Source organism: Phaseolus vulgaris, chromosome 3 (genome assembly GCF_000499845.2).
Source record: "Phaseolus vulgaris cultivar G19833 chromosome 3, P. vulgaris v2.0, whole genome shotgun sequence".
In the NCBI taxonomy this organism is placed as follows: domain Eukaryota; kingdom Viridiplantae; phylum Streptophyta; class Magnoliopsida; order Fabales; family Fabaceae; genus Phaseolus; species Phaseolus vulgaris.
Window position 1 is genome coordinate 50,990,225 of NC_023757.2, and position 230,168 is coordinate 51,220,392.

The 230,168-nt window shown below is 30.5% G+C and overlaps 24 protein-coding genes across 32 annotated transcripts; 13 read left to right on the forward strand and 11 right to left on the reverse strand.

Moving 5' to 3' along the window:
• The first annotated feature begins 4,454 nt into the window (after positions 1-4,454).
• LOC137808549 (protein PIN-LIKES 3-like) lies at positions 4,455-8,334 on the forward strand. Of its 2 annotated transcripts, none has more exons than XM_068609715.1 (11): positions 4,455-4,596; positions 4,722-4,932; positions 5,021-5,100; positions 5,186-5,310; positions 5,596-5,717; positions 5,839-6,063; positions 6,561-6,653; positions 6,893-6,993; positions 7,604-7,656; positions 7,751-7,936; positions 8,098-8,334. In XM_068609715.1, exons 2-11 carry the CDS (start codon positions 4,798-4,800, stop codon positions 8,220-8,222), a joined length of 1,245 nt encoding a protein of 414 aa, XP_068465816.1. In that variant the 5' UTR covers positions 4,455-4,596; positions 4,722-4,797; the 3' UTR covers positions 8,223-8,334. The 2 variants fall into 2 exon arrangements, with proteins under 2 accessions (XP_068465816.1, XP_068465817.1); XM_068609716.1 differs by having other exon boundaries at positions 4,467-4,607.
• Positions 8,335-12,015: 3,681 nt separating this feature from the next.
• On the reverse strand, positions 12,016-14,577 carry LOC137808550 (pentatricopeptide repeat-containing protein At3g29230-like). The gene has a single exon (XM_068609717.1). It carries the CDS (start codon positions 14,222-14,224, stop codon positions 12,368-12,370), a length of 1,857 nt encoding a protein of 618 aa, XP_068465818.1. The 5' UTR covers positions 14,225-14,577; the 3' UTR covers positions 12,016-12,367.
• A 355-nt stretch (positions 14,578-14,932) lies between these two features.
• On the reverse strand, positions 14,933-18,970 carry LOC137808551 (diacylglycerol O-acyltransferase 2D-like). Its single transcript, XM_068609718.1, has 9 exons — positions 18,498-18,970; positions 18,342-18,416; positions 18,094-18,179; positions 16,991-17,097; positions 16,753-16,908; positions 16,165-16,251; positions 15,877-15,974; positions 15,612-15,699; positions 14,933-15,296 (listed from the first exon to the last, which is right to left on the reverse strand). Exons 1-9 carry the CDS (start codon positions 18,719-18,721, stop codon positions 15,195-15,197), a joined length of 1,023 nt encoding a protein of 340 aa, XP_068465819.1. The 5' UTR covers positions 18,722-18,970; the 3' UTR covers positions 14,933-15,194.
• Positions 18,971-24,490: 5,520 nt separating this feature from the next.
• Positions 24,491-28,747, reverse strand: LOC137805990 (diacylglycerol O-acyltransferase 2D-like). Its single transcript, XM_068605865.1, has 9 exons — positions 28,403-28,747; positions 28,224-28,298; positions 27,700-27,785; positions 26,458-26,564; positions 26,219-26,374; positions 26,061-26,147; positions 25,033-25,130; positions 24,854-24,941; positions 24,491-24,720 (listed from the first exon to the last, which is right to left on the reverse strand). Exons 1-9 carry the CDS (start codon positions 28,708-28,710, stop codon positions 24,619-24,621), a joined length of 1,107 nt encoding a protein of 368 aa, XP_068461966.1. The 5' UTR covers positions 28,711-28,747; the 3' UTR covers positions 24,491-24,618.
• A 3,459-nt stretch (positions 28,748-32,206) lies between these two features.
• LOC137805708 (egg cell-secreted protein 1.1-like) lies at positions 32,207-32,623 on the reverse strand. The gene has a single exon (XM_068605643.1). It carries the CDS (start codon positions 32,621-32,623, stop codon positions 32,207-32,209), a length of 417 nt encoding a protein of 138 aa, XP_068461744.1.
• Positions 32,624-33,624: 1,001 nt separating this feature from the next.
• LOC137808552 (uncharacterized) lies at positions 33,625-37,815 on the reverse strand. The gene is made up of 3 exons (XM_068609719.1): positions 37,420-37,815; positions 36,379-36,829; positions 33,625-34,423 (listed from the first exon to the last, which is right to left on the reverse strand). Exons 2-3 carry the CDS (start codon positions 36,723-36,725, stop codon positions 33,955-33,957), a joined length of 816 nt encoding a protein of 271 aa, XP_068465820.1. The 5' UTR covers positions 36,726-36,829; positions 37,420-37,815; the 3' UTR covers positions 33,625-33,954.
• Positions 37,816-39,183: 1,368 nt separating this feature from the next.
• On the forward strand, positions 39,184-41,529 carry LOC137808554 (isoflavone reductase homolog). The gene is made up of 4 exons (XM_068609721.1): positions 39,184-39,727; positions 40,413-40,653; positions 40,875-41,078; positions 41,168-41,529. Exons 1-4 carry the CDS (start codon positions 39,398-39,400, stop codon positions 41,329-41,331), a joined length of 939 nt encoding a protein of 312 aa, XP_068465822.1. The 5' UTR covers positions 39,184-39,397; the 3' UTR covers positions 41,332-41,529.
• Positions 41,530-41,624: 95 nt separating this feature from the next.
• LOC137808553 (uncharacterized) lies at positions 41,625-46,475 on the reverse strand. The gene is made up of 10 exons (XM_068609720.1): positions 46,144-46,475; positions 45,879-45,944; positions 45,326-45,506; positions 44,617-44,813; positions 44,474-44,524; positions 43,589-43,680; positions 43,331-43,395; positions 42,570-42,673; positions 42,311-42,415; positions 41,625-41,994 (listed from the first exon to the last, which is right to left on the reverse strand). The coding sequence occupies exons 1-10, from the start codon at positions 46,414-46,416 to the stop codon at positions 41,857-41,859; spliced, it is 1,272 nt and encodes a 423-aa protein (XP_068465821.1). The 5' UTR covers positions 46,417-46,475; the 3' UTR covers positions 41,625-41,856.
• Positions 46,476-49,053: 2,578 nt separating this feature from the next.
• Positions 49,054-59,598, reverse strand: LOC137808555 (DNA (cytosine-5)-methyltransferase CMT2-like). The gene is made up of 23 exons (XM_068609722.1): positions 59,145-59,598; positions 57,438-57,472; positions 56,775-57,339; positions 56,513-56,547; positions 56,301-56,403; positions 55,796-55,900; positions 55,603-55,722; positions 55,414-55,507; positions 53,950-54,092; positions 53,781-53,846; positions 53,462-53,695; positions 52,546-52,604; positions 52,395-52,461; positions 51,978-52,307; positions 51,501-51,569; positions 51,339-51,425; positions 51,008-51,095; positions 50,649-50,767; positions 50,470-50,571; positions 49,929-49,972; positions 49,781-49,850; positions 49,434-49,537; positions 49,054-49,354 (listed from the first exon to the last, which is right to left on the reverse strand). The coding sequence occupies exons 1-23, from the start codon at positions 59,472-59,474 to the stop codon at positions 49,180-49,182; spliced, it is 3,144 nt and encodes a 1,047-aa protein (XP_068465823.1). The 5' UTR covers positions 59,475-59,598; the 3' UTR covers positions 49,054-49,179.
• Positions 59,599-64,754: 5,156 nt separating this feature from the next.
• LOC137808556 (uncharacterized) lies at positions 64,755-67,966 on the reverse strand. Its single transcript, XM_068609723.1, has 2 exons — positions 67,501-67,966; positions 64,755-66,160 (listed from the first exon to the last, which is right to left on the reverse strand). Exons 1-2 carry the CDS (start codon positions 67,803-67,805, stop codon positions 64,930-64,932), a joined length of 1,536 nt encoding a protein of 511 aa, XP_068465824.1. The 5' UTR covers positions 67,806-67,966; the 3' UTR covers positions 64,755-64,929.
• A 2,663-nt stretch (positions 67,967-70,629) lies between these two features.
• LOC137808557 (ubiquitin-conjugating enzyme E2-17 kDa-like) lies at positions 70,630-72,993 on the forward strand. The gene is made up of 5 exons (XM_068609724.1): positions 70,630-70,781; positions 70,968-71,047; positions 71,981-72,108; positions 72,544-72,648; positions 72,720-72,993. The coding sequence occupies exons 2-5, from the start codon at positions 70,978-70,980 to the stop codon at positions 72,861-72,863; spliced, it is 447 nt and encodes a 148-aa protein (XP_068465825.1). The 5' UTR covers positions 70,630-70,781; positions 70,968-70,977; the 3' UTR covers positions 72,864-72,993.
• A 9,232-nt stretch (positions 72,994-82,225) lies between these two features.
• On the forward strand, positions 82,226-86,760 carry LOC137808558 (phosphatidylinositol/phosphatidylcholine transfer protein SFH13-like). Its single transcript, XM_068609725.1, has 14 exons — positions 82,226-82,563; positions 82,667-82,937; positions 83,016-83,115; positions 83,948-84,214; positions 84,357-84,434; positions 84,517-84,621; positions 84,714-84,763; positions 84,840-84,939; positions 85,022-85,117; positions 85,228-85,341; positions 85,430-85,583; positions 85,859-86,244; positions 86,323-86,412; positions 86,506-86,760. Exons 1-14 carry the CDS (start codon positions 82,446-82,448, stop codon positions 86,515-86,517), a joined length of 1,941 nt encoding a protein of 646 aa, XP_068465826.1. The 5' UTR covers positions 82,226-82,445; the 3' UTR covers positions 86,518-86,760.
• Positions 86,761-89,653: 2,893 nt separating this feature from the next.
• Positions 89,654-97,782, reverse strand: LOC137808559 (SUPPRESSOR OF ABI3-5). 2 transcript variants are annotated; one of them, XM_068609726.1, is made up of 16 exons: positions 97,581-97,782; positions 97,194-97,307; positions 96,937-96,977; positions 95,844-96,693; positions 95,685-95,756; positions 95,493-95,585; positions 95,335-95,414; positions 95,082-95,220; positions 94,813-94,900; positions 94,642-94,733; positions 94,449-94,517; positions 93,326-93,505; positions 92,549-92,720; positions 91,107-92,036; positions 90,341-90,519; positions 89,654-90,043 (listed from the first exon to the last, which is right to left on the reverse strand). In XM_068609726.1, exons 2-16 carry the CDS (start codon positions 97,239-97,241, stop codon positions 89,858-89,860), a joined length of 3,219 nt encoding a protein of 1,072 aa, XP_068465827.1. In that variant the 5' UTR covers positions 97,242-97,307; positions 97,581-97,782; the 3' UTR covers positions 89,654-89,857. The 2 variants fall into 2 exon arrangements, with proteins under 2 accessions (XP_068465827.1, XP_068465828.1); XM_068609727.1 differs by having other exon boundaries at positions 97,194-97,452; positions 97,581-97,754.
• Positions 97,783-104,871: 7,089 nt separating this feature from the next.
• On the forward strand, positions 104,872-106,954 carry LOC137808562 (zinc finger protein ZAT1-like). The gene is made up of 2 exons (XM_068609732.1): positions 104,872-104,991; positions 105,217-106,954. Exon 2 carries the CDS (start codon positions 105,343-105,345, stop codon positions 106,585-106,587), a length of 1,245 nt encoding a protein of 414 aa, XP_068465833.1. The 5' UTR covers positions 104,872-104,991; positions 105,217-105,342; the 3' UTR covers positions 106,588-106,954.
• Positions 106,955-112,209: 5,255 nt separating this feature from the next.
• Positions 112,210-119,688, forward strand: LOC137808563 (leucine-rich repeat receptor protein kinase HPCA1). Its single transcript, XM_068609733.1, has 19 exons — positions 112,210-112,807; positions 114,084-114,207; positions 114,331-114,402; positions 114,596-114,670; positions 114,757-114,828; positions 114,943-115,104; positions 115,255-115,329; positions 115,416-115,487; positions 115,602-115,673; positions 115,760-115,828; positions 115,921-115,995; positions 116,109-116,180; positions 116,273-116,407; positions 116,947-117,419; positions 117,493-117,645; positions 117,762-117,901; positions 117,976-118,195; positions 118,383-118,618; positions 118,953-119,688. The coding sequence occupies exons 1-19, from the start codon at positions 112,723-112,725 to the stop codon at positions 119,466-119,468; spliced, it is 2,898 nt and encodes a 965-aa protein (XP_068465834.1). The 5' UTR covers positions 112,210-112,722; the 3' UTR covers positions 119,469-119,688.
• A 1,490-nt stretch (positions 119,689-121,178) lies between these two features.
• Positions 121,179-126,598, reverse strand: LOC137808564 (uncharacterized). The gene is made up of 10 exons (XM_068609735.1): positions 126,330-126,598; positions 125,303-125,372; positions 124,729-124,853; positions 124,366-124,474; positions 124,210-124,273; positions 124,067-124,122; positions 123,831-123,938; positions 122,614-122,763; positions 121,856-122,026; positions 121,179-121,782 (listed from the first exon to the last, which is right to left on the reverse strand). The coding sequence occupies exons 1-10, from the start codon at positions 126,542-126,544 to the stop codon at positions 121,549-121,551; spliced, it is 1,302 nt and encodes a 433-aa protein (XP_068465836.1). The 5' UTR covers positions 126,545-126,598; the 3' UTR covers positions 121,179-121,548.
• A 1,579-nt stretch (positions 126,599-128,177) lies between these two features.
• LOC137808565 (bZIP transcription factor 16-like) lies at positions 128,178-135,612 on the forward strand. Its single transcript, XM_068609736.1, has 13 exons — positions 128,178-128,469; positions 129,040-129,150; positions 129,233-129,292; positions 129,374-129,448; positions 129,606-129,695; positions 129,799-129,858; positions 130,004-130,182; positions 130,973-131,027; positions 134,050-134,092; positions 134,197-134,483; positions 134,555-134,632; positions 134,717-134,842; positions 135,092-135,612. The coding sequence occupies exons 2-13, from the start codon at positions 129,082-129,084 to the stop codon at positions 135,221-135,223; spliced, it is 1,254 nt and encodes a 417-aa protein (XP_068465837.1). The 5' UTR covers positions 128,178-128,469; positions 129,040-129,081; the 3' UTR covers positions 135,224-135,612.
• Positions 135,613-138,171: 2,559 nt separating this feature from the next.
• LOC137808560 (plastidal glycolate/glycerate translocator 1, chloroplastic-like) lies at positions 138,172-145,445 on the forward strand. 4 transcript variants are annotated; one of them, XM_068609730.1, is made up of 11 exons: positions 138,172-138,282; positions 138,545-138,659; positions 139,021-139,118; positions 139,193-139,472; positions 139,547-139,862; positions 140,402-140,663; positions 140,862-140,977; positions 143,342-143,451; positions 144,267-144,444; positions 144,646-144,775; positions 145,111-145,445. In XM_068609730.1, exons 4-11 carry the CDS (start codon positions 139,194-139,196, stop codon positions 145,259-145,261), a joined length of 1,542 nt encoding a protein of 513 aa, XP_068465831.1. In that variant the 5' UTR covers positions 138,172-138,282; positions 138,545-138,659; positions 139,021-139,118; position 139,193; the 3' UTR covers positions 145,262-145,445. The 4 variants fall into 4 exon arrangements, with proteins under 4 accessions (XP_068465831.1, XP_068465830.1, XP_068465832.1 ...); XM_068609729.1 differs by lacking the exon at positions 138,545-138,659 and having other exon boundaries at positions 138,172-138,286; positions 139,007-139,118; XM_068609731.1 differs by lacking the exon at positions 138,545-138,659 and having other exon boundaries at positions 138,180-138,282.
• A 2,154-nt stretch (positions 145,446-147,599) lies between these two features.
• Positions 147,600-151,205, forward strand: LOC137808566 (protein WEAK CHLOROPLAST MOVEMENT UNDER BLUE LIGHT 1-like). 3 transcript variants are annotated; one of them, XM_068609737.1, is made up of 4 exons: positions 147,600-148,014; positions 148,512-148,597; positions 148,709-148,858; positions 149,423-151,205. In XM_068609737.1, the coding sequence occupies exons 2-4, from the start codon at positions 148,571-148,573 to the stop codon at positions 151,091-151,093; spliced, it is 1,848 nt and encodes a 615-aa protein (XP_068465838.1). In that variant the 5' UTR covers positions 147,600-148,014; positions 148,512-148,570; the 3' UTR covers positions 151,094-151,205. The 3 variants fall into 3 exon arrangements, with proteins under 3 accessions (XP_068465838.1, XP_068465839.1, XP_068465840.1); XM_068609738.1 differs by having other exon boundaries at positions 147,841-148,249; positions 148,301-148,597; XM_068609739.1 differs by having other exon boundaries at positions 147,841-148,101; positions 148,180-148,597.
• Positions 151,206-153,709: 2,504 nt separating this feature from the next.
• On the forward strand, positions 153,710-156,082 carry LOC137808567 (UPF0664 stress-induced protein C29B12.11c). Of its 2 annotated transcripts, none has more exons than XM_068609740.1 (5): positions 153,710-153,945; positions 154,329-154,440; positions 155,289-155,360; positions 155,460-155,683; positions 155,873-156,082. In XM_068609740.1, the coding sequence occupies exons 1-5, from the start codon at positions 153,830-153,832 to the stop codon at positions 155,979-155,981; spliced, it is 633 nt and encodes a 210-aa protein (XP_068465841.1). In that variant the 5' UTR covers positions 153,710-153,829; the 3' UTR covers positions 155,982-156,082. The 2 variants fall into 2 exon arrangements, with proteins under 2 accessions (XP_068465841.1, XP_068465842.1); XM_068609741.1 differs by having other exon boundaries at positions 153,734-153,945; positions 154,332-154,440.
• A 2,951-nt stretch (positions 156,083-159,033) lies between these two features.
• On the forward strand, positions 159,034-167,920 carry LOC137808568 (transcription factor GTE1-like). The gene is made up of 8 exons (XM_068609742.1): positions 159,034-159,305; positions 161,225-161,440; positions 162,453-162,530; positions 162,782-163,006; positions 166,691-166,789; positions 166,894-166,952; positions 167,113-167,263; positions 167,404-167,920. The coding sequence occupies exons 1-8, from the start codon at positions 159,201-159,203 to the stop codon at positions 167,590-167,592; spliced, it is 1,122 nt and encodes a 373-aa protein (XP_068465843.1). The 5' UTR covers positions 159,034-159,200; the 3' UTR covers positions 167,593-167,920.
• A 1,381-nt stretch (positions 167,921-169,301) lies between these two features.
• On the forward strand, positions 169,302-172,301 carry LOC137808570 (endochitinase A). Its single transcript, XM_068609743.1, has 5 exons — positions 169,302-169,503; positions 169,729-170,264; positions 171,005-171,452; positions 171,615-171,692; positions 172,058-172,301. Exons 2-5 carry the CDS (start codon positions 169,987-169,989, stop codon positions 172,109-172,111), a joined length of 858 nt encoding a protein of 285 aa, XP_068465844.1. The 5' UTR covers positions 169,302-169,503; positions 169,729-169,986; the 3' UTR covers positions 172,112-172,301.
• Positions 172,302-174,490: 2,189 nt separating this feature from the next.
• Positions 174,491-191,779, reverse strand: LOC137808572 (actin-related protein 2/3 complex subunit 2A). The gene is made up of 10 exons (XM_068609745.1): positions 191,527-191,779; positions 188,448-188,514; positions 188,082-188,289; positions 183,996-184,165; positions 176,477-176,554; positions 176,176-176,308; positions 176,004-176,095; positions 175,487-175,543; positions 174,972-175,043; positions 174,491-174,895 (listed from the first exon to the last, which is right to left on the reverse strand). The coding sequence occupies exons 1-10, from the start codon at positions 191,586-191,588 to the stop codon at positions 174,860-174,862; spliced, it is 975 nt and encodes a 324-aa protein (XP_068465846.1). The 5' UTR covers positions 191,589-191,779; the 3' UTR covers positions 174,491-174,859.
• A 1,839-nt stretch (positions 191,780-193,618) lies between these two features.
• Positions 193,619-200,362, forward strand: LOC137808571 (membrane-bound transcription factor site-2 protease homolog). Its single transcript, XM_068609744.1, has 10 exons — positions 193,619-193,780; positions 193,893-193,958; positions 194,042-194,108; positions 194,699-194,797; positions 195,353-195,456; positions 195,662-195,809; positions 197,445-197,525; positions 197,620-198,081; positions 198,209-198,529; positions 199,982-200,362. Exons 1-10 carry the CDS (start codon positions 193,656-193,658, stop codon positions 200,144-200,146), a joined length of 1,638 nt encoding a protein of 545 aa, XP_068465845.1. The 5' UTR covers positions 193,619-193,655; the 3' UTR covers positions 200,147-200,362.
• The last annotated feature ends 29,806 nt before the right edge of the window (positions 200,363-230,168 follow it).

The window sequence follows — 230,168 nt, forward strand, 5'->3', positions numbered from 1 at the left end:
TGGTCACATCTTTCATCCCATTTAGAATTCGTTTCCCTTCGTACAAATACAAAGATGATGACATATAGAAACCTTTCGAAATAATTTTTCTTTAGGAGAGAAAAAAGAGAGTAAAAAGAGGTCATGAATGCGAATTAGGATGTTGCTCTTAAATTGACTCATATTTTTTTTTTCATTCAGAACATTGATTTTATAAAAACAAATATATGCACTACCGATTTTCTAAAAAATGTCAAGCCCTTCACGAGAAGATGAAGATTTGGCCAAAGCATTTGTACATTAATATCTAGCGTATGAATGTTGAGTTGATCGGTACAGTAAAAAGGGTAAAAAACGTGTATATAGATGAGATACTAGACATTATAGTGAGATATTTAGAGAATGATTTAAAAACACAACCTCATGTCATACCTCCGACTCCACCTACTACTATAATTTGAAGGACTTTGTTCATCGTGGATGAGAATTTGATGTTTAAAATTGACACTAAGAATGTTTTTTTATACTATTAATTGAGATTTTTCAATTCAAGTCCTTCAATATGGGTTACTTTTCTTGTAACAAGTGTTCTAGGCAAGAAGATTCACTTTCTTATTTTCTCTATTATAGAAGAAGTTTTGAGTAGTGGAATATCTGTTCTTATAGATTCTCTTAAAAATGCTTTTGATGTTTTTGTTTTTGGAGGGCCAATAGAAGCACTAGTGACTAGTGAAAAGAACTTGTTTGTCATTTAAAATTCTCTATCTAAATATACTTTACATTAAATATTTGAAATTTTTTATAATAATAAATTGTTCTTTAAATATTTTTCATACATATACATTGTTAAGTTGCAATGTAGTGATAATAAAGTAAACACATTTTTGACATTTTTATAGGATTTTTAATTTCTTTAAGAAAAATCAAATTATATTTTATAACACACTTTATTAAGCTTTTAAAAAATATAATTACACTATTGATTAATTATTAAGAGTGCATAAGACTATAATGGTCACGGAAGTATCATAATCGATAGGGAATTGTTTGTGACGTGCTGGATTCAACCAACGGTATCATAACTTTCAACTATTTTTGTACTGTGTGTACAGTGATGGTTCACTTTATTAATTCAATTATATCAATCACATTCATTTTATTTTTATTAAAAAATAATTAAATATTAACTTTGTTTGTTATTTAAAATTCTGTCTAAATATATTTCACATGAAAGATTTTGAAGTTTTTTATATAATAAATTATACTTTAAATATTTTTCATACATATACATTGTTAAGTTTCTGTAGTGATCAAGCAATAAACAAAAGTTTTACATTTTTATAGGATTTTTAGTTTCTTTAAGAAAATTCAAATTTTATTTTATTCCTTTAAAAATGTCTTTATTCTTATTACCTCTTCTCATCTCAAAAAAACTTTACTTTTAATTCTCAAATATAGTTAACATTTAATGGCAGTTATAAAGTTCACAAAGTGCATTTAACGATAAAACTTATTAATAAGTTAAGAATATTTTTAATCATTTTAAGAAAACATTTAATTTAATGTGATTATTTTATGTATGCAAAACGTTGCTTGATATTTTTTTAATTATTAAATAATAGCAACAACTTTTGGAAAAAAATGCATATATGCATCACCCATGTATAAAAAATGTATAGCAGAACTTGAATTTGAATAAAATAATAAATTTGTCATCAAATTATTATTTTTCCTCTTGAATAATGCTTAAAGAAATAAAACTATTTAGACAATTCCTACTACTCAAAACAATAAAATTATTTTGAATAATTATTGACCAGTAGGTAGTTTTGGTTGTTAGCACGTACGACATGAAAAAGAAAAACAGATAACACGACTTATTGTTTAAAGATTAGTTGGAAGAAATTAATAACTAAAAATATATATTATAAAAAAAATGAATTGAGAAATAATCTCTAATTAATTCTCAAAGGTATATATATATATATATATATATATATATATATATATATATGTATAAAGACCCAAGCAAAGTGGAGACAAGAATAATCCATGATTACATGATATAAAACTCATTACTAAAAGTAACTAAATGTATTTAAGATGAAAAACAATATCACTTAATAATAGAACTTTATTTATGCTAAGAAAAGTAATGTTTTTAGATCAATTTTACGATAACCACTATATTATTTAGGGCATAATTTTCTATTTATGTACTAATGATAACTTCTTTAAATATTTCTGTATGTAGAATTTTAAAATGGACCTATTCAAAATAATTAACATTAAGATGATAATCAAAATATTAACATTAATCTATTAATCTATTTTAAAATGGATCCTAAAATACTCAAAGCAAATATTTATACACCAATTAAGATAATGATTAAAGAAGGTTGTACATAAACTAATAAAAATATTAATCATGGAAATCGTGTTAATCTAAGGTCCACAAACACAAAAACTCAACTCAATTTTATAAACAGGTCGATCAACCTTAAAGTATGTATCTATTAATATTTAACCATCATATATCGAACTCTAACTTAAACGTTAAAATGTTTTTTTCGTTGGTATCTTAATCTCTTATTATCGAGAATCAAACTCATTAAAAGCTAACAACAGAAATAAAAGAAAACTCACTTTTTGAGAACATCAGTATATATATCTTTAAAATATAAGATTTGAAAATATAAGTAAATATATTTTAGTTAATATTCTTGAAATGTTTCTAAATTTCCTCCCCTCCCTTCAAAACTAACGTGGAGAAAACAAACAAAAAAAAATAGTCAAAAATAAAAATTATGAATAGATAATACCTACATGACATTGCGTGATTCTTTTTTTTTGTCTTACATAAATTGAACCAAACACCATTTGAAACGTTTTTGAGAATGGAGACAACGAAGTGAAAGAAGAGTTTTATAAAAACAGGAAGAAGAAAATCTACTTCGTTGCGTCAGATTGATCGTGGTTCATGAATCTTCATGCATCACCAAATTTTCTATTACGTCTATTTTATTCAATATTTTGTCCCTATTGGCGTTTAAGTATTATTTGCCATTTACATGCATTTTATTTGGTTATACCTTTCTTCGTTTTTTTTAAATTTAAGTGACCACATATAATTAATTATACTTGTGATTCTAATTCATTTTTTTATAAATTATTAAGAGTAAAAAAATGCGATTATATATTATTAATATGTAATTAGTATTTATTCAATTGAGTTTTCAAACTTTTAAAAGAGGCAAATGCAAGGTAAAAGTGTGGTCACTGATTGTTAAACTAAAGCAACAATTTTGCCCATCCTCGGGTCAAACCTAATCAATCAAGCTTTGGTAACGTCAAACCCACAATTAACGGGGCAACACTGACTTTGTGTTTCGTTGTTATAATTTGAACGTTTACTTTGAAATAATTGTAATTTTATTTATTTTTATTATTAGTAAATTTTAAGACCACAAAATTATAAATAAAATTCATTGATTAATTTTGCTTTTATGGGATCTATGAAACAATTAAACTTTCTTCTTCTCTTTTGGTTTCTTGGACTCTTGCTGCTATCTTGGACTTTCGGGTATTAAGCTCACCGGATTGGGTTTGGACTAGTTCTCAGTTACATGATATGGGTCTCACTTAACTGTTGGATCAAGATTAACTCTCGGCTTCTAGGTTCAGGATTGCTCTCGGGTGGGTGAGTGTGTGTACTTGCAAGAGACTCGATGATAAAGTCAGAATCAATTTGTTTAGTTATCAGATAAAAATCACTCTACCTATCTCTTAAGCAAATCATCTATTTATAGTGCTCAATTGTTGGACTTTGACTTAATTCAACTTTTACTTTTGACACCTTGCAATTATTAAATATACTCTAAATATTTTAGGCCTATTTTTTCGACTTCGATACTGTGTTTTCTTATTTTGTTATTTATTTATATTAGTTTAGTTTTTATCATGCTGTTGACAACTTTTCGACCTCTCAACCTTTCGGCTTATTCAGTAAAAAATATTTCATATAACCCGTTGTCTAACTAGTTAGTTGATAATATATAAGTCCTGACCATAATAGTATATCAAATTAAAATTTAACAAAAAGTATTTAAAAGTTTTGAACCCTTTTTATAATTTTTGTTGGTGTTGATGCATACCAATCGTTCAATCAATATATGTTAAATAAATATATATATATATTTCCATGTTTATTACAGACAATGACATTTAATATTATATAAGAATGTGGAAATTTTAATTTATAAATAAGATTGAATTATATGGTATCAAAATATTTTAAGTTTATAGTCACAAGCCGCTATAAATATTTTAGGTCTTATTTTAAATTAAATGAAAATGGTGGTTCGGAAGTGATAGATAGCACCTTTTTAGGCGACTTCATCACATTTTAGTTAGTAATTAATGCAATGCTGACCCACAATAATTTAATGCCATGTTTATTGTGTTGTTTATGAATTCACGTGAAACTGATCAAATCGGTGTTTATTTGACTTCTCTCTATCATATTTATCGAATTCTTTTATGCAATGCGTATGGTGTAACTACAGTTCATCTTCTCCACTTTCACGTTCATGAACGCGTTTGGTCATTTTCGAAAAGGTCTTCAAGTTGTACGAGGATGGGACCAAATTATTTTGTTATTCCATGCCTATTTTGTTCTTAGTATTATCATGAATTTTGAGAGTGACCAATGACCATTGCTCTTTTTTTTTGTATTTTTGCAGATAGATATTTTTGTTACACAAGAACATATTTGCTTTGAATTTAGGATTGGCCTAGGTTGTTTGAAGGTTTGGTGTAATGGGGTTTCTTCAGCTACTTTCTGTAGCCTCTTTCCCGGTGATCAAAGTGTTACTGATTACTGCAGTTGGCTTGTTTCTTGCACTGGATGACATATCAATATTGGCAGAAGATGCGAGGAAGAAAGTGAATCAGGTTACAAATACAGATATGTTTTTTGTTTTGTTTTGTTTTGTTTTGACTTTCTTCCAGATTATTGAAAACAGTTCTGTTTCTGCGACAGCTTGTGTTTTATGTGTTTAATCCATCACTGGTGGGTACCAATCTGGCCAAAACGATTACCTTGGAGAGTGTTGTTCAGTTGTGAGTATTGATTTGTAATGTTATGTGTGGAGAAGCTTGAATCCTGCAACTAGTGCTTTTGTGACATTTTGTTATTGTGGTTTAGGTGGTTCATGCCGTTCAATATTCTTATCACATTCGTATTAGGCTCGGCCTTGGGATGGATTTTGATTAAGATTACAAGGCCTCCCAAACAATTGGAAGGTCTAATCCTGGGTTGCTGTTCTGCTGGTATACACTCTTCTCAGCCCAACTAAATGAATGCACCAAACCACACATGTAATCTCTTCTTCTGCATAACTTAGTTTAGACACACTTTGAGTTCTTCCAATCAAACTTGTCAACTGATGAGAGTGATGTGCTTATTGTCCCCAAAAAGTTCTGCTTAAACTAAGAAACATCTTTCCACTTGATGCAATGTATTGTTTATAATTTTAATAATGTGTCAAACTTGTGCACCATTCTCTGCTTTATGCATCTTATGGTTGAGCTCATTTTTTGGACTGATATGAACAGGAAATTTGGGGAACTTGCCTATTATCATTATTCCTGCTATGTGTACACAGAGTGGTAGTCCTTTTGGAGACTCTGATGTCTGTTATGAGTATGGAATGGCTTATGCTTCACTTTCTATGGCGGTATGCAAGATGTTAATTGTTGATATAGTTTGCACTTATCCAAGAAAATGATAAACTTCATTGGCTATAGTTGCATTTTATCCAAGAAAATAATAAACTTATGTTCATTTGGAAACTTCAGATTGGAGCAGTTTATATATGGTCATATGTTTACAACATAATGAGGATTTCCTCAAGTAGAATCCAAAAGGAAGACGGTTCAAGTAATGACAACAGCATAGTGAAGGCTTCATGGGGAACATCAGAGTCACAATCACACCATTTTTCACAAACACTTAATCCTACTAAAGACACTATGGATGATGCATGTACCTTACTGCTTCCTGAAGCAGAATCAGAGAAGAAAGTGAGGCTTACTACAAACTTCCCTTTTCAAAAGATAGCTATTCTGAAAAATTTCCCTTTACAATATTGCTTCAATTGCATTTTAAAAAGTTAAGAACAAATGAGTAACTTACATATATTCAATAATCTTGAGAATATTAGTACTAGCATACTCTCTAATGCAGTATTTCCATTAGGATGTAATTTTATGCAAGTTCTAACAAAGAATCCAGGCACACTCTTAATTTAGTGGAGCTCATTGGAAACGAAATGTCAAAACATCTGTTAGTTTGCATTCTTCAAATTGAAGCATGACAGCAGAATTAACCCTTCGAGTATCTCTACTCTAGTAACATATAACAGTATGTAACTTAAACTGAATTGAATGCATAATATATGAGTTCAATCTATTTACTTTCACCGATCTAATGATTGATCTGCTTTCTTGATACAAAAGTTTGCTGCAATCCATGAAGCATATACATATATATAACAATGATTCATTGGTGTTTTTTTCAGGTTTCAATCTCAAGCAAAATTAAGAACCGCGTGAGGGTGATTTCAATCAACTTAAATTTCAAAGCCATGTTTGCGCCATCAACCATTGGAGCTGTATGATTCAGGGTTCATTTCCTTGGAAACAATTTGCCATCATGTTTTCCCTGTTTACCATTTACTGCATATACTCATTAACATAGAATTTTATAATGTGAGATCTAAGGTGCATGAATTGGTTTGATACCTTCAGACATTTCACTTTGCTAAGATTCAAAAGGTCTTCTGGTGGATCTAGACAACACTGGTTACACTATATGATGAATTTGCTGTTTCTTTTTGTTTTTGTTTTTCAGATTGCTGGATTTCTCATTGGTGTAATCTCCCCATTAAGGAATTTAATCATAGGTAGTAGTGCTAAGCTTCATGTGGTCCAAGAATCCATTTCCATGTTGGGGTATCCATCTCAAAACTTTTTGTTTACATTTTCAGTAACAAAAGATAAGAACTAACCAAAAACTTTATGAACTTAAATTAACTACAAACTTGTTATTGGTTTACATAATAGCTAACAACTTTTTACTATCTATTTGAAACCTTAAAGTTTGCTGGTCAAAAGTTTCATAATGTTATTATAACAATCATATGCATCTTCCTATGTCAAGTACAAGGCAAAACTTATAATAAATAAATATTTTTAAATATATAGATTATATTATAATTAAAATTCATATTTAATAAATATTTTAAACATTTAAATTATTTCATCTATATAAATAAGAATACAATACATATTTGAGAAAGTCTAAATTTAAATATACAACAGAAGATAAGGATAGAAACAATTGAAGATAACATTAGTAGCTAAATTAAAGATATCATTATATGCTTTTTAATATTACAATATAAGTCCCACTACTGCATATATATTGTGAATGGTCAGTAAGATTATTGAAAAAACTGTTATGTTATCATTAATTAAAATTGTTTAATTATTACACAAAGTTATAATGATTCTTGATTACATGACAGTACAACTTATGTCATATTTTTGCATGTGCATGCAGTGAGGCAGCTATCCCTACTGTGACTCTTATAATGGGTGCAAACCTACTTAAAGGTGAAACTTGATAGTTTCTGAATTGAACAAGTGTTTTTCATTTTGTTTCTCTGATTATATGCTTAAAAGAAAAGAATGATGGAAAATGGAACAGGTTTGAAAGGATCAAGCACTCCAGTGTGGACCCTTGTGGGAATTGTAGCTGTGAGATATATTTTCCTGCCAGTTTTGGGTGTGGGAGTTGTGAAAGCAGCTATATATTTTAATTTCGTGCAATCAGATGCTTTGTATCAGTTCGTGCTTCTGCTGCAACATGCACTTCCCCCAGCCATGAACATAGGTATATTATCAGAGTTTTGTTTTAGTTTAATGTGCCAAAACATGATGGACTAAGATTAAAGAAGCTATCAGTTGATTTGTCAGGGACAACTTTTGATTTGTTTCATGTTTCATGTTTTGAAGGTCTTACATTATAAATTGATTGGTACTACAATTTTGCAGGCACCATTGCTCAGTTGTTTGGAGCTGGTGAAAGTGAGTGTTCAGTTATCATGCTATGGACATATGCTTTGGCTGCAATTGCTGTTACTCTTTGGTCAACTTTCTTCATGTGGCTAGTCTCTTAGATTTTTGTATATTGAAATTATTCTTGTTATTATGTTTATTTTTATTTGATAGTTTTATATTTTATCAAATAACTGATTGTTTTCATTTAATAAAAGAATTCAATTTAAAACATTTAGTTTATTTATCAAAATAATTAGTTGATTTCATTAAAAAATAAAATAAAAAACATTTAATATTTAAGTTTAAAGAGTATAAAAATATTTTACTTTTAAAACATTAAAAATACTTTAATATTTTCAGTTAGTTAATACGATAAATCAACATGTTAAAATAATTTACTAAAATCGCGTGACCTTAGTTTAAGTCATTTTAATCAATTTAAAATTTGAATCAATTGATTTAAAAACATAACAGGTTTTAAAACGTTTTATTGGAGATGTCTTGAATCATACTACTTAGTAAAAAATATACAGCAAAATCTACCTAAACACACACATCCACAATTTTGCAGACTTCAAGGTTGAGCTTTGAACACATCAAATTCATCCACTTTAGTCAACATGAGGTTCCTCTCTTGGTTAATCTCATGGTTGTTACTACCCTTCTTCTTGGGAACAATTATGTATTTGAAAGATTAAGTTGTTTGAAGTCGAAGATATCAAAATTAACTTGATGTCAGAGCTAGTAATAACTGCAAGATGAACACCAATACCGTGTGTCTTTTGATGCATACTAGACACTCTAACATTAAATGAACAAACTAATGATTTGGTATAAACAAGATAATCTAAAAGATTTGTTAACAGACTATATGATAGTAAGAATAAAGAGACTAGATGTTTAGACTGTCCTCATCTTCTACGCATTAGACAGTCATCGTCTTCTTCTTTCTTTATATAGCTTTGTATCTTTTTGGTATGGTTTTGTTAATAAAATTATACAATTTTTTTTTATTGTTATATTGTGGTAAGTAAATATTTTGATTCTTGGTGACTTGTATTAGTTTTGCAAATTTATGGATAGGTAATTTCATGTTATTGATTTATATTTTTAGATGAGTTTTCAATAATTTCCAAAATTATCAATCTATTTGTTAACTTTTTCATATATATATATATATATATATATCAAACAATTTAATTTTAATTTTTGTTAACAATTTTATATTAAATGATAATTTTATATAAAATATATAATTAAAATACATATTATTCATTAAGTTAAACTATATAATAAATATGATTTAAATAACTTTAGAACTTTAACCTTATGATGTATTTGAATCATCCTTTATTTTTTTTTATTGAAGGCAAAACACACCAATATTATATCACACACTTTTTAAAGATAATAATACCTTACCATCAATTTTATCAGCTTGAAATCCAAATAAATTATATATTATTTTATTAATATAATATTTCATTTTAAAAAACTGATGTATAATATAATTTTATTTAGTGAATTTCTTACAAAAACAGGAAACGATAGTGATTACATTCTTAATAAATCAATAAATTTACCAATGAATAAATATCTTATTAATGGATTTCATAATGAATGAAAGGTATATAAGTCAATTTGTAATTAATGCATTTGAAAATGATAAATATATCTTATATATAAGCAAACAAACCTCGTAAAAAAATAGAGGACCACGTGCAGTGACATGTTTGAAAAAAACAAAGTAAAAAACTATGCATTTAATTTTTAGAATTACAAAACTCTTTTTGTAATCTTATATTAATGGTACTTTTAATCACTTCCATTCCTTACACAATGGATTATAATTTCAAAAGAATAAAAAATGTTTTTTATTCCTGCTATTTTCTATGGCGGTATGCAAAATGTTAAACATGTGGTGAATTAATATGCACTTACACAAGAAAAAAGTAAACTTCAAAAAGAAATTATGTTGTATTGTACCCTTGTAATTTGGTACTATTACTTTTCAAAATCTGCCTTAGTGGACCTTTTTCAATCCATTATTGAATAATAATGTACTTATAACGATATACTTATATTTATCTCAAATACGTCTATTAGACATCTAGTCTAGAAATAAATATCAAATATTATAAAAAATTTAACACATTTTTAACACAATTTTAAAAAACACAAATACATTAATTCTTTAAAATCTAAATTTTATTGTATAAATTTTTATTATAATTATAAAAAGAAACAAAAAAAAATTAACTAGTTATGTGAAGCATATTTCTGTAAAAAAAGACTCAAACACACTTGTACACATAAATTTTTTTATCAATTTATATAATTCATAATTATATAATATATAGATCAGTATCTCATGTCCTACATTTTGAAAAATATGTGTTGAAGTATTTGTGTTCATATTGTATATGTGTTGAAGTATTTGTGTTCATATTGTACAGAATGTCTGCACTACATTCTATCCATAGTAGTTCTCTAAAATTAATTTTGACTATAATTGATTATGTGTTAATATTTTTGATTGGAGTTGATTTGGGAAACTTTAGATTGGAGCAGTTTATCTATGGGCATATGTTTACAACATAATGTGGATTTCCTCAAGTAGAATCCTGAAAGAAGACACTACAACCAACAATCTTTTTGAAACACTTAATCCTACATAACACACCATGGATGATATATATATATATATATATATATATATATATATATATATTAAAATCATCATACTAAATATTATAATATTTTACAATATATATAAGCTTAGAGAAACTTCACCTTATAATTTAATTTTAAAAAATTAAGTTAAATTTAAAATTTAAATCTTTATACTAGTAATAAATCTAATTTTGGCCGCTTTAATTTGGCAGGCATCATTGGTCAGTTGTTGGGATATGGTGAAAGTGAATGTTATGTAATCATGCTATGGAGTTATGCCTTAGCTTCTGCAATTACTCTTTTGTCAACTTACTTTATGTTGTTAGTCTCTTGATTTTGTATTAGTTAATTAATATTAGTTAAAAAACATTTTGTTTTTTGTTATGTAATTAAAATAATGATTATCATAATAAAAAATAAGTTATGAAATAAAAAAATATGTACTACAACAGTAATAAAAGGAGTTAAATTTTAAAAAAAAGGGTACACTAAAGTAGTTGTAGAAAATAGTATCTCTTGTAAACAAGGATTAATGAAGTATAAATTAATGAAAACACTGATGTTGTTATAATATCTTTGTGTCTACAATTTTGTGAAGTAATTAAATAATAACTTTCATAATATAAAATAGTTTCTGTGACATCTACAACAATAAGAATAAAATTTCAAAAAATGTACGGACCAATAAAAAAAATTAAAAAAAATAAATAAATATATATATATATATATATTCTTCATATATTAATGGTGGAAACACACATGTACAATTGTTCACTCCTATAAATAAGTTGACTACATACAAATATCAAGGTGCACAATTAATAATATCTATCATTCTCAACCACTGTATACTTAGAACCGAGCATCGGAAATAAATTATTTTAACTAAAACCCGAATAAAAAAAGTTATGAAGTAATTTTTATTTAGATTACCAATCTACTAAAAATTTCAATTTAAATATATTAAACATAATACTAAATACAAAAAAGGTAAATCCATTACACGGATTTAAAAACATTTTTATGACTACTTTTAAAAATAATATTTGGCTTTTAAAGTACAAAATAAAATAAATTGCATTCATGATTTTAAAAGAAATATAAATTGAGCAATAAAAGCAATAAGTTTTATTACATAAAACACTTGTTTATGTTTTATAACAGAATAGTTCCTTAAAGCTCTTATTTCTTATGTTCATTTATTTATTCTACATAATCGAAATATGATCCTCACCAATATAACACTGAACTTTTTTCAATCATGTTTTACTACCTACAACAATGTAAATAATACACTCTTCCAAAAATACCAAGGATTTCCCTAGTCTGATGGAGGTCGACACGATATACAGAAGTGATCATTGCCAAATTGCTCATATAAATACCAAGAATTTGACAACAAGCAGCAGCAGGAGGATTAAACACTCACTGATTTTGGCTGCGTGACTCTTCAGTGTTTCAAAGGCCTTAGAATTGATTTTCAAAACAGACCCTGAATTTGAAGAATTGGTTTTGGTGTGTTGAAGTGATCAGGTCTTTCAGATGCTGACCCAGTTCATGAAGATTTGAGTATCCTCAAATCCCTCCTCGTTCAGTTTCCATGAGCAACATCCACAACATTTGGAACATACCCATTCAATCTTAACAGAATCGTCAATCCCTTCAATGTCCTATATATAGTCTCTGTCTCAGGATGTCTCTCATCCAAGGAATAGAATTCCACCACACTATCATTGCACCCAATAACACTACATCCCGGTAATTTCTTGAACCCTGTATCTCTCATTGCAATCTTCAACCGGGCAACATCCTCCCATCTTCCAAGATCCTTGTATATGTTGGAAAGCATGACAAAGTTTGCAGGGTTGTTGGGTTCAAGTTCAATGAGCTGCTCAAGTGCCACTTCTGCTGTTTCCACATTCTTGTACATCCTACAAGCCCCAAGCAGTGCCGCCCATATAATCGCATCCGGTTTCATTGGCATCTTCCTCACGAAATCCACAGCCTGATCTATAAGACCAGCTCTTCCCAACAAATCCACCATGCATCCATAATGTTCAATCTGAGGCACAATTGAGTAATTATCAACCATCGAGTGGAAATGCAGAAACCCATCTTTCACTAACCCCATATGCGTACAAGCAGACAGAATCCCAACAAATGTAACACCATCTGGCTTCTCACCCGCGCTCTTCATGCGCTCAAACAAACTTAAAGCATCGGCTGCATGACCGTGCATGGCAAGTCCATTAATTACGGTGTTCCAAGTTATTATATCCTTCACATCCAAGCAATTAAACACATCAAGTGCTTTCTCTATAACCCCACATTTTGCATACATGTCAATCAAAGCATTTCCAACAAACAAGTTCTCCTTATACCCAATACTCTCTGCGTAAACATGCACCCACTTACCCATCTCAAGGTCCCCTAATCTGGAACACGCGGACAGAACTGCCACAACTGTGTAATCATTGGGAACAACCACGACATCACCACCTTCCCCTTCTTGTTTTGCCAACATCAACATCCGTTTAAAACACTCCAAAGCTTCGTTAAAGAGCCCATTCCGAACGTACCCTCCAATTAACCCGTTCCAAGAATAAACATTCCTCGCAGGCATTTCATCAAACAGCTGCTCGAACGATTCCACATCACCGTTGTAGGCGTAACCGTTCAAGACGGTGTTCCACGACATCACATCGCGGTTCGGCATTTTATCAAACAGCGCCCTCGCAGCGACCATGTCCCCCAATTCGATGTACCCCGAAACGACGACGTTCCACAGCACCACGTCCCGCTGCGGCGCCAGGTCAAAAAGACGCCGCGCGGAAGCCATGTCACGGCACGCCACGTGAGCAGCGATGATCGCGGTCCAAGCGAAGACATTCTTCTCGCGCATTTCGCCGAACACCTTGTAAGCATCCCCGACGGACACTTCCCCTCTCGCGGAGTACATGTGAATCAACGCGGTTCCTACAAACGAGTTCGACTTAAAGCCGCGTTTGGCGACCACACAGTGAACCTGTTCCCCTTCTCTAACCGCGTTCGCCTGAGCACACGACTTCACAACCATTGGAAAAGTGAAGCAGTTCGGCGAAGCACCGGCACGGTGCATTTGCGCGAACAAAACGACGACGTCGAAGGGAGACTCCAACAGGGCAAAGCCTTGGAACATGGAGTTCCAAGTGGCGCCGTTTGGTTGCGCCGTTCTGTCGAACACTCTTCGGGCGTGACCCATTCTTCCGAGGCGCGCACACGCCGTGATGAAACTGGGGGTGACGTAATCGTTGCCCTGGAGTCCATGGGCGACAATCTGGGCATGGATCTGGTGCAGCCGCGTGCACGTTTGGCATGACCTTAACAGGGAGATCAACGTCTCCTCTGCAACTCTCTGTAGAAGCTTCGGAGAATCGTTCACCACTAACTTCCCTATTTTGCTTTGCATTTGTAGCCGTGGATTAAAAACGTATATGATGGTGGTATGTGTAGGATCCGGAGAGTGTTCCACTTGGATCCACCCGACCCGAAAGTCCGAAATACGAATGTGGTGTCAGAGTAGTAACATTTTATGCAGAAACACCAACGTTTGACTTTTGAAGGACAAACTAAGGATGTTTTGTGCGGCATGAATAGATTAGAGATGAAAGCTACAATTGCATTATTTTGTCGTTAACAAATGTGCCTGTCCTAGTCCTCCTAAACCACCATTATTTTCAAACAATTTTCATGCATTGTTTACTGTACTCATTTATATATTTGTAAGGATATGTGGAGATTTTTTATTATTTATGTCTAAGATATGTCTAATTAGTTTTGGTGATTTCTGATTATTTATTAAAAAAATTGAAGGAATAAATAGAATTTGAAATGAGAAGAAAATAAGAAAAGTTTTGAAAGAAGGTATGGAGTTTAAAATTGAAAGAAAAGAACGATTGTGAAGATTACTTGAATAGGGGTATATGAAGGAGTAAGGTACAATAACATTTAAATATTTCATCCTCTAAGAGGGGTTGCAGGGCCAAAAACATAAATTGCAACCTCAAATGTGGTAGTGTAATTCCAACTAATGATATAGTTAGTTAGAATATTCAAGTGAGATGCAAACATCTCCTCTTTAGGATTTTGCAAAATTGAATAAAATTTACTTCCAAAGTTTAAGAAAATGTATATTTAATTATATAAGTATATCTGATATAAATTGTTCTGAGTTGTAATTGGGAGTTAAAATTATAATTTACAATATTAATCATCAGTGAGTTCCCAAAAATCAACAGCATTATTTTACCTCACTCCGTTCCCAATCCCAATAACCATGAACCTCTCACTCCACCTTCAAAACTCCCAAATACAGAGCCTATATCCTAAGAGATAAGTGTAATTACCCCGTGAAAATAGAGGTCCAAATTACAGCCTTATCAAACAATTCTCAACTCAAGGTCTGGATATCCAGCTCGAGCTTTGTGTCGTTCAAATAGATCTTGAAGTGCTTCAACAAACTTGCTATGTATTTTGGCAACCTAAAACAAAGTGAAAGTAATAAAAGAGACAAAAAGTTTAGTTTTTGTAAATATCTTGCATGCCACATTGTTTGCAAGCACCTATTGAAAAATAGTTTATCCATATCAGGCAAATCTCAGATTTAAAGGACTACATGCTAGTTTCTGGCACAAGATATGCCTTTCAAAGTTAAAACCAGATGGAGTTTTACTATTCCAAGATTTCTTTACTGTATTGTACGCTTATTAACAAGATGAAAACGCAGACTTCTATAACAGGAAGAGGATAGAAGATACTGGATGCCAGTTAAAATAAAAAGGCATAATAGAATATACCTCTTCAGGAGTTGGCTCGGGATTTTTCTCCAGTTCAATTGGTCTACCCACCACCACATGCATTGGATGTTTAAAGGGTATCGGAGATCTGAAGAGGAGAAAAGATAACCCGTGTAAAACATTAGTTCCAGATAACAACTTCTATCATGCTAATTTAAGCTTTCACACTGGTAGACCAGTCAAATAACTGCTGTCCAAAAAACAATTCTTCCATTCTATATAAAAACTGGCAGGTGGCAAGTTGACATTTAAAAGAAAAACATACCCAAAAATTCCCCAAAAATATATTGGGGTGAACTTCACAGCCCTTGCAAACTTCAGAAATAACTTCCCACCTGGTTTCCACCACTTATAGACATTTGACTATAGCAAAATTACACCAAAAGGGAAGTGATAATCTATTTGAATGAATAGAAAAAATCAGAAAAATAAAGTAGCAACATTAGCATTTAGGAAATAATACAAAGCGACATTTTAGTTTTAGCAGTTTTGTGAGAGTCAGCAAAAACTGCAAGATTTTCCTTGAGAATAAACATGGGAAAGAAATAAATACCTGCCCAAAGCAGAAAACTGGAACCAAGGGTTTGCCCTTCTCCATTGCTATGCGGACAAATCCTCTCCTTGCTTTAAGAAAGGCAATCTAGAAAGAAAATGATTCTTAATATTGTTAACTTGCATGAATGCAAATTATATAAATAAAGGAGTTTCATATTGCAAAACCCATTTTATTTGGAACACTTTATCGGAAACATCCTTTATTTAAAAAAAAACAACCAGGTAATATATAGCCACCAAATTATCTAACAACTATGATGATTTACTGAATATATTCTTTGTATATATTTAGGCATTTTGTGATTGTACAATGATTCAATTACGATGAAGGGTGTTTAATTGGTAGATTGTAATCAGTGAGCAAATTGCAGTAATCAAATTGAAATGACTCACAGCCAATGTCAGAATTCAAACATACATGACTATGATCGCACCAGTGATCTATAGGCTTGCATGAGGCATATTAAATAAAAGATTTCTTTATTTTACATTCTTTATTATATCTAAAAGAATAAATATTTTCAGTTATCAAAAAAAGGATAAACATAAAAATATAGTAAAAAAGAAAGAGTGAAAAACAATGTACCTCAGAACCATGCTCCATGAGAAATGTTTCTTGAACTCCACCAGGTATTAAGATACAACTGTAGCCCGCATCCAACAGAGAGGTAAACCTTTTCTTTGTCGCTGGTGCCAGACCCAACCAAGTCCATATGTGTCTCAAAAATGGTGTGTAAAAAACCTATTTGTCGAGTGTGATTAGAGATTTTTTAAATTATATCCTCAATAACCTTCGTTCAAAACAGGGTCTGCAAAAGTCTTACCGCACTGCTAGCAAGAACTTTTATTTTGGGAAGAGGCATAAAACCTGTGTTGTCAGCTAACGCAACAACTCCAATTGGAAAAACTGAATGTGGTTCATAACCAAAAACTGCAGGCAAAGGTAGTAAATAAATATTGATGAACTACTAACAATAAAACACAAATAAAATAGGAATCATCACCATAGAGAGAGATATGCTAGCTTAAAACTTGCAAACATGTTTCAGAAAAGGATAAGAAATAAATCAACTCATTCCAGACACTTGTCTTATTTATGCAACGTTGAACCTCTAAATGAAAAATTATTTCATTCCAAAATGAATACTTGTATAAATCTGTTTGGAACAATATCAGCACTATAATGTGACCTATTCATACCGCAAACTAGCTAGTTCTTTTTCTTGGTACAAAGGAAAAGAACAAAAAAGCAACGAAGCTAGCTAGTAAAAGCTTGATCCCCTTAGAAAGAATCCAAAACTTTCAAGAGGTGGAATAAAAAACTCTGCCATCTTCTGATGAGCTCTCATACCAGAAAGGGCATTCAGCAACACCAAAAGTAGCTACTTCTAATTGCAATTTCTAAATTAAAACATATTATTAATGCCAAACCTTAATTAATCATATTCATATTTGTCTACACATTTAGTTGATTTTACAAATTAGGATACTCAAACACTGTCACCATAACTAGCAGTAAAGATAGCATTGATTGAGTATATGCAACTATAAAGTTTTAATTGAAAAAAAGGAAAATATTTACTGTACCAAATACAAAAACGCTTCAATACATGTTTTGGGCAATTAGAAACATTTAGTAAGGTGTATTGAATATCAATATTAATTTGTTTTTAATTTGACACTGCTTAACAGCTTGTTGCCAGAACCCTTCAAGAAATTTAAACGCAAAACAGTTAGCCAGCAATTATGACTTCCAGTCACATATACTATTTTGGTCATAAGGTGAACCGTTACATACACTATTATGGTCGAGTCAGTATCACTAATCTCCATTAGAAGGAAAAAAATTGCAATTGAGAACAAAGATGCAGTTTCATCTAAGAAAAATCTTCAGAAGTCAAACTTGAGTTAACAGTAAGGGGCAAACCATAAGCACGATTGGGATGAAAGGCCTTCATATCCTCTACATGAAGAACGACGGGAAAGTAACTGCAAACGTGCTTGCATATGTACCTGAAACGCACCCAATTTTTTTTCTAAAAAAAGATACATTCTATTCAACCAGAAAAGCAAGAGACTCAAACGCAGTATAAGAAGAAGAAAATACAAAAACTCAGATTAAGTTAATCAATGGTTTTGATATAAAATTGCAATGCTATAAACAGAACCAAGTACCTGGATAATTTTCTACCGAATTCGCTCTCTTCATCAATAGGAATCAGCATCAACACGAACAGCAAACCTATAAGCCTGAGATAACATAGCATAACATGAGAGGGACCTCTTTCTTAACTTCATTCAAGAGAAGAGAAATAGGAGAGAGAAACGAACAAGAGTGCTTGGGGGAGAGAGAGGAAGAGAAGCGCGAGGAGAATCAGCCCTGCGTTGAGATGAAAGGTTCCGAGCCACAGCGCGAGGGCCAAAATCTTCTTCAAATAGTTGGAGGAGGAGGTGTGACCGAACTTCTCATCCCCTCTGAACACCTTTTCCCCCTCCGCCGCCGCTACGCCGGAGATCCGCCGTGATTGGTCTTTGACCGCCACCGCGCGCTGCATGGTCTGATAGGCGAAGAGGAACAGAGGAAGCGTTGTCTTATGAAGGAAGAGTGAGGGGTAAAAATGTCATGTGGGTTGATCTCGGAGTTTCCATCAACTTCTTGTCTCCTTCTTAATTTGGTTTTATTTTACTCTTTCAGTTTCTTAAGATAAAACTGCAGAAAACAGATACTCATTGATGGCACATGGAAAGGGGTTTCTTCTTCTTCTTCTTCTTTTTTATATTATCATTATTTCTGATTGGACAAATCCATGTGAAACTCAAGTTTCAAATAAATTCAAGAGAAAGAACACTCACTGTTCATCAAATTTTTACTGTCAAACAACGTGATAGAAAAAGTTATTACACTCGTATTCATTTCAAAAGTAGTTGAATTTGTACCGTTAGTTAGGTATCACTCTTGAAGGTTTAATATTAGATAATATATTTTTAATTATAATTTCAATTTTTAATATCTATACCAATTGATTATGAATTAATTTTATGAAAGACTTATAATATAATAAAAATAGTTTATCAAATTTATGCTTATAATTTAGAAACTTATTATCCACCATTTACCTTGTTAGTTTATCAAATCTAAGTTAGTTTTGCCAAATAAGTATCAAACTTCTATCTTCTTCTGGGTGAGGTGGGTTCAACCATCGTAACTTTTTTAATTAAAAATCAAAATATTATTTTTATATTATATAATTTACAAATATGTAACAATATTACAACATAAACTATTAATACTCATAAATTAAGTTTCAATTATTAATTTTAATAAAATAATTTAATATATAAGTATAATAATTCTTTTAATTTATTTGATTAAATACATTAATTAACTAATTAAAGTATTTTAAAATATTTATATAATTAAGTATATTTTAATATATATTAGCTCATCCTCAAATGAGGTGGGTCACCTCTATTAAACCAAATAAAAAAAGAGGTATGGGTCCAAAATTTTATTTGCAATTTATTGTGGCTGAAGTCACAATTGTTAATATCGATGATGTTGATAATTAAGTCACAATTTTTTATGTCTATAATTAAATATTGAATGTGTTTGATAAGGTGAATAAGTTAATTGTTAGATTAATAGCTTATAAAATAGTTTAACCTAAGTAGAAATGTTTGGTAAGATATCTCAAAAAAAATAACTTATTTTATAAGCTTTTAATTTATAAGCTACAAACTACTTCCACTTGCTTGTAGTTTATCAAACTTTCTTATATTATTATATTTTTTTTATAAAAACCTTTATGTTAGAATACAACTTAATATATTAATTAAAAAAATATTATTCATAAAATATAAATAAATAAATAATATAAAAATATATGAATTAGATCAAAATTCATATATTAACGAAAACTATAAAAATACATTATACTTATTCATAAATGATTATAATTAGATAGAAATTTATTATATCAATAAAATAATTATTTATGAATAAATTTTAATACTTTTACAAATATCAAGATGACATCCGTATTAATTTTAATCAAATTTAATGAAAGAAATAATCTAATAACGAAAAATTTTAACACTACAAATATTAATAATAAAAAAACTTATGCTGAAATAGAATATATATTATTATATCTTATATTTTAATACATTTTACTACTGTCTTTTATTTTTATTATTACCTAGATCATATGATTATCTCTGACTTCAATCAATCAACCAAACTTTACACTGATTTATTATGTACTTCTTTTATGTTTTTATTATAATCCCTATTCTCTAATAAAATTAAAACTAAAGCAATTACAAATAAAAATATATACAATTTTAATATATGTTAATATAATATTTCCTCGTGTGAAACGATATCGGGTGTACATATAAAATATACGTTGGACACGCATTTTATAACACACTTTCAACTATTTATGTACTGTGTGCACTGATGCTTCACCTCTCAAATAAATTCAACTATAACCATAAAATGACTCAACTTACACTTTCACATTTTAAGGAATTAATATTGGTGTTATTTATGTCTAACCAACTCAATATTAAAGACAATTTAGATAACTTTTTAATATGTCATCTTTAAGTTTAACTTAACCTTATAAAATCGATTTATAAAGTGAGTTTTATAAAACGAACTTATAAAGTGAGGTTTGTATTCACTTATAAAAAATGAAATATTATTAGTCGATATACCTTAAAACCGAGGTTATTAACTCGTAAAAATATATGTTATAGGTACAATAAACTCCGATATCATATTGAAAAATTAACTTTAAACATAATTAAATTTTATAAAACTGTCTTATAAAATAAGAATTGCATCCACTTATAAAAAAAATTAAATATTCTAATTTATAGTCGATTTGATATCTCTGACAGATTTTCTAAAATATTTTCTTAAGAATAAAATCATAATAAATTTTAACGACACTTCCAAATCATAATATATACTTTAAGAAAATTCAAATTGTATTTTATAAGGATACTTTCTTAAGCTTCTAAAAAATATAATTACCCTATTAATTAATTATTGAGAGTGTATAAGAGTAATGGTGACGGAAGTATCATAATCTATAGGGAGTTGTGTGTGACGTGCTGGATCCTACGAGCAACATCATCCATAACATTTATACCTAACTTTCAACTATCAACTATCAACTATTTTTGTACCTTTCTGCACTTATGCTTCAACTCTCCTATAAATTCAACAATATCAATTACATTCATTTTAACTATTTTTTAATTAAATTAATAACCAATTTAGATTAATAAATTATTTTTTAAAACCAACTTTTCTTGTAGGGTTTTATGTTTCTGTTGATTGTGAGAATTTCTTTATTCTTACATGTAAGATAAAAATTAAAAATGATGAACTCTTTATTTAATGAATAAGTATCATGAAAGCAGTTTAATACTTTTATATTTCTTTAAGCTTTTGAACTAACTCTTTGTAAAACACTTGAACTAAAATAATTGTTCGATAAGAGTCTAACGATCCAATTCACTCAATATTAATAACCAACCTGAAGATATATTTAAAAGATTTTTCATTTCAAAAAATTAAATTTAAAATTGCACATGATAGGAAGTTGAAAGACTGTGCATATAGTTTAATAAAGACTGTGCATATAGTTTAATGATGATTATAATATTAAAGGTGTTAAATAAAAATTACTTCTGAAACTTTTTATTTCGAAATATTCCGAATTTCAATTTCCAAAATACACTTTTTGAAATTTTGTGTTCTGGATTTTTTTGTTCCAGAATGTATTTTTTATTTTTAATTATATTTACTATTCTGAATTTTCAAATCCAGGGTAGTTTGAAAAAAATAATAAAGTACATGTTAGAATTGATATGGTGGAGAGAAATTGCCGTAAAAATAAGATAAAGAAAACTTCAGAAAAGTAAAAAAGAAAGACACTATTTTTGCTGAATAAAAAAGAGGACACTATTTTTTTGTCAACTATTAATCAATATTATTAAGTACCAAATTTAATAATTGGGCTAGCTTTGCGTTTTCTCGAAGGCCGCTTCTTTCCTGCACCCCATGAGTTCTTCAGCCACCCACATAAATTTCAAAATTCTAAAATTGCCCTTTTAGAAAATAAAAGATATTTACAGTGTTTTATGGTAGCTTGCTCAGTGAAGCGAATGTGTGAGTTGTTGTGGTGGTAGATTGTGACTGTAGTTGGCGACACTTGGTAGTGGTGGTAGAATTTTCAGGTGAATTTTTAGTTTCCTTATCTATATGTATCATGGAATTTTTATGTTTAAGATTGGATAATCGATACATCTATGGATTATAGAAACCAAATATAATCCATAAGGTAAAAGTTTTAGAAATTATATTATGAATGGTGTAACATGGACTCACTTCCAAATATAAATTAAGATTCTAACTTATGTAATTTATAATATATCTTTGTTAATTAATCTAGTTATGTAATTCATAATATATCTTTGTTAATTTAGTTTCGTGTTATATAATCCATAATAGAATTACAAAATTTTAAAACTTGTGGATTAGGTAATCTGAAAATGTATCGAATCCAGAATAAAGTGAAAATGATTATGATTTGGTGAGTGAAGAGAGTGTATGCATTGAAGGTGGTGGTGGTGACAATGCTTATGGGTTGTGTTGACGGTCGTTGGCGACGATTCGTGATGGTTGTAGCATTTTTAAGTGAGTTTTCAACTTACCATGGTTGCGTTGCAGAGGTATCGTGGATTTTTTATGTTCTAGATTGGATAATTCGGTGCATCTACGAATTATAGAATGTGTAAGTTAAAGATTTTAAAAATTATATTATGGATTGTGTAACACAGAACTCACTTTCGAATCCAGATTAACATTATGGCTTACACAATTCATAATACATCTTTGTATTCTATATTACATAAGCCAAAATGTTAATCCAAATTCAAAAATAAGTTTTGTGTTACAAACTCTATAATAGAATTACTGAATTTCATAACTTATGGATTAGGTAATCCAAAAATATATTGAATCCAAAATGGAGTGAAAATGATGATGAATTTTTTCTAGATTACGTAATCCATAAGGTATTTTAGAGTTATCAAATAACTTATGAATTACTCAATTCAGAACGTATTTTTTGAGTTATCAAATTACTTATGAATTACTTAATCCAAAAAGTATTTTTGAGTTATCAAACGAATTATGGATTATCCATTCCGAAAGGAGAGTTGAATGACTTTCTATTTGCATATATAATTGTGTGAATTTCAATGAAAATTACAATAAAATAAAAAAATATATATTTTATTAATGAAGGTTAAGATATGAAGAGGTTGAATTGTTTGAAAAAAAAATCAACTGAAATAGTTTTGGAAGGAAACCAGCATTGGAGATGCTATGGAATGAAGGAAAACCCGCAGGGTGAGAGGAGAGAACAAAGTGTGAAGATAAAATATATAGGGTTTTGTTTTTTAAATTATTTACCCAGGAACAAAAAAGTAATTACAATTTAGTAAGGAGGTGCCTGAAGAAGAAGCCATGGGTGAAGAAAGAAGCAGCCTTTTTGAGAAACCAACCCAATGTTACAAAATGTACAAAAAAATGGAGCCCGTCTACAAAAAATACTTTTGATTTTTATATTCACACGTAATAAGGTTTTAAACTTTTTTTTATAAAGAATTAATATATAAATCAATTCTTAATATTGTTAATATATTGATTTATACATATATATATATATAATTTTATCATTTATAATTACGCGATCCTCACAAGCATCTATGATATTACGAGAATATGAGAAAAACTATCCACGAAAGGTTTCTATTAGTTTGATCATAATTTTTGTCAAAGAAATAGGGCTTTAGATTAATGTATTTTTTAAATAAAAATACAAAAAGTTGTGTTTGATCACTAGTATGTTTTTACACATTAATTTTAAAACAAATCGGTTTACTATCCTTTTGGATTAGTGTATTTTGGAATTTGTAATTATATAGATGGAAAGGCTTAAATAGTATCTAGAATTAACAATTTGATTTTTTTATTTTTTGATAATTTTGTTTTTGTTTTTCTTGTATATGTCTTTTTGGTGTTCAATCATTCTTCTTTCACTTTTAAATTGTTTGATGTTCGGTCAGGAGTCAATCTGTAAAAGATTTTCCAACAACTAAATACTTTGTATTAAGATTGTATAAAAACGTATATTACTCTTGTGTAGAAGACTTATTTATAATATTTAGTGGTGGACTATTTCATTCATGGATCCTATCTGATACCTTTAATAAAATAGTATTAACTGATTTGTAGGGTGTTATCATACTTCTCATGTATCTTTTATTTATTTTTTAATTTAATCAATCATCCCGTTGATCAATCACGAGTGACGTGATTTGTTCGACTCCGATACAAAATTAATTAAAATTAACTTTTTACCAGATGTCATACAATTTTCAATTGAAGATTTGTATATCCAGCTTCAGCTTTATGTCGTTCAAAGAGATCTTGAAGTGCTTCAACAAATTGACTGTGTACTTTCACAACCTAAAACCAAACATAAATGAAGTTAAAAAGCAGGTTTGAGACTGAAAAATGTTGCAAAATTGTTCCAATTTATATCTATAAATTTTGTTGATAGTTTGAAATAAATTTGAATGAAGGAAAGAGGTGTTGTTACCTGCTCCATTGTTGGCTCTGAATTTTTATGTAGCTCAATTGGTTTACCCACAGCGATATACAATGGATTTTTGAATGGTATAGGAGATCTGAAGAGAAGAGTGATGAATGAGAAATAAGCACTTTAAACTTTCTCTATCAATTATTCAATATATGAAAATGAGAGAGAGAGAGACGCACCCATAAATTCCCCAATAAAATAGTGGAACGATCTTCATAAACCTAGCAAGTTTTTGAATTAATTTCCCTGGAACTTTCCACCACTTGAAGGAATTTGTCTGCAACCAAAAGTCAGAGAGGGGTGATTTTTTAGATGTGGCTCAAGAAAATGAAAACGATAACAACCAAGAATAAAGACATGGAAATATAATAAATTGAAGGTTAAATATGTTTTTCGTTATGTTTTTTTATATAAATTATTTTTTGTTTTTAATCCAAACTTTATATTTGTATATTTATAATAAATAAATTATTCAAATGAATGTTTGTAAAAAAAATTTAAGTGTGAAACGAATTTTAGTGTGGATTAGAATGTTAAAATATTTTATGATAATTCAAACTTTTTGTTTCATCCATGTGTGATATTACTAGTTTTACTAACACTATAAAAAAAATTTGTAAAATAGAAACTAATTTTAGAAAAAAAATAATTAGTTACAATATTAACTAAATTAGATACTATTTTATAACTCAAAAATTATTGGTATCAAAAGTAGTTTCTATTATTAATAAAAATTTATAAAATAGTTTTTAAATTGATATCTAACCATTAGCTACTAAGATTTTATCTACTAATTATTTATATTCTAAATTAGTCTCTATTAGTCGTTTAGATACTAAATTAGAATCTAAAATATTAGTAGCTAAAACCTTCGTAGCTAATTTAAATACCAATTTAAAACTATTTTATAAATTTTATTAATAATAGAAACCATTTTATATACCAAAACATTTTAATTCTCAATGGTATCTAATTTAGTTAATTACTATTTAATATTTTTTTATAATATAAATTTTTCCTTTAATAACTTTTATAATCATAAAAAAAATCGTAAATATTATAATATTATAATATAATTTTAAATTTATTTATTAAGTAAAAAAAACAACTCTTAAAAACTTATTCCATATATATTTGTATAAAGTGTATACTAAAGAGTAAAATGAAATTGACATTAAGATTAAAAAGTGAGATAGTTATGAAGTACCTGACCAAAGCAGAAAACTGGAACAAGAGGAACACCCATCTCCATGGCTATCCGAACAAATCCTCTTCTTTCCTTCAGAAACACAATCTACAAAATGTATACTCTTATTATATCATATCACTTCTTACAACATTCAAACTAAGAGAACCAACGTGTACCTCAGAACCAGCCTCCAAAAAAACTGTTTCATGAACTCCACCAGGTACAAAAATCACACTGTAACCACATTCCAAGGAGGAAATGAAATTTTTCTTTGTCACTGCCGTGAATCCCAACCATCTCCATATGTGTCTCATAAAAGGTATATAGAAAACCTATTAAATGTAAAAATCACAACAAATTAGCATTGAATCCTTCTTGTTATAAGCTTTTTCAGTTCAGAGTCTCAAACCCTTACGGCGCTGCTAGCAAGAAATTTTGTTTTTGCAAGGGGCATCATACCGGCGCCGTCGCCAAGTGCAACCATGCCAATCGGAAAAGCTGAGTGTGGTTCGTAACCAAACACTGCACAGACAGTGCCATGCTCTTTTTCAATCATTTCATCACAACAACAGTACAAACCAAAACTGGAATAATCTTCATTCTCATAATACTCAAATTAACATCCAACAATGCGAGCTGCCTCATATAGAATTTGCAAACTGATTTTTTTGTCAGTTTTGCAAGATTGACATGTGGCAATTCCGCATAAGAAATATTTATTAAAAAATATTTATTTAAATAAAATTTTTAAATTTTTTTATTTAGATCCATTAAGTAAATTGTCTCATAATATTATTTTCATGAAACATACATAGTAAGATGTTATTAAAAAATTTGAAATATAAAATATGAGGCTACACGAAGAAAATATAGGGATGTAGAAAAAAAAATTATACATTTTAAAGTTATGCGGGTCAACTCATCCCGCACTTATGAGTTATGCGAAACGGACCTAAACGGATCAGCGAATTGAAATAAGCAACCCACCCGCGTTTTTTTCAGCGAACCGTGGACCGACCCGCCCGACCTTGCAACCTCTACCCATAAGACAAAAATAGGTTTAGGATATTATTGTTAAAGAAGCTGTTTTAATTTTATTTTAAAATATTAATAAATTTTCAAGATATTGTTAGATAGGTTACGTTTTTTCTATTTCTTTAATCCCATCAAAAAGTTCCTCCAGATTATTTTAAAAATAGTTAGTTTCCACCATCACTGTTAAATTAAATTTTATTATTAAAAAAAGCCAAGTAGGAGTTTGGAATCACCCTTTCATAAATAGAGTGAGGCATCCCCAACCAAAAATGCAAATTTATTTATTACCTAATAAATAAGAAGGTAACTTTGCAACTACCTAAAAGAAGGATAAATAATATAATCTGCTTATGATCTAAAAAAAGGTAACATTCAATTAAATATTAAGTACAGTAGTTTTTTTATTTTATTTATTCGGTTTAAGTATGCGTAAGGATTCTTTATAAATATTTTAAAAAATTATCTTATGTATAAATTAGTTTGTAAATTATTCTTTCATAATATTTTATTCTTTTCTTAAATGTTCATAAAAAAATTAGTTTAAACATTGATTCTTATTCAACTCATAGTGGGCAAAACATAAAAAGAAATCTGAAAATTTAGTAGATGGATAGATACAAACCATAAGCATGATTAGGAAGAAAGGCTTTTGGTTCTTCTACGTGAAGCTTTATGGGAAAATAGGAGCAAATGTTCTTGCAAATGTATCTGAAAATTTAGCCAAAACAAAAATTTTCAGATAATTAAGATTAGAAAAATGATCATTAAAAACTTTGTTATAGTATACAACTTTCTTAAATTTCAATTTTTTTTCCGAAATGACTCAGGTTGTAAATATATTTTTACGAAGTAGACTTTAAGCCTAACTTAATCCCATAAAATTGGCATCCCTCACGCCGAGAGTGATAGATAGGAGCTATGAGTGGTGACCTAATAAACCCAACAAATACTCACTGGATAGGTTCGAAAATGGCTCTGATACCATGTTACGAAGTAGACTTTAAGCTTAACTCGATCCCATAAATCAACTCATAGGGTTGAAGTTTGCACCCACTTATATACAATGAAAAACTCTAATCTTATCATTACTTTTTAGTTTTAAAGAAGTAAAAAACAAAGAAGAGTGAGAAAGACAATGATACATACTTGGACAACTTTCGACCAAACATGCTTTTGTCGTCCACAGGAATCATGACGAACACGAAGAGCAAACCAAACACCCTAACATGAAAAGTGTTAAACCCTTAACATGATGAAGAGAATGAAGGCAAGTGTTGCAGATAGAAGAAGAGACATGAAGAAAATATGAAGAAAAAAAGACGAACAAGAGTGCTTTGGAGAGAGGAAGGAAGAAGGTGGCGAAGAGAATCAAGATGAGGTTGAAATGAATGGTTCCAAGGTACAATGCAAGTGCTGGAAGAGCCTTGAAGAAGGTGCATGATTCAGAGGAGTTTTCTTCAGTTCCATTTTTCTCCATGCTTTCTTCTTTCTGGTGTGTGTGGTAGTTGGTTGGTATGAATCGCATGATTTGCACATTGGAGAACACCATAAATATATAATAAAGAATCAGAATGAAAAAGGGTAAAGGAAAATGACTTTGATGTCCTTTTTTTCTTCTGTCTCTTTGATTCATAACTATTGGAAAAAGTATATTTCGTGTGTTGTTCTCTCATCTAACGTGAAAGCAGAAATGGATGGAAGTTAAAGGGAGCTTTCTTGGAGGTCATGATGAGCTATTCTCTGTCAATTTTCAACTAATTTATACTTTTTCACAGTTGTACAGTGCCTCATAATAACACAGTTAAAAGCAAACGTTCCTTTTTCTGTTTTAAAGACCAATAATTGTCTTATACTTTTGCATCTTTGAGTTAAAAAGGAAAAATTTATTTTTCTGTTTTAGAAGACCAATAATTGAACAAAACATCACTGCCAATGGAATGTTATGTTCAGAAAAATCAATAAATATAAATTAATTTTAAATATAAAAATAATTAATTATTATTTAATTAAAATAAAAATCATTTATAAACTATAAAAATTATTAATATGTAGTTTTACTATCAATAAAAAAATTATAAAATAATTTTTAAATTGGTATCAAACTATTAATTATCGTTTATTACTATTTTATATTTTAAATTAGTGTTTATTAGTTTTTTATAAACTAATTTAGAAACTAAAATATTAGTAGCTAAAACTTTGGTAACTAATTTAGATACTAATTTAAAAAATATTTTATAATTTTTTATTAATAATAAAAATCATTTTAGATATCAATAATTTTTTAGTCTCTAAAATAGTATTTAATTTAGTCAATACAGTGACTAAATATTTTTTATATCTAATTAGATACCAATTTAGTTCTTTCACCCCTTTCTCTTTTTACTTTATTTTTGCCCACCTTTTCATTCCTTTTTTTTATGTTATCATGTTTGTCTTTTAATTTTTTTGTTTTTACTTGTCATTTTCATCTTGTATTCCTTTATTTTCGCATCCAATCCTCATCATCGCTTTCACCATATTTGTGTTTTTCTTTTTATTCTTTAAAAGTGAACTTTTAGAATTACTTAAATACTTGGTTAAGTATATGCCCAGTGAAAATTTTCTTTGAATTTTTCACCCTAGTTATTAATCCAAAAATCATAACATATAAACAACCACATTTTCATATATTTTCATATTGCAACTTTTTTCTTATTTGAAAAGCTAAAGATATGAATTAAAACTTGCTTAGATGAAAAATATTATTTTATAATTCCATATTGCAAGTTCGTCCTTATTTAGAAAACTAAGTTCGTCCTTATTTAGAAAACTAAGATATGAATTCAAACTTGTTTCACATTGCCTAGGTATGAAAAGTATTATTTTATAATTCCATATTGTAAGTTTTGTCTTTATTTTGGAAAGCTAGGGGTATGAAATATTTAAACCTGTTTTCAATTGCCTATGTATGAAAAAAATTATTTTATAATTGTTACACATAATTATTTGTTTATGTGGTTTATGTGAGGAGTTTATGGTCATTGACAAATTTAAGTGGTTTAGGAAGATTTAATTATATACTTAGACATGTGTTCTAATTGAAGGTCTGTTTAGGTATATCACAATTTAATATATTTCTCAATAACAATTTATTTATAAAAGAAGAAAATAAAAAGCAAAATAAATTAACTATTATAAATAAGTAATTAAAATAAACTTAAATATCTTAATGAAAGAAGTTTGAATTATATAACTATTATATGTTTTTTTTTTATGTGGTGACAGATGATTGTTGTTATTTGAAGTGTCAGCTTAGCTGAAATGTCAAGTTGCATAGTGATGCCTTTATAAAATAAAATAAAAAAATGAAAGAAGTTTGATTTTTTTTCCTATTATAAATTAAGAAATTGATTTAATAATAACAGGACTTTTATGTGTTTTTATATTCTTTCTTTGATACCTAAAACATATATAATTTGATTAAGACTACTTAGCCATGTTCCCGTTAGGTTGGAATAAATATAGAACTTTGTGATTAATAGTTATGAAAGTACATGAAATCTAAAAGTTGGAGCAGTAATATAAATATAATTTAATTCTCCAGCACCAATATAATTTTGAATACTTGATAAATTGTTTATAAATAATTAATATTATTAATGAAAATTTGATGTGAAAGGCATAAACCGTCTTGTCTATGCGTCTAGTCTACTCGGATGTGAAAAAGTCATAGACCATCTGCTAAATTTAATATATACAACTTCATTGGTACAAGAAGTTAATTTTGGTGTATTATACCAAAATTTGGTCGCATAGCTATAATTTAAAAATTATAACTAAAAAAAATTATTCAACAAATTAAATAAAAACAGAAATTTTACGTAATTTCTTAAAATATTAAATATGTATTATTAAAATTGAAAATAAATCAGAAGATAAATAAAATATTATATAAATAAATAAAAATATTATTTTGAACATTAAAAACCCTGTAATAATAAAAAATAAAAAATACTACAAAAAAATTAAATAAATTATAATTCATAAACAATAATTATATACAACATAAATTAGATAAAAAATTAAAATTAAAATATTTTTTTAAAATATTAAACATATTAAAAATTTAGAAAATAAATCACATCTTATATAAATAAAAAAATATTATTTATTAATATTAAAACGTCTTATATAAATAAAAAAAATATTATTTATTAATATTAAAAAACTTTATAGATGAAAAATAAAAAATATTATAACAAATAATAAAAAATACTATTAACAGATGATACATGAGGATAAATTCGAAAATGATATATGATATTTATTATTAAGGGTTTAAGGTATATTCTTTCATTCTTTTATCTGTAAAATAATGGATCAGTAACTGATATTTTTTTACTTTATTACTTTTGAACCAAGACATTGATATATGCAAACATACTTTATTACTTTTGAACCAAGACATTACTTTATTACTTTTACTTTATTAATATTTTTTTTTATTTTTTATATTCTCAAATTTATTATAAATTAAAAAAAATTGTTAATAGTAATTAACATAAAAAGTTAGTATTTTTTAAATAATAAACAATACTAAATATTTTTCAAAATATTACATTTTAATTTATTGTGTAAGTAACATATTATTTTAAATTGAGATTAATAACATAATTACATTATTGGAAATTATCATTATTAATGATATAAGTAAATTTTGTAATTTATGTTAAATAATATAAAATAATCGAAGATAAAATATAAATAAAACTAAAAAAAGTATTATTAATAGCAAATTGAAATATATCAGCTTTGATCAATACAATTCTAACAAAAAATTATTTTTCTTAAAACTACTTTTCTTTCTAATTATAATGTGAACATATCATCACTCAAAAATATAAAATCACATTTTATAGTTAAACACTTTTTCCCTACTAATTTGATGTTAATCCATTCTTATGCGACAATTAACCATTTTAAGCATGAAAAACACAACGTGTTGCATTATCATATATCACTGACTTATATATTTCAGAAAAATATGAACAGCTCAAAAGCATAAACGTTGAAACTGAAAATGAAACAAGACAAAGCTCTTATTTGTTATTATTCATTGTAAAGCAGAAATAGCAAAGTTAATTCCTTTATGGAAGAATGTGTTCTGGGTCAGCCATAGATTTTGGTGGTGGTGGAGGAGAACGAAGAAGAGCCTCCTCACAGTAACCCTCCAACACATCAGTCTCTTCATTGGTGAAGCCTAGAGAGGCAACAATGTTGGGCCAGCAATCATGTCCAATCACCCTAATTGCTTGGCAGCAACCATGTCCGAGGTAGGTCTCACCATTCATAAAAAATGTCACAATTTCGCCACTGCATGCTTGGAGTTGCCACAGTGAGTCCCAGCAGTTGGAGGCTTCACCCTCAAGCTTCAACCGAACCATGAGGCTTGAAGAGGGGTTGTTGGAGACCAATAATCTCGACTCAACCATTGGTGCTGATGAGAGCAATGCAGCTAGAGTCACAGAAGAAAAAAGGAGAAAGAGGGTGTTCGTTGAAGCCATTTTAGTGAAGGAAATGATGAAAATGTGGTGCAGTGGATGATGATTCTGATGAAACCTTGGTTCAGATTTATATAGAAGATGGTAGTTTAGTAACAGTTGGTGTGAGGATATGAACAGTGTCAAAATAATTAACTTGTTTTATACTGAATCAATGATTTACGTTTTCTTTGTGTTTTCATCAACATCTACGTTAATGATTAATCCTTTGAGTTCTTTGGCCATTAATAAGGCATAATAAATAAGGGAATTATACAATTTTTGCAATATTTTACTTTTAAAATTTGTATTCATTTTATCTATTATTATATTTTTAAATGCTTTTTATTAACTTTTCATTTTTCTCATTTATATCTTAGCAAACTTTTTACAAAATTACCATAGACATCTTCTTAATTTTCAAAACATATAGTAATATAGAAAAATTATTAAACTTTACTTGCTATTCACTGCGAAAAGGAAATAGTAAGTAGAGGATTGTATAATTTTAAATAATAACATGATGAAATTGCCAAAGATGGTAAGAAAACCGAGGTGGTGTCTTGTAATATATGCTAAAATTGGAGTTTCTTATTTTATTTTAATTTGGATTTTTTGAATTTTGGATTTTCAAATTCAGAATAAAGTATAATTTTGAAAATTTTAAAAGATAATAGGATATATAGATTCAAATTGATATGGGGGTGGAAGAACTTTCTTTCTTTGATCTCTTCAAAAATAGTTTATGATTTCTGTTTTAAACTTTTGTTTTTTGGTCTAAAATTTTTAAATTATTACAAATTCAATTTTTTTTTTCTTTTGTTAACATTATTAAAAGTTTAATATTTCCCTTAAGTCTAACATATACAGTGGGTTCATACCCATAAATCTAAGATTATTAATTATTAATGTTGGTCATTTGGAGGAGATATCTTTAAAATACTTATTAAAGTTTTCTAGTTGAAAGCCAACAATTATAATGATTTATTCTTATCATGATGAAATTTCAAAACCCATTGCATAAATTTACATAGTAAAAGTTTCCATATAAAAAACAACACTTTCCCTTGTTATTTACATTTGGTTCCAAAAATTTCATTTCCTTCACCACACTAGTCACTCTTTTACTTCAATATGCACACCTTTTACAAGAAACAACACTGTCAATATACTGCAAAACCAACTTCATTCCCTGCACAGACTCAATCACTGATGAAAGTAATGAGATTCGTTCAAGGGATTGATATTTTTCAACATATATTAGTTCCAGGAACAAATCTCTGACAACAAATTTAAAGAAAAAAATTATCTGTCAACCATGCTGCATTGCTTTGCTACTTCATTCCTCCTCTAACTCAACTTGAATTGGGCAAGTTCTTCACAGTTGGCATATATCTTGAAGCTGCAAAGCCATAACATGCTACAGTTCCTACAATAACAGTGAGGACTGCAACAAAGAGTTGAACATTAGCAAGCAATTCAGCCCGAATCTCACTCTCTTTTGCATGACATGTGATATGACTATCCCTGAGCCTACAACCAGAGGGTAGCATGGGACCGTACAGAACTAAAGCAGTCTGATAAAACCAGATTCCTTGCAGCGTTATAGCAATGCCATTACATAAATCTACTGGGAAGCTGGTAGGCAAAAGGGCCCCTGCAACTGAAGATATAATGCATAGCCCAATGAGGAAAGCAAGGAGGACATGGTAGTAACCCTCAAGGCCTTTGTGTGTTGTTGAGTGAAAGTAGAATAGAAGATACTCTGCCCAGAATGCTGTGGCAGCAATCAAACAAAGAGCACTCACCGGCAAGGGAAGATATCTACATAAGAGAATCAAGAAAATGAGAATGGAAAAGAGCCCACAGGTTAAAAAAACAGCACTTAACAAATAAATTAAGATGTAGGGAAACACAGTCAGTGGAAATTGAACAAACTGGGAAGAATCAGTTGTTAAATGACACAAAATCTACCGAATAGCATGTTTATTAGCCTCACAAAGATCTTTGTGATCTCCCTCCAATAGCATGTGTACAATGGTACTAGTTATAGGTTTAATTAAGGACAAGTGAGTGAGAAAAGAAGATATGGCAGTTAGCACTAAACTATAGGAGAGATAAACAGTCATGTAATAAAAGTCCCATGATATCCAGACTCATCACTAGAATAACTCACAAGCATGATTATGGAACTAATTGTCCCTTAGAATCTTCAAAAGCATGAAAAAAAAGGTTATGTGAAGCTAGTTCAAAGCACTACATGAATAAAATAACTGATCAATCTAGTGAACTAGTAGCTCTGAATCAGGAAGGAAACTTTTGTCCAGTTTTGTTTAAAGGCAACATATTTTATCACAAGGATGAAAGGATGCATCGTTAGGACTGATTAACAGAAGCATCAATTTTCATGCTACAATGCAGGACACAACTCTAGGTGGCTTAAGAACTAATGTATATGATAGACAATCAGAAGAAAGAGAACCCCAGAGATAATGAGAAAGTAGGCACGTTCCTAAAAATTGTAAAGGGACATTTTTCACCTATACAGCAAGAATTACAGTAAACAGAAGAAGGAAAAAAATCCTAGTGAATCATGCGATCCTATCACTCATTCACCATCAACATCTTCAGGCCTATAATTATCCTCCATACTTGAAGAGGGCATGGATGGGAATGAAACATCTCAAAGAGGAGCAACTACCAGAGCCATGGTCAAGAATCCAACAAATTGAATAACCTTTAGGATGTTTGAATATGCCTTTAGTGGCTTTGTGTTTGGACACAACTGTAGGAAGGGGTTTGTTTGGCCACCCGTCCCACACGTCTAGCTCTATAAGCTCTAGAGTATTTTGGCCATAACTTGGATGAATAAGAGCATTTTGCTTAGAGATTGAAAGATTGTGAGAGGTATGAAATTCTATCCTTTGTAGGTTCTTATCTTGAGTGCTAGGAATCAAGTGGTGAATCACCCTCCTTGCTTATCTTTTTGTAAGTGGTGCAAGTTCTCTACCTCCTTTCTTCCTCTATTCTTTTTCTTTTGGTTCTTGACGAGCTTCCATCATAAGCTAGTTTCCTTCTTTTCTTCAAGGTAATCTCTTCTCCTTCAACACTTTCCTTTCTGAGTTTTGATCTCTTTCTTTCTTGGATGCACTTTCTTTGCCTAACCTTTGTCATCCAAACTACCCAAAACAACCACCAACCACCATCAAAACCACCTTCACCAAACTCACCACACACTAGTGAGAAATAATTTAATAGAAACTTTTTGACCATTACTAGATAGAGACACATTCAAGAAGCATTGCAGCATTCATTGTTTTTTAGATTAGAACAACTTGTTCTTAACTGATGGATACCAACATTTTGAAATTCCATTAGCAACTTTTTCGTTTTCTTAACAGGCTCTAGAGATTGGTAGTAACTCATTTTTCAAAAGAAAATGCCAGAAACATAACAATAAGAAGAGAAACAACTAAACTAACCTTATCCTTTATGAGAGTAGGGTAACAGTATCATAGATTAAAAACATTAGAATCAATCGGCATTCAATTTTTCAGACCAGAAAAAGAAAGATTTGCATCGATTAAGGGCATTGATCTGGCTTGACTAAAAGACGTGGGAAATATTTATTCTTAATCGATGGATACCAACACTTTAAATTGCATTACACAACTAAGGTCTTCAATTACAGGTACAACAGGAAGAAATGAGAGATTGGTTATGAATTTTAACAAGAAATGACCAACATAATATCAATAAGAACAACAGCAAAAACTTACCGTGTCTTTTGCGACAAGAGAGCAACAACACCATAGATAAGAAACATTAGAAGCATTCCAGAGTGCTCAAAGTTATTGAAGTAAGTGGTGTTCAAGGATCCATCTACAAAAAACCTGAGTTGGGTTGCTAACAAAAGCTCCACACACAAGTCAATGAAAGCACCAATTGAAATGACATAGAGCTCCAAGTGCTTGAGTCTCCCATTAAACCCCGGAACTGGATTCCAAACATGGACCCTGAATGTCTTAGGATTTGATACATACCTCACCACAGATCCCCATATATGCCATGCCCCAACTAGAAGAAACAAGGTCCCTGGCAATATATGACCTATGAAAGATCCCATCTTCCTAGTACTCACTCAACCGGATCTTTGAATGATTCTTTACCAGTTCAAAGCAAATGGTTGACTACTATAAAATGTCCTCCCTGTACACCCACCAACTAATCCTGTTATGGATCAAAACACAGTCAGTTCCAAATTTCCAATTACAACTCCTTGGATCAAAGATTCAGTATAATGTTTATTAGTCATAATAGCAAGAAGTTTGCTAATCAAGCAACCCTAACCCATTTCTTCTGCCAAGATTCCCTTGCAGAAAGACTGATATTAAGTGTTAACTTCAGTTGTTCATTTTCAGGGAAAACACAAATCAAGTTCCACGGAGCAAACTAACTAAACAGAAAAGTCACAATCTATAACAATTAATGGTCAGAAAATACAATAAACCAAAGAAAAACTGCCACCAAACCTAAATGCCAAGAACTGTATACTGGGAGAAAGAAGATGAGAAGATCCCATCTATAATAACCCCAAAAATTTCTCATATTCAAAAACCCAACTAAATCTAAAGTACATTTCTTTCACTTCTCTTTCATAACAGAGACAAATTGGGCTTTTGTGCAAGCAAGTGGAATTTTAATTATAAACTAAATCCAGTTGAATAAATAATTAGTTACTATACATGGGAAATAACGGAGCTTAAGAAGTCCTAAAGGAAGAGAATAATGATGAAGAAAAAAGGGTTTACTATACTCACTGTAATAATAATATGGCATATCATAAGCAAAGGCTGATTGGTTTGGATGCAAAAAAAAGAGAGCCCAATGATTCAGCGATTAAAAGTTGTTATGGTTCTCCAATTTGCAACACCAGTGTCAATGATTTGAATCAGCACCAGCAGCAGGGAGTGAAAAGAGGGTGATAGGTGTGAAAATTGGAGGGTAGAAAGAATGTTATGATGAGTAAGGTGGAGATGTGACATCAGTGATTATGAAAGTCTCTCTCTTGGTTTCAGGGTCTGAAAGAGTAATACCAACGAGGCCAAGAGCAGAGGTTTTTTTAGCGAAATACTATGAAAGGAAGAACACATACATGGACAGATACACATTATTTGAATCAAAATACCATGTGTTGTTTGGATAAATCTATGATTGAATGTAATCATAACTATACAATGATTTTATGTAAATTTTGTTTAAAACTCAGATCAAACCAATTCAATTATGACTTTTTAAAAGCAATTTAATTATAAAAAGAGTTTGTTTAAGTCGCTAATCAGAGTTAAGTATTTAAATTTATTTTAAATTAAATTAGAAAAACACAGTGAAAATTGTGATTTTCAACGTCCAAATTAGGGGTGGCAAAGCGGGCCAGCCCCTCCTGCATTAGCCCGTCCCGTGTTTGGCCCGCAAAAATGCGGGTCGGGTTGACCCGTCCCGCAAAGTTATTGCTGGCTAGAATTCTCAACCCGCCTCGCATAAGAGCTAGCCTGTGGGTTTCTGGGTCAGCCCACATTCTTTTTTTTTTACATTTTTTTTTAAAAAATTGTCAAATTAAACTTATATATTTGTTACTATCAAACCTAAATTAATTTTTCTTCCTTTTCAAACATAGTCAAACATTAAGATAAATATCAAATATCACTATTCTTCCACTTCCAAAACATTAAAAATACCTAATTCCAAAACATTAAACATAAACATAAACATTAATTCAAAAACATTAAACATAAACATTATTGACATTCTTTCATTTTATTAACATTGGATGTCACCTTAAAATAACTTTCATCTTTTTTTTTTTTCTTGCGGGTTAGCGGGTCAGCCCGCCCCGCCCCGCTGCTAGCCCGCGCGGACCGCGGACTAATGCGGGGCGGGTTAATGCGGGTTAACGGGTTGAAAAAGTCAGCCCGCCCCGCATTTTTTACCAGCGGGTCGCGGGCCGGCCCGCACAGCCCGCCCCGCTTTGCCATCCATAATCCAAATTGTTTTATATTTACAAAATGAAGGATTAATTATTTTTCAATTGTTATTCACCAATATTTATATTTTTGTAATTTAATATATATAAAATAAGTTAATATTTAAGTGTTTAATAAAAAGTCATGCCCCTCACTCATATTCACAAATTTAAAAAATTAAAACCAATAATCTAGTCTAAACATAGTTGAATTTTGATAGATTAGAGTTAAATTCAAAGATTATATATCAATTAAATTAAATAAACAATACTTAATTTGACATGTGGCTTATAATTCCACATTTTGGAGATTCTCCATGTTAACTGTGGATACAGAGTTCTTCATATTTTAGTGTTTATCTTTCACCAATAATATGATGAAAAATACAACTCAGGTAAAAACTGTTATTATAGTGTTAACACAAGAAAATATTTTGCCAAGTTGAATAAATAATCTCTGTAAAATAAATGAAACCAAGAAAAACATAGTATTTTGGACCAAACATTTAAACCATAATGTAATCTGAATATGAACTAAACATCATCATTATTTGAACGTTTTAACAAGAAACTCAATAAACTAGTCAAAAAGTCTTTTTTTTTTCAAAATTGGCTACCTCACTCGGTGAACAGAGTCAACACGACATGGTTCTCCACCTACCCAGCTACCCCCACCTTCCTCAATTCTTATATATATATTGTTAGCAGTAGCAGTAACAGCAGTAGCAGAGCAGAGTGAATAATCAGTTATTGAAAAGCAGTTTTGAAGAGAAGGAATGGGGAAAAGCAAGGTTCTTGTGGTGGGGGGAACAGGGTACATAGGGAGGAGGATAGTAAGGGCATGTTTGGCAGAGGGGCATGAAACATATGTGGTTCAACGCCCAGAGTTGGGCCTTCAAATTGAAAAGCTGCAGATGCTGCTCTCCTTCAAGAAACAAGGTGCTCATCTTGTTGAAGCCTCTTTTTCTGATCACAAAAGCCTTGTGGATGCAGTGAAGAAGGTTGATGTTGTCATCAGTGCCATCTCTGGTGTTCACTTCAGAACCCACTGCATCACTCTGCAACTCAAACTCGTCCATGCCATCAAAGAAGCTGGAAACATTAAGGTCAACCCTTCTTCTTTCAGGACTATTTCTTTTACAAAACATTCAATTTATCAGTTTTATGCATATCTAAGATTAAAACATTTCATAGTATATAAGTGTGTAAATCTATCTCAGAGACTTAAAATTCACTTCTTAATATTTATCATTTTTTTTTATAATTTCAGTTACAAAATTCCTCAATTTAGCAGTAGCATAGACGCGGCAATTGATAGTAATGTATTATTTATTACCTCAGATTTTTGTTTAATTCGGCACTTTGCATGTGGAGTGATTCCCTTACCTACTGCACAAGACAAATACACTTGATATAGTAATATTTTCATTCTTTATCATGCATAAAATAATAGAGAAATCAGATACTTTTGTTAAACCACTGTTTTTCCATTCCTTCCATAACATGATCATCATTCATGTAATATAATGTGGTGTCCCACTTGTACTAGTTATTTTTGTTTCCACTCTTTGGTAATGATAGATGGACATGGACACAAATTACTAAACAATATCTAATAAGTGCTGATATGTTGATAATTTTGCATCAGATTACACTTGAAAAAAGAAACAACTAAAATCGAGCAATTTTGAAATTGTATTGAACAAATCACAGCTATAAACTGGTGACTTTTAATTTGCGGTTCTCATAGTTACATTTTTCATATCTAAACAATGTTTGTGCTCCATGCAGCGTTTCTTGCCTTCTGAATTTGGACTAGACCCAGCAAGGATGGGAGATGCATTAGAACCAGGAAGGGTAACATTTGAAGATAAAATGGCTGTGAGGAAAGCAATAGAGGAAGCCAACATCCCTTTTACTTACATCTCTGCAAACCTTTTTGCTGGATACTTTGCTGGCAGTCTCTCTCAGATGGGGTGTTTTGTCCCTCCAAGGGACAAGGTCCATCTCTTTGGGGATGGCACTCTCAAAGGTCAATACCAAAGTTTCAATAAATGATTGTGATTTTTGAGGCACCACATTAAGGTTTTTGAGTATCTCTAACATCACAATTGTGACCACAATTTTCTTGCAACATCATCAATGAAACCTCAATTACTGCTTCAACTGCAATTTAAAACCTTGGTCACCCCTCCAAACTCATTCAAAATAGATATCTTTTATTTTATTGTGACATTTCTGTGATGATTGCAGCTGTTTTTCTGGATGAAGATGATGTTGCAACATACACAGTGAAAGCAATAGATGATCCACGAACCCTTAACAAAACGTTGTACCTAAGGCCACCAGAAAACATTCTGTCCCAAGCAGAGCTTATTGGAATTTGGGAGAAACTCATTGGAAAGGAACTGGAGAAGACATACATTCCTCCAGAAGGCTTTCTTACAACACTGAAAGGTAACACATCCAATTTTTATTTGGAAAAAGTAACTTTATTTTCTTAGACCATTCTTTTGATTTGTAATTGGTCTGAATTTGATTTGCAGGGTTGGATTACAAACTTCAAGTAGGGATTGGGCACTTTTATCATATATTCTATGAGGGGTGTTTAACAAATTTTGAAATTGGAGAAGAGGGTGCAGAAGCTTCCAAGCTTTACCCTGAAGTGAACTACACACGCATGGATGAGTACCTCAAGATTTATGTGTAAAATGAACTCCCACACGGTTTTTAGCAGAAAAATTCTTAATTTAAGGGGATTTTTTTGTGGGGGAAAGTGGATTTTTCTGATTTTGAAATGTAAACGAGTTTAATTACTCTATCATTAAATAATCTCTATTGTTTTTGAGAGGTAATGAAGACAAAGTTACTTAAAAAAAGACACGTTGTCTTTTTATCTTCAACCAAATTTGTTTTGTTTTAAACGATAAATGATAAATAATTATATATTGAATAAAAAATAAATTTAACTCTTACTCCTATAATTTTTTTCAACAAGTCATCTTACTCCTCTTACATCAGGTATCACTCGTAATTTTTATACTCATAACTATGTTGCTTCTGATAATACATTAAAATGAAATTTGAGCAGAGTGAGCATATTCATACTACAAAATAAGTTCAGATTCTATGATAGTGCTACCATGTACTAGTTGGAAATTCTAAAGCCTTGCAGCTGCTGCTGCTTCAGAACATGCTGCTGCTGCTTCTGCTTCAGAACCTGCTGCTGCTAATGCTATATTATACAACCTCTAAAGCCTTTTCTAAGGGTGGTTTCGTCCAAATTCCTTCCAATGAAAACGAGCTTGTTTGTTCTCTTCTCGTTAGGTTCCCATGTTTTTCCTGGACAGCCATCCAACATAGAATGCACCCCCTGAAAGTATTAGGGAAAATGGGGTAAGAGGACATACGCACCTGGGAATGTTGTACTAATTGAGTTTTGAAAGGCACGGAAAAGGAGGGTAGACATATTTTTCTTAAATTAGGAGAATTATATAACATTTATTTATAACAATAAACAAAATATTTACACATTTAAGTTTATGTTAATCTACCATTTTGTTTATTTTAAAATTTATCCAATAAAAGAATTGATTAGAAATAAAAAATTTACCCTCCCTTCTTCAAAACTCAACTCCCAAACATATCTTTAAAAAAACTGTAGATAGGTAGATGGCTATTGAGAGAACCTGAAACACATATCTCTGATCAGAACCATCCACTGACAACACACCTTTCATTCTGTATAGGTCCTCTCCATTTTCTTCAATCACTCTCTCAAGCCAATCGTCAACCTAGACCATCGTATAAAAGGGAAGTGAGGATAAGTTCAGCCATTAACAAAAGCACCAAATATGCAAAGGTTGAAGCATGTCAAATGCACACAAAGCAACTCAGTGATTTTAGACTATTTTGTGAAGGGTTAAAAAGAAAAAGGGCAACAATTACCTCATCAAGATCAAGAGTTCCCTCTGCAACTATACTGACACTGGAGACAGAAGAATCATGCACATGGTCATGATGGTGATGGTGATGGTGATGTCCTTCGTGTTCTGTGGATATATTGGAAAGATCAAGTCATGCAGCACCACAACAGAACAAACGCATAAAAATACTCTGGAAACCTATTTTATCAAACAAGTTGTGCAGCCTTTGTTGTTGTTGTCATATATGAATTCCACCTAGGATTGGACATGGGGCAGGGGAGTCCAGTGTCAAAATAGGCATATCCTTGCTTTGAGTAGTAATTAATAAACTTATGGATGCAGTGCCTTTTTTAGGAATAATTTACTAAGGTATTTGGCTATGTTGGACATATGGTCCCTTGGTGAAAATATTTGAGATGCTTTGATAATTATATGATCGATATTTCCTTTGTTTAGATGATTACATGGTTGATATGGAGGAACACTCTGTCATAGAGAAGTTCTATAGGTTTATCGGGAGAGTACCATGCCAAGGAGTTGTTGTCCTAAATAAAATGGGCCAAATATACAAGCTAGACTTTCTAATTGGGAGACATCCACTTCACTATGTAGTACTTCTATATTAGTATTTCAAAAAGAGAAGGTATTCAATCAATTCTACATTGTCCAGCAACACCCTCTGTTTTCCATTTTAAATATCATTGACCAATTTTACGCAGCTTGCGCTAACAACACAGTTGCAAACATAATGAAAAAAGTGGGAAAAGAGTTTAGAAAAATTACCATGTCCAGAATCATCCCGATGGCTTGAAGAAGATGGACACTCTCCAGGTACCTCAGATTCAATTCTGCAGTAAAAATGCGTTCGATTGAAAAATAGATAATTTTGTAGAAAATACCCTATAATTATAAATATGCATCGTAATTTATTATACTCAAAGCTATATTATTATAAATATGCATCAAGTACTATAATGGGACTTAAAATATAAATCAAGGTAGCAATATGTTAGAAGACACAACAAATTGAACACCTCTTACCTCTCAAGATCATATCCTCCCACACCAAGAACGAAGTCTATGTCAACAGATCCAAATTTAGCTTGCGTAATTTGTGCCATTCCATTGATGTGCTAGCAACAATTCACAAAAATGAAGAACTACTTCCATAAGCACTATTTCTTGGGAAGCGAAGTATATCCATACACAATGCAATAGAAGCTGATGAAAAAAACATATAAACAAAAATCAAAGAACAACAATCTGATTCATTTATTCAAAACTATTTGATCCATCAAAAAACATATAAAAGAAAATCAAAGGACATCAATCTGATCCCTTTCCTAAAAAATAATTGAATTTCTCTCCTATTGTAAAAGTTATCACATATTTATCACAAGTTAAACTTGAGTTGAAATAGCTTGTTTAATCCATTTATATTTCATTTGTGCACCAATTCAATTCAGTCAAAAGTTTCCTTCCAATTCATTTGCATCCAGTCTATTCAAAGAGATTCAAGTTCAAATTTATATGCAAACCCTAGAATTCTTTGAATCACTAAGAGAGAATGAGATTGTGAAACCAAGCAAAGAAAGATGGGATGAAGAATCAACAACGAGTATCACTTACCTTGATAAACCCAAAGAAGAAATTAATCTTGTGGTGAAGTGAAGGGGACAGAGAGCGTGAGTGAGTGAAAGAGGCAAATCAATAGTTTATATAAATCTAATTATAATATATGAAGTCAACAAGGACATGTTGAGCTTTGTATGAAATTTGTACAAGTCATGTACATACATTCATTTCATGATCCTAGTTTAACGCAAATACACATCATCTTTTTTACTTGCTAAATAGAATTTTTCTACCATCCTAGATCAATTAAGGAATAAAATGTGTAGAGGATCCACAAGTAACACAACGCACCTTAATTTTCTTAGTCAATATATTTAACTTGGATTCAGTAACCAAATCTATCTGCAAAAGCAATTAAAAACAATCAGAATCTAGAAACACGGTAGAAAAGAACATATAAATACTACCATAAAATCTTAAGGGCAGAAGGTTACCTTGTTCAAAATAATACGATCAGCATATGCAACTTGTTCTACTGCCTCATTAACCACAAATCTTGGTTTCACTTCATTTAAATGTTTCATGGCATGCTTGCAGTCAACCAAAGTCACAACTCCATCCAGTTTCACATGCTGTGAGACCAGTTCATCACTGCAAAATGTTTCAATAACAGGACCAGGCTTTGCAAGACCTGAAAAAAGTTTAAACTTGAAACACTAAAATAAACTTTCTATTGAATTGTTTCATACACCTAACGGATGAAGCTCACAACAGAACATACATTTTATCATTACACCCTAGGGCTTCCAAACAAATTGAGAAACACGAAGGAAAACCCCTAAAAGAATTCTAAGTTTCAAAAGACCACAAGTAAAATTGCTGCAGTAAGATAAGGAAGTAATGAAAACTCATTATGGTTCTCCAAAATTGAAGCATTAAAATAAGGATAACAATGAGCAGAACTAATAGTAGTGGTTCTACAAACTGTTCTTTATAAAATCCCTTTCACTAAAATACTAATATATTTCACTTTCTCTTCAGATAAGATCCAAAAATCCCAAAAGAATTTCAGACGGCCACAAGCAATAATGCTACTTGACAATTTGGACATTTTAGTTTCAACTTGCAATAAAATCCAACCTCCAACATCTCAATTCTACTGTGTAAGTTCCTTTAACTACATGAGCAGAGCAATTTACAAACCTGTTGTTTCGATAACAATATGATCAAACTTGTCTCGTTTTTTCGTAACCAGCTCCAACAGCTTTTTAACAAGATCTCCCCGTACAGTGCAGCAGAGGCAGCCATTGTTAACCATGATAATCTCTTCACTCGCAGAAGAATGACTAGCAACCAATGACCCATCAATATCAACCTCACCAAACTGCATTTACACCAACGAGTCAAATTCAAAAATAACAGTAAGCTTAAAATCAAAAGGGAAAATCCTCTAAAACACTCCACGCACTTCACAATTGCTCCAACTTCAAATAAATAACACGCCAAATAATCTTTTCAACAAGCACAATTGCCAGTGACTAATTCAGCTATAGTCATCATCATTAGAAAAAAAGCTACCTATGCAATGCCATGAATTATATATGGTCCAAAACATCTACCATAGTTAGCAAAAACATCACTCCTAATTCAAAATAAGTGGAATTGCAGAAATTAAGTATTTTCAATTAAACTTGACAAGCTCATCATACAATTACACAGAACTTGATACAAAGACAGGTAGGGTAGAACTCAATACCTCATTTTCAATTACCGCTATCCGTTTACCATGTTGAGATGTGAGAATATGATTAAGGAGAGTAGTCTGCATTGCCCAAAACTAAGTTATAAACTGTTCAATTGGTTAAAACTCAAAATGAAAAAAAAAACACATATCAATGCATTATCTATAGTGATGAGATGAAGTCCTTTTCAAGTATTTTTGTGTTAATTTTATGGTTTTCTCATTGCAAACCGTTTTCTTTTTTTCTACAGAGGAAAATAAAATGAGGGGAAAGGGAGACCTTTCCAGAGCCCAGAAAACCAGTTATGACTGTAGCGGGAAGGCGATTATCGAGGGCGAGCGAAGGAGCTTCGTGGAGATTAGGGTCTGGGGCGGAGACCATGCCTCGGAAGGTTCCAGAATAAGGATAACGAAATTTGGCAGTGTTAGAGTGTGGGGCAACGAGGGAATGGAGGGTTCTGATGAATGGAAATGCAGAGAGAGAGTGTTGAAGAGGAGATTCATGATGTCGGAAAAGGGAGGTTCTTCGGAGAATGATGAACCTTGCCGCCATTTTTGCCGGGAAGTGCTTAAACCCTAACCAGGGTTTGGATAATATATGCTTGATTATGCACTTATTGTTTATAAAAAAAAAATTAAACTACATTTAAAGGAATGTATGAGAATGATTTTTTGTAATGTAATTGTAAAATAATTATTAATTTATTTCTAGTCATTTAAATTAATCACTTCCATTTACAAATTTTTCATTTGTTTTTTACTTGTTTGAACACTTTTTCACTAATCTAAATAATCTTTTTTTTTTTATGGATTTTCATTTTATCTTATTGATTAAAAAGATAATTCTATATCAATATCTATTGATTCCTTCTCATTCAATCTTTTAATATTTGAAAGGAGATGGTTTAGTAACAAGTTACTCAACAATTGACACTCTTGGTTATTTAGCTTTATTAACATCTTCCTCATTTCTCATTAGTGTTTAAATCTAAAGTTGGTGTTTAAGATAAAGGTTGTGTGCCTGCATTCTCTCTTTTTCAAGGTTGTGTGCCTTTATTTTCAATTAGATGAGTAAATAGTTTTCTTTCTTTTTCATGTTTTAACTTAAAATGATGCATGGAAATTTACAAATTCATTTCATTCCTAATAAAAAATATTTTTTAAGATATTTCAAAACATTATTAAGAATAGTTTGGAGTATATATACTTAATTAATGTAAATACATTTTAAAAAATTATCAATTTAATATATTTGCCTATCTGAGTTTAATCTGACTTATCCAAAACTAGACTTAATCTTACCTAGACTTAATTCAACATAATTTGTCTTAATCCATGTTGAGTTTGACTCGATACAATTTATGTCAAGCTTAACTCGGTCTGACTTGAATCTGTTTGATTCAGTTTAACCTGGACTCCAATTGATTTGGACCCATCTAAACCAACTTCACATGGTATCATCCTAACTTAACTTAAATTTAACCTGACTTTGTGCATACTAGATTTGGATTTGAATTGAGTAAATATTTTTCATGTGTATAAAATTTTCTAAGTAATATTTTTCATTTTCATTTTTAAATAAGACCGTTCAATTTAAAAAATAGTCCATGGATTGACTCTAACCCATCAAGCTTTTATTGGCATTTTAGCCTTATAAGTTTTTTGTGGACTTTTTTGGCCTTAGTTGAAGGCAGGGTCAAACCCTATGAGTTAGGCCAAATTGACAAGTATAACTACCCCCAACAAATTTTTCACACTCTCTGGTAACAATTTCATCATTGTTGGATTTGGATTATGTTGTCTCTTCCTACACCCAATCAATTGGGATTGTCACCCGACGAACATTCTAAAACCCAATTGTACCTTTGTCATGTTTATTTTGAAAATGCTTGTAGGGTGCGCTGATGCAGATGATGCCCTCAAACCTTCGTGCAACAATAGACGACCTTCGCGTTCCTGACTTCGTCTTTGTTCAAGGGGTCCTTCCATTCAACACTACGTTGTCAGAGAAATGTTAACCAAGGTGTGAAGATGCGAACGCTCGTGCAAGATATGGTGTTAGGTGGGAGAATGGTAGAAACAAACTTGGGTGTGTGATTGGGTGCAGAAATCACTAAACCCTAATTTCATTTTCATTAAGGGTAATTCGGTACTTTCACAAATATAATTGGGTGCAGGTCCAATTTGATTGGGTGTAGGGAGAATCAGCCTTAAAGGAATAGTGAAAGGGGAATGATTATATGAACTTTTTAATTATGTCACGTTATTCAAAAAGTCATAATATTCAAAAGGTTGTATAATCGTTAGTTGTTACAAAATCAAAATAGTTTTGGTGAATAAATGAGATTGTGACACTACAGAGGTCTAGTGTGCTTGTCTAATGACATCAAGGTCTAGTGCACACTACATGTGTCATGGTTGTCAAAGGTGCAAATGTGATGTTATTTTGTATTAGTGGACGCGTTATTTAAAGCAACAAAGAACGATGATAGGTAACACAATACATTCTAACAATGTATATTAAGATTTAAAGTTAAAAAATAACATAAATATAATTAAAATATTATTATTCGAGCTGTCAACTACATGTATTGTATTTGGTGGGTGTAAAAATGTCACCTACCAATCAAATAAGAAAGGAAAAATAATGACATCACTAGAATGTCTTTAATAGTGATACACAATGAAAAGAGAGATTGTAGTGGGAGTTAGAAAAGAGATATGATGGAATAATATACATTAAAATAAAACATACAAAATAGGTTTGTGTCGATGAGTTAATTTAAATGGTCAAGTTCAAAAAATAGTTATCTAAGGTTTGATCCATTTGATCTGAAGTCTAAAAGGACTTAGATTGGATTGGTTCATATACTTATTATAAATTGTTTGTTTTCAAGAAACTCCATTAATGAAGCAATAGAAAAGTCCAACCTAAAGAATTCTATGACAAAAGTTAATCTAATCAATTTGATGAACATTCAAGTGAATGTTAGTAAACACACACATGATTTTTTGAAGTGCTTACTATAACTCTCTATTCCCTTGAAAAAAACATTATAGCCTTTTGTCACCACCAAAAAATTGACGGTATCTGTGAAACTTTAAACCAAACATGGTCCAACGAATGAAAGCAGTTTTCAAGATGATCTCTCAAATTAAATGTTGAAAGTAGTTACTAGTTAGCCAAAGCTAATGAGAAATGGAAATAAGTGAAATTGTGAATTGAAGTTAAATGGAGTAGTTGAAGAGGGTATACGAAGGAGAATTCCTGAGCAACAAGTTCAAATGAAATGAATGGAAAATAATAGGATGAGTGCTAGTGAGTGTTGGCAGGTTCATTGTCAGACAAGTGAAGATAATGAGAGTGAGAGAACTTAGGAGGGAGGGCTACAAGTGGCTCATTTCCACTCAGCTTTCTACAAGCAAGTCCTAAGGTGTAACCTAAAGCTCTTGAAACAGAAACCGCAACTGCATTTCCAATTTGACAGTACCTACAAATTATAATGTCATAAGAAAAATAATACACACAATTAACTCAAACTACAGACATAGTAAACAAAGGTTTTGTACCTCTTTTTCGCAGTCCCATGGAATCTATAATAATCAGGAAATCCTTGCAGTCTGGCAAATTCTCGTATAGTGAGCACTCGATCCTGCTCCGGATGTAGTACAACCTGCAAGATTTTCAATATATAAGAAATCAATTTTGTGATGATACATTGATAACCCACATTTTTTATATAACAATGTTGCAATCTTTAATACTATTATTTTAATATTTTTTATATCATTTAATTATAAATTTATTCTTTATTATGTATATATTTATATCTAAACTCATCACAATTGTATAAACTTTCAGGATTGTCAAAGCATCATTTGTCATTTCTTTAACAAATCATAGACTCGGGTAAGACCTGGTTGTGACAACTTGGGAAGGTGAGTGCAGTGGGAAGATTCTCATCCCACCACAACCGTGCAAATGGCCTGCATGTATGAGAAAATACAGATTAGAAGTCGTGCAAATGTAGCAAAGCAAGATTACTACTTTATTGAAAAAATCACCTCTTAGACTTCCCTTGCTCAAAAGTGAAGCAATAATCTGGGATCTGAGACCACACAGAATAGTAGGTAAGATTAATTTGGCTTCATGCTATTCTAGAAATGAATTAAGAAAGCTAAACAGATAACCTGCCATTCAAAACCCTTTTAACTTCAACTTCTTGAAGAAACCAGAAACATCCAACAACATTCTTTTTCTTAACAAATGCTTACACAGATCGGAACAATATCATGAAATCTTGGATGCTATAGATCTCTTCATACATTTTCTCAAACTTCCTAACAAAAGCATTAAATTTAAAACGGGTATAGCCAATATTGAAGATCCAATACAGTTATGTACCAGAACCAAAATCGAGATTTTGTTTGGTCCTTATTATAAGAATCAATCTTGAATATCTCATATTATTATTGTTGTTGTTATTTTTTACAAAATGCCTTTAATCAGGAGTTGTTTCAATAATCATATAGCAACAGATGCATGCATATAAAATAAATGAAAATGGATATAAACCTCTTTCCAGTGACAAACATGAAGACTCACCAATGGCTTTCCAGATGGCAGCATCGGATTCTCTGTCGGATGTCGTCTTACCACATTGTCAGCTCCTACAATTACACCAGGCAGATCACGGAAATTTGCACCCTACAGTCGTATCAAATGTAAGGGTGAACAAGGAACGGATCAAAGGTGTAAGACATGAACTTAATCTAGACTACAACCTTGCGTTTTGGAATTTGAGAAACACGTTGGTGGTCATCTTCAGACAAAGTGTGGGGACGGTGATCATACAGTAAAGGCCTTTTCTCTTTTGTTTCATTTGATTTTGACCCAGTCATCTCTACTCAATGAACAGTAAGGAAACAAAAGATTTAGCTGATGTTTGGTCCAAAGATCTATTTGCCAAAATGCATAAGTGAAGAATTAAAAAGGAAAACAAATATAAAATGGCTACAACTAAAACAGAATAATACTAGTGCTTGTGAAGAACTCAAAACAACTAAACTTAATATCTTGAATCTGGAAAAAATAGATTTTATGACTCGTCACAAATTATGTACTCAAAGGAAGGCGCTATTACCATACTTAGTTGACCGTATATATCTTTGAAATTCCGTTTCTGGAGGACTGCGATATGGCATTTCTTCACGAGTTTCCGAGTTTTTGACCTATAATATTTAACTACTTTGGTCATGCGGAACACTGTTAAACATAAAGAAATGCTCATCTAAAGTGCTTAAAGTGAGAAAAGGGTTTATCCTCCTTGCAATCTTAGTGAGTTAACGTCGCAAGCAATTAAAATAAATGAAGGGTACTCTTTCTTACTTTTACAGTTAAGAAACAAAACTCACTTTAGAGAAGCAATCCAAACAAAAGCAAAAAAAGAGAAGCAAAAGAATGAAGAACAGTACAGCAGGAAGATCAGAGATTGCATCTTGAATAACAGTAGCTTTCTCTAATTCACGAGGTTGGTCTTCATCATAAGCAACAACATTGCGCTGCATGTAATCCAAAACTAGTGAAAAATATACAAGACAATATAGAATTACACAATTACGCATGAGGATCAATACCTCAAACTCTGGCGGAGGCCAGTATCTAACGATAACATCATGCGTTGGCAGTGGAAATTGGGGTATAACCTGCAAAATAGTAAATAGTAATTTTGTTATTGGAAAGTGTCCTTAATTGCATTCATCCCTAACTGGCTTTAGTGGTGGCCTCTTTGGGAACTGCATTAAATGTAGTTTCAAGAGAGTGATTTTGTCTCACAACCCAAAATGGAACCATTATAATGGAATTAGATCTTTATGAATACTTAGATTCTCATAGACCATTGTCATTGTGGTTTAATAATGAATGTTACATATATATGGCAATGATTATGGCAAGCTGTTGAAGACATTGATGAAGAGAGACACGCTTTCTGGTAAATTTGGGTGGATTAACATAAGCATGTTCTTCCAAATAGATATTAAGATAGAGGGAGAGATGCCTGTATTCAATTGTACATTTGTCAACTTTATCTAGCACCAAACTTTAAAACTGACCTCACTAGGATGAGCACCCCACAAGAAAACCCGCAACCGAAATTGTGGAAGACCATAACAACCAGCAGCAATGATTCCCATTCTTGCTTGGTATTTCATATGCACTAAACGACTTAATGCATATCTTCCAAGTGAACCCTTGTCAAATCTCAATATGTCAACCACATTCTCCATTAAAACATACCTAGGCTTCAAAAATTTCACCATGTCCATGAAAATCACAATCTGACGATTCCTTTCATCATCCAATGGTGACTCTGAGTTTCTAAAGCGATTATATCCACTAATTCCTTGACAAGGAGGACCCCCACAAATAACGTCAATTTCTCCCTGAAATAATTTTAAGCAACAACTCTATTTAAAATGCATAATCCATCGAGATTTTGCCCTATCTACAGTATAAATAATACAACTTACAGGAAGAGGCAAGACTTTTGATTTCATCCCTTTTCTCACAAAATCCTGTATGCTTTCCTTACACTTACTACAAGAATAAACAAAAAAGTACTGATGCACCCAGATTGTTTAATATCATCCACCAAATTGAAAAGTATAGAGAAATACATACCCTAAGCTTTTAATTGGTTCCCAAGTGTCTTCTCTTGTACTGCAACCCTTCCAATGCACCTATAAAACAACCATGAGAATGCAAACATCATCAATTTATGAACAAAGGCATTTTTAGTCTGTTTTTGAATAACCATAGGAATCCACCCAAAATTACTTTGAACTCTAAAGTAACGAATTCTCCTTCCTCCAACATAGGTTTACCTCTCTAGAACAGTAACCCAAATATGCTATTCGAGATTCAGTAGGGTAAAATAAGGTAAAATATAACATGGTAAAAAACTCAAGTAATGTATCGAAAACCCATGCTATAATTTTCACTAACATTTATACAACTTTTCACTAAGAAATCACCTTATGCAAAAGATCTTGCAATCATATACGGCTTAACACTTGGAAGTTTCAAGCTTGAACTGTTAGGATCCAATTACAAGGTAGGATACTTGAGTCCCACATCTTAAATGTGGAATTCTAGTGGGGCTTTATAAGGTCTTGGTCTCTCCAACTACTACAGGAGTTTTAGTGGTATGGTTCGTGTAAGGTTTGTTATCAAGCTAAGCGTGGAGGCTATGTTCAATCTGAGTGCTGCTGACTATATCATTTAGAAACAGCTTGGCAAAGCTCATTTAAACACACAATCCATGGACAGTGAAGACATTTTTCAATTTACGGTAAATAGTCCCCACAAGCATGCGTGCCCTTTTAGATCCACAACACTCATCTCTTTCTATTAGAGAATATGTAATTAGCTTATACAATTGAATTTGACAAAATTGTTAGTATTAGTTTGAGGGTCACATGACTATCACTATCTAGCAGGAAGAAGTAAGCAAATACGTACAAACATGACTTCATGAAAAATAAGGTTTAATGAGACAAAAACTAAATACCCAAAAGTTTGACATTGGATTTATTACCTTCAAATATAGACCACGATTGCCTGTTTCATTGGGATCACCAAAGCAAATATCAACTAACTTGGAAATTTCAAATTCAGTAGCAGAATTATCATGAACTTCTTGTTCCTTTGCTCCGGAATAATTAGATCGACATGGAAGTTTTCTTTCTACAACATTGGTGTTATACCGTTTGCATAGTTTTTCCCACTCCTTTAATAATTCCAGAAAGTCCTCAGCAGATTCATTTCGCACCTATACAGTGAAGGAATACATTATCTCTGCTGTTAACGGTTACTATCAAATATCTTTGTGGTAGCAGAAGATTGTCAGCACTCACATGTGTTTCCGGGTGGTTTAGTTTCAAGCTTTCACTGGCTGACCTGTCACTATCAACAGCCCATCTCTGAGAAAAACAGCAATCAAAGCAAGATAAGTGTATCATAGACGATACTTGATGAAATCCATAAATAGGAAGAATTTCATCACAGAGAAACATTTTATTATACCGTGACAAGGTTAACTGATGCAGTTTTGGCACCTAAGCACAGTCCAGTTGACATGCCACCACACCCAGAATAGAGATCTAGTAATGATAATTCTTTCTTGCACAGCTCAGTAGAGGGTAGACTCTCTGTCACTGCAGAGGCATCTGTTGAGAGACTCTCAAGAACAGAAGGTGGTGATAACTCATTAGTCTTAAGGGATGATCAAAGGCAATATATAGATTCTTAGTATCCTAAAAGAACAGAACATATATTAGAAGACTCGTGAAAGCAATGAATGTTAATGTTGATCACATAAGAACAAATGAAACTTAGAAAAAGTATTGATAAGACATGGGATGTTGAAATATCTGTACATGTTAACACTGTCAACATTCATTAATATCTTGAGAATCTAGACTTCACTGCAGGCCTCATTCATCCACTGTCCAGGCTCTGTTGTGGACACGTGATTGGTAAAATGTGAGAAACAAAATTCATTCAACTAATACTCACCAATGGAGAACTATTAGTCACCTCATACACACTTGGTAGAACCCACTTTATATTTTAAAAGGGTTTGTATATAGGAAGCTTAGTCACTTTACAAGGGCAAGTGTTTGAATTGAAGCATCTCATAGTATCAATATTATAACTTCAAATAATTTAGAGTATAGTAGAAATTAAATCTTAGGATTATTTCTTACTTGTCATGTATTAAGGTAGTAGAATTTAAGACTAACTCATCCTCCCCAAACCAGTAGAAAATAGGCTCTTGATGACCCTAATACCATATTAAAGTAGTGAAATTTAAGCTTAACTCAACCTTACAAAACCTTTCCTCCAACTATATATACTATAATTTGATCATATCTCTAGCAATATGGGATCTCAAACATCATATTTTCTAATATTTTGTAATTTGTTTCCTCATTAAGATTATTAGTATAAATGAAGATGAGTATTTTAAGCTTTGTTAACATTTCACATCTTAGTGTAAACTATAATTGTATACAAGAAAATATTAAGTATTTTCTCTTCATTATCTACTTGTATTTCTAAAACACCATATATCAATAAGGGAATAGATAGATTTTACTTCAGACTTAAAGTCCCACATTGGTGGACTCCCTCTCTTGGACTCCAAATTTTTGCTGTATAATGTACTTTCATTTTAAAGGTGTTTTTAGCAATTAATTTGTCTTCTGGCTTTTAAGAGAGTATAAGCATAATCTCTTTGGATTTAAAGAAAGAATGGTATACTTTTATATTGACTAGTAAAATTAGTTTTGTGCCTATTAATATGAAGGTGAAAATTACTTTTTTATCCATTAAGATATTATTTTTCTTATCTTCTATTTTTTAATTCTAGTAATTAATATTTTATGCATGATAACAGTTACAAATCTTATAGGCTTTCCCATCTTCACAAAAACTAACATATAGAAACTGATGACCAAAAGCATCTAGTTGTCCTTAATGACACACCTGTTGGTATGTTGCGGAATGTAGAGTAATCCACACAATACTCCATGTCATAATACAAGTCAGATGGTGAAATTGAAGCCAACTTCAGACCAACCTGCAAGTCACACACATAATATTGTTTAGGATATATATATATAGAGAGAGAGATGTAGAAACCAATTAAGAAAGAGTCTGACCAAGATGTCATACCCTGGGTGTTATTTGTGTTACATTAGCTTTTCCTACTATACAATCTATCAAGTTATCATTCATTATTGATGAATAAAATACACGCCTCTTGTCATGGAAACCACCTTCATCTTGAACAACCTGAAAATCATTGGAAGTTACAAAGACATATCCTTTGACATTATTAGATAAACATGACATACTCAGTACTCACTGTATCTTGAATTCTGTAGAACCATTGGACTCGGAAATAACTTTGTCCATCAGTTGTTTGGAAAAATTCAATAATCTTTCCAACATGTTTTTCTTCTCCTTCACCCTGAAAGGTTATAAAATGTGTGAGCATAAATTACTCTCATTATGTTGACATGAGATTTTAAAGTTCATAGAGGTCACTAACATCCACCTATTATGTTACTCACATACTCACATGCACATTAGAAAGATTAATATATTGGAATATTAATGTAGATAAGATACATCAAAAGAAAAAATTGCAGAAGAAATAAAGAATTAGGCCACATATATAACCTTGAATAAATTGTCAGTGTAATGGTGGACATGCAATGTAGTGAAAAAATATGAAAATGCAAAAGGAGTATTGATAACAAGGTTATTCTGGTTGAGCTACTAATTAATTTTACACATGTAAACTATCCAAACTTCTGGATAGGGAAAAGAACAGAAGAAAAATCTGTCTTCTTTAAAACTAAACTTACTTTTATAAATGCACAGTCACCAAGACTAAAAGTGCAATTCCCAACTTCAGCTTGTGCATAATGGCATTTGACATTTGCAATAATCTCATCTTCTTCACCCTCACTATGAAATCAACAGAATCAAAATATAAGGATAAGAAATTAGATATCGCAACAACTGAGAAAGAGTGCTACAATAGACCATATAAGATTATTAATTGATGAATACTTACTTTATTTTTAACTTTTGGTTTTTACATTTTTTGTCCTGCAAGCTTCAGCAGAAAAATCAGACAAGCAATAAAGAGTAATACAATGTGTTTGGATTAAATGGTAACTAACAAAACTTGTTCCATTCCTTCAAAGTAAAAAAATAATTCAAATGAGACCGTCATTATAAGTGGCAAAAACATGGTTAATATTTCTCTTTTATGAGCACAACATACACAAGTTCTTTATAGCATCAAATTATGCTAAGAAAATTAGGTCAACAACCTTTAATTCATATCGCCATCCCCATCTTTTCTGAGCTTCTTCATCAGATATTGGATCACCAATGAAGGCAGCAATGCTTTCTGAATCCGTACCTTCCTTAGCTGAAAAGGATGTTTTATGTTTCTTTCTTGGTGGATCGTCATCTAACTCAGACAAGGGAAAGGAATTAGAAGTTCTTCTGCCATTTTGAGTCCAGGATGGGGATGTGATTGCCTCTGAAGACCAAGTCAAGTGTTTTGTTTTGTCAATTCCACATCTTCTAGACATAGTTTTAGCTTCAGAATGCTGCTCAACTGGTGAACTAGACAATTCAATCGAAGTAGAAACTGCTTTTTCATTTTTCTTCTTTTGGTGAACTGCTTTTGGTGTTCTTTGTCTTTGTAAAACATTAATTTCCATGTTTTCATTTCCATTTGGAGAGGAAAATCTTGGGGATCTCCTAAGCTCCAATGTACCGGACAGTTTCAAGTCAAGCTTTTCTGTATATGCCTCACTTGATGGATTTAATCTTGGACATTGCCTCAAGTGCCTCTCACCAAAGATCTTGCCATGAAAATTTTGGACACTGCAAAATCAAAAAACATTATGTGGCCTGGAATTGAAACCATGAAAATTGAAGCAATGTAGGAAAGTGAAGATATGTCAACTTCCATGTTCACTCACTTCGACGATAATTCCCGACCCCTAGACCCATGCCACTGCACAACTCAAGAATCAACAGAACAGGATTTTAAGCCATGAAATTCAAAATAAAGTCAAAGACACGTCATCAATAGTGCAGATTGTGTCAATGTGTTAATATTATACTAGGAAAAAAAAAGATACACAGACCAAAAATGAGAATGAATTGTAGAAACAAGATTTAGAGAATCAAGTACAGTTTGAAAATAATAAATATTATGCAGTACTTCAAAAATAGATATATCAAAATCCAAAGGTAATTGGTGCATTGCTCTACATCCCAGGAATAAACTTTGACGTACTTACCGCATCTGTTAGAGCATATGCAATATAACAGTTGGATTGAAAAATGACAGCATAGCTTTTCACACAAAATAAAAACTGTGGTTGAATTTTGATCACCATGTTTGTATTGTAATGTAAATACTTATTGAAATATAAATCAATGTCAACTATTAGATTGTACATGCATGAACTTGTACAAACTTGTTCAATATATATCAATTTTGCATATAGTATTTATGATTACTAGGCCACAAGAACAAAAGAAAAAGATCAATAATTTCTTCTTTTTTTATGTTAAATTGATCCCTTCAAACAGTTATTAATTACGTGAATTAAATAACTATTGTTAAAAAGTTATATTTTAAATCTCCGAGAGTCTAAATATTTCGTTCTCGTCTAAATATTTAGAGTCTAGGGGAACCAGCATTCCATATACAATAAAAGACCATTGTTAACCATAACCCAGGCCCTAAGAATATATATGAACAATAAATAAATAGATATAGGATAAAATGATTTTTAATCTCAAATATTTTAATTTTAGTTTTAATTTCTTTAAAAAAAATGTTCACCCATCTAATTTTAAAATATACCATTTTTTAAATGTGTTATCAACACTTTTAAAGTCTTAAAGAATCACTAAGTATCCAAACTATACATTTTAAAATTAGACCGCCGAGAAAGGAGCAATGTTTTTTTTTTAAATAAAATCAAATACAAAATTTGAAAATTTTAGAATTATTTTATCCAAAAAGTCTATATTTCTCATACTACCCGTAGGTACTGTCAGAGGTAGGTTAGAGTAAATTAATATTCTAAATAAGACCCTTTTACTTTTAGTATTCTTAAAATTAATGATTTTTAAAAAAAAAATATTAAAAATATACTAAAATTACATGCAGTAAAATCTTTATTAATAAAAGATATATATGTTTTATTAAAGGGTCCGAAGTTGACCTTGTATTAAAATTAAGCTTGCTAATTCTTATATCTAATCTTCATAAGTAAAAATTATTTGTTCTAATCTTATGTCTATATTATAATTTATTTAGTCTTTATATATATATATATATATATATATATATATATATTTATATATTCTTTCTGAACTCATTTTGGTAAGGTTTATATAATTACTGGGATAAAGAAAAGTAATTTTTTTTTTTACATAAAACTAAAACTTGCAAATGAAATCATAATGTGCAAATGTAGTTTTGAGCACAACCAAAAATATGATGAAATTGAGTTTATTCTCCAAAAACATTCAATTTGAAGCCCAAAAATATAGTGAAAGAGATTAAAACTAATTTTAACGGAATTCTGACCTAAAATATCAGATTTTACCAAAAGGAGTAAAAGCGGAAGAAAAGGACAGCATGCAAAGCAAGAAGTACAGTGACACACCTTGGTGCCGTGACGCGACCCTGATCCAGAACCTGCTGAGAATCTCGGCGAGCGTCTCAGAGAATTCTCCTCCTTCTCCGTCGCCAGCTTCCGCTTTCTGGACCCTGCATTGGCGTTTTCCACGGCGGCGGGCTCGGAGTGCAGTCTGGTAGAGCGGCGGAGACTCTCTGCATGCGACGGCAGAGGCGTTTCAACGGCGTCGTTCAGGGGCGGAGAAGGGTTGCAGTGAATTTGGGGAAGAAAAGGATCGCAATCGGGTGCATTTGGTGAGGCTGTGGGACTGAGGGAGTTTGATTGGGGATCCGATTGGGAATCAACGGCTGATGTCATAACTTTAGTGATTTGAAGATGTAGATTTGACTCTCTCTGAAAAATAGGAAAGGGAGCAGACACTATTTATACTGAGATCTAATTGAAAGCACAAGAGACACAGTATGTGTGGGAACTCTTTCTCACTTAACTTAAAAAATAATACCAAAATATATACATCTCATTTTTTTTCACTCAATGAAGACAAATTATTCATGTTGTAAAATGTTATAATTTTTATTCAATTTAAAACAATAATAAAAAGTGTTGTTAGTAATGATCTTTTCTTTTTCATTTAGCTGGAATGTGTTAATTTTTTCTATTTTTCATTTATTCAATTAAATTTGAAGTTTTTATTATTTTAATATCTTAATTCTGAATTTAATCAACTATTTATTTAACTTGTTATTTTTTTCTTCTTATCATAAAATTTACTGCTTTTTATAAATATATTATAATTTTTCATAAACTCTTGTTTTCACGCTACAAAATATATGTTCAAAATGTATTAGTGCTAAAATTATTTTGACATGTTTTGAATTAACATGGGTTAAAAGTGAATTATACTAAATTTACCAATTGGAGGAACTTTGGTAAACGATATATTTATACAAAGATTTGCTTTAATCATGAATATCACTTTTAAATATCTGAGTTTGTCTTGTGAAAACCATAGAAGAAAAAGTTTATGGAATGGAATAGTACAAAAAAAAATTAGGAATAGGTTGGCTGGATGAAAAGGGAGAACATCACTTCCATTGTTTTATATGTCATTTTACAAAATGCCAACAACAGTCATGAAGTCAATTAAAAAGATACAAATACAATTCCTTTGAGGTTGAAACAATGAAAGAAACATAGCATAACTAGATCGGGATAAGAAATGCAAACCAAAAAATGATGGTTGTCTGAGAGTGATAAATATAAGAACTTTAACTTGGTTCTATTAAGTAAATGGATATGAAGGCTAGGAGTGGAAAGGGAGGGAATGTGGAAAGAAATTCTATAATCTAAGCATGAGGGGTGGAGAGCATTCAGGAAGTTAGAACTCAATCCAACAGATTTGGTTTGGTGGAGAGACCTAAAAGTCATTGCTGCCATAGAAGAATGAGGAAAATGCTTTGAGGATAATATTCAATGGATTGTTCGGGTGGGGAAAGAATAAAAGTGTGGGAAGATAAGTGATGGTAAATAGTAAAAAACTTTCCTTAGGTTATACACCTTATTCAACCATAAGGAGACTATCTGAGGCACGTAGTTGGCATAACAATACCTAGATTTGGGACATATAATGGAGAAGAACTTCGTTCCTGTGGGAAGTAGACTAGTTAAATGGTTTGATGCGTCAATTAAATAACACAACCCCCATAATGGGTAAGGAAGATGAATGGAGATGGAAAGGTGAGTCATCTAAGATATTTTGGATCCAATCTGCATACAATGTGCTAGAGAATGACGAAAACGTGGAAAATAGTAACACTTTTGGATATTTTTGGAATATAAAGGCACTTCCATTGACACAGGTATTCGTTTGAAAAGTTTTACTAAACAGAGTAGCAACAAAAGCTTATTTATAGAGTAAGGGAATAACTCTTGATAATACATTGTGTGTCCTATGGAATAGAGAATTAGAGATTGTCAATCACTTGTTCTCTGGGTTCAACATCACATGGTCTAGTTTGGAATATTTGTTATAAATGGTTTGGTGAACTTACACTCCAACATAACCTTCCAAAATCTCACTTTAAACAATTCAAAAGCTTAAGATTATCTAAAATTGGAAATACTATGTGGGGTTGCATATGGATAAGTATAGTAAGCAAAATTTGGAGACATAGAAAAAACATAGCATTTAAGGATGCTACAATGGACCTAGTAAAATCTTTATGAGATTTACTGAAGAGATTGTAAAGTTTTTTCTTCTTCTTAGCCTTGTAAAAATTGTATAGAATAGTTAAGAAGTTTTGGGCTTTGTATTTTGGGTCATAGTAGAGAAGCATGTAAATAGAAAAAAAAGTAAAGTGTAAAATAGTAAAAGATTGGTGCAAATAGAAATGTAGGCAAGGAAGACATGAGGCTCCACATTTATTCTCCTCAATAAAAAGGATTTGCATCAATAAGGTGGTGACACTTGTCACACTCTCATTTTGAGAGGTTTTGATAGACTTTCTCCTATAAATAGGCATCTCTTGTACATGATTTTTAACTTTGATTTGAGTAATGAAATGTTGTCCAATTTGAAACATTTTTACTTGTTCAAAGTTCTCTCTAGAGTTGTCTTCTTGCTAGACAATTTTCTAGACTCCTCCTAATAGTGTTGGCTTAACCTCACTTTAGAATCTAAGTGCTACTCACTTAAATTCACCATCATAATTTTCATCTCTTCCAAATTTCGACAAAATTCCATGCTTTCGCAATAGTGTTCATCATCCATAGAAGATATTCAAATAAAAAATAAAGAAGAAGATCTATAAATGAAGATGCAACCTAGGATTGCATCAGAATAATTGTTCTCTCTTATATCGTCAAATATATGATTTATTGATCTTGCATTAAGAATTTTTAAAAATTCAATTGTTTGCAGAGCAATTAATTCATGTAGAATGACTAAATTCAATAATCATTTATACATGAAAAGAATTTTATTTATAACATATTGAAAAAATATCGTTGGAAGTTGCACACAAATCCTTTTTTCCATGTTTAATGTGCATAGTATGGTTATCTATTGATTGACACCTTTCTTTGTAACACTCAACTTACAATGCTTAGGACAACTTTTGCCTTTGAAAATCTCTTTATAATACGTAAAAGACTAATTTGAACATACATACTCATAATGAGTTGATATGTTGGAATTAACTTAGGAATTTGTGACTCAATATTGGTGAAGAGTAGACAAGCTAAAAATTCAAAATTACTTATTGTGATATTCATACTTCTTATTGTTGATGTCATCTAGTCTTGTATAGTGTCTTGTTTTATGCTCTTTAATAAGTTTATGATCTTTTGAGGATTCATTTATCTTTTTTCATAAAAAAAATTGTTTTTCTTATCATATTTAAGGTGGATGTGATAAAGCTAACCATAACTTAGTATTATTTTGTATAATCAAAATTATAAGTTGCCTTAATAAAAGTATATTGACTCATAAAAACTAGAATATCCTTTAACCATATTTATTATAAATTGTTTATGTCTTAACAACTTATACCTTATCTTCCATTTGCAACCTAGATTATCTAGAAAGTCATTTTGGCTTTTGTGTTCCTAAAAAGGAAAACCATAAATGCTTACTCTCAATTCATTCTTAATCATTTTGTAAGGTTATTTTGTTTTGTGGAAGAAATTTTCTAAAATAAAATTGAAAGACTTACATGCTAACCTATTACATGATTTTATTTTATTTTTGTTGTTGAGGTATTTATTCTTTTATTGGTCAGATTATCTTAGACTTTATATGGAAAATGGTGACTAAAATGGAAAAAAAATTGGCTAGTTAAAATGAGATAATTAAACCAAAGAAAGATGGCAACTTGGGTGGTACATACTACACTTTTATGAAAATTGATTTGGCTTTAAGAGTGTTAAAGTAAAATGCTTAAGGTTGCACTAATTTTTTTATTAAATATCAATTAATTTAATTAATTTAGAGACAAAAAATCAATTAATCATTATGTTAACTGATCCTGTCGCCAACTCTAACGTGGAGGAATCAAGTTAGGTTACAGAATCACCAACAAAAATAATGTGTGTATATCTCTCTCTGATTCTCTCTTTTTATTCTCTCTCTGTGTATGTGCCTAACATAATTCTGTTATGCTTTTGTGCGGAAACGTACCACAATCAGAGTCGTGGGTGTCTGTGTGTTCTGTGTGTACCTTTCACGACGCGGAGTGCACCTTTATCTGGGTCGCGCCCCTCTCAGACAGTGACACGTGGAGGCATGCAACTCACATCTAACCGTACACGTGCCACTACCTGAAGGGCTCTAGCGCATCTCTTTGTGCGCCTAAGTTATTCCCTTGCGGAGTAACTTAGCGCGTTTCTTCCATCTGGGTGAATCGCTCATTCCCAGGAGAACGCCAGGTGTGGCTGGACTAGGCACACTCACCAAGCATTGCTCTCTGCATACACGATTTCCCCTTCACGATGCCATGCACGTAATGGGTTGGGAGAGTCACCAATTACTGACTGGTTTACTAACTCCCTCAGGCCACTCTCGTGCACGATTATACCGACGAGGAGCTCTTCTTTCTCTGAGGTATGATCATGTGAGGTCCATGCGTAACGCTCTCGCTGGGAATCTCAGTCCCAGTTTAACTGCGTGTAACATGAAACCCCGATGACCATGCACCCGATGACTGATCGGTGCTCTATTGCTTCTCGCGTTCTCCCCCCGGGTGTTTATCTTGGAACTGATCTGTCGGTGGCCACTCGGTTACTGACCACCGATCACCATACCGGGTGATCTCCTCCCTGATTTCTCTGCCACCTGATCCACGTGTCACCCTGCGAGTGGTCCGCATGATTATCTGCTGCTGACGTCATCGACTACCTATGACCGACCGGATCATTAACTAAGTAGATACTATTTTATAAGCTAAATTATTGGTATCTAAAGTAATTCTTATTATTAATAAAAAATTATAAAATAATTTTTAAATTTGTATTTAACATTAATTAGTTACTAAGATTTTAATTACTAACTACTATATATTTTGAATTAGTCATTGTTATAAAGTATTTAGTGATCAAAATCTTTCTAGTTTTATAAACAATTTAATTATGAGTTAAAGAAAAATGATACAATTTTATTTTATTTTTAATTTTCTCTCTTTGTCATTGTTTTTAGAGAAATTATAGCACTCGACACATTTCTTAAACATATTTTTTATTATTAACTAAAATGGATTGGAAATCACAAATAAATGTAAACAAATAATAAAATGTGTTTTAGAAAAAGTTTATTGCTACCCTAGTCTTCATTTGAGGTAGGAAAATGATACTTTGACAATCCTTTTATTTATTGTAGGAAAATGATACTTTAACAATTCTTAGAGTGGTATACAACTCTTAATGTGATGAGTTTTGAAATAAATATATATAATAAAAAATAAGTTTAAAATTAAATTATATAAAAAAATATTAAAATAATAATATTGAAAGTTATAATGTTTTCAATGTGAGTTATGAATATTTCGTTACTCTGAACCCTTTGCTATCTCATATGTCTCTCTTTTATCTTTATGTTAAGTTGTAAAATTTGTAATAAAATAGTTAAGCAATAAGAACAAAATCAAAGGATGGAGAATTTGAATGGTCCAATAACTTTTTGGAGACTTTGGATAACCCAAAACCAATAACCAAATCAATCCTATTACACGACCTTGCATTGCATTTGCAAGAGAGCACAAAAGTGAAGAAAAAAAATGTACAATGTAACAACAACATTGGTTTATTACACGACACACTCTCAAACGCTGATAGATTCCTTGGAATCCAAGGCCATCTCATCACCCTCTTTATCAACACCAAACTCACTCACGTTTCCAAAAAGCAGAACCACTATTCCAACAATGGCACTGCAAAACGCAGCCCCAAAAGAAGTTCTCACTCTCCCTGCCACCACTGAACCCACTGTGAAACCCCCACACAACCCAACACCTCTCACCCAACTATACCAAACACAAAACCCACCCTCTTCACCACGTGGAGCACTGTCTAACATCAACACCCTTCCAAAACTGTGCAACAACCCACTTGATGTGCCCTGAATCGCCCCAAACACCAGCAAGTGCCCCCATTTCCAATGTCTCTCCCAAAAGTAGAACCCAAAACCAGAGCTTATGAGTGACAAGAGAAACCCCATGATCTTCATTTTCACTGAATTGGCCTTGATTAGGTGCTGCAATGGTTGGAATAGTAGTGGCAGGGAGAGCAGAGGGAAAAGGAAATAGGTTAACCAGAAATAAAGCAAGTGCACTGGCTCAATGCAGAGTTGGCCCACTATGAAAAGCACCCCGCCAGTGAAAATGCTCATTGTGGTAAACGAGGAGAGGAGAACAGAAACCAAGCCTCCAATTGCATTTGGGTATTTGAATATTGTAAAAAGCTGAAGCCTTGAGGACAAAATGCTGGGCACAGAACTTGCTCTGTTCTCAGCTGTGAACACATGCAACACCCCCACTAGCCATAACAAGCCAGAAAAGATTGACACAATCCAAAGACTGATAAACTCATGTTCAATGGGCTCCCTGAGCATGTGGTAGGTGAAGGATGAGACAATGCATGCACCTAAACAGCCAGCAACAGTGGCATAGAGAGAGATCCAACTAGTGAGTCCTTGTTTTGTGGAAAAGAGGGTTAGTCTCTTTAATGGTGGTGTTGAAAAAGTGGGAGCCATGAGGGCTAAGTGGTGAGTGTGTGTTGCAGTAGAGAGTGTGATTGCAAGAACAATGATTGCAATGTAGAGAATGAAGATCTTAGTGGTTTTGAAGAGGCCTACAGGGAGGCAAAAGAGGGCTCCAATGGCAGTGGATGAAGCTGTGATGAGTGTTTGGAAGGAAGCATTGATGTAAAAGGAAATGAAGGGGAGAATTGGAGCAGCTAGAGCAAGACCTGCACCCCATGCAATTGATGTCCACTCCAAAGAGGAGAAGGTTGAACCACTCACTCTTATGCTGCGCTCTGTTAGTGTGCTGTAACTGCAACAATTCATGCAAACATTTGTTCTAATGTAATTCTTTCTCATTAGGTTAAAAATAAAATGTTTGCATCAATACAATCCTAAAAAAAAGTATTAAATAAAAAATAATTAGTTAATCTACTTAGTTTTTAACTACTAATTATTTAAATTTTAAATTTAATAAAAAAAACATGATAACTAATTAAATATTAATTTAAAAGTTATTTATCAATAATATAAATTATTTTAAAAATTAATAATTTATTTATTAGTATCTAATTTAATTAATATAGTAACTATTTTTTTTAATTTAATTTCTTATAGTTATATAAGGTAAAAATATATTTTCTTAAGTTTTTTTTAAATATACTGAACTTTTTTTAGTACACTTAATATTTTATTAACTAATCTCACAAAATTAACTGATTTAGAAAAATGATATTACATTTAAAAAATATATTAATATTCGAGGATTTCAATCAGATACTAACGTAGTATATTTTTTTTATTAATACCTTCTTGATTACATAAATTTTAATAATAAGAGAGTAATATAATATAATCAATAAAAACAATTCATTAAAAAATCATACATAATATAAATAATCTAATTTTTTCATTGAAAATAATAATGTACTATTATATTTAAAAATATTATATTTTAAATACTAATACTGAGGAATATTATAATTGATAAAGATACAACAAATGTTTTAAAAAAAGTACTAAGGCTAACATATTATTATATATAAAATTGTCCATATTTAAATATTAGTTTTTTAGTGTGATCCATATTTTATTTTAACAAAAAAAAAATTATAATTATCAATTTTAGTTACTTAAATTGTTTTATTCAATGCTCATAATAAATAAATTATAATTATTCATGCAATAATTTTCCAAAATTTAATTCATTTCTAATATACAAGTTTAAAGTTTAATTAAAATATAATTTTATTCTATATATTATTATGTAAAATTATTTATAAAAAACAATCCTACGTGGATATAAACATACTAGTTTGATAATATACCAAGTGTGTGACCTAAGTGAAGTGAAACCCTAACTGTTGTTGAGTAGAAGTAACGATGAAGTGTGAAAGCAGACACCATCCATCACCATAATGAGGACTATGATCAAAACCTGTGCTTTCTTCATCACGCTCTCTCCATTTCTAAAGAAACAAAACCTTTTCTACCAAATTTCAAACTCATCAATCATTTTTCTACTTTCTTATTATGCCAAGGGAACATGTAATGAATGATTCAGAAAGAGGTGTTAAGAAAAAACTCATCAAAACAAAGTAAGATTCATCCTCATGCATTCAACTGGTGAAATTAAAGCATGTGTGCACTTACAGGTTAATTTCCTTCTGTGCACAGACGAGGCCTTGGTGGTTCTTGAACCATTCCTTAACAGGATCCCTTGGAAGGTGCTGTAACTGACTGATTATGAGAGGAAAAAGCACAGGGATGAGAACTGTTTGAATGAAGTAAGAGCAGAACTCATAGAGATACCATCCCCAAACCTCAAACCTTGATGCCTCTTCTCCTGTAACTTGTTCATTGGCATAACTTTTGGAACTTCTAATGGACCTAGTTTCTATGGTGTCACCATTTTGAGGTTCAAGAACAAGAGATTCTTGAGTGTGGGGTTCCTTCATTGTTGAGTGGAAAGAGGGAATGGAAGAGGGTGTTTTAAGAATGGTGAGAGTAACATAGGAAGTGTAAGTGTTGGATGCAAACACAGCTGGTTAACGAAAGTTTCGAGGGTGCAGAAAAGGACCTTGTTGAGTGCAGCTATATATATTACTTCAATACTTATATTCTCTTCATCTTTTTTGCCGACTCTTGTGCTCAATCATTTACTTGCTTTCTCAAATTTTCTTGTATCTCACATAGATTCCACTGTTGTTAGTTTAGGTCAAAATCTCTTTTATCATTTAACAAGAAACAAAACCTAACAAGAGAAATATGAAATGTGCTTAGTTGGAAACAACTGTTCCTTATTAGGCTTTAAATATGAATCATTTTAACCATTGATGTGTATATGCTTACTTGGCTTTCTTCATTTTTTTTTATACTCCTCCAACTTTTTAATACTTCATTCATTTAATCATATTTCGCTTTCTTAATATCTTTTTCCTTTTAATCTTTACCACAGAGATGGATGTTCCAACCCTTTTAAGTAAAAATACTAAACAACTTCTTTAAGAACCCTACAACAAATGTCACCCTACCTAGATAAGCAACTGGAAGAGATGTCTAACCTCTCAAACCTCACAAAAATCAACAATTTACGACCATGTAGTTAAACCTTAGATTTAATCTGAGAAAGAGAAAGACAATCTTATAACCCTATTTTTTAATTTGTATTATTATAACTTGTAATAATGTATTCAACATATACATCAAATTAAAAATAATTTGTTTTCTAAAATATACATCAAATTAAATTTGACAAAAAACTTCCTAGAGTGAAATTAAGTTTGGATAACTTAATCAAATCATGACATCTTGTGTACGAAAGAAGTAAAAATGATTGAGAGGGATTATTATATTAAACGTGGTAAATCAAATTATTTGATGAAAAAAAATAATATAATAAAGGGTGAGGATACTTTATTCTAATAGGATAAAATTAGTTTAAATGGGAAATAATGATCACGTATTATATCACTTGTAGTGAGTATATTTGGAAAATATATGTTTATTCAAGACTCAAATTATTATGTAGATAATTTTGAATCTATAATAAAATATATATTTTTTATTATAATTATATTTTTTTAACTGATTTAAAAAATCTTAGTCCATTCTATTTCGATTACGGTTGAATGAATATCGAGTATATTTGAATGCTTATGAGATTAATGATTATTCAGGAAGGGGTCTAGGTAATGAGTTTTAGATGATAAAATTAAAACCTTGGTAAATTGAATGATGGAATAAAGATTTGTCAATATTTAATGTAATTCGTTTGTAATTAGGATTTAAATTTTTATTGTTGAAATATAAAATAGGTGCAAATATGAATTGTTGTATTGGATCTATAAAGTCTAACAAAACGAAAGGGTGTAAATAGTAGAAAACACTTAAGGAAATGATCATTGGACCACCCTTTCAACTTTGAAGATAAGAATATTATTTATAAATTAAAAAAAATAATATCTTAAAGTAGTTTATATTATTTATAAATAGTTTTAAGTGATATCTAATTAGTTATTAATTTAATATTATTTAATATTTAAAATAATATCTAATTTAATTAATATTTTTTATTTAAAATTAATTTTTATTTAATAACTATTTTTAGTGAGGCATCATCTTTCTATTTTAAATTACTTAGAGTTTTGTTTTAGTACTATTCCAATTTAAATCTTTAATAAATAATTTTTTTGATAAAGCTTTAGTTAAGCTCCCACCAAAACACTTGTAGACTATACCAACATGAAAAAAAAAAATACACTTAATGTGTAACTCATTTTCTTAATTATTTATATTAAGTCATTGTGGTAGAAAAAAGTAACGATTTGTTCCATTTTTAGTAAAATGCATTCGAGGAAATAAAACATGCATTTTATTCTCACATGATACTTTTTATTTGTAAGGTGAATGTTTCAATAAGCTTTATATTTCTCCAAAATGTAAAAATACAATACTTGAAAACTCTAAAAAGTTTATTTAAGTCTAATGAGATCTTTTGATTTTGACTTTTAAACTTTATATAAATCATAGGAAATTAAATATAGATTTAAATCTAAAAAATGAAAAGCAAATATATGAATTAATATTGGTTAAATATTTATAATTGGAATGAGAAGAATTTTTGAAAAGTCATAGGCATTGTGATTTTGGAAAAGCAGAAGAATGTTATGATGAGGTTTGGTTGTACATTAGAAGTGACAATATTTGCATTTACTTTATCAATCAGCCAATTTTTATTAACAAGACACATGTCACTTTCATGACACATGTCATTAAACAAACCACCCAATGTTACACATTATCAACACATATACACAATTATATATTCACAATCAATTATGTATTTTTTTTTAAAGATTCTTGATATTTTAAAATTACAATAAATTTTGATTAAATTTAATCCAAATAAATAAAAATCTTATTGGTAACTTTAAATATTTTGAAGAATTAATATATTTAGAAATAATTTTTTATTTTTTTAGAAAATAAGAGTATATAAAAATATTAATTATATATCCGTTTTTATTTTAAATTATTAAAATATTTTTAGTTTATTTGATAATTTATGTTAAATTTTATTTGGTTAGGTATTCAATAAAATTAATTATCTTAAAATTATTTTCACAAAATTATCAAAATAAAAATCATTTAATTATAATTATTTATATAATAAGTAAAATAATCCAAGTTTCACGTTTATAAACATACATTAAATATTAAATTTGAAAAAATTAAATAATATTTTCTTTTTTAAATCATAATAGTAGTATACTTAGGTGTGTTGCAGTGCCAGGTAAACCTGTGCGTGGCAAGAATTGAAGGCAACAGAAAGCGGTTTTTGAGCTCTATTCCTTTCGTATTCTCTTCTTCCATTTTGTTTTTGTTTTTGTTTCCACAAACGCTCAAACCCCAAACCCTAACATAACTCTCAGGTTGTTCAATGTTTCTCTTTTTCTTTTAGCACTGTTTTCTTATTTTGCTTCTTTTTTTCATCATCGTTTTTTGTTTTTTTTTTTAATCTTTCCTTCTCTTGTCATTGATGTAATCCTAATCGTTATAAATAATATATGGTGAAGATGAAGATATTTATAAACAAATGCAATTTCGAATGTGAACAGTGTTGGTCAGATGGCCTCCAAACGAATCAACAAGGAATTGAAGGACCTGCAGAAAGATCCTCCTGCATCCTGCAGTGCTGGTATGTTTCTCTTGCCTTTTGTTTTTTTCTTTCAGTTATACAATGAAAAATATTAGTCATCATTGATCGATTAGTTTCTGTTTCTGGCCAAATGTATAGCCTAAGAGGTTTTTAAATTATGACTGGAGTTGAGGTTTCAGTTGTGATTAGCAATTTGTAGTAGTGGTTTCAAAAATCTTGAAATTGGGCTAGAAATTACTTTTTATGGGGACTGGTTTTTGGTAGCATGATGGAATGGGTGACACAAACATTTTTAAAAAAGGGTCCGTGGTTGCTATTTCAGGGGCAAAGTTAAGGGTTTTGGTATCTGCTACAGTAATTATGGGTTTAGCTAGTAATGTCTATAACAATCCACAATTTGTCTATAACAATTTCACTGTTATATTAGATTTTTCGTGTTAGATTCTTTGGATTCTTTGGTGTCAGCAATCACAATTGTGACCAAATTGGCCATATATGTCTGCGACTTCACTGAATATCCGAGAGCATGAAAAAACTACCTTGTTACATCAATTTAAAACTTTGAACAAATGTTAGTTGATATTGCTATGTGATGAACTATGTTATGTTCTTTATTTATATTTATAGTGTTGCTTGGCAGTTTTGTTATGATTACGCTGTTTTGTACACACCTGAGACTGTATGCATTTGTAGGGGTATTTTTTTTGTGTTTTGCTAATTATCACAATAATTCATCGAAGTCTATAGAATACAACCGACAGTGGACTCTTCTTCTACTAGTAGAATAGAAAATTTTGAAAACTTCACCTTAGGTTATGCAGTTGATTTTTTTGTGGGTAAATAAAATAATGCCATGGTATGACCCTAAGGAACTAGGGTAGGACCCCAATTATTCTCGTTTGCTTCAAACCTGTCAAATTTTGGACTGTTCTTTGTCCGTCAGTGTCTGAATAATTGAACTTTTATATTCAGGTCCAGTGGCCGGTGACATGTTCCATTGGCAAGCTACAATTATGGGTCCTGCAGATAGCCCATTTGCTGGAGGTGTCTTTCTTGTGTCAATTCACTTTCCTCCTGATTATCCTTTCAAACCACCCAAGGTAAATCAAAGCTCTACCACTATATTTATATTTCCAATATGTTAATATGTATATGTGTATGCATGCACTGGAACTCTTTTTTCTTGTGCTAACTATGATTTTCTTCTTTCTTCGTATCAATAGTTTCAATTTCATTAGATTTTTGTATTGAAGTGTTGTAAATGACTAAATCTCGATTTAAGTTTATATTTGATAAAGGACCAAGTAAGGCAATACATTATCAATTGTAGTGGATTGAACTATCTGTTGTGAACTTGCAGTGTATTGTATCTGATTTATTCATCTGATCATTGGTTGTGAACTCTTTTTTAATTTTGTCAAATTTTTTAATCATTATCAGTTGTAGAAATGGCTAGTGTTGAGTAGAGAATATTCAAGTATTTTAGACATAATCACTCCCAAATGCAAGTTTTTTTAATATAACTGTTTGTTAAGGTTTCATTCCGCACAAAGGTTTTCCATCCTAATATCAATAGTAATGGTAGTATCTGCCTTGACATTCTCAAAGAGCAATGGAGCCCTGCCCTCACAATATCCAAGGTAATCAATCTGATAATTTCTTTTTTTAAGTTTTGTTGTAGGTGATATACTAAAATGTTAAAATTTCGTAGGTCCTTTTGTCTATATGCTCGCTGCTGACAGATCCCAACCCAGATGATCCTCTGGTGCCGGAGATTGCTCATATGTACAAAACTGATAGACCCAAGTACGAGTCCACTGCCCGGTCATGGACTCAAAAATATGCCATGGGCTAAGTCACTGGCTGATCTGCTAGATATGCTACTTCCTATTTTCCTTATTTAGTCATTTTCCTTACTTTTTCTGCAATAGTAAATAAATAGTGTTGAATTGGTTGACAAATATTATATTATGTATTCTTTTATACGAGTTTTTTTTAGCTTTAAAATTGAAAAAGAAGTTTCAGATGCAACATAATTTTCATTTAAGTTTAATATTTCTTAACAAAAATAAATCAATATCCTTGTGAATCTTATGAGTTTCCTTTAATTGATATAGGAATGTAGGGAGTAATAGGACTCTTTTATGTTAGACAAAAGAAGGAAACATAGGACTTTGTGGATATGAGACAATAATAGAAGCAAACTATGAAATTGTGGCAAAGAACAGATGGGGTATATCCAAGTTATAATGGTGGTGGTGCGAGGTATGTCCAAGTTGTGGACTAAAATAATTTACTAACAAGTTATAATATTATTTGGATTAGACATTTTCTAGCTTAGAAATAATTGATATGGAAATAAAATTAAATAAAACATTTTTATATTTAATTTTAAAATGTATGTCCTTCACCTTCTAATGTCGATGCCTTCCTTGTATTTGTCTTTACTTTTTGACTTTATATTTTATGTTTACATTGAAGTTAAGTAATAAAAATCATGTTCGTAGAATTTTTTTTCTTTAAATTATATTATTAATAAATAAATAAATTAGTTTGGCTTATCGAGAAGATACAAGTTTTTCATAAGAGTTTGTTTATATTATATTTTTAATTTATAAATGTTTTAGCTTTAGCGTATTGAGAGATCTTTTATAAAATATTTATGCTGGAATTTATTCAAATATACTTCTATTGTTCATTTTATAAGATGGATTTTATTATTAGATGCATGTCATGAAACTCATAAATAAGATGGAAAATTAAAATTTATGTATTTTTATAAAGTATAAATGGTATTTTTTAATAAATACTCACTCTATGAGGCTTTTTGCTAATCTTTTTATTGTTACTGATTGTTCCAATTTATAGTGGATTATGTGTAATCTAAACTACTTGTTAAAAGTGTCAGTCCATTATGTTCTTTTAGACAACCAAAAATAAATAAAACAACTGAATAAGCTAACATTACTTGACTCACAGTGAAAAGAAGAAAAACTGTGATTAGAATATAAAAGGGGTCCAAAAATATGGGCCCTAACTGATTTGAATTTGTTCCACTTTTTTTTAAAGTTACGCGAAATGTCTTCAAAAAGCCCCTTACCGACATTGGTTGAGACACAAACTTCGTAACAACCTAACAAAACAAAATACAAAATCAATTCACATATCAAAACAAAAATAAATACCAAATTTATTCACATGAGTATCTAAGGTCTCCTTTCACATAAAAAAAATTATAGAATGTTTTTAGTTTTAAAAAAATTTCCATCATTTTATCATAGTTTTCAATTTTTAAAGTCATATTCTAAAATGTTTACTTTTATCATGTATATATATAATGATAATAAAAAAGATCATTATTTATCTTTTTAACTCAAAAATAAAATTTTAATTATTGTATTTAAAATATAATTATTAGCTATACTTCTTTGGTTGTTGAGTTTTATGGATTTGTATATGTTATGGAGGAAGTTTAAAAGATGAGTTTTATTAATTTATGACTTGAATATGATTTTGTCTTGATTAGTTGTGCATTTACTGTGACGACTACAATTGATGTCTCGTAATCGATTGAACACTTGTCTATAGAAAAATCAGGTTTAGAGTTAATAATATTTTTCGTGAAGGGAATGCACAGATAAACTGACTAACTTAAGAGTTATTCATAAAGACTCATTTGATTGATATAATAGGCTTTCATTTAGTTTATTCTTAAAAAAAAATTAAAAAAATTATTAACAATTATAGTCTACCTATGTATCATTTTTATTAACATATGAGTTTTAGTCTAATCCTTCCATATTTTTTTTCTTTTTTTTAATAATATTTTTTCATGTGATGGTGAATGATTGTTATTACTTGAAATATCAACCTAACTGAGATGTCAACTTTCATAATGATATCTAACCATGAAAGTTATATATATATATATATATATATATATATATATATATATATATTTATATAAGTGTATATAATTATTAAAAGTGTTTAAATTTTTTTTTAAAAAAACACAAACTCAGAAATCTCGTGACCCTTTATCACTCTTCTTCAGTGTCAGGCTTATATATGTAACACGGGACTCTGAGCTATATTTTAACATTTTATACCTACACTTATTATTCTTTACATTTTAGTTTTTTATATTTATAATTTACATATTTTAGTTCGTCCATGTATACTTTCTATCTGTTTTAGTCTTCTTTAAAAAAAATATTTTAGTTCCTATAATCTTTAACAACTGAAACTAAATTGAATTGAAAAAACAATTTTAAGAACTATTGTGTTCTCCTATTGTTTTTCAATTCACAATTTTAGTATCTTCAGTTTAAAACAAAGATAGCTGCTCTTTTATCTTTGAAACTTAATATTTTTATCTAATATTTAATTAATTTTTTGTGTGTTTTATTTTGATTAAACTGGATTCTAGACTTAGTATATTTATATAAGACAGCAGAAAAATTATTCAATTAATTAAATTATACATGTTTCTGAAAAAAGTAAGCCAAACATAAGTAAACTAATGTCTATTTTAAACTGAGAATATTACAATTATTAATCAAGCAAAATAAGTAAACTAAAATCGTATATTTAAAATTTAAAGAATAAACGTGAAACCATATAAACAATTTACACATACAAATACAAAAATATGTATAATTTTAAAATTATAGGATAGAGGACATGAATTTATATATAATATAATTATAAATTATATAAATTAATAATAAAAAATTATATACACAAGTATATTTCAGTGTTTTGTTTTAGCAAGATATTTATCATAACTGGTTAAAAAAAAGTATTTCTTATTTTTATAAGCATAATTAAATTTTATACAAAAAATTTTGTTGGAGATCCCACATCGACTAGAGATTAGAGCCTTTCATTGTATATAAGTAGGTGCAAACCTCAAACTTATGAGCCGGGTTTTATGGGGTTGAGTTAAACTTCAAGTCTACTTTGTAATAAAATTAATGTTTTTTAAAATTATATTATAACCATACTAAAAGTAAAAATTCAACAAATATTTTTTGAATTAGACATTTTACCAATACATCGGTTTAGTATAAATGATGGTATACAATATATGTGTTTCACACAAAAAAACACTATTTAAAAAACATTTCTGGATACGCAATATATGTGTTTTGACAAAAAACACTATTTTAGAGACATGCATGTTCCTGCATTGTGTAACTGTTTTTTTCTTCTTGTAAAATAAAATAAAACGTAATTGGAATTTAAACTGAAATGTGTTTATTTGAATTTCACCGACAACATTAAAACCAATTTTCCGTGTTTCCTTTCCTTGAATACATTGTCGACATATTTATTATTATCAGATCTAGTTCAAACTGAAACTCCAATAAACTTTGAACTAAAATAAAACACTTATTTTTTAATTGAAGCTTAACTTGAAAAAAAATGTATATTTGATTTTTAGGTAAATAGAAAGAGGGATTTAATGCATGTGGTTTGTATGAATACCTGTGAGTTGTTGTTGTGTGCAATAAATGATGACAGTTGAGCCAAATTGAGAGTGACAACTAACTGCCACTTTCTGGGGTTTCGGGAGCAGACATTGCTGCCATCCACAATGTAACCCACTCGACTTGTCCCTCTCTTTCACCATTTCATTATTTTGCATTTCATTTTTCTTTTAGGATTCAAAACAAGAATAATTAGTTAGTTCTATTTTTATTCTCTTTCACTCTCTATCTTTCTTCTCTTCTACTTCACAATCTCTTTGTATTTCTCTTGTTTCATTATATCTTGTGTTTGATAACTTTGATTTCAGATGATATCTGATTTAAGATGATATTAGTAAAAGTATTTTGATGTTGAAATAAAACTACGGTGTTTGACACTATTGTTATGAATACCTGATTATTGAAATCTGCTACTATTTATATGATTATCACAAATCCTTCATTTAAATTAGAATAAAAGTTTAAACAATAATTAAAAATGTATTATCTATTACTTAACATCGATTAATCTTGTTAATCATATTTGAATGTAACGATTTTAGTCATATCAATCAGTTTTGACCAGATAATGTTAGATTTTCAAGTGTAGTACGGAATTGACGGGTAAATTTTTCATTCTTTTCGGAAACTACTCAAACTGTATCATTATTGTTAGATTATAAAACAGTTGAAAGTTTAAGCATGTAGAAACAGAGACAGAGAGGAAAGAAGATGCATGTGAGTTTGATATTTGTTAGGAAGAGTGAGATGAAGTGTGAAAAGAAATTGGTTAATGAAGAAGCAATGTGAAAAAGTATGGAAAAGGAAAAGAGAGAGGTGTTGAAGAGAATGGTTTGATTAGAAAATGGAAGGTTGTGTGTTGGCATTTTATGGATGTAGAATGAATGTATATAGTAAATCTGATGTGAACAATATTCTTGCGGCATTAAAGATGGTAATTGACATTGCGCTATCATGCCTATGCGTGGGGACTCTCAACTTTCACTTTCTGCAATTCACCTTTTATACTGTTGCCCCCACAATCATATCAGGAATGCCACACACACAATTCTTCTTTTTCTTTTTTCTTCCAACTTATTCTTCTGCACACCAAAAATTCTAACCATGCCAAAACTACATAAATCTCTTTCTTCTTCACTTCAATGGAATATCTTATGGATTTTCGTGAACAAAAACACCCACAAAATTTAGTACAATTCTTGTTTTTGTAAAACTGAAAGAGTATAGTAACAATTGATTTTTTTTTAATCTATTTCATCATTTTTTAAGTTGTTTGAGCTTAGATTTTAGGTCGAGTGAGTAAATATGAAAGATTATTTTACTCAAGTAAATATTTAGTGTTTAGTAAAATAAATATTATAATAACAACGTTGGTTTGTCGTGTTTATTTATAATATTCAATAATTTTTTATTATTAGACTTTAATTAAAGTGCGCATCATTATTAATTTTTCTGCATTACAATAAAATTATTAAATAAAAATTAATTTTAAAAACAAAAAATAATTAGTTGTTATAATGGTTAAATTATAAACTATTTTAGAGACTTAAAAAAATTTGTGGTTTCTAAAATAATTTGTATTATTGATAGATAGTTTATAAATTGGTATCTAATTAACTACCAAAGATTTAACTACCAATTATTTATATTCTAAATTTGGTAGCAAAAATCTTGGTAGTTAATTAAATACCAATTTAGAAACTATTTATCAATAACAGAAATTAATTTATAAACTAATTTTTTTTATTCTCTAAATTATCTCTAATTTAGTTAATATAACAACTAATTATTTTTTATTTTTTTATATTACTTAATTTATGTACACTTTAATATATACTTTAATGAATACATCTTACTATTTTAATTTAATATAGTTTCCTTGAAGTTTTACCTATGAAGAAAAGAATAAAAAAAAAAGTGTGGAAGAGATGAAAATTGGCTTTGGAAAGAGTGTCACATTGTGTGGGAAAAGTGATAGCGATACCTTATATTACTATATTACCTGACTAACATTAATGCATCATGCAAGTGAAGAGCTCAAATTCCGTTTTCATAAATGTCTCATCAATGCCTCACAAACAAACCATGCAATTTCAACACCACCTCATCTATAAACTCAACTTTCAAATTCTCTTCATAACATTGCGTTTTTTAACAAAATTATTATTTATCATAAAGTAGTAAAAAGGAGAAAGAAAAGAAGTTTTAGATTAGAGAATGTTAAAGTAGCAGAGTTTAAGACACTATTGTCAATTTTTCAACCCTTTTTGGTCTGAGACCAAGAAAAGTCAAAATGACAGAAACCTTTTTTTCTTACACCTATTGTTTAACTTTCATAGGGTATTGTGTGTTTAACTTCCTTTGCTTCACCATCATCATTTTTAGTTCTTCTACATTTTAATATTATTCATATTTTTTAAAACCAAAATCTTTAACCAACTTAAACAAACACCTTTTTAACCTCTTACAATAAATATTTGTCATACTCAAGAGTATCAAAATCAACTATCCAAAAAAGAATGAATAATTTTTATGTACATGTCCAAATTCAAGAATTATTCAACTCTGCTATTGATTTGAATAATTGCATGTCATTTGATTGTTTTATTTTACTCTTTTTTCTTGTGCTTGATTGAATGAGGACTAAGCGGTCCGATAACGGGTGGCACGATAGGCTCAACACAAACACTCGATAGGATAGGTTCGAAATGACTCTGATACCATATTACGAAGTGGATTTTAAGCCTAACTCAACCTCATAAAATCGGTTCATAGGAATGAGGATTGCACCACTTATATACAATGAAAGGCTCTAATTTCTAGTCGACGTGGAATCTCCGACATGTATTTTTTTATATTGACTTATTCCTATGCTGGTTTGAAAGTTTGAAGAGTTAGATTTTAAAAAAATAGCAGAATTTGGGTACTCTAAATAGAAAAAAAAGGGTGAATGAAAGAAAAGAAAAAATGAAAAGATGGGAAAGGACATTAGGGGTGGGGGAAAGTGGTGACATATAAGAGCAAAGAAAGAGAAGACATGACACCATCACTCTTCTTCTTCCCTAATTTAATAACCAACAATTTCTTTTATTTATTATTTTAATACTAACTTTTAGTTAATTACTATTATTATTATTATTATTAAAATAAATAAAATGTACATATTTTATCAATATTTATAGTATCAATATTTCTATAATTAATTGATTGTGTAACTTAATCACTTATATTGAAATCACAATTATGATCACATGATTTTTTTTAAATTTTGTTAAGAAGGTTGTAGCTTTTAATTTTGTAAACCTCGCATTTTTTGTAAATTCTATATAAAATATACTCAATTTTACACTTTGTTTGGTTTTGATCATTCTTTTAGAGAGACAAAAAAAAAAGAGTTTATATAGAACTATTTGTTTTTCCAGATTTGTAAGGGACTATTTGTTTACCCTGATAGACAAACATTTATTTATTGTACAAGAAGAAATAAGTACAAAGAAAAAAACAAATAAAATATTTACGAAAAACAAAATAAAACATTGGTCCAGACTTCTTCTTTTTTCATATTACAGAAGTTTAGATTGAAAATACATTTGTTTAGGAGTAGGTTATTATTTTATTCATAATTTTTAGGTTAATGATTAAAATAAAATATTAAAATTCTAAAAATAAAATAATTTTTAATACACTTTTTATTTTGAAACATATTTTTTAATTACATATTTTTTAATTTAATTTTAAATTTTAAAAATTAATGTATTGATATCAAATTATTTTTAATTTTTTTAAAATATAATACAAAAAATTACATTACATCAATTAATATTTTATATATTTTTTTCTTTTAATCCAAACAATTTCATCTATTTTTTTTTTTTTTTCAATCTTTCAAATTCATTTCCTTATCTAAACCCGTACATCATGGAGAAAAAAAAGGTGTGGATTAACATTTGTATCCAAAGCAACATAAAATACCCAAAAAGTCACTTTGACAAATGTGCATTGTTTAACTTATGCAAATGAATATATTCCATACATGTAATGTTATAATGAGTGCAATTATATTCTCTAAAAAAACATTACCATCACAAAACAACACAATAACATAGTCGTGAGAGACGTTTATAATACTTGTAAACTCCAAAAAGAAAAAAAAAATCAAATAAATTTGATTTTTTTTATTGTTTTCTCTAAGACGTAATAATAACTAATTCGTTATTTTTTCTTTTTTTAATCACTTACTCTTGTTCATTAAACTTATTCCTATTCGTAAGATAATATCAGTCTTTTTCTTGGATCAATCTTTTCTACACAATGTGAGATGAACTTGTTTAGATACGAAATCTCTTAAAAAAAATAATATAACTTATCTTAAACTCACCAAATTGTGTCGAAAGAGAAATTATGACCATAAAGATAGATCTCACTTTAATAAAAAAATTCTAAATTTATTTGAATAAAATATGTTTGTAAGATAAAAATTATTTTTTATTTTTATTATTCACAATTTTATTTGAAATTCATAATCTTAAATTTTATATCATGTCAACATACTCTAAGAAAGAAAAAAACATTGTAATACATAAATGTTAAATATTGTTAAAATGAAAGAGAAAAAAGAGAATGAATAATTCATATAATAAAGTATATTTTTTATTTATTTTTTTCTCTTATTACTGTTATAGACAATTGAAAATAATGTTAATATTTACAAGTAATGTTAAAGAAAGTAAATAATATTTTTCCCAACAACTTTCTTACCTTTTTTTTTTCTTCCACTCCATTTTTTAACAAACGGATTATTAATGATACTTTCTCTCTTGTAAACGTTTGATCTTTTTCCAAAACACTAAGGTCTAAAAGTAGTTAATTCCAAGAGAAATTATTAATGAGACTCATAAAAACGAATAAATTCAACATTTAATGTGAAACTTCCAAACATAAACAAATAAATTATCTCTTGTATTTGATACTACTTGAGTTTGTTTTAACAATGAAAATCATTTTATGCTCTCAAGTTTTGTCTAAGTATTAATTTATTTATTTTTATGTTTAATTTATCTCTAAAGCTATTAGGGCGATTTTTATTTATTACAGATGAAAAGTGAGTTTATTAAAAAAACAAAATTAATTAAAAAAAATTATTTTAAAAAGTAAGAAAATTATCATATTTCAAGAAAATATCAAACTGCAACTAATTTTAAAAATCAAAATAATTAATTACTATTAAACTAAATTAGAGACGAGACTTGTAAAAAAAATATTATTGATATGTAAAGTAGTTTTATTATTAATAAAAATTTATAATTTTTTTTTAAATTGATATCTAACCATTAGCTACTAAAGTTTGAATTGTTAATAATTTAGATTCTTAATTAGTTTCTAAAAGATTAATTTAAAATCTAAAATATTTGTAGCTAAATTACATATAACTAATTTAAATAATAATTTAAAAATTATTTTATAAATTTTTATTAATAATAAAAACTTTGTTAATCTCTAAAATAATATGTAATTTAATTAATATAGTAATTAATTATTTTTAGTTATTATTTAATTTGTTGTAGTGTGTTATTCGTAATATACATAAAAATGTAGGATCAAATTTATAATTTATGTAAAATATGTTTTGATTTTATAAAAAATGATTTGGTTTGGGTTTTTGTGAAATTTTGTTAAGAAGAAAGTGTTGAAACTAGAAAGATTGGATCTTTACCATTGCATGCTTGTTTTCCACACGTGTCAAGTTATAGATGTGTAGTGCCTATACTGTGCTCTGCAGAGCAGCGTGCTGGTCTAGACATCCTTCCATCACATTATTTTTTTTTTCTCTCTCTTTCTCCTCACACCAAAAAAAAACCTCATATATTCTTCCGGTGAGATCCACAACCTCAACACACACATTGTCGTTTGTCATTAAATGTTGTCCTTTTTAATGGCTCCTATGTATGCATGAACCTGCAAACATTTACCCAAACACCACTCTCATTATTAACTTTCTCTTCTCTCTTACTCATAACTCTTTTTCCTTCCTTTTCCACCTTCAACACTGTTATCAGATGTCAGGTATGCAAATGCAGTTCAACTCAACTCCAATTTTATACCCTTTTTAATTTTATTTCAGAAGTTACGATTTTTTTATGTGGGTTGTTGTTGTTGTTGTTGAAAGGGGTGGAAGAAGGGGGTGGTGTTGAAGCTGAGAATTGGGAGGAGGAGAGAGGAAGGTTCAGAATTGGAAGCTTGAAGAAGAAGGCCTTAAACGCTTCTTCCAGATTCACCCACTCGCTTAAGAAACGAGGGAAGAGGAAGATAGACTTCAGGGTTCCCATTGAGGATGTGAGAGACGCTAAAGAGGAATCTGCGGTGCAGGAATTGCGTCAGAGACTGCTGCAGAAGGGGTTCATGCCTCCCACCCATGATGATTATCATGCATTGTTAAGGTCTTTTTTCTTTTCTTTTCTTCACTTTTTAATTACCTTCTCTCACTTCTTCTTAATGGGCATTTTGGTCGGTGGTAGGTTTCTTAAAGCAAGAGACTTTAACATGGAGAAGACAATGCAGATGTGGGAAGAAATGCTAATTTGGAGAAAAGAATTTGGAACTGACGCCATCCTCAAGGTAATTTATTAAGGGTTTGACTATTGTGTGCTGGATAAGGGATTTTAATACAGTACTGAAAACTCAATAAATGATTCATTGTTCAACCTTCAGTGCTAGGTAGGAAGTTGTTTCAACCTTCAACTTAGTTCATGGGATACACTTTTGTGCAAGTCTAAATATAATATTTAGAAAAAAAGTTTTGTGCTTTGCAATAACTATTTGAAAAAACTTATTTGGGTGGACCAACATGAGTCCGTTCTTTCTATTTTGATTTTACTTATAATTTCTTAATAATGACTATGAAAATATAATGATTAGCTAAGTGGGATTCATGAATTCAGCGACTTTTAGCAGATTAATGTGGTGTTTAATTGTGCGGCGGATTGGTTAGGTGGTTTTGTTTTTTTCGCTTGTGGGTGTCGGTTAACTCTTTATTGGCTATAGGTCCACACTTCTATTGTCAGAATCAACCACTGATAGTCATTTCACTCTAAAATTGAAGAAATAGTTGTTTTTTTTTCTGCATTTTCTGAAACAACTTTAATTAAAATTTTGACACCACAGGTGAGTTGGCAGATATTTATGATATTAGTTTTGATTAACTCAAATTATAGCCTGGTCACATCACAGATTGACACATTATCCGATTATTTTGACTTCCTGGTTTGGATAATGCAAGAACTTGTATCTTTATATAAAATTAGTTCTTTTAATTTTTCTAAAAGCAGATTCGTACGGTTGTGTGATGTTTGTGTATTTTAGAACAAGCATGAGTTGTGTATTGTTAGGATAATTTAGTGTTGAAACATGACTTGGTTGGTTGAGTCTAATGGTGTTCTGGTATCTGAAGGATTTTGAATTTGAAGAGCTGGAAGAAGTATTGCAGCATTACCCTCAAGGGTATCATGGAGTTGACAAGGAAGGTAGACCAGTTTACATCGAAAGGCTTGGGAAAGCTCATCCAAGTCGGTTGATGCGTATAACCACAATAGATAGATATTTGAAATATCATGTTCAAGAGTTCGAGAAGGCTCTGCAAGAGAAATTTCCAGCATGTTCCATTGCAGCCAAGAGACGGATTTCATCAACCACAACAATATTGGACGTGCAGGGCTTGGTAAGTTGTATCACTCTCAACTTTTTTTCTGAAATTATGTGGTTATGGTTTGTCCTTAATCAGCTATTTCTCAATTTCAGGATCTTCCTCAGTTTTATTAGTACATTTTTCAATTTTTAATTTGCTGCTGTGTGTAACACAGGGAATAAAAAATTTCTCTCCTACTGCTGCAAGTCTATTGGCTGCCATCACAAAAATAGATAACAGTTACTATCCTGAGGTTTTCATACTTCCCTTTTCCAAAGCAATTTGTCTTCCACTTCTCTTCCTGTGTGCATAAAAATCATCAACATACTTTGCAGACATTACATCGAATGTATATCATCAATGCTGGTCTAGGCTTTAAGAAGATGCTTTGGCCTGCTGCACAGAAGTTTCTTGATGCGAAAACTATTGCAAAGATACAGGTGAGGGTATAGCTTTTGGTTTGTAAGTTGTAACATTTCATATTTCTTTTCATGAAGTCCTACTGATATTATGTACTAACCAAAATTTGCAGGTTCTTGAACCTAAGTCTACATGTAAATTACTTGATATCATTGACTCTAGGTATGCACTTCTCATGCTGCCGTTTAATTTCTAATAAAATTGTTGTTTAATCTATGGTTTGTAAATATCTATGCAGCCAGTTGCCAGAATTTTTGGGTGGCACATGTACATGTTCTGGAGAAGGTGGATGTCTTAGATCTAGTAAAGGGCCATGGAATGATCCTGATATCATGAAGGTAATGTTGCTTTGCTATCTCTTGTTTTTGTATATTTTATTGGACTTGTATCGGGAAGATAATTTAGGTGTTTTGATTTTAGTTGGTTCATAATGTGGAGGGAACGTTTGTGAGAGAAAATGCCCAAATGTCCAATGAACATCAGAATTCAGACTCTTTCTGGATACGTTCCCAGAAGGCAAGTCTCAATCTTCCTGACATGGATGGTTAGGATTTCACATATGATTCCTGTATATATTATTTACAGCTAAAATTATATGTTTTTCACTTCCTTTTCTCATCTTCCAGGGACAGTGCAGCGATACTTCAACAGCAGAGTCCGGGTCAGATCTTGATGATTCTTTTTCGTCCATCAGTCAAAGCAGATTCACTTTTCCTCGTTTAGCCCCAGTTCATGAAGAAGTTAGTTCCAGAACCTAGTCTAATTCATTTTTCTAACCCTTGTTCTTGAGCCTTTGATCATTCAGAAGACTAACTAACTCCTCTGCAGGTTAGAGTAGCAGATAACTTCTACAGTTGTGATGATAGTGCTTCTGCAGCTGAGAAAGTGCTCCAAAGTGATGAATTTCACATTACTCGGGATCAATCACTGCAAAATGATGATACAGCGAATATTGCTTGTATGGAAAATTCCGAAGATGCAGGTATCGTTAATGTGTGTGAAGTTACTGAAGCATTTTTGCGTAGTAACATGAAAGCTTTTATATAAAAAAGTTATTGGAACATTTGTGTGTTTTTATATATATTATGTGGAAACCAAGTTGGAAATATTTGTATGCCTTACTATATGTATACCATTTGAATCTGGAAGTTGGAAACTCACCATAACCATCGTTCACATTGTGTCTATTTCACTAGTGAGTATATGTATATCAGTATTTTCATTCACAGGTTTAAGCAAAGTTCATTCTTTTTACAGGTACTTCGGTCAGAAGTTGGTTCAGCTTTGTTAAGGAAAAAGTGGAGAAAACAAATATCTTGAATATGTCAAGGGTGCTTATCTATTTTTTGGAAAGATTAGTGATGTTCTTCCGCAGTTTAAGATTAGAATTCTGGAGAACACAGAACAATATTTACCCATCTGTTGCCATGGAGCATGAAAACAATAGCCTTACAGCAGCTAGTGAAACAGTTTCTGAACGGAATCATATTCTTCAATTCACACAACGACTTGAGATACTAGAAAAAACATTTGGGGAACTTAGCCACAAACCTGCTGGCATACCTTTGGAGAAGGAGCAAATGCTTATGAGTTCCTTGGATAGAATCAAATGTGTTGAGTTTGACCTTGACAAGACTAAGAGGGTATTTCTCCATACTTTCATCATTCATCTCTATGACTGTTAACTATGTAGTATTTTACAATTTGTGCTATTAATGCAGGTGCTTCATGCTACAGTGATGAAGCAGTTTGAGATTGCAGAGCTGGTGGAGAATTTGAGGGCATCAAAGAGTCAAGTAAATTGCTTTTCGGTAATATTCTACACTTCAACATTTTATATGTTCCAATATTTTATACTCCAAACTCTTCAGACAAATGATTTGATTATGTTATTTTAATGATAGGTCCATATTTGAAAAACACAATGATGGTGTCAGTTGAATGTTATGAAGCTTCTTCAAAAAAAAAGTTGTTCATGTTGAGTTATGAAGCAATTCTATGGGGCATTGGCATCAGTAAACTTTGTAATTAGCTTTAACATTAATGGGTTTGTTGTTATAGTTTTTAACAAGACATCTACAACATCATTAGATAGTGAGTAAGCATGACCAGAATTTTATTGCTGATTTCGTACTTCATGTCAAATTTTTCCTTTCAAATCTGTTCTTTATATATATATATAAACAATCATTAAAGTTTGACACCATTTATCATCTGGTAATCTTATATTTCCGAACTAATCCCATTCCCCCCAAATAAATTTGCCCAGAATATTATTATAAAATTAATTTGATATTGAAAAATGAATAAATTTAAACTAAGAATAATTTAAAATATTAATAACATTTGTTATTGATAACATTTCTTAAGCTTAAAAGAGACTTACTTGGTTCAGACTTTAAAAAGAATTTGATAGATTATGGTATTATCGTGGTTATTGCATTAATCTACATCATTTTAATAACATCACACATACATTAATAATCATTCACCCTTCCTTCGCTTTAATGGAGACAAAATTAACAAAGGAAAAAGAAATAAAATTTCAATAGTTTTTTTCCAAGTTAAACGTTTTTCCTGTTTTCTTCCATAGTTAAATTAAATTAATCTCCTCTGTTAAACAGGATGAACATGGGGAAGAAATAGTTCTCAATGCTTTGTATACTCATTTGTACGTATATTTATACATGGTGTAGTTTTGTTTTCAAATCCTTTATCTAAGTTGTATTCCAAATTTATGATAGAATTTTGATTTAAAAATAAATAAAAAACAAATCCTGCACTTTTTGTTTATGGGTAATTTTGAAATTAAAAAAATTATAAAGGTACATAAAGAAACTATGGATGTGGAGGAAGAAATTGGCTCATGAATTCACAATTTCAGAAGATTAAATGCGAAAAATAAATGTTAATTCAAGGGCTGTTTCTTCCTGCATTTCCATACCTTCTTGTGCCACCCCATAAGTTTTTCATATTTCAAAAATACCCTTCTCAATATTTCGAATTATATAATTTGAAAGTCTTTATCTAAATCCAGAATTAGCTTCTGGATTATGTAATCCAGAAGTCTTTTTGTTATTAGCTTTCGGATTACATAATCTGGAAGTCTTTTCTATACATAAGATTAACTTCCGAATTATGTAATCCAGAAACTTTTTTTTTCGGATGTATTATTAGCTTTTGGATTACATACTCCGGAAGTCTTTTCTAAATATGAAATTGACTTCCAGGTTATGTAATCTAGAATATATCCAAATTACATAATTTATAGACTTATTATTTTAAATCCAAGAGTGAAAAAAAAAGATAAAATGATATTTTCATATTTAGTATGGGGTGACACAAGAAGATATGAAGGTGTAGAAAGAAAAAGTCTAATTCAAGATGCCATATTTAAGCCCCCTTATATTTTTCGGGTGTGTGGGTCAGATACTTTCTATCCCTTCACGACTCATCCAAATTAAAAATATTCCTAAAACTATTCTTTAAGGATGATTATAAATAGACTTTTTCTTCTTACACCTCCGTACCTTCTTCTGCGACCCTCATAATAAAATGTAAAAATATCATTTTTTTTTTGACACTCCAGATAATCCAAAAATGTTATTGAGATTTATAAAATCCAGAACTCTTTCTTATATTTAAAATAAACCTATAAATTATGTAATCTGAATATATTTCGAATTATATAATCCAGAATTCAAATTCATATTTAAAAAAACTTTCAAAAAACTAAATACACAAAAATTCCATTTTTAAAAATGGAAAAATAAAAAAAAAGTAAGTGGACCTAACCCGATGAATTATATTTATATCTACTATTCTGATATTCAAATTTGATAAAGATGAAATTCGAACAATTTTTTTTTTCCGAAAAATAAATTTCTATTATTTCTATAAGATTCTATCTAATCTTATAGAAATAATAGAAAAATACATTCAATTATGTCTTCCAGATGTAATTCAAAAGCTAATTAAAAAATATAAAGGGGTGTCTTCATTTTGGAATATAAAGGGGTGTCACAGGCATGGAGATGGTGGCTGTTTATTAAAAAAATATGGACATCGAATTTATATATGTCTTATTTAATATAATAGCTAAATATTTCATGTCTTTAATGAATATTGAGTTCATGATTCATAATATTTATTTTATTGCAACTTTTAAAGTATTTATAGTTTGATTTTATAAAAATATGTAAGATTATGTATATCTTAATATACGCACACATAATCATTAACATAACACCTAAATGGCTTATGAAAAATATTAAATAAACATATTCGTATATAAATGAGAACTTCTCCCTAAGCTCTTCATCGCAAAACGTCCTTTTTTAACTGTACACTATGACTTGTAACTTTGAATAGACTTCAGTAACCTTTTAGTTCCTATATTAAAGGCCAAAAATCAAGTTCATCTTAGATTTTAAAAAGTTTAATTTAACCCCAATCTTTTTTTTTAAATTCAATGTAATAATTCTAGCTTTTTAAAAAAAATCAATATAATAACACATAATTCAATATACTCTACAAGCTGAGATAAATCTGTTTTAATAAAATCAATCTAATAAAAATCACATGAATCATTTTAAAACAATATAAAATTTGGGACCATATTGAAAATTTTAAAAATCTACTGAATTGGCTTTTGACCTTTTAATATTAGGATTAAAAATGTAACTAAGCCTTTAATATATTGATCCAGATAATAATTAATCATTTTCATCTTGTTCTGAATCCTGGATAAGCACTCAAATACTATCCGTCGTAATCTCCAACACAGAGTGTCGAAATTAACAAACATCAAATATCATTTTAATATGTTTCTTGGTGTAATACATGGTTACCAGCTAAAGCCATAGGGATTTGGCTTCTATAAAACATATATTTTAAGGGAATTTTATTTTTGAGCCAACACCTTAATGATCATTCATTTTTTTAAATCTTCCATAGCCCTGCAAGTAAAAGGCTTCTTAATAATAAAAAAGAAGTAAGAAAAACAGATTCAGTGGCAACCACACACAGGACAGCATCACTTGTATTCAAGTATAAAGGCAAAAGAAAAATGGACTGGCATTGCAATACTCTCGTCAGAGATCAACCAAAGCAAATATCATGCTACAATTTGGGCTAAATTTCAAAAATGAAATTCGAAATTGTGCTGGCAAACTAGTGTTTACAATAAGAATATTTAAAAAACAGCAAAGTAACAATATATTATCGAAGCTAAAACCTACTTTATGTGCTCAAACCTTAACTGTCTGACATCTCCCGAAACCTGGCAAGTGCTTTTTTATGAATAAGCATCTTGTAACTGTCACCTGCCTGCACCTCAAGGCTAGGATCCAACTTCTTCTGTTGACTCCCAAGTCCTGCCCTATGTTCTGTGGCTTGTGCCAGGACAGGCTCTATCATTCCACTTCCATCTTTTCCTAGTCCCTGTGCATCAAATAATCCATAATACAGGGAACACCCATAATATAGAAATGTTAGAATCCTTCACCAGATATGTTGAGAACCAAATTTCCAGGGGTATCCCATCCAATTCTTGAGGTCCAAACATTCTAAGAAAAGAAGGTATCTAAACTAGACGAAAATATTATCTAGGTCTAAGTATTAAATGTCCCTGAAAAGAGAGAATTTGAATACTGGAACTTATTCAAAATATAAACAAACAACCTGAATTAAAAAAAAAAAAAAAAAAAACTATGTAATGCAGAGGGAACGAAACGGTACCAATCCTTCCTGCCAGCCCATGTTGCGAAGCATCCTATTACCGACATTGTTTTCATCAATTGCTTTGTCTGCCGTAATCACCTCGAAGGTATCAATGTTGACATCTCCAACTACACGTCCACCACCAACCCCAGGAGGGAACGGCATTGTATCACCCTTCCTTGATGCAAAATCTCGGTCTTCAAGAATACATATGGTAGAAACAAATATTTTCTCAAAATGTCAATCCACATAGTAAGCTACCAGTTTACCTATTGTCTTGCAAACTTACTATTTGGTTATTTTAAACTTCTAAACATTACCTAATATTTGGTACTAAAGATCAACAACTTGCTACAACAAAACTTTAGAAGTACGTTTTGGCCAATGGAGTATTAAAATACAATACATAATTCTACTATATTTTAAAAATAAGAGAATTTACATGCACACAATTTTAATTTCCTAACCAGGAAAGTTTCTTCAATTTCCTCTATTATAAAAAAAAAGATTATTGCTCACACCTACTATCACCCCCAAATAGTAAATACAAATTCCCAAAATATATGTAGCACGTCAATGCCTTTCTTCACATCTAATGAAAAACTAATGCTTCCTCTACTCCCCGAGCCTTTTTCACCAGAGATACCAGGCAATGCTTTGAAATGAGTAACTAACAACTGGCAAGCAAACACTTTCTCTTCATCTCAGCAGTTTTTTTTTAATCAAAAGTACATCAACAAAAAAGTAATGAAACCGAAACCCATTATAAATTAAGTAGTCTTACTTGAATCTCCAATGTCAAGGTCAGCCAAATCATTTCCAACTGAAGATGACGAGCCATACAAACTCCTCCTCTCAGCAGCACGATCCCGGTAAGTTGACTGAGGTTGTTCCTTATGAGCTGAAGAAGGAAGAGGCATTTCCGAAAACCTTCTTCGGCCACTTCCAATTGTGGCAGATGGTGTATATGAACCCAGGGCAGATACATCGGTTCTAAAGGGAGTAGCAACTGCATGTGGATCAACATTTGCTGAAGATGAACTAAGCATAGATGATGCAACAGATGTAGAACCTGAATAAGTATCTGATTTAGCAACCCCTCTTCCTGAGCCCCTTATGACCCCCATCACAGTGCCTCCAATACTATTACTAACGGGCCGTGGCTGTGCCTGAGGATCAATAGCAGCAACCTGGGCAAGAGTTGTGTGGATTCCTGGATTTGAAGCATTAGAGTCCCTTACCATAGTCTCATTTTTTGACTTATTCTTAGCAGAATGCCCGGCAGAATATGACCTATCATCGACTGAAACAGAAGGCTGATTGTCTTCCAGAGCAACTCTAGTAGCCTGTCCTTCATGGCTCCTCTGCTTCCACATTGTCAATACATTGTTCATTTTTTTCTTGTTTGCCAGAATACTGCTCTTTGATGCGAGTTTTATTTCCTTTGATCTTTCTTTTTCTTTCTTCTCTGCAGCTAAAGCAGCTGTAGCTGCAGCCTGGACAGCATCTGCTAATGAAGCTGGCTTCTCAACTGATGTAACAGTAGTAGCTGGAGCAGAAATGACCTTTTTACTTCCAGTACCATCAGACGTTTTAGGAGGTTCGGACTCATTATTAGGTGCTTTATTCTGATTTTGATCAGTGCAAGGTATGTACTGCTGAGTTTGGTTGTCATATGAATACCAAATCCCATTATTACCATCATAGTAAAGACCTACACATAACAATAGTATAGAAGATCAAATAAAAAAAAAAAGGAATGCAACAATTTTTTACGAGTCTACTAGTGTTTCCAAGTCTTGATGCTGAAAAAAAGGCTAAGCCACACTTGCAAGCTCCATAAGCAACACTTCCCATAGCACAATACTAGTGAGTGTGTGTGTGTGTGTGAAACAGATGGAAACATACTAGGTAAATGGGAGATAACAAAATTTTGCAGCCTAATCCCGTCCAACAGAACTCAATTATACAAGAAAAGGAGAAAAGGTAAATACAGGAAAAGAAACAGCCCAAAAATTGACTAGCACACAGCACCAATAAAATGTAGTTGTTTTCACTTCAACATCCACGTTTTAAATAATCTCCAAACCTACTTTTGGCTAATTAGGAAAAGGGGGCCCATGATGGAAAAACGCTTGAGAATTACTTCCGAAGCAAACAAAGATGCTTTTGAGAAACTTTAAGATAATCATAGGCTTTTCTGACTAACTTAACCAAGATTCATACCAGTATTTCCATCATAGTAAAAACCAGAAGCAGCATCATAGTAATAACCCGATGCTTCATCCCAAACAAAGCCCGATTGTGGAGCACCAACTCCAGTGCCAGGTTGCTCTGGACCAGTAGATAGTTTGTCATCTGGATTATATTCTTTCGGAGCCCATCCTACTGAATCATACTGAAGATTGTCGAAAAGCAAAAATAAATAAATCAAATTTATGATAACTTGACAGCATATCAGAACTATAATAATGAAATACTGTAGTAAGAAATACAAAATATTAATGTGGAATATTCAAGGAGATCAAAAGCATGTCTTGCAGGATTCCCCTCCACAAGCAAGTCACAATAGACATACAGCAAAACACATGGGAAAATTTAATTACCTAGGAGCTGTACTGTACACCAAAATTAGGAACCAACTTAGAAAAGAAAAAAAAATATTAAAGCTTAATAAAATTAAAACTCACTATTTATTTTTCCCATTTAGTGATGCAAACCCTTCAGACATTTTACAAAACCAATTTTTAGTCTGGCCTAACATAACGAAATTAGAACTTACTGTTCATGTTTCCCAATTAGTGTTGCAAACCCTTCAGACATTATACAAAACCAATTTTTAGTCTGGTCTAACATTATTTAGGAACCAAAGATTTTTCACAACCTATGCGATACCTTTCTCTGTTAAGGCAGAATCACTATTATTCACCTTCAACAATACAGAGTGTCTTCAACCATGTATAAATAACTATACAAAATTCATGATATAGAAGAATAAAACACCTGTTGGGCAAATGTTGCAGCTTCAATAGCAGCAGCCGCAAGACTGCTTGATTGGGACGTTCCTGATGTTCCTGACCCAGGGCCCAGGATACTTTTTGCATATGCCACTCTTAGAATCTGCCCATTCTTTTCAAGCATAGTTCCATTTGTTGCCTCAAGAGCTTTGGTAGCGTCTTCCACCTAAACAAAAGTATTATGTCACATTAATATCTACCAAAACACCTATTAACAATTATCTTCTCTTTGTCAGTCTTCCTCCCTCTCCTTTTCATCTAGAAAACAACAAATGCCTAAAATGTAAAAATGAATGGTATCATTCGCAAAGGACTCCAAGATGAAACACAGACAGGTTAGCTATTACTAAATATAAACAAATATAATTGTACAAACTTGGTTGAACTACTACTTAACCACTTATTCAACAAGATATTGTTACATCGGAGCTTATTTTGATAAACTTTGAGCTAGAAGCTTATTCACAAACTTATTCAATAAGCACTTATTGATAAACTTTGAAAAAGTTTCTAAAAACAAGATAAACAGAACTTGTTCTGATAAGCCTTTTGGAGGATAAGTCCAATGAAACCTTTATCTATAACACTCAAAGAATTTATTAGACAACAAAATCCAATAAACCCTAAACCCTATAAGCTTATTCACAAACTTATTCATAAGCACTTATTGATAAACTTTGAAAAAGTTTCTAAAAACAAGATAAACAGAACTTGTTCTGATAAGCCTTTCGGAGGATAAGTCCAGTGAAACCTTTATCTATAACACTCAAAGAATTTATTAGACAACAAAATCCAATGAACACTTCAAACAAATAATTCATTTCAATCAACGAAACCAACAAAGTCCCGCAAAACAAGGTATACATGCACTCACTCCAGACCATTTTACAGATACACTAGATGATATTTAAGAAGAAGATATCATTAAATGATGTAAACTAATGGCCATGTAACTGTGTAATGACATTCTGAATGCACACAGTAAGTTCTTATTAATCATTGCGTTGTGTGACAGTATTAATCTTTAAACACCAGGAAGACAGCGAAAGAGAGACCAATACAAAAGTATGCAACAATAATTGCTCAATTATTAAATGAGTGGTACCTACCGAATAAAAGTGCACAAATGCAAATCCCCTTGAGACATGAGTGAACTTATCTCTCACTAGACGCAGATCCTGTAACAGACAATAACTCTCCTTAGCATATAAATGGCAAAATAAACAACAGCGAACCTGCCCCTCCAACGAATAAAAATAGTCACAGGATTGATTAACTAGCACAAGGATTTAGTAATCAAACCTTAATTGGAGCATGTTTGGAAAACTCATAGCGGAGCATTTCCTCATCAGCATTTTCATCCAATCCTCGGACAACCAAAACATGAGTTGGACCTGATTGCAGATATACTTACTAATTACAGAGCATCAATAAAACAACAATCTCCGGAACAGGAATTATACAAATACTTACCAGCTTCCAAACCTTTTTTTCCAGAAGCTGCTGAATTTGATAATGAAATATCTGCTGCAGGAGCATCGTCAGTTCGGGGCTCATTACACTGCAGTAAGAAAATAGCACTGAACCAATTTAATGTCTGCACATATGTACCCATACTCATACCACGATTGAAAATGGGTGGCTACTCTAAATTAATTATCCAAAAAGCATTAAACATGCAGAAAATCTACAATTCAAAAATAGTAACAAGATACAAAAATTATGCAGAAAAGATTATGAACCTGATAGCAGGATGTCCGGCGTGCAAAATTTATGTAGCCACATACAGTGCACATCCAATCAGATGGAACCGTAATGCTCTTATAATTATGACCTGATTTCATAGCTCCATCTGGACCAGGACCTCCTGTTGGCTTACTACTGCAATAAAATATAGCTCAAAATGTTAACATAGATCAGATTATTGTAATTAACAGCATCCAGATATAACTTAAAAGTACAAACAATTGGCAAAGCCCTAAAAAAGAAAAATACCTATATTCAAAGAAAAGCTTTCTGCCATCGACAACAAGACCATCGTCTCCTAGTTTGTCCATCATTGCTTGTGCAGCTCCCTAATCCATAATAATTTTACTCAATATAACATTCATGAAATCATGATATATAAATTAGAAAATAAAGATGATAAATACCACAGAAGGAAAATCTATAAATGCAAATCCACGAGAGACGCCAGAATTTCTCTCCTTTATAACACGAACGTGACGAAGGGGCCCCCATTCCGCCTAAAAATCATATAAACAATGATACCAAAAGGTAAAAAAAAATCAAAATCTACCATAGTAACTGATGAAGCTCAACAAAATAAATTAAGTATGACATACAAGGATTTGGTATAGATCTTCATCGGTTGTCTTCTGCGAAAGACCTTTCACAACAACGGTTGCAGATGGGGCCTATAAAAACAGCTTTTACTTCAAATTTTCCAACAGTAATAAGATGATCACTGAAAATATAAAAGGAAAACACTATTTAGCACGCACCACAGAATAATGTTCCCGCTGTCGTTTATCATCACGATCCCTACGTCTTTCACTCTTATCATATCGACTCTCAGTATAGCTACCTTCCCTATAACTTCTACCATGGCTTCGACCTCGAGGGGACCTCGATCTTGGATGGTCATCATATCCACGAGACTGAGATCGGGAATGAGAATGCGAGTGAGAATGGGAACGGGATCGAGAACGTGAACGCGAACCACGAGAATGTGATCGTGAGCGTGAGCGCTCGTGCCTCCTACTACTACGAGGACTCAGATCTCCTTCCCGACTATGACCTCTCTTATCACGTTCCCGATCACGTGATTCACGTCGCCTCCAATTACTGTCTCTTCTACTACCTCTTTCATAATCAGAATCATAACTATGCCGACCATGATCATAATCCCTGTCATGGCTATCCTCCCTACGATGATGAGAGGAAGCCCTGGACTTGTAGTCATAATCTTCATAGGCATAATCATCACGTTCATGTCCTACAAATCTGGCAGGCTTATCATATCCTCGGTCACCATAGTTTTCAATGCCGGTATAGCCATCCCGAAACCTTTCAAATTCTGGGTAGGTGTCAATCTCACGATCCCTGAAACCATCTATCTGATTATATGATTCATGATAGGGCCTCTGAAAACGTCTAGATTCTCTGTCAAGTGGGTAATCTTCATCATAACCTCTTCGTTTGGATTGACTCCAGTGGCCAACAGGAGGTGGTCCTGGCGGGAGGTAGGCATCCCTGTCCAAAATGTCAGGGTGGAAATTATTTCTCTGATAAACTGGATCCCTTGGATACCTTTCATCTAGAAACCTTCTCTCATCATAGGAACCACCAACCCTGCCAAAAATATAGGGTAAAATGGGAGGAAAGAAAAGCTAAAATTCGACATTGCACGACAATATAACTAGATTAACATTTTGCATAACAAAACACAAAAGCATATCTCAATTATACAATCATGATATACATACCACACCACCAACAAATTGGAAAACAAATCCTCAAAGACACAATTTTTTACCCACAGGTTTCATATTACCGTAGTGGTGATGATGATAAGCATGAAGCAGTTGCACTCACCGGAAGTTGGGCTCGTGGACGGCGCCGTATCCCTCAAGAGCCTGTGGATTCAAGAGAATAAGCTATGTCAGGAACAAATAATCAATGGTGGGACGAGGGTTAGGCAAATGGAGTCCATATCTGACTGCCCCCACAGCTAGCTTTCTTTCACAATTTCTCCGATAAAAAATCAGATTGAAACCCTAATAGTAGTTTCTTTGAATAATGATCCCCATATTCCATATAGGTGAATTATTTAAGGAGGAAACCACAATTACGCTGTTATTATCCCAGCCTTGATGCAGAGCATAGCGACCAGGATCCATTTCTTGCCAAGCCCACCGTTCCTCTCTCAAGCAATATTGTCTCAAAGTCAATACCTTTCTCTCTCCCTGTAATATATGCACAAACAGATTCAGTTATCCACCATGAACCAACAACCTTTACCACCTCCTGGGCCCTCTCCTCCAATCCAACAATTACCGTCTTCCAAGTCCTCGCTTTATCGACACATCATGAAACCCATCACCTCTATGACTATTTTCGCAATTAATCAAACATTCCAACATTTATAAATAATCAAAAATTCATGAATCCACAATCATAAAAAAATTCCTATCGATCATCGTCGAAAAAACAAATAACGCGACGGTTAGGGTTTTTACCGATGATTATGGCGGATCTGGGGTTTTGGCGGCGCGCAGATTGCAGAAGGAAAATACGAAAAATGTGAGCACTTGAATTGGATTATGGGTGGAAGAAGAATGAGGAAGTAAGAATAGTGGCAGAGCGAGACTCTTTCTGTGAGTTACATCGATGAATGAATGAACCAAGGTTTCATCTCAAAATCCACCACGACCAATTTATAATTTATAATTAATAATTAATAATTAATTCTTAAATATTATTTATTTATTTATTTTACATTTCTGAATATTGTAAAACCATGGATGGGATATTCTTAAACCACGTGTTTATCTCACCTCAATCACCACTACTGCGTGTCTCGCGCATTCACTATTGTAAAATCGAATCTTCCTAATTACAATGTTACCCAATTTTGTTAATTAAGGAATTCAATTATTATTAGATAAAAAATTAGTTTAAATATTTTTCTCATGTACACCATCAGTTTTTTTTTTATCTTTTAAATTTTAAATTAATCTTTTAATATCCCGCAAGGACTAAAACTTTTTTTTTTCTTCTTTCTTCTTCATTAATATTAGTTCACTAATTAATTTGGTTTCTCCTCTTAACTCTCCTCTTTCTTTAAATTTCTCACTCAATTTCACATCGATTTCAAAATCATATTCCATTATTTTCAATTAGACTATATTTCAATTTAAACTGAGTATTTCTTCTTTTTTTACTAAAAATCTCTAAAAAGTATTTCTATCAATAATTGAGTTAAATATTTGATAGATTAGTTAAGAAAAATAATTATCTCAATTAATTTGATTATTAATTAAATTTTGCTATTTTTAATATGCTTGATTAATAATGTGTGATATTTTTAATATTTTCTAATTCTAAGTAGTCATTATTGATTAAATATATGATATTTTGAATATTTTCTAATTTTATGTAGTCATTGATAAGAAAAGTTATCTCAAATTTTGTTTAAAATGGAAATTATGGATATTAATATGTCTTTAATTTTGAACTTAAAATCTTTTGAAAGGGTTCAAAATGAGTGTCTTTAATCAATTTGAATAATCTATAATTTTTTAAGTTTGTACCGAATATGTATTATCACCCATTTTTTTTAAGGAAATATAATGGGTTGTTCATGTTGGTTTTGGATTCACGTAAATACTAATAAAATACACAAAACAGTTTACATAGCAATTTATCAGAATAAGGGAAGAGAGATTCACATATAGAGTTTAACCAAGAGTTACACTCAGTTCTCCAGATTACACCATACAAAAAATGTTGATCTTGAACCCTTTAAGAACACACAACACTATTGAACAACACCATAATTTTCAGAAACTCCAGTTGAAACTATTTTACACCACAATACATAATTGAAAGAAAGAAATAGAATACATATTGGCTTTACAAAGCTATAAAACTATAGAACAAAAAACCTAGATTCCTACTTTACACACAAGCAATGATTCAAGACTCCAAGAATGATTAAAAAAGCTTTTTGACCTTCAATTGAAAACGATTTTATCAAAACTCTCTTCTTCTTTTGAAATGATCATAAAATAGTCTTTATATAGACTTTAAAAAGAGGTTAAAATAGCTTGATCATTAATTGAAATCTGTTAAAAGCATTTAAAAACAGTTTGGAAATCATAAGAGAATTTTGTTAAAACACTTTATTGATTTTTCAAACAAACTTATTGATTATTTTTCTGTTATAAAACTGAACATGAAAAGTCAATTCATTTATCAAAATAATTGACTATTTTTGTTTTACAAAAAAGACATAAGAAAACAAATAAATTTTAAAATATTTTAAGAACTCTAAGTGTAATTCAGTTGGTTGTCGCAATAAATTAACCTGTTGAAAAACTTGTTGTAGTCATCAGACTTTGAGCTGAAACTTTTTCAGCTGATTTAAAACACGAAACAACTAACTAAAATTAACTAAGATTTGAAAAACAAAACTTTCAAAAGAGGTTTCAAATCATATGAACTTTGACCATAACTATGTGCAAATTAACAACTCAAAATCTACCTAACTACACACACAACAACATATTCTTTAAGTATTCAAGTTGGATTCGGAAATCATCAAAGCAACATTATTCAACAACTTATTCCCGTGTTCATTTTAGATTGGCCTCGGGATAAGTTTGATTATATCCTTCAATATCTTCCTTTGGTAGTTGGCAAGTACTACTACTTTTAACACCACTTGTTTGAGTGGTCTCTTTTGCTTTGAACTCTTTCAGCCATCAAACCATTTCTTTTTTTTGATAAATCCATTTGTCTTTTTTTTAGAAATAAATTTACCATGAATCAATAACTGTAAGTAGGAAAACATATAAGTAAATACCTATAAAAACTTTTTGGGTTATATCATCTTTGTGTTTGATATTGGGAATCATAGGATTGAGAATCCAATATAAAGGAAATCCTTCCAACATTAAGGGATTATGCTAAAGAGCTAGAAGTTTTACTAATATTCCTTCAAAATGTTTGTAGGAGGAAAGGAAAAGGGTTAGCAACCCTATGTCATTGACACCGTTTTAGGATGCCCATAATGTTCTTTTAGAAGTTTTATATTTGAAAAAAGAAGAAAGACATGTTGGGGGAAGGAGGAATATTAAAATGTGTACAACGAATTTGGAAGGCTTTGATAAAGGCTCAACTATTATGATGAAGTTGTGTAGAGGCCACAATTAGCATGGTCAATCGACTTTGTCCAAGGCGGTGATAAAAAGTTGGATATCGAGTTTAAAAAATAAAATATCATAAAAGAAGTAAAATATACCTCATAGATTGGCTTGTATATCTTTACAAACTAGATCATCTAAGGTACAATATTATAATGTTATATCTTTTTCATTTTCAGACCAAGACAATGTTTGGGTTCCCCTAAGTTGTTTAAGATATTTAAGACAAGTATAACGAGAGGTTTCATGGAGGATTTATGCTTTGCCTTAAGGATAGATCTCACTATATGTCACTATATTGAAAGCTTAAAAAGAGAAAGATACAAAACTAATTAAAAAGCAACCCAAAATTTTCAAAACATTCATCACAATTTGTAAAGGGAAGAACACACTGAAAATCCTGGAACCCAAGATATTCAAACCCATAAACCCTAAAAGTGCTTAGTGAAATATGTAGAAACTGAAACAATCACAACACATTCAACTTTGAACAACAAACACATGCATGTTCAAAATGCTTATTATATAAATTTAGAACGAGAAAAATGTAAGGGACATGGATTTTGAAAACATACCGAAGAATGTGATACAAGTTTGAAAGAAGATGAATGATAATGATGGTGATAAAAGAAGGGGAAACGTTTTGGTGGAGAACACAACATCTTAATATTTAAGAAAGATAGAGAGTTATGAGTTTATGTGACTATTCAAGAACTGGGGTGACTGTTTGACAAACGAGATTAATACATGTGGTTTTTTCAGTTGGGTAAAACGAAGCGCTTTGAATAAGCTTCTAAAGTATTATTAAGAAGGTGAAAAGGTTGAAGTCATGAGTTGGGCATTTCACCGTGATTGATCAATCCTTATAGTTCCTACATATATCTAATCAAAGATAACACAATGATATAGCTAGTGTCTACACCATTAGACTCGACAATGGAGGGCAAGTGTACTTGTATATATTCCCATCCCCTTTTTTAAGGGAAATATAACTGACTAGTCCAATTGTTTTTTTAGCTACATGAATTGTTAATAGAGATTCAAAGAAACAAGCTAGGATTTTAGACAGAAATCTTTGAATATTTAAGTGCAAAGGTTATAAAAATTAAGAAATGTATAATGCTAGTTAAGATCTAAATAACTAAATCACTAATAAAGGAATGAATAATGAGTTATAAAATGCATATTCCACTACAAATGGGGGTATTGGATGTTTTAGCTAGAAACCTCAAGAATTATCATACCGAGGGTCTTTTGGTTAAAACAAGACTAAAATTGTGTTTTAAACTTGTTTGAATTGTCATTTTGGCAAATGAGCATATATTTATTTACACTTAATAGTTTTAATCATAGATTATTGAACTATAATAATAAATAAATTCGTTGTTTTAATTAATATTTATATAATTGGATTTATTTGGGCATTAACTATTATTTTTGGTAATTTTGTGTTTTTGGGTAAATGATATGAAGTTGTCTACCTTTGTGAATGAGCCAAATATGCAAAAATCCAAGTTGTTTATTTGAATCAAAACAGAAAACAAATTTTGAGGAGAAGAAAGAGAAAATAAAAGCTACAAAGTGGAGACAGTTTACAAAATCTAAATTGTAATATTTTCCCCAAGATCCTTATAGCAGAAAAGCCTATAAAAGGACACAAACATCAACGAGAAAAGGGAGAGCTTCATAGGGTTTTCATAGTTTATTTTCTTATTAGTAATTTTTTTGTTTTGCCTCCGCATGGAAGGCTAAATCTTTTTGGTTGATTCCTTTGTAATTTCCCATTGAGTTATGAGGTTTTGTTCAATAAAAGTTTCGATTTTTAAGTCTCTATAGCAGTTGTTTTTATTGTCTAATCTTCTGGAAAACTAGTTTTTGTGAGAGGTTGTACTTGAACGCATGATTGAGAGTCTTCCTTGTCTTAAACTTTGGTTTCTTAGTTAGTTCACATCGTTCTAATTAATTTCTTGGGCGCATGATTTAAGAGAGAGGAGGTAAGCATTCCCATGGAGTATACGCATGGAACAAAGTGGGTATTGATTAAACCAGTAGACGCATGTTCAATCTCTGTTGGAGGATTGAGAAAAAATTAATCTTTAGAGAACCTATGAAGAATTCAATGGTGGAAGAACTTAGGGATCAACTTCTTTTATTTTCTATTTCAAATTCTTTTATATTTTATGCATAATTATCTTAATCTCTTTTATTATTATTGTTATTACTAACTTTTCATTACTTGTAGATAGATTTTGAATTCGGTTAACTGAATCACTATTGGATTCGTTGGGAGACGACTTGGGGTTATCTGACCACAATTATACTATCATCTCTCTAGTGTTGAACAAGTTAATCATATTATTTTGACAGCAAAACGACAACTATCATAGGAGTTTTAAATTCTATACATAAATTGTTGTTTTCTATATATCTTGCTTAACATTGAGTTGTCGTTTGAATAATGCTCAAACACGACTTTCATCATTTAATGTAAAGGACTATTAGTTGAGTGATAATTATCTTCATTAACTTAGTAGTAAAAGACTAAGAGAGTGAGATAGTGACTCTTCTTTCTACTATGGAAGTTTCTCGCTAAAGTGATAAAGACATGATTTTTTTTTTTTGAATCTCTTGTATTTATTTTTTTAAGATTTTACAATCATAGATTACTCGAGTGACATATTATAAATTATTATAATTCAAATAAAATTATAATTATTATAAATTTATAATGCAATATTTATTTATAACAAAGAGAACATATTAATTTTTTAAAAATATGTAATAATATATGCGGTGTTAAAATTAATTTTAAAATTGAATGGCAAAGACAAATTTAATTCAAAATCAAAATTAAAATTGTGTTAAAAATAATATATAAATAAAAATGTAATTTAGTTTAACAATATATAATTTTTTTTAAATAAAAGTTTTCATGTTGACATGCAACTTGACATCTCAGTTATGCTGACATCTCTGTAACAACATCATTTGTTATCACATGAAAAAAAATATTATTGAAAAAAAATACAAAAATATAGAAAAACTAGACCAAAACTCATATGTTAACAACAACGATACATAGGTAGAGTATATCTATTCATAAAGAATTCTAAGAATAGACTAGATTGTAGCCTATTGCACCAATAAAAAGATTGTTTATGAATAAATAAAATCATCCTAAGTAACTCTTACTGCTTTTTTTATATTTAGTTTTTCCAATTTTATCTATTAATATATTTTATTCTATCTTTTAAATTTGAATAATATGAAAAAGAAACATCTAATTATTAGTATAAAAAGAAAAAAAAATTGCTAGAGAATCACTTAAACTTTAAATAAAATTATAATTATTATAAATTTATAATGTAATATTTATAATAAAGAGAACATATTAAACTTTTAAAATTACGGATACACGCAAAAGCGTATACGTTTCCGTTAATAATATATGATAAAATAAATACATTTCATATCTTTATCTTTTCTTTAATTATATTTTAAATTATAACAAAATATAAACTACTCATATATTTAAAATAACCACTTAGTTATGTATCGTTATCGTTAGTAATATATAATGAGATTATCCAATAAATACATTTCATATCTTGATCTTATCTTTAATTATATTTTTAAATTAGAAAAAGATATTAACTACTCATATAATAAAAACAACCACTTAGTTATGTACCACCAACTCTGTATAATAAGTTTATCACATTGTGGAATAGTCTGAAAATTATACATATGTTAAAAGATATGAATAATTAAAGATAACTTATTATTTACCAGAAATTTAAAATAAATTATATTTAAAAACACATTTCATATATATTGAAGCTTTTAAACACGACATAAAATTATCTTTCAATAACATGTAAGCGTTATTCTTTCAGTGTAGCTCAAAATGCTCAGCACTTTAAAATATAAGTAAATACAATATTTAAATTTATTTTAACAAACTTAATAGTAAAAACAAAAAATATTTAATAGTTGAAGAATGAAACAGTCTAATAGTGGAGCTATTGGTTGTCTTAAATTAATTATATAGTTTTCTTGAATTTAAAAAGCCTCCACACACACAAAAATGATTTTTTTTTCAAACTATAAATATGCGACTAATTATTTAAACAATTTTACTAAAATTATTACTCCATTCGCTAAATAAATGCATATTTTTTTTTATTGGGATCAAAGAGTAATTAATAAAAAATAAAAACATGTGGAAATGCTAAAGGGTGTTTAAAGAGCAATGGTTAAGGAAATTAAAAGAAGAAAATTGGCTTCAATGCATTTGCATATATAAAAGGTGCTGATATATTAATACTTTTCACTTCACATCTTAATAAATTAATATTTTTTTTTAATTTAAAAATATTATTATATTATTATAAACAGCATCAAAATGTGTGTTTTACTGTTCACAGTGTAAAAAAAAATTCTGATATATATTATTTTATTTTGAAAGATTTAGTTTTTGAAATGGGATAACAGTATTAAAAAGATATTGTTGTTTTTGGAAAAGAAAAGATAGAAATTAGGCGTGTATTGGGGAGTTTAAGGGGTGATGTTATATTGGGTTTTAATGCATTTGTGTCACTCCAATTCTTCAAAAAGCAAAAACAGGTTAAAAAACAGAGTCTTCTTTCTCTATGCTATGCTATGCAACACTCGTCAAAAACTTCCACCTACGTACTACGTTGTTTTCTTCTCACTTTCTCAGGTACCTTCTTCTTCTCTTACTTTTTCTTTTCTTCTCTTTCTCCCTGCAATCTATATATATATATATATTCATACTCTTTTTCTTTGCGTTTTACTACAATCATGAAAGAGACTCATATATATATAGTGTGTGTGTTTCTAAGAGATTGAGAGATTATTTTCTTGGTTGCTAAGCTACCCAATCTTTAATCTGACTTGGTCGTTATCTCGATTTTGGCTTCATCAGGTGTGTATGCTATTGGGTTGTGATTTGTACCCTTTGGTGTCATTTTCATTGATCTCTGTCTGGTGCAAGTTATACCACTCTGTTTCTCTCCGTTAATCAAACGAAGAAAAAACCGTTTTTGGCTACATGGAAGAAAACCAAGAGGCTCAGCATCGAAGGGAAAATCGAGGGTCGGTTCCTGGGGAAGGAGAAGGGTTAGGGGGTAATGGAGGAGGTGTTCACGACAATGGGATTCGTTCTTTCACGTGTCATATCTGCGAGAAAGGTTTCAGTTCAGGTAAAGCTCTTGGTGGGCACATGAGAATCCACAACCTTTCTAGAAAGCAGGTTCAGAAGGAGAAACAAGGTGGTGGTGATGTGAAATCCAAGGCGGCGAAATGGGTGTTGGTGGATGGCAACCCTGTTTGTTCTGTTTGTGGAAAGAGTTTTTCTTCGTTGAAGTCCTTGTTCGGGCACATGAGGTCTCACACTGAGAAGGCCAAGAGGGGAATTCAAAGCGTCACTCCGATCGTTGGCGCTTCCTCCAATTCCACTTCTTCCTCTACCCTTTCTGATGATTTTGCTGTTGATCTCTGTGGAGTTCTCAGGGGTTGGTCTGTGACTGCCAAGAGGGGCCGCAGAAGCCCTTCTTGCAGCAAATCGAATTCTGGTTTGGAAGATGGCGATGAGATTGAGCCACGGATGCAAGAGGCTGCGTATGAGCTCATGATGCTGGCCAGAGGGAGTCCCAGATGGGAGCAAGAGGTTGGTGCCGATCCGATTCAAGAACATCCGTGCAGAAAGAGGGGGAATGAAGAGGAGTTGCTGCAACCAGTTTTTGGGAATTCTGATGACGTGAAGAACAAGAAGAGAAACAGAAAGAAAGTGAAATTAACAGAATTAGCATCAACCGAGGAGGGGAACAGGTTCTCCAGCTGCAGAAAATGCAATACAACTTTCCAAAGTCACCAATCTTGGAAGGATCATCTATGCAGCCTTCAAAATTCCAAGAACATTCAGCCTCAGTCAGATGGAAAAGAGGAGCATCATGCCAAAACAAACAGAAAAACAGGAACAGAAACTGTTCTTGAGGGTAGTGGTTTGGAAGCCACGAAGTGTGAAGTTTTGAACAAGACTTTCTCAACTGTTGAAGCCATTGGGGAGCACAAGAGATCTGATTGGACCAGCATGGCAGAAGCTGAGTCAGCAGCTCAGGCAACCTCTTCAAACGTGGAAACTGGTCAGAATTGTTCCAAGGTTTTTAGTTTTGATCTTAATGAGATTCCTGCTATGGATGTGGAAGAGGGTGTTCAATCAGACTTGTTTATTCCTGCCAATATTCTGACATCATCCAGCTATGTTCCTCATCCTAAAAAAAACCTCTGTCACTAATCAGTGATTAAGAATCTGATTTCTGACATAGTAGGGAAATGCATTGTATTAACAAAGATAGGTAGTCTTCTTGATAGCAAACTATGCAGTGTTAACAATTTGGTTGTTGTCTTTAGTATTAGCTTCCTCTGGTGAGACACCAAGGGGAACTATCTTAGCTGTTTCCTATGTTTTTGGTAGGTCATGGATTCTTGTCTTTTCTGTATTTTCTTTCTTCATGTGATGCATCATGTGTACTGAGAAAAGGAAGGATCCGAAAGAGCATTTGTGGGGCTTTCATTGTTACCCTTTTTCTGCTTAAATGCAATTGGACACAATGGTTCTTTCGTATCATCTTATTAAATGATAATTTGACCATCAACTACTTGATTAACGTGCCTAATAAAAGTTTCAACCTCCCTTTGATTCTATAATAGTTCATCTTATGCAGAAAAATTGCTTGACTTTTCCTCTCCTTTGAATGGTACACACAATGAATAAATTGAGGTGAACATTAAAAATGAAGAAACGAATGACTTAATGGATCATTGATGATTAAGCTAAAGGTTTATGGTGTCATTAAAAATGACTTAATGGATCATTGATGTGTTTTTTGTTCAGAGTTTAAATAAAAAAAATATCACACTTTTCTTTGCATAAACAGCATCTCACGGGTCAGCAACTACACAAAACGGTTACCTGATTAAGCGTTCTTTCTATAAACTTGTAGGTTAACAATTTACTTTATCACTTTATTTTTTAAATATTTTTATTATGTATAATAATTTATAGGTTTAAATGACATTTTTGTCCTAATAATTTTGTGTTTTTTTCAATATTTTTTTTGCTGCGTGTATTTTTTTATACGAATGTTTCATTTTGTGTCTTTGTGTCTTAAGTTTTGTTACAAAAATCACTGCAGTTTTTCTGTCATTGTTATCATCAGTGTATTTGTTGTCAAAGATATTAAAAAGAATAAAAAAAAATGTCACATATATGTCTTCTTTTTAATATTTACAAAATAATTCGATAAGTAGTTATCTTTTAAAAATTTGGTGATGAGAATTATCATAATTTGATAATATTTTTACCGAATTCAACTTTGGTTGTGTAGAATTAAAATAATAATATTAATATGCTTTAATGTAAGGACTTAAGTGAAACAATAACAAATTTTAAGATTTTAAAAAAAAATTCAAACACTAATACAATAACATTATATGTTTTTATTTATCAGAGTAAGTATTCCACTAAGAAAATAGTGTATAATGAATCTGTGCATGAAGCAAAAGTGGTGTTGTAGAAGAAAGCAAGAATGTGAATTCATCTTCCTCCATATATCTATCCATGGTTGGCTTGCAAGTTTAGAGATGAAGCCATTGTGAACTCATAATACCAATCTAGAACATAATTTAAAATGAGATGTTTAATATTAGTGCTACATATTCTTTCTTCAATTATGAAAATTTAAGTTTGAATTTATTTTTGTCCCTCTATTGCAGGTTGTACAATTTTAGTTTCTATAAAATCTTAAATACAAATTTATTTTTCTAAAATTAATTGTCGATTGAAAGGGGTATTAATTGTTGATTGAAAGGAATATATGTAGGTGTGAGATAGTTAACAGTAATTAATTTTAGAAAAAAATTAGTCATTAAGTATGTATTATTTTATAAACTAAAAAATTATTAGTATTTAAAATAATATTATTTTAAAAAATTATACAATAGTTTTTTTATATGTAATATTATATATTTTAGTTAGTTTGGATTTTTAAATTAATTTTTAATTTAAAATTAATTTAGAATATAAATTAATTAATAGCTAAAACTTTCTTAACTTTTGAAAATAGTTTCTAAAATTTATTAATAATAAAAATTACTTTATATACCAATAATTTTTTTAATTAATTTCTAAAACAATATCTAATTTAATCAATATAATAATGGTTTTTTTTTATATTTTTTTTAGTGGATGTTGAAATTAATAGAGGTGAAATTAGAAAAATCTTATTTGAACCCAATAGTACACAATGAAAACAAATGGATCAAACCATTTGTCTCATAATTTTGTTCCCCTCTTGTGACACTTTTATTTTTGTTGTATAATGTATAGAATATAGTATTAATTATCAAGATGACATATTTGACCTTCTTTGAAGCTTATAGTTTACACTTTTAAGTGGAAAATTAAGTAGTTTAAAAAAAACTGATGTTAGACATTATTATCAACTTTGGCATACAAATCTGATGTAACCTTAAATAGTTTATAAATGACTAATTTTATTTATACAAAAAATATTAATTTAAATGTGTAAAGAATAGTCTAGGAGTAGTTAGGACACAATTATGTAAATACGTGAAAAAATCACAAAACTAATTATTAATTAACATGTAAATGAGATTATTTATGAAAATTTGCATGAAGAGTAGACTAAGGTTCTTGGGTCAAGAACCGTATGGTATGGCAATTAGCAAGTAAAAACAGAGGCTTCTTCTTCCTGCACCCCTATGTTTTCTTACTGCACCCCACAATTTTTTAAAACCCCAAATCTGGCCTTAACTTTTTATTTCAAAAAGAGCACCCTGGTGGAGTTGTTTGACACTTTTCATCTTCTTCATTCATCTCAGGTGCTGGTGGAAGGTTATTTTGACTATGCGGAGCAAGGTGGAGGAGTGAGTTATGTTGTCGAAGTGTTGTTTGACTTCTAGAGATAAGAATTACGTTTTTTTATGAGCGTTGGTGGTTATGAAGTTTTTGGAGTTACCAGAAATCGGAATCCAAGAGTGTGTTACATATTCATTAATCTGAAAGTGAATCATTTTGTTTTCTGGATGAGAAAGTGTTCTCAAAGCAAAATTTTCAAAAATTGTTGATTTTCGAATTGCTGAATTTAGAAGCCTAATTTCTGTTACGAATTTATAGATCTAGAATGATTTTTTTTTTTAATTATAGATTTCTAAATCCGAAATGCATATTTTGAATTACGGATTGGTGAATTCAGAATGATTTTTTTGAATTATGAAATTGTTTGACTTAGGGATTCATGAATCCGAAATGCCATTAGGCCGAGTCCAAAAAAATCGTAAGGGTGAAGGAAGAAAGTAAATTGGGCCGAGTCCATTGGTGCACCAAATTCAGCCATGAAGGAAGAAAATGATAAAATAAATTTTTACAAAAAATATTATTCATGATGTGACAAGTTTTATGACATTGGACAATGGGAATCAATTTCTTTTATTGTAACTTGTGACCACATAAACTATATAATTTGTTAGAATCTTTTTGGTTAATAATTATTACACTATAAATTGATTTTTTTTCACCGTAACTTTAGTATTGATAGTTAGATTAAATGTTTACTATTGGATTAAAAGTTATAATTAATGGTAACAACACACTTTTTCTATTTAAAAACATAAAATTACGTAAAACTCAAGTGTAATCATTTAATTGTAACTTACGTTTTTTTCTCATATAATCAAAGATAAAAGTTAATCTGTCATTGACAAATACAGAATAAATGGAATAATTATATCTGACACAAAACACATGATATAATAGTAACAAGTTTCACTAAAAGTAACAAAAAGAGAGTCTAATGTAAAAAAAAAAAAAAATCTGAATTTTTTTTTTAATAGTTAATAAAGGCTTCAACTACAACCTTGTGTTTTGATTTGATTTGTTTCTATATTTCTAATGTCTTATTTGGAATAAAAGAAAAATTGAAAAATAAAATTGTTTAAAATAAGAGAAACTAAATAAAAAATTTAAAATAAATTTGATTGATGTAATGAAATAAATTAGTTATATATTAACATATTTAAAAAATAATTTATAAGATAAATTTTCAAAAATAATTTAATGTTAAAAATAAATTAAAGTTAAAATATAAATCATTACAAACCTTTAATAGAAAAAATATATATTTCAAAATAAAATATATCAAAATAAATAATCAAAATTTAAATATTTATTTTTCATAACATAAAATATATGTTAAGAAAATATGTTTGACTTTATTTTATTAACTATTTTAACTTATTTTATCTTAATTATTTTGAAAAAATGTTATGAAACAAGTCATCTTCAACCTTGAATATACCCTACATGAGTTCCCTATCAACAACTGACATAAGAGCTAGTGGCAAAATACCAAATGCAGAAAAGTAGAATGTATAATAAATAGCAGAAGCTACAATGCACCCTTCTTCCATCAACATCAACATCAACACTACCCCATTTTTCTTCCTCTTCCTCAACCATGAACTCTATGGTATTCTTGGATAAACACTTTTTAGGATAATATTTTGTTTCATTTTATCATAATAATTTGGTTAGTATACCATAAAAAAGTCATTAAATTGTAATTAATTTTAAAAATCAAAATAATTAATTATTATTCGACTAAATTAAAAATTAAAAAATTATTGGTGTCTAAAGTAATTTTTATTATTAATAAAATTTTATAAAGTAGTCTTTTAAATTGGTATTTAACCATTAGCTACCAATGAGTTTAACTACTAATAATTTAGTTTTTAAATTAGTCTCTAAAAGACTAATTGAGACCAATTTAGAATCTAAAACATTAGTAGCTAAAATCCTGCTAACTAATTTAGATACCAATTTAGAAATCATTTTATAAATTTTTATTAATAATAGAAATCATTTTAGATACAAATAATTTTTTAGTCTCTAAATCAGTATCTAATTTAGTTAATATAATAATTAATTATTTTTTATTTTTAATTTTGATTGTTATTTATTGAATTTATTGGAGTGGTAGTGGTACAACTCTTATCAACTTGTTTGGTACTTAATTTCCAAAAAAATCTTAAAAGAAAACACAGATTTATTTACAAGAAACAATCATATGAAATTCATTAAAAGGTCACAAGTTCAAGACTAAAAGTGAAACAATCATATAAAATATAATTTTTTTATAATTTTTTTTCATGATCAAACATATTTTTATTTGTCATTAGGCTAACTATAGAAAGAATATGAATTATTAACCAAACCATTCGAATTACTTCTTTTAAAAATATTTAATTATTAAAAAATAAGGGATAATGAACTTCTGCTCATTACAACTATAAAAATAAATAAACAGGGTTTATCAAAGACAAAAGCTGAATTGTTCTAAGTTAAAATATTCATATCTCTTTAGTATACAATTTTTAAATTCAAACCCCATGTGCGTCAAAATCTAATTACATGAACATTTTACTTTTTTTTTTCATAATATAAACTAAATGATTCTTCCTTTTTTCAATAAATAAAACTACTTAATGCATTAAGTGATTACAAATTTCATCATATAAATTATATTTAAAATCATTTTTTAATAAAAAAAATATTACATAAATTTATTTTTGAATATTTTTTATTAGACTATTAATTTATCAGCACTATTGATATTAACATAATAACATTTGGCAAGAATTAGTATTCCATTTCCATCTGCATGAATACATGGTTGATTGAAATAACATAAAATTGAGAATGGTTTAAGATGATAAACGTGAGCAAACTTTTGCTACAATTCAGGGATAGATCTGTAGTATTTAGTGGTGTGGGACCATCTCACACCCACCCAACTGTTGTCAATAAGTTGATGTAACATCAACTGAAATAAAAGCCATATTGCAAGAGAAGAGATATTTTGTATTGGCCATTAACTAAGAAAAATGATGACAGACTTCTTAGAGTCAAAACCAAAAAGCATTATTCCATTAATTTGGAACAACTGGTTGAAGAGTGAAGGAAAGGGAAAGAAGGCAATTTGTTTATGATAAAATTGGAGTTTGGAGAGGGAAAAAGTAAGAAAGATTGCTATGATGATGTTATAGGTAGTGCCAACATTGGCATTGGATAGATTAGCTTCTAAGACAAGGAAAATCAATAAAAAGAGCTTAGTTAAGCTTTTTCTTTCTTTTTCCTTTCACAAGCTTGGTGCTATTTTTTTGACTGCCTCCTCTTCTTCCTCTTCCTTAAGCTGCAACATTTCTCTTTGGTGCTTCTTAATGTTGCCACATGTTTCATGCAATGTATATGCTTCTGTCACTTGAACCAAATATTTTTGTCTCATCATATTGAGGTTTGTACAAAAATCAGAAGTAGTTGAGTTGAGGAGCTCAGAAAAGTCTTCTCAGCATGACAACCCTTTGTGTGTTGCTCTTTCTGGGATTCTTGTGGGCTGAAATTCATGTCATTTCTTCATACACTGAAACTCAAGATGGTAATGTGCCATGCCATCCCTTTTCTTGGTCAGATATTTCCATTTTGTCCCTTTGGCTCATCATCTTCTGTGCATAGCTCATCAAGAATTATGGAATGAAGTGTTGAACTCGTTTTATTTTATTCTGTTTGCTAAATCTAGACATGATCTGTAATAGTATATCATCCTTAATAAGCATATTAATTGTCCCCTTTTCTCGTTGCTTGAATAATCTTATATTCAGTTGTTACATATTTCTGATGATCTGATTTGAACCTATTATGATTCGAATGTTTTATGCATAGAAAGGTGAGAATGTTTGTTTTTATTAGATAATTACATGCTTTTACCCAGTATGTGAACAAATGCTCATCAGCCATCCATCTACTGTGTATTTAGCTAGAGTGAATAGTTCATGGGTGCTGATATATTAACACTTTCAACAGTGAAAACATACACTTCACATCTTAATAAATTAATATTTATTCATTTTCATTTTATTTTTTAATTTAAAAACATTATTATATTATTATACATAGTGTCATATGTATGTTTTTTTACTGTTCATGGTGTTAATAAAACTTTTCTCATAGTTCATCTTGTAAAAGAAAACAAAGTTACAAGGGGATAGATTGATCTATAATAGTTCATCTTGTATTCACCCAGAGTGAATAGTTCACCTAAAGCAGCACTTCTTTGTAAAAGTGTTTTTCTATTCTCTCCAAAGTTGCTTTCCTATTGAGCATATAGGTTATTGATATTGTAATCTTGCAATCAATCATCCAATATCTTGCTTAGTTAGCAGTAATTTTTTGTGTTTCTTCTAGTTGTGTATATGTATCCTCTCTAAAATGTCAGCATTTACAGTTATTTATATAACACTTGAGCATGATATCAGTTGATTCCTTGGCTAGCACTCACCCTTTTGGTTTATTTCAAACATAAAAGACAGAGAAACACCCTATGGAAATAGCAATTCTTGTGTACAAATACACTCTGACTTATTAGACATAGAATTCATACACATCAATGGCCTATCCCATCAACTTTGTACATAAACCATATGCATAACCCAAATTAGGCCAATGTTAAAAGTCTTGGCAAGAAGAATTGAAGTTCATTTCTCCTTGGCTATTATAGCAAGTAAAAAATTCATGTAGCTCTCACCAGCTCTTTTGGTTTGTCAACATTATAATTTAGCTCACCCTGTCTGAAAAACTCATGCAAATCAAAGAGACCCTTATAAAATTTGTAATACCATCTTGCACCTTGCTTAATGATTATGCACCTTTTGTAGTTGTTGCACTCAGATCATTAAAAGATGAATGGCACAATACACCGCCCAGCTGGGACAGATCAGATGACCCCTGTGGAGAACCATGGGAAGGAGTGACCTGCAACAAATCAAGGGTTACTTCATTGTAATAATTCAGCAATTAAACATTATTGATCCTTGTGTTCCTTAGTATGTTGTTTTCTTCATCCTTTTTTTCACTTCTAGTAATTTTAAGAAAAGTACTTTGTTGTGTGAATTTTGAATATAGAGGATTGTCAACCATGGGCCTGAAGGGGAAATTAAGTGGAGATATTGGCCAACTTTCAGAATTGAGATCCTTGTAAGTATGATTTTCTGTTTCTTTTTGGAATGAAACTATAGACACCATGCTACTAATATAACTTGTCTCAAGGACACAATCTCCAAAGCAGATTTCCACCACAACATTGACTTAACTTTTGTTATAGAAAAGGGGAAACAATTTTCCATGGCAAGTTTGATGCTAATTAACACTGACAATTACTTAACTGCAGGGATTTATCCTTTAATAGAGATTTAACAGGTTCTCTCTCTCCAGAGTTAGGAGAACTAAGCAAGCTAAATATACTGTAAGATTCATGAAATCATATAATTTCATGATGCTATTTCATGCAACTTCTAGTGATTTCCATAAGGCCTTCCTTTCCTATTTCAGGATTTTGGCTGGTTGCGGCTTCAGTGGTAATATTCCAGATGAATTAGGAAATCTTTCAGAGCTATCCTTCCTGTAAGAATAACCTTGGAAAAAGCATTTGCATTACATGCACAACAAATAAGTGAAGCCTCCCCCTTTCAGAATAATCCTTCTGGAATGATATACCCTTCTCAATGAACTTTTCAGGGCTTTAAACTCAAACAACTTCACTGGAAAAATACCTCCTTCATTGGGTAAACTCTCCAAAATTTATTGGTTGGACTTGGCAGACAATCAGCTGACAGGGCCTATCCCAGTTTCAACCTCCACATCCCCTGGATTAGACCTTCTTTTAAAGGCTAAACACTTGTAAGTTTTCTTTCCCAGTTAACACTTGTGATTACCTTTTAGTTAGTGCAGCAAAGAGCAATGTCTAAAAACATCACACCTTTCATCTTTTTGTGGAGTGCTAGTTGCTACATTGAGTACTAATTCACTGTTATGATTTCTATTTCTCAGCCATTTCAATAAGAACCAGCTTTCAGGTTCCATACCCCCCAAGCTTTTCAGCTCAGAGATGATACTCATACACATGTAAGTTGATATTTTTATTTTGGCATCATTTGTTTTTCATTAGTTTATAATATTAACTCTTAAACTGTTGTTTTACTTTGTGACAGATTGTTTGATGGGAATAAATTAAGTGGGACTATACCTTCAACATTGTTACAAGTCAAGACTCTTGAGGTTCTGTAAGTGCTTCCTTCCTTCAAATTTATAATTTTCCTTTTATCTTAAATATTTTTTCCCTTTGTTTGATTTAATTTTTTATGATCATTTTTCTTACTTATTCTAATTCACAACAGACGGCTTGATAGAAATTTCCTGACAGGAGAGGTCCCATCAAATCTCAACAACCTTACAACCATCAGTGAATTGTGGGTACTTATGTTTGAGATGTGAACATGTACAAGGATTTTAGAATAACATCAATGGAGATTTATACAGTTTTGATCTCTTTCAGGAATTTAGCTCGTAATAATTTCACAGGTCCTTTGCCTGACTTAACTGGAATGGATACCCTCAACTATGTGTAAGTAATTTGCAGGGTTGGTGTTTCAGTTTTCTTTCCTTTAATAATTGTTGTTCAGGTAATGATGCTGATCAATTTGTAACCTTTTTCAGAGATCTTAGTAACAACTCTTTTGATCCATCTGATGCTCCAACTTGGTTCACAACTCTACCATCACTAACCACTCTGTAAGTTATTAATCACAAACAAGAGTTTCTTCTTTGACCTGTTTCCTGAACTCTTGCATAAATATATAATCTAACAAGGATATTTTCCCCAACTAACCTTCACTGTACTGAAGTGTTATGGAGTTTGGATCGCTTCAAGGTCGTCTTCCATCGAAACTATTTGAAATTCCTCAAATACAGCAAGTGTAAGTCCCTAACTACTATGTTATGTTGATCATTAGTTATACACAATAGAATGACACTCATCATAATTTTCATGTTTTCATTTTTTTCACAGGAAGCTACGACACAATGCATTGAACGATACATTGAACATGGGTGAAAACATTTGTCCCCAATTGCAGCTTGTAGATTTACAACAAAATGAGATTTCCTCAGTGACCCTCAGTTCACAATACAAAAATACATTGATGTGAGAAAGATTTTACTCTTTAATCTGATACTTTGTATGCTCTTTCATTTGTAAGCTGTGAGGCTCGGATACGCCTCTTAAATGATATGTTCATATTGGACATACGTATTGGACACCAACACTCGTATGATACTTATAAAACACGTATTGGTGAAGTGTCTAATTCAAGAAATATTTGTTAAATTTCTGACAATTCTAGCACAGTTTTCTATTACAATTTTAAAAAGGATAAATACATTAATTTTCTAAAAACTCAAACTTATTGTATAAATTTTTATTATGACTATAAAAATAAGGAACAAATCCTTTTGAATCAGCCATGAGAAATATTTGTCAGCTACAAATAAAAAAACTGAAACATATTTGTGGATATACATCTTTATCTTCAATTTATATAATTTATAATTATATAATATATAGATATGTGTCCTCGTGTTTTACATTTTAGAGATTAGACATATCTCCGTATCCGTATCAGTGTGTCTGTGCTACATAGTTTGAAGGCCTTTCCTTTTCTGATGTCTTCCTCATTTTTTCAGTCTAATAGGAAATCCAGTGTGCAGTAGTGCTCTCTCGAATACAAATTACTGCCAAGTTCAGCTGCAGGATAAGCAACCCTATTCCACCAGCTTGGCTAATTGTGGAGGCAAATCTTGTCCTCCTGATCAAAAGCTCAGCCCCCAAAGTTGTGAATGTGCCTATCCATATGAAGGAATCATGCACTTTAGAGCACCCTCATTCAGAGAACTGTCCAATGTAAATACTTTCCATTCACTTGAAATGAGCCTATGGGTGAAATTGGGTCTAACTCCTGGCTCAGTTTCTTTACAAAACCCCTTCTTTGATAGTAATGACTATCTTCTAGTGCAACTATCACTCTTTCCATCAACAGGCCAATACTTTAATAGGTCAGAAGTTCAAAGAATTGGGTTTGATTTAAGTAATCAAACTTACAAGCCACCAAAAGAGTTTGGACCCTATTACTTCCTTGCATATTCTTATCCTTTTTCAGGTGACTCAAACAATTCATATTTTCAATACTCAACTGGTTACAGTGATTCACAACTAAATGTAAATTATTTCAGGTTCTCACAGAGGAGCTTCTCTTAGAAAAGGTGTTGTTATTGGGATAGCAATTGGCTCCACATTTCTGGTTCTGAGCCTCATAGGATTAGCTATTTATGCGATTCTGCAAAAGAAGCGTGCAGAGAGAGCCATTGGATTAAGTAGACCATTTGGTAATTATTCAATGTACTCATTTTCTTATTACCACAAATCATGGTGTACAAATCCTCCAAACTTGGAGAGTTATTATCATCAACTTTGCTTATCCACATTCATTAATTTGTTCCAGCATCATGGGCACCAAGTGGGAAGGATAGTGGAGGTGCACCACAATTAAAGGGAGCAAGATGGTTCTCTTATGATGATCTCAAAAAGTGCACCAGCAATTTCTCTGAACACAATGAGATAGGCTCTGGAGGCTATGGCAAGGTATTGCTTCTTAAGTGTTCACATACTTCTAAGTTCTTGTAAATGTTTAATAATTCCCTTTTTATTGACTTAAGGTGTACAAAGGTGTTCTTCCTGATGGGAAAACGGTTGCAATCAAACGAGCTCAGCAAGGATCAATGCAAGGAGGCCAAGAGTTCAAGACTGAAATTGAGTTGCTTTCAAGAGTTCACCACAAGAATCTTGTTGCCCTTGTGGGGTTCTGCTTCGAACAAGGGGAACAGATGTTGGTTTACGAATTTATATCCAATGGAACACTTAGGGAGAGTTTGTCAGGTAAGTACCTAGCTTATCATCTGTAGGAAGAGCAACTTAACATTCAGTTTAGTGGATTGAATTGTTTGGTAAAAATCATTGCATAGAACAGAAACATCAAAGTTGCACACATGTTTCTGTGCAACTTGTTATACAACTAAGAGAAAAGAATTAATAAAATGCCTTAAATAATCAATGTAAGTTGCAGGAAAATCTGACATTCATCTTGACTGGAAGAGGAGACTGCGCATTGCTCTTGGTTCAGCCAGAGGACTTGCATACTTACACGAACTGGCCAACCCTCCCATAATCCACAGAGATGTGAAGTCGACTAATATCTTGCTGGATGAAAATTTGACAGCAAAGGTTGCAGATTTTGGCCTGTCCAAACTTGTATCAGACAGTGAGAAAGGCCATGTTTCCACTCAGGTTAAAGGGACATTGGTGAGCAATAAAGGGACAGTGAGAATGAATATCTCTTTTTATTCTTCTTTTGAAATCAAATAAATGGTCTGAATATATACAAGTAGTACACTCATTATAGATCTAGCTAAAAAGAGTGAATGAAAAACAAATAGTCAATTAATAAATACTAGGATTTGAACAGAGAAAATAAAGGTTATACACAAACAACTAAGAATTAGAAAAGACACAATTAATATTAGTATCTTTCTGTAACTCTTGTATCCATATCCATGTCCCATGCAAAATCTCCATAGTTGTGTCTTTTCTTTTCTGCAACAAGTGCTTGATAGGTAAAAATGCTTAACATGTGCAGGGTTATCTGGATCCAGAGTATTATATGACCCAACAACTCACTGAGAAGAGTGATGTGTACAGTTTTGGAGTAGTGATGCTTGAACTAATAACCTCAAGACAACCAATTGAGAAGGGTAAGTACATTGTCCGCGAGGTGCGCACCCTGATGAACAAGAATGATGAAGAACACTATGGTTTGAGGGAACTGATGGATCCAGTGGTGAGGAACACACCGACCCTCATAGGATTTGGGAGGTTCCTAGAGTTGGCAATGCAATGTGTTGAGGAATCAGCTGCAGACCGTCCAACAATGAGTGAAGTTGTGAAAGCACTTGAAACCATTTTGCAGAATGATGGTATGAACACAAACTCCACATCTGCATCCTCATCTGCCACTGACTTTGGTGTTTCCAAGGGAATGAGGCATCCCTACATTGATGCTTCTTTTAACAAGAACAATGGCAATGATAGTAGTAATAGTGGCTTTGACTACAGCGGAGGGTACACAATTTCTACAAAAGTCGAACCCAAATAGATGCTGCAGTATACATATTTTTGTCAGACATCATTTGTTCTTCCTTTTCATTCTCAAAGGAAGATGTTATTAACTTGTGTTCCTTTTTTGTACTACGTAAACTAATGTCGTGTATTCTTTTTATGCTCAATAGCTATATTGCATGTAATGTTTAGGAACAAATATTGCAAGTTTATCCCAGTTCCAGCACGTGTTAGACCAACGATGCTGGCTTTAATGAGTCCATGTTTCATTTAACATAACATTTATGAATCGTATTCACTGAGATTCGTCGAACCTACAAATAAAAATTTAGAGTAAAACCATTAATCATTGTATCTGTCCCCATCCGTACGACCGAGTGGAAGCCCAACACATAAAGTCAACTGAAACCATCATATCTAAAGAGAATTAACAAGACTAATCAATAATCGAACACTAAGTAATACATTTTTAATTATGACTCATGTCCTTATCTGACCCAATAATAAATGATCCATGATAATCATATAAATATGCACAAATTCCAAGAATAAGGTATGTCATCATTCAGTACTAAAAACATCAAGTGTTGAACACCGAAACCTTATTTAACATCGGAATGCCTTTTACAGGAACCATCCGAGCTCGGAATTCACGGAGACAAGGAGTAGAGAAGTGAGAGAAGTTAAAGGAGTTCATTCAAGAAAAATGAGAAAAGAGTAGACCGACCGACGGAAAAAAAATAAAATTGTTAACTTTGATTCTAACTCGAGAATACTATCCTTCATTTCAAGCTTTGTGAGCATAGTAGAAAGCTATGAATTCGGTGTACATGACAACTGAGAAGCAAACAACCAATTCCTTCTAATAATTAAAGCAAGTTTAGTTAAAACTTAACTCACTTACATTTGTTTTAAATTCATGTAAATATGACTTCATTTGTCTTTTGTTCTTACAAAAAGAATATTTTTAGATTAAAACAAGTTTAGTTAATACGTAACTGTCTTATATATGTTTACTATTTTGTTTAGTCGTTATTACTAATTATAGTTATTTTAATGTTAAAAAACTACTAATTAAAATAATAATAATAAAATTAATTTTAATTAAGATAATTAGATTATATTATTTTTATTCACATGATTAAAGTAATACATTTTTATTTAATATAAATAAGATAATTACATATAATTTACTTTTATAATTTTTGTTTAAATTTGAATATATTATAAACACTGAAATTTATCATATTTAACATTTTTTTTCTTTTTTTACAATACTTTATTTTGACATTGTAAATTAGAAAAACAGTTTACGGACACTTATAATTTACTCTTGATACGATTACTATAATTTCGAATGAATGTAATATAATTTGTTAATATATCATAACTAATGATTTTTTACCCCAAAAACAAAAATAATAAAATTCTTATATGGCATTTATATTTTTAAAATTGCTGATTACAATATATTAAAATTATATGTAACAAAAAAAGTAATAATCATCACTCTTATTTTCCATCTTACTACCTTTATGCAAAATCATGAATCAACACTTTATTCTGCTATTTATGTTATGTATGTGTATTGTCCATCGTGTATCCTTGTTTATGCTTCAATATTTATCTACAAAGTTACAATGGTGAATGTAATGTAAAACACAAAAAATATATACTCTTACTTTCATAATGGATCATTACAGTTTAAAAACATTGTGCATAGAAAAAAAGATAACTAGTGGAAGAGTTGGTCCAATCATGTATAACTGATTTGAAGAATATTGTTTCCCATAAAGGATACCTATAATCCTAGAGAAAAAGAAACATATTAACCACCACCCTCAACACTCACAACACCCTATTGTGTCTTAAATTAAGACAAACAGCTATTTTGAACATCAGGTAAACGACAGTTTTTTGTGACAATTCAAGTTATGATTTTTACAGCAGAGGGAGATTGGCAGAGTTCTGTTTGCTTACTTGTATTGTATGGATTCACATGATTGGTATTCTCAGAGATAGGATGAAAGAAGTGTCAGTGCCAATATCGATTTTACTATACATTTCTACACCACATGTCTTTACATTCGCTGCTATAAGCAGATAAAATGGTGACCTTATGGCCTAAGAAGCTTAGGTCCTGCATTAGAGGCTATCCAGGATGCGATCACATCCACAAGCATATCCATGTCCTTTGATACTTCTGCACGTAGGACTCTGGAATCCATGCCTAGCGAGTTCCCCACTTCTTTGGCAACTGTCTCCCATGGAGTTCCTACAGTAAGATTGGACAAAAGTTCGCTGCCACGATTAACTGCATCGGCCATCGCTGGTGGAACATCTGGTAGGGCCTGCAAGGTGGATAATAGAAATTATGGATAATAACGTCTTTGGGAGAAATGAAGTTATTTTTGCTAGACATACCTGTTGTAATGGAAGTCCGTGATCTCCAGCCAACTTGCGTATTGACATGTCAAGCACAGAGCTAATGGCTGATTCTGAACTAAGCACCTGAGCTAGAGTTGAAGTCTCATCTATTAAATCATCCTTGAATTTTATCAGAAGATTTCTGGATATGCCATAGTATGACTTTATCTGAAGAATTAGAAAACATTTGATGAGGAAATTAAATGCAAACCAAGAAGAAACTCAAACAAAAAATTAAGAAAAGTTGCTGCACTGAGAAATTACAGGAAATTTCAATAAACAGGTTTGGTTCTGGACCCTAATTTTAGTGTGCTACACCTACACACTTATTATCAGTGATAAAATTGAATTGGAATTGAATGACTATTTTTACATGAGCATCAAATTGTTTGCCAATACCTTCATACAAGCTCAGGTTTGCATGATATAACATCCCCCTCCCCCTTTTATCATAAATAACATGTTATATGTGAATAACTGTAGCCTGTAGGATTGTGCAATAAATATAAAGAACCTAGATCCTAAAATGGCATTCAGTTAAATTTGTCTTCTAAAGGGTGACTACCTAAACTATGAAATGAATACGATCTATAAATTCTGCAACCTAAGAATTTGATGCAGTTAAGAAAACAGTTGCAATACTAATATTAATTAGAAATAATATTACGCAAGAGGAGTATTCTAACTCTAACTCTATTCTAAACAAAAGTATACACTCATTGCTGAAAATATTAGAAATCTGAGATGTCACGTACAAGTCGACGTGTCTCCTCAGGCTTTGGAGAAAATTCTTCTCTTCCCTTAACCAAATCCATGTACAAGGGAGGGAGCTGCTCAACTAAAGGAAGAACTTGCTTCATAATGGGTGGGCTAACGTTTCCCAGTTGTTTAAAAGTCATCTCTGCCTGCAATTATCTAAGATTAGTCATCCAAAAAGTAAAACGAATACTGTGCAAAGGATTTCTTGTGGTGCTTGAAAACAATAAATCTATCCAAAAAATCTTCCATACTAGATATAACAGCAATGAGTATCAGAGCAGAGCAAGGAATGCAGAAAAACAGGGGACATTAAAGCAAAATCCTTAAGGTATGGCCAAATAAAAGAGACCACTCAGTTTGTTTTTGCAAAATTGTAGTTGACTACTCGCTAACAGTAACAACCTCCCAAGCCATGAAACATTGTTAAATTCTACAATGCAATCACTGCGATGCAGAAGTTGCACTTAAGGGAAATTACAGAAAGCTCTCTCAAGACTTGGTCTCATATGGCACTTGACTCCCTTAGTTTTTAATATTATATAGCAACAACCTCCCTTTAGATATCCTAAAATTCATCTTTTAATTCATTGATGAAACTCTTCAGTTGAATTTCCCAATTTCCCACATCTCCCTTTCAAAAATATTTTGTGAAAAAGCAAATGTGAGAGATGTAATAATGTTTCATGGCAAGAAATAAATATTTAATTTCCTAAAAAGCCTTTTTTATTTGAAGTCGCTGATTTGTCTTTCACATAAACTAAGAACATCTTGAGTGGGGTGTCAAAGAGTTTCACTAAAAAACACATAAGAGCGCATTTGGGTGAACAGAGTAAAGCACTTATTCAATGAACTCTTGTTAAATTAAACCTTATTCATAAGCTAAACTATGAAATTTTTATAAGGTAATAAGCCACTTCTATGAGTCTAAATAATAAGATTTTTTAGATGCTTATCAATTTTAACCAATTATACAATGAAAAAAATAGACCAGAAAATGATAGAAGTTAGAATTTGTCTATATTGGCCAAGACCGTCTTACTATTTTTTTTTCAAAGTCCTAAGGGAAGGTTGGTGTAATAATATGGCACTAATTTGTAAAGGAACCAAATTCTATTTGACCGACCACAACTGATGATGTTGATATTTCTACTATAAAATATTAACAGATATCTTCCTCCATTTCGAAGTAAGATAGTTATACAGCAATACTGACCCCAACTCGTAGAGTTGGTGAAGAAAAAATCTCTGATAGAAGCGGACCAAAGGTTTGTGCCATTGGGACGAGCACTGGAGAGAACAAAGGAACAGCTGAACTTGCTTCCTGCAGAGGTGAAGTAAAATTTAGTCAATCATCATCAACTACAGAGAAAATTCTTACATACGAAATACTGAGAAAATATCTCTTCAGCCAAGGCAGATTATATATAAGTTACTTGCTGAATGGCATACCTTGTTATTAAATGCCATGAGAACATTTCCAGATCTTTGCACTGCATATCTTGATCCTGATAAAACAATCAATTTATTGATTATCCATAAATCAAATCAATTTAATCTGTACTATCAAGTTTAGCAGAAGAACTTTAAAATACCAATCAGAAGGTGGACCACTGATCCCAAAGAATGACCAACACCAAAAATAGGAAGGTCTTGGATCTGAATAAATGAGTGTCATTTAACATTTTCATTTAAAAAATAAAATTGACAACAGAAAGAAACTAGCCCTTAGATCACAAGTTGAAACTTACTGTTTCTTGCAGTCTGCGATAACACCTATCAAATTTGAACTGTACTTCATCTGCAATGAGGAAGTGATCAAACCCACTAGCATATGGAGTTGCAATGATCAATATACCCCTAGCAACAGAAAGGGTTTTACAGTCAGTTTTTTCCATTGGCAGATCCTAATTTATGAGTCTCAAAATGATCCAGATGTTTAGAACAAAACAACCAAAAGGATATACACTAACATAAATTCATGCATTTAGAAGGAAAAACTAAATAAAAACTTTCACACAGAACACTACTAGTATGTAACCATTACACTTCATAAACAAATTCTGAGACAAGAATGTAACTCAGGATTTTGGGAACACAACAGAGGGACTTACTTTTCCGATAGACGCTCAAGAAACCATCGGTAGGTAAGCTGAGGGGCAGCTCCAACAAATATACCTCCGATAAAATGTACTACGAAATTGGGTCTGGAGCTTTTCGGTTCAAGAATCCAAGCTCCCTGACATTATAAAATGAGTATGACAATGAGTTCAAAACAAAGGGTCCGTGTAACTGTTCTTTCCAATGCGCATCTGTGAAACAAAAACCACATTGCTGCTTTTGGTATTTTAGAAAAACTTCTAAATATAAAGTCACTCACGCTCAAAGATGATAGTAGAATAAAAACTCCTTAACTATTCCAGGAACCGTTTTAAGAACTAAGATTCCTCCCATGTATATTAATGATATAACTTTCTTCTCTAAGTTGCATTCAGCAACTTCGTCTCTAAAAATAAATAGAGAATAATCTTTATCAAATCGCTCAGAAAAGGGTTAGCCTTGTTCAAAATAACTTAAGCTAATACCAAACATACTACAGACCGACAGATTGTCAAACATGAATAAATTTTGTACTGTATGATGAAGAATATGAAAAAACCTGCCATTATCATACAATAGAGTATATACCTCAACTTCCCTCCAGTCTCCGGAACCCCACCAGCCATCCTGTGATTGTCTAACAGAATCTGTAAGTAATCTGCTAAAAAATAGAATATCATGAGTACGCTTACAAACTGCAGTTTTTCATACCTAAATTGACAGTTTAAAGGTTTTTAGGGCTGTTTACTTAGGTTTTTGCCTAAACAGACTGTATTCAGGCCAAATATTTTAAGATTGAAACAAAAAATGTGACTTTTATAAACTAAAAGTGAAAAAAAAAAATGAAAAATAAGAGTAGATCCTTAATTTGAGAAAAAAAAATCTGGTTTAATCTTGTGTTTTCACTTTTAATTACAGAAATATCATTTTTCACTTATTTCCAATTTTCCAAAAGATTTCTGCAGGAAACAGTAAATTAATTTTATTTTATTGTTTCATATAAGAACTTTTGAAGTTAGGAAAAGGGTAAAAAAAGAATAAGTTATATTTTTACTATTAAGAGGAAAAGCATAACATTTTCTCAAAAACAAACATTCCTTAGTTTTTGTTTTTGTACATAAAGGTATTCTCTATCACTTAAACTTTTTTTCTATACATAAACTAAAAATTGATTAGACATATATGATTTAATCTCTACAACTTAGTAAAAGCTTATTAAATCACTCATCTAAAAAGTTATCAATTATCATCACCACTCCCTTACATGTTCTTAATTCTTAATTAGGGTCTTTATTATATATAAAGCCAGACTAAATTAAAATTAACAATATGAATATGTTACACAAACAATAAGAATGTATAAGGTATCAGAAACAGAATCTACATAGACCAAATGAATAACATTTTACATGTACTAAGGAGACTGATTTAATAATAACAGAAACCAAATTGAAATTTAGTTGTTAAATTATATCAGTCTAACCATAAATGAAACCCTGATGGGTATATAACACTAAATCGAAGGCATCATGTAACAAAATTCTGATTGAACTTCTTCCATCAGGTAGCATACAGAAAAACAGAAAAGCTAATTATGAGGTAAACGGGGAAGAACCTCTCGATTTGTGAGTAAACTTGAATAGCTTCCGATTGGGGTCGTTGTTGTTGGTTGTTGTCATCGTTAAAATTATTAGAGGAGCAAGAGATTGTGGTGGTGGTGCCAAAACGACGCCTATAATGAAGAGAGGACTTTGCATTTAATCTGTGGGAATGTGCAGTGTAGAAATTGAGTTTGAAACTGTAGGTGGGTGCACAGAGCGAGGTAGCCATCCCAATACTTTTCGATTGCGTTTTGCTGCGTTTGGTCTCTTCCAACACTTTCCAACTGTTACTGTTATTTCTGAACTGAATCAAACTTTATGTGTTCGGGTCGGGTTTCAGACAACCGTCAATGTAAACCCACGGGTTAAATTTTATTTATCGGATTCAATTCAAATTATGTTGAATCTCACATAATTTTCAAATCTAATTAACTTATTTATTTATTAATTTTCATAACTTATTTGTTTATTAATTTTCATCAGTATTATATAATTTTATATAATGAAAATATTTTTCTTTCAATAGCACATGATTTTGATTCATACATGATTAAGTTGAATAAGTGAGGTGGTGTTGTGCTAGCTTGCCACGTGTTTGATTAATAATACAAAGTCAGAAATTGCTCTTCCAGTCTAATAAAAAAAACTTTTTTTAAACATGAGTTTGATTTCGTAGGTGAATTTGTACCTACAAAATATTAATGTGTTTTTTATTTTATTTAAACACGACTTTATATTTCAGTCAAAGTTTTGAAAATATATTTGTTTCCTTCAATTATTTTTCTTAAAAAATTGTTACAAACATTCTTCTTTCTTAACTAAATGTTGCTCAAATTACATTTTTTTATCATATTGTGTCTGATCATTAAATTTCTAAGTTTTTATTTAATAGTTTTGAAAAACATAAGTATATTTAGGGTTAACATATATGTACATAATTATTATCTTGAGAAAGATAACTATATAGTTAGATAATTTGAGTTTAGTATAAATATTTTTTTCAAACTCATAATTTTTTGTGTTCTCTCTAACTAGTGTACTACATGTTTTAAAATATTTTTAGTCTAGATAACTAAATACTTAAATAAGTATATTTTGACACTTTAAAGGTACTTTAAAGGTAAATTAAGAGGAAAACTAGAGAAGGTACATAATGTTAGATTAATATAAAAATTAATTATAAGAACCGTGTTAATTCAATGCTCACAAGTGTAATTTAATACTTCTTTAGTTATTAATTTAAGATTTTTGTCTCTAATTTTATTTTCAAAATTTTAAAATTCACAATTTCACTTTAGTTATATGTTTGAGAGAAAAAAAATCCTTTAAAACTATTACATTGACATGTACACACATACAAATTGCATTTGGTTAATGTTTTTCTTTTCAATTGAACAAGTTTGAAATGATGAACTACCACACACAAAACAAAATAACATTCATTTAGTCTTCTTTCTCTTCTTTCAAACCACACATGATCCTTCATCATCTTCTTGAAGAATTTTCAAAATTGAGGTGTATAACCAAAAGTGCAACTTAACATTTTTAATATAAAGTAATAAGATTTTTTTATTTATTTAATAGATAATATTCTATACAATTAAACATTATAATTAATAAAAAATAAATTTTAACTGCATACAGAGTTTTATTATGCATAGAATTGTAGATAAAAATAAGTGTATGATAATCCATGGTTAAAATTAACCATATATATTATAAGTTAATTTATAAGATTAAGTTAAATTAAAGTTTACTTTTAAATATAATTTCAGAATATTTTAAATTTCTAGATTTAAAGTTATTTTTAATAATAATTAATAAAAAGTAAATTTTAACTAGAATTTTAGATAAAAATAAGTGTACCAATGTTGGAATTAAGAAGAGGCCACATCGTAAGGAATACATTTTGGTTCTTTCCGAAATCGAAGCAGTAACGAAATCTCCGCCACCGGACAGCCACATCGCACCACCTTCCCATTGCTTTCTCGCCGTCAACAACACACCGCCACCCGCTATCAAACCTCAACCTAAACCCAAACCAAACCAACCCTAATTCTTCCTCATTCTTCAATTCTTGTCACAAAATCGCTTTCATGGTTTCCCTAACAAATTGCCCCCAAAAAGTTTTTCAAGGGCCTCCATGTATATGAGGTCTTCTCTATATTTCTTCTGCTTTAGCTTTGCCAATTACTTCTTGTTCTGAGCTGGAACTTGTTGTTGATACCTCTCTTCCTCCACAATTTTAATTGTTCACGGGGCTGGGTTTCATGAATTTCACGTGTGTACTTTATTTCTGTCTCTTTTATTTCGTAAAAAAATTGAAGTATTTGATTATTTTTGCCGAGTCAATTTAGGCGGAGACTAATGTGGTAATGTTATATTGTTATGACACTGATGAACTGGACCTACCAGTACTATGCTGGTTTGGGAGAAATATAGGAGAGAAATTAAAAAAAAATGGATTGTGGGTTATGTCGGCAATGTTTGTTGTGGGCAAAGGGAGTAAATGCATTAGTTGATTTCCTGTTGATATAACCAATTCGTGAAGTATATAATATAATACTGAATTTTGTAGAATAGTTTAACCAAGAAACGGGTTCAAGAAGTGTTTTGTTTCACTTGCATATCTTTTTTGTTATGGAACTAGTTGTTTGTTTCGCAGGAGAGTGGTATCTGTGTCCATTTGGCTGCCTTGTGTTATAAGTTTTGTTCTTGGTGCAGAATGGTTTAGTGTATATTATTGGGAGATACATATATTAAAGCATGGGTAGTAGTGACATGGACAAAACCCCTAAAGAGAAGGAGTCTAAGACACCTCCAGCTACGTCACAGGTCTATCAGGGATCTTTTGTTTTGTCTCTATTGACAGTTAAGTGTTTAAATGATGCCAGAAATATTTTATTGTCTTCTCCAGGAGCAGTCTCCACCAACAACTGGCATGGCGACTATTAATCCCGACTGGTCTAACTTTCAGGTTTTGAATGACAAAACCTTAATTTGCATACTGTGTTTTATTTTTGTGAAGCTTTTGACCCTCAATTCCTTAATGTTACAGACATATTCTCCCATGCCTCCACACGGTTTCTTGGCATCAAGTCCCCAAGCCCACCCATATATGTGGGGTGTCCAGGTATTTATGACATACACAATGATTGGTCTATCTCATTGGTACAATAATTTAGAACACTGTATCCTCTGAGTTTGTCTTTAGAAATCTGAAGGGATTTGCAAAACTTAATGTTGCCAATCCTTCGATGTTGTTAACATTATGATATATTTACTTGCAGCATATTATGCCTCCCTATGGCACCCCAGCACATCCCTATGTAGCAATGTATCCCCATGGTGGCATTTATGCCCATCCATCCATTCCTCCGGTATTATTTATATAAGGCTTTCTTGTGGAGATTATTTTGTAATTAGTCATCATAATTTAGAATTCATTAACCAATATTTGCATGTTTCTACCAATTTTTTTAGGGGTCTTATCCTTTCAGTCCTTTTGCCATGGCTTCTCCAAATGGTATTGCAGATACATCGGTGAGTTATTTTAGTGTTCTTTTTTTTTTTTTTTTTTTCTGCTGTGCTCTCACTTTGTCTTTCTTTTGTCACTTCCTGTCATTTCTCCTTCCTGTGCGCTAGTTGTCTTTATCTAAGTAAAAGTAACCTACAAGTTGACATGCAGGGAAATAACCCAGGCAGCATTGAAGTTGGTGCTAAACCTCCCGAGGTGAAGGAAAAATTACCGGTCAAAAGATCAAAAGAAAGTGCTAGTGGGGGCAGTTTGAATATGTGGATTACAGGAAAAAATAATGATCTTAGTAAAACAACCGGAGAATCTGCTAATGGGATTCATTCCAAAAGGTAAATTTGGTTATAGATCAGTAGTTGTTGAATTAAGGCCGCTGTTATTTGAATCAAAGTAAGCTCATATTTTAGAAAACATGGATTATCTATAATATATAAAACTAATACAAATTTAACATAAAATAAAATACATATTAAATCCAGTGAGATACTCTTACAAATTGAGCATGGGTCACTGTAGACATAATAAAATGTTACAATTTATTTATAGATATTTTTTTTATCTTTACTAGTTTATTTTTTTTTAAATAAAGTAAAAATATTATCATATGAAACTGGGAAGTATTTGAAGTGTTTGACATGAATAAGTGTCTGACACAAGTACAACTAAATCCAGCTACTATTTGGAATTGTCCGAGCTTTTTCTTATTTTTTATCCCTTCCAGTGTTCAACCAAATTGTTGTTTCTTGATATGTTATAGTTATGGAGATCATTCTAGGCCATTCAAATAAATATAGTAATTTGGTTTGACTTTCTTTAGCTGTATCAGTATGCACGTGTTTAATACAGCTTGAAAGCTTTTGTATGGAATTTCTTGATGTTTTTTACTTTTAGATGACTAGAGGAACATTTGATATTTAATATGCCTGTAAAGTTCCCAATATTAATATTTTTTAGATTTTCAATTGTTGGGGCTTTATTTGTCTTGTCTACTGCAGTAAATATATTGGTAGGGTAGGGTTGGCAATGTATGGTTTATCACTTTATATTAGTCCCTTGATTGGTTTTCTATTTGCAATTGCATACTGGCTATACTTATACTGATGCAAAAATTTGGATTTGCAGTGGCGATAGTGCAAGTGACGGAACTAGTGAAGGAAGTGATGAGAATTCCCAGAATGTAAGTTCTATGCCACTTGTCAAAATTTATCTATTCAAGAAGTGACAGCCTTAAATCCGTGTTGACTCTTGGATGCTTGTTTAGAAAATTGATATCTGAATGAGTGATATTTATCTAAACCTCTTTGTAGACTACCAAAATATAATTCTGTAATATTTTACTTTACTGGCATCAGTAATTGGCATGATATAATTCTAAAAAATAACTCTGTCCTAGGGGGTGTAAACACAACTTCTTAAAACTTTGGTATGTAAGAAAATACTTCTTAAAAAAACATTACAGTTGCAAGTTTATGATTGAAAAAATAAGAAAGGTTATGTGGTTTTAGTAAAATTTTGTTACAAAACAGCATAAAGAATTTATGAATGTTCACATTGTTATTACCTAAAGCCAAATTTTAAGACAGATTATGTTAATAATTTTAACTTTCTAATGTGTTTGTACATTGGGTGATGAAGATGGCATGGGTCTTGGTTGTATAACTCCTATTGCCCTATTTTCAGTTGCTATGGAATGTCATATTTAGCACAATTGATAAGTTGAATCTTAAAGTTAAATATTTTCAGAACATGAAACATGCATTTTTTTCCTCATTACATTATCAATAGAGATCTCGATTTATCTTTCAAAAATTAAAATAAAGTATTTTATCCTTATTGTACTAGTTGTCTATGATAAACTGTTAGGGCTTGTAATTTCACTTTGTTAAACTAGCTTACCAATGTCTACAGAACAGCAAAATTCTTATCCCATTAGATTAGGTGAAGTTGGTTATATAGATCACACAACACCATTTGTATTGATCACACAAAGCTATTTGGCTTGGTTAAAGACCGTGTAATCTACTCTCCTCATTAATGCTTCCAGTGAACTATGTTAGCATCCAAAACATCTTAACCAATTTTTTGTCATCTTTTCCTCAATTTTGCTACATCAATATCTTATTGTATACTACCATTTTGTATCCTATCCTTTCTTGCATGATCACAAATTAATTTATGCTACTCCCACCTTTTTCTCTTATTATGCCTCTTAGAATTTGGGTTTGGACCTTACTCAAGCCCACAAAATTGGCTTGTATGGTGAGAGTTATCCCCTCCACTTATGTACATTATATACTTTAATGCGATTACGTCACTAGTATATGTGGTATCTTTAACACATCCTTTCACGTTGAGGATTAGACTTCACAAGCATGAAGTTTATAGGATTGGACATATGAGGGTGCTCTAATAGACCCAACAGGGCATATCACTAGTTGATGCGATATTTCTAACAATCCCTTTATAGCCTAATATTCAGTACTATAGAATATAGTTTGACAAATAGCAATATAATAGAACATGCCTTTGTACTTGGTAGATGCTTTGTGAACCTTAGGTTTTATTCTGCTTGCCTCTTGCTAGAATTGCAATGCATATACTCTGTTTTATTCCTACTCAAGTGAAAACTCTATTTACATAGGCTGTTTACAAATCTTAAGTTGAAATTTAATTGTTTTCCATAATCAAAACTAAGGATCCACACAAAAAGAAAATGCAATTAGGGTAAGAACATTGAAGACTAAATTAAACAAATAATGACTCAAGAGTGTGCCTTGATATAATTATTAGGAAGTGGGTTTAAGCCTAACTCACCCTCACAAAACCAACTTGTAAGGTGAGGATTGTCTTCACTTATATACTGTAAATTGAACTTATTTCTAGTTTATGTGAGATTTCCAACACACCCCTTGCATGCCAAGGCATGCATATCTCGTGTGTGGGACTAGATATTCATGGGTAGTCTGATAGTCTAATAGACCCTATGATAGACTATGCAATCATATTAGGAAGTGAGTTTAAGCCTAACTTATCCTCACAAAATTGGCTTGTAAGGTGAGGATTGCCCCCATTAATATAATGTAAATTGAACTTATCTCTAATCGATGTGAAATCTCAACATCCCCTTCACGATGAGGCATGTACATCTCGTGTGTGATGATACTAGATATTCGTGGGTGGTTTGATAGCGGGTGACACGATACCATCAAACCTCGCTAGGATAGGTTCTTATACCATATTAAAAAGTAGGTTTAAGACTAATTCATCCTCACAAAACCGGCTTGTAGGGTTTGGATTGCTCCCATTCATACCCTGTAAATTGGCCCTATCTATAATCGATGTGTGATCTCCAACAATATCCTCGGAAAATTCCTAGTCTTGCTTCCTAGAGTTGTTAAACTAGTCGTTACCACATCATACATGAACACTGTCTTTTCTATAGTTTCTCGTAACACTACTCTTGGCACTCAATCATATAACCTTTTTCCAAGTCAATAATAAAACACAAGTCTTTCATTTTGCTTTCTTAAATTCCCTTCAACTCCTGTAAAATATAATTCACTTTTGTATTAGACCTTCCTGACATTAAACCAAATTGATTATCTGCAATACTTATCTTTTCCTATAATCTATGGTTTATACTTGTTCTCATAATTACACAGTATGACAGATAAATTTATATTACTGTAGTTAACACAATTATGAATATCTTCCTTGTTTAAGACTTATATATAGAAGTGTTCTTCCTCTGCTTATTTGGTATCTCATACCCAAAACCTCTTGATTCCCCCAAAGACTGATCATGGCCACAATTAGTTGTGGTGCGGTGGATTAACTTCATATGCTAACCAGAAAAAAGAAGAAAAAGCTTCATATATTAATAGGGTTTTCAAATAAAATGCAATTACCATTAAACTGACCAATGGGATATATGAATTGATGTATGTTTCAAAGCTTTACGGTAAATGTGCTTCAGGCATTTCTGGTAAATCTTATTCCTAAAAAGCTTTACCCATACTCATACATAGTGTTAGCATGTTCATGTTTGAAAAATAAGGATCTTCCTTCTATAGCGTCTTAAAAAAGGTTTCAATTGATTTTTAGAAATGTAATCTATTGTAGAGGCTGCCTTTTTTTTTGTGTTTTGTGCTTCCACTGCCTGGTAGAGTTCTTGGTATTTATTGCAATGAGTTTTGTAGGACTCTCAATTGAAATCCGGGGAGAGGCAGGACTCTTTTGAAGGTATGACAAGGTTATGTTTGGAAATATTTTCTAGTTGTGTTGCTTTGTGTATACTAATAGTGTATCCATGTTACGGCTGAAATACATTTTTTGCTATATTACAGACGAACCATCTCAAAATGGAAGTTCGGCACATGCTCCTCAAAATGGGGTACATAGTAGACCTCAGACACTTGTTAACCAAACTATGCCTATACCTATATCTACTGCAAGTGCTCCTGGAGCAGTTCCTGGTCCCACTACTAATTTAAATATTGGAATGGATTACTGGGGCACGCCAACTTCATCCGCCATTCCTGCACTGCATGGAAAGGTCTCTTCTACTGCAGTTGCTGGAGGAATGATTACTGCTGGGTCAAGAGATGGTGTTCAGTCCCAAATTTGGCTACAGGTTGTTGCATTATTGGGTATTACTTCTCTGAACTTTTGTTTTAATCTTCATCCTTTTTGGTTAACTTTTAGGACGAAAGAGAGCTTAAAAGACAAAGGCGGAAGCAGTCTAATAGGGAATCTGCACGCAGATCCAGGTTACGGAAGCAGGTGACAGAGAGTATACCTTTTTTCATTTTTCAGGTTGCAGGTCATAATTGTCAAATTTAACCCTTTTGTGTCCACTGTTCTCAGGCTGAATGCGATGAACTAGCTCAGCGTGCTGACGTTTTGAAAGAAGAAAATGCCACTCTCCGAGCAGAAGTAAGCAGGATCAGGAGTGAGTTCGAGCAGCTACGTTCAGAGAATGCTTCCCTCAAGGTGATTTTTATATCTTAAAATGCTTTGATACCTGTTTTTTTGTCTATTATTCTAATGGGCAAAGCACTGTTGCCCGTACCAAGTTATACCTATTGTGATACTCGTCGTATTTGAACCCATATTTGAGAGAAGGAAAAGGCCTAGATGACTAATATGACCATTCTAATTTTCAATTCCACTCTTGCGACCATACAAAATTTATGCACACTGAGTCTTCTATCTGATATACATGATATAATGGTGCTGCAGGAGAGACTTGGGGAGATACCCGGTGTTGCTACGCCTGGGAACGAGGATGTTAGGTCTGGCCAGAATGATCAGCATGTTAGTAATGACACTCAACAAAGTCGTCAGAAAGAGGCTGTGCAGGGTGTTCATTAGGATCTTGCTCCCTGCTGCATGTTGCTTTTTTAGGAAGATAACCTAACCAAGTAGCAACACAGCAAGCTCTTGTTTTTGGATAGCTTTCGGTTCAAATTGTATTGAAGGCGATCATATGTAGTTTTAGGATCTATTTGTCATATGATCCCTCATTCCTAATTTGTCATGTTTTTTATGGCAAAAAACTTGTATTGTAGGTAGGGTTTGAATACTTCTTGGTCATACCTTCTCTGCTACTTCAAAAGTTATAGCAGTATGAAGCATGATTAGTGAAACTAATTATTGTCCATTATATGGATTGTGGTGCTTCTGAGCAAATAATCAATCAGGAATATATGTCAAGGAAATGGAATGCAAGTTCAGTCATAAGAAAGTTTCAAGTTTGAGTATAGCTTTGTCACCATCATGGATTTTTATATGAATTATATTGCTTTAGAATTGTGAATGCATAATCTCTTGTTTGATAAGTTCTGAGGTTAGTCTGTTAAATGGTGATTGTTCATTGTCACAATGTTGGTTATCTGAATCGTTTTAGATTTATTTTGAATTGTGAATAGAGTCTATTATAAACGAAAAAAAGTTATGAGAAAAAATAAATTAAATATTATATATAAAAGTGAAATTAAATGGTTAAAGTATTTAACTTATAAAAGCAAAAAACAAAACATGAATTTTCTATTTTCAAATCCTATATCCTGATTTTATTTTATACCTTCATGGATAATCTTTTAGATAAATATTACTTTGTTTATTCTCTATCTTCAATATGATATTTTTTCAGCTCATTCTTATCATCTCTTTTTATTTCTCAATCTATATCTACAATTTCATTAATTTAATTTTCATGTGTTATTCTACTAACTCTTTTTTTTCAATCTTAGTGGTTAAATTTCTTAAATATATTAAAGAAATGAAAAACACTTTATGAACATGATAATATTTATGATTAACTTAATTATACAAGTTTGAAAATTTGACAAATACTTATCTTCATTTTCTTGTTTGGATCCAGCTCTTCAACAATAAAAGATTTCTCAGTATCCATGAAACATTTAATATTTTTTTAATAATTTACCCATTATTTGGTTCAATATCAAATAAAGAAATAGGATTATAAATAACCCATTTCTCCTTTTTAACATTTTGCATAATCTCAAGTTGAATATGATACTTAACAAAAACAACATTTAATCTTTAATCTTTGTTTGCTTAAGGAAATTTTTTTAGTGTGTTGATCAAATATACTCTAATTTCTTTCGTATCTTTTCAGTGTTATATTTCTTACAAAATCATGAAAATTAATTAGAAATTTACTAGGTTGTTTCTTATCCTTAATGACTATTCCATGTTTCTTATGTTTCTTTAGAAAATCCCTTGACTAATTCTATCCATGATATTTTTTCATTGGTATCATGTAAATCATATAAAACTTTACCATCTTCCAATGGAATTTTGTAATAATAAAACCTAATAAAAATAAGTATAAAAAATCATTATTAAATTGTAATGCAATCTTAAAAAATTTTAAAAATATGATATTATAGTTATGTATTAAGATTAAGATAGTAAGGAATAACATGAAGAGCATTATGTGATTGAAAATTCTAAAATGTATTAATAATTATATTTCACATATTTTTATACCACCAATCTTGATTCTTGAAATATGTAGCTATTTATTCTTTAACTTCATTTATAGCTTTGTAGACATATGACATAAATTTTAAATCTCCATTTACAAGTCTCACTACCTTCACAACTAGAATTATATACTTCAAACAATATTGGATGAATTTTTAAAATCTATCATGATATAAAACAAAGTTCACCACTTGTTTACCTTTATTTTTACTATTATGATTTCTAGTTGTTCATCCTCTAAATATATGTAGATTCAATAGCTTTCTTTTATTGTGGTATACACTCTAAGGTGAGAAGTGTTGGGTATGAAACCAGAACCAATTGAGTTGGACTGACTAAACACATGTTTAGTGGGTGACCTTAATCATTGTGCCTCATTTATTATCTTTATTTAAAGAGATCATTGTGCTTGTAATTTTTTACGCAACAGGAAAGAAATAAAATCTAATAGTTAATAGTTGCTCGTGTGAATGTAGGTTACATTTGGCGACCGAACCACGTTAAATCTTGTGTCATTTATTTTTTCTTCAGTTGATTCGTGATTGTGTGTTGATTCCGCGTACTTTTTTTTACCCATCAAGAAGAGCATTTGCAAAACCTAGATTATTGCTTGAGCTAATGTAATGATTTTTATATAAATTTACGATCATTAATGCCTATAAATAAATGAAACTTCTTTTTTTTAGCATTTGTAATGATATTATACAAGTTAACCAATGTTTTCAAAAATTAAATTAAGGTTACAAGTTGTAGAAAGAGAACAAAATAATTTTTTTTATCTCTAACATCTTTCTTACTTCTACGAAATTATAAGCACTAACTTCTTCTACTATGAAATCTAACGTCATTCATCACTTGATATGAAATAGATTTTAAATGAGAATGCATTCTCATAGGTACATTTGTAGATGTCCATTATCATCAACTATCTATCTTTAAACATTTCATTTATAATTTTTCTTTTTATAACTCTTTATTTCCCTTTCTCAGCAAATAACTCCATTGTTTTTTTTTTCTTCTTTGAAGTGTCTTGGATATTCATTTCTTTAAACAAAGTTTGTTAAAATATATTATTTTAATTAATTAATTTATGAAAATATTAAAACTATAAAAATAATAAGATTATATATATTTTAATATAACAAAAATGTAAATACATATTAAAAAAAAACACGTATAACTAGTTATAAATAATAAATATTATTGTATGGTAAATATATGTATGTCTGAATTTTTAATTTGAAAATATTAATATTTTTATTTTTATAAGTTCAGTACAAGTATAATTGAAAATATTTGATTATTATTAAAGATTAGTAAAACAAAGAAAAAATATAAAGTCCACTTCTTCTTCTCCGTGGTGCTATTCTCCACCATTTTTCTTTCTTTTTTCTGCTTCCATCGCACGCTAACCCTGGGTATGTATTTTTATCCTCCTTGCTTTCACTTCTGCTTTATCACCGTTCCAATATACAGGCAACAATGTCGCTCCAATCGAACAAGTAATTGAAGCTTCATTAATTGTGCGCAAATGTCGCAAAATCGTGTGATTCAGTTTTTCATTCATACTACAATTCAAGATTCAAAACTATTCATCATTATGCATAGCAGAGGAAGTTTTTCTTTCTTTTAACTCAAATCTTACAATTCTTACTATTGTAATGCTCATAACCACACCAGAATGAACTTCAGATGGATGTATATACACTGTAGTATTCTCTATGTTTGTACTGAACAATGGGATCATTAGTACAGTATTTTCTGTGTATGTAGAAATCAAAGGTGGAAGAACAAGGTAGGTTTATATCGAATAAAATTAAAGCTATGTTTTCACAAGTTTCTTTTAATAATTTTATTTTTAATTATGTGTATGAAAAAGATTATTTTATTTTATTTTTTTCGTATGGTAGAACTTAAAGAAACTTCTTTATTTTTTTCGTAATATATGTGAATCTTCAATTATAAAACTTTTATGTTGAAAATTTTGTGTTTATAGAACAGTGCTTCGTCTCTATCATGTAAAAAGCTATATAACAAAAATGACTTCTATGTAAAGAGAAAAACAAATCAAAATTATGTTTAGCATTACAGAACTTTTACAAATCTGCCATAATGGTAAAGAAACTGTGATTTTGATCTTAGGAGTGAATTTTCAGGTTTTCACAGTTTGAATAGGATGAAGCTTTGATGGTTGTGCACTCTCGTCTCATCCCACCCATTCAACACTACTTCTTTCTGTCCATACATTTTTTCTGTAAGTTTCTCTCTCTGTGTGTGAAGTGTCACAAAAATGTGAACTCTTTCTTTCTCTCATCGTTCAAGTTGCAGGATGTCCACCTCTATGCCAGTTCCCATGGCCACCACAGTGTCACACTCTTTACCCTTTTCACTTCCCAAACTCAAACCACCCTCTCTCTCCCCTTCACTCTTCCGCCGCACCTTTTTCCTCAACTCAACTCTCAACACCCTTTCCAACCGCACCATTCCCTTCACCACTTTCTCACCAACACTCTCTAACCCAACCCGCAAAACCAGACACGTGCCGGCAAAATTCTCCCAAGCCGACACCGGAAGCACCTCCAACTCCTCCTCCTCGCTCACCAACACCGTGAGTGCTTGTTCTTTCCACGTGTCACTCTTTCATTCAACGGAAACCATTTCAGCTTGTGTTTTGCTTGTTAGGTTCTGGGTGTTCTTCATTTGGTGGTGTCCCTGGGACTTATTCTGGCGGCGGACATGTTTCTGAAGAAAGCGTTCGTGGCCGCGGCGATCAAATTCCCCAGCGCCTTGTTTGGGATGTTCTGCATATTCTCGGTTCTGATTACTCTCGACGCCACCGTGCCCTCTGCGGCTACGGCATTGACGAACTTCTTTGAGCCGGCGCTTTTGTTCATTCAGAGATGGCTTCCGCTGTTCTATGTTCCCTCTCTCGTTGTTCTGCCCCTTGCCGTCAAAGATGTTCCCGCTGCCTCTGCCCTCAAAATTGGCCTTATTTTAGGTCAAAGCTTCTTTCTTTTGTTTCTCACTGAATTGCTTCTCAAGTTGCCTTTTGGTTAAAGTCCATAACTTTATTTTGTCATTTTAATTTAACTTGAAAGATAACTTTCACACTAATCAGGACTATTTGGTTATTAATTTATAATATTAGTGATTAATTTAAATTTGTTACACATTCAGGACTAAATCAATTTTTTCATTCTTTACCAGATTAGTCATTGCTTTTAGCTTTGTAGTTTTCGTTTAATGCTCTTAGCTATTTATGACTGAACTACTGTTTTATTTGGTTTTCAGTTTGAACGATTAGTTCTTCAAATTATCCTTAATAATAACCTGTCTGTTTTTTGGTGACCAATTTGATTATTTAGAGTTAATTATTAGATACTCTCAGCATTCTTCATAAACTTCTTATGGCATTTTAAATTATCAAGGGTCAAGTCTGCCCTCTCCCCCTTTTCTTTTCAAAGTCTGTATCTTTTGTTTAAGATGAGCCTATGCTGATTAGTGTTGAAAATTACTGATATTTGTATTGTTGTTCAGTTGGAGGATGGCTAGCTACTCTTTGTGTTGCTGGTTACACGGCTATAGCAGTAAGAAAAGCTGTGAAAACAGAATTGGTGGAAGCTGAGCCTATGGGAAAGCCGTCTCCATTTTCTGTCTTTGAAGTGTGGACGTGGACTGCTGTTCTCATTATATCTTTTGTTTCTGCATTGTTTTACCCTACAGCTCTGGGTACAAGTGCCAGAACATGCCTTCCGTTTTTGCTTGCAGCCACTGTGTTAGGCTATATGGTTGGCTCTGGGTAAATATTTTCCTTTCACTGCTGCATATACGCGTAGACCATTTATTTTTCCTTCGTACAAGGTTTCTCGCTAGAAGACATTAAAAGAAGAGAGTATTCCTATATCCATGATAATGCTATTAAAATTTTCTGCTATCTGTTATTTTTAAAATTTTATCTTTTCTAAAATTTCACTAATTCTTGCTATTCTTTTTCCAGGTTGCCAGCGAATTTGAAGAAGGTCTTCCATCCTATAATTTGCTGTGCATTATCAGCTGATCTGACAGCATTAGCTTTTGGGTATTTTTCCAAGTCAGGGCTTGAACCTGTGCTAGGTATGATTAGAAGATAACTATTAGTTACTATATTATGTAGGTTTCTCTGAATTGTGGTTCCCATTTGCTAATTTCAACTAGGAAAAGAAACTTGAGTTTAAATTACTAGTTTGGAACTTATTCTGACTGTACAGTTTACATACTTATCATTTATGATAAGCATTTGAAGTCTGCCGGAAAGTTGAGTAATAAGTAGCGAACTGTTTACTGTTCAAATCAAGTTGGTAAAACCTTTTAGTAGGAAACAGTTCAAATCAAGTTGGTAAAACCTTTTAGTAGGACAATGAGGTATTGAATGACTTTCTGCTAATATAAAGGTAAACTGCAGCTAAGCTCAACTGATTTGGTTGGATATACAGCCTCATAATTATGATAATGTAAAGTCATGTCACTGAAGGCTTTCAGTTTAATGTAGCAGAGTGTGATGAAAATTTATCAAAAGATACTATTATGTAGTGGCCTAAATTTGTGATGAATTGTTTGTTATTATGTTTAAATATGAAGAGTCGATAAAAAAAAGTGATTTAAGGTCCGTTTAAGATGTCATATTATTGGAGTGCTTGGATCACTCTAGTCGACATGATATATGTAATAGACACAATGAAAATAACTTCAGAGGAAAGAGAATGATTTTTTGTGTGTAGACATGTTCTTCAATATGCTTTTTCTAAAGCAGCACCAAGTTTACTTGGGGTCTGTGAGCCAGAGATTCATTTAAAGGTCATTAGTGCTAATTCATGGATTCATACTCTTAAATTCTTTGACCCAAAATTTCTTGAACTAATCATAACTTCTGTTAATCCTACCATTGTTTGATTGACATCCTTAATATAATACGAGTGCTTTGTTTGCTTACTACTAGGCAAGTTTTTGCTTGGAGGGGATTATTATTCTGTAAATCCCTACTACCCTAATGTCATGCTTTAAGTAGATGAAAAAAAGGTTCTCATGTATTTCTTCCCCAAGCTAATTGTTGCTTTGGTTATTTACTCTTTTAGGAAAGAGTTATGCCTTTATATATCACTTATAGATCATGGCTAATGGAAGATTGTTTGGTAATGGAAAACAGAGAAAACAGTTATTTTCAGTGTTTCCTGTTCAAATTTTTTAAAACATAGATTGAATACAAGGTGACATTTTTGTAATTAAAAAGTGAAAACAGAAAATGAAAATAAGAAATAAAAGCCCTAGTGCCTTCTTAGGAGTCTTTCATTTTGAATGTTCTGTTTTAAAAAAATTGTATAGGACTATAGGAAATGATGATTGCAAAAATTATGAGAAAATTATAAAAAATTGATTTCATTGTTTCCTATACAAAATTTTGAACGTAGGAAGCAAAATGGAAACAAGATGGCATTTTGTAATTAAAAAAGATAAAAAAAAATAACATTTTCTCAAACTTAATGGTCTTATCCTTTTGAATGGGCAGTAGTTTCCTACCATTTAAGACTTTAGCAAGGGCTTTACTCTACAGGCCTGTCCCAAGCTTCAAAGCAGTATGCATTGTACTGAATCCTAACCTCATCTGGACTTGGCTTGTCACTTTGAAGTTTCTAAAGCATTTATTTAAAACCATGCATTAACTGAACATAGTGAAAGGTTCTTCTGGTAGGAGAACCTACCATTAATTAATTGGATTTCGCTTCCATGTTATTCTCTTCATTTGCAGAAAATTTTCTATTCTAAGAATGATCACGCCTAATCAATGATCATATCTTATGCGATTTGGCTGGGGTTAGCTGGCATGATTTTGGACATAAGTGACATTTGGAAAATTTAAAATGTTCTCACGAAGTAAAAGTATTCTAATTTAAAGGCTTTTTAAGGTCGTTGAATTAATAATTTCAAAGGTTGAAAATACAAAATATGAAGAGTCTCTGTATCTGTTTAGGCTAAGACATAATAGTTTACTTTAAATCCTTGTTTATGCAAGAATTATCATTAAGATCCCTATTACAGCCTACCAATATATGGATAACCAACAATATGCACCCTAGTGCCCGCACTAAAAGCTCCCATCTTCTGCATCTAGCACCCTCAACATTATATCTATATATTATGATAAAAGTTGTGTTCATGGTGCTTCTTGGATGTAGCGCTGAAACCATTAGAGACAAAAATCTCTTTTCAACTCAATAGGGAATGATCTTTGTTCAAGAATAATTAGGAATTATGATGGTTCAAATGTCTAGTTTCACGGAGAGTACGCCTGGCATTTGATTTCAAATCATTTTTTCCTTTTATTTGTCATACAATATGGTTATTCGCTCTGGTCCACTGTTCCTATGCAGTTCTTTTATTTATGCTATTTCAGCATAATATATCTATACTTTGTTTCTATTGATTATTCTTTCTACATCACAGGATATTACCTTACAAAGGCATCCTCTAATCCTGGAGCTGGTGATATTTTAATGGGATTTTTGGGATCTGTCATTCTCTCATTTTCCTTCTCTATGTTCAAGCAAAGAAAGGTAACCATCTAAGTTTCCCAGTAAATAAATCGTACACTGATGTAAAAAAATTAAGCAGATGAATACAGTGTGTATACTGTCAAATGCTTACAGTATTTTACAATGTTTGACAAATTGCAATCAAACTTATACCTGGACTATGTTTGATATGTTATTTCTGAGTAGCTAATCATAGGTAATAGTTCAACAAGTGAGAGGTACTTGATGCCAATTTTATTTGCACATTTAACCCTTGCCAACCTCCTCAAGATTAAAAGTGTGGATTGGTGGTTTCATTTTGAATAATTTGACTTGCATTCATTAGACTTGAGTAAAAGTACATAATAAATATTGTATTATCATATTGGGGTGATGTTAAGCCACCAGGGATGGGCTAATGAAGAGGGTTCGGGTAGTTTGCAAAAGGTTATAAGTACCCATGGTAAATCGTCCCCAAGGATGTCTAGATGCTAGCTTTTTTCTGTTTTTTGTCTGGATATGTAATTTTAACATGGTTATACTACTAGAAGCCTACCTATTATTTTTTCTTTCCTTTTCAATTTCTTTCTAAAGTAGCTAAGACCCGTGAAAGGTGAATGGAATAGTCATTGGCTTCTATGGAGTTTGATTTTATGTGAATATATGAATTCAATAGAGCTACGAGCTAAGAACATATCATATACCCTTACCCTTGTACGCATAATGTTTCACTTGGCCGTCATTAGCATGATTTATATCCAAATACCATACTTGCTTTGCAACATTGTTTTGGCATCTCAAACATGTGATAGATGAATCATTTTATCATTGCTTACTGTTTTTTCCGTCATTTTCAGCTTGTGAAAAGACATGCAGCTGAGATTTTCACCTCTGTCATCATCTCAACAGTATTCTCACTGTATTCAACTGCCTTAGTTGGACGTCTTGTTCAATTAGAACCATCTTTAACTGTGTCCATTCTGCCCAGATGTATCACAGTGGCATTGGCCCTCAGCATTGTATCCTTGTTTGACGGTAAATATTATGCCCAAACTGTAATCATTTATCTCCATATTCTTGTCTACTCTAGAACTTGATCGGAGTTGTGGAACAAATCCTGAAATCATGCAGTCTTAATTTGTTTAAAGAATACATTCACAGTGAAAGCGACACTAAAAAATTATAAATTGTTTGTTTTACACAGTTCTATCTTTGAAAATTTCCCTCTGTTTTCAGGTGCCAATTCATCTCTCACAGCAGCTGTGGTTGTTTTAACTGGTCTGGTTGGTGCAAATTTTGTGCAAGCAACACTGGATAAACTCAGCTTTCGGGATCCAATTGCTCGGGGAATAGCAACTGCTTCTAGGTATATTCTGTGATCAATAGATAATTCACTTAACCAAAGTCTCATTTTCTCTGCATTTCACACTTCCATTACCACCGCAAGTTACAGGTCACCAACATTCTTCTTTCAGTTCTGTACTCTAATGAGTAGGGTGGGGACTTTTTATGATTCCCATTGTTGGGTTAAACTGATTGTGAAGAAACAATTTCTTATTTTCGCCACCTTCACGAGGGAGTTTTTGAAAACCTGGCGATTATTTCTCAAAAAATAATCTATATGAAACTTGCAATAATTGTTGGACAACACTTTCTTAGTGCATGGTTATTTACATGTTCTTGACTAAATATTTTTCACAGTGCCCATGGGCTTGGAACAGCAGCTTTGTCTGCGAAGGAACCCGAGGCTCTCCCATTTTGTGCCATTGCTTATGCTCTGAATGGTATATTTGGATCTATACTTTGTTCCATTCCAGCTGTCAGACAAAGCTTGCTAGCAATTGTTGGCTGAAATTGTCATTTACATCATCCCCTGCTGCTATTCATTCCTTTCAATGCCATAATAACCCGCAGTGCTTATCTGATAGATGCACAAAAATGTATAGGCAAAATTATAAACCATGTATTCAGTAACTCTATTATGTCAATTGTATAGATAACAATAATCCATTTATTTATTATTTATTTATATTCTATGTCGGCAGTTATCTATGTTGGACTTCATATTTTTATTGAGAGTTCTAAACTTCAAAAATTTGAAAAATTCTATAATAGGGCATGTAGAATGAATATACTCAACTTTCAGAATTAGAAATTCAACTTAAAATTAATTAATTAAATTAACAATTTGAGTTTAATTTAATGTCAAATTCTCATAGTCACAATGATAACATTTTTAAACATTAGAAAATTATTATAATGTTTGTAAAGATAAAATTAGCAGAAAATTGTTGTTATCCTATCTACGTAAGGTTAATTGTGATGTCAAGTTTAACACGATAATTTTTATTAAAAAAAACTAGTAAATTTAAGCTTAATTTTATAAACTTTACTATTCTTAATTTCAATGAAGTATCTTGTAACATTTTAAAAAATTTAAGTTTTAAAAAAAATCATCATTGTACAATAGTTCATAATAAATAAACATTTTATGTGAAAATAAGATAGGTTCTCGAACGGGGTTGAGGTCTAGAAAACTATTGAGACTCTTCTCATTTCTTAGTCGGTTGGTCGGTATATACTTCAACTCCTCTCCTTGCAAGTTTTTTCTTTTTCTCTACTTGTTCCACCTCTCGGTCTTCTCATAACCCATATTCGGATGACCTGCAGAAGACACCCTGACGCTCAAGTCAGTTTTAATATTCGACGCTCGGTAATTAGAACATTATATGATGACGTATTTGATTCTTGAAATTTGTGCTATTTATATTATTTTAGTGAAACTTTTTTATTTGGTCATATAAGAGAGTTTAAGTCATGTTTATGAGTATATTACCTAGTTCTTGATTGCTTATTAATTTCACTAACTCTCTTTAAGCATAAATGGATCGAAGTGTCGATCAATTAATGAAGATCGAGACATGGTATGGATCGTACTGCTATCATCGATATAACATATATATCTCTAATTAGCTCATTAATTATATAATAAAGTATGAGGAGGACACATCTTATATATCTTATTAATAAAATAGCATAACTATTTGAAGAACAAAAACATGGTGAATAATTAAGGATGACACATGCATGGGATCCTTAACACGTGTTCATATATAATTTCGATTTGGCCGAGGTGCCAGAACGTTGCATGAGTTGGAAGCAAAATGAATGAGCTGTTCTTTTCATTCTTCATGGTCACAACAATACTGTATTATACTATTATAGGACCTCATTCTCCTTTTCATTCTCCTTTTCTTCTGCATATATATAACATTTCATTGCTTTCTTCTCTAAGTCTTCCATTACCATCTTTCTTGCTTCTTCAACTCTTCTAGGTTTGCTTCATTCTTTCTTTTTGCCATTATCTTCTTCTTCTTGCTGTGTTATATATATGTTTCTTAAATGCTTTTCACAAGTTAGTGGCCGTTTAATCTTGTCTTTTATCTGCATGCATGCTTTATCTCTCTTTAACCTATAATATTCGGTTACAAAATATATATATATATATATATATATTATTTTTTATTTTTTTCAAGGCCTTCTGTACAAGGTAGAGTACAACTAGAATATCTATCTCCAAAAATCCTTATTTGCTACGGCACACATTTATGTTGCGCAAATAGCATAAATACTTATATAACACGAACACATAGATACGTAGTATAATCTTTAAAATATAAGATACGAGAATACAAATTTATATATTATATAATTTTGAATTATATAAATTGATAATAAAGATTTATGTTTTTTTCATATCGATTCAAAATATTTGTTTCTTATTTTTATATTTATAATAAAAATTTATATAATAGTTTTGAATTTTTAAAAAATTAATGTATTTTTTTTAAATTATACTAGAACCGTGTTATAATTATCAAAAATCCAATAAATATTTTTTGAATTTGATCAGTGTCCAATATGTATTTGACACGAACACACCATTTAAGATATAATATGTGTCCGAACTCTATATATGTACACATCAAACAACTGATATTTTTGTATCAGAGGTAACGTAAACAAATAGAGTGGTAGAACTACATTCATTTTCTAGAGTCACAATATACTCAGAAAAGACACGGAAATATGAATTTTGTATTTCTATTTTAATTGTTTAAAATAGAAGAAAAATATAATATTTGTAGATAATCATTCTATTTTAAGAAAAGTTGAAGTTTTATTGGAAAAGAAATAAGTGTTTTGTTGGGAGACACATATATGTAGATTTTGAAGATGAAGGAAAAAACAAAAACCACAGATATATAAGAGGTTAAGGAGGGTAGAACGTAGTGTGATTACTATCCTCAGATTTGACGAAGATGTTTGTGTGGAGGAAAAGGAACAAATGTTGATCGAACACGTGTTGGAACATAAAGGAGTTGTGGAGGATGAGGTGGTTTATGGGGAGCTTCCATGAATTGGAAACACAAGGAGGAAGAAGCAAACACTTTGGCTCTGTTCCTTCCTCCTTCATCCCCTCTCACCATTTTCCTCCTTCTTTCTTCTTCCTCCTATTCAATCATTAACTCTCTCTATTCCTTTCATTCTTTCCACTCCCCCACGTACTCTTTTCATCTTACTTTTCCTGTCTCTCTCATCCAGGTTTCAATCTCTTTTCTTCTTCTTTCTGTGCCAGATTCTTGTTATCTTCTTTTTAATGCTTTTTTCACGTCTGCATGCATCATTTAAGTCTTATGCTTTAGAGATTATACGTATCTATCTATATTGTCGGTGTCTTATGCATCATTTAAGTCTTATGCTTTAGAGATTATACGTATCTATCTGTATTGTGCGTGTCCGAATGCATCATTTATGTCTTATGCTTTAAAGATTATACGTATCTATCTGTGTCCGTGTCCGAATGCATCATTTATGTTTTATGCTTTAGAGATTATACGTATCTATCATATTGTTCGTATCATATCATCATATCAGTCACTGTCTTTACTACATAGTTTTTCTTTCTCTTTTAGAAAAGGATGGAAGATATATTGGAAAATCAGAGGCATTTGTTGTTGAGCAATAATGTATGAAATCAAAAGGTGAAATACTTGAGATTGAGCTTTGAAGTGTTCTTATTTTTATCACTTGAATTTCAGGCATTATTGTGGTAGACCCTTTGAGAAATATTGAAGAGGGGCCTCTGACAAAATCCTCCATGGAACTGCAACCAGAATCCCCTACGGTAATTACTCAGTCTATGAACTCACCTAATAATGGTTTTGAATCTGATATTGGTGACACCAATGAATCACAAGATAAGAGTAATGAAACTTCACCAATTGTTTCCTCTCAGGGAAGAAATGATTCTTCAGGAGCTTCTCCTAGGTTTTCTAAGCATTTCATTGACACGGCTGCACCTTTCGAATCTGTCAAACATGCTGTGTCCAAGTTTGGAGGAAGAGTTGATTGGAGATCCCGTCGAACCCAAAGTCTGGTCGAGGAGGTATATATACTCTTTGTATTTATATCTATGAAACTCGGACACTTCTTTTAAATAGCGTGTTCGTGTTAAATATGTACCGACACGCGTACAACATTCCTACTTCACGTATCGGTGAAGTGTTCAATCCAAAAAATATTTGTTAGATTTTTAACAATTCTAGCATGGGTCTAGCACAATTTTAAAAAAGAGAAATACATTAATTTTCTAAAAACTCAAACTATTGTATAAATTTTTATTATGATTGTAAAAGTAAGGAACAAATCCTTTTGAACCAGTGATCAAAAACATCTTTCTGCTTGAAAAAAAAAACTAAAACATACTTAGGGCACATAAACCTTTATTGTCAATTTATATAATTCATAATTATATAATATATAAGTTCGTGTCTCTGTGTCCTACATTTTAGAGATTATATGTATTTTTATTTTATGTCCGTGTGTCTGTGCTACATAGTTTATACCTTACATTTTCTTTATGGTTTTGAGTTTCTATGAAGCACCATTTGCAAATACCTTGTGTAAGGAAAAATAGAAAACTGCTAAATAATTTTTTCTGACTTAACAGAGAAGCAAGATTGTAGAAGACTTCAGAAAGGAAGAAACTATTGAGGAATTGGAAAACACTAAGAAGCTCACAGAAGTACTCAGAAGAAACTTACAAAAGGTAGAAAAAGATGAGGTTCTGGCAAAGGAAGAGGCTGAACGTGTGATTCTGAAAATTGAAGAGATGGAGCAAGACATTGTAAGTGAAGCTAGTGTTGAAGCCAAGGCTGAACTTGAGACTGAAAAGTCCATGCTTAAGAAGGTGCTTGCAGAGTTAGAATTGGTTAAGAAAGAACTGGACTCACTGCGTAAGGAGTATGCTTCTATGGTGAGTGGAAGAGATACAGCAATCAACAATGCAGAAGAGACTGTTGCAGCATCCAAGCAGATTGAAAAGGCAGTGGAAGATTTGATTGCTGAGTTGAATGAAACCAAAGAGGCACTAAACTCCTCACGAGCAGCACACTTCGAAGCAGAAGAACAAAGATTAGGAGTTCTTGATGAAGAGACTCTCAATTTGAAACTGGAACTTGAGCAAGCAGAAGAGGATCTCCAAAGACTGAATGATAAAGTTTTATCAGTGAGGCTTCTTAAATCCAAATTGGAATCAGCTGCCTCTTTAGTCCTTGATTTGAAAGCTGAAATGGCAGCATATATGGAATCAAAGGAAAAAGAGGAATGTTGCAGAGAGCAGAAAGAGGAACTTGAGGAACTAAAGCAGAACATAGAGAAAGCAACTTCTGATGTTAAAAGCATGAGGGAAGCTTATGTGTCACTAAAATCAAAACTAGAAGAAGAGAAGTCAATTCTGGCTGCCCTCAAGCAAAGTGAGGAAATGGCTTCTGCTGCTGTTCTGAATCTCCAAACTGAACTGGAGAAGTCTAAGACTGCCGCAATTTTCATTGAGATGCAGGAGAATGAAGCAAGAGAGATGATGTCTGAGTTGCCCAAGAAACTGCAGATAGCAGAAGAAGAGGCTGATGAAGCCAAATCACTTGTTCAGGCTGCCGAAGAAGAGTTGCTTGAAGCACAAGAAGAGGTTGAAGAAGTCAAGTCCAGATCCATCACATTAGAAAGTAGTTTATTGGCAGCACAGAAGGAGATAGAAGCAGCTAAGATTTCTGAGATGTTGGCCAGAGATGCAATCACAGCATTGGAGAAGAGTGAATCAGCTAAAGAAAAAATTGAGAAGAGTTCTACCTCAATGGTGACACTCACACTAGATGAATACCATGAGCTCAGCAGAAGAGCCTACAAGGCTGAGGAGCAAGCCAATGAAAGGATAGAAGCTGCAAATGTTCAGATTAAGATAGCAAGGGAGTCTGAATACAAAAGTTTGGAGAGGTTAGAAGAATTGAATGAGGAGTTATCTATAAGAAAGGAATCTTTCAATATTGCAACTGGGAATGCTGAAAAGGCCACTGAAGGAAAGTTAGCTGTGGAACATGAACTAAGAACACTGAGGGATGACCAAGACTCACCACAAGAGAAGGGCAATGAGCTTAATGACCAGATTGCTTCTGAAATTGTGCCTGTGCATGATGAGTCTTCAAGCCCCAAAGAAGCAGTTCCTTCAAATAACACTGAACCTGGAGCAGCCTCAGACAAGAACAAAAAGAAGAAGAAGAAGTCATTGTTTCCTTCAAAGGTTGTAATGTTCTTTGCAAAGAAGAAAACACATCCAACCAAGTGAATGTGGTTGTAACAAATCTAATATCTGAACAGGTTGTGTATTGGTTGCTCTCTGTGAGAAATTGTATCAAATTCTTTGGTTGAAAGGAGGAAAAATAAGATCATTCAATGTATATATGGTATAGCATCTCTGTTTATTCAATATTTTAATCTTCACTACAAAATTAACATTATTGTTACCAATCCATGAATCAAAAGGACTATAAGATAAAAACTTATGAGGTAACATTGAATTGATATAAAAAAAAAAACTAAGTAGCTCATACTGTATAATTACAAAGGAAAAGGTACATTACATGAGTATACTTTTAGGATTAATCTACTGTACTAATATACAAGTATCTCACTCCTGGTATAGGTATTCTTTTATCTTTCATATATACATAGATGAAATTAAGACAACTTATCTTCTTAATACAATAAAATATACATAAACATTGTATTAACAATTGAGTTTTGGCATCTGTCACACTAAAATGTTTAATTTCAGTGCACTGTTTTACCTGTAAAATTTTGTAAAAAATTTGATTGTATTCATGAAAGAGTTAGCTCTAAGAGTGGATTAATGGCATCTACTTTTAATTGTTAAAAATAATGCATATAAAATATTTTCCAAAACATTTTTTTATCAGATTGCATCACTTGTTACTTACACAATCCAACTAATTTAATTAAATTAGAGAAAACACTGTAAGGTTTTAGCTTTCCATTATTGTTTTAGGGTTCTTGGTTTATCATTTCTGATATAGGATTTTTTACTTTAATGATGTTTAGGATGTATGTTTAAAAGTTTATGTTTTACGCTACAATTACACGTGTTTTTATAATTTATGTTTCTTCGATTTCAAGATTTATTACTTATCATTTTTTTATTAAGATTTCTGGTTAAGATCTTCTGTTAAGATTCTTGATTAAGGTTTTCTATTTATGTTTAGTTTATTAAATTTAAGGTTGTACCATTTTTATTAATTGTCACATTTTTTTCATTCAAAATAATATAACTAAATTTTTCTTAAATTATTTCATCATTTTAAAAATTAATAATTTTTTTGTCTAAAACAAATTTTCATTGTGTTCCAACCTCAAGTCGTTGGACAACATCGTTAGGATTAATCACCGCATTCGAGGTATTGTCCGCTTTGGAGGTTGGTTTTCCGTCACAATTTTATCCTTAAAAGACGTCTCAAATAGTGAAGGAGAAAGGAGTATATAAACTGTCTGATGTGGGACTATATTAGCATACGGAACACATTAAAATAAAGTCCTACATACACAATTTTAATGAAATTTAATATAATTGAAGTCCTCAACAACAATTATAAATTCAGTTTAACCATTGAAGTCGTGAATTTCGATGACAATTTCTTAAACTTATCCAATTTTGGAATTAATTTGTTTTAGTCCATTTCGGAAAATACTAAATCAAATTGCATCATTTGTGTGAGTTATTTTTATTTCAGAATATATGCAGTTACAACATTTTCCTTTTTGGTTTAACAACTTTTTTTCTAATTTTATCCTTGAAACATGTAAATAGGAATATCAATTTAATACTTATCTTTCCCAATCTTATCCCAAAAAAATAACAATTATTGATGCAAATAGGAATATCAGTTTAATATATATTTTAATAACTTCTCTATCCCAAATTTATCCTTGAAAAAATAACAAATTTAATAACTTTAAAAAAAATTATAAATTACAACATACATTATTTTTAAATAACTTACTACAAACTGCACTTCATTTTCTCCTTCATTATCACTTCTCTTTCTGTTTCTCTTCTTATATTTTTTATAGTTATTTGAATTTAAGAGAATAGTTACCTAAAACATAAAAAAGAAAATAGTTACCTAAAACATAAAAAAGAAAATAGTTAATATGCCCCTTATTAATATTAATTAAAATAAAAAAATATTAAATTATAATAGAATTTCATAAATTAATATTGACTTAAATATTAGAAAACAAAGTAAAATATTATATCAATATTTAAAAATTGCTGATATACATTATCTTCCCATTTGTTTTTTACTCTTTCGACTCCTATTTGATCATTTACATGACAGTTAAGAAGTTGAAACCCAATACCAACTTTTATTTCATCTTACTTAATGAATAATTTATTAATATAAAATCATAATATTGTAAACTAGTATTTTTTTTTCTTTAGAACATATATATAGAAATATAAAAAAAATATTGTAATAACCATTTAAATTTACTATATATGAATTGGAAAAAATACAATTATTATAAATTTATAATATATATTGTTATGATCGTATTTAAAAAATACAAATACATATAAGTTTAATTAAAATATTATATTATAAATTTATAATAATATTTAAAAATATAAATACAGATAATTTTTTAATAAAATAAAAACAATACACTAATTTAAATTTTGATTAATATAAATTATAGTATATATATTTCCGAATTTTCAAATATTATGAAAAAATATTGATTATTGTGCTTTATTCTTCAAAAGATATGAGTATAGTTGATTTTAAAAAAAAATACAGATACTTAGGTTGATTTTAGTAAAAAATACAGATACGTAGGCTGATTTTAGTAAAAAATACAGTAGAGATACGGTAATAAATACACAGGCTGTGATATTGATATAAAGAAGATCTAAGAGGTAAAATCTGGAAAGAACTAGAGAAACAAAGGGAGAAAGAAAGAGAGAGAAAATTGAAGATTGAAACTTTGATCTGAGAGAGAGAAGATGGCGTTGAATCCTCAACTCTTTCCAAATGGAATGCCCGTTCCTTTCGTCAGCGAGATGTTTGTGCTCGCCAGAGACGGCGTCGAATTCGACATCGATAAGATTCCTGCCTCTGGGTTAGTCCTCACCCTTTCTTCGATTTTCCCTTTTTTTTTTTTCATAAATTGCTTCGCTTTCGAATTCATTGTTGGTTGTCTTCAAACTTTTTGGGGAAAGGAACATTTGGGTATTGTCGGTTAATTCCAAGATAGCGAAAAAGGAAAATTGGAGCGGCAAATATATGATTATAGGATATTGATAGCTCTTCTTTTTTATGCTAATATGTGTTAGGTCAAGTTAGGACTCTGCTAACAGGCTATTTGGAACATATGAAATTATTTGCGTATTTTATTTTGTAGCTGAGAGGCCTTCAGGTCCATATGAAATATGTTTATTGTTTTATCTGATTTGTGTGGTTTTTGTGTTTGATATAATGTGTTTTGTTGTTTGTTTTGATCAGAAGTCATGGGGGTCATCTCAAAACCAAAGGAATCGTTTACTTGTCAAATATTCGGATGGTCTTCGTTGCTAAAAGTCCAGTTGGGCATTTTACAGCTTTTGATATGCCTTTGGTATGTGTCACACCTTATTATGGTGTTTCAAATTTCTAATTCTGTGCAGCCTGGTTTCAAGTTTACTGCTTTTCCTCTCTTACCGAAGGAGTTTTTTCCGTTACATCTTGAATGCCCTTGTTGTTATGATTTAATGGACCCTTTTCTGTGTTGTCTTTGTGGATGACTTTATATCAATCTTTTTTTAGCAGAACCACTTTACTGAATAATTGGGTTTTATATCTTTTTGTGGCTTATGATTTTTGTGATGGTGGAGTTCTAGGCCTGTTTGTTCTCGGGGAATAGACAATTATCATTGCTTGGCTAGTGCTAACTCTCTGAAAACTAAGAATGTAGATTTTATGATGTTAGTCTGTCAGATTGGTTGGGACTTATATATAATGGTGTTATATGTTTCAAAATAACCTGATGTGCAAAAAATTGTTATTCGTAATTTCTTTTTTGAAGTAAATGTAGAGTAGTATAGGTGACATGCGTGCATAATTTAGTAGAGAGAGGATCAGAGAGAAACAACTAGAAGAAAACGAAGACTTGTTTATTGGGAAAAAGAAAATTATATAGTTGAACCACATGTGTTCTAGAGACCTCTACTCTACCATTTGTCCCCTAATTTTTCTAATTGCCCCCTTTCCCTGTATAATTCCCCTCTTATTCTCTGCCCCCATCTAACTAACTGGTTAACTAGTTAATTGGAAAAGTGATGTTTTCACTTAATTCACCAGTGTAATCATTGTATTTTTTTTTTGTATTTGGTTTGTAGATTGTTAAAACATATATATTAGTTTAAAACGTGATGTATGCATACTATTTGTTCTGAGTTGATCCTTAGTTCTTCATTAATTATGCAGCTTTACGTCAGTGGTGAAAAATTTAACCAGCCAATATTTCACTGCAACAATCTTTCTGGACATGTTGAGCCTGTAAGTAAATAGTTATGTTTTGCTAGACCTCTGACTCCTATCCTTTTTGTTGTATCAGAATTATGGATCCTAAATCCTGAACTATTTTAATTGTAACAGGTAGTTCCAAATGACCAACACAGAGCACTTTACTCCACACACTCATTTAAGATCATATTCAAAGAGGGTGGCTGTGGAACCTTCATTCCCCTTTTCTTCAATTTGATTGCTTCAGTGAGGCAGTATAATCAACACTACACTATGCAGGCACAGGCACAGGCACAATCTTATGTGGATCCTTTGCAGGCAGCTCAGACTCCTGTTGATGAGATGATGAGACATGCGTAAGTGAATGATTATGCTTTAAATTTTTGGCCAACTTTGTAGGGTGTATAGACCATATGCTTCATAGTCCAAAAACTACATATTACTGAAAACATTATGCAAGTATTGTGTTTAGTTAAGTTTGTAGAGTGTGCATGTATGATTTATAATCTATAAGCTTTAATAATTATGATTGAAATTATATGCAGGTATGTTGATCCTAATGATCCTACGAAAATATTTCTGCAACAACCCAATTCTGATTCTCAGCTTAGGCGTCGAACATATCAGCCTCAGGCAGATGGAGGCCATGTCTGAATCTGAAACTAAACTACACTGTCATCACTCTTTATCGTACGATGTTTATATGGGAATTGTGTGTTAATATCAAAATCAATAAAAATTATATGACAGACTAAGTGTGTGCTTGGATGTAAAGTTTGTAGAATCATGCTTTTTATTTGGATAGATATTAGAAAAGTCATTTTCGGAGAATATATTTTTAATACTTAAAAATCAAAATTAAAGGAGTGTGCAATTACTAAAATGGATTTTGATTCCTATGGACAGTTCTTTATTATTATAATTAGCTATTTTAATATATATATATATATATATAACAAATTAAAGATAAAAAAAGTTGCTCAACTGTATTAAATGTATTAAAGAGATTGTGTAAACATTGATGTAATAGTTTAGGGAAATATTGACAGTGACCTATGCAAATTTAAAAGTTTTTTTTTATAAAATAATATATAATGTTTTTAAGATAATAATGTTAATTTATTATCAAAAGGCTTGCAAATAAGAAATTCACTCAATCTCATGAAGGAAATACCTTACTAAAATTTAATTATATTTAATATGTAATAATGATCTTTTATATTTTTATAAGAGAATAAATCATATCACTTGGATTTCTTTATTTTTGTCAAAAGTGAGAGATATAATATACTGATAAAAGAAAGATAAGGAGAATATTTTATCTCATAAATCAAGAAAATTAGTAAAATGTATTAAATTACAATTAATGTATGATAACAAATTAATTTTATTTTATATTTGCAAGGAAGTATATGATACCTCTTGTTGACTTGAAACAAAGACCAAGTTTCAAGGATTCAAGGTCTTTTAACAACTAATATTCGAAGAGAAAAAGAAAATAAGCATGAATGTTAAACAAAGAACAATAAACTTTCTAGCTTTGAATAAGTTTTACTCTGAACACAAGTTTTGTGTATATTCTATGTAAACAATTCACAATGAGTATTCAATTTCATATATTTTTTTAACGAAGTTAACTTAGTCAAAATGTTTATGTCATGTTGGAAATTACTACTCTATAAATAATACTTGTGAAAATTCAAAAGATTATTTTACAAAGAATACTAGTAAGTTTAAAATGTTAAAAATTACCATGAAAATAATATTTGATAAGTGAGTATCAAGTGAACTCGGTTTTTTTGTTTTATATTATTATATTTTAATCAATAATAGTTAAATAGGTGTAATAAAATTATTTGTTTAAAATTTCTACACTTTTAAGTTATTATGGGTTGTACATTCGAATAAGGTTGAGATATATTGATTCAATAGACCTATTATTTGTTAGTATAAATAATAATGTATTTAATATTTAGTTTAGTAGGTAGAGATATTTTAAATTTGCAAGTATACTCATCCTTCATTCGTCTAACCATGAAGTCGTGACCCTATACTATTGTTGATTGTAATATTGAGAAGTCGAGAAGATCCACCAAAGAGTAAGAGATCGAGAAGAATATAAATTGAACTTATTTGTATTTCAGTCCGATAAGAACATAAAGCTTAAACAATTATTTCTAAACAAATCTTGAAATTCTTAAACAAATCTTGAAATTCTTAGTAAAGAACAAGTAATAATAATATATTCAATAAAATAAAATAACATTTGAAAATTACTAAGCAATTTATTATGAGTAGTGAGTATGAAAGATTTTTTAATTAATCATTTCTCGAGTTATGATAAATCTTAGTTATGAAGTTATTGATGTAATTTTTTATTATTTAAAATTAATTTATAAAAGCTTTTAGTTTTCTTTTAAATAAAATAAGTGAAAAAGTTTAGAAAGAATATAATTTAATACATTTACACTGACATTTGGCATTTAATATCTTGTGTCATGTTACGATATTCATCATTTTAAACCGTGTTGGATAATTTCATATTGTTAAAAATGAAGAAATTGAAAGAATTTAAGAAAATATTGGTGTAATGCCTTTGGAAACTTTACATTAAAGGATATTATTGTGTAATATTTCAAAGTGAGTTAATTTTTCTAGGGAAAGTGAATAGTTTTGATAAAATGAATGGTTAAAAACTGTATAAAATCAATTTGTCAATTATATAAAATAAAATTTTATCAATTGCTAATTAATGGACTAATTGTTAGAAATTGTTCAAATATAATTTTGGTAAAATTAACTGTATAAATTATTCATACTATGCAGCATATATCATATAAAAAAAATTAGCATTGAATCTATTTAGTTTATTAACATATTTTTAAAATTATACTATTAAATATAAGTTTGATTGGAGATTTGTTTTAATTAGGATGAGAATAAAGAAAAATAAAGAAAGAAAGACAATGAAAAAATGAAACTGTTTGAATTGAAAAAAAAAATAAAAAAAAAAGATAATAATGAGTGAAAATTTTATAGTAAATTAGACTGATGTGATAGAAAAAAGTTAAATTAACTATTTAATATAATCCATTACTAAGATTATCTAGGTTGAATTTTAATAAGAATAAATATAAATTAAAATGGAAAGATAGATTAATTATGAAGTAATTAATTTAGGAAAAATAATTCATATTAAAAACTTATTTAAATTTTAAAATTAAATATAAATAAATAATTTCATATTTTTTCACATATGAATTTAAAAAGGTAAAAGTGTAATAACAATTTTTCCAATTAAAAAATGAGAGTTGTATACTAAATTTAAACATGTCAAATATCACGAGTCTTATTAATAAGTTTTGTGAAACTATTTTTTCATTCAAATATAATTTTAAGAAATAATTTGATAATAAATTATAGATTATAACATATGATCATGAATTACATTTTAAACGAAGTTATTATATTAATTTAACAATTTTTGTCAAATTATAATTTTCTTGTATCTTCTTATAAATTAAACAGAAATCATATTAATGTATTTTTGAAATAATATTAACAATATTTATCTAAACATAATAAACACATCTAAGCTAAAATTAATTATATCCTTGTTTTGAGAAAAAAAAGTTCCATTTACAATTAATAATAAATAAGTAAACTTTAATTAAATAATAAATAAGTACAATTAATAAAAATCAATAGTCATAAATAGTAGAAGAGGAAAACAGTAGAAGAAGAAAACAGTAGAAGAAGAATGAGAGAAGAGAAACGAAAATTGAAGGGAAAAGTTTGTGATGAAGCATAATCACTGCACAGAAAGAGGCACGCAAATCGAGTTTAGCACCAACTTTGTCTCAAACGTTGTTTATGATGGACGCCCATCCTCCTCTCTCTCAGCCTCAACCTCAACCTCATGATTATTTGGAACCTTTCAGGGTTTCTATCCATCAAATTCTTACCAGAGTCAACAAGGTACTTCAATTTCTTCTTCCTAACACTTCCTCTTTCAAAGTTTTAATTTTTATTTTTTGGGCATTTTTTGTTTTTCTCATTAGGACTCTGAATTAGATCACCCTAGAAACTTCACTGGAAATCAAATCTAACAAACCGTTGCTTAATTGTGGCTTACGATCAGGGGTTTAGTTGAAGGGGTAGGATTGAAGAGCATGTCAACATGTAGAGAAAATTGTAACTACCACATGCCTAGTTTATGCAATATTTTTTTACATATAACTAATGTAGTGTTCTTAATAAGTATAGATTTTAGAGTGAGGCCTTTACTTGCTGTGGATACTCGCTATGTCACAGAACAAAGCAAAGGAGAACAAGGGCACGTTTTCATGGACTTGTGGTAGAAGACAATAAACAAGGAAAAAGGAAATAAACTTTTCCATTAGTTAAAATTTGTTTTTTCATGAGCTAAATTAACTTATGCAAAGTTTTTCTCATATTAGCTTATTCAAAATCAGAATTTAAGTTATGTATAAACTAGTTTTAAGTAATAATTTTATTTTATTTTTTCTCTTAGAAGTGTTTATGGAAAGTATACTCAACCAGACCATAAGCTCACAAATGTGCAACCAAAAGCAAAACAACCTGCAAATTGAATTTGTTTCTTCTTCTGGGATGGTAGGAAAGGAGCCATGAAAAGCTAACACAATAGGTATTTGGATGTATAGTACTTGTCGTTCTCTCAATGAAGTTTAGAGAGAGAAGGTTTTCACAAATGGAAATAAGCTGCGTCGAATTTAGTGCAACTTGCATGAGATGAGAAGGATTTAAATTAACAAGTTAAAAAATACATGAGGATTTTTCTTTGTGCGAGCACCCCCAGGCACCGGTAAATCTTTTACCGTTCAAAAGCTATTCATAAATTTATGAAAATACTAGCATGGTGGGTGCCGTAACATTTTTCATAAGTATATTAAGAAAAGCTAAAATGTGGAAGTGACCATGGTACCGATGGGTCACCCCATTCCCTCTGCCACTACTTATAGTAGCAAGTTTATGAATGAAAAATTAGGTGATGGTTTGATCATCTGAATTTTTTGGGGAATTCTGAGTTGACTTAGACTCAAAGTTAACCCTGTACTGATCTAGATTCACTAGCACTTAATATTATAACTACAGTTGTATAATTAGTCCTCAATTACCTCCTCTGCAAATGCACTCATAATGTAAGATATGGTGCATATGCATAAAATACAATGTCTCTGAAACATTCTGTTTCAAGATACTGGTGTGGAAAGATAAGATGTAAGATATACAAGTATTTATATCTCTTAGAAATTATACTTTTAAGCCTAATTCAATCTCACAAACCAATTTGTAAGGTGATGTTTGTACTCACTATAAATGAAAGATCTCCAATCATATCATCATCTTATAAAACATTTGTTGAAAATATATTCCTAATGGATGCCTTTTTTATCAAGAGAAAGTTATAAACCATCATAAATAAATAACAAAATAGTTGGGTCATGTAATGATTTGGGGGGGTAAGTATATATGCTCGTGATTTTTAGTAAATTAAATTTCAAATGACTATTATGTAGCCTTTTAATGGGTAGTGGCTGTGGCCTTAATTTGATGGGATTTTTCTTTTGGGCCTGACTTAATAATGAGACCAGAATGATTTAACATAATTTGAATTATGACTTTGTTTTGATCTGTTATACAGTTATTTATAGATCTGAATTGTTTAATAACCTAGACTCTATGCTTTGTTCTTGCTTCCATTTTTAATATTTTTAATAGTCTTTAACCGTAAATTTATGAAGAAGTTGGTGCTCCTGTTTTTTCTCTGCATCATACTTCCATTACTACCTAGCTGATATGTAAGTGAAGGAATATGCAAGTTGAATAAAACAATCTTGTTGTATCTTGTACAGCTTGAGAAGCAAGTGACTGAGGTTGAACAGTTCTATGAATCCACTGATAACGTTCAAGGTAATAATTCAAAAGGTGGTTCACTTGTAAAAGAGAAGGGCAAGAAGAAGCATCCTACTGGCACCAAAAAGCCACTGCTAGATGCATCACATACTGAAGCTGCTGCTGCAAGGAGAATGCAAGAGCTTATGCGCCAATTTTCCACAATATTGCGTCAGGCAAGCGCAAATATTTTGTAACATTTTTTTAGTAATCTTTATGAATGTAGTTTTTCCCAAGTCTCCTTGTATTTGGATTTCCTTTAATAGTTAAAATCAAGAATTGAACTTGAGGTTTCTGTTGCCATTTGTTAGAAAATGTTTTATCCTTATGAGTTGATGCTCTGACAAAAGGTAATATTTAGCTTACCTTCTGAACAAAGTGTACTGAACATTTTCAGTATCGCTAAAGTCGAATCTTGAACTTATGTTGGACCTCAATCCTATTTTTAATGTCAACCATCTTACACTTTCTATTACCTTTGAACACTAAACCAAGTTTTTAATTGAGCATTATGGTGCATTGGATTCATGTATCTGATCCCGTCTAGTGGGAAAACATATGGTTGTTTTGAGTGAGTGGTTAAGAGGCATTGCCCTTGTTTTACCTTCTTCCATGGACAATCACTTCTTATTTGTTAAATTTCATTCACTAGTTATTTTATACTTGTTGGTTGGAAGGGTCTTGTATCGAAATTTGTATTGCTGGCTTATACTAAATTTTTGTTCACCCATATACACTTGTCATGCTGCTTGCTGATATATCCTGTATAACATCCATAAGCATGTCTACTCCTGAATATCTGGCTGATTAATTGTAATTAGGATTTCCTCTGTTACACTAAGTCCAGAATCTTGCCTTCTTTCCTCCCATTTCATGGTCACACTTTCTCTTAGAAAACCATGCCTAATTCATTGCTTAGAAATCTCCAATTTTCAATTTATAGTTAAAAAATATTGTCTATTTCGTACTCAATTTTATTTTATTTATAGTGAAGACATTGCTAAAAGGCTTAGTTTGCTTGGATTTAATTTACTTTTAAAAGCTTAGAAATGGCATGTTGACTGATGGTCAAAATGAATTCCCCCTTTTCTGTTGAATATATATATATATATATATATATATATATATATATTAACACTACAAAGTTCCTTTGAAAACTCAATAATGATACATTTTGTAGTTTTGCAGATAACTCAGCATAAATGGGCTTGGCCATTCATGGATCCTGTTGATGTAGAAGGTCTCAGGCTTCATGACTATTATGAGGTAAGGCCTTTTGTTTGTTTTAAACCTTTTCTCTCAGTTTAACCTATATTTTTATCTTTTGCCCCACATATAAACAAATATGCACGAGAAATCTTTACTGAAAAAAGGTTTAAATATTCATTTGGTCTCCGTTCAGCAAGTGGTGACAGTGATTTCACTAATTGACCATCTATCTTTTATAACAATAATATTTTTGCTCCTTGTCTTTGATTATATCTCAAACGAATTTGTTTAATTTTTTCTTCCTCTAGGTTATTGATAAGCCCATGGATTTCAGTACAATCAAAAGTAAAATGGAAGCTAAGGAAGGCACAGGATATAATAATGTCCGGGAGATATACGCCGATGTAAGGTTGATATTCAAGAATGCAATGAAATACAACAATGAAAAACATGATGTCCATGTTATGGCAAAGACCTTACTAGAAAGGTTTGAGGAAAAATGGTTGCAACTTTTACCTAAAGTCGCTGAAGAGGTAACTTGTTTTCAGATATAGTTTCCTTAATTTTTCAAATGAAGCTTTCTAATCACAATATTGGGAAAACCATACTACAAAAGCTAGTTGTTGTATTTGTAGAGGTCAAGGCCTTATAAATCCCTCACTAAAGTTCCATACTTTGATTGTGAGACTTGAGTCTCATATATTGCAAGTGGATCTTGACATCCCACCATGCTTCGTAGCCTTGACACACCCACATGAGCTGGTTGTGCACTAGCCCTTTGACTAGTTCTGGACAAACCCTATAAGTAGTATTTTTTCCCCCAAGAACTTTTGATTAGAACTGACTGCCTCATAGTATACTACAAGGACAAAACATGAGGCAGTAGATGTTGATGCTGACACAATGTTATGGGGTGCAATGTTGATTAAGAAAATTTATTTCCTCTAGCATTCCCTTAGGGTTATTTGTACATTTCTTTTGTATGCACACAACTTCCTCTTTAATATACTAAATAAATGTCTACTTCATCTTCCTTTTTTTTTCTTTGCCTGATACTTTGATATTATGCTTGTAGACAACCGTGAAATGCTGAAACAAAAATGACAGTATTAAATAAGCTTATGTTAGTATTAAGTAGACAACTTTGCGAACTAGCAATGTTCTTCATAGACTTGCTGTATCATCCTAGGAGCAGTATCCTTTACGATATTTCTCCACATTTAATTTGTTGTCCTTGGATTATAAGCTCTTTCAAACTGTGTGCATCTTTTGCATAATCTTTAGCAATAACACTGCTTATGTGACCCACCATTTTCTTCATGCAGGTTTTGGGTTATGTTAACATAACCTTGAGTCGAACCTTTGGAAGTTATTATTTTTACATAACTTTGCCATGTTTTTCATGTGTTCCTAGAGCGTTATGTTCTTCACATAACCTTTTATCAACTCCTAGAAAGTAGGACATTACGTTCTTCACATGGTGCTAAGATGTGTGCTCTTCACATAACCATTTGTTGAATCCTAAGAAGTTATGTTCTTCACATAACTTTGTCATGTTCTTCATTTGGTCTTAGGAAGTTCTTAACATAACGGTCGCATAGTCTTGTCTTTGTATAGTAGTATAACTTTATTGGAAGGTCTTTCTTTTGATGTAGGTTGTTTTGAATTTTTGATAAAGAAAAGGTACAAGAGAGAAGTAGCAGAGAAGGCAACACCACTCAGTTTTTTTACTACTGCAGAAGCATATTTTCTTTAATTGAATATGACATTTAAATACATTCAAACAACTGAAAAGAAGGATCATGCTCCATGATTTAGGAACTGTTATTGATAATGGGAAAATAAAACCAGAAACTAACTAATCCACTGACAGCAGAATAACTAATTTGATTTATTCATACTAAAACTACTTTGAAAGAATTGCAAAGGCACATTCTCAACACTCTTCCTTGTCTTGGAATCTGCAAACTCCCAGCATCTTCCTCAAAAATTCAAAACTTGCATAGTGAAAAAGACTTTGTAAACACATCAGCAGCTTGATCTTCAGTTTTACAATAAGCCAGACTTACATTTCCAATTTCTTACACTTCTCTTAAGTAAAATAGCTTGACACTAATGTGCTTTGCCTTCCCATGAATCACAAGATTGTGTGAGGTTGAAAAAGTTGCTTGATTATTGACAAAAACGTGTGTGCTTTACTCCTGCTTCAGTTCCAAATCTGCTAGAATATTTCTTAACCAGATAGCTTGATTTACAGTTAGAAATTCAGCTTCTGCTGTGGATTGAGCTACAACCTTTTGCTTCTATGAACACCAAGAAAAAAAAACCTGAACTCATACTGAAATAGTAATCTGAAGCACTCTTCATATCATCCAAGCTACCTTCCCAGTCACTGCCAGAAAAGCCATATAATTTAAATTCTTGTACCATGTAGTATTTGACTCCATAATTGACAGTTTCATTGATGTATCTTTCTACTCTCTTTGCTGCCTTCAAGCGCAGTTCACTAGCACAATGCATGTATCCAAGCTAACAGGAAATAAGATGTCAGGCCTTTGTAGATGTAAGACACATTAGACACCCTCAAGCTTCTACAATGAGTTTCATCAACTTTATCGGTTCCGTCCTCTTTGCAATTCTGTGAGCAAAGTAGAAATACATGTTAATTCAGTAGAAGTTTGAGCCAAACTTTTGTCCTCAGCCTCGGTACTAGAATGAGTAGTAACTCTCTTATTGGATAATTTGCAATTAGAAACCATAGGGGTAGCAATGGAATGAGCTTCTTCCATATGTGATTTGTGAAGCAAGTCTTGAGTATATTTTCTAAGTCATAGAAACAGATTGATCGGGTAAATATTTCATTTCAAGGCCAAGAAAATAATCTAAATGATCAAGTTGTTTAAGAGAAAAAGTTGTATGAAGTTTGGTTGAAATCTATTAAATCAGATCAGAGTAATAGAAATGCCAGTGATTGGGTATCAATAAAGGCAAGCACAACCAAAGGATTTGAAAAAAATGAAAATCTGGATATTTATTAAAAATAGTATAAGGAATGACAAATTTTAGAGGGGTTGTGGGCAACCTGGTGGTTATAAGTATTCGGAAGTCCCACATTGCTTGCCTTAAGTCTTGGAGTGCGACTTATATATTTGTTGGGTAACATCACTTAATGCCAATTGGTTTAAGCTGAAATCTATCATAGTATCAAAGCCTATAACTCATCTAGGTTGGTTCAGCAAACATCTGTGGAGGGGAAGTGTTGGGAAGACCCACATCGCTAATCTTGAGAAGATACTGTTCCATTGATTTGGAATCAAGTCGGACTATGCACATGACAATAGCGTGCACTAGGTTTTGTTTGAAAACCAAAATTTTCATGAATCTTCTCCCAAATCTCGTAGGAGTGACTCGACCCAAGGACTCAAGAAGACAAAATCGACTTAGAGAGTGTATATTGAAGCCAAACAAGTAACGCTTGGTCTTGAACTTCTCACACTTTGTACTTTGGATTAATGCGATCAAGTGTATGTTGTAGCTTTTGCAATTTTATCACGAGTTCAACATGTTGATGCTAATGGAGATAATTTGAGTCATCAAGCTTTTCAGCAATGGAGGTTGGAAAGGACAGTGATGCTGGAGCCATGAAAATAGAAGAAGATATCATAGAGAAGAAGACATTGCAAAGAAAAGACGACGAGAAGAGAAACTCGTGATAAGGAATTTGCGAAGAGAAACTTGCGTTGAGTAAACCTAGAATTCGAAAAGAGGAAACAACGAAAAATTGGCTCTTGATACCGTGTGAAAGGAACCAAACAATAGAAAAATTTGTAACAAATTGAATTGTATTCATTCTTCATTACTGAAATAAGAAGTTTTCAAGAGTATTTATAGGTAACTACTTAGGTAACCACTCGTGACAAAAGATATGGTTGTTAGTAATTGCTAACAACTCTAAAGAGTACATACAAAATATAACTAGTTATACACTCTAAACTCCTTGACAAGCTTCTCCTTTTGATTCATCGGATTGTTCATTTCTCCACATTCATGCAGTTGAAATGTTTCTAGGATCTCATTTGCATATTTTTTTTTTTACAAGAAAAATATCTCATTCTTCTTTTGAGTGATCTCTATGCCCAAAAATAAGTCATAAGACCAAAATCAATCATCTCAACTTCTCCTATGTAATATTACTTTTATATATTTGCATATGGTAGGAAAAGAGACAAATAGAGGAAGAAGCACAGGCACAGTTAGACATTCAGCTTGCTCAGGAGACAACATATGCCAATAAGGCTAAGGATATAAGCACTGAGGTTGGTTATTGTTTGCTAATGTTTTGTTTTTCCGGGAAAATCATTAATTTGGTGCCACATAGGAGTACATCACATATTTTGTTATGAACTACCTATTATTTCAGCTTTATGAGGTCGATATGCAGTTAAAGAGTCTCAAAGAAATGGTGGTTCAAAAGTGCAGGTTTGTGTAAAAATCATTTATCATTTGGTCCATTGTGTTGTTTTTGAGTCTGGAGCTCCAAATACTTGTTTTATGATAGTATCTAGTTTTTTCTCTGGTCATCATGATATTGTTGATGAAGCATATTTTGCATTGCTTACTGTTGCTAATGACACTGCAGGAAACTGTCTACTCAAGAGAAGAAAATGCTTGGTGTAACTCTAGGCAAATTGACTTTAGAAAACCTCTATAGGGCATTGGATGTAGTTGCTGAGACTAACCCAATCTTCCAACCTACTGCTGATGAGGTGGACCTTGACTTAGATGCTCAGGTCAATACTATTATTCCTTGCTAGTTGACAGTGTCAATTGTCTTCTAATTTTAAATTTTGTCTATTCTATCTATCCAATTTATTTTAGTTATTCTGCTAGCATATTTCTAGTTACACAACATGTTTTCATCATTACACAGAGCGACTACACTCTATGGAGGTTAAAAGCTTTTGTAAAAGATGCACTAGAAGAGCAAGATAAGGTCGATGAGGGTGCAGCTGTTAACCCTAATGATAACCCTGATGACAAGAAAAGCAAGAAGAGACGAGATTCTGGGGATTCTTCAGGCAAGACAAACCCAAAAAGGAAGAAGCTATCTACATTGTGATTCATTAGTGCAACATATGAGGCATTCCTTTATTGTGGTTGAGCTGAAGTTGCTGAAAAGCCAGTGAATTGAACGATGCAATAGGAAATTTTTGTAAATCCTTCTATAGTTATTTACTGCTATGTAGATGAAAATAAAATTTGCAAGTGTGCTTTGTCAGAGAAGTCTGCTTTTGGAAGCAGACAACTTTTACAATTCTGAGAACAGATTAGAGTAAGTCAACCATCTGGGTCTGGTTAACGTTCTCTTGCTGTTCTGAGGATGATCTCAGGTTTCAGAAAAGAATTAAGGCATCTATGCATGTGAATGTGCTGAAGACAAACAAGAACTTGATTGACCTATTTAATTATGTGCAGAAGCGTAGGAAAAACTTGGTGAAGTACCTGGATGGAGCATTTATACTAAAAAAAAATCAATAAATAGCGATCAAATTTATTGATAAAAATAATTTTTCACTATATTAACTAAATGAAATATTAATTTAAAAACTAAAAAATTATTGATATTTAAAGTGGTTTTTATTATTAATAAAAATTTATAAAATAGTTTTTAAATTAGTATCTAAATTAGTTACTAAAAATTAATTTTTTAGATTTTAAATTGGTTTTTAAAATATTAATAGAAATTAAATTTAGAATATAAAGGAGAAAGTAACTAAAATTTTATTAGTATTATTTTATAATTTTTTATTAATAATAAAAACTAATTTAAATATCAACATTTTTTTATTTTATAAAATGTCATTAATTTTCTGCAATAGTAACTATTTTGACTTTTAAAATTATTTTACATTTAATAATTTTTTTTAGTGTTAGATAAAATCAATTTCATTTTTAATTATTTGGCTGCATGTTTATATTTGTCAGTGTTGTTATGGGATATAAAATCGGCATGTACATGTGACTGCTGGATTCGTTTTAATATACAAGTATATATATTTTAAATTGGTGAACATAAGGATAATATATTCTAATTTAAATAATTTAAGTTTTTATTTCAATTTTTTAATCTTTTCTAATATGTTTTTTATTTAATAAAATTTAGTGTTTATCATTAATAATATTTACTCTTAACGACGAAGATGCGTATTATTTTAAAAAATCTCTAAAACTTGTTTACAATTTTTGAAAAAACATTGCTTCTTATGAGATTTTATTATTGTTTGTAAGTTTTTATTTTCAATGATTTTTCTGAGACAACGGCTATGATGGGAGAAAATAAATGAAAGAAAGAGATTGATGTTTAATTAGATGTTAATTCACAAATTATATATTTTTGAAAAGTAAAATTGATTTTTCAAAAAAAACACTAAATCAAATTGATTATTGGTCTTTAATATAGGAATCAAAAGATAATTAAGCTTAAAAATAATCAATTTCAATAAATTAAAACTTAGTTTTATTATCTTGCATTATATGGAAGAAAATAATTTTATGATTATTTTTAATCAATATTGTAAATATTTTTGAATTAGTTTCTCAACTGTTTAAATCATAATCAAATTGCAAATTTGAATTTTTATCTTAGTGTTTACCATAAAATATCGCAGATATGAAGATATGCAAAATTCATAAAATTTTTTCTTTTTTAAATGATATAAAATTTGTTTTTATATCATTGGACATGTTTTACTAATATTTTTATTTATAATTTAAATAAAAAATATACTTATGCTATGTATAAATACGTTCACACGCAGTTGCGGCTTTATCTGTTTTTTTAGCATAACTCAAAGTATGCTCTGTTCTGTTTTGTAACCTTTTTTTCAATCATAATCATTATTTGGGGAAAGGAACAGAATGATGAGTTCTACCTTCTCTTAATTCTTCTATTATTCACATCACATTTAGATCTCTTTTCTTTTCTTTTCATTTTCATGCTGTCAATTGTAGTTCTCTTTACTTCAATCAGGTACATACATAGAGTCCCTACTTCATTGTCAATGCAATAATATTTGTACCAAATTTTCTTTTTTTCTGTTATTTCTTATTCAATTTTTCATGAAACAAAAACTAAAGAAAATCCATTGATCTTGGTGTTGAGTTATATCTACATGATGATCTTGAATATGTGAAATTGCTTTACTTAATTATTCTCTGGAACTGACTTATTAATGGTGCTCTTATTGATATGCAGATTTTTACTTTTTATTGTTTGAAAATTTTCCCCTCAAAGGGATGGGAAATAGAAGAAAAGGGAACATTGTGGGTAGCACATGCAAGACCAAGAATAATTATAATAATACAAATGCAAAGTTGAGTTAGAAATAGCAACAGAAGCAGCAGCATCTTGTGCATCTCCTTGTTGTGGTGGTTTTGAGAGCAAAGGTTTCAGATTCATATCATCATCTGAAGGCCAAGATCATAAAACATATCTATATAGAAGAACCCCAGCATGTCCCCTTTTGATTCTCCTCAGACAACAACAGAGAGCAGTCACAGCATGAGCACCAGCACTAGTCCAAGTGGTGGTGATGTGCTCCTGAAGTGGGGCCACAGAAAGAGATCAAGGCTCTCCAGGGCTGCCATTGAAGACTCATCATCTTCTGTTCAGACCAACAGCAGAAGAATCTCACACTCTGTTCCTCCCAACTTCTCCATGCCGCCACCACCACCACCACCACTTGTTTCTTCTACTGCCTCCAGCGGCAGAGGTAGAAAGCACAGCCCTAGGTATCAACACTCTCATTGTATCCTTACATTCTTAAATAGGTGTGATAATTAATAATGTCTTGTAAAACCACACATTTGCTTCTGCCTACTTATCTATCTATCTATCTTCTTTCTTAGTATCACTATTTTTTGAGGTTTGTCGTGAATAAGCATTTTGTGATTCAATGGCCTTTGAGTTTGGATCAAGCTTGTCTAATCTCAACCTTGTTGAAAGTGCCAAGGTGGACTATTTCCTCTCCCCATTTTGTCATTCCAAAAATGACCTAATTCTTTGCAACTTTCTTGGATCCCTTATTGTCCCTTGGATTTTACTTTGTTTCCCCTTTTATCTTGTCCTGACAACGAACATCGAAGTTTCAAAGTGAGATTAGATATAGCATTCATATCTAGGCAAAACTTCTGCTTTTTTATGCCACTCCTTTTCTTATTGACACACATATAGTCCCACAACACCTTGTTTCTACTGTTTTCCCAACCTTAAAAGGTGGCTTTCTTAAAATAGTGTTCAACTTCCACCTACTTGTTTTTGTTTCTGAATCTACATTATAGTGGATCTAGACTTGTTTTAGAACTTGATTAGTTCTGCTTCAAATTCAAACTAGATAGTCAAGTTTCTTGGTCCTTCATTTTACTAGTAGTCAATCATGTACATCCCTAGTTATGATAAAAAAACAGTCATCAAAATTAGATTGTTCCCTTTCATTTATCTAACCCTGGATCTTTTCTCTGTCTGGAGGCAGGAATTTGGAAGATCCCTCTTTAGGTGGAAGTGAGTCACCTCCAAGAAACAGTCAGGGGAGTAACCCAGTTGTCTCTAGATCTGCTGCACCAAAATTGTCTTCTTCTGGCATGGAAAGAAGTAGCAGAAGGGTGCCTTCTTCTGGATCAGCAAAGTTCCAAAAGCCAAGTGCATTTTCCACAACACAACAAGCCTCTGAGAGACTGAATAATAGTCAAGGGGATTCAGCCTCAGTGCAATCTGAACAGGAAGGTGGTGTTGCCACTACTCCTGCTTCCTCATCCCTTGCTGCCAATGGAAACAAGCTCACTGTTGAGGTAATTCAGTGGCCAAGAATATACATTGCTCTCTCAAGAAAGGAGAAAGAAGATGACTTTCTTGCTATGAAGGGGACAAAAATCCCTCAAAGACCAAAGAAGAGAGCAAAGAATGTAGACAGGATTCTACAGGTATACCAATAAACATTTCTAATTTGCACAAAATGAAATAAAATTAAAAAAAAAATGTATATATTTGGTTTCTTTTTCCTCACTTCAATTCTATGCTTGTCTAATTTATGAACTAGAACAAATGAAAAATTGATTTCTTGTGATATTATCATTGGTTTACAGTGTTGTTTCCCTGGGATGTGGCTATCAGAACTGACAAAGAGCAGATATGAGGTTAGGGAGAAGAAGTCCATGAAAAAGGTAACCCTTACTTTTTGCTTCAGCTTAGGATACTGAGACATTAGGGACATTTAGTTCTTGAAATTGAAAAAAAAAAAGAATATTACTTTTTCACTCAAATTATCATATGAATATGATAGTTTTAGTTCTTGAAACTACCAAACAATTTTGTTTTAGTTTATGAAATTTCAACAATAAGAATCAAACTATTGGTGTTTGATAATTTTAGAGACTAAATTTAAAAAATATTCTTGACTTTAAGGACTAAATCGAATATTTCTCTATTATTATATATCTTGGTTGATTCAGAATGGTGGAATATGTGATGTTATTATGTAGTGTGCATTATAAGATACTGATATGTTGGGTTTATCTTGGATATGCAGCAAAAACGCAGAGGCTTGAAAGGAATGGAAAACTTGGACAGTGACTCAGAGTAGCACATAGTGGATGAGATTGCAGAGTGAAAGCTCATGATTCTTTTTCTGAATGACCACTTTGATTTTTAAATATGTAAATTAGTGACAATCATGGTAGCTAAATTTTGATCTAGTTTACTTAATAAATGTGACAATTACTTGAGATAACTTTTTTTTTTCAGTGGAGTAATAGGTGTGACTCTTTCTTTCAGCACTTCCCTTGTTTCTTTCTCACACTTTATTTTAGCTAATGAATATTTTAAACTATATATTATGAATATATTTTAAATTATATGATTTAAAATTATTCGGAAATATAAAGTTTAAAATACATTTTTAGTTTCCATAATCTAAAAATGATAGTGTTGCTTTTCATTGTTATTTTTATGGACTAAATTGATGATCTGTATGATCTGGGAGACTTTGTTTAGTACAAGGCAAAAGATATGACAAAATTTTGTGCTAAATATTCCAAAGGATGATGGTATTTCTTCCTGCACCCTACATTCTTTGTAATACCAGAATTATCCATGATAATTTTGGATATTCTGAAATAAAGGTTCTGTAAACAAAAAATGTTTCCAAAGTAGAGATTCTGTAAGTAAAGTATATTTTCGGAATAAGAAAAGGCAAAAGACCATTTTGAAATATTCTTTTCATAACACATTTTCTTAATTTTTATAATGGTAAATCCGAAATTCATAAAATAAAATGTGTTCTGAAAAGTAATCTGAAAATCATTTTTAAAAGGGGTGAAATGGTTTTTTCCGAGAATGATGGGGTACATGTTGGGATGGAGGGAGAAACACTCTAAGGATGATTTTTTTTTTTCTTTGGCTAGTAATCATGCTTCATGGCATCTACAAAATGAGTTAAAACTCTATCTTCGGATTCAATCATTTCTATTCTACACAAAAATTCAACACATAATGTACCTCATACAAACAACAGTTACTATGTTCACAGGTGAGTTGGTGAAAGTTCAAAGGAAAAGATGTTCAAAATAACCATCAAGATTGTTAAATTTTTTTTCCTTGTGGTGAGTTTGATTTTAGTTTTAATTTAATACTATATTTTTAATTTCACTAAATTTAATTTATGAAAGAAATAAGACCTGAAAGAGTTTCTTTCAATAAAAACCAAATAATGTAGTTTTTTAGTATTAGTGTAGACAAAGGATTACTACAAAATCAGAAAAGTTTCAGGAAAGATAGATTCAAAGTGCAGAGAAATTAAATTAGAGAAAAACTAAAAGTTAACTTAGTGCAAGGCCTAAATTATTAACCTCCATTTTTCAATATTTGGAAAGTCCATTGATCTGAATGAGGAAGTAAGATGTTTTTTCCTCCATCCCAAAAATTTTTTTTTTGGTCATTTTCCATTCATTCTAAAATTTCAGAATGTGAAAAATATATATTGTGAAAGTCCATTTCAAAATGAATGAAGGGTGGTTCAAGAATTTTACAAAGGCACCGAAGATATACTTTAGGAAATTAACCAAAAAAGTTTGAATCCAATCTTCTATAACAAGCACATGAAAAAAAAAAAGAATTACTAAAGATAGACTAAGAGCTTATTAGTTAAGTAGAATACATAGAAAAATGTAAAATATATTTTCCTCAGGGTTAGAGAGAGGGAAAAAAAACAGATTCTATAATTTTTTTTTTCCTTCTCTCTAATCATACCTCATTCACCACACAAAATCTTTCATTGTTTGATTTGCTCACCTTACACACTCACTTCTTTTGCTAGACTTGCTTTTCTACCATATATATATATATATATATATATATATATATATAACATTTGTCAACATGAAAGAGTGTGTTAAAGATTTATGGTACACTTCTGTGATTCTCAATTTCAAAAGAGATGATAAGGTTTCTCAATTTTCACAGAACTTGTAATCCCTGATGAACATTTTATGGCCCTATTCAACTATAAGGCATGTGATCTGTAATGAAACTGTGTTTGACTAGTGGGGTTTACAGGCATACATACTTTTCTATTTGAGGTAACTGAACCAATTGAAAGAAAAATACAAAACACAACAGAAAAATAACTCACTAACACGTAATAAGCTTCAGGTGCTGATTTCATGGTCTCAGTTAGCTTGTAAACATTCAGTTAATTCTGCTACTACTTTGACATTTAGCAAATCTTTTCAGCTCCAGTCAACTGCGGTAAAATAGTAAAATAGTTCTGAGAAAACTGATGACAGATTTCTTAGTGATTGATTGACTTAAGGGATGGTACACGGGTAAAAATGATTGATTTGAATTTCAATCCACACAAACATGCATGATCTTATTCATAACCCCTTGTAAGTCAGAATAACTTATCCATGCCACCTCATTCACAAGTTTAAACTTGCATCAACAAATCATAGATACTTTACAATGAAAGGAAAATTTGATGAATGCCTCAAAAAGAAAGATGTTTTGATATGTGTCCCCAAATACAGATATATAGTACACCGCATTCAGATGATAAACAATTATACATTTCAATAACTAATTTGTTTGGTCGTTTCTCTTGTATTTGTATCCTATTCTTTTCCATGAATAAATTACAAGCTCCTGGAGCAATTTGCAGAAATAGGCCAGCAAGCCCTTGAATACTGAGTGTGAAGGGTTCAGAAGGAGAATCAATCTTCGTGTTACAAGCATCTGGAACATTCTGCAAACATGCATTAGCGATTCCTTGGTTGGTGATTGTATGGTCCAATAGAGGGCAGAAGCCAAACGTCTTCCACACCAAGCTTCTCCTTTATGAAAATGAGTTGGTCCTTGAATCCTTAAGAGCCTATAAGCCAGTAAAAAAAGTTTAATTATAAAAGAAAATTTAGTTAAAAACCAGCCCAAAAATGCACATAACTAACCAGCCGTTTGAAGGATCTGTTGAATGAAGTTTTCTTTGAATTCTCAACATCTGGTTTGGCACGATCAAGAGCCTACAAAACAAATGCAGGTTTTATCCCAAGTTATGCACTGAAACTCAACACATCATTTAAGGAAAAATGACCACCAACACATTTATGACAATGTAGCAGAAGTTCACTTCAACTGTACAAATTCCTCAATGGATAAAATATAACGTGTGGTATTCTAGTTGGGCCCTAGGAGGATGCCAACTAAACCGTCCAAGTTATGTGCATACTTTTGCAACAACCAATAGCTGATGTTAGGACAAAATATGAAAAAACAGGGAACATTCCCTGATCATAAAAAGCTTTTCCATGAAGCATATGCCTAACCATTATGTAATATCCAGTATCCACTATTACATTTTGTAATCAAACATATTTTTACTGCAATGTCAAACAAAATTGAAGCACTAAAAGATTTTTAGTAACCACAAAGTTAACTTGAATAAGTAAATAAAATGTAAGAGTACCTGAATCAAGGACTCCACACGACGCCGCATACGTGTATGCATAAATCCTTCGGAGCACTGTCACAAATATGCATAATAGTAAGCTTAAGCTTCTCTAACTCTTCCACAATTTGTAATACCTCATTTACAGTGAAAGTGATCAAATCTATATCAAAAACCATATACTCTCTCCAACACTTTTCACCATTGTCCCTCTCTGTTTTGAAATAAAAATTATACTTTAAATAAGTTAAATTATATGCAAAAAAACTGTTTGGTTTTATTTAAGATCAAATAAAATCCTTCATATCTAAATATTTCATAGAATGAAACATTTGCTTATCGTTTCAAACCATTAATCCTTAAGAGTACTCAGACAAAGATGATAGTTTAAATCCCAAGCTAAAAAACAATAATAGTTCATGCAAAAGATGGTAATATCTTCATGATACCAAATCAAGATCAGCATGTACATTGTCATCACAATAGTGAATACATATTTATGCAACTGAAATATTTGGTTCAAAGAAACCCACACCTTAACATGATAGCTAACGTAGGCATGAAAAGTTGACAGATTCCATACTGTACGATCCAATTTCTGACCCTCAACATGACGGGGGGAAATAACTGCAGAGTCGAACATATTACATTACATTGATGCTAGCAATAGAATAAACACACATATAAATTGTGATCCTGACACCAACCAAATGTGACAAATCCTGCATTTGCAGCTAATGCATCAGAGGGAACTCCTTTTATTTCGAGTGGAGGAGTAAGAGACCACGAACAATGAGGGGTATTATGAAGTCCTGCTGTGCGCCTGGCTTCGACAAATTCCTAAATTACAATAAAGCTTGAAAATTGAAACCATCAAATCACCCAAAACAGTAGTAAAGCACAACACAATAATGGTTTGCAAAATGCAACAAAAATGATGTTTTTATCTCTCTTCCTGCTCTCTTTAATCCTAATGACCTTAGATATGTGATAACAAACAAACCATACCTGCAGGAATGAAGTTGCAAGAACAATGTCTATTGAATCGTTGAATCTCATAGGATACACCACAGTCACCTTGTCAGCCTGAAAAAAAAAAGTTTCATACACTAGATTTTTCCATTTTCAAAGAATTATTTTCTTTATCCTTCACTTTATTCTCAACTTAAACTAACAACAACTAGTGTAGCATATTTGAACAATATGAAAAAAAAACACTATTGTTGATTGCCTATTTTACCCCTTTGATGGTCATAATTTGATGGCAATTCAATGAAACTTCTAACTTTTAAACTTTTTTTACCCCATTTATTAGCAAGCATTTGTAATTGATTGACTTTAATTCGGGAATGTAGTTATAACTATTCTGATCCCTTTTAATTGTTAATTCAGAGAGAAGCCAAGTAGGTGTTAATTCAAGAATATGTGCAATTGTTGAGCAAATCTTAATTCACTAATTGAATTCATAGCAGATAGATCCTGAAACTTGAAGTAGCAAAGACGTTAAGTGAATCCAAATTCAATCAGAAAAATGGAGAGGAGAAGATTGTTGAACCAAGTGGTGTTCAATGTTTTGAAGAATCCAAATCCTTTGAAGGATGTTGAAGCCTCTGCTTTGCTTGATGTTGCTGTGTTGGTTTAAGCTTTGTTCTGGGGTAGTTTATATGTTGTAATCCACCCTTTGATTAAATCTCAAGCAATTAGCATCTCAATCTTTATGAATGTAAAATGTTTTTCAAACTAAGTTGAAACAACCGATTGTTTTGTCGAAACAACCGATTGTTTATACTTAGGTGTTTTGATAAAAATTGTAAACTGTTTTTGAATGGTTCAAACTGTTAAGTACCAGAACAACCGATTGATTTGAGGAAACAACCGATTGTTTGTTTTGGAATCATAACAGAAAAACTGTTTTGTGTTTGACTGAGCTTTAAATGCTTTAACTGTATACGCTCCAGTCATTAAATGCTTTGACCAATCTTTTAATGCAATTTAAGAGTTTGTTAAGATTTGATAACAAACTACATCTTTGAATATATTAAGAAAAACAGATTTGAGAATTAAGTATCTTTTGACAAAGTTTTTCTAAAGAGTTTTTCAAAGAGCTGAGATTGCTAAGAGTTTGTGATTGATCAAAGTGCTGGAATAGGATTCTACTTGTATTGATTTCAGATATTCATCTGTAACAAGTGTAATCTTTGTACTCTGTTGAACAATTTGTTTTTGTGCTTACTGAGATTGGCTGTGTTCTTGAGGTGTTCAAGATCAGCAATCTTAGTGTTAGCCAAGGAGAGTGTGTTTCTTGAGGTGTTCAAGGTCATTCTCTTGGTTGTTGTGTAAGTGATCAAGGTGTAGTTGCTTAGTGGATATCCTCAGGGTTTCTGAGAAGACTGGATGTTGCTCTGGTTTGGAGTGAACCAGTATAAACAACTGTGTACAATTTCTCTATCTCTAACTCTTTAAATTCAGTTTATTTGTTGTTTGCTAGTATAAACAACAGATTGTTTCTACAAAACAACCGATTGTTTTTCTGGTACTACAGCTTTTGCTTGCTGTTTTGGCTAACTGAATTGCTGAATCAATTGGTTTCTAAGATAAATTCATTCTAGTTTTTGAAAAGTTTGCGAACACCCCTTTAAACTATTCACCCCCCATCTAGTTTAAAGCCATCTTTTCTAACAAAGATTGTTTCCTTTGGAGCAAAAAACTGGACAAAGAAAATTTTAGGCAAATGGATTTTTGAAGATTCACTTTGGGATTTACAATCCACCGAGAGAAATTATAAAACTTGTCAACTTCCCTATATTGGGACTGCAACATATAAATAGCATTCATGGGCATGGAAGCCAAGCACTGAGAGATACAATGAGGCAGAACAAGAATCCTTAGAGGTTGGGAAGTAACCAGTGGGGACTCTTTTCTTCTCCCTTCTATGATTTGTACTCTTGATTGGTTATTCACCATGAATAATTAATCTTCTCTTTGTTGCGATCATCTCTAATCACACACACACATATGATTTTCCCCATTTATCTATGTTAGTGATTTTCTCCAGGAGCCTCCTTAATATAATTTAGGATCTGTATGGCTGCATACCAATAGTCTTGATAAGTAGAGTTTAAAAATTTATTTACTACAATCACTGCAAAGGCGATGTCAAAACGAGTCAGTGAGGTAATTTTAGACTATTAACTAACCTTCTGTATCACCAAGGATCAAAATATAGTTATCCTTGGTTAGGAACAAGTTTGACACTTGGATTCATTACTGTGTCCACACAGGCTTAGTATTCATCATCATGTTTCTTCTAGAATGTCAAGAACATACTTTCTTTGAGATATGACCAAACTACTCTTGGATTGTGCCATTTCTATACCAAGGAAATACCTCAAGGAACCAAGATCTTTTGTTTGGAACTTTTGACCCATACACTATTTTAGTTGTACAATACCCTTCTCACTATTGTTGATAACAATTTCAACCACACACACAACGAGATAGATACATCCTTGGGGAGAATGATGATAAAACAAAGAATGACGAGTATCACTTCAAATCATTCCAAACTGCTAGATGATAGTCATAAAATGTTCAAACCATGCTTGGGGTGATTGTTTGAGTCCATATAGGGAGGATTCAATAATTATCAAAGAAACTGAGGAATTGTTAAGTGATTAATCATTAGTGAGTTTAAATAATTACAATAGCATAGGTGCATGTTAGGTGAAGTTTGATCCCAACAATATTTTCCTTGACAGTTCCTCTTAACTTCGATTGTTTCTTTTAGAAGCTATTTTTCTAATTTCAACATATTTAACCATTAGATTCATGAACATTTTTTTTATCATTTTAACTATTGTGAATATAGAAAACAACTATAATAGAGTTAGCAAGAACGGGTTTATATCACACAAATCCCGGTGTATGACACACCCAACTTCTCAAGGTTTGCAACCAACTATCTCCTAATATTCCCGCTATTATGCTGAATTGTAAGGTTTCTATGCCAGAGCATCTCCAAAATGGAATAAGATTAGGCATTTATTATATTTCATGTAAAGTGTGTGTACTTAAGGGGTCTCCTAAAACACATGTCGAGGATTGGGCATCATTTTGTTAGGAGACCCCATTTAAATAGGGTCAATCTCTACTAGTTTGTAACTTGGAATAGCAAGATAGATACTAGAAAGGGAAAGAGAGCTGGGCATGAAAGATAGGAAGCCAAGAACGGAAAGCAGCATCAAATTTTGGAGTGAAAATTAGGCGGGAAAGTCCAGCTCTCTCTAATACATGGGAGATAGGAAGAGAATCATACTTTTCTATCACTACTTATATAAGATTGGACATTTTGTGTTAGTAGATCCCATTTAAAGAGGGGTCAATCTCTATTAGTTAGTTATTTGGAAAACCTAGTAGATACTTAGAAAGGGAAAGAGGACTGGGTATGAAGATAGGAATGTAAGGCAGTATTAGATTAGAAAATTGGGAGGGAGAGTCCAGTTCTCTCAAATTCCCGGGAGATTGGAAAAGAATCATACTTTGTGGTATTACTTTTTTTATCTCTGTTTTGTACCTTGTTGATACTGATCACAGGCTATTCATTGCAACAAAAATTGTTGGTTCTCCCTATATCTGGTTGAGTTCAATCACTTTACTCCATTTATTTATTTGCTTTACTATTAGTATTGGTTTAGAACAGTTAAAGTTTACAATATTAAAAGACCTTCCTTTTACTGAAATGTTTGACAGAGTATGAAGCTCTCAGCATATATATATTTGTATATATTCAGATCTGAATCAGAAGAACAAAAGATACGAAAGTAAAAGTCTACACTTAGGAACTATAAGTCTGACATCACAGAACAGGTTTTATAAAAGCTGTACATTTGACAATAATAAACTTTTCTAAAAAACACTAAAGAGGTTCTCTTTGCCTCCATATTGTAATTTTTTCTAAAAGTTAATTATCTCAAGAAAATTTTGACAAATTTTGGTGAAGTCATTCATAAAGGCATCGGGAAGGAAGCATAATGAAAGCAGGACCTTAAGGAGATGCTAAATTTTGCAGTAACGTCATGCTTATGGATAGAAAAAGTGCCACTTTTTTGTATAGAATGTCAAGGAACCAGTTCAGCTGAGCTGCTGTGAAGATCAAGTAATATCTTCTGAAAAGAAATATTCAGTTCTATCATGATATTAATAAATCATCTATCCCAGAAGACTTTCTGTTGGACTCAAGGATTGAACAGACAAAAGTAGTTAAATATTACTAGAATAATTTGGTTTCTACATTAGATTTGGAAAACAATAGATCAACTACACAGTTTTCCCACGTCAAAAAAAGCACTATAAAAAACAAATTGACACATTGACAGCCTACAGCCCCATCACATCACATATACAACAATATAACTGTAACACCATAAAACATGACTTGTCTAATACAAAATTAAAACAAACATAACTGACAGATACAACACTAATGATCACACCAACAACATAAAATATAACAGCCTAACACTGACTTACATGGTGTGTCTTTTATTTTGCCCAACATAAACCCTCGAAAGAAAGTTAGTTTGTTAAAACTAACTTTAAGGTAGTAGTTAGTGTACTTTTTCAGTTTGTTGTAAACTTGTAGTTTGTTATAACTGTCCTTTCACATCAGATCTATATATAGATCTCTCTCTTGTGTTGAGATTAAGAAAAATTCAGTTTCAATAATATAGAATATTATCTTCTAGTTTTTTTTATCTCTCTGTACATTGTATCCAGAGCTTAAAGATTGTCATGGCCAACTCTCCAATTTCTCATCCTCCTCCTCCTTCCTCTGTGCCAATCACAATTTGGCAGCAAATCTCCACACAGCTTGATGAATCGAATTTATCTATTTGCACCAGTAGGTTGAACCTGTTATCAAAGCTCATCAACTTCAACATTTTCTTGTTTGTCCTTCAATTCCACTGAAGTTCTCGGGATGCAGTCATTCTTAATCCTGATTATGCGGTCTGAGCACAATAGGACCAGATGCTTATGCCCTAGCTCCAATAGTCTCTTTTCCAATTCTTTCTCGTGTTCTTGGTAGTGTCATGTGTACCAAGTTTGGGACAAAACTCATGACTTTTTTCAGACAGACTCGCACACGTTCTTGCCAGCTGCGAACTGAGTTGTACTCAGCAATTCTTGATGACAAGTCAATGGAAGAATTTTTTTTCTTTGTGTTAAAGCCTTAATCAATGCTCTAGCTTCTGTTGGTGAGTCCACCTCCTAGAAAGAACACATTGATCTGATTCTTTAAAGACTTCCACAAGATTACAGGGCAGTTATTTCTGTGATTTAAACCTCTCCAAAATGAAAAAGTCGACGGTTGTCACTTGCCCATGACATGCGTCTTCAAAGATTCTGCAAGAAAGTGTTATCCAAATCAGCTTGTCAACTTTACTCTAGTCCCTACCTCAACCACACCCTACTAACAAAATACAGATCCTATTGCAAAGATCAATCATTCATCCCATGATATTGACATAATCTTTAATGGAAAGCAAAACTCTAATCACAGCCACGGTGGCTGCTGAGGACATGATCGTGGTGGTCAGTTTTCCAACATGCAGTGTCAATTTGTCAGATTTGTCTCAGACGTGGACACATTACTACAACCTGTTACAGCAGATTGGATCAAACTTTTCAACCACCACCCTCTTAGAGTCTTCAAGGGCCTTATCATCAGATCACATAATCCCAATAAATTAGACTTTAGATCTCATGAATGTCTCTTCCTTGACTCTTCCACCTCACACAAAGGTTACAAGTTCCCTCCTTCAACCGGAAGGTTGGACCAACTTGAGTAGAACACTATCAATTAATAAAAGTAATAAAACATAATATTGAATGCTAAATTCACTCACAATAGAGAAACACATTTATTTTCTCAAAGACAACACATACAATACAGCAGTACACTTGTTCTCCCAAAGACAAAAATTCCCTATAGAGTGTCCTCTACTGGACACAAAAATTCCCTCCTTGAACTGGCATGTAGAACCAAATTGATAGACACCAACTTATAGAATTTATAAATATAATATTTAACACTAAAATTACTCACAATATAGCAACACACTTGCTGTCCCTAAGACAGTCTCTCATCATATAATACTGCATACACCTGCCAACCCAAAGACAATCCTAAAAGAGTATTATTTGTTCATAAACTACAAATAGCTTTACACTTCCTAATTACAAAGACAAAAATCTATCAGATATATACTTATAATACATAACTGCCATCCAACAACGGTTTCTACACATAATCCTAGAGTTTCTAATACAAAACTGTTTCTAAAACAGTTAATTCTATACATAACTGTCCCTAAGTTTCATCATAAATATTGGAGAAAAAATAAAGTATTAACATATTGCATTTATAATAATTTGTAGCTATAGTAAATGTTTTTCCTTTTTTACAATCAATCCCCCCAATTAAGGTCGTGCACATTTATTTGAATTTGGGTTTGAACCTATCTCAACCTTACAAACTAGTTAAAAGTGAGGGTTTTCCCCCACTTACATATGCTATTATGCTTGAAACATGAATAATATGGTAGATGATCCTTTTTTCAATGGATCAAGAGAAGTTTTGATACCCTCTTAAAATTTAGGTTTAAATTTAACTAAATTCCACAAAACTGGTTTGCGATGTGAGAGTTGTCCCCCACTTATATACATTATTCTAGCCTTGTCTCTAGTCAATGTGAGGCTTGGGTTTTCCCAATAAGATTTTATCCTTTTCAGGATATGATCTGATTTTTCTTTGTTTTATTAGGATCGCAATTCGTGTAAACATTTCAATATTTAAACCTGCTTTTTATCAAATATTTCAATATTCAAGGAATGAAAACACTTGTTTCCCTAATATTTCAAGTCAAATGTGAATTTCCTTGAAAGTTTAAGTTTATTAAATATATCTATTAAATTTTGTAGTGAAGGATATTGATCACACTCGACATAGGTGAGACTCTGATAGTCATGAGATTTTGAACACCACAAGTTCCATGATAAGATCATATTTAGTTCTTTGCTCCCAAACCAAAGGAAATTCTCACAATTAGAGAAAAATCATCACTCAAATTCAACTTTATTTTAAGATTTAGAAGATGTTGATTGAAGATTCCTATCTAGGAACCCATATTTTCGTTTTATTGATGTTAAGTTGTATATTTGTTTCAGACACCGATGACATTTTATTGTTAATTATGAAATTGAGTACTGTTTATCATTTTTTGAGAATTTATATGTATATACTATAAATTATATTAACAATAAAAATTCCAGAACAGCAGTTCTCCCATGATTGCACTTTTGAAGTCGACTACTATTCACTGCTATAGCACTGCTTTCAGTAACAGCCTCATTATTTTCCTTAGCATGGTTATGTAACTACTTCTTAATGTGGGAAGAAAAGTATAAACAAAATATTCCAAGCACCAACGAAGGCTTTAGTAATAGAAAGTTGCTACTATAATCACACCTGAGGAAAAAGAAAGAAACACTCATTAGGCCGATGAACAAGGGCAACCAATGGATCCAGGTCCGGTGCAACAGTCCTTGCAGCAAGATGTTCTAAAATTACTCTCAGTGGTGCACCAAGGACGACCTCTCTTATTGATGCAACTTTTACCAAAAAAGCATGTTTTTGCTCTGCACAAGTTTAACATCACCATTGTAAAAGAACATCAACAACCAAATAATTCAATCAAAATTCCTTTTCTCTTTTTCATTAAACCAGAAATCTCTTGGTTAATATAACAGGAAAATTTGCATAACCTAACCAGTTTCATAAAGGGATGAGTAACCAATTCTGAACAATCACCAAACATTTGGGGAGAAGCCTTCAAAACTACAACATTAGCATTATTATAATTTCTACTAAGTACCACAGTCCAAACTGTTAAAAATCTGATTTTATTACATTAAATAACGAAATATGATATGATTTAATTACATCATTAAGGAAATATCTTAGCAAATATTTCTCATTAGTAATTATTGATTCTATTCCTTATTACTATATATTTTCATTATAAATAAGAATACTCATGAGTGTACAATACACACCAAATTCATCATACACTATTGTTTCTCTCTTTAAACCAACATTATCCCTATCAGATAATGGAAAATATCGGCGACCCCAAAAATCCTCTATGGAAAAATATCAGAAGCCATAACAAGTTATGAAGAAAGCATAGCGAACAAAAAAAGTACAATATATACACATATAATTAAAAAAAACTACAGAAACATAATTGTAATGCTAAAATAATGAAAGACAACCATATAATTAATAATAATATCATGTCTAGAAATTTAAACAACAATAAAATAAAATCAAAATACCACCAAATTTAAGTTCTAGACTTGAAATAATAACAAAATACAAGATAAATGTTTTAAATTTCTAATTATATGTTGTGGATGTTCTTGAACTGCCTTGTTTAGTTGCCATTGGGGTTGGGGGGGAAAATGATCAAATGTCTATGATATTCAAAGAATATTCTTGAGTGGAAAAGAAGAAAAAAAGAAGTTACGGAGAGCGAGTGGCATTGAACGAATAGGAAATAGAAAAAAAAACAGATAACCAGCGGTGGTAACAATAGTAGGACATCAACAATGTTGTAATGGGATGGCCACGGTGGGACAGCAAAGGCGATGAAATAGGATGCCAGTGTTGTTGCACTGGAACAAAAGGAACCAATGGTATCGTGGAGTACACGAACCAAAGGAGGTTGTGGGTTGGGTGTAATTCACAATTTCCACCATAGTCATTTCGAACCACCAATTTGAGATGCCCAACACAACCTCTATGAACCACCATTCGAAACCCCACAGAAAGTTCGACACTAAAATCTTCCATGGAAATTTTTCGATAACACTACTCTCAATAAGGTATCAAAAGCCTAATGAGAAGGGAACATTAATTTGGGTTTTCCCTATGGATCCACTACTCATCATAGGCATTGTTGGAGATCTCACATCAACAAAAGATATGGTCAAATTATAGTGTATAAGTGGATCCAAGCATCACCTTGCAAATTACTTTTGTGAGGTTAAATTAGGTTTGAAGTTCACTTTCTAAGATGGTATCAAATTTAGTTTCATCCTAGTGACCAACGAGTACGTTTGATTCATAGTGTTGGTAATTAGTTGTAAAGTATAAATCACTCTAAAGCACTTTAGAATAAATATTAAATAAAGGTAGTAAGTAGTTGTACTGGAAAACTGCTATATAAGTTGATTCGTTATTAGCATCAATTTCTTGTATCTTTTAGTGTTCCAGATGTAATTTTCTTCGATAAATAACAAAGATCAACTTAGAGATAATCAATCTCTTAAGCCCTTTTCATCACATTTTCAGTCTTAAGTCAGTATCAAAGTAAGTCAATCCCGCTGTGCTAGTTTTGCGGCATCTACCCCTAGTATTGTTTTGTTATGATGAACAGCCTCATTGAGATACAATGAATATACTGCATTTTGTTGTTGTCTGTCGTCGGCCATTTTTTCTTCAACGACCACCTAATCTGGTGCATCTCGTCATGCGACTTACAACCCTCCTGGTCACATCCACTGGTTCTTTGCCACACCTGCCATGTGTGTCACCTCCATCTACTACAACTCGACGCATGAAGGTCATGTGCCACCTTCTCGTCACCAGAACAATTGTGTCTTCTCCAGAAGGCTCGTCGAACTTCCTTATCCTTGTTTCTTTAGTTTCAGCTTTGGTTGAAAGGCTCCTCTCTCCTTCTCTTTCTCTCATACTCTTCCTACACTACTATTTGTCGACTTTTACAGTTGGCATTGGTTGTAGAGTGTAAATTGTTGTTGATATTTTGATTAGTGAATTCTTCCTTCAATATGCCTTCCTTTATTCAAAGTGGATACAAACGTCCTCAATGTTCATTTTTTAAGAGAATTAACCACACTCAAAATAGATGTTTCTCCTTACATGATTTTCCTAGCAAGAGAACAAACACCTTTCAATCTAATAAGGTTGAACCACCTTTTTCTAATGAAGAATATCAACAATATCTCAGTTTGAAGTCCAGCAGCCAAGCACAACTTTCACTAGTTTGTCAACAAATTGCATCTCTCAAACCTTAGAATGTTAAAGTCCATGGATAATTGACTTAGATGTTTCCGATCACATTTCTGGTAATGCTTCCTTATTTTCTTCCATTCTTCATCCTAAAATTCCTCATGTTATTACTTTAGACAATGGATCCAAAGTTACTTCTCAAGGAGTTGGTCAAATCTTCCTTTCACCGTCTTTGAACCTAAAGCATATGTTTTTGTCCCTAATCGTCTTTTTAACCAAATTTCCTTAAGTCAATTGGCACATACAATTTGTATGCTCCAGCTTGAGGGAGAGTGTTAGATTAAATAGTCTTAAATAGTTAAATAGAATTTATTTCATTTCATATTGTCTTCACTCCCTCTCATACATTGTATCTAGTCTACCTAAAGTAGTTACAAAAACGAGATCCTAAGAGAGGGGAAGACACACTCTAAATTTCAAATTCCTTTGTATTATTCTCAAGTGAGGTAATTTAATATTGTGGAAAGAAACAAAAGGTTGTGGCAAGATCAAGTGCAAAAGCAGAGTACAAGGCAAAGACATTAGTCACTTGTGAGCTCATATAGCTAAAACAACTCCTAAAAAAAAGCTTAAATTTGAAGAAAGTTCCCCAATGAACCTTATATGTGACAACCAAACAACATTACACATTGCCTCTAACCTTGTCTTTCATGAGAAGACCAAACATATTGAGGTGGATTGTCATTTCAAAAGAGAAAAGCTAGAGTCTAGAGACATCACCACTAGATATGTCAACTCTAGCGAACAATTGGAGGACATATTCACCAAGTCTCCAAGAGGACCAAAGATTGATTATATTTGCAACAAGTTGGGCACATACAACTCATGCTTTGGCTTGAGGGGAAGTCTTCTAATTATAGAAACAAGGAACAAAACCCTATATAATAAAAAATTTATATTATATATTATTAAGAATATTTTTATATATTCCTATATCATATCTTTATTATTAGAAGATATCAAATCTCCTCTATTTATTGCATTGATTCATTTTCCTCAATATAAATAAAGCATTTGTGTTGTCTCAGAAACACACAGTTTCAGCTCAATGTCTCTCTTTCTTACCGATTAACAAGATGAACCAGAGTAGGAAACATAAAATGTTCAGAATATAGATAACCCAAAGCATACGTTATACATGCCAATATCCCATATATGAACTAAACAACCCTATTCATTCAGACAAGTGCCCACATCCAATTTTTAAATTAAAACAACTAAGTGGTTCAATTATACCCTGATTAAAATATATATATATATATATATATATTTAAGACGGATAAATTTCTGAAGAAAAGAAAGAGTCAAAAGAACACACTATAGTAATGAAAATTTGACACTTGTCAACTGTTCTAATGCATGGAAAAACAGTATCTTATAAATTCAGCATATGAGGAAAAATTCCTCCTGGAAAGGGGGGTGGAAAGTTGAGATGACATTTTATACAGAAACTCTTCGTACCTTGATTTGCCGGAAGCTTTGACAGATTTATTTTTAATGTGAGGTTAAAGCCATCCCTTGGAGGATCAAGAATTTGCACAAGATTACCATATGAAGCTTTTATTGCTTCAATGGCTCCAAAAGGAAGCCCACGGACAAAAATAGTTTCTGAAGAAGGAGTAGGCAGTGAAACGGATAGCAGCAAAACATGAGGATTCTTCATTGACACCTACAATCATTATTGCTTGGTTAATGAGCAACCTAAAACTGTCGAAAATACTTAAATTTAATTAAAACTGTCAAGGGCTAAATTTAACCATGCATATTAAATAAAAAAGGTAATCATCGATATATTTTCCTGACAACTGTCTCCATAAAAAATGTTACCTGAATATGATATCGAACATCATCAAATTCAACCCAGTGGTGATCCAGTTCAACTCCTTTTTCAAGACTGAAAAAATTGACCAACATTAAAATTGTGTAGATCATTAAAGTTGAGATCAGATTTCACAATAATTTGTTAATGGCTAATTAGCATGAGGAAGGGAAACAATAGACTTAGCAGCAAGAAGTGCAGTTCAATTGTGGTCTCTTTAGCCGAAAGTATATATTACCACAAATTGTATAATTAGATGAAATCAAAGTCAACAATTACCCACTTCACACAAATGGAACAATAGAATGGGTTAAAAAGCTTTGCCAATTAGCATCAAGTTTGTTCACATTGAAAAGTAGCCACACTTCATTACATAGAATTTTCTGACCAGATTCCCTCTTGGGTCTCCTTGACTCCAAGCCTATATGCTAGAAGGGGGAATCACATTGGCACCAAGAAAGTGCCCAGACCACAGTAATCAAGTGTGTTTGACTTAGTCAATTTTTGCAGTGGAAAATAATCAAATTTTCATTGAGTGGAATTAACTTTGAGAAAAGTGACATTATTTTATTGTTCGGAGAGTAAAATTGATTCCACTTTTTACTAGACCCCTTTTTAGCATATCATTCCCAAATTCAAAAAAAAAATCTAAATTTTCCATCTTTCCTACCTTTTGTGCTGAAATTCCAACACAATTTATTTCATATTTTACAAAGCAATAATAATAAAGGATTCCGATCTCCATTCTCCACTTTCTTGTCTTAGCAAGGTAGTCTCAATAGTCTTTATGTATTTCTATCCATTAACAATATGAGATTGCTAAAAGGAAAAACAACGGCTAGGGTGGGAGAGTGTAGCATGCCTCCAACCAAGCAAAAGCATTTTATACTCACCATCAGCTTATCTCATTTAGAAATCAATGGTTGTGATTTTCTTCTTTTATTTTCCTATACTCCTTTCTCTCTGCTATTTCCCATTACCCCTTTTACATCTTCCCTTTCTTCCCCTCTTTTACCCTTTCCCACACCTCCTTTCCCTCTTCTTCTCAACCAAAACAGCATGTCAATGGCACCCACAACCTTTACAATGTCACTTTCCACCACCGTCACAGCCTCATAGTGGACGTGGACAATGAGTGGCATTCCAACACTCCCCACAACATGCAAAACCCACTGTTCCCTTGTGTTTTCTCTATTTCACAGGTTTCACCCCACGATGGAAAACCTTCCAGAAGGTGTCAGTCTCAATGCACACATTGATGATTTTGAGTTGTTGGAGTTGGAGATACAACAAGCTCACATCCACAAAGCTTGCACTTTAACTGTGCAAGTTGGTTTCTGTCAGGACCTTTTTATCGAGACAAATGTGCATAATAATGGTAGAGTAATGGAAGCTTATACTGCTAATGAAGCTTATTGTGGAATAGCATCAGATGGGATTTTAGAAGAAATGAAGAAGAGGGGAAGCAAGAGAAAGAAGAAAGAGATATAATGGGAATGATAGGGAGAAAAAGAGAAAAGAAAAAATAAATGAAAATATCACAGCCACTGATCTTTAATTAGATAATCTGACGGATATAAAACCCTTATGGTGGCAGACATGCTATACTCTCCCAGTGTAACCTTCATCAAAAGAAAAATAGATACAACTTAAAAACTGCAAAGCACTTTTGTGCCAAATGAAATTTCCAAAGAAATTTTTGGTGGTTGACATTGCTGTGATGCGTCATCTAATTAATCATGAGTACTATATTTATTCAAAAAGAAAAAAAAAACACTTAGTAGGGTCTCATCCACTCAAATTTCCCTTACTTCTTATATATTCAACTGCACATTTAAACCTGTTTTGTTGAGGGTGTTCACCCTCAAACTTCTAAACTAGGTCATGTATTGGCCACTCTCTATCATTCTCAAAAATGGGTATCATTGCTTCCCTCCAAAACTCAGATCATACTTGATATTTGCTGCAATTACATTCTTTGAGTCCGCCTAATTCATTATGGTGTTCCCTCAAAATCTCCATCCCAATATTGATGCCTTGAACCTGATATTGTGTAGAAGTTGTATATCGTTGTTGTAGGAAGAGTTCAGGTTCTATCAAATTATCTGAGAGCCCGTATTTGTTCAACAATTTGTTCTTTAATTAATCTCTCTCACTGATAGAATCTCTTCAAAAACATTAGAAAAATAGCTCACTTGGTCAGCTTCTCGTTTACTACATCATCCTCACACAATCCAAAGCCACTAACATTCCCATCCATCACCCAGAAATCACCCTTGTTAATTTATTTGGTTAGCTAAAGTGTGAAGTTGATACCACATATTTTCAAGTCAAATAAAAAAGGAACACAACCCAGCAGAATCTTTCCAGAATTCAAAAAAATAGCAAACTAATCAGAAATTAGACTAAAATTCCATCAACACAGGACACATTCCATACTCCAACATTTCAACAAAATTGATTGAGTTACTTCAATCTTACGCTTAACAGTTCTCCGGCAAAACCATCATTATAGATAACACAAATAGTATTTAATACATAAAACTGATAAGATAGAGGACCTCAGGCACACTTGTTATGAAACTAAAAACCATAACCTAAATACACCAAATTTCCAGAAGAAAAGGGGTCCTTATAGGCATCATCGATTCAAAGAAATCGAATTCCAACTTCGAGAAAGCATAAACCATTGGGCGAAGGGTCACAATTCATGAATATGTCAGTCATATATCGAACACGCCTTGACCCACTCAACCTTCCTACGATGAAATTCAATTTCAACTCTCGAGAAAGCATAAACCATTGGGTGAAGGGTCACAATTCAAGAATATGTCAGTCATATATCTAACACGCCTCGACCCACTCAACCTTCCTACGATGAAATTCAACTTCAACTTTAAACAACGGCCCTTCTTTCACAAAGCTTGAACACTGATGAATGCTTACACATCCAAGAAAAACAAAACCCGCAATCCCTTATCACTGAGACTCCGTGAACATGAAGTGGTTGCGAATAAGAAAGCCATGAATGTATGAGAGTCTAGAATGATTTGTGGCTATAGAGAAGAAGAAGAAGAAAGAACGTACTTCTGTGCCCGATTCAACAAGGTCTGGAGCAAGAATCTTGAATGAGACTGCAGGAGTATCATGGATCCCTCTGGCGGTGTTGCAAGATCGAAGCGAGGGATTGTTTTGTTGGTGATTGGGATTGAGTTTTGGAGCAGAGCAGAGAAGAACCAAAATCATGCGTCGTGATGTGATTGATGACGACGATGATTGATTCGGTCATTCAATTCTTCTCTCATGCTGCCATGCCCTACCTATATTATTATTACTCTTTCTTTTACTATCTAAATATTTTTATTTATATTCTAACTTCAACTTCTTCCACTATCACTAACTTATTCATAATTCATATAAAATAAAATACATTCAAAAATTACTTCCAATCATAATCTAGGAAATCAGATTCATTATCATTTTTGCAACCATACTAAATTAAAATATCTTTCAAAAAATAATTTATTTTATATCCTTCTAAAAGATTCTTACACGAACTCTTTTATTATAATATAATATACGTATATATTTAAGATAATCATTTTGAAGAATTCACAACATAAATATAAATATAAATATATATATATATAATATAACAAAATTGTTGTATTTTGATTAATTATTAACTAAGTACTTGTGTAGCAAATAATTTATTTTAATTTTTTTTTTAAAATTATAAGAAGATAAAAAATACCTTTTTATTTTATAATGAAATCATTTTTAAATGTTTTTTTTTTTGTTTTATGTTAAGATTAAATTAAAGATTTAGACAGGGACATTAAAATGTCAATTTATAATCAAATATTATCATAATAATGTTTTTTTTATATATAAAGTTTTCATGCTACTTGACATTTCAACTAGACTAATACTTAAGTAACAAAATTTTTTTGTCATCATATGAAAAAAATATTATTAAAAAAAGAAAAATAAAGAAAATATAAAAATATCGGAGACTAGACTAAAACACATGTTAACAAAAGATAAATTATACCTATTAATAAAAAAATTCTAAGAACAAACTAAATGAAACCTATTATATAATTTTCTATAAATAAATCATAAATTAACCAACTTATCAGCACACGTATTTTCTTAACGAAAAATTCCTAAACTTGATTTTTACACAGTAATTAATACAAGTATTTCATCGAGTACGAAGCATCCAAGAAACACAGGAACATTTGTCAGAAAATTTCTCTTAAATTATAATTTTGAATTTGATTTTAAAATATATACTTATTAGCAAGTGATACAAAATTATATTGATATTCTCGTATTTTATTTTACATGTGATTAATCCTTATTAGACATTTAAATAATGTTACGTCACTCTTAACACATGAGAATCACAATCACTTACTATAAATAATTGAGATTAAATTAATTATATTTACACATCTAATTAAGTAAGAGCATCTTCATCAATTATTTATAGGTTGGTTCCTTAATTTTTTTTATCAATCTCACTCATACATTTACTTATTTATTTTTGTTTTTAATTTTTAAGCAACTCTCTAATTTTTGATACACATCTCCTTTGTATTCATTATTATTCTTGAAATTAGCGTCTTAGGTATTCTAAAGCAACTATCCACCTTATTATTTTTTAATGGCATAACTAAGAAGCAATTTATGTTTAATATTAAGCATCAATTAAAAACCCTTTTCAAAATATTGTTAATTATCTCCCAAGGTCATAGTGATCATTCTAATTGTAAACATTTATGTCACTGTTAAAAAGTCATTAAATAAAAATTAATTTTAGAAAAAAATAATTATTATTATATTGATTCAATTATATATTATTTTATAAATTAAAAAATATTATAATTAAAGTAGTTTTTATTATTATTTAAAAAATTATAAATTAATATTTAATTAATTATTAAAATTTTAACTATCAAATTAATTTTATTTAAATATTGTTTTATATTACATATTGACGTGAGGTTAATTTTTTTATCTTAAATAAAATCTAAGTTCTTATAATATTCTTGTATCGAATATTATAAATAAAAATTGTTTGCAGCAGATTTTAAAAAGAAATTTTATAAATATTTAACTTTAAATGTATTTAGGATTATGAAAGATTAAATCGATAATTTTAAAAGTTAAAAGACGAAAGTAAAAGAAACGGCATTGAAGTGGGAGTGATGGAAGTGGAAGGTCGGCGAATTAGGAGATTTGCACCTCAAAGGCCCTCACACCGCACTCTTCTCCCACTTCACGCTTCTTCCTCTTCCAACTCTTCCAATTTTTCCAATACTGTTTCCTGCTGGTAAATCACCTTCTATAAGAAAATGATATAATTATTATTTCCTTAATACTTATTCAATTACTTATTTTTCTTCCATCTCTGCCACTCTAATTTCGCTAATGTCTAAATGCAGCTATTGCGACTACAAAATCTCCTCATTCAACAAACCTCTTTTCCACTTTGGTCGCCGATACTCCAGGTCACACTCTCTCTTCTGCATTCACGCACCGTTCTGCGTTTTATTCAATGTTTCTTACACTTGCTTTCTTATGTATCTTATAGGTTTTTCAAACTATGGTTTTCGATTGGCGTTGGCTTTGCCCTCTCTGCCTGCCTTGGAGTTACTCTGGTGAGAATTTCGGTGTTTCTCACTTATTTTTTCCATATTAAATGCTTGAGTCGAAAGTGAACTAGTTTTGTGCAATACAGCGTGTGGTACTAGTTATGGAATGGTGGAAATTGTAGTTAAGGTTCTGAGTATACATTTATTCGAAAATCTAATCAATCCTTGAATGTGTATTCCATTTGTCAAATTGGTTATCGAGATTTGTGACTCGAGGACTAATTTGACTTGAGAAATGCATATTCGGGGAATCTAAGTGCAATTTTCATCATTGAATTACTAGTACGACCAGCCGTAGGGGTCTATTTGGATTTTTTTTTTCACTTGTAAGAGAAAAAAATGAAATAAACTTTTCCATAAGCACACAAGCTAAATTTAGCTTATGCATAAACTAATTATGAAAGCTCTTTTGTATTTGTTTCTCTAAGTAGATGGTTTTTACTTTGCACTTATAGAGAAGTTTATTTCTTCTTCTAGAAGTGCTTGTGGCGAAATTCATTCAAGCAGGTTATCTTTGAGGGACTACTATGGCTATTTGCCCTGAATATTTTCTTTTTTGGATTTCAATTAATCTGTATAACACCGCACATGTCCAGATTCTTCTTTGGGAACTAGCCAGAACATTGCATCTCCGCGGTGGCAGCATTAGGCTTGGAAGCTTTGGCAGTACCTTGCTGTTTGGCTTACCTCCCTTGGTTGGCAACTTTATTTCTCCTTCCTTTCAAATTTAAATTAGTGTTTTTTTTAAAGGAGTAATCAATACAAGGAAAATGTATGGCAACACTAAAATGACCACATGGAAAATGTGAATAATCTTTTTCTGTCATTAATATGATCTAGAGAGGGTCAATATAAGGGAAAAGTAAAAAAACCAAAAGAAGGTGAATCATTCATGTTCTCATGGTAAGACAACACTAGCTGAAGTTAATTACTAGTGGGCATTAAAGAATACATAATAGGAATTAATGTAAGGGTTTGCATAATTTAGTCTATAAAAGGATGAATTTGTATTGCAATGAGGGATATATATGAATTTTGAAAGAAAGTTGAGTTTTTTCTTTTTGAGAATTTTATGGAATTTTGAGTTATAAGAACCCAAATATGATCTTATTAGGGTAAATGATCTCTCACTTTCTCATCCTTCTTGAGTGTGGGATTAACATCCTTCCCCAAGCTGAATAGCAGAATGACTCCCTTCAGTTTTTTCATCCATCATGCACTTAAGAGCTTAATAATTGCATCCTATGCAGGTGCCCGGGTTAAGTTTATCACTTGCTGATGTTGGGTACGCTTGTGTTTCTACCATCATATCCGTCTTTGTGCATGAATTTGGCCATGCAATTTCTGCCACGAGGTCCGTTGTCTTCACATTTTCCCTCTCTGGTTAAAACTTTGAGATATTATCTACTATTGTTGTGTTATCAGCTGTTAAGTTTTGTTATTCTTTTATTTAATATGTGATCATGTGAGTACCAAGAATTGAATAACCCAGAATTTAGTTTTTGCTTGAAATGATGAAAGGTAGATTCTCATGATTTAACCTTTTCAATGAAAAGCAGTGAGGGAATACAAATAGAGTACATTGCCATCTTCATTGCAATACTATTTCCCGGTGCACTGGTTGCCTTCAATTATGAATTGTTGCAGACTTTTCCTCATTTAACTGCCCTCCGTGTGTATTCTGCTGGCATTTGGCACAATGCAATTGTAAGTTTAATAGAATATGAGCCATTGATACTAATATCAAGGATGGACACTTGAACTACTTGATAACCTTTTTTTATGTGTTCTAGAATTTAAGAAGAAATTGAAAATATATACTTGTTAATGAAGGGAAAGCAATATGTAATGTTTCTTGATTGGTCTAGTTAAACTAAATTTGTTCTATTTCACTAAATTTTAGCTCATCGCAGTTGTTTTAGCCATATAATTTGATGGTTTTCAAGGCTATGACTCAATTCTTAGGATCTGCACTAGGCCTAGTTGTTTAAGCTTTTCAGAGAGCTGATCCTTGCTTGTTGCCTCTATGTCCAATTATTATATCACTTTTTATGTTTACAAGTAATAAAACATGATATAGCGATCATCAAAAAATCTTTTCAAGGCTATGGATCAATACCAAAGTAGCCATCATTCTGCTATAGTGTTTTTGGAGTTGGCCTCTATCCTGTGCCATCCAGGATTTTGTTGATTTCAAGATGCCAGTTAAGCTTTTAAATTGAGGATTGCCTTTAAATATGATTCGTTCTGAATAGTCAATAACACAACTGAATTTTGGGTGTAAGGAGGGGAAAACATTGGGGGAGTCTCTCCTTATTTTCTTGTATCTCTGTTCCTTTTCATACAATCTGTTCAGTACCTTTTTCTGAGATTTATTTTCAGATTCCGAACAGACTCCTTCAGGTGTTTGAGAGACCTGGCCTCTCAATCCCAGTTCCACTCCTAAGCAACCCCACTTCTAATTCTTCCTTCTCTTACCCTCTTCCCCTTTCAGTTACGTCTCTAATCAGCTAATTTGTACACTAGTTTATGTTACTAACTGATTCAGGCCTGCTGAGGATTCTAACATTGAGTTAAACCAATTAGGTGAAATTATATACTGTATTTTTTAAATATTATATGATAAACTAAATAATAAGCTGACATAAAATCTATGTAAAAAATTTAGGTGAATTTATATTTAGCATCAATAGATCATATTGTTCTGCAAGGTAAATAGTAATTATATAAATGCGAATTTGACTGATAATTAAATAATTTTATATTGATTAAATATGTTTAGGATGTACCGTATAAAACAGAAACTACATAGAAGTTATCAATCAATATATCTGACACCATGTACAAAGGCTTGGGTTCAATAGTGATATTTTGGTAAAAATAAAATTGAACTGGTTTTCAATCCAACTATGACTGGCTGTGCGTGGTTCAGATGGTTTGAACCTGGTGCGACAGTTCAATGACCAGTTTTTAAATACTGATTTTAGTGGCTAGACTGAACTGATCAAAGGACTGGCTCACAGTTGAATCAGTTGGCTAGACTACCCTGGTCCAGTTTTCTCAATCATGATGACATCAGAATAAATATAACTCATCAAAATCTTGCATGAAAACAATCCTGTATGGTGATATTCTAACAGACCGTAAGAAGTGCAATATGACTTTTGGAAGAAATCCTCTTGTAAAGTTTATTAATTAGGGTAAGTTTCATTCTATTCTGCATTCGTGTCATTCGATCCCGAGTTTCTATCCTTATATTTGTGGGTGTCTCCATGTCTTCAGTTTTATTTTAAAATGATCTAGATTGCTAATTTCATTTCTACACCTTCTACATTTTTCTAGTGTTGTGCGGCTTGCGGACTGGCATTATTCTTCTTGCCCATGATCTTGTTTCCCTTTTACAGCAGTGGTCACAATCCCATGGTACATTTTTAAAATCATTTTAGGTTTATCATTTTCTTTGGTTCTTATATATCTGGCCCTTTCTTTTTACATGTTGGTGGCTTCATGGGAGCAGGTTTTGGATGTACCTGCAACCTCACCTTTGTCTGGTTATTTAGCTCCTGGTGATGTTATTCTATCGATAGATGATGTAGCCATCAGAAATGCGCAAGAATGGTTGAAGCTTAGTACGTTGACATATAACGCCAAGCTTGATAATGTAAATCTTTCTCATCGTTCTGGAGACTTGGAGATTGTCAATAAAATGAAGGGTTACTGTGTCCCTAGTTTTATGATGGAAGAAATCAAAATTACCAAATTTCTGGGAAATCAACATGTTTGTCCCAGTGAACTTACTGCCTTTGTAAAATTATGCTCTGTTAATGTTACGCTTCATGACGGTCAGAACGAAACTGATCGTTTGAAAAATGGAAGGAGTATGTACTGCATAAATGCTAAAGATGTTGTCAAACGTAATAGGTGCGGTGATGACAGCGGACTAGCCACATTAAAGGGAGGTGGCTGTACGTGCGCTCAGGTAGACAATTATTTTAACGTGTGAACTTACTAATTTATGTTAATGCGTCTACTCCGTTCCTTTCACACTATACTTCAACATTTAAGTAAATCAACTAGCTACTGAATGTTCTTGATATTTTTCACAGGATGAATTTTGTTTAGCTCCAGTTCAGGAGCCTGGATCGGTGTGGGTTGAGATTGCATATTCAAGTTCTTCTCATGAATGTTTGTCACATGAACAAAACAGGTTTCCATTTTCTGAAACCGCCGGTGTTAAGGAAACTAATTGTGGTGGGACTTTTATTTTTGTTGGTGATGTCGTCTCTATGGCACATTCAATTAAGCTAACATCGTATCAGCCTCGCTGGGGACCACAAATTGTTGCATATTTTCCAAGTATACTGGAAAGGATATTAATATGGACATTTCATGCCTCTCTAGCGCTGGCTCTTCTCAATGGTTTGCCTGTAAGTGATGAACATTTTCTTCCTTATGTTAGGGTATAATTGATGTTCACTGGATTATTAGAATACATCTACCTTCTGCACATTGTGATGAATTTAATGGGTTTGTAGGCCAGTAATATGTTCGGTGGGTTCTAATTAAAGAACATGGTAGTCCTTCTACGAAATTGTTACTAAAATTGTTAACTGTATGTTCTTTTTTGTTGCTTCCAATGCTGTGTTTAAGGAGTGTTTTGGGGAGAAAATTAGATTAGATTCATAGATCTGAAAACAACAATAGTCACTTTATTTTTTTTTAAGTTAGGTTAAATTAATATGCAATTCACTAATATAGTCGGCAATTTTAAAGTTTAGGGTTTAGGTCCCTATACTTTAGAAGACCATAATTGGATCCTTAAACATATACATTTTTTTAATTGTGTTGTTTACTAGGGTGACATTAAGGTTTTGCAGGGTTCCATCAAGAAGAGGACTAATTGAACATTCTTAAACAGTTCAGGGATTTATTAAAAAACTAAACTAGCTGCTTAAACTGTTTAAATATTTTCAATTAGGTCCCTGCTCTCGATGGAATAATTCTGATGGAACTTAGTGAGGGTCCCCAATAAAATTGATTAATAAATTCAAATACGTAGTTACAAACTTTAAGAGACTTGTTTAAAAATTCCTAAATATGTTGGATAGTTTTCAAATCTTCTTGAGTAATTACTGTTTAGGCAAGAATGACGTGTACTTCATAGCAAAAGACCTAGTGAAAAGGAGAATTGTATTTATCTCAATTTGCTCATTGTTAGCTATGAAGCTCGGACACTCCTCTTAAATGGCGTGTCGGTGTCTGATACGAGTATCGGACACCGACACTCGTATGACACCTGTAGGACACGTATCCGTGAAGTGTTCAATTCAAAAAATATTTGTTAGATTTATGACAATTCTAGTACAGTTCTAACACAATTTTTAAAATGAAAAATACATTAATTTTCTAAAAATTCAAACTTTATTGTATAAATTGTTATTATGATTATAAAAATAAGAAACAAATCCTTGTGAACCAGTCATGAAAAATATCTTTCTGCTCCAAAAAATAATCTGGAACATTCTTGTGAACATAAATATTTATTGTCAATTTATATAATTCATAACTATATAATATATAGATTCGTGTTTCCGTGTCCTATATTTTAAAGATTTTACGTATCTCCATGTCCGTGTCTGTGTTGTGTCAGTGTCTATGTTACATATTGTTAGTCAAAGAAACTGCTAGTTTTTCTATGCTTTGCTAGTTGACATTTAAAGAAAATGATTTGGTTTGTTTATTCCCTTAGAAACTGCTTTTATTGATGGAATGACCAAGATTGAAAGGAATGTAGAATATGTGAATCCCTTTTTAAGTATTACTTAGAAGATTCTATTATGCTTCTATTGAATTTCCTCTTATAATGATGATATTATCAGGTCTATTTTCTGGATGGTGAATCTATTTTAGATGCAACTTTGTCCCACTATACTTCGCTTAGCCCTAGGAAGAGGAAGAAGGTTCTTAGACTATGCCTTCTTGGTGGCTCACTTGCTTCTATTATTGTCTGTTTCCGAGAACTACTTCACTTGTCTTTTTTTTAATATCACCATTTTCTTAAATTTTTCTTTGATGAGTATGAGAACAGTTCAACTCCTTGCACAAAGATGGACTGTGTAAATATTTGGTTTGAAATCTGAATTTATCAACTTCACACCCACACTGAAAATCATGTAATTTTCAACAGAATGTGATATTCAGCAATCTAACCTTTGAATTATTAAGTAATAACTAGTTACCGTATTATACTGATTCATAAATATTGTATACTGTACTTGCAATTTTCTTGCTTTTGTGTATGTGTATTAGAGAAATCATGAGACTGTATTAAGTAATAACTAGTTACCGTATTATACTAATTCATAAATATCTTATACTGTACTTGCAATTTTCTTACATACAAAATTTTTGTATGTGGATTAGAAAAATCCTGAGAATGTATAAACTATTCAAGTTGATTCAAACACTTAAAGGTCACTAATATTTAAATGAGTTAAATCTAAGATTTAAGCCTCTTAAAAATATAATGAAACTTTAACACCACTTGTTTAGCTTTTTATGATTTTTTATGGTTAAATATGTTCTTTAAACTTGCAGGAAGTTTGTTTTTTGTTCTTCAAATATTTTTTTTTGATTTTTTGTAATTTGAAAAAAAAGTTGGTTTTAGTCTATCCACACGTCTTTTATTTAAACCACATCAACACAAAATACTTTAAAATAAAAATTATATGCATTTAAACCACATCAAAATAAATACTTTAAAAGAAAAAGTATATGCAGTAAGGTGTTTAACGATAATATATTTTGAATTGGAAAAATTACTTTGTTCTATGATAAGATTACAGAATTGAAATAAGTTGTTATTTTAGTGATCTGGAATAATCTGGAATTTCAAATTACAGAAATAAATTGATCAATTTTTAATTTTCGGAATCTAAATTTAACTTCAAATTTAAATAAGTGTGTAAATATAAACACAAAGGAAGGTGTGAGAGTGATGAAAATCATGGGGTGCATAAAGACATTATAGAGGTGCAGGAACCATACCCAAGAAAACGTTATTTTAAGCCCAATTTCCAAAGTTTTACAAAGCTTATTATTTGTCTTTTTGGGCATTCACCCTTGGTAAGGTTGTTTCTTCATGCACCTCCATATATTTCTTTCGCTACCCTCACAGTAAATGTGAAAATAATTTTTGTTCTTCAGTAGAAAAATAAATTAATCTTAAAACTTCACACACAATTTTCACCTTCTGTTTTGTTTCATTGCAGTACCTCCAAGTCACCCATTTGTGCTTATTGAAGGTTTTTTTAGTGGTTCTTTACACAAGGCTCTTTCTTCGTGCACCTTCATATATTCTTCTCCCACCTCCATAAATTTTTATATTTCCAAACATAACCCTTTGTAATATTTCATATTACATAATCTGTAAGTCTTTTTTTAAATACATAATTAGTTTCTGGATTACATAATCTGTAAGCCTTTTTTCAAATGCATGATTAGTTTATGGATTATGTAATTCAGAAGTCTTTTTTAGCTTTCAGATTACATAATCTAGAAGTCTTTCTTCAAATGTGTGTTTAAATTACATAATTCGGAAGCTATTCTATGGGAGTGACACAAAAAGGTTAAAAAGATATTTTCACGTTGTGTATAGGAGTGGCAGAAGAACCTATGGAAATGCATGACGAAACTGTCTTTACACGATTTGGGAGTGTTTGACAGTCCATTTGTACTTTTATAGTAGAAAATGTTAGTTTTAAGTTGTAATTTACTCTTTTCTTTTTCTTGTATTGATTTGTTATTGATTTAAACGTTTCTCAAATTTTTATTTCAAAGATACTTTGGATTATTCAGAAGAATTTTTGGATCCAAAAGTATTTTCCAAAATATATATACATATTACATAATCTGAAAAATTCTCTCCAATCTAAATATAACCATAATATTTTTTTTTTAAATAATAGTCTCGATTACATAATTTGAAAACCTTTCACCAAATTCAAATTAGCTAAATTTAAAATATATAAAAAATATTTTCATATTCTAAATTTTATAATCTTGACCTAAAATCTTTTGATCCAGACAAAAAGCTTTCAAAAAATTTTATAGTCCTATTAAAATAGTTGAAAGTCTTTGTTCTAATCTTGAATCTTCTCATTATTTGATTCCTTATGACTCTTCTCAACTCTACACTCATTTTTCAGAAGTTGCTCAATCAACTTTCTAATCATCTTTTTGTTAGAGATAGAAGATGACGTAACAAATAATAATAAAAACTCACAAATAGAAGATGAAATAAAAACAAAGTATAAAAGTTTCTTTGGAATTCTTTAGCTTTTGAAAGAGTGTGGACTAAAGATATTGGAAAATTGAAAAGGTAAAATGCAAAAAGATTAAAAAACGTGAATCTACAAGGAAAATTCCATATCAAAGAGTTTGAAACAATAGAATGTTTGAAAAAGGAGTGATAGGACCTTTGAAAACTTGTTGATAGAAATTGACAAAAAGAATCCATTAGATTTAATTTGTTTCAGATTGATTAAATAGTTGAATTGGAATTGAATTTAAATTTATGTTTTTTTAAAAAGTTTGATTTTTTGTAAATCTAAATTTAAATAACTGGATTGAAATTTAAATTTCTATTTTAAAAAATAATTTTGATGTTCATAAATGGATTTAATATCGATTTTAAGATTACTATTTTTTTAAAACCAATTTTAAATTTTAAAAATTTAGAATCAAAGATAACGAATAAATATTATGAATATTACACATATAATATATGAAAATATAAAAATAAATATTGTTTGAACTTCAAAATCTATTTAACATAATAATAATAAGCAATATAATAATAATAACATATTTAGTCTATTTAAATAATTATTAATTAGAAATATGTAAATATGTTTTGATATATACCCTTCATTGTATATTTTAGGTAATTAAATTTTATAATTATTAGTACTCTAAAAATAAATAAATAAATGGAAACTTTATAAAGTATATATATATATAGGTAAAAATGAGAGTTATAATTACCATTCAATATTTAAATAAATATTTTGTGTTAATTATATTTTTTATTTACGTGAAATTAGGATGAGAAGAGAGTGGAGTGAAAGCAAGTTTGAAAATATTTATCTCGTCTTTAAGATAAAAATGTATTTATTTTTCGTCTTCATACTTAACTTTCTACCGATCTTAAATTCATTTTCATTAAATTATTATATGTTTTCTTCATACTATAAGAAAATCATCAAATAAAAATTAATTTTAGCAAAAAAACAATAATTTGTTGTTATATTGACTAAATTAGATACTAAAATTAATTTTGATTATATAAAAATTAAAATATTTTTTAATTTTTAAATTAATTTCTATTATTTAAAAATAATTTCTAAATTGATATCTAATTAGTTACTAAAATTTTTGTTACCAAATTTAGAATATAAATAATTAATAGTTAAAATATTAGTAAAAACTATTTATTAATAATAGAAACTAATTTAGAAATTAATAAATTTTTTAATCTCTAAAATATTTCTAATTTAGTCACTATAACAACTAATTGTTTTTGTCTCTACAATTAGTTTTTATTTAGTAATTTTCTTGTAATGTCGTGTTCTAAATATTAATTAATAATTTTTAATAAAAATAAAAATGATAATCGTGGAACATTGAACATCAAATAATACACACTTTTTTTCAACATCAGATATAAAAGTAAAAATATAACAAATGTACAAATATAAAAATTTATGTAATATATTAAACATGATTCTTTCACTTAGTCAATTTTTTTAAGCAGAAAAGATTTGTAATACTCCTAATAATTGATTAAATACATGCATGCATACCAAACTTACAATTATTAACTTACAATGATTAACACATTTATTTAACTATTGGATTCAAATTTTGAGACGTTACGATATATATATATATATATATATATATATATATATATAATTTAAGTATTATACTATTTTTTACAATATGTCAGCATGTTTTACAAATGAAAAATTAAGAAATATATACATACATAAATAAATAATATTATATTTTTATTTTATTTTTACATTTTCCAACTCTTAAAAAGAGTATATTTTTTAAAAGAAAAATATACACAACTTATGTACGTAATTTTTTTTATGAAAGACGTGACTTTTTTTTTTTATAAAACTATAATTACTAGTGCATGCGAGTTACTTTTCATTTCTTTTAGCTTTACAATGATTTTCAAATACGATGATAAAATCAAATTCAATATAATTTTTTAACAAAGAATAAAATTAAATAAACTAAATCGGATTATAATAGATATTGAATATAATAACTAATATTTTAATTATTATACTAAATCTCAATAAAGTTTAAATCTTAAACCATAACTTCAATACAAAACAATATTATTAATCACAAAAAAAAAAAATTTAAAAAAATTGTCACTTGAGTTAATCATAAACATAACATTTAGTCACTAACCATGGATACGAAAACCATCAGAGCTATGATCGTCGTAGTTGATATTTAAATTTTTTAATGACATTCCTAATTATGACGATTTTGAAGTTGTTTTTAATTGTTTTTTTTAAATGTTGTTAAAAATGCTTTTTATAGTAGTGTTTCTCTAGGGTAAAATATTATAACATTGTTTCTTTATCTAACCAAGTTAGAGCTTAGATTTAGAATATAGAGTTTAGAATTTATGGTCTTTAAGCTACTTAAATAATCTAGCTAGAGGTTTTATGGACGATTTTGGCTTTTTTAAAATGGTATAATTCGTTATATCTCAGTATAGTAGAAGTCCACAACTCTAAAGGTAAGAATGTAACTTAAAAAAAGTTGAAAAATGTTGACTCTAACAAAAAATTATGAGCGCACAATAGTCTAATAGATTAAAACAACAAAAGTTATGAGTGCACAATTATGAATCTATAAGTTCAAACAATAAAATGAACTATATGAATATGAAAAACCTAAGCACTAAAAGTGTTAAAAAGACTAAAAAGTTTGAAGGCCTATAAGAGATTTAATGAAATGCTTAAAAAAGAGGTAAAGGAATCTTTCAATGAAAGACACGATGAAGAAGAATAAGAGGAGCGTTTTGGAGAGTTAAATGCCATTTACTTAAAGCGTTGATTAAGGAGCTTCTTGATGAAGCATTTGGTGAACAAATAATAAGTAAAATGTTTCACTTCCCTACTATATAAGAAGATTCCATAATATAAATACAATTAAATTTTTATAATATTTATGTCATTTTATGATAGTATGTTGATCTCTCTAAATACATCGATTATACAACTAATTAATTAATGATTTATACGAATTATACAAGTGTCTTTTAAACTTGACACTAGGAATACTGTGTATCGGTATAACTATTTGCTATAGTTTTGGATATAACTGATGTCAAAGATCACTTAAAGGATTGATTGAAAATTTGTATGAGAACTTAAGAAAATCATTCAAAATCTTTAGTGAAAAATATAGAAAGATCCACTTGAAGTATGGAAAAATTTAATATGATATAGAAAAAAAACATTCATTTAGAATTTGAGATAAAAAAAATTAACAAAACAAAACATGTAAAGTATACATTGAATCCTACACACAAAAGAATTGAATTTATGTTGTAGCTCAAAACTTAACATTACAAATATTTTTGGTTGGAAAAGTATATATACATATATGATGGAGTAAATATTTAATATGCTTTATTCTAATTTTTTTTGTATAAGTTTATGTAAAACTTATTTATGTGGAATTTTATTTTTTTTTTACTTTAAGATTTCCATGAGATGCTCCAAATATAAAGGATACTCGCTAATATATATCTTGGTTGAATCCTTTTTTTTTATCTCTTTTAAGTGAAAAAAATATTGTAGTTTTAAGAGAACAAATCATACTTATGTCTTCACTTTATTAGTTTACTGAGTATTTTAAAATTAAGATAAGATTTCTACGTCTATAAAGAATCATAATATCTTGGATCTAACATATTAAAAACAATAAATTTATAAATATTTTCTTCTTATATATCGTAAAAATATAGAAAGTAGTTTTAGACTAAAAGTGATATATTTAAAATAACACCTAAATATTTTATTATTAAAGTGAAAAGTGTATATAAATAGAAAAATCAGTTATTTATGTTTCATTTTAAAATAAACAACATCTCTCTAGAAATTCTCTTTTTCCTTCCTCATCTTTCTCTCTAACTTTTTGAACTCATCCTTCATTAGAATGATGATCAAAGTCCTCCATTGAACTCATGACAAGTACAATATATTTTTGCTTTTAAAAGCCTAATTTATTATTGTTTATTGTTTTTAAGTGAAATTTTTTATTTTTATATAAAAACATGCTTAAAAGTAATTAGTTATGTGTTTAAGTGAATTTTGTGATATTTTTGGATTATTTTAAAAATCTAAACTTTGGTGTGATTGAATAGTATATTAATGTGTGATATGAAGTATGAAATTATATGAAAGATTAAGACATAATATTTTTAGGAAATAAAATATTGTTAGGAGAGTGTATTGATTTGTGAGTATTTGTGAAATAGACGACCCTGACTCTACTGATATTTTTAAATCATATAGATGAAGAATATCAAGTGGTTAAAGTCAAAGGAGACTCATCATGACCCAATATAGGTTTGAAAGAACTTATTAAAGCATGTCATATAAATTTACCATTTTATATGAAGTGATTTGATATTGAGATGAATATGCTCATGACTGAGTGAATTTACAACAGATAATATGATATGTGCAGGTCTCTAAGTATTAATAGACAAATTTTCCAAAAATAGAGTTAAATATATATATGTGTTGGTATAAGTAGATTTTTTGTATGAGTGATATGGAATCTAAGATAAAACTTGTAGACGCTTGACTCTTATGAATGATGATTTTAAATAATAAAAAATGTATGATGATAAATATGTTTATAAATTAAATTTGTTTTATCAAAGCTTTATTAAAAAATTTAAATTTTTTAACTTACTATATTGCTTCTATTATATGTTTTTTTTGTGTGATAATGATGATATATTACATGAAAACTGATGATATATTTCAGGTAATCTATTCTATTACATGTTAGATAAATTATAATTTTAGATGTGATAAATTACTTTTGTTATATATTTATTTGTATTCCAATAAAATTGAACCTATAGATTTTTCCAACAATAAGCATTTATAAGAAAAGAGAGAATATAAGCATTATCTGAGGAAGGAATGGAGAGTTTGGTGAACATGATTATCGGAGAGAGAAGAGAGACGTATTGATGCTTCCGATGAGAATAGTGTCGGCATGATTCCTGCTATTCTATGGTGGTCAACGGTCATTGGTCATTGGTCAAATTATACTGCAACATTATTTCCTCTCACATCACACACTCTTCCTCTTCTCAAATATAACATCATTCATTTCAAATCTATTCATCATTCATATTTTTTATTATTTCCATTCAAATTATCTTCAATAAAAAAGCAAATATAAATTCATAAATCAATTTTATTCAAAATATGTTCAACAACAAAGGATTGCGACTATCATATAATATATAAATTAATAGTTAGTCAAGACAAAATAGTCTTTTTCATCGTTTATCCATTATCCATTAATTAAATATATATTACTTTATTGTAAAACATTTATCTTCAAAATAGATAACATATTAAATAAAAATTGATGGTATTATTTTAATGAATAAAGGATAAAACACTAAAATTATTTTTAAAAAAATCAAAATTGTTCTTATTCTTTATAAGGATTAAGAGACTTGTTTTTTCAACTTATATAGAATTATCAATTAAGATAAAATAGGTGATAAAAGTTAGGCTCCACTTTATACTATCTCAAATATAATAACTAGTGTGACTAATACTAACTTAAATTTACATCATTAAATACTTCATATGTGATATGGTTGAAATTAATCCTCCAAATAAAAGAATATATTTATGTAGTATAATTAATTTAATTATAGTACAAATATTATTTTAATATCGATATTAGTTTAATAATTTTATGTTAATTTTTTATCGAGCATTAAAGGTCTGTTAACACTCTATGCATATCAATTAAAATAAAGATACACATTTAACCACTATATTCTAAATATTAATTTAGACATCAAAGTATTTTTTTTAAATAAAGGCTAGACCAAGATATTTCTGATCCATACAAGAACAACATCATTTCTTATATTTCAAAAATAAATTTTCATCTAAACTAAATATATTATTTTTGTTTGTCATTTTTTACTAAATAGGTATGGTTTTTGCGTTTTACTAGTAATTCAAATGAAAAATTATAATATATTTTTAGGATATTTGCATTAAATAATATATGATAAATATTAAATATATTTTTAATAGATATTTGTAGATATTAAGAATAAATATTTTATTATTAGACAAGTACATGTATCAAGGTATTTTATTCTCAAATATCTTTGATATTTAATAAGTGATTTTTATATAAAAAGGAAAACTATTGTTAATGAAAAAATACTAGTAATTCAAAAATTGTTTATAATTTAATTTTATAATTTTATATATTTTTGTTTAAATATATGAAATTAAATTTATTTTTAAAATAATAATTTTATTTCAATTCATATTTTTTTGGTATATTTTATTATATATCGAGTATCTATTTAAAAAAACTTATAGACATAAAATAATATTTATAAGTATTTTTTTAAAGAAATATTCAACATATAATAAAACAAAAAAATTATAAATGAAGGAAGAAATAAATACAATCAATATTAGTTCCAACCAGTTATCATCCGTATATCCAAGATTCATATGATAGGTTTTAAAATAGTGAAGCATTTAACTAATCTTTTTAAGTTTTTTATTCAACTATTTTTCTATTAGGTAGTACTGTATGCAACTTTATACTCCCTTATGTTTTTTTTTTCAATAAAATAAAATAAATATAATTTTTTTTCTTTTATTAATGCATTTTAATAAAAAAGTATTTTTTAAAAGGTAATTTTATGAGTACATAAATTTATCAAAATGATTATCTTATACTTAATAAAAAAATAACCAATATTGAGTATAAATAACTTTATATTATCATTAAATTATAAATTAAAATATAGAAATAAATATTTATCTTTTATCACTATTTTTAAAATCACATTTAAACTAACTTCTAATTGGTTGATGGAAAGAATGTTTTTTCAAAATCATTTAATCGCAAACCGTTCTATATAATAAATTTCATAAACTTTAATATAATTATTTTAAAAGTCCATCAAATTTATTATTTTTTTATATAAAAAGTTTTCATATTAATTATTATTATACAAAATTTATTAATTTACGGTCTAAAAGAAATTCATTAGCACAACCATATGTTTATTAATTAATATATTTATATATTATTAATATAATTAAATTATCAATACATTACATCTCTCAAGTTACATAGATGGAAACATATAATAAAATTAACTAAATATATTTGTTTTTATATATTTGTAGTAAGAAAATTATTATAATAAATTTTTAGTAATTTTTTATTTTTACATAACAAACAAATTTCAAGGATAGAATAATATAGAATACTTTAACATTCTAATTTATACAAAATCTTTTTATTACTTAAAAAATTAATAATAACTTATTATTTTAATAGTTTCTTTATTATAAATATTCAATATATATAAAATTTAAACTGAAAAGTGAAAATAGAAGTAGGATTTATCCTAAAATTAGAAAAATATTTAGTGTATAGGTATATATTTGATTATGATAAAAAAAAAAAGAGTAGATAGATAGAGTGGTAGTGGTAGTAGGATATTTATTTATGTAAAGTATTTATGTATTTATGTGTTTATTTTAGTATAATAAGTGGAAAAGTGGGGCCTTGGAGAAGAGACGTAACGTTACATTTGACTGAAGAAATTGAAAAAGAAAAGAGAGAGAGAGATTTGTCGGTGGGGCTAGTGGGCCTGGGGTGGGCTGGGCCCACAGGAAATAAGAGAAGCATGTGGGTGTTACGTGGCAAACTGCCATAACCGACAATAACCGTGACCTTGTCCTTGCCTCGAGTTCCGTGTTGCTTCCTCCTTTCCTTTGGGACCTCCACTTTTTCAGGTGTCACCACCGCATTTCTGTCCTCTCATCATCACTTCCCTTTTTTTAACACCCCTTCTTTTTTAGTGCTTTTTCTTATTTTTAACTACTTTTACATTTCAACTTAATCCTTTTTAATTCATTCATTCATTCAAATATCTTTTTATTTTTTATCTAGTCAAAAATATTTATAAATCAATTATTTAACATTATTTTTAAATTATTTTAATCTAGTATTTTTAGAGACAAAATCCTTGTTTATATATGTATCATAAATTAAATTATTTTACAATCATTAAAATTATAATATCAAATATTATTGATGTTTAAGTAATACTTTTATTAATATCAAATATTTTCATGTGATGATAGACTGTAATTGTTCGAAATATTAGCCTGAGATGTCAAAGTTATATACTATGAAAACTTTTATAAAAAAAAATTACAGATTAAATTACGTACTTAAAAGAATTAATTACCTTTAGCTTGATTGTTTTTTTTTTATCTAAATTATATTCCATTTTTAACATGGATCTAACTAAAATTATGATTAAAAACTAATAAAAATAGTTAGGAATTTAAAATTGATAAATATTTACATGTACTAAAAATATATTTAAATAAATATTAAAAATTATTGATAAATAAATATGTTAGATGAATAGAAGAAGGATGTTATATTATATGTTAGTATCTTACAATACTTTTTTTATTTTATCAGTGTTAAACATATAATCATTAATTATTTTTTTTAAGTAGATATAAATGTATTGAATTTTACAAAACAATATCCTCGTCTTTATAACTTTTAAATGTTTTATTTTTATTTTTACCATGTTCAAAATATAACACGATTGATATTGATAATATCATATACGGTATCATCATAAAGTTTTGTATGTGTTTGTATAATCATGTTATTTTAGTCATTATTCTACAGTATTTTTCACTTTTGTTTTCTTAAATACGTTTTTTTTAAATCTCCTAGAAAAATGTGTCCATACAAATGTTATAGTTTACTTTAATTGATGTTAATGGAACCATTTTATAGGATCAAAATTTGTTAAACTAACAATTACATTATGATTTTGGCAATTAATTCATCAAAATTATATTTGTTGAACACACTTTTTATTTTTCCGGCTACATTTAATAATAAATGTTTAAAATTTGTTAACCATGATTTTTTTTTCTTACTGTAAACGGGAGAAAATTCAAAATCCTTTTAAAATATTAATTTTAATCCTCACAAAAATTTAATGCAATTTTAGTTTATTTATATATTAAGAGTAATGTGTTATTAGTCTTGTATTAAGAACTAAATCGTGTGTTTTTGAATAATTGTTGAAACCTAAAATATCATATAAAATTGTTATAAAAATAGAAAGTTGCATTTTAGTATTTAGAGGGATTAAAAGGATAAATTACCTTTTCATCTAAATCAAAGATTAAGATATTTTATAAATTTTCTTGTGGATTGAGTTTCAAAAGCCCACAGAACAAACACCTAATCGAATGGTCCATAATGCAAATAACCCAAACTTATGAAAATAAATCTTTAAACAATGGAATAAGAAAGGTGTAAAACATAGCCTAAAATTTCACTCTATAAATATTATTATATATTCAAAAAATCCTACGTGTACCATTACTTTGTTTTTTTGTTAGTATGTGACTTTTTAATAACTTTTCATATATTATATAATTTTTTTCTTAAAAAAACAACAACTCACCTTACAAGCGTGGCTGTTACATGTATTGATGATATTGGATAATCTTATTTAATATAGGATCACATAGAAAAACTCTAAAAGGACAAACTCCATGCAATAAATTTGATCTCAAGTGGTTACTTAAAAAGTCAACAATTTTCGGTAAAAGATTTGACCAATCAACATTATACAGTCAATAAATAAGATTCTGAATAAAAAAATAAAAAAAATATTTAAAAACATCTACAATTAAGTAAAACTTAAATATTATACATTTTATTGGAGTAGGAGGAGGTTTTAACAATGAGATGACACATTGAAATGTTATATTATCACAATGCAAATGGAAATAACCTTCTTCCGACCTCAAATCCGAGAGATAACATTGTTAAGATTAATCATCAAATTCAAAATATTGTCTGTGTTTGAAGATTGATACCCTGTCACGATTTTTCCTTTAAAAGGCATCTCGATAGGTTGGAGGAAAAAAAATATTTTTTTATCAACAAAAAATAAATGAATTAAAAGGAATACTTTAGGAGTATCTCAACCCTTTTACAGTAAACACATACAAGCCTACCACCTAACTTACACACCAAGAACATTATAAACAAAACATAATATAAACTAAGGTTTTCTAACGATTTAAAACAAAACAACGACATACATTGCATATAGAACTGTGAGAAGAAACCTAGCACAAGCAGAACACACCCCACAAAATATTTTTTTTATCAACAAAAATAAATTAATTAAAAGGGACATTTAAGGGGTGTCCCTTTTACAGTAAACACATACCAGCCTACCATCTAGCTTACACACCAAGAACATTACAAACGAAACATAATACAAACTAAAGTTTCCTAATGATTTAAAACAAAACAGCGACATACATTGCATAGAGAAACTGTGAGAAGAAATCTAGCACAAGTAGAGCACACCTCACGAAAAAACTGCCCTGCTTTAAGTTCCAGAGGTATTGTTATGTTATGACTGAGAAAAAAAGTACATAAACTGTCATCACTTGAATAGTGTAAGATTATATTAGTGATACCAGAATAAAAGTAAAGAAAAATATTGAAAAGTTTGGTAGGAAGGAAAAAAGAGAATTGATTGAAATGAGTTTAGTTGGAGGATATAGGTAAAGTGAAATGTTTTGTGAGGTTAACCATAGGAGACATAAGGTGAGTGATTTAGAGGGAAATTGTCTAATAGGAAATGGGAGGAAAAGGAAATGTTGATAGATATAAAAAATATTGTATAGAATTAACTAGACAAGGAGTTGAATGGGTGGTTTTCCTTGTCAGATACAACACACCACATTACTTGTAGCTTTCATTCCCACGTACTGCCACGTGTTTCTTCTCCATTTTTCAATCCTATGAAACCCCTCTTTTCACCTTTTTTCCTTTTTCCCATTTATTTCATGCCTGCCTCCCACGTTACCATGCCGCCAACCCTATTCAAATCAACAAACCTAATCTCTTCCAAATCACACTCTCATCTCCATTCATTCTAAAACTGTCAATAATTTAGGGTTAATTTCATCAATCTTAAAAGGGGAAAGAAAGGAGAGAAGAAAGTTGTTGCACTGCATAATGGTCCCATTGGGGAAGAAGGGCGTGATACTGGACTTTCTAACTACCATACCTAACCCTAATTTCACAGTTCAACATTTCATCCTCTCTTTTTTGTACTCATGGCACACCATGTGCCTTTGTGCTCTGTGGTCCCCTCTCACCTCTTACTTTCTTCTCTTTCTCTTTCTTCTTCCTTATCATCCCCACGTAAGGTCGAACCAGGACACACACTTTCTCTCTCTAAAATCTTATTCACCCCATTATTATAATGCTACTCATTTTTCTACTCCTTTAAACACTTTAAAGACTTATTAAACTGAATTTTAACTACCAATAAATCAATTCCTTTGTTTCTCACATAGTTTAGAGTCGAAATATAGTCTCATATTGTTTAGAGTAAAAATCAATGATAGTTTAAATATATTATAAAAAGATTATGAAAAAAAGAGACAAAAAATAATTAGTTATTATAATGATTAAATTAGAGATCATTTTATAAACTAAATAGTTATTGTTAAATAGTTTTTAAATTGGTATCTAATTAACTACTAAGGTTTTAACTACCAATTATTTAGATCCCAAATTTGGTAGCAGAAACTTTGGTAGTTAATTAGATACTAATTTAGAAACTATTTAACAATAATATAAACCAATTTAGAAACCAACAAAAAATCTAATCTCTAAAATGATATCTAATTTAGTCATTATAGCAACTAATTATTTTTTGTCTCTAAAATTGGTCTCTTTTCTAAAAACAAAATTGTCACGAATAACAAACTTCAAAGTAAATAATACCTCTAATATAGTGTGATTGATTTTAATAATACTATCTCTGGAACGTGACGGAATACTGATCTTTAAAGCGGACAATACCTCAAATATGATAATTGATATTAATGATATATACTATCTCTCGAAATTGAGTTGGGAGTATTTTGAAATAGTGATCAATGGTAGTTTAAATACAACTTTCTCCCTTAACTATGAAACGTTTTTTAAAGATAAATTGCAATCAAACACCAAATTTTGAAGCAGACAATACCATACCTCTAATACAGTGATTGATTCTAACAATACTGTTACATAACATTTTAAAGCATACAATACGTAATAATTTACTATAGTGATACTATTTCTTGATTTGATTTGAGCTTGGAAGATTTTGAAATAGTGATGGTGACTAGAATAAGTTTGTTGTTGTTTATTTCATGAGTAGGTACCTACTAATGCCTATGGGGTTCATGGTTTCTCTGGAGCACATGCAGATGCAGATGGTGATACACCAAACAAAGCCCTAATAAATGCCACTTTTGTCTGCACTCATGGTGGGGGAACACTGTCGTGGTCAAACTGAGAGTAATAAATTATATAGTAACAGCAACTATAATGCCACTTTTTTGTTCCGTAATGTTGGTCTTTCATTGCACCAATTTTAATCAATGTCCATCACAATGAAAGTAAAAAAAAAAAATATAAGAATATTAGTGTATACGGTAATGGAAGAAGCTTTAGTCAGATCAGATTTTTCTGTTCTTCACGTGATGGCAGTTATCTTCAGAACACACACATGCCAGCATATCTTTCAGGACAAAACCAAATCTTTCTTGTTTTATCAATTTCTCATTTGCCCATCATGCATAAAACCAAACTTAATTCTCCATTCATACAAACTCTACATATAATTAGTGTTTTCAATGTCTTTTGTTATGGTATTGGTATCTTAGGACCTCTACTTTCTATGAATTAAACATCATGGTATAATAGGCGTGAGGTAAAAGAATCAAAAACAAAATGAAAAGGTAAAATAGGTCTTAGATGGATGAAGAACATGACACTTCAAAGTGCAATGCTTTCTCCAAAATAAGTGTCATGATAAATCATCACTTGATTCAAGATAAGATTCAATAAAGAAGATCATTTTTACAAGTCTTTCAAACTCTTTCATACATGTCCAAAGTGATTTTGTAAGAGAGGTTCTACTCATAAGCCTCTTATGCTAGTTATGGATGACTTTTCCAAAGAAAAGGGAGGAAAATTAAAAAAAGTGAGATGACAAAGATTAATTTCATATTTTCCATGCTTGTGACACTTTTCATGTTTGTGTCATACTCATGTTTTTTCCACCTTTGTTAAACTTCCATTATCTTATTGGGTTTCATTGGACATTCAATTTCAACCTAAAGTAAAATTACTATTTGCATTTAAAAAATTACAAAATAAAATTAAGAAAATAAATCTTACAATTTACAAGCCTAAAAAAGAAAATAAAGAAATTAAAGAACTATATTTATGGGCAAGTTTCTTGTCACATTGTCATTTTTCTTAAAATTTTCCTTTTGTGTCATTGTTTTTTTTTTTCTTTTTTTCTCTATTCTTGCACTCATCAAGAAGCTACACAAATTTGTCAAACTTAAAATCCAAGTAGTCTATGTAGGTGGACAATTTATTTGAATTGATTTATTTGTCGATGGTGAAAGAGTTTTAAAACTTTTTAAATGTTTCAGATATAGTTTTACACTATGCTTGAACTTAAAATAACTTAGTGCCATAATATTCTAGATATAACTCACCACAATATTAAAGTTTAAAGAGTAATGCTAGTCATTTCTTATGAAACCAACTAGATTATGTGTGTTTATGCATGTTTGATGCATAGTAGCTAAAAATTTCTTAACTTGACAACAATAGACAACCTACATATTTAAATTAGAATGGACACACCATTTAAAAGACTTATAAAGTTAAGTTTCATTTGGTTCAAATTGAAGATTATTAATTTTTTATGACTCCAAAATTTCACTCATAACTCTCATTTGTAACAAAAACACTGAGACCATAAAATAAATGAATCAATTTTAAATAAGTTAAAACATATTATTTTTCAAAACAAAAATTATAATAGAAAAAAATCGTCCATAGAAAATGAAAATGTTGTAAGAGACTCCACGTCGTAAAACTCATACTATAAGGTCTTAATTTAATTTTTATCATGTCACCTCACTTGAAAGATCTTTTACAATTTTTACTCCAATAGAAAGATTTTATAAAACTCACATTCTTATTAATATTTTATTTAATTATTCACATAAATATGCATTTCCAAGATAGATAAATATTTTTTTTATTTTTATGACTCCGAGTCTTATTCTTTTATGTCATGTCAACGTACTTTAATGGGTAAGTCTTATATAATCCAATATATGACCTCTCCAATGAAGAGGATATAATAATTATATTCCTAAAAAATGTATTTCTTTTAGTTGAGAAAAAAATTTATTTCTTCACTTTTTTATTTTCTAAAAGACCATTAAAATCATAAAAACATATGCATTATGTAAAAGAATTATAAGCATTCTCAAAATAAATAAAAAATTAAATAAAAAATAAATTATGCTAAACCGGGGTGTTCAAATCGGAAAACTGAAGAAAAAACCTCGAACTATGAAAAACCAAATTTCGTTGGATTGTGTTTGTTTTGTTTTCTCAAAACTGCGTCCAAAATCGAACACGAAAAAAAAAATAAACTACATGATGCATTTCATTTATTTATTTATATTTATTATTTCTAAGTTATGTTTATTTTTTAAAATATAAGTAAATTTCATTTATTTTATTTTCTCGAAACCTTGTGACTTGATTCCGTTAGCGTTTTGGAGTAAAAAATTGACCCAAGCAAACCAAACCACATTGTGCAGTTAATTTATTTATTTATATTTATTATTTAAAATACATGTAAATTTATTTATTGCAATCAAATTGTTAATTTAATTTGATTATACTTTATATCTTTTCATTTATCAATGGGAATCATTTTTTATATTACTCAATCAGAAATCTAATGTTAAGTTGGCTTGTAGTTGACTTCTTAATTAATACTATTATGTAATGTTTTTCTTTAAATTAATTCATAATACTTTTAAGCTGAATTATTGGTAAACATGATAAAAATGCAACTTTTCCTTTTTAAAAACAAGAATAATGTAAAACCATGTATTAAAACATGAGTTTATCACTATTTTTTTAAATAAAAAACTGAAATATGCATTACATTATTATTTTTATTTTAAAATTTTGTTTACAAATTCTATTTATCTACATGAATAACTGTTTGTACAGTTTATCGATATGAATAATTTTTTTTAATTATCTCTTTCAGCAAATATAATATTTAATAGGATTTGAGATTTAAGGTTTATAATAGACTTAATATTAATTTAATTGAGTTATAGCAGCATTAACCTCACTTAATAAAGAAATAAGTTTTTTATTGTATAAAATGAGGGTAGGCTTAAAGTTAATTACTAACAAAACCTTGAATACCATCTACAATTATAATTTAAACTTAATTCAACCTTAAAACTTAATTTATATATATATATATATATATATAACAGAAACATATGCATTGTTAAGTCTGTACTTATATTTTTCTAAAAGCTTAAAAAATAATTTGAATCATTATTAAATATCGTAATTAAAAATTATAAAATATTTTTATAATATATTTTAAATTATCTTTTCAATGTAAAAAATATTGAAAAATAAAAAGAGTACTTTTTAAAAGAAATTATATAAAGAAATCTCATTTTATATATATATAGCACATATTTTATAGTGAATCTGAAAATCTCCAACATTTGTGAGTTCTCCCCGAGATTTGAAGTACTTTATATCCAGAACAAAACTATAATCATTATGTCGGCAAGGGTGGTCCCAAACAATATTTTCCTTTATTAACCTACACATACCCCAAAATAGATTAAATACTTTTTAGTATACAAACTAGATTAATATGTCACTATTCTTATCAATTTTTGCAACTTTATTTGTGACTAATGTATTATTTAGCATCATCGTAAAAAAAATAATTATATATCAAGCATTTATGTAAGATTGGCTTTGACTATTTCTGTTCAAATAGTTAGAGTGTTGAGCCAATTTATTAAGAAATTATTATTTTTAAATACTTAATAGTATGTTTGAATATGTATTTGATTAATTTTGTACACATTTTTTTTTCTTAATCGATGTAAAAGTCATGTACAGAAAGGATTTGTTACCAAATACATACTAAGTTGATTTGTGATTTGAGCCATGAAAATTAGTCTACAAGAGAATATGAGTCAAAAGAATATATTCTGAAGCCAAACTAGTATAAAAGGGGCATGTCTCACAAAAATATTGCAATAAGGACATTACCTAGATCCAACGTTGTTTTGAAGTGTTACACATTCATGATATCTATTTTTTTTGTTAAATATTTTTTTCATCCTTTTACTATAATACAAAATTAGTTTTTTCTCTAATTCGAACTTTAGACCATTCAAATGTATACATATAACATGAAAATGATTGGAATGAATTATTTTATATGTGAAATGAATATGTATAGTCTACCTACGTATCGTTTTTGTTAACATATGAGTTTTGATTTAGTCTCTTATATTTTTGTATTTTCTTTTGTTTTTCTTTTTTTTAATAATATTTTTTTCATGTGATGACAGATGATTGTTGTTACTTGAGGTGTCAGCCTAGCTGAGATGCCAAGTTGCATAGTGATGCCTAACATGAAAATTTTTTATAAAAAAATGATTGTTAGTTTTTTTAATTTTTTGTTCAAAATTCATTGTTGTTATGATTGCAAACTGATGTTCACCGTAACAACTCAATAGATTGATGAAGTGTAACCTCAAATTGAATCAATCTCATATATAAAATGACCTATTCCAATCATTTTCAAACTACAAACACTTGGATAGTCTAAAAATTGGATCAAGAACAAAAACTAATTTCACGTTATAGTAAAGAAAAAAATTTGAAAGACCCAAAATTATAATATCTATGAATTTGTATTTTGGTTGTAAGAAAAATGTAAGTTATAGTTGAGTGATACCGTGAGAAATATAAAAAGCCAATTATGCAAATAACTTTTATATTTTGTTAAATCTTAATTGTCATGGTGTTATTATTTAAAGATTGAAGCATGTGAGAGTTATTGTTAGGAAGTGGATGATTGACATATCACCAATTCATAGATCTGAGCTCTAATTTTATATTTTTGGTGAACATGCAGTTAGGTCTGCGTTTAACTATCATCACAGTTCCCTCAAGTCATGCTGCTAAAAATACAGTGCAAGTTTTAACCAACACACTTTGAATCTAAAGTTTTCTTTTTATATAAAAACTCTAATATTACGCATAATTACGAAACTTGACATCTCAGTTATAATAACACCTTAAACAACAACAATCATTTATTATTACATAAAAATATTTTAAAAGAGTTACAACACTGAAGATTTTTCAAGAGGTCATCCATTTTAGTACTACTTTCGCTCAAGCACGTTAAATTATGGAGTTCTGATGAAATCCGATACATTAGTGCATGTAAGGGTTGAACCACCTTGAAGTGATTCTCATTTATTTATTGTTTATTACTGATAAAAAAAATTACATAAAAACATTATTAAAAGATATAGGAAAATTAAACTAAAATCTATATATTAACACTTTAAATAAGTTTATTATTGTTTTAATTTAATTAGGAATTATAAAATTGTTAGTGAAATTTATTAAATAAGATTTTCTTTTGTAAAATGTGTCGTGCCAATGGGTTCAAGTAAAATGCTTTAGAGTGAGCATTTATGCCAAGTCTGTGTTTCCTTGCAGCTTGAATGCAAATTACCTACCCGACAACGGTGGGGCACTAACTGTATTGGTCTTTATTTGCTTAAACAACATTTATCGAATTTTAAAATCAATTAATTGTGTTTTTATCGACTAAATAAATATATAAATGAAAATCAATCCAAACTAATCCAATTGATTATATTTACTTTTAAATTATATTTAAAGATTAGTTTGTTTTAATTAAATTACCATGCCATAATTATGATGTCAAGTAAAGATATGATAAATTTGAAATGTAAGTTATAATTCTCAATCTACACATAATCTAAACATATTTTACTATTGAGTAAATTTGAAATGTAAGTTACAATTTTCAATCACTAACATGTAATTAAAGAAAAAAAAAACTAAGATGGTTCTATTAATGTTTGTAGTCCATTCTTATCTTTAAGTATGTTTTGCTACTAGAGTGTAGTTTGGTTGGATATGGAACAGAAGATTGATTGTATTCAAGACATTCATGTTTATTTTTTTAAAGAAATTCAAATGTAAGTTATACTTGTTAATCACTAAGATGTAACTAAACATAAGGAAAAATAAAACTAAGAGGATTCTATTAGTGTTTGTGGTCCATTCTTATTTTTAAGCTTGTTTTGCTAATATAGTGTATCATGCACCTTTCAACCATGTGAAGAGTAGAAATACATGGTAGGATGACTAAAATTCTTTAGTTTAAATTTTTTTTATCAACAAAATAATGAATAAAATGGTACATTTGGGATGCACCAATCCATATACAAAAGAGGAAGAATTTCAATAGAAGCAAAACATACTCTCAACAAAAAACCAAGAACAACACATAGAGAGAGATGCACGATACAAATGTACATCTTGCCAAACAAAACATCTCAATCCAAACCATAATATTTTTTCAAGATCATTGGAGCAGATAAATCAGTAAAAAGACACAAGCCTCAAGGAAAAAGAAAGAAACTTCATAGGATTTTCTTAGTTTATTTTCTTCTTTGTAATTCTTTTATTTTTCGTCCACATGGAATGCTAAACCTTTTTGGTTGATTCCATTGAGTTACGAGGTTTTGATCAATAAAGTTTTGTTTTTTAAAAATTTTCTATAGCAATTTTTTTATGTTTTAATCTCCTGAAAAATTGGTTTTTGTGAGAGGTTGTAGTTGAACGCATGATTAAAAGTCTTCTTTATCTTAAACTTTGTTTTCTTAGTTAGTTCATATTGTTCTAATTAATTTTTTAGACGCATGATTCAAGAAAGAGGAGATACGCATTCCTATGGAGTATACTCATGGAACAAAGTGGATACTAATTAAACTAGTAAACACATGCTTTACTGATGAATTTCAAGTTGAATCAAATTGATGGATGTTCAATCCGGTTTAGATCTATTTGAGGACTGAAAAAATGAATAATATTTAGAGAGTCTGTAAGGAATTCATTGTGTAATATGTTTTTCTATTTTAGGAGACAAAAATGGTTTAATTATGTATTTAGTTCCTAAAATTTGGACAATATTGACTTTGTCCTACCAAATTTAAATTTTTTCAGTCCTTCCAAAATAAAATAAAAAATAATAATTTAATCACTAACTATGAAGGGAGAAGAGTGGATCCGCATAAACATGATAATATAATATATTATGTTAAGATAACGTAACAACGATTAAAAGGAAGAGTTATTATAAAATAGATGTGTCATTCGTGCAATAATATATATAATAATACATTTTATTTCTATTATTTATTCATATTGTATGATAATTCATATTTTGTTCTATATATTTTCTCTTCTTTATAAAAAAATTGTTGTACAATTCACTCTGCATATAACATTTTTCATTATAAAATGTCATATAAAATATCTTCATAGTTATGAATCTACATGCAATCTAATTCAATAAATAGATTTTTTTTAAAATGTATAAACAAATATAACGGTAAATTTGTATATACTTATATAACATTATTTTTACAATTCTTTTCGTATTTTGACGATGTTAAGTAACTCTTATTTTTTTCAAAAATGATTATTTAACGGTACCAAAAGAAATTATTCAACAGCTGAAAATAATTTACAATATTTTAGTTAACTCAAATCTACGCAAAAATATTTTATTATTTAAATATTTTTAAATACAAAGATAAATTTATAAAATTATATTTTACACTTTTAAAAAAATTCTCACAACCATCACATCCCTAATAATTTTTTTTCCAAAAATTCACTATAACATACATAAATCCAAACACACTCATCTTTTTTCACATCTTTCTCTCAAATTTTCACACATTTACTCAATCCAAACATAGCATTAGAGATTAAACAAATTTAAATATGGAAAACAAAATCTAAAATTACCGAGACAAAAAGACAATCTTTTGCGAAAACAACATTTTTTTCCATTCCAACACTTCCCAAGAACTCTCTCGTAGGCAATTTCATTATCTTTTAATTTTTAATTTTCTATTTCTATACTTAAGATTGGTCCTACCCCTTTGTAGGAGTTTCGAGTATTAGGAACCATAAGGAGGAATTAGTAATCCAAAAGAACTTAACTGACTACATTTTTTAGTTTGTTTTTGTACCGATCGGCTTCGGACGACCGAGACTCATATTAAATAATAAAATATAGTAGATACGTGACAAGGAAACGGTTACAATTAGCGTTGAATAGGTTAGAGACACTTCGAGAAGCACTCCCTTGATATTAGGGAGCCACCCAAAGATCACTACACATGTCTTTAGCAATTAGTTACTTGGCCCACACTAGTCAAGACTCAAGTCAACCTACAAAAGAAACTTCAGAAAGGGAGAAAGGTATGTTTTCATAATATAAGAGAGACTTAACTAAACACTAGCACTGACTTGAACGTCGGAGTGCAATCGCAGGTACCCCGCCGACCGGACAAACGCACGCGCAAAGGAAGAAAGACTCAAAGAATTAGGTAACTACAAGCGTGACAACAATTGTTTATCAACGTGAATCAACATTACTCAGACTCACACATCCACAGGTACAGTTTTTGTTAGCAAATAAAAGAATAGTGAAAAAAAAAAATAATAATTCGAGGTTAATTCTGTCAACTAATTTCAATGAATATAAACTAAGTTGAAGATTATTTAATTTACGACGGAAACCGACTTAAATTTGATTGATTATAAAAATAATTTTTTTTGAGGTAAAAATAAAATAATAAAAAACATAAAAAAGACATGATTATGTTACGTGTATTTTATATGTAGTCAGTTGGTTGGTCGTTAGGTGGTTTGCTTTCGGTTGAAGGATTGTTTGTTTCGTGGCTTCCTTGACTTATCGTTATCTCCGGTCCTTTTCTGTTCCAAGGTTTGACCAAATTTCCACGATTCATTTCTCCAATTACTTTTTTATTTTCTTTTTCTTTTTCTCTATTTTTAAATCCTTTCAAGAACTTTCGGAAACGCAACCCAAATCAATTACTCCTCTTTTTGTGAATCCCATTAGCCACACCTTAGAATATCCTTTTCTTCCACACCAAACTTCCCAGATCCACACTTCCTTTTCAACCACATCACACATTTTTCTACATCATAAACCTTATCTTATTTTTTTTTCTCTTTCAAGATATTCTCTCTCACTTTTTCAAAAATTATATCTTTAGGAATTCAAAGATCTAGCTCAATTGTTTAATTCACTTGTCAAATTATTATTTGTTGGGTTTTCCTTTTAGATGGTTTTAAATAAATTTAATGTAAAAAGTAGCGTCACGGGTCGAGTCCAATATTACGTATATTGATCGCCTATACATTAATGTCGTATCAATGCAAATTCAAGAATTTCAGGTAATCAGTCTTACATAGTAGACAACATTTATTATTGAATTAAATTAATAATAAGATCTGATATCAAAAGCAAGTGGAGCTCCCACATTTTCTTGAAACCAATTCATGAAGCTTACAAGGATACAATTCGGTGACCATCTTGGAGTTTAACCGATCTCAACTGAATGTTTTAGGTTCGAGATCGTCAATACTCTTATATGAAATCTAAACCTACACTATTTTATAAGTTTTTTTTATAAATTTTAAAATATGAAAGCTATGTTTAACTAATATTGATTTATAAAGTGTTGATTAGATAGTCTATTGGATATGAAAATAATGGGGTTCATCAAATATGCTTTTTAAACAATTGGACAAATTATCTTAGGTTTTATAAGAATAAATGGATAAATTAAAATAGATTTTGAGGGTTGGTTTGATTAGTGAGAATAATCTATTATTTATAATAAGAAATGTTTTTTTATACAAAGGCAAAACATAAAAGTCCAAAAAAAAAAACAGAATAAGTTCTAAAGTATTGTTCACACTTGCTTTGAGCCATGAAGAAGAGACAATTATCCTTCACTTCAAGAATAACCCTACCACTTTGACAACTATTTTAACCCTTAAATACTCCAAATTGAATTCAAAGACAAAAATAAAGTTTTTTTTTCTCTTTCTATATTCACTTTTAAGTGTTCATATATGAAGACAAAAAGAAAGATTTGTCCCCCTCTTTTTATATACACTTTAAGGATTCATATTTTATACTTATACCTCTAGTTATGACTTACACATTACATTCACATTGAAGTAAATGAAAAACAAAATAATAGTGACAATTGGTCTTTATATTCCTCTAGTCTCACATTTGGTGGATCACTTCTCTTATTCTCTGGCTTGTGCTATATAAGAAATATTCTTCTACACTTTTGAGATTTGGAAATTGAAATCGATATCTACCTATTTGAGAACATTTGCATGGTAAGAGTTGGGAAATCTCACTATATTCTTTTATTGGGTTTCCACTTTATTATATATAGAGATTATTCATGTGTTGTTGGAAAAACAATACCTCTCCATTGCTTTCATAAAATTATTTGCCTGATAGGTTTAAGATATTACATACATTTCAACTAGAAGATAATTATTATAACATTTTTTTCATTACAGAAAACTTATTTATTTATTGATTAAATGTTTGTTTATTTATTGATTTAAGTATAAATAGGACTGATAATTTCATTTAGAAGTTTAAAAACTATTTTGTTTTGACAAATTTGGTACTAGTATTTTAAAATTAGCTGCGTTTATCATTTAATAAAATTCACACAATATATGTAATATCTACCTATAATGTATACTGTTTTAGTTCATTATTAAATGGTTTTAAGAGTTTCTGGTAAAGTCTCATACATTTAATGTTAGTGTGTTTGTTTGTGTATAAATTTGGTTCTTTTACTTGCCTTCAATTCCAATCTTGTTAAGCATTTATTTGTGAAACCCAACCTCTTGATTGTTTGGGAGCAAAATTAGGAATTCCTAATTTCATCTATTGGGAAATTAAGTCTTGTAAGGTAAGATTTTTTTAAAGTTAAATATTAAACTTATATTAAATCTATTAAAATCAATTACATTGTGTAAATACCATTTTGAAAAAAATATGTAACCTATTAGAATTACAATTAAGTTATAACTAATCATATTTTATATTTTAATATTTTTAGAAAATGATTTTTCTATTATAATTTATTACTTCACAAAAAAAACTCATGCATTTAAAAGTTATGCATAATTTGTTAGGAATAAATTATTTGACTAAAGGGATAATTAATCAGTTAAGTATTTTGAGTAAGTTTTTTTATTTCTTTAATTTCTTGGCTTTATATGTGAGTACTTTTAAGTTTTATTGGTTCGGTCAGTTAAAAAATGTTATCATTTCAACTAGTTCATCTTTTTTAAAAATATTTTGATTGATTTGGTGGTGTTTTGTTATTTTTTAGGAAATAAACAATTAGTTAAGGAAACATATTTTTAATTATAAATGAGTTTGATTATAATTATGGAATGATTATTAAATGTTATATATTTGAATTGTTGAGTTTGTGTCTTGATATTATATTGATTTTGATATTATTGGGAGGAATTTTATGATAGAAGAAATTGAAATTTACTCGGTAAGTAAGAGAATTAGAGATATGAATATATTTATGTAATTATATTGAATTATGTGTTTGACTGAATCTATGGTGTTACTACCTTCAAAAAAATGTTTGAGAATAATATTGTTTATGTGTGTTGCATATTAAGTGTTTAGATCAATTGAAAATGTTGGAAATATTAAATTTACAAATATTGTTTTTTTTGTGTGTGTATATGATCTTGTGAAATTTACAAATATTATTTTTGACGAGATAATATCTGACAATTTTTAGTTTACATATATAAGTAATAATTGTATGTAAGTGTATTGAATGATTTGAGCAATTGCATGTAAGTATATTCAAATATCTTATATTATATTTGACGATTTAAGGTTAAATCCTAAAATAATTTACAATATTAAGTACACAACTATTATTGAAAGTTATCTATACAAGAAAATAATGAAATAGGGAAATCAATTTTTAGAAACCTTAGTTGCTAATTAAATACCAATTTAAAAACTATTTAATAATAATATAAATTAATTTAGAATTTTTTTTTAGTTTCTCAAATGGTCTCTAATTTAGTTACTATTGTAACTAATTATTTTGGTATCTAAAAATTGGTTTCTATTTCATAATTTTCTTGTAGTGATAATAAATTTATAGAGTTGTTAAAAGTTCTTGAAATGAATCAAAATATAGTTAAGTATTAATTTGTGATGAGAAAATATGTTTAATATATACTTTTGAATGGTACATATGTGTTATTGTGTATAATTAGAGGTGAGGTTTTCATAAATAACACTTTAAAATAAATTAAATATATTAATATTTAATACAAATAAAATTATTTGAGATTATAAATTAGATACGTAAGTTATATTTCTTATGTTATATATATATATATATATATATAATATTTCAGGTGGAGAAATGACACATATACAATGACACATATACAATCACATTACTTAAGGATAATTTTATAATATACAAAATATAATTTGGTTACAAGAATTATATATATAAAATTTACTTTTTTTTACAAAAATAAATTTATTTTATAGAATTTTTTTAAACATAAATAAAGCTTATTTCTAAATAATGATGATGTGCACACTGTTCTATTTTAATTCGGCAATTACAATTAATATAACTCAAGATGAAAAAACTTCTTTACAAAACTGGATCACATGTAAATCGAAATTAATATTTTATTTAAGATGAAATTTTAAGAGAATTCCTTTTTTAAAATGAAATTATGATAAAATGTAAACTAACACCTTATATAAATCATGTTTGAATATAAAAAGTTAATATTTATTATATATGTAGGCTGAAATATTTTCATATACATATGCACTAAGATATTTTTATAAAATTAAAAATATATAAATTGATTTATATTACAAACTTAACCCTTGAATAAGGTGTTATTACAGTGGTTAATAGTATGGTTGCATTCTTCAACACGAAATTTGATCATAGTCTCTTCATTACAAATAATAAGTTATCCAATAATTCACGATATTCATTAAAAAATATTAAATTTAGAGTTTTGCATTAAAAAAAAATTAAACGTTTTGGTGTCGGCAAAACTTTAATTAATCTCCATGATTGGTCTTTTTAGTGTCACCAACACGCAATATTAGAATCTAAAAGCAAAATAAAGTTTTCAAAATAATATTATTAGCTAAAGTAGGGATGATGATGGGAATTACCCCTTATTTCTTCTTCATCTAAACAAATTTATTTGTGCCTACCCATAAAACCCCCTTTCCTAATTAAAAATGAATTTGTGTACACTAACAAATATTTACGGGTATTTGAAAAAAAATAAAAAATATATTATTTTCATTTCAATAAAAATAATAAATGTAAGTTCAAAACATAAATTTAAACACAATTTAGTTATTTTTTTTATAAAAACTCTCATCTTTCACATCACTATCAAATTTAACATTTCTAAACTAACATAAAGTAATAACAATCATATGTCATCACTAAAAAATATTATTAAAATAAATATATATATATATATAATAAAATGTGAAAGAGTAAATCAAAATTTATATATTAAAAAAAACATAATTTAGTTATTTAATTCCAATAACATTAATTTAAATAAAATTTATCTCATACACAAAAGAAACAGGTATATTATATAAAGTAAAACCAAATTATTTTTTTTAATTGATAGTTTCCTTTTCAACAACCTTATATAAAATACTTTTAATTTTGAAGAGATTTAAAAGAGAAAATAAATTCATAAAGGTATTTATTAATATTAATTTTATGGGTAACAGTTAGTGTGGATACTATTAGAAAAAAAAATATAGTTAATACTCGTAATTTTGAGTCTCATATTAATTATTGGTTAAAAAAATTATCATCACACCAAAAATTATAATAAAAATATAACATTTTGAATTCAAAAGCCTAATAACCTAAATGTGAAGCGAGTCCACATATTCTAGGTTGCAATTTAATTAATACACCATGGCAATGTATAGTATATACCCCTCCTCATTTAATGTGAATTAAGAACAAAATAAACACATGTGCCTATTTAAGAAACGTGTGAAATACCCAATAAATTTATTCATACATATATACATGTAAAAAAAAAAATGTCTTCCAAATTCTCTCCTCTTTTCTGAAAAGGGTTTTCAAATATATATTCATTACAATATCTAATTATTTTGTTTTCAAGATTTTGAAATATATAGTTTAATAATAAGTGTTTATTTTAATAAATTTGAAACATAATATTTTTATGTTAAAAAAATATTTATAAATTATTTAATTATGATTTGAAATTGTAAAAAATAAAGGAAAATGTTCTGGCGTAACCAAAAGGTATGTCGAGATATCATTGAGATGATAAGAGATATTATTGAGATTTAATATAATTAGTGCTCCGATACCACCAATATAGTCTTATATGGTTCTCGATGTCAAGAACAATTTGTATACTCTTTTCTTCTCTAACCTACTACTGAATCGTCTTTTAAGAATAAAACCGTGATAAAGTACTGATTTCTAAAATGAACATTATCTCAAATATAAAAATTGATCATAACAATATTATTTATTTCTTGAATTTGAGGTTGAAATAATTAGAAGAAATGTAAGAATATGACATTGATAAAATGAAAGATTAAGAATAAGAATGGTTTGGCCTACCAACCTCGTTCGTGGTTGCTGCCGCCCCCACGCCAACCGTGGTAGCCAATGTGTCCGAAGATTCTCAACTTTCCTAATTTCTTCCATGACTTGGAGCTGACACGATCATCTCACCCTATCCATTCTTTATTATTCTTTTTCAATTTCTTTCTAACTTCAATTTAACATCTCCATCTATTTCAAATCCCTTTTTTTTAACCAATTTTTATGTTACATTTTTCATAAATCACATTTTTCAAATCAAAAAGTCCTACTCTCATACAAAGCATTGATGTTGATGTTTTTTAAAATAATATTAACAAGTCTTATTTACATCCACTACTTTATTTTTTTAATGTATTTTTTTACAAAATCATATTTACATGCATAATTTCTAATTATTTTTTTAATATAAGGTTTACTTGCGTATGCAACTTTTTTTTTTTTTAAAATAAAAGTAGTACACATAAGTACAATTTCTGACTTTTTTTTATAGTATTATTAGGTGTGACGACTTACATTTTTTTTTTACCTTGTTTAATTTTTTTTTCTATGACACATTTTTAATTTTTTTTTATATAATATTATACATTTTGAGAGTAATTTTATTTTTTCACACAATGTAATTTTTTTTATTAAATTATATTTTAAATTCTAAGATTATGAGATTTTGATAATTGCCCCCGTTAAGAAGTAATAAATAAGTATGATAGTTGGCATGTTAAAATTTAGTTAATGTTTGATCTGAAGATCACTCTCAGAGTAGATGTGAAACGCTCCTAACTTAATAAGACTCTTGAAAGGAACAATTTGTAAGGGAATTCAAAATAAAATATTATGTAAACAATTTTATATTATTTATTTTATTTCAATTTTTTCTTTCTTT

Coding starts and splice junctions, on each gene's coding strand:
- LOC137805990 (XM_068605865.1), bottom strand. CDS start 28,710: ATGAATCAAAGAGACAGAAGAAAAAAAGGACATCAAAGTCATTTTCCT. Junction 27,786..28,223: donor TTTGGTCGAAAGTTGTCCAA/GTATGTATCATT, acceptor CTAAATTTTCAG/ATACATTTGCAAGAACATTT. Junction 26,375..26,457: donor AATTTCTTGCTAGCAGCGCC/GTAAGGGTTTGA, acceptor TACATTTAATAG/GTTTTCTATATACCTTTTAT.
- LOC137808549 (XM_068609715.1), top strand. CDS start 4,798: ATGGGGTTTCTTCAGCTACTTTCTGTAGCCTCTTTCCCGGTGATCAAA. Junction 6,654..6,892: donor CGCCATCAACCATTGGAGCT/GTATGATTCAGG, acceptor TTTGTTTTTCAG/ATTGCTGGATTTCTCATTGG. Junction 7,937..8,097: donor TCCCCCAGCCATGAACATAG/GTATATTATCAG, acceptor ACAATTTTGCAG/GCACCATTGCTCAGTTGTTT.
- LOC137808570 (XM_068609743.1), top strand. CDS start 169,987: ATGTCCCCTTTTGATTCTCCTCAGACAACAACAGAGAGCAGTCACAGC. Junction 170,265..171,004: donor GGTAGAAAGCACAGCCCTAG/GTATCAACACTC, acceptor GTCTGGAGGCAG/GAATTTGGAAGATCCCTCTT. Junction 171,453..171,614: donor ATGTAGACAGGATTCTACAG/GTATACCAATAA, acceptor ATTGGTTTACAG/TGTTGTTTCCCTGGGATGTG.
- LOC137808550 (XM_068609717.1), bottom strand. CDS start 14,224: ATGCAAAGCAAAATAGGGAAGTTAGTGGTGAACGATTCTCCGAAGCTT.
- LOC137808562 (XM_068609732.1), top strand. CDS start 105,343: ATGGAAGAAAACCAAGAGGCTCAGCATCGAAGGGAAAATCGAGGGTCG.
- LOC137808567 (XM_068609740.1), top strand. CDS start 153,830: ATGGCGTTGAATCCTCAACTCTTTCCAAATGGAATGCCCGTTCCTTTC. Junction 153,946..154,328: donor GATAAGATTCCTGCCTCTGG/GTTAGTCCTCAC, acceptor TGTTTTGATCAG/AAGTCATGGGGGTCATCTCA. Junction 154,441..155,288: donor CAGCTTTTGATATGCCTTTG/GTATGTGTCACA, acceptor TTAATTATGCAG/CTTTACGTCAGTGGTGAAAA.
- LOC137808557 (XM_068609724.1), top strand. CDS start 70,978: ATGGCCTCCAAACGAATCAACAAGGAATTGAAGGACCTGCAGAAAGAT. Junction 72,109..72,543: donor ATCCTTTCAAACCACCCAAG/GTAAATCAAAGC, acceptor CTGTTTGTTAAG/GTTTCATTCCGCACAAAGGT. Junction 72,649..72,719: donor CTGCCCTCACAATATCCAAG/GTAATCAATCTG, acceptor AAAATTTCGTAG/GTCCTTTTGTCTATATGCTC.
- LOC137808555 (XM_068609722.1), bottom strand. CDS start 59,474: ATGACATCAGCCGTTGATTCCCAATCGGATCCCCAATCAAACTCCCTC. Junction 57,473..59,144: donor GGTCGCGTCACGGCACCAAG/GTGTGTCACTGT, acceptor TGAGTTGTGCAG/TGGCATGGGTCTAGGGGTCG. Junction 55,508..55,602: donor TAACACAAATAACACCCAGG/GTATGACATCTT, acceptor TGTGACTTGCAG/GTTGGTCTGAAGTTGGCTTC.
- LOC137808564 (XM_068609735.1), bottom strand. CDS start 126,544: ATGGCTACCTCGCTCTGTGCACCCACCTACAGTTTCAAACTCAATTTC. Junction 125,373..126,329: donor GTTTACTCACAAATCGAGAG/GTTCTTCCCCGT, acceptor ATTTTTTAGCAG/ATTACTTACAGATTCTGTTA. Junction 124,123..124,209: donor AGTGGTCCACCTTCTGATTG/GTATTTTAAAGT, acceptor TTGTTTTATCAG/GATCAAGATATGCAGTGCAA.
- LOC137808560 (XM_068609729.1), top strand. CDS start 139,194: ATGTCCACCTCTATGCCAGTTCCCATGGCCACCACAGTGTCACACTCT. Junction 140,664..140,861: donor GGCTATATGGTTGGCTCTGG/GTAAATATTTTC, acceptor TTCTTTTTCCAG/GTTGCCAGCGAATTTGAAGA. Junction 144,776..145,110: donor GGAATAGCAACTGCTTCTAG/GTATATTCTGTG, acceptor TATTTTTCACAG/TGCCCATGGGCTTGGAACAG.
- LOC137808551 (XM_068609718.1), bottom strand. CDS start 18,721: ATGCAGCGCGCGGTGGCGGTCAAAGACCAATCACGGCGGATCTCCGGC. Junction 17,098..18,093: donor TCATCCCAATCGTGCTTATG/GTTTGCCCCTTA, acceptor CTTTGCCTGCAG/TTTTTGGTTATGAACCACAT. Junction 15,700..15,876: donor TATTTTTGGGGAATTTTTGG/GTATGTTTTTCT, acceptor TCTCCTCTTCAG/ATCTCCGATACCCTTTAAAC.
- LOC137805708 (XM_068605643.1), bottom strand. CDS start 32,623: ATGGCTTCAACGAACACCCTCTTTCTCCTTTTTTCTTCTGTGACTCTA.
- LOC137808563 (XM_068609733.1), top strand. CDS start 112,723: ATGACAACCCTTTGTGTGTTGCTCTTTCTGGGATTCTTGTGGGCTGAA. Junction 114,829..114,942: donor CTTTCAGAGCTATCCTTCCT/GTAAGAATAACC, acceptor TGAACTTTTCAG/GGCTTTAAACTCAAACAACT. Junction 116,181..116,272: donor ATTCCTCAAATACAGCAAGT/GTAAGTCCCTAA, acceptor TTTTTTTCACAG/GAAGCTACGACACAATGCAT.
- LOC137808556 (XM_068609723.1), bottom strand. CDS start 67,805: ATGAAGGAACCCCACACTCAAGAATCTCTTGTTCTTGAACCTCAAAAT. Junction 66,161..67,500: donor GCACAGAAGGAAATTAACCT/GTAAGTGCACAC, acceptor GAATTGTTGCAG/TTACAGCACACTAACAGAGC.
- LOC137808566 (XM_068609737.1), top strand. CDS start 148,571: ATGGAACTGCAACCAGAATCCCCTACG. Junction 148,598..148,708: donor TGCAACCAGAATCCCCTACG/GTAATTACTCAG, acceptor GTTTCCTCTCAG/GGAAGAAATGATTCTTCAGG. Junction 148,859..149,422: donor CCCAAAGTCTGGTCGAGGAG/GTATATATACTC, acceptor CTGACTTAACAG/AGAAGCAAGATTGTAGAAGA.
- LOC137808571 (XM_068609744.1), top strand. CDS start 193,656: ATGGAAGTGGAAGGTCGGCGAATTAGGAGATTTGCACCTCAAAGGCCC. Junction 194,798..195,352: donor TGTTTGGCTTACCTCCCTTG/GTTGGCAACTTT, acceptor CATCCTATGCAG/GTGCCCGGGTTAAGTTTATC. Junction 198,530..199,981: donor CTCTTCTCAATGGTTTGCCT/GTAAGTGATGAA, acceptor TGATATTATCAG/GTCTATTTTCTGGATGGTGA.
- LOC137808565 (XM_068609736.1), top strand. CDS start 129,082: ATGGGTAGTAGTGACATGGACAAAACCCCTAAAGAGAAGGAGTCTAAG. Junction 129,151..129,232: donor CACCTCCAGCTACGTCACAG/GTCTATCAGGGA, acceptor TGTCTTCTCCAG/GAGCAGTCTCCACCAACAAC. Junction 130,183..130,972: donor AATGGGATTCATTCCAAAAG/GTAAATTTGGTT, acceptor TTGGATTTGCAG/TGGCGATAGTGCAAGTGACG.
- LOC137808572 (XM_068609745.1), bottom strand. CDS start 191,588: ATGATACTCCTGCAGTCTCATTCAAGATTCTTGCTCCAGACCTTGTTG. Junction 188,290..188,447: donor ATGTTCGATATCATATTCAG/GTAACATTTTTT, acceptor TAATGATTGTAG/GTGTCAATGAAGAATCCTCA. Junction 174,896..174,971: donor ACAGATCCTTCAAACGGCTG/GTTAGTTATGTG, acceptor ACTGGCTTATAG/GCTCTTAAGGATTCAAGGAC.
- LOC137808558 (XM_068609725.1), top strand. CDS start 82,446: ATGCATGAACCTGCAAACATTTACCCAAACACCACTCTCATTATTAAC. Junction 84,940..85,021: donor ATGATCCTGATATCATGAAG/GTAATGTTGCTT, acceptor TTTTGATTTTAG/TTGGTTCATAATGTGGAGGG. Junction 85,584..85,858: donor GGAAAATTCCGAAGATGCAG/GTATCGTTAATG, acceptor TTCTTTTTACAG/GTACTTCGGTCAGAAGTTGG.
- LOC137808554 (XM_068609721.1), top strand. CDS start 39,398: ATGGGGAAAAGCAAGGTTCTTGTGGTGGGGGGAACAGGGTACATAGGG. Junction 40,654..40,874: donor TGGGGATGGCACTCTCAAAG/GTCAATACCAAA, acceptor TGATGATTGCAG/CTGTTTTTCTGGATGAAGAT. Junction 41,079..41,167: donor CTTTCTTACAACACTGAAAG/GTAACACATCCA, acceptor TTTGATTTGCAG/GGTTGGATTACAAACTTCAA.
- LOC137808559 (XM_068609726.1), bottom strand. CDS start 97,241: ATGGATCCTGGTCGCTATGCTCTGCATCAAGGCTGGGATAATAACAGC. Junction 93,506..94,448: donor CATTTGTGCACTTTTATTCG/GTAGGTACCACT, acceptor ACTTTTGTTTAG/GTGGAAGACGCTACCAAAGC. Junction 92,721..93,325: donor CTGCAACATTTGCCCAACAG/GTGTTTTATTCT, acceptor GACAATCTTCAG/TATGATTCAGTAGGATGGGC.
- LOC137808552 (XM_068609719.1), bottom strand. CDS start 36,725: ATGGGATCTTTCATAGGTCATATATTGCCAGGGACCTTGTTTCTTCTA. Junction 34,424..36,378: donor CTCTTGTCGCAAAAGACACG/GTAAGTTTTTGC, acceptor TCTCTTATGTAG/ATATCTTCCCTTGCCGGTGA.
- LOC137808568 (XM_068609742.1), top strand. CDS start 159,201: ATGATGGACGCCCATCCTCCTCTCTCTCAGCCTCAACCTCAACCTCAT. Junction 159,306..161,224: donor TTCTTACCAGAGTCAACAAG/GTACTTCAATTT, acceptor TATCTTGTACAG/CTTGAGAAGCAAGTGACTGA. Junction 166,790..166,893: donor CTAAGGATATAAGCACTGAG/GTTGGTTATTGT, acceptor CTATTATTTCAG/CTTTATGAGGTCGATATGCA.
- LOC137808553 (XM_068609720.1), bottom strand. CDS start 46,416: ATGGCGGCAAGGTTCATCATTCTCCGAAGAACCTCCCTTTTCCGACAT. Junction 44,814..45,325: donor TATTGTTATCGAAACAACAG/GTTTGTAAATTG, acceptor AACTTTTTTCAG/GTCTTGCAAAGCCTGGTCCT. Junction 43,396..43,588: donor GGAGGATATGATCTTGAGAG/GTAAGAGGTGTT, acceptor TTTTTACTGCAG/AATTGAATCTGAGGTACCTG.